General features: G+C 39.8%; 5 protein-coding genes, 1 long non-coding RNA gene and 1 pseudogene across 8 annotated transcripts; 2 read left to right on the forward strand and 5 right to left on the reverse strand.

Moving 5' to 3' along the window:
• Positions 1 to 3,035: 3,035 nt before the first annotated feature.
• LOC150046914 (haptoglobin-like) lies at positions 3,036 to 7,872 on the forward strand. Its single transcript, XM_090357342.1, has 5 exons — positions 3,036 to 3,134; positions 4,380 to 4,462; positions 4,704 to 4,805; positions 6,064 to 6,138; positions 6,972 to 7,872. The coding sequence occupies exons 1-5, from the start codon at positions 3,130 to 3,132 to the stop codon at positions 7,745 to 7,747; spliced, it is 1,041 nt and encodes a 346-aa protein (XP_090213468.1). The 5' UTR covers positions 3,036 to 3,129; the 3' UTR covers positions 7,748 to 7,872.
• Positions 7,873 to 9,636: 1,764 nt separating this feature from the next.
• On the reverse strand, positions 9,637 to 15,721 carry Txnl4b (thioredoxin like 4B). The gene is made up of 3 exons (XM_090357344.1): positions 14,877 to 15,721; positions 13,222 to 13,373; positions 9,637 to 10,994 (listed from the first exon to the last, which is right to left on the reverse strand). The coding sequence occupies exons 1-3, from the start codon at positions 15,006 to 15,008 to the stop codon at positions 10,829 to 10,831; spliced, it is 450 nt and encodes a 149-aa protein (XP_090213470.1). The 5' UTR covers positions 15,009 to 15,721; the 3' UTR covers positions 9,637 to 10,828.
• A 524-nt stretch (positions 15,722 to 16,245) lies between these two features.
• Dhx38 (DEAH-box helicase 38) lies at positions 16,246 to 33,839 on the forward strand. 2 transcript variants are annotated; one of them, XM_090357345.1, is made up of 28 exons: positions 16,246 to 16,391; positions 16,857 to 16,958; positions 18,618 to 18,959; positions 19,277 to 19,464; positions 20,323 to 20,427; positions 21,155 to 21,302; positions 21,396 to 21,514; positions 21,651 to 21,727; positions 22,124 to 22,279; positions 22,724 to 22,885; positions 23,044 to 23,151; positions 23,463 to 23,575; positions 24,734 to 24,871; positions 25,699 to 25,885; positions 26,019 to 26,204; positions 26,590 to 26,730; positions 27,026 to 27,136; positions 27,224 to 27,340; positions 27,507 to 27,614; positions 28,006 to 28,118; positions 29,042 to 29,250; positions 29,345 to 29,499; positions 29,756 to 29,911; positions 30,008 to 30,142; positions 30,237 to 30,362; positions 30,511 to 30,606; positions 32,203 to 32,324; positions 33,380 to 33,839. In XM_090357345.1, exons 2-28 carry the CDS (start codon positions 16,927 to 16,929, stop codon positions 33,462 to 33,464), a joined length of 3,735 nt encoding a protein of 1,244 aa, XP_090213471.1. In that variant the 5' UTR covers positions 16,246 to 16,391; positions 16,857 to 16,926; the 3' UTR covers positions 33,465 to 33,839. The 2 variants fall into 2 exon arrangements, with proteins under 2 accessions (XP_090213471.1, XP_090213472.1); XM_090357346.1 differs by lacking the exon at positions 16,857 to 16,958.
• A 3,328-nt stretch (positions 33,840 to 37,167) lies between these two features.
• Positions 37,168 to 84,284, reverse strand: Pmfbp1 (polyamine modulated factor 1 binding protein 1). The gene is made up of 21 exons (XM_090357347.1): positions 84,174 to 84,284; positions 74,752 to 74,823; positions 70,123 to 70,278; positions 60,498 to 60,746; positions 57,520 to 57,741; positions 56,336 to 56,506; positions 54,896 to 55,015; positions 52,035 to 52,161; positions 51,786 to 51,943; positions 49,893 to 50,139; positions 48,517 to 48,706; positions 48,215 to 48,368; positions 47,065 to 47,232; positions 46,694 to 46,831; positions 44,293 to 44,457; positions 43,657 to 43,824; positions 43,207 to 43,374; positions 41,865 to 41,971; positions 41,317 to 41,391; positions 37,940 to 38,166; positions 37,168 to 37,416 (listed from the first exon to the last, which is right to left on the reverse strand). Exons 1-21 carry the CDS (start codon positions 84,174 to 84,176, stop codon positions 37,400 to 37,402), a joined length of 3,102 nt encoding a protein of 1,033 aa, XP_090213473.1. The 5' UTR covers positions 84,177 to 84,284; the 3' UTR covers positions 37,168 to 37,399.
• A 10,444-nt stretch (positions 84,285 to 94,728) lies between these two features.
• Positions 94,729 to 143,303, reverse strand: LOC150046918 (uncharacterized). Of its 2 annotated transcripts, XR_016539545.1 has the most exons (5): positions 143,118 to 143,303; positions 141,706 to 141,778; positions 127,141 to 127,222; positions 96,556 to 96,667; positions 94,729 to 94,844 (listed from the first exon to the last, which is right to left on the reverse strand). It is a non-coding gene; the product is annotated as an uncharacterized LOC150046918 (long non-coding RNA). The 2 variants fall into 2 exon arrangements; XR_016539546.1 differs by lacking the exon at positions 127,141 to 127,222.
• A 13,787-nt stretch (positions 143,304 to 157,090) lies between these two features.
• LOC150046919 (uncharacterized) lies at positions 157,091 to 266,187 on the reverse strand. The gene is made up of 7 exons (XM_090357056.1): positions 266,170 to 266,187; positions 261,052 to 261,090; positions 254,151 to 254,217; positions 199,895 to 200,142; positions 174,959 to 175,033; positions 174,036 to 174,218; positions 157,091 to 157,670 (listed from the first exon to the last, which is right to left on the reverse strand). The coding sequence occupies exons 1-4, from the start codon at positions 266,185 to 266,187 to the stop codon at positions 199,928 to 199,930; spliced, it is 339 nt and encodes a 112-aa protein (XP_090213182.1). The 3' UTR covers positions 157,091 to 157,670; positions 174,036 to 174,218; positions 174,959 to 175,033; positions 199,895 to 199,927.
• LOC150046920 (small ribosomal subunit protein eS25 pseudogene) lies at positions 209,224 to 209,647 on the reverse strand (annotated as a pseudogene).
• Positions 266,188 to 288,358: the final 22,171 nt, after the last annotated feature.

The raw sequence follows: 288,358 nt of genomic DNA on the forward strand, positions 1-288,358 counted from the left end.
TACAAAACAAAACACTACAATAAAAAATACAGTAAAAGAAAAACAGCAAAACAAAAATACAAAGCAAGAAATTTACAGCTAACAATCCTGGATGTTTTCTCCAAAATGTCTGGCAGATCACAAAAAGAATTTTATAAAAAAGGATTAAAACTAGGGCCTAGTGGTAGAGTGCTTGCCTAGCAGGCACCAAGACCCAAGTTCGACTCCTCAGTATCACATACATAGAAAAAGCCAGAAATGGTGCATTGGCTCAAGTGGCAGAGTGCTAGCCTTGAGGAAAAAGCCCAAGGACTATGCTCAGGCCCTGAGTTCAAACCCCAAGACTGGCAAAAAAAAAAAAAGATTAAAAGTATGTAAATGTGTACAAAGAAAAACGTAGAAGGAAGTAATCCTAATGTGTCAGTAGTAGTTATTGGTTACATTGGGGTAGTAAACTAATGTGGCAACTTTTTTTTAACTTTCTGTAGTTTGCTAGTTAATGGTAGAATGAACTCCCTGCCCCATCCCTCCTGGATCTGGGGATGGGATCTAGTGCCTTCCTTGCATAAGATACAAAAGTACTCTGCTAGTAAGAGACATCCTGAGGTTCCAGAATGAACTGTCAAAAATATGTTTTCCTCCTAAACTAGAAACTCTGACCCTCAAGCTTCTCTGTTAACTGCTGTTCTGACTTCATTCTTTCAAGCTTTTTGCTTTGTGTGCTCCTGAGAGATGCATTCCTACCCTGTGGCTGGGCACTCACACCTACTCAGTGCTACCTCCTATCTTGTCTGTCCTCTGTCGCCTTTGGGCTTCTTGTCCATCTTAGTGTGACCTTGAGGAAGTCACCCTAGGCAGGCAGGCTGTGGATGCCTGAGGTTAAGTGGTTTAACGAAGGGATGCAAATTCTCATACAATTATTGTACAGTACTGCTAGATAATCAGGAAGGCACAGTACCCACCAGAGATCTATAGAACTGCCTATTTTTTCCTTCTGGAAAAAACAGAAGTAGCTGAATAGAAAAGAGGCAAGAAACCCAGGGCTGTGATCTGTGCAAGATTCTGGACAGAAGACTGTTAGGGAGAGGTCAGATGGGGAAGGTGGGAATGAGGTAGGATTGCAGGTTCTCCTCTTCAGTGAGTTTGATAAGGCTTTGCAAAAACTGGGGGAAATAGCTGCCTCCTTTCTTGTCAGAAGCTGGTGGCAAAGAGCTGGCAGAGACAAACTGACAGGAGCTACAAGGGACTGAGGGTGTTAGGGAGTGGAGTTCGACACCCCTGCCCCAGGTGTAGCATGAGGTGCTTCATTCTCCCATGTCAGCCACAGCAGATCTTCCAGTGTAGGCACTCCAGGCAGAGCCACCTTCCATTTAGCTGATGGTTATGTGTCTTAGCACTTGTTGGAGCTGAGCTGGGCTGGCCTGGGGTTGCTGTAGTCTAGGTGGGTCTCAGCTGCAGCAAGGGCTTATGGTATCTGCATAAGCTCCTGGGAAGGGGGCTGGCTGTCACTGGGTGCTGCATTCTCCTTTGCACAGCCTTTCATTTTTCACGTGGCAGTCTCTGGATTCCAGGTGCGGAGAGAGCAGGCAGGACCTGTGTCAACAGCACATTCCAAGTCTATTTATGGCTTCTACTTGATACCACTTCAAAGTCGTCACACACCACACTCAGTTTCAGGGGTAGAGAAAGAGGCCCTCCTTATAATCAGAAGAGCTGCACAGCCTACTGTAGGGCCCACCTGGTGATAGGAGAAGTCAGAGGCCTTTGCCATGCAGGTTCCCCAGACCCTCATTCAGACCTGTTCATTTGTCCAGAGGACAAGAATAGAGAGATATGACGGTGGGGCCGGGGTGGGAGGGAAAGGGAAGGGACAGAGAGAGTGAGAGAGAGGCAGAGAGAGACAGAAAGACAGAGACACAGAGAGAGGTATATTATTGTTGTTATTGGTTGTGTGGCTTGAACTCAGGGCCTGGGCACTCTCCACTTTGAGTGTGTACACTTTGAACCACAGTACCACTTCTGATTTTCTGGTGGTTCATTGGAGATAAAAGTCTCAAACACTATTTTGCCTGGGCTGGCTTTGAACCGTGATCCTCAGAGCTCAGCCTCTATAGCTAGGATTACAGGTGTAGGCCACTGGTACCCAGCTTCCAAAATAATTTGAATCAAGACCACAATTAGTAAAAGATTAGCTTTTGAAAACATCCTACAGTCTATGACATGAATCAGGTGTTAGGGAATAAACATCAAGCATAAACACCACATACATTAAAGCTTTTTCGTTTGCCTCAGTAAATCCACTTTTTTTCTAATTTAGACAGATGTTAGAGCAAAAGACAACATTTGTTTTAAGAGTGAATTATAAACTGGGAGTTCTGTGCTCCTGAACTTGCTGGCATCTCCTTCTAGGTGCATTATGGGGAATGTCCATCCCAGGCTTTGCTCCTGAGCGTTACCAGAAGATGGCTCAGATTTTTCAAGAGAAGTGAGATGGAAACCTTGTCTGTGCAACAGGGACAGATACTTGTCTATTGTTCTATTTGGAGTAATTACTGACTATAAAGCCACTTGTGGGTGATCTGTGCAAACCCCCACTATACTTTCAACTACTTAATGTGATGTTTTTTTTTCTTTATTTCAAGCAGCCATCTGAGAACAAATAGTTGTAGTTCACTGATTGCAGATTGGAGAGATTTCAGCATCAGAGAGATGTCTACACAGGAGGGGGAAATGATTATGAAAAGAAATGTTTTCTTTACAGCTCTGTCTCTAGGCTATAGTAAGTTTGAAATAACTCAAGGAAACGTCTTTCTTCAAGTTAAAATCCTTCTGGGTAGTCAGGGTAATCCTCTCCGGCCCAATCTTTCTCCACAGCTCATTTCTGGAAACACTTTGGCAGGTACACGGGGTCACAAGGTTGCAGGGGGGCATGGGTTGTAAAACCACACCACGGGAAATCCAGGAGTGATGCAAGAGCTCTGCTCTTGACAGGGACTTGGTCTGTGGCTTTGTTGTTGGAACATGCCAGTGATATTGTGTGTAAACACAGTGGTTACAAATTAAGAAGGGGTGGTGCAATATCTGGATGCTTAAAAGGCTCAGCAGAGGTCTCCCAAACATTGTTCTCTTTTTGAGGAAGACAAACGGAGGATGAGGTGAGTCCACAGCACCCCAAATTCTTCTTGGTGTATACCATAGAGAAGTCTTCAAAGCTTTTACAAAGAAGCAAGGCAGTCGTTTGAACTGCGGAAGGAGCTTGCTGTGTTAGGGGCTCTCCTTCTCTGCATCCACAAGAGGCTGTGTTCAGACAGTGCTGCCTTTCCCAGGAGACAGAATCATTTTCCTCTGTGTGACAGTCTTCCTTTTTACAAGGGGTGCAGCTGCCTGGTATTTTTGATTCAATTTATTAGAAGAGATTTTTCCCTTCTTTATCCCCCCTGTAGTTCTGGGGGGATATTTTGCACATACTAGGCAAGTGCTATACCACTGAGCCAGCCCTCTCCAAGTCTTTTTACATATTTATTTATTGGTGTGTGTGCCATTCCTAGAGCTTGAACTCAAGTCAGGGCCTGGGCACTGTCTGTGAGATTCTTTTTCACAAGGCTGGCTTTCTACAGCTTGAGTCACAGGGCTACTTCTGCCCTTTTCTGTGTAGTTTATTGGAGTTGAGAGTCTCATGAATTGCAATCCTCCGATCTCACCCTCCTGAGTGGGTAGGATTAGTTAGTCACCACACCCCACTTTCCTTTTTTTTTTTTTTTTTTTTTTTGCTTTTGGCAATGTGGCTTGATAGGCAGTCTACCATTTGAGTTCATTTGCGTGTGTGTGTGTGTGTGTGTGTGTGTGTGTGTGTGTGTGTGTGTGTGTGTGTGTGCAATCTTGCATGTATGCCAGGGTTGGCCAGGACCACAGTCTTCCTATTTACAATTCCCACACAGCTGGAATGATAGGTGTGCACCTCCATGTTCAGCTTTTTACTGGTTGAGATAAGGTTTTGGGAACACTTTGCTTAGGCTGGTTTGAACCATGATCCTCAGATCTCAGCATCCTGAGCAACTAGATGTAAAGGTGTAAGCCAGTGGCACCTGACATCATTCCCAATTTAATGCTTCTTGAACACAGCCAGAAATAGAGACTTCACATTTTGGTGGTCCCTTTTTGAAGCTTACATGTAATTGCTAGCAGCAGAATGTTCTGGAAGCTGGGTGTGCTCAGAAGCTCTTCAGAACAGTATGTGGGTGGGGACAGCTTCTCAGCACTTCCAATGTCTATTTTCTGTTGCGGATGCTTAGAGGAAGGTGTGTATGTGCACACATATGTGCGCGCACTCACGTGCTCATGTGCTTGTGCACTGTGAGGCAGGGAGACAGTTTTGCAACCCTTCTGACATCTCTCTGCAGTGCTCTGGCAGCAGTTACTGCTCTCCTGCTCTGGGGACAGCTGTTTGCTGTGGACTTGAGCAACGATGCCACAGACATTGCAGGTAGGTTATGCACCCCCGGCTCTGGTGAGTCCTTTTTTGGCCCTCGGAGAACTGTAGTCTTCCTTGGGGAAAGCCCAGCTCTCCCTTCCCATCCTTTCCCCTCCTAGAGATAAGGAGAGATAGACTTTATCTTCCTTCTGGTAGAGGGATGTTTACATGTTGAGCAGCTTTCTCCCATACAATTTGTTGGTCTCTGGGAACAATTTTGGAATGTGAACTTCCTGTTCTTTTTTCCTTGCAGATGACAGCTGCCCCAAGCCCCCTGAGATTGCAAATGGATACGTGGAACACTCTGTTCGCTATCGGTGTCAGACAAACTACAGACTGCGCAGTGGAGGAGATGGTAAGGCAGGGACAATGGTAAGGCTGGGAGGGTGGTCTTCCCCACCCTGTGGGTGCCATGGTAGACAGGGCCTTGTGGCTGGTTAGAAAGCCCATTTGAATCACCTGGAGGCAGGACACCTGGCTTCTGAGCTTTTGTCAGCACTATGTGATCCTTGAGAAAATGATCGTTTTCAGCTCCCAGAATTATTTTGTTAAGGGGAGGTGACGCCATATAGCCCACCTGTAGTCAAGCAGGTCCATATCTATGACAGAAGATGTGGGAAATGAACAAATAACGTTAGCAGGGAACAAATACTGTTATCTAGTGAGCAGGGCACTCATAGCATTTTCAAAGTGCTTCATATTTATTTAAAGTTCATTTAATTCTCTCAAGTGATAGCCTTATTCTTTGGAACAGCAAGTTTACATATCATGTAACCTGTAAGATTGAGGATGTGAACTCTGATCTTTCTCTCCCTCTCTCCCTCTCCACCCCCCTCTCTCTTGCCAGTCCTGGGCTTGAGCTCAGGGCCTGAGCACTGTCCTTGGACTTTATCAAGATTAGAGCTCTAGGGACCGGGAGTTTGGCCTAGTGGTAGAGTGCTTGCCTAGCATGCACAAAGACACGGGTGCTGCCAGAAGTGCTGCTGAGGCTCAAGTGGTAGAGCTCTAGCCTTGAGAAAGTCCAAGGACAGTGTTTAGGCCCTGAGCTCAAGCCCAGGACTGCCCCCCCCCCCAAAAAAAAAAGATTAGAGCTTCACCACTTGAGCCTCAGCACCACTTCTGGCTTTTTTCTATGTATGTGGTACGGAGGAATTGAACCTGGGCCTTCGTGCATGCTAGGCAAGCACTCTACCATGAGGCCAAACTCCTAGCCCTGTGAACTTTGATCTCTGTGTCTCTCACCATGACTGCCATGGCCACAGCCTGTCCTGCGCCCCGCTCCCCCTGCCACTTCCTCCTCCCTGGTCTGTCCTTTACTTCCTCTTTTAATTCTTTAATTTTTTTTTAATTTTAATGTATAGAGGGGTTACAGTTGTATTTAGAAGGTGCATTACTTCTTACACATTATCTTTTTTCTTTTTTGAGATAGGTCTTATGATGTAGCCCAGGCTAGCCTTAAACTCATTATCATCTTGCCTTAAAACTCTGGAGCGCTAGGATTACAGGTGCACCTCTCTACATCTAGCTTCTTAATTCTTCTCTTTAATTCTTCTCATGTTGTGTTAGGTCCAGGTTTGATTTTTCTCTGGGCTCATTTCTTCTGTTTGTTTCAGGTGTGTATACCTTGAACAGTGAGAAGCAGTGGGTGAACGAGGTGGTTGGAGAGAAACTTCCTGAATGTGAAGCAGGTGAGTGCTGACAGCTTAGTGCTTAGGCTGGCAGCTAGGTTGGAATGTTTCAGAGCCGTTCCCTTGATCATCCAAGGAGCCAGGCGAGGGGTAAGGGAGACCTGCAGCAGTGGAGCAGACAGGGATGAGGCTTGAAGAGGGAGGAGGTGACTCCCTGTAGAGTTCAGTGAGCGTCATGTTCATGTTCACTGAGGGATTGGCTGAATGCAGAAGACCCTGTGCACACACAAGTTCTGCCTGGAGAGCCCAAGCTGAGGAAAAGTGAACTTCATAGCAAGTGGAGGCAGGTTGGTGAAGCTTAAACACAGGGGGAGAAAGTAGCAGGCTGGAGATGGGCAGGGACTCCAGTTTTCTGTTTCTACCTCTTGGTACAGAGGACTTGGTCCTTCAGCCATTAGTGGTGCAGGACTGCCAATTTGCAAGGGAGGAGGGAGAGAGGGAGGGAGAGAGAGAAGATAGGGAGTGTGAGAGAGAGGGAAAGAAGAAGAGAGAGGGAGAGGAAGAAAGGGAGAAGAGTTTCAGGGAACTAGAAACTCCTTGATGATAGTATTTACTCCAGTTTATCAGCTCATGTTTAAACATCTTGGCATTGAGTATTTCTTTGGGAATTAGAAAAGGAGGAAACAGAACTCTCGAGTGGGAGAAACCATCATTTAAACTGTAAACACTGGAATGAGATGATCAGATAGTAAGGGCAAAAGGGAGCATATATTTCTAGCTCTGAAAAAAAAACCAAAACAAAACAGAATGGTGGTACAGAGTGCATCACTGTCTGCTGCTGGTTCCCAGCATGCCTTTCAGCTCTCCTCACGGGTTCTTGCTCTCCCTGACAGTGTGTGGCAAGCCCAAGTTCCCTGTGGACCAGGTGCAACGCATCATCGGCGGCTCTCTGGATGCCAAAGGCAGCTTCCCCTGGCAGGCAAAGATGGTCTCCCGCCACAGTCTCACCACAGGTGCCACACTGATCAGTGACCAATGGCTGCTGACCACAGCCCAAAATCTCTTCCTGAATCACACAGAGAATGCCACTGCAGAGGACATTGCCCCCACCTTGAAACTCTACGTTGGGAAAAGCCTGGTGGAGATTGAGAAAGTTGTTTTCCACCCAAACCACTCCATGGTAGACATCGGGCTCATCAAACTCAAGGAGAAAGTGCCCGTCAATGAGAAGGTGATGCCCATCTGCCTGCCTTCCAAAGACTACGTCCAAGTGGGACGCTTAGGTTATGTATCTGGCTGGGGGCGAAACAGTAACTTCAGGTTTAGCGAGCGTCTCAAGTATGTCATGCTGCCAGTGGCTGACACACAGAAATGTGTGGTGCACTACGAGGGCAGCACAAATCCTGAAGAGAAGACCCGCAAGAGCCCCGTGGGCGTGCAGCCCATCCTGAACGAGCACACCTTCTGTGCCGGCATGTCCAAGTACCAGGAAGACACCTGCTATGGCGACGCGGGCAGTGCCTTCGCTGTTCACGACCTGGAGGACGACACATGGTACGGGATGGGCATCTTGACCTTTGACAAGAGCTGCGCAGTAGCAGAGCATAGCGTGTACGTGAACGTGCGCACTATCCTGGACTGGATTCAGGAAACCACGGCCAAAAACTAAGGTGAAGTTGGCTGGCAGTCGGTTTTGCCTCCTGGGAGGGAAGTGTAAGGGATGGGACACGGTGGGGGTGATGGTATCAGTCTTGCCCTGCTGAGTCAATCAATAAAGAGCTTGCATCTCCGTGCTGTTCCTGGTCTGGGCCCTTTGTGTTCTTTCATTTTTGGTGATGCAGTCATTACTGGGGGCATGGCAGAAGCTACCCTAAGCTGCCTGGAAATTCCCTAGGTCGGATCTGTTTGAAGACAATCCCTGGGCTCTTCTTACTATAGTCTACCTCTTTGAGTATATGGATTAGGAGAGGGGGAAAAAAAAAAAAAGGTGCAGGCAACTGAGCACTGGTGGCTCACATTTGTAATCCTCAGAAGGCCAAGATTTGAAGGCTGCAGTTTGAAGCCAACCCAGGCAGAAGTCCATAACTTTTTTTTTTTTTCTTTCTGCCAGACCTGGGGCTTGAACTCAGTCTGGGCTGTGTCCCTGAGCCTCTCTGTATCCAAGGTTAGTTCTCTATCAATTGAGCTACAGTGTCACTTCCAGCTTTTTCTGACTTGTTTATTGGAGGAAAGAGTCTCATGAAGTTTCCTGACTGGGCTGGCTTTGAACTATGAACCTCAGATCTCAGTCTCCTGAGATCCTGAGCTAGGATTAAAGGCATGAGCCACTGTCAGCTTGCTCATGAGACTCTCAACCACAGAAAGCTGGAGCTGTGGTTCTAGTGTACTACCCTTCAGGACAAAAGTTTACAGGATAGCACCTAGGCCCAGAGTTCAAGCCCCAGGATTGACAAAACAAAAAACAAAAAGTTCATGCTTGCTAAGGAAAATGCTAGCCTGAGATGAAACCAAGTGCTAAAGTGTTTTAACACTGATAGTCTTTGCATTATTTGTGCTCCAATCTACCAGTTCTCCAGAAAATAAGACACCAGAAAGGCAGCTCTGTACTTGCCAGGTTTAAATCACAGCCCAGCCCAGATTTGATGAATGCTTTCAGCTCCTGGGCCTTCATTAGCTCCTGGGCTCTTCCATGAGAGGCTAAAAGGAGGTGGTCTCTGAAGCCCCAACCATGTCTCTGGGGACCCTGAAGAGTAGGTGTCTTTTTTGGCATGAGGTGCTCTTCCTACTGCTTCTTCTCAGAAAAGCATCTTCTTCTGACTGCTTTCTTGCCAAGATTCTTTGTCTACCTCCTTCGCATGCTGCTCCTTATTGTATAAAGGGCCAAAAATCATACCAGGAGCTGGGCTTTGCTGTGATGTTTTCTCCCAGCAGACCAACAAAGATCTAGAGTTTGGGAAGGAAGTAATAGCAAGAAACTGAGAAACAATACAAACATTGCAAAATGAAGCTCAGAGTGCAGCCATAATCATCTCTCAGCATCTGTCAGCATTACCACCTACCTTTGTGAAGAACTCAGTGGCTTCTGGTCACTAACTGGGAGGGGAATGAAAGAGAACACCCCTGGCCTTTTCTCCATCACTAGTCTTCTCTGCCTTCCTCTCTAGCAGTACTTTCTGCTGTCCTGGGCCCTGCCTGGATTACAGTAATGAGAGTCTGGTTAGCTCTCTGATCTCCCACAGTGGTGTCCAGCCCTGGGCCTTTTCCCTCCAGTACCTGTACACGTGCCCTACCCCCGCTGAGATCTAAAGGTTCAGGCACGGGAAGAATCATTTGTATTCACACAGCATGCACTCAACAAGTACATGTAGGATGGAAAACAAATAAAAGAGGATCTAAAATTTAAATCTGGATTTCAGAGAGACTCCCTGAAGTACAAGGTGGAAAGGATTCTGAGAATTTTATACAAGTTTTGAGTATTTGTTGGCATCTGACCCCTTACCATAGACAAAATAATGTGAGTTAGGCAAAAGCACAGAAGACTTGACTAATAGCGAGTTACACAAAGACAACACTTTATTCTTTCATAGAAACCTGGGTCTGGAGTTCATTCAAGGGCTCAATGACATCTTCAGAAATCAGGCTCTTTGAGTGATTCTTAGAATGTTCATTTTTCTTATCCTGAGACTGATTGCCTCGGGTTCCAAGCAAAAAAAGCAGGAAGTGAGGTAAAAGACAGGTGGTAGCCCAAGGGCTTTTATCTTACTTTTAGAGTTTCTCTCTTTTCCTCATCAGCAAAGGGCATCAAAAGCCCCCAGCAGTCTTTTTTCTGGACTACAGTAGCTGGCATTAAGGCCCATGCTCACCCTTCCTGGAAAGGCAATGGGCTGGACTTTCAGTGACAGAAGTCCCCAGCTGCCACGCAGGTCAAAGCTCCTGGCTGCCACACTCCAGCGCTGTGTCCACCTCTTATCCTAGAGCTCCAGGACAAAAGCTGCCATGATTAGGAAAGAAGCGATAAGCTGCCAAACACTGTGTCAGCGGGATTCTGGAAGACCAAGGATTTTTTTTTTCTTTCTTCCTAACAACACTGGTATCTCTCCAGGCTTTGGTCCTTGAAATAAAATTACTGGCTTGTTTTCTGAGAGAGATCTTCTTTTTTCCTTCTTAAAGGCACACAGTCATTTGCTTACCCCAAATTGTATGGGGTGTGGTAAAGATTCAAGTTCTACTTCCTGGGTGGTTTAATTATATAAACTGTAGCTAAATAAGCCTACTAGGATAGTGTTTTGAAAGTTTGAGTAAAAAAAGGCCCAAAATACAAGAGACTTGTCTGAATTATTTCAAGAGAAAATGGGGCAATAGGATATGGAAATGAAAGAACATGAAGGACATATGAGTGCAGGAGTGGTCAAGGCAAGAGTGAGTGAGTGTGTATGTGTGTGTGTACATGCTGTGCATACATGTACAAATATACGTCAAGTAGAAAGAAGATTCTGATTAGCCTAAGGGATAAAGAAAGCACAGCATAAATGGAAGGAAGGAAAACCACCCTGGGGAAAACATTGCCACAGTTCAGCTCTGAGGTTCTCAGGAGGCAGAAGCTCAGGGGGCTAGGTGTCTTACAGACATGTCAAACCTCTCTGCTGGGAAGTAAGCCATCTGTCTGGGGGAACCCCAGAAGGCAGTGCTGCTGATCTAGGCACTGTTTTAACCTGTGCCCTTCTCTTCATCTTCAACAGCAATGGATGTGCTAAATGTCTTGATAGAGAAGGTCATATTTGGGGATATTCTTGGGATCAATAGGACTTTGAACAATAAGCTTCCCCCTCATTGCTCCCCGATAGATTACTTCAACCAAATCTATGAAGTCTTGTTTAGTTTTGAAACTTCCCACAAACTTAGTATGATCCGGAGACCTAGACAGCACAGAAGAAAATAAAGTGTCCTCAGAATTGTCCCTAATTATATGTCAAAGATTAGCAGGGTAAACAAATAGCTTTGTTAGTCTCTTCTTGTCTGGGAAACTTTCCATATTTACCCATTTGATTTTCCCACTTGATAAACAATATATGACTAAAACCAATGCTGGAAGCCACTAAAATCAAAGCCCTGATGTGTGAAGTATTCATTTATTCATTTTGCAAAGCATTCTTTCATAGAACTTGGAATTAGTTTGGTATCGCTATGCAAATCCTATTAGTCACAGTCTCCCAAGTTCTTGTCACTTATACTTCTTTGTGTATTTTGTGTATTACAGAATTTTTTAAAGAGAAAAAATGGAAAAATAAGGCAAGAAGTCATCTTTTAGTGTATCTCTTGAATTTAGGGCCTGGGCACTGTCCTTGTGCTTCTCAAGGCCAGTACTCTACCACTTGAGCCATAGCACCACTTCTGGCTTTTTCTGTGTATGAGGTACCAAGGACTTGAACCCAGGGCTTGGTGCATGCTAGGCAAGCACTCTACCACTAGGCCACACTAATGGCCTCTATCTTACTAATCTTATGTGTATATTCACTTGTGTGTTTTCATGATAATAGAGTATCATGAACTATTTAGTACAGTGCTTTTCAACTAACATAAATTATTTCAAAATCATTAAGTTTGCATGAACCCTAGAACTGCCAGACAACTTATGACAAAAGAAACTATAAAGGACCCTTCAAAAACAAAAGCAAAAAACCAACCCCCCCCCCCAAAATCCAAGGCTGTCATATCTACAGTATTACTACAATTCCTGGAAATAAAATTACTGGTTATAAAGGTCAAACACTTTTAAGGCGTAAATTGCCCTTTAACAAAGCCATATCAAGCTAATATGTTAGCCATGTTCCAGATCAATAAAAACACTTTAAAACAGACATCACTTAGCTTTCAAACAGAGAATAAATAAAGCAGGTACACCACAATAAGAATGACTAGAATTACTAAAACTGATAAAATTAGGGCTGGGAGTTTGGCCCAGTGGTAGAGTGCTTGTCTAGCATGCATAAAGACCTGGGTTTGGGCCAGAAATTTAGCCTATTGGTAGAGTTGTTTGCCTAGCATGCATGAAGACCCAGGTTCAATACTCGGTACCACATACATAGAAAAAAGTCAGAAATGGTGCTGTGGCTCAAGTGGTAGAGCTCTAGCCTTCAGAAAGCCCAAGGATAGTGCCCAGCCCCTGAGTTCAAGGCCCACGACTGACAAAAAAAAAAAAGACCTGGGTTCAATTCTTTGGTACCATACACACAGAAAAAGTCACCAAATGGTGCAGTAGCTCAAATGGTAGAGTGCTAGCCTACAGAAAGCCCAAGGACAGTGCTCAGGCCCTGAGTTCAAGCCCCAGGACGGGCAAAACAAAACATTAAAATTACTAGGATTATGGGTACATTCAATAATATTCATCACTGAGATGTAAGCAGAATAGAGTGGAAGGCATTAAAGAATTTATGTTGCTGTTTTGACAGGCTTATTCAAGAAGGACTTCAAAGATCTCTGAGCAGCACAAGATAATTGACAAGACACAAATAAATCTTTGTTAGTCTTAGAAATGCCACTTGTTATCGGGCACAGTGGTTCACACCTGTAATCCTAGCTATCCAAGAGGCTGAGATCTGAGGATCTTGGTTCAAAGCCAGCCTGGTCACTAAAGTCTATGAGACTCTTATCTCCAATAAACCTCCAGAAAACCGGAAGTGGTGCTGTGGCTCAAGTGGTAGAGCACTAGCCTTTCATGAAAGAGCTCAGGGACAGAGTCCAGGCCCAGAGTTCAAGCCTCACAACTGACCAAAAAAAAAAAAAAAAGCCAGTTGTAGTCCAAAAGCTTAAGAACTACATATTTTGTTTCAAGTAGAATTACTGACAAATATTTTATATACTTAATATAGGTATTTTTATTTTCTATATTTAAAGGGTAGTACTTCACAATCTATATTAATCTTTCATATTTCAGCTGAAAATTAGAATGTGCCAATCATGCCTAAAATAGTTATTTTATATTACACTTCCTCATTAAAAAAGCGAGTGCATCAAATGAAGAGACAGTACAAACCAATCAAGGTTCACAAACCCAGCACCAAAATCAGTTAGGTTAGCCACCAAAACTGCTTTGATAAAGGAAACTTTAATGATAGCTGTAACTCCAAAGCTAATTTCACTTACCCATAATCCACTTTCATATGCTGTCCATTGAAGAAAAACACAGTAGAGGGAATATAACTGATGTCAAAATACTGTGTATAAACCGGAGTGTGGTCCACATCTACCAGGTATATAGCAGCCATTTTACTTAGGTCAGAAGAGGTCTTAGAGAGCTGTGAAAAAGAGAGCTGGAGGTTACAATATGAGCGACAGCTGGTTGGGTGTAGCGGTGAATTCTTGTAATCTCAGAATTTTGGAGGTTGAGGCAGGATGGTCATGACTTTTGAGGCCAGCTTGGGTCACACAGCAAGATCCCCTCCTCCACCCCAAAGGAGATTTTCCAAACATGACGAGTCAGTGCTTCTTCCTTGAAACCTTTTACTACAAAATTCCTGAACCAGGAATCTAGTCCTTTTGGTTCCACATTAAATAATATGTAACCTTACTGTTCAAAAGCTGATTTCCTGGGAAAAATATTGTTTTTCCTTTAATTTTCTGTTCATGGTTGATTGTTGCTATAGATTAGTCCATATTCATTTAAAGTGGACTGTGGTATACAACATAGCGCTAAACAATTGTCTAACACGTACGAAGTTCTATCCTTCACACTGAAAAAGCCAAACTCAAATCCAACACTTAAAATAATTAAGAAATATGTAATGAAGATATTAGAATTATCCCAAATCTCTTTTCTCCTGGAAATAACAGCAAATGTTTACATGAACGTCCTATGTAATAGTTTATGCTTATTAATACAGTAAACCTTATTATGTTCTTATGAGGTATAGCCTATTAGGAATCCTTTTACAGATGAGGAAACTGAGGCATGCTGAGGCTATGCTTAGGCTACAAAGCTCCTAAGGAGTGCAACTGGGACTTGGATTTTCAGTTTGTCTTCAGAATCTATATATCCTCCCGTCTACGTTTTTTTCTTTCTTTTGTAATGCTGGTGATCAAATCATCACATATTCATTTTAAAGCATACAATGAAGATGCTTACACTGGATACCCACGGTTGATGACAGCAGTAGAAATGGTAGGCGGTCTGCATTCTTGGTGTAGTCTATCTGTGACAGACAGGGATACAACTCTCTATCCCATAATTTTCCTCCTTCCTAACCCCAGTATGAAGATGTGTTGTGAAATCAGAAGTGCTACCAGGTACATTCTAGAAGCTTTACATGACCCATGAGCCAGCAGCCAGAAAAACTGAGTTGCAACGTCAGCTCTGTAAATTAATGCATCTGATAGGAATGGGAAGTTCAACCTCCTAGACATTCACTTCTGCCCGTGGGAAACGGGGCTATGGCTGTAAACAGAAAATGTTCACTGACACTTGGTAATATTTTCTGCTCTTCTACTGACTTGCCAGCAAAAGCTTTTTTTTTTTCCTTTTCATTTTTTTGAAACACAGTTTCTCTAGGTAGCTGTCAATTGTGTGCTGCCATGCTTGGCTCAGTGACAGCGAGCCACTACTGGAAATCGAATGGGATAGATTAGCACAATGGATTTGGGAGTTCAGCTCAGGTCGGCCACACATCAGTTCTTGGTAGGCTGTGCTAATGAATGCACAGCAACCCCGCATCCTGCCTGCCACCTGTGAAGTGCTTTGTGGATGTTGAAGAATAGCCATTCTTTAAATATTAAAAAACCCATTATTAAAACTATTTACTTACTATATCATCCAGCTGCAGACAGACAGGATCCTCATCTCTTCCAAACCTGAGAACCAACACCTTCTCCGCAGTACTTTTTATTGCCTGGTCTACTTGTTTTTTGCTAGTCAGCTTGGGCAACAGGAAGCTCATCTTGAAAGAATCGGAACTTAATCACCACTGTGAATCCTGAAATGAAGCTTCAGTGTTTAAATGCAGTCAAATGCATGAATCCTTTTTTCTTTGTCTCCTGTGGAGCTTGAACACAGGGCCTGGTAGCTATCCCTGAGCTTTTTTTGCTACAGGTTAGCGCTCTAGCACTTAAGTCACTGTGCCACTTGTGGTTTCTTGGTGGTTAACTGGAGGTAAGAGTCTCACAGACTTTCCTGCTGGGGCTGGACGGTGATCCTCAGATCTCTGCCTCCCACGAAGCTAGGATTGATTACAGGTGTGAGCCACCGGCGCCAGTAAACCCTAATAAAAGACAAACTTTTTTAGAGTAGGTAATGTATCATGTGGCTTAAAGAGAAACACTATAGAAGGGCATTTTCCAGGTTCCTTGATCAAAGTGCTTATGATTGAGGGCGCTCCAGGGAGAGTCTACTGAATTACAGGATACTTTCCTTTTCCTATGCACTTTTTGGATCATAAATCACGCTGTGAAGATGCATATTACACACACACACACACACACACACACACACACACACACACACACACACACACACACACACACACACACACACCTGTACAGGCAGTGAGAATGTTTCCGCCCCCCCAAGTCACACTTCAGCGAGGCTGACAAGAGGACTTCTCCTGGGTGGCTAGCATCGCAGGCGTCAGCCATCAGTGTCCGGCTTAGACGGGTCACTTCCACACCGACCCCAAATGTCCCACATGAACACACTTGTGCCCGCGGTCGGACGCCTGGTGCACACCTGCCAGGGAGGTTAGTCGCTGGGCCGCCTCCACTTCAGGGCCTCGGTCGACCCCGACGTCTCCTTCTACTTCTCGCCCGGCGAGCGCTGTGTAGAAACTCTCGCTGAGCCACTACCAGGGGAGAGGAATGGAAATGGCACCGCACAGACCCGCGGAACACGAGCCGTAGGTCCGTAGCTCCCCGACAGAACACCAAGCGCCACTTTCACCGAGCACCGGCCGGAAGTGGCATCACCACTTCCGCCCTCTTTAACTAGGGCCCACAGCGTCCTTCCGCCCTTACGTACAGGCGAAGAGGCGGAGCTTCCTGTCTGCAGAGCGTGATTGGCGGCCAGGAGACCCGGAAGTGCCTGGGAGCCGAGCCCGCGCTTCCCGAGGAAGGAGCGCTCGGCCAGCCTGTGGGCGTTCTCCGCCGCCTCGGCCGCCCTCGATGGTAGCCCTGGAGGGGTAGAGGGGCTCGCGCAGAGCACCATGGGACGGCAATGGCCGCTTTCGGTCCGCGGAGTTTAGCTCATTGAGGCCTTCTGCTCGAAGGGCTGCGGCGCTGGCGCCCCCGGATCCGGGACAGAAGGGCTCCGGGAGTTGGCGCCTGGTGCGGTGAGTGTCTCCGCTTCCTGTCCGACCCGGCGGCTCCACAGGCCGGCATATCCGGCTTGGGAACTCGCGGTCCTGGCCCGGGCGCTGCGGCGCCCAGCCGGTGCCCACCCTCCGGCCCGTTCCCTGGCTGCCCGGGCGGCCTCCCCGAGCGCCGGCGTGGCCCCGAGCCCCTGCGTCGGGCCTGTCGTAGCCGGTGAGCGGGCTCCTCGCGGCTTCCGTTTCCCCCTCCCAGAGCTCGCGGCCTAGGGCGATCTGGAGCGGAACGTGAGCTCCGGGAGGGCCGCGGTCGGCCCGCCCTGTTCCTCTCCCCCGTTACCAAGAACAGCGACGCGCTCGAGACAACTTAGTGCGTAAATGCCGAGGAAAGCCAGGGTTTTCTCATCCCCGCCCCCCCACGCCCCGTGGCTTCTCTGCCTCGAACCCGAATCTGGCCCCTTTGACTCTTGATCTGTTCCCCTTCAACAGCCGGTGAACTGCGGCCGAAGAAAATGTCCTTGCTCTGGGTCACACTTACCTTTTCGTGTTGCCTCTAGAGATGTTTGACTCCGCCTTCTCCTTTAAGAACGTGTAAGGAAAAGTCTGTCTTTGTTCATCCACTACACGTTTACCCTAGGCCATGCGCTGGGCCTCTTGTTGTCAACCCAGACAGACAAGATTCTCTCATTTGCATGGAGTGGCATTCCAGGGGCATCGTTCCTACTTCAGAAGGCTGCCTGGGACAGGCCATTTAACTCTCTTGCCTTGCCTGGATGTCACCAGATGACAGCGTTCTCTTAGTATTCTGCAAGATGACATTTTAAAATTACGTTCCCCCCCCCCCTGCATTAATGGTGTTTTCAGTACCCCTTTGTAGAGCAGGACATGTAAATTAAAGCTTGGCAGAAAGGCCAAGCTCTGGATTTTTGGAGGTGCTGCTCCTCACCAGTTCATCTGCTTTATGCTATTGTTGAAATGAGAGGGATTAGCCAAGTGTTCACCTTCAAGTAGTTCTGAGCAGTACAGAGGAATTTGTTACAATATGAAATCTACAAAGTCTCGTAAATGACTTTTAGAAGCATTTCTGGTTTAGTATTTCTCATAGATATTTTTGGTGAACATGATTGCCATGATTGACTTTGATTTCTGTGAGGTAATTTTTTTTTTAAGCTAACAAAACACAGCTAGTCCAAATGAAGCCACTAAAGTGCGTACAATAAGATAGTAGCCTTGTTTATGTGAATCATTATTCTGCTGAATGTATTGTTTAAAAGGAGAAAGAGGTAGAAACTCATTGCAGTCAGTATACAGGAGCAAGGCAAATAAATAGAATTATATCTGTATAACTACTTATGGCTACAGAGTACTTTCATAAAACATTTTCTTGTTTGAGTTTCATCATTATTCTATGGATTAGGAAAGGCAAAAATGATTTGCATTTGACAGATATTAAAGTTATGGTTAGCCAAAAATTCAGTTGCTTAGCATTATAGAAATAAAAAGTATCAGGAACCTAGGCTCTTTTTTCTTTTTTGAGCTCAGGTCTTGTACTTGCTTAGGAGGTATTCAACTGTTTGAGCCACATCAGAACTCTTTTTTTTTTTTTCTTTAGTTACTTTTCATGTTGAATCTTGTGTTTTTGCCTGGTGCTAGCCTTACACTAGCCCCATGGCTCATGCCTGTGAGCTCAGGGTGTTACCATCTCATGTAGCTTATGGATCAGGATGGAGTCTCGCTTTTTACCTAGGTTAATCTGGGCCCAGAGATTCTTCTGAACTCTGTTTTCCTGAGTAGCTGGGATTGTTGGCATGACCCATTCTCTCCCTGCCTCCCTTTAGGCAAGTTTTTATGAAGCATAGGCTGTTTTTAACTTGTCCTCTTAATTCATTCTCCCAAGTGCTAGAATGGCTCAAGAGCCTGGATCCTAAGTTTTAAAGTTTTTTTTTGAAACTTCAATTCTTGTTTCCCTATACTCCCTTTATACATAGCCATTATGCGGGTAACACACTCTTGGATTCTAGAATTTGATGTGCGGCTATTTGTGTCTTTGCTGTTTGTTGGAGTAGGTCTTTTGAGACTGTCAGTGACTTGATGGAACAGTCTTGACAAGAGTAGTGAAAGAAGTTCTGGTCTTGTTGTGGGGGAGGTAGGATTCATCATCTAAATATACCTATAATTGTAGTTACTCTGGGAAATGGCAAAGCTGAGCCTTCTCTTATGTATTTTACCAAATGGTTTGCTTGCGTCCAGAGCAATCCCAGAGCCTGCAATGGAGGACACCAGCGAGGATGCCTCCATCCATCGGTTAGAAGGCACTGACCTGGATACTCAGGTTGGCGGTCTCATCTGCAAGACCAAAAGTGCAGCCAGTGAGCAGCATGTCTTCAAATCTCCTACGCCCCGCCCTTCTTTGCTGGGACTCGACTTGTTGGCTTCTTTGAAACGGAGGGAGCGAGAGGAAAAGGATGATGCGGAAGACAAGAAGAAGTCCAGAATCTCTTCGTACAAGGACTGGGAGGAGAGCAAGGATGATCAGAAGGAAGCTGAGGAGGAAGGTGATGAGCAGGCTGGCCGAAGTAGCCGGAAAGATAGGTAACAGCTATTGGGCAGGCTGGCCCAGAAAGGGTTACAGTGGAGGCCAGAAAATAACAGGCCACATTTAGTTCTCTGTTCTGCTGGCCACTTAACACTTTATGATTTTGTAGATTCTGTAATGTTGACAGTTGCCAAGTATTGGTATTTTCTTTAGATGTGTAGACATAATTCAAAGGTAGTTGACAAGTAGATAATGGAGGTTAGAAAGCATCAGGAGATGTGTGAAAAGGCAGGTTACTTTTTGGCCTAGCTGGATGTCTGGAGCAAACGTGTTATCCTTTGGGAGGACACTTACCAGCCGGCTTCTGTTTCAGGCATTACCGGTCGGCTCAGGTAGAGACTCCATCCCATCCTGGGGGTGTGAGTGAAGAATTCTGGGAACGAAGTCGGCAGAGAGAGCGGGAACGTCGGGAACATGGGGTCTATGCCTCATCCAAAGAAGAAAAAGATCGGAAGAGAGAGAAATCACGTGACAGAGACTACGACCGCAAGCGAGACAGAGGTAAACTGTTGGCCATATTTCTGCAGCCTCTTCACATTTGAATGAACCTGCTAGTCCCTTCCCTGTTGTAGGTACTTTTCTAAGGACATTTGGGGAGTTCTGTTTGTATGATATCCGCCTGAGTGGGTCTTAACTCCATTAGGGTTTAAGAAAAGAGCTCATAGCAGCTGCTTGGCTTGAGTGTTTGGTCCTTGTTTTGTTATGAAAATTGGTAAGGAAATAATGAGCAATGCATATAAGAAACCAGAGTTTCCAGTAGGGTTATAAAGGAGAGTAGTGGAGAGAAAAGCTTGACTGATTAGCTTTGCTCAGTATTGTTTATAGTTTATAACTATTATAAAACCCTATCAACTTGTAACCATTCTTTTTTGAGTTCTTGAAGGAAAGTATATGTTATTGTAAGTTTGAAAAGTTTGAAATCTTCCTAGCCAGTAGCTAGTTTGCCTTTTTTTTTGTGGGTCATGGGGCTTGAACTCTAGGCCTGGGTGCTCTTCCTGAGCTCTTCAGCTCAAGGCTACCAAGCTACCCTTGAGCTAAACCTCACTTCTTGTTTTCTAGAGGTTAATTGGAAATAAGAGTCTCAGGTCCTTTTATGCCTGGGCTGGCTTTGAACCGTGGTTCTCAGATCTCAGCCTCTTGAATAGCTAGGGTTATAGGCATGTGCCACCGCTTCTGACTTTAGTTTGCCTCTTAAAAGAATAGGACTGTGTGATTTTCAGGAGCCCCTGAGCAGCATTAGAGCAGTGCAGGTTGTGCCTGTGAGTGATGGGGGGGGGTGGGCAGTTCCTTCCTCAAGTGTGCAGGTGGTGTGTGTCGGCATGAGGCACGTGGCTTTAAGCTCTGCATGTGACTTCACAGATGAGCGGGATAGAAGTAGACACAGCAGCAGATCGGAACGTGATGGAGGCTCAGAACGCAGCAGCAGAAGAAATGAACCTGAGAGCCCTCGACACCGGCCCAAAGGTAGATGGCTGCCCTTTTCCGTGGTGTGTGGTGGTGGTTGAGGTGTCTAAAGGGCAGAGTGAGTGACTCCTGTCTTCAGCGGGATGCAAGGAGGGCAGTGAGTGGAAAGTCCAACTCTCTACAAACCTCTGCATCATCAGGCTCTGAGTCAGCAGCATCCCTCCGTGTCTGTTGTGGTAGAGTTGCGCTTCTGTTTAGGTGACAGGCTGCTCAATGTCCATGTTTCTAAATAGCGGGAAAGAGTAGAGAGGTGGGAGCCACGCAGGGTTTACTGAAGAATGTTTAAGATAGATATGTGTGCAGAGAGAAACTAAATAGTCACAGAAGGAAAGCCGGACCTTTACATTCAGGTACTGTGAAATGTTGTCAGAAGGCTCCTATCCCTTACAAATCAGGGCAGGGTTATGGGCAGTGAAAGGAGGAGGTGGGAGACTCGGCTGATGGTTTTCTGTGTCTTTTTTTTTTTTTTTTTCCAGTCCTGGGCTTGAGCTCAGGGCCTGAGCACTGTCCTTGGACTTTCTCAAGGCTAGAGCTCTACCACTTGAGCCTCAGCACCACTTCCGGCTTTTTTCTATGTATGTGGTACCAAGGAATCGAACCTGGGTCTTTGTGTGTGCTAGGCAAGCACTTTAACCACTAGGCCAAACTCCCGGCCTCGGCTGATGGTTTTGAGGCTACGTCTGGGCAAAACAGACGTTTCCTGTGATGATGCCTTGCGCGTCCCCAGATGCAGCCACTCCGTCGAGGTCCACCTGGGAGGAGGAGGATGGTGGCTATGGCTCTTCACGGCGCTCTCAGTGGGAGTCACCTTCCCCAACGCCTTCCTATCGGGACTCTGAGCGGAGCCATCGGACGTCTACTAGAGATCGAGATAGGTGGGTGTGGCTAGAGCAGTTTGGATCTGGGCAGGGGAGCCATTGTCACCCAGGGGACCTGGCTTCTCAGTGACTGCTGAACCCCACTTCCAGGTCTGTGAGGAACAAGTACTCCGATGACACGCCTCTGCCCACCCCCTCCTACAAGTACAATGAGTGGGCTGACGACAGAAGACACCTGGGGTCCACTCCGCGGCTGTCCCGGGGCCGAGGTGAGGAAGGCCTGGTGGGGAGGAGGCAGAAGAGAAGTTTGGCTCACGTGAGACTGTGGGCTTTTGCAGCTTTCTTGGTGTTCCCAGGGGCTAAGCTGGGGTCGTGTGGGCTGACCTGCCATCTTCTGTCTTTCAGGGAGACGGGAGGACGGTGAAGAAGGGATTCCATTTGACACAGAAGAGGAGAGGCAGCAGTGGGAGGATGGCCAGAGGGTAAAGGCGGCATCTCTTGAGGGGCTTAGGCCTAGGACTGTGGTAAAAAGAGGGGCTAGGGCCCAGGAGCCCTAAGTGACCTTCAGCTGGACTGGTCATTGGAGGCAGTGGGTGATGGGTTCAGTTCAGAGCCCTGGAAGAAGCACAGGGTGCACACCTGAGCTCCTCCCCCTGGGAAGCTCCATTCAGTGGGAATGACCTGACTGCTACGATGTGGTGGTGCCACCTTGTGGTAGCTCTAAGAAGTGCTCTCATTATGGCCTGCCATGGAGGGGGGTTTTCATCCTAGTAGCTTTTCCTGTACCCCTGTGACTTGTCAAGTATCTGTTTCCCTCTAGCTGGGTCTCATGCAAAACTTGGCCTATTGTTCATGCTGCTTTGTCTCATGCGCCGCAGCAAGCCGACCGAGACTGGTACATGATGGACGAGGGCTACGATGAGTTCCACAACCCCTTGGCGTACTCCTCTGAAGACTATGTGAGGCGGCGGGAGCAGCATCTGCACAAACAGAAGCAGAAGCGTATTTCAGCCCAGCGCAGGCAGATCAACGAGGTATGGCCGTAGAGTCAGCGTGAAGTTGGGGCATGGGCCAGTAGCAGTAGGTCTTATCAGATGATGACCGTACAACTAGCCTCTGGTCTGCAGGGTTGGTTAGGGCCGTTCAGGCAGCTTTTGAACCTTTAGAAAATCTAGCTTCATGCTCTCCAGTGGGCAGTGTGCGCCCCGGGTGACACTGGGCGGGAGTGGGCATGGTAGTGCTTGCTTCTGGTAGGCGTTTTTGTCTCTTTGAGTAGGGCTATGGACAGTCACCCATTCATGGGCCAGCCTAGAGGTTCTGACTTAGATCTGAAGTGCTGCTTCTCGGAACAAAGTACTTGAGGTGACTGGGCTTCAGTACTCTGGCCGAGCTGCAGGGTAGAGGGGCCTGTGCCACCTCTTGGTGAATCTCAGGTGCAGTCTAATCGTGGCTCCTCCTGTGGGTCCCCCTCCCCCCAGGATAATGAGCGCTGGGAGACGAACCGCATGCTCACCAGCGGGGTGGTCCACCGCCTGGAGGTGGATGAGGACTTTGAAGAGGATAATGCGGCCAAGGTGCATCTGATGGTGCACAACCTGGTGCCTCCTTTCCTGGATGGGCGGATCGTCTTCACCAAGCAGGTGAGGCCGTGGGGCCAGACTGCCACAGGAAAGGGGAGGTAGCCTTGGATTGTCACCGGGTAGCTGCCCTGGTATGCATGAGGGCTGTTGGGAAGAAGACGCTCAAGTTGGCTTTGGTGATCAGTGTGCAATTTCTCTTTTTCCTCTACTTCCTCCAGCCAGAGCCTGTGATTCCAGTCAAGGATGCCACTTCGGACCTGGCTATTATTGCACGGAAAGGCAGTCAGACGGTGCGGAAGCACAGGGAGCAAAAGGAGCGTAAAAAGGTCAGTCCCTTGTCCCCTCGTGCTGGGAAGACCATGCAGTGTGCCTTAAAAATCTCCAACTCTCATGGGAAGGTCGAGGATGCACACAGCACAAAGATCAGCGCTGCCCCCCTACGCTTGGTCCTTAGTTCAGACAGCCCCAGGCCTGGGGTCTGGGGAGCTGGGATGTGAGGTTTGGGATGGGTGACTTGGTGTTGCAAGAGCCACGTGAGAATTTACTGCCTGCTAGGTGAATCCTCTTGTCCACTGGGGTTGACTCTCCATCACCCAGTCATGTCACAGGATAGGACAGACTTTCTTGTCTCCTTCAGGCACAGCACAAACACTGGGAACTGGCTGGGACCAAACTGGGGGATATAATGGGCGTCAAAAAAGAAGAAGAGCCAGATAAAGCTCTGTCAGAAGATGGGAAAGTGGACTACAGGTGGGTGCTGTCAGAAGCTCATGGCTTATGAAGAGCAAAATGTCACTGTGAATCTTTTGGTTTCCTGTGATCCCTTCCTTCTGTTTCCCTTTTACTAGCTTCAACTTTTCCTAGATATTTCTACCACTGTCATTGCCATGGCTGTTGAGCTTTTGTGATGACATTGTGAATAGAATGAGAGAGGTTAAGTAACGTTCTTGAGATCACCCAGCTAGTGAGTTGCCTAGCTTCAGAGCCCATACTCTTGGCTACTTGGTACCACCACCTTTCTAGATATTCAGCTTGGGGAGGTGCATTTTGCTCCTTTAGATTTCAGAACTACTCATTTTTAACAGAGGGTCTACAATCAGAAGGGTTATCTCATTAGGGAGTGACTTCTCTGTAGAGGTGTTAAGCTATTGGTGGAGTCCTGCTTGTTGGGGTTTCTGTGTTGGGTAGCTGCCAGGTTCCACTGTCTTTGTAATTCCTATCCCACTGAACTGTCATCTGAGTTAATTCTCTGTGAGAAGTGTTATGATCTCTCAATCCTGTTAGTCTCTGGGTAGTTCTGGTGAGTGGCCAAGAAGACTAGGTGGAGGGAGGAAGGGAAGAAGTGAGGAAGTGTTCATCGGGGCGGGTGGTTGGCAGGTCATGTGGACTGTTGGCACGGAGCTGGAAGAGTGCCCTGGTGATGCTGGGTCTTGGGATGTGTCTGTGAGTTAGACATGGAGTACTTTCTGCAAACACCAAGTACAACAGGTGAAGTGTGCTCACAGTTCTTTGAAATAGAGCCTTTTGGATTGTGCCTAGAGGTGGGAGGAAGTTATGTGTTCTGCAGCTGGAACTCTAGGGGACCCATTGGTAGTTCTTGCCCGCAGTGCTCTCTGTAAGTCAGTGCCTAGGTGGTTGATTTCCACTTCTCTTCTGGCCCTACTGTTTAGGCAGAGGGTTTGCCCACTTGATCACCAGTATCCCTTCTGATGCTGAGTGGAACTGTGACCTTGGATGGTGTCATGGGTTACAGTCCTTGGGCTGGAGGAGATTGGAGGAGAAAAAGCCTCAGGTGATGTCTTGTCAGAGCTGTTTTCATTGTTGGGTGCAGGAAGAAGGGCCAGGACACGCCATTGGGAGGGAATGTGGGATGTTATGCTTGGTGCTTAAGCTGCTGTGTTTCCTCAGGACAGAGCAGAAGTTTGCAGATCACATGAAGAAAAAGAGCGAAGCCAGCAGTGAGTTTGCAAAGAAGAAGTCAATCCTGGAGCAGAGGCAATACCTGCCAATCTTTGCTGTGCAGCAAGATCTCCTCACCATCATTAGGTAATGTCACTGGGCCCCGGGGTCTTCAGGGTTAAAGTGCCTGTCCTTTCTATCTTCTGTGTTTACTCCGGAACTCAAGGATTTGAACTCGGGACTTCCTGCTTGCTAGGTGGCCTTTCTTGCTGTTTTAAGTTCTTTTTTGAGATAGGATCTTGCTTTTTTTCTTGGATCCTTCTTGTTATCTTCCCACGATAGCTGAGATAGCAGACACTTGACTGTGATCAGCTTTTTATGTTGAAATGGGAGCTCAGGAATTTTTTTTTTTCTTGCCAGGCTTGGGGCTAGAACTCAGGGCCTATGCACTGTCCCTAAACTGCTCAAGACTAGCGCTCGGCCACTTGAGCCACAGTGCTGCCTGGACTGGCTTCAAACTGAAATCCTCAGATCTCAGCCTTCTGGTAGTGTGAGCCACTGGCACCTGGCTGTGAGTGGTTTTTATTTTTATTTAAAAAAAACCCAGGCTTTCCTGGAACCATAATCCTTCTGAGCTTAGCCTCTTGCGTATCCGGGATTATAGGCATGAGCTACTTTGCTATGCTTCTTCTTTTGTGCACTGCATCTGATATAGCAAGAGTGTAATTTCTTTTTCCTTGACTGGTTGCTCTTGGATACAGGACATAATTTGTCATCATTTTGCTTTTATATACCTGCTTAAACCTTTCTATGTTCTGGCTATGAGAGCTAACAGCTCCTTAAGAGTCTGTTTTCCCTGTCTAAGCAAGCATGCTCCTTGTAAGCTATACTTGGAGACCGGAGGTAGCAGAGGCTACTCAGACTTTTCTTGTTGTTGGCCTTCCACTCATTCCTCTGCCTGCTCTTCCTTGTAGAGACAACAGCATTGTGATCGTGGTTGGGGAGACAGGGAGTGGCAAGACCACACAGCTGACCCAGTACTTGCATGAAGATGGTTACACGGATTACGGGATGATTGGCTGCACGCAGCCCCGCCGTGTGGCTGCCATGTCAGTGGCCAAGAGAGTCAGTGAAGAGATGGGAGGAAACCTTGGTGAAGAGGTGAGGGGATGTAGGAGTGGAGCCAAGCAGATTTTCCATCCATTTGTGAGGTTGTGATCTGCTGCAGCCTGGATGCTGGGCTGTGCTAGCACTGAGTGGGGGCCAGAGCTTCTGAGCACGTCTCTCCTTCCAGGTGGGCTATGCCATCCGTTTTGAAGATTGCACTTCAGAAAACACCTTGATCAAATACATGACGGATGGGATCCTCCTCCGGGAGTCCCTGCGGGAGGCCGACCTAGACCACTACAGCGCCATCATTATGGACGAGGCCCACGAGCGCTCCCTCAACACGGATGTGCTCTTTGGGTTGCTCCGGGAGGTGAGGGCTGTGGGGGCAGTCCCTCTGCCTCCACCAGGCTTGGATTCCCAAGGCAATGCCAGAGCCAAAGGGCTCCAATGGGGCTGGGCCTGGTGGATGGGCTGTAGCATTCCAGTTCTTCTCCAGAGGGAGGCTCCAGATTGCCTGGCCCAGATACGTGGTCTTAGCTCAACTTGTTCTTGCTCAGCTGAGTGACTCAGTTTTCCTGACTACAGCTCCATCATTCAGTCTTTAAGATGGTTAAATCCAATCTGCCTGTCTGCCTGCTCTGGCTTCTGTTGTATTGTGGGGGGTAGGGTTGGGGCAGGAAGATAAGGCTGATGTGATTGGAGGTGGGGCTAAGGGTCCCAAACCCATGGGACTTTCTGCATGTTCTCTCTGCCAGGTGGTGGCTCGGCGCTCAGACCTGAAGCTCATTGTCACGTCAGCCACTATGGACGCAGAGAAATTTGCTGCCTTTTTTGGCAATGTTCCCATCTTCCACATCCCTGGCCGTACCTTCCCTGTTGACATTCTCTTCAGCAAGGTACTGAGGCCTTTGTTCTCTGGATTGACTCACCATGCCATGGACTTCTCCAATGAGAAGCTAGCTACCGCTGGGTGGGCTACCGAGTTGCGGGGGAGAAGACTTGGTGGGTGCTGTGGGGACAAGTGGAGATATTGTTTTGCTTGCTTCTTTGGGGCTGAAGTATGACTAGGGCCGGAAAGGCACTGGGACTTCCAGACAGGCCCATCCATACCTGGTGTGGATGGCTTCCCCAAGGGCTGCCCAGCCTGCTCTGTGAATTTGTCCTTCTGACTGTCCCCTGCTGGTGGTGCAGACCCCGCAGGAGGATTACGTGGAGGCTGCAGTGAAGCAGTCCTTGCAGGTGCACCTGTCGGGGGCCCCTGGGGACATCCTTATCTTCATGCCTGGCCAAGAGGACATTGAGGTGCGTGCCTTGGTCACCCCCGGGGTGAATGGGGTCTCCTCCCTGTTTGGGGCTCAAGCATCTCATGGCTTTTCCCCATTCCTTCAGGTGACCTCAGACCAGATTGTGGAACACCTGGAGGAACTGGAGAACGCACCTGCCTTGGCTGTGCTGCCCATCTACTCCCAGCTGCCTTCTGACCTGCAGGCCAAGATCTTCCAGAAGGTATGGCCCAGGAATGCCTGTTCTCTGTCTCCTGGTGTTCCCTGAAGGGGGCAAGTAGGTGATAGATGTTCCTTTCTTAGAACAAGTCAGGGGAGGAGGGCTCTTTCCTGCCCGTGCAGCCTTGATCTCTCGAGGACTCAGCCTTCCCTATGTGTCCTGTTCCTAGGCTCCAGATGGTGTGCGGAAGTGTATCGTCGCCACTAACATTGCTGAGACATCCCTCACTGTCGATGGCATCATGTTTGTTATTGATTCTGGTTATTGCAAATTAAAGGTAAGGAGAGGCCCAGAGAGCAGGTCCCAGGGTCTTCACCCAAAGCTAGCTCAGCTCAGCTCAGCTCAGCTCAGCGACTGTGAAACCAGGTCCTGGTTTCTGACTTAGGAGAGGCACCTGGGAATGGTGGGAGGCTGACAGTACTATTTTGTCTTACGCTTGATTCATTGACTCCTTGGGTAACTTCACGAGGTAGGTAATTTAAGTAACTCAGTAAAGATCGCAGAGCTGGTGTTCATGAGGCATTACTTTAGGTATTATGACATGGTTTCTTTGCCATTTTCCTCTGTTGTGATGGCGTGTCCTCTGTGATGTGCGATTGGGTTGTTTTTTCAGGAGCGCCTCCCGTTTCTCCCTCCACCCATACTCAGCTCTTTCTGCTACATCCTAGGTCTTCAACCCCAGGATTGGCATGGATGCTCTGCAGATCTACCCCATCAGCCAGGCCAATGCCAACCAGAGGTCAGGGCGAGCTGGCAGGACGGGCCCAGGTCAGTGTTTCAGGTAGGCCTGTGCTACTAGCCTGCTGTCTGGGGCAGTGCTGGGATTCCTGTGTGAGCCTGGCTGCAGCATGCCTCATTGGAGCTGGAGCCACTGGAAGGCTGCTCTTCAGTGCTGCTTTTCTGTAGGTCTGAGGTCCGTGGCAGACGTACAAGAATGAATGTGCAGTGGCAGATCAGCAGTTGGATGCTGATCAGCTTAGGATGGGTTGGAACAAATGACATTATTTCTTCCTTACTTTTACAGCTTTTTGTTTTCTTTTGTGGTGCTGGAGTTTGAACTCAGGGTCTTGTGCTTGCTAGGCAAGTGTTCTACTCCCGAGTCATGCTTCCAGTCCTGTTTGTTTTTTTGCTGGTTATTTTTGAGGTCAAGTCTTAACTTCCTGCCTGGGTGTGATCCGCCTGTGTTAGGCATCCTACTGTCACTGGGATTACAGGCTCATGCCAGTGTGTTGAGCTTTGTTGAGAAGAGGTCTCATAAACTTGTCTATCCCAGCTAGCCTCAAACCATTCATGAGCTTCTCAATCTCGGCTCCCAAGTAGCTAGTAATAGGTGTCAATCGCTGGTACCTGGCTCCTCCCACCCCCTCCTTTTTTTTCTGATTTAAAAAATAGTATATTCATTATAATAACTCAATAAATACAGGAAGGTCTTAAGAAAACTGCTATCACTCTGGCATTGGTTTCAGACATGAGACAGGCATTTGGAGGTTCTAGCAGAAAAGTTGGGAGGGCAGGAAAGGCAGGAATGGGAGAGGTGGTCCCCTGTACCACCCCCTGCAGGATGTATGGGCTGTTGTGGGACACACCTGTGGAATAGTGTTGATATCCTGTTGTGTAGTGACCGGTAGGCAATCAGGCATGTAAGTAGCCTGTAGACTACAATACTGTGCCAGCCCAGTGCAACCAGAGGCTCCTCCCCGGCAGGCTATATACACAGAGTGCCTACAAAAACGAGCTCCTGACCACCACGGTGCCTGAGATCCAGAGGACCAACCTGGCCAATGTCGTGCTGCTACTCAAGTCTCTTGGCGTGCAGGACCTGCTTCAGTTCCACTTCATGGACCCGCCCCCCGAGGACAACATGCTCAACTCCATGTACCAGCTGTGGATCCTTGGGGCCCTGGACAACACAGGTATGGCAGCTCCCGCAGCTGGCCGGGCCTCCAGGGTGCTGGCACGTGGCTTTTCTTTCCTGTCCTATTAAATGCCTGGGTTGTTCTCTTCCAGGTGGTCTCACTTCCACCGGGCGGCTGATGGTGGAGTTTCCGCTGGACCCAGCTCTGTCCAAGATGCTCATTGTGTCCTGCGACATGGGCTGTAGTTCCGAGATCCTGCTCATCGTCTCCATGCTTTCAGTCCCTGCCATCTTCTACAGGCCCAAGGTGGGAGGCAGGGAAGTTCTGCGACTCTCCAGAGGGCTGGAGGGGGAAAGCCTTTGTTTCTCTCTGATAGCCAGAAACCTAGAGTTTCCTGGAAGTGTTTTGGGAGTGTGCAAGAGTAACTTTTGTCTTCTAGTATGGTTGTGTGCCACTGATTATTACTACTTCTTCTGTGACATGTTTGAAGGTTGGTGTGGCCAGGTAGTCTCTGACCTGAGCCCCCCTATGCTGAGGGTAAAGGTTCTTTTTCCCTTCCTAGGGCCGAGAGGAGGAGAGTGATCAAATCCGGGAAAAGTTTGCTGTCCCTGAGAGTGATCACTTGACCTACCTGAACGTCTACCTGCAGTGGAAGAATAATAATTACTCTACGATCTGGTGCAACGACCATTTCATCCACGCCAAGGCCATGCGGAAGGTAGGGGGCAGTCATTCATATGAGCAGGTGCCTGGAGGTGGGGCAGGAAGGAGGGTGAAGGAGACTGCACTGTGCCCTGCCTGTATCCTGCCCTAGGTCCGGGAGGTCCGTGCCCAACTCAAAGACATCATGGTGCAGCAGCGGATGAGCCTGGCCTCGTGTGGCACGGACTGGGACATTGTCAGGAAGTGTATCTGTGCTGCCTATTTCCACCAGGCAGCCAAGCTCAAGGTGAGGCCGGAAGCCCTGTGGAGACCCGGGGACAAGGTCGGGGCCCCTAGAGCAGCCTATTCTGACATGGCCGCCTGTTGTACTTCTTCCTTAGGGAATCGGAGAGTATGTGAACATCCGCACGGGGATGCCCTGCCACTTGCACCCCACCAGCTCCCTCTTTGGAATGGGTTATACTCCCGACTACATAGTGTATCACGAGTTGGTCATGACCACCAAGGTAAGTCTTTCCTAAGGTGCGCTCCCCTGCCTCTCCAGCCGTGCAGGGTCTGGTAGAGGCCCACGTGGCTCCTCTCATTGTGGGCCCACTGTGGGAGGACCCCGGTCGCTCCACTCACTCATCTGTCTTGCTGCTCTTCTACCTGCAGGAGTACATGCAGTGCGTGACCGCCGTGGACGGAGAGTGGCTGGCAGAGCTGGGCCCTATGTTCTACAGCGTGAAGCAGGCAGGCAAGTCACGGCAGGTAAGAGTCCATGGAAGATGTGTGCTCGTGTGACCCTCACTTCCTGCTCCAGATACAGAAGCTGGGGTCCAGCCATCCTGTCTTTCTGTCCTCTTGCCATCTCACCACCCCAAAAGTTACTGCTTCAAATATTCATGAAAGTAGTAGTGTCAACAAGCCACCTTACATTTATCTCCTAGTCTTTATAATTGCCAAATGTCTAGACATTATTTTGATGATTATTTTTTTTTCGCCAGTCCTGGGGCTTGATTAGGGCCTGGGCACTGTCCTTAGACACTTTTTGCTCAAGGCTAGCCCTCTGCCACTTGAGCCACAGCGCCACTTCCAGCTTTTTCTGTGTATGTGGTACCAAGGAATGGAATCCAGCGCTTCATGCGTGTGAGGCGAGCATTCTACCACTAGGATACGCTCCTGGCCCTTGTTTTGATTTTTCTTACTCCATTACATGTGCATTTTTCCCCCCCTGTACTATGGTAAAGCTTTATCTCAGATACCATATTATTTATCTGGAAATACTTTGTGTATATATGTATTGTTAAAATGTAACTATCACTCCTAACAGAATTAATCTTTTGTTATCTAAGTTCTCTAGCCTTTAGCTTTCCTCATTTGTCTCAGAGATAACCTTTAAGTTTGCTTTCATTGGGATCCAGATACTGCAGCTGGTTGTTGTGTGTTAAGGCTCTCCTTCTACAACAGGTTCTGTTCCTTCCCTTCATGACCTTCATGACCTTCATCTGTTGGGGCATTCATCGTTTGTCCTGTAGAATATTCCAGAGGATGTATTTAGCCAGATGCTTCCTCATGGTGAAAGTTCCTCTTTGTAACTTGGTTAATTTAAAGGCACGATGGGATTCCAGCTCAGGTGTGACTTGTGTGTGGCCCTGTGAACTTCTTTTTGGATGTTGTCTGAAGGCTCTGAGGCGTGGTGGCTCTGCTTTAGAGGAGGCTGACATTGAGTTGGAGTCCTGGCAGTGTCAGCCTGGTCTTTTCTGAGTGTTCTGTCTGCTAGTCCATCTTCTGAAGGATCATCCCATGCTCACACGTGTTGTTTAGTGTTGTTGCTGGCCTTATGCTTTCCTCCTCCTCAGCATGGTTCTTTCCACACTGACCTGAATGCATCACCCTTTCCAGCCAGAGGGCTGCGTTTTCCAGGACTTCCTCACACAGTTGTGAGCTTGATTAAAAGACTGTATTTACAGATTTTGAATGGTGACAGGAGATATGAATGGCCTAGGACTGAATCATTTAATGTCTGTCTGGGATCTGTGAAAAAGAAAGTAAGAGCCAGGTGCTAGTGGCTCGCCCTGTGGATTGTGGTTCACAGCCAGCCTGGACAGAAAAGTCCTCATGAGACTCTTATCTCCAACTAATTACTCAAAAACTGGAAGTGGCACAAATGATAGAGCACAAACCTTGAGCACAAAGAGGCTCAGGGACATTGCCCAGGCCCTGAATTCAAGCCCCACACCAACCTATAAAAAGTAAGGCCTAAGTAGCAGAAGGGAAGGCAGCTTTGGTGCTGGGGCAGGGAGCCAAGCGAGGACCTGGATACAGACATGGCCTCTTCACCAGACCCTTTCTATTCTTCTCCAGGAGAATCGCCGTCGAGCCAAAGAAGAAGCCTCTGCCATGGAGGAGGAGATGGCCCTGGCTGAAGAGCAGCTGCGGGCCCGGCGGCAGGAACAGGAGAAGCGCAGTCCTCTGGGCAGTGTCAGGTGAGCTGGGGCCTTGGGGCCTGGCGATGCCCGAGAGACTGCCATGCCTCCATGGCTATGTAGTTGGACTCGGTCTGTGACCTTCTTCCTTTCTCAGAGGTCAGGCTGATAGCACATAGCTCAGAATCCCAGATCTACTCCCATTCTGGTTCTTTCTGGCCAGCGCCATCTTCCTCAAGATCAGTCATGAGCTGTGAGTGTGGCCTGAGGGCCCACGTGAACAGTGCACCCTCTCTGGTCACTTGGGCCATTCCTCTCACATCCGCTTGAGTATCACCCAGGTGGACTGGTGGCTGCTGAGGTGGCTGAAGCTACCTTCTGCAGCTCCCTAAGGGGGTCTGAGAGTGGCTTGCAACCCTTTTTAGCAAGGTGCTGGTGGCTCATGCCTGTAACCCAACTCTTCAAAAGACAGATGTGAAGATTATGGTTCAAAACCAGCTGTAGCAGAAAAGTCCATGAGATTTCTTATTTCCAGTTGATCAGCAAGAGGCTGGACGTAGAGGTATGGCTCAAGCGGTAGAGTGCCATTCTTGAGCCTTGTACATGTGAGTGTACAAGGCCCCGAGTCTAAGCTGCAGTACTGGCACAAAAAAAATCCATTTTGAACATAATAGATATCTGAATGAGATGACTTCCTTTATTTTACACTTGACAACATAGGCGAGCAAGGAGCACAAGCAAGCTAGAAATGGAGTCCTTCACTCTTGCAGCTGCCACCTACCTGAGTTAGAAATGGCAAGGCTCGCTGGGTGTGGTGGTTCACACCTGTAATCCTAGCTAGCCAGGAGGCTGAGATCTGGTGATGGTGGTTCAATGCCAGCCCGGGCACTAAAGTCTGTGACTCTTATTTCTAATTAACCTCTAGAAAACAGGAAGTGGCCCTGTAGCTCAAGGAGTAGAGTGGGTAGCCTTGAGCTGAAGAGCTCAGGGACAGTGGCCAGGCCCAGAGTTGAAGCCCCGCAACCGACAGAAAAAAGAAAAGAAATGGCAAGGCTCAGGCTTTGTCCTGACGTGAGGAGTGGTGTGTTTCTTACTCTTTCTCTCTGTCTCTCCAGATCCACGAAGATTTACACTCCAGGTCGGAAAGAGCAGGGGGAGCCCACGACACCTCGCCGCACACCAGCCCGCTTTGGACTATGAGCTGAGGGTTGGCACCAGGTTTTGGGTCCTGAGCCCTGTGGCCCAGTACCTGGGTGCTGTGGACTCTTATCTGTGCCCATCAAGGCTCCTGGAGCCATTCCTGCCAGGCCAGGCTCCACCACAGAGGAGAGAGGAGCTCTCAGTGCAGGAGTTTGGCAGGTGCAGGCCCAGGGACAGCTGCAGCACTGCCCCAGCTGCAAGAGGTGGCTGGACCCATCGCCCCATATCCCCTGTCCCCAGGACACTTGTGCCTAAGTGTCTTGGCTATGACTATCTTTTTCAACCTTGTGTAAAGCTGCAAGATAGACTTAGAGGCAATTGTAATTTGATTATGATTCAAGATTTGGAAATAAATTTATTATTTGTAAAATGTGATTGTATTTCTGATTTCCTTTTCTTTACTGCCATACAGTAAAGTAGGAGGGGCAGAGTGCCTGTCTTGACTCTCCGATGTGTCTTCCTAGGACTGCAGGTGTGAGCCACCAACAGTCTTAAAGGGCTTCTTGTATACTTAAGTAAATTTGTGAGTGTGTATGCGCTGGAACTGGAGCTTGAACTTAGGGCTCTTTTGCTCCTCCTTAGCTTTTTTGTTTTCCTATGGGGTTTTTGCCTCAAGGCTGAGGTTCCACCACTGAAGTCACACCTCCAGTTCCAGCTTTTTTTTTTTTTTTTTTTTTGGTGGGTCATGGGGTTTGAACTCTAGGCCTGGGCATTGCCACTGAGCTTTTCAGTTCCAGATTATGGCCCTACCCCTGGAGCCACAGTCCCACTTCACATTTTCTAGAGATTCATTGGAGATAAGAGTCTCACATTCTTTAGTGCCCAGGCTGGCTTTGAACCATGATCCTCAGATCTCAGCCTCCTCAGTAGCTAGGATTACAGGCATGAGCCACTGTGCCCAGCCAATTCCAGCATTTGTTGGTTAATTAAGAGTCTTGTGGACTTTTTTACCTGTGTGGGCTCTGAACTGTGATCTTTAGGTTTCAGCTTCCTACATAGCTAGGATTATAGATATGAACCATCATTGCTCAGCTGTAGTACACTTTAAAATCAGGAAGGTTTTTGTTTTTTTTTTTGGCCATCCTAGGACTTGAATTCAGGGCTAGCACTCTGCCACTAGGTTACACTACTTCGCAGCCCAGGAAGTATTTTTTTTTTTTTCCCAGTCCTGGGCTTGAGCTCAGGGCATGAGCACTGTCCTTGGACTTTCTCAAGGCTAGAGCTCTACCACTTGAGCCTCAGCATCATTTCTGGCTTTTTTCTATGTATTGGTACCGAGGAATTGAACCCAGGTCTTCATGCATGCTAGGCAAGCACTCTACCACTAGGCCAAACTCTCGGCCCAAGTATTTTTTTTTTAATGAAAAGATTTTATTAACATTGATTTTTTTACATCATATTTCAGATGTCATATTTAACAAACAAGTATTCTAGAAGTGAATCTATATGTAATCATTGGCACATAAATGGTAGAACATAATTAAAATTAAGCTGAGAGTTTGTTATACATACTGATCTATATAACATGATATCTCTAGAGTATATATCCCATCATAGATTTTTATGTCTATGTAGTTACATTTATATCTCCAAGATCATGTCAGTGATCTTGAGTATCTGAATATTGTACTGTTTGGATCTAATATCCACATGTCAAGGAGACCATGCGCCTTTTGTTCCTTTGGTCTTGACTTACCTTACTGGAACTTTTAGTACTATGTAGAAAAGTGGCAAAAGTGAGCTTTTTGCATAATTCCTGTTCTTAGAGGAAAGCTTTTGGTCTTTTGTCATTGAGTTTTTTTTTTTTTTTTTTTTTTTTGGTCAGTCATGGGGCTTGAACTCTGGGTCTGGGCACTGTCCCTGAGCTTTTCAGCTCAAGGCTAGAGCTCTATCACTTGAGCCACAGTGCCACTTCTGATGGTTAATTGGAGATAAGAGTGTCCTGGATTTTAGTGCCTGGGTTGGCTTTGAACCCTTATCCGCAGATCTCAGCCTCCTGAGTAGCTAAGATTACAGGCGTGAGCCACCAGCACAAAAAGTAATTTTTGCAACCATTTATTTATTTTTCATCTCTTGGCTACCCCTTTTTCTTTCTAAGCCTATCACATCTACTCTGGTCTGTCTGGATGGGCTTTCATAGCCAAGTGGCTGGGTGATGTCCATTTTTGTACCCTTTTGCTCTGCACACTACACTCTATTGGCTGTGATGGAGTCACCCCACAGGAAGTGAAAGCCAACTTGGAGGACATGTACAACATTCAAAATACATAGGCAGGGATTGTAGTTGGGGCCATTATATATGGAACCTTTGCATAAATTATGGAAATTATCTGCTTAGCAGATTAGGGACTAAGATTTCAAGGATACTGAGCTTTTGTTTGACTGAATGGGCCACAGAGAGGATGAGGATGCAATTTCATTAGTACATTTTTTTTTTTTTTGCCAGTCCTGGGCTTGAGCTCAGGGCATGAGCACTGTCCTTGGACTTTCTCAAGGCTAGAGCTCTACCACTTGAGCCTCAGCACCACTTCTGGCTTTTTTCTATGTATGTGGTACTGAGGAATTGAACCCGGGTCTTTGTGCATGCTAGGCAAGCACTCTACCACTAGGCCAAACTCCCGGCCCCTAATACATGTTTTTCAGGCTTAGTTTTCCCTATGAAATAGACTCTTATGCTAAACCAACTGGGGGAAATAGTCAAAGGAACATAAGTAGGAGAATCGTAAAAACTTCAAGGGATTTACCCATCACTCAATCTCACACTGTATCTCTCGAGCTTGCTCATCCCAAGTCCTGCCAGGAGCATCCTGTGAAACACACTGTTGTTATACAGTGACTTTTGGCCTTCATTCGCCTGGGTAAGGAGTCTGGAATATTTAAGAATCATTACCTACTGGAAGGATTTCTTCCTTCTCTTGTTTTGTGCCCTCAGAATGCAAGGGCTTTCATTACTTTCTCTTCCTTTACCCTAGCAGGTATTTGTCTCCATTTCCTATAGACTAGAAATAGATATTCTAGACATGTACTCAGTTTAACAAAATCCTACCACAATAAAACTGTTTAGCTGTCCTTGGAGTTTGTTCTAATGGAATTCTACTTGTATTGAGGTGGCTGGGGAGAAGAATAAAATTATTAGGAGAAGGAGTGTAATATGGCAACCAGAGAGGAAGCAGATAGCTTGCTCTCACTTCCTCTCGTGGAAAATGCATCACTTATTTCTCACTTTCTTCTGGGTCTCAAGAATACTTTTCTTTTTGAAAAAAAAAAAAGGTCTTCAGATTTGTTTCCTCTTTAAAATTGTAGACAGACACAGGAAAGGAAAAAAAAGGAGCTAATTATCTCTCTCTCTCTCTCTTTTTTTTTTTTTTGCCAGTCCTGGGCTTGAGCTCAGGGCCTGAGCACTGTCCTTGGACTTTCTCAAGGCTAGAGCTCTACCACTTGAGCCTCAGCACCACTTCCGGCTTTTTTCTATGTATGTGGTACCGAGGAATCGAACGCGGGTCTTCATGCATGCTAGGCAAGCACTTTAACCACTAGGCCAAACTCCCGGTCCCGTTAATTATCTCTTGTAGGTATAAAAGCAAACCCTGGCAAGCCAGAAACCTGCTTTGGGAATGAATGACATTTTGCTACCTCAGAATCCTGAGAAAGCATGTGGCTGGGGGCTGAGATGCCTAAAGATACCAGGCACTCACTGAGGCTGTATTGTTTATTTCTTTATTTCCGAGTCTGGGCCTGGAGGTGGAACTTTGGTGCTAAGGTTCATTCCACTGCAGGAGGTGGACAAAACTCAGTAAGACATTAGGACGGTTGCAAACCGGGCAGGGACCTTGATATATTCCCCTAAGTGCGTAGACAGGTCAAGAGAGATAGACGGAAACTCACTTTCCTCCGAAGACATCTGTGGCCGCAGTGCTCTGGGCAAGGCACTGATCCTAGCAAAACGAGGACCCTGAGGGAAATGGGAGGAAATGAGAGGTTTGGATTTGAAGAGAAATGAATGAGGTAATTCCCCAAAGACTGGCCTTCTAGCCAGGCAGCTCTGGGGTAACACAGAGTTTAGAGGTGGTAGGAAGTGTGAGTGTAGACTCAGGCTGAGTGGGGGCTGGGCTGCTTTTGTGGGGTTTCCAAGACCATAGATGGAGGGAGATGCCTGTCCTAGCTTTCCTCTCTTTCTTATGCTCCCTCAGACAAGGGGGAAGCTAGATCTGAGATAGGTACTTGGTTATCACTAACATTCTCAGATCAAAAATGGCCGTATTTTTGTCTCTTCCCTTGACAGATGTGGCCACATCTCCACAGGGATTACTGTTCTGTGTGGCTAAGAAAGTAACCATGAGTGACCCTTTCCTTCTCCCCAAGTGATTTCTCAGTCCAATGATGTCTGAAGAAATGATGCTACGCTGTTATGGTTTTGGCCCTGGGACAAGGAGTGGAGACATCATGGTAGCCCAAGTCATATAGGGCAGACATACCTGAATAGTGGGGCAACCCCATACATTTGGAGATGTCCGCTTTCTGATTCGCATCCTTCCAGCCCAATATGCCACATGGCTTCCCCTTGGGCGTGTGTTCCAGTCTGCTGGGGATTAGGGCTTTGGGGCCCAGCCTCGTGTTCCCAGATTTCATCTTCTTCTCTTCAATCTCGTTCTTGAGCTTCTTGTTTTCCTGCTGCAGATGGACCATGACATTGTGGAGCTGGCTGTGAGGAGAGGGAAGGACACATGAGCCTGTGGTCTGCTTGCTGAGCTTAGCTCCCTGCGGGGGAGGCCTGCAAAGGGGGCCATGACAGGAAGGAGGGTGTGGAGACCCAGGGTCCCGCAGGGCTGGGTTTCACACACACTGTGGAAATGGGGAGGCCATTTATCCGTTAGGAGCAAGTCTAGCCCTGAGGCCTGGGTGCTCATGGATCACTATGGAAATGCTTAGAACGCAATCAAAGCTTCAGCTCCGTCTGTCTCCCTTTGCTGAACAGTCGGGAGTACAGGAATCCTGTCTGTTTAAAACTTAAGTTTTTTATTTTTTATTTTATTTTTTTTTAGATAAGTTTTTACCCTGTAGTCTAGACTGGTTTTGACTTATGATCCTCTTGCCTCTGCTGAGATTATTGTCATGTCCTAACATACTTAGTGAGAACTTGGTAAAGTGTGTGTGTGTGTTCCTATTTTACAGCTAGAAAGTGCATGGAGGTGAGGCAACACTTCCGTTACCCTGGTTCCTGTGTGCAGTAAATGGCAATGATAACTACCATCTGCATTTGCCATCACAATTGCATTTCCCCGGTGGGAGAGCAGTGTTTGGAAGTACTCTGAAACAAGCCTTTCAGAGCTCGAATTCTGGCTCTGTCACTGAGGAATTCTGAGACCAGGGACAAATGATTGATCTTCCCTGTTTATCTCCTTCCTCATTTATAAATGAGGTCAATATCCACTGTCAGTTCTTGACTGTTTTTGACTTTATAATGTTGCCCAAACTATATGTATTTGGTAGAAACTGTACTTTTAGCAGCACGTGGTCCAATCCTTCCTCAAGTTCCTGGGCCATGGTCTCTCCGTGCTCCCATTAGCCATTGGGTTAGCAGGGGAAAGTAACCGCAACTCTTCACATAACTGTGTTGCTGAGCTGCATTTGACAGGTTACTTGTTGCTTTTTTTTTTTTTTTTTTTTGGTGGGTCATGGGGCTTGAACTTAGCCTGGGTGCTGTCCCTGAGGTCTTCAGCTAAAGGCTACCACACTATCCTTGAGCCAAGCCTCACTTCCCATTTTCTAGAAATTAATTGTAGATAAGAGTCTCATGTTCTTTAGTGCCCAGGCTGGCTTTGAATCTTGATCCTCAAATCTCAGCCTCCTGAGTAGCTAGGATTACAGGTGTGAGCCACCATGCCCAGCTAGTTGTTGCATTTTTTTTTTTGATGGCACTGTGGTTTGACCTCAGAGCCTTCTGTTTGCCAGGCTGGCTCTCTACAATGAAGCATATATTCCTGGCCATTTTTGTTTGGATTAATTTTCAGATAGGATCTCATGTTTTTTGCCCAAATGTCGCCTTGGACCACATCATATGTCTGCCTCCTGTGTGGCTGAGATTACACCACTACATCTGACACTTAAATGCATATTTTTCTGTTCCTGGGGCTTGAATTCAGGGAATGGGCACTGATGTTGAGATGCTTTTACTCAAGAATAGTGCTCTGTTTTGAGCCACAGCACCAATTCTGGCCTTCTCTAGTGGTTTATTACAGATAAGAAGCTCACACTCTTTCTTCCCTGGGCAGATTTTGAACCAGGATCCTCAGATCTCAGCTTCCTGAGTAGCTAGGATTACAGGTGTGAGCCACCATGACCAGCTTGGCTTCTTAAACGATTTTTGATTTAATAGTATTTCAACTTATGCTGGGCTTATCTAGACAACCCAACTTCAGTTGAGTACCTGTATAGTGAACCTGTATATCTTAAGAATATTAAACAAGTTCATACATGTAAAGCACTTAGAACAGTGTCTCACAGATACCAAACAACTATTATTAGTCGAGCTACTTTTATTATTAAAAAATTTCCTTTCAGTAGGATCAAGGAAATCAGTTCTTTGTAAAACAGAACACCCTATACGAAAAGCTTGAAGTTATGTTATTTTTTTTTCAGATTCTATCAAGTTTTAGTTAACTCTCTCCAGGAAATGTTTATTTTTTATTTTTTTTAATATTTTTTATTGTAATTAGTAAAAGGGTTACATGATATTTGCCAGATAGAAGGTGCATTAAGTCACATACATTGATACCCTTTCACATGTCTTGGTACCCATTACCCTCCCCCCCACCCCCCCACCCGTCTTGGTTTTCCCCCCTTCCCTATCAAATCAGGAAATGTTTATATGCAGGGGAAAACAACACAGACTTTTCTAGCAGAACTCAAAGCATTCATCTGCAGTTTCTTCTCTGGGTTCCTAACAAGCCTGGATGGTCTGGAAGGCCCTGTCCCCTGCAGCCCCTTATCCATTGGCCTTCGGCAGGAGGTGGGGGCCAGGCACTTCCCTGCCTCCAGTAGCACACACAGTGCATGTCAAGGCCCAGCTGGCCTCCATATGCAGTGGTCTTATTCCTTCTGACCAAAATTTATGGTAGTGCTTCACCCCTGGGTGTCACAGATGGGTTTCAGGCTGGAATCCTTTGGGCTCAGCCCCTGGGGTAGAGTTTGGGGGTGGCTGCTGCTTGATCTACTTTGTCACAAGCAAGCCCATGCCAGATCCTTCGAGTGTGCCACCGAGATGTGTTCATTTCTGACAAAAGTTAGGATGCTGTCTGCTAGGGTCTACCATCACCTTCCAGATCTCACTTTTGGACATTCGTTTCTTTACCTATCTCCTCAAACCTCCTACACTCTTCCATCCTCTCAGTGGCCCCAGCTGTGACCACACAGGTGAGGCCAGGTTGCTGAGGAGGGGGGCCCCACAAGCGCAGGTTCCTTGATGATGGGGTGGGACAGAGGAACCCTCCTCTGAACTGCTCATTTCCGGATGCGCATGGTGAGCTGCCCTCTGTTGCTCATCTAGGGGAATCTGTGTTGCAGTCCCTTAGTGCCCATGTGTCGTCCAGTGCCTGTTCCCTTCTCAGCCTTCTTGGCCTCTGAGAATTACAGGGAGGAGAAGTGGAAGGGGCAGGCGGACCGGTGACCCCCACTTGTGCAGCTGGTTAGGGGGTTAAGGCCAAGTGGGGCCAAGGTCACAATAATGCTGATTCAGGACTTGAGGGTCTTCCCTGGGGTGGGAATGGCATGGTGAGTGGTAAAGCCAGGCTGGCTCCTGTTGGCCCTTTTTACTAGGTCCCAGCGGCTGCCAGGGCCGTGTGGGGTCACTTACTCTTTTTCACCAGTCAGCTTGGCAATGTATTTGACCTGTTCACGGAGCTTGTTTCCTAGCTTCTCGTTGGCGATCCTGTAATGACATAAACAGAAGAGCGGCTGAGGCCCTAGCTTCTGGTGAGCAAGCTTGGCAGGGGGAGGCTGGGTCATCTCAGCAGGGCTTCTGCTGGTGGCCAGTCCACCCCACATCGCTCTGTCCTCAGAGCTACGGCCTTGTTAGCATCTGCCAACCAAGAACTCTCTTCCTATTCAACGGGGAGGCCAAGTCTCGATCTGAGTGTAGACAGAGCTCAGGTTGGGAAGAGAACACCTGAGCACAGCGAAACTTCTCTTTGCCCTCGATCCCTGCGCTGTAGGACTTTCTAAACCTGCCCGAAGAGCTGGGTCACTCTGACTTACCCTAATGGTTGGGTGTGAGTTGGATGAGCAGGGCAAGGGCACGGTGAGCAGGGTAGAAAGAGTGTGCACGTCCCTAAGCCCGGGGATGCACACGGTTTCTCAGCTCCGCTGCACCTCGGGGCCCGCCTACCACTTTCCCATACTCACTTCTGCTCTTTTGCCCACTGCTCCATGTTGCACATTGTCTGGTCATTTTCTCGGTGGATCCTACGGGTGTCTTTGGGGGCCGCTGGTTGTGGGTGTGGGTAGTAGGGCTTCCAAGTAAGAAGAAAATGAGGGAGTCAGGGGGTGAGAACAGAGCGGTCACATCCCCTGCCATTCTAAATCCTACTTCTTGTAGGTGCTAAGCTGAGGCTTAGACACGTGACGTTTCTGAGGTCACCACTTAGGGCGGACACACACATCAAAATAGTTTCCACGCCAAAGGCACTGCAGTGACTTGTTCTAAAATAATGGTGTGCCGTACCAACCTTTTTTTTTTTTTGTGGTGGTATTTGGAGTTTGAACTCAGGGCCTTCTACAAAGCAAGTGCTGTATTACTTACTTGATCTACACCCTCAGTCTTTTTTTGAGTTACTTTTCAGAAACAATCTGATAGGTCCCAGGAGCTCCAGAGTTGGCCTCTGACCAGTCTCCTTCTACCTTTGACTCCTGCATGGCTGAGACCTTCAGGTGTGTAATACCATGCCCAGCTCATTGACTGGAAGGTGAACTTGTTAACTTTTTGGCCTGGGTGGCCTCAAACCAGTCCTCTCATCCCTGCCTCTCATGTAGCCGGGATTACAGGAAGTGAACTGTTATGCACAGCTGAAGGTATCTTTTCAATGGGTTGAAAGACAAAAAAAACCCCCACATTTGGAGGAACAGTTAGTTCTGTAGCTATCTCAAGATTTCTTGAGGTCTCCTGTCACAAATTTCAGTGCTCAGGGAGAGCGGTGTGTTTACGGAAACAATTCTACTTTAGGGCCTAGGGCTGTGGAATGTACAGAATTCATTCTGTACAGAGGGGGACCACTCAGAGGCGGCTGCTGTGCTAGACAGTCTTTTCTCTGGAATGAAGTGTTTCTTTTGGTCAATATGTATCAACCAGGCCATAAGAACAGAGGTAGGCTGAGCATGGCCTGGTGGCTCAGGCCTGCAATTCGAGCTATTCAGGAGGCTGAAATCCGAGGATTGCTGTTCAAAGTCTTTGAGATTCCCATTTTCAATGAACCACCAGAAAACCAGAAGTGGTACTGTGGCTCAAGGGGTAGGGTGGTTCAGGGACAATGCCCAGGTCCAGAGTTCAAGTGCCATGATTGGCAAAAAAAAAAAGAAAAAAAAAGAATATAGGTAGTGCTGAAGCAGGTGCTGTAGCCTATATTGTGCGGAATGCATGGTGGCGGGGGTGGGGGGCTGTGCTGTCCTGGATGCCAGCACCACCAGCTCACCAAGGGCTATCTGGGCAGGATGGTACAAAAGGAAACAATAGTAGCCAAGGGGTTCCCACCTCTTTCTCATCTGCAAGGAGGTTTTCTTTCAGGGTGGTCATTTCTTCTTGGAACGCCCTGAGCTGCGATTCCTTAGCTGCCAGCATCTTGAGGTCACTCTGGTGCTGTTTCTGCCACTGCAGCACCTGGTTGCTCATCTCCTCCAGCTTCTTGTCGAAGGCACGCACCTGCTCAGGAGCACCAAAGTGAGGAGGGAATCCTAGGGTATCAGACAAGGGCATGGCAGAGGGTGTGCTTTCTTGGGGTGTGTGTGGGGGCTTTTATTTCCAGCAGCCAGCAGAGGGCGCTCCTGCTCTTATCTTTAATACCTCTGCCCATCAAGGAGTAGACAAAGTGGAGAGAATGTATTAGCCAAAGGGCATGGCTTAACGCTTAATAATTCTGGATGCAAAAAGTGACCTTGTGTGCCCCTAAGAGAAAGACAGCCCAAGCCCCCGACTTCTTCTCACCTCTAGTTCACTCTCCTGGTGGAAGTTCTGTAGTTTTTTTAATTCCACATTGACCTTTTTCATCCTGTCCTCGTAAGCGAGGATTTCATCTTCCAGTTGACTTTTCCTCTCTTGGGCCTGTTGCAAGCTGCGCTGCAGGTTCTTTGACTCTGCGGTTGCGTGATTGAGCTTCCGGTAAAGACAAAGGGGATGAAAGTGGCCATCAGAGCTCTTTGGCTCTTTGCTGCCTCCTGAACAGAGAAGGGTTCCAGTCCCTCCCTGTCCTCTGACTAGCATCAATGGTTCCTTTGCCCAGCGTTCCACAGAGGGGTAGTTTTCTGCAATCCCCTCCCTCCCATTCCCTCTTCTTTAACTATGATTCCTTGATCTGTAGGCAAGATCAGCAGGGGATAGAGCACACCTTCCCGGGATAATCCAGCTTGAGGAAAGCCTTGCTCCAGAGTCACCCATTGCCAGAAGGATTGGTTTAAACTTGGCTCCCATCTTTGCCTTTCCCTACTTCCCCCCCAAAAAGCCAAAGAGGAAGCAAGCCTTCTCTTGACAGGAGTCCCAGTCCAGCTGCAGGGGAAGGGTATGAGATGCCCCAAGGATAGCCAGCCATGCAGCTTTGGGATGAGAGGGTGTGGCCTGTCTCACCTTCTCCAGGGCTTGGGTCAGGTCATCCTGGCAGGCATGTGACTTCCGCGCTAATTCTTCATAAGCATCTTTGGAGATCATGGTCTGCAAGCACTGCTTCTCTTTCTTGATAGCCGAGTCCAGCTGTGACTGCAGATTCATTATGGCATCCTTCTGAGCACTTAACTGTGGGAAGCAAGAGCAGCACTGTTAAGGATACAGCTCCTGGCTCTCGTGCTGCGGGGAAAGGGGATAAGAGCTGGGCTGTCTTCACAGCAGTCACTATTCATGCTTGCATCTTGACTCTCTATCTTTCCACATTCTCTTCTAATTCTATTTGTATTTCAGGTGAATTCCACTGAATTATTCTGAATCTCTTACTTTCTTTCACCAGCTGGTCTGGTTAGTTTCTTCCCTGACTTTACTCTAGTGTGGACAGCTATTGTCTCCTAAATGGTCTTTTCACTTTCCTAATACCTCCTCTGCCCAACCCAGTTCTATACATTAGTCAATGTCATCTGTCTTGTCCCTCTGAGGAAATTCTCTCAACAGCTTTCCATGACTTAGAATGAGATCCCCTATTTCTTAGCAGATGCCACAATATCTGCCCCGACTTGATCTTTCAGTCTTATCACATGTCAATGTCTCCCTGACCAACAGGCCAGTTACATCGGCCTGTTTCACTCCTCAGAATGTCCTGTGTACTAAAAGAATTGTCCACGGTACAAAATCAGCATTAAGCCATTTTATTTACCCCATAACCGATTTAAGGAAAAAGATGATATATTATCTGGTAGTTTTTTCTTTTTCTCTTTTTGAAAAAGAACCTGATAAAAATTCAACATCCATGTTATATTCCAAGCATTCAATGTCAACATATGACTAGTGGTTACTCAACATACAACTTGTCCATCATCACTCCCCTCCCCTTTCCTCTCTTCCCTTCTTGTCTCTCTTTCTCTTTGTCTCTGTCTCTGCCTGTGTCTGTCTCAGTCTCTGTCACCATTACGGTCATTTGATCTCAGGCCTTGTACTTTCTAGCCTGGTGTTGTACTACTAAGTGGGCCTTATTTTTAGGAAAAGGACTCATTTCCCGTCCAGGCCTTCCTTGTGTGCAGATGGAGTCTCATGGACATTTTGGTCCATGCTGGCCTAGAACTGAGATCTGAGAGGTGTCAGACTCCTCTGTGGCTTCAGTTGACAGGTGAACACAACCATGCCAGCTGTGAGTGTGAAGATGTCTCAAAAGCTTTTCTGCTGGGGACAGCTTCAAACGATGATCCTCCAAGTCTCAGCCTCCCAAGTTGCAAGGATCGTGCGTGGGAGACACTGGCACCCCACTCCTGTGCCATTCTAAACTAAGAGTAGTCAGTCATTCAATATCAGATGAGGAGGTAAGGGCTGCCTGGTCTTTCATGTGTACTCCAAGATTCTATTTTTTTTTTCAGAAAGATGGAATGTATTCAAATGTGGGAAATGTTACTACTCACAATCGAGAGAAAGAATAGGTGTTAGTGTTTGACAACCCACATTCAGCACTGCTTTATCCTCTGCTTTTTGCTTAGTGACTTGGGGTTGCAGCTTTTTGTCCAGCTGTAGGCAAGGGAGCACAGCAATCGATATCTTTTTAAGAGTAAAGTTTTACATAAATGATGACTGGATTCAAGCACAGTGCCTAGCATATGTCAGATGCCACTTACTACTTCCTGTCATTTTTACCCAATAAAATGTGAAGTACCCAATAATCTTGTCTTTTGCTTTTTTTTTAATGACTAGCTTTGGAAATAGTCTCTTAACAAACTGACCCAAACAACCAATTCACTCAATCCTGGTCTAAAACACAACACTGAAAGGTTTGTGATGAAAGTACAGATGGTTGGGGAGACTTTGCTGAGGATAAAATAAAAGCTTGCACAGTTGGGCGCGGTGGCTCACGCCTGTAATCCTAGCTATTCAGGAGGCTGAGATCTGAGGATCTCAGTTCAAAGCCAGCCCCAGCACTAAAGACTATGAGACTCTTATCTCCACGTAACCACTAGAAAACTGCAAGAGGTGCTGTGGCTCAAGAGGTAGGGCATTATCCTTGAGCTGAAGAGCTCAGGGACCCCAGACCCAGAGACCTACAAAACAAAAGGCTTGCACATAGGAAAGAAATGTTTCATTGGGAGAAAAAGAGAGAGAAGGGAGGAGGGAGAGAGAGAGAGGGAGGGAGAAAGGGAAGGAGAGATAAAGATATGGAACGAGGGGGAGAGAGAGGGAGTCCATTTAAGGGAAGGGAAGAATTCAGGCAGCAGGGCCCACAGGATGCATAGTTTGCTAAACCAGTCCGTTTAATGATTGCAGTAGAGGACACACAGGAAGATTTCAAACCAAGGGTCACAGGATCCAAGCTCTCCTTCCCCTGAGGTTCCTACCTACTTACCTGCAAGTTCAGATCATCGACTATTTTCTGGGTGGCATTGAATTTGTTTGCAGCAGCTTCTAGTTGCGCAGAATAATTCTTTAAATCTTCCTGGAGATACTTGTTTTCATCCTCCAACTTTCTCAAACTGTCTTTACACTGTTTCCCCATCAAAGAGCAAAATCCAGAATTGTTAACTCAAGACTACAATCACAACTCCACTCTTCCCCAGCCCTGCCGTTCTTTCTCCTACTCACTAGTCTTTCTCAATGTTTTTCCTTTTCCTCCTGAGCACCGGGTACCCACCACCTCGGCATCTTTCCTGAGCCAGCCACATTCATGAAATTGGCCCTGGATTCCTGATCTGACTGACTCTGGATTCCCCTTCTCACCATCTTTTCCTTCTGTTTTACTTCCTGTTGCAAAGCGTCAAGTTCACCCTCCAGTGACTTCTCTTTTTCTTTGCTCTTTTTCAGCTGTTCCTGTTTGTCTTCCAGTGACTTTATTGTATCCTGAAGCTCACTTTCTACCTGGGCTTTGCTTCTTTCTAGCTCTCTTTGCTGGGAAAATAAAGAAGGGGTTGGAAGACAGTCTTCCATTATATTTGTATTTGGATGAAAAGAACACTCAGGCCGTTATAGACATAAAAAGATTGAAATGTCTATGAGAACAATTCTTTAGTTCTATGGTTATATAATAGAAAAGTTTGGTCCTGTGTGCTGTCAACAGTTGCACTTTTATTAATTTCATCTATTTTGTTACTCTAATTCCCATAGTATTTTCTCAAATTTACCAAATCTATTAATACAGAAACTTCTTTGAATAAAGCTTTAAACTACTGAAGAAGAGCATTTTAAACAAAGAACAATTAGGGAAGCAAAGATTTTAAAATTGATCCACAAGAAGACCTTTTGAATTATTGAAAGAATTATCATTGCTCCCCCCCCCCCCCCACCCAGTCCTAGGGCTTGAACTCAGGGCCTGGACACTGTCTCCGAACTTCTTTTTTTTTTTTTTTTTGCCAGTCCTGGATTTGAGCTCAGGGTCTGAGCACTGTCCTTGGACTTTCTCAAGGCTAGAGCTCTACCACTTGAGCCTCAGCACAACTTCTGGCTTTTGTTTTCTATATATGTGGTACTTAGGAATTGAACCCCGGTCTTCGTGTATGCTGGACAAGCACTCTACCAGTAGGCCAAACTCCTGGACCCCCAAACTTCTTTTTGCTCAAGGCTAGTGCTCCACCATTTGAGCCACAGCACCACTTCTAGGTTTTTGTTTATGTGGTGCTGAGGAATTGAAGCCAGGACTTTGTGCACACTAGACAAGCACTCTACCACTAAGCCGCATTCCCAGCCCCATAACATTTGTTATTTGATTCATTTTGAGCTTACTCCTTTAAAAATGCTTATTTATTGGTCATGGGAATCCTTGCTGGTGTAGCCATAACCATACATTCTGGCCCATCTATTTGCCTTGGATCTTTCAAATTAGGAAGGATACGTTTAACCTCGAGCAGGACAGCTGCCTGCTTGCCCTCCATACCTGGTGCTGAATGACTTTGCCATAACTCATCATGTCATTTATTTTTATATCCTGCTCAACCAGTGACTTCTGAAGCTGCTTCTTCTCTTTGTCTGCATCTTCCAGCTTTCTCAGTGCCTCAGCCAGTTCTGAGGATAACGATTCTATCTGTTTCCTAAAGCAAAGTGGCAACAGCGAGGAAAACATTCCAGCACCAATGCTGGTAGACTGAATTGGCCTTATAGGGAGGCCCTTGATATCTCATTTCTGGCAGCCGCCCACTGTGGTCCTGGCTGGCTCCCAGGGAAGGAATCCAGAGGTACCTGTTACTTGACATCTCCCCTTCGACACTCGAGGCCTTCTTTTGTAATTTCTGCAGCTCTTTTTGCAGTGTGTCAATGTTTTCTGCCTTCTCTTTGTCCATGAGAATGCAGTTCTGCAGTTTCTTCTGGGTATCCTCTAGTTTGTGCCCTATTGCCTCACTCTCTTCCTTACACTGGGATAATTGTTGACCTGCAGAAACAGAGAGACAGACTGGTGGCATGTCCATGTGGGCTCTCCAACAGGATCAGCTAGAGTCTGGTCTGTGCTTCGTTTTGTGACTTTCCTCAGTTTCCCACATGTTCATCTCTCCATCTTATTATCAGGTCTAAGGAACACTGCTAAATTACTTGCCTTCTACCTTCTTGGCCCAAAGTAAGAAAATCAGTAGAAATTGCTCAGAAGCTCCTGTGTTTCTGCTATGAAGGACAAATATTGATCCTCCCCAGACCCCATGGAGTTTTACAGTTTGATGGAGGAGCCATACCTGGCTTATTCATCAGAGAGACCACTGGAATATCTTCTATAAAAATGAGGATGATGATGACGATTATTTTGGTGCTTGTTGGAGATTAAATTTAGGATCCTAGGCATGCTAAGCATCTGCTCTACTACAGAGTGCCACCCTTGGCTCGAGAACTCGGGAATGTTAAAATCCCACTGATGATGAGTGCAGGAAGAGAGATTCACGTGGGACAGAGATAGACTTGCAGTGGGCCGGAAGTTGACAGAGTCTTACCGGAAGGAAGACGCAGGAGGGAGTTCCAGGTGGGGGATTGTTAGAACCTTTGTGGGGAAAGGAGGTGAGAGCTAGTTCAATTTGTGAGGAAAGTGGGAGCTAAGTAGGTGAGGGGATTTGAGGCAGCTTCAGAGGGCTTTGAAGGCTTGAGAAAAATGTTTAGACTTACTTGTTATAGAAGAGTGCTTTAGGAAAATCAGAACACATGAGATTAGAGAAGACTTCCATATCCTTTTCCCCAAGCTCTTGCTTCAACGTAAGGGAAGAGCTCCTAAATGAGTTGCCCACTAGTGGGGTGCAAGCTGGGTGGAAAGGATGTGTCTGAAGGTGGAAGGGAGAGAGGATGCTGAAAACCAGGCGGGGGAAAGGTGGGCTATGTGATCGAGAGCCTGCAAAGCACAGACACTGAGCCGAGTCCTCTCTTCACCTGAGAGAACCCTGGGAAGGCGATGTCTCTTCGTGAGTTCAGCAATCTCTCTCCCAAGCTGTGGTGGGGGCTTCACAGGGAAGGTGAGCTCGGGGTTAGTAAGGGAGTGCAGAAGGGTGAAGGGACCCACTCAGAGATACCACTGGAGGTGACACATTGGGGTGACCATTTGGAGAAGGAGGGGCTGCTCTACTCTCTCTGCCCAGCCTTACCTGTCATCTTCTGCCCCCTTTTTGCCTCCTCAAGTTGGCCCTTCAGGTCCTGGACCTCAGCTCGTAGGGCCTCACACGCCATCTTGTTCTTGGTGTCCTCCTGCCTGGCCTCCTTGAGGTTCTCTTCCATTTCTGTTAACATGGACTGGTTCTTCTCCAGCTCCAGCTCCTTCTTCCTGAGGAGGTCCTGAACCTGGGCCATCTTCCTTTCCACTTCATGAAGCATTTCTTCCTTCTCTTGGAGCAGCTGAGGAAAGCAAAGTGGGGAGGCTGGGAAAGGCCTGAGCCATAGCAGGCACAGCCGGTTGGAGATGGCCCCGAGCCCTCAACTAAGTCACCACCATCTCTTTCCTGGATATTGCCAGAGCCTCCTACCTATGCTCTGGGCCACTATGATGGGTCCTCACCACCATCGGGGGCCTCAGAAAACGCAAGTCAGCAGTGCAGTAGTGAGTGTGGGGAGCCCATTGCTTTGGCCTTGGATCAGCTCCCATCAGCACCACAGTCACATAAATTTCATTGCAGTCTATAATAATTAGTTACTTTTTCGGTTAATATATTACTGCGCCTAATTTATAAGTTTAACTTTAACATCCAATGGGGTCTTGAAATGTATCCAATGGCTACATTGGATAGAGATACGGAGGAGCTACTGTATACTGTTTTGGATACAGCTGATACCCAAATAGTCTCTGTTGGCTCCCATCTCACATAAAGAAAGATGTGGCATGTTTTATTACATTCTTAGTCCCTACAACACTGCTTAGCATGTTGTAGGGACTCGAGTATTTGCTGACTGAATACGGGAGTGGCTTTGAGATGTCTATCCACATCCCTTGCTTTATGTCACTCTACTGAGTCCTCCATACTTCGGAGCAAGAGGTTCTAATGAACCACCAGTCAATCTAATGGATTATAAGTCACAGCGGGGAAGAAAGTCTAGTGCTGGAACAGTCCTGATTGTCAGTTTGGACTGGTTTCACAGTCTTTCCATTCTTGGTTTCATTTCAAGGCATTCCTGGGAACTTTTTCATGTTGGCAACTACAGCTTCTAGGCTATCACATAACATCATTAACATTTCAAGCTCCCTGCTCTGTGTATTCCTAAGATTTAGAATTTTTACAAGGTGGAATTCAGGTCGGAGGTTTGGCCTAGTAGCCTAGCATGCATGAAGACCCAGGTTTGATTTCTGGGTACCACATACATAGAAAAAGCTGAAAATGGTGCTGTGGCTCAAGTGGTAGCTCTCTAGCCTTGAGAAAACCCAAGGACAGTGCTCAAGCCCTGAGTTCAAGCCCTGGACTGGCAAAAAAAGGTGGAATTCACATGGAATTCTTAATATGAAGACTTCTATTTCTTTAATAGCATTTACTTTCAATTCAAGTGTGAGCAAAATGTAAGAGAACAATGCACATGTGTCTCAAACTTGCTTGCTACCCTTCAGGATGGGGAAGGAAGGCCCTTTCCTATGCCTCTGTTGTGGTCCCAACATGACATATGCAGTTATTACTTGTTACAAAAAATGCCCTAGCCACGTACCAGTGGCTTATGCTTGTAATCCCAGCAACTCAGTAGGCTGAGATCTGAGGATCTTGATTCAAAGCCTGCCCGGACAGAAAAGCCCATGAGATTCATATCTCCAGTGAGCCATCAAGAAGTGGAAAGCAGAGTTGTGGCTCAAGTAGTGGAGCACTAGTTTTGAGCAGAAAAGTTAAGGGACAGTGCCCAGGCCCTGATTCAAACTGCGGGTCTAGGACAAAAAAAAATTCCAGAGAAGTACTCCAAGATATGCCTGCGACAAAAGAGCCTGCTGGAACACCGTGCAGTGTGGAGGCAATCGCCACAGGCGGTGTAGGACTCACACCTGACAACAAGAAAGCCCCTGACCTCACCTTGTCTTTATCCATACACGTGTTCTTTGCATCTGACAGCTGCTGCTGAAGCTCTTCTAGCTGGTGCTGCAGAACGCTGGTCTCCCTTTCCTTCTTCTCCATGTAGGCGGACGACTCCTCCCGCAGCCTGTGCAGTTCCAGCTCCAGCTTCATCATGTCTACAGTGGGTGGGCACATGCCGTTACTCAGAAGAGGGCTCCACTTCCTTCTGGCTCTCCAGCCCAGCCCAGCCCAGCCCCCTCAGCCAACCCTTCATGACGTCCTTCTTCTGCTCTGACACGTTTTCCAGTTCTGAGCGCAGGTCCTTCACGAGGTTCTTGTATTCCTCCACGTGTTGGCACTGGCTGTCCTTCTGCTCCTGCAGGTGTTTCAGTATCTGGCAGCAGGGAGAAGAGCAAAGAAGCATGAGGACATTGGGGAAATGTTCACAGGGATGCTTGGTGCAGGTGTGGGGCGAGGTAGTGCTTGGCAGAGACTGGAGAGGAATGGAGAGCAACTGCAGGGGAGTTTCTTTGGGGATGGTAGAAAATGTCCTGGAATTAGTGATAGTTTTTTCGTTTGTTCATTATGCTTCAGTTTAACAGAGGTTTATTTATTGTATTTGTTTTTTATGGTAAAGGTGATGTATGGAGGGGTTACCGTTACCTAAGTAAGGTAATGAGTTCATTTCTTTTGGCACAGTTACCCCCTTCCTCCTTTTTTCCTGCTTTCCTCCCTTAATAAAAATTTAAAAAGTTACCACTTATTATGTCAAACACTGATACATCTATGGGAAAAATGGGAGAGCAAAGGAGACATGGAAGTCCAGGGGGCAGACTGGGGTATGTGTGATGTCATTCCAGACAGGAGATGGGCTGGACCCCTGAGCAAGGAGCCTCTCAGTGGGGACCTGGGAGGAGGGGGAGGATTCTGTTATAGCTATCTGAGAGGTGAGCTTTATAGGGCAGAGGTATGGGCCAGTGACAAGAGCCTGGGGGAAGGCACCAAGGAGGCCAGTGGGCTTAGGGCAGAAGACTGGTGTGGATGAGAAAATGAGGTGTTATGGGTGGCTTGTAGTCCCTCTTTAAGAACTGTGGCTACCCTCAAAGACAGTGAAACACCTTTTTTCTTTTGGTGGTACTGGGGATTGAACTCAGGGCCTCATGCTAGCAAGGAGCTGTACCACTTGGGATATGCCTTCAGCCCACTGCTGTCTTGGTTGGTTGTTTATTTATTCAGGTTTTATTTGTTTGTTTTTGGTTGTGAGGTTTGAACTCAGGGCTTGGGAACTGTCCCAGAGCCTCTTTGTGTTGAAGTCTACCACTCTACCACTTGAGCCACAGTGCCACTTCTGGATTTTGGGTGGTTAATTGTAGCTAAGAGTCTTAGGGGGACTTTTCTGCTGGGACTGGCTTCAATCCGCCATCCTCAGATCTCAGCCTCCTGAGTAGTTAGGATTACAGGCCAAGAGCCACCTGGCTTGTCTTGGTTATTGCTAATGTCAGGTTTCCCTTCGTGGCCATAATGTGGGCTGTGATCCTCCTCTTTGGGCTTCCCAGTGTCATGGGCATGCAAGGCGGGCACCACTGCACTCCGCCATTGTGGTTCCTCTTCAGCCACTGGTTGAAATGGAGTGTCCTGGGCTCATGCCCTGACTGGCCCCCAAGAGATCCCTGATCTTCCCCTTCTAAATAGCTGGGAACACCGGTGTGAGCTAATATACCTGAAAATGGAACACTTTATAACCCGCAGGAGGCAGGAACACATCACTGAAGGGGAACAGCAATTGTTTGGGCCTCAAGATTCTAGGTAGAGTTATTGGTGTGGTTTCAGAATTGACAGGAAGGAGAAATGTAGCATGAAGACAGGGGAAGTGCAGAAGTGTGGGGCTAAAGGTTCCCACGAAGGCTGCACCCACTGACAGGGCAGCAGGGTACAGCTGCATCAAACCGTGGTCTGCACCATTTCATTCGTAACGGCACATTCAAGCAGCATGAAAGCTCGGATGGGAACTATAAAATCGCAGGGGCACTGTATCTTATTTCATGGGGATGTTTCATCTGTATCATTTTAAAAATGGAGGGCTATGAGATCTTGCCATAGGTCAGGTATGAGTAACATGGAGCTGACCTTAAAAGTAAATACGGTTGGTATTTGCAGTAACAAAGAAGAGCTACGAAGTTCAATATTGATCCCTTGTTCATCTAAGTTTCTGGAATTGGAAAGTGAGAACGGGAAGAGTCTCTGCCTCCACATTACAGACCCTTTGGGGCAATTCATATGTTTCCTCTCTCTCTCCTCTCCATTGCAGCATTCTGTTTCTGTCTATGCATATGTGCCACATCTGACCCACATAGTATAGGCCCCAGAGACTGGCTCTGCCATGCACCTTCCATTCAGGCATGGCCGGCCTAGGGCAAGATCTTGCCGAGGAGATTCTGACTATTGGATTATCAAATATCTGTTTACATGGTTGAGGTTTTATTTATTTTTTTAAAATCAATAAAATGCTCTGAATTTTCTAGCGTTAAGAAGGGAAGGAATTTGCAGTAGAAATCCTCCCCAAGTTTGCAGCTCTCCATTCTAGCCACACCCTAGAAAGCTGGATGATCCTTTTGAATTTACCAGGCCAAGAGGCATAGTATTATCATGTTAAGATCGATCATGAGAAGTCAGTTAAGAGATGTAATTCTAAAACCCAAGGCTGACACCATCTTTGGGACTTGGTCTGCATTCTTCACAGAATGCTTGCAGTGGAGTCAATTAAGGTCACACAAAATATAAACTCTATTATGAAAATACAAGTAAGCCAGGTGCCAGTGACTCATGCCTCTAATTCTAGCTACTCAGAAAGCTGAGTTCTGAGGATTGAGATTTGAAGGCAGCCTAGAGAGACAAATCTGAGATACTCTTATCTTCAGAAAAGAAAAGAAATCTGGAAGTAGAGACATGGCTCAAGTGGTCAAGAACATCAGCCACGAGCCAGCAAGAACACCGGTCCCCGACTTCAAGCTCTCGTGCTAGCCCCAAAATAAGTAAAACAAAACAAAATAAAAGTAACCAGGAAAGTTCAGAAGAACATTCAGCTCAGGCTGATCCCATCAGGCACAAAGAAGCCAAAAGGCTGCCACCTTTTTGATGTCTTCAGCGTCTTCTGAGGAGGCAGGAGCACATGAGGAGCTTCTGTGGGTGGCTGTATAGGAAGCAAAGTCGGCTTGTAATTTGATCAAAGCCTCTTCACGCTCCAGAACCTGTGAAAGAACACAAGTCAGTCAGGGTGGACGATCAACGCCACGCGATGATCATTACTGTGCCTTCCTTCTTCAGGAGAAGTTTGCTAGTACAAAGATGTCATTTCACTGTGTAGTTCCCAAGGGGTTGGCAGGAAGAGGTCATGGTCTCAATCTGGGATCCAGGTTGTCTGACCTAACGCTGTGTGATTTGACTCCAGCCTGTCAGCAGCCACGTTTTGGACCTTCTCCTGAACTTCTTTTTTTTTTTTTTTTTTGTAGGTTTTTCTTTTTTTTTTTTTTTTAAATTTTTTTTATTGTAATTAGTAAAAGGGTTACATGATATTTGCCAGATAGAAGATGCATTAATTCACATACATTGATACCCTTTCACATGTCTTGGTACCCATTTCCCTCCCCCCCCACACCCCCCACCCGTCTTGGTTTTCCCCCCTTCCCTATCAAATTTCAAATATCCAAATATACATAAATTCAATATATCAGATAACAAAGTGAGATACTATACCAATATGAGATAACCAAGGGACAGCAAAGGCCTCTCCTGAACTTCTATGGGCCCCACTCTGTAAGCTAAAAGAAGACTCTCTGGAGGAGACAATAGAGCTTACACGAATCTGAGAACTGTGAGAAGATATTTCTTCTGCAATGGGTAAATGTGCATGTGTGACAAGAAAAAGTTAAGAGAACATAAAACTTTTCTTTTTAATATCATGCATACTGAATTTGTGGAAAACAATTCAAAGGAAACCCAAACATTAAAAAAACCCCTCCCATTTCTGCCCTCTCTTACTTTCATGAAGGAAGGGAGACCATGATTGAAAATTGACAGCATATTCTTAGGATCAGTAACTTGAAAATGTTGAGAAATTACCCTTAAGTAGTTAAGGGTTTCAGATCAACATGTCAGTTTATAAGCACCATGCACTGATCAGTGATTAAAAAAAATACCACACAGGTTAGATCACACTACATGGGATTCAGAGCCTGTCAACTGCATGCCACAAACCTGTGTCCCTGCAGCTAACAGGTGTACTTCATCCTTCTGGACAGCATAGTATTCTATCACATTGATATTTAAAAAGCATTTCCCTCTTCATTTTGTTGGCTATTACCTATAGATGGGCACTTAGGTTGTTGCCTGAGAGATTTTAAGATTTTTTTTAAAAGCAGCTCAAAATTAATATAAACAGAGATGCATGTCAGAGTGGGTAGGTGAGGTCTTGATGAAAGAGATCAATTTAGATGATTCTCTTTCCTTCATTAGTTCCACATGGCTTATTGGGAATTTCTCAGAAAAATGTTCTAGAATGAGGCACTTACCAAAGCATTGCTGCAGGCTAGCTTATTTCGAAGCTCCTGGATTAGGTCATCCTGTTCAGAGACCTTTTGCCAAACTTCTGACAGTCTTTTCAGGGTCTCCTGATGCTCCTGAATCATGCAGGGAGAAGGATATAACCGCACCTTTGAGTGATCACCTTTGTTCTCAGGATCCTAGGGTATTTAAAAATGATGAGTTGGGCTGGGTGCTAGTGAGTCACACCCTTACTCCTAACTTCTCAGGAGACTTAGATCTGAGGATGGTGGTTCAAAGCCAGAACACACCCGAGTGTGAGACTCTTATCTCTAACAAATTACTCAGAAAAAGTCAGCAGTGGTGCTACAGCTTCAGTGGTAGAGCACTAGCCCTGAGCAAAGTGAACTCAAGGTCAGTGGCTAGGCCCTAAGATCAAGTCCCAAGACTGGCATACACACGCATGTGCGTGTGTGTATGCACACACACACACACATGCACGCACACACGGTGAATTGTTTTATTCATCATTTGTGCGTCAATGTCAGAATTCCATGAACACTATCTCTAGACCTATGTTCTCAAATTACATGTTCATATAATGTAAAGAAATAATAGTTCTCCAAGAACAATGCTTTTTGGTTTTGTCTTTTTGATGGTTGTTCTTTGTATATTTGAAATAATCCGTGAAGGTTATTATCCTCTCGTTAATCTGCACTAATAAAAGGGTGAAGTTACATTCAAGGTTAAAAAGAAGTGTAGTGAGGCTGCAGAAAGGTCAGTCGGCAATCTAAATGTAAATAAATTAGTATACTAGCGGGCAGAGAATACAAAAGTTAAGAAACAAGGTATCTTTAGGTTTTAATACTTTTTAAAAACACTGTAGGATAAAACAAAGAAGACTGATTTAAAAGCAACAGAATAAAAATTTCTTGAATGAAGAAAAAATATAAACTTTCAGATTAAAAGTCCTATATCAATACACGGTTATACATAGAGACATGATATCTATCTACCTATCTATCTATCTATCTATCTAATGTAAAAACTAGACATTTTAAAACCCAGTGCTGCAAAATTCAAGGACAGGGCCTCATATCTGTGTGAGTTTTGGGTTTCTGGAGGGAGAGGCTGAGACCATTAGCAGGAAACAGTTGAGGGCACAGCTGCTTGCTGGAACTCTGGTTTGAGGAGTCCTCCCACTGCAACCTACCTGACTGATGATCCCGCTGAGCTCGCTCTCCAGCATCTTCACTTGGCACTCCAGTAACTCGATGTTGCTCAGGGAAGTCTGGTATTTATCCCTGTAGAGATTTAAGCTCCTTTCTAGGGAGATAATCTTGTCCCCTGCCAAGGCAAGTTGCTTGTGTGCCAGATGGAGCTTCTCCCCTGTGTCCACATTATGATTTCCTATTTCCTCTTCATAGAAGATTACCTGTGAGCATAGGAACAAAAAGCACATGAACCTAGGCAAGCAGCAAATGAGGAATGGATATAGTTATAAGACACCATGTATGGCAGTCTTGCATCTAAACTAGAAACCCAGATGTATGGAGTAGGGACTGCATAGATCTAAAAGCTATGATTAAGTAATAACAAAATGGGAATAAAGATAGCCTTATTTGCAGATTAAGCTCCATAAAGGAATAGATCTTTCTGTGTTCCATCCTCTCACAGCTGGAGGGAATTCAATAAATACTTGCTGAGTCACAGGGCTTGAAATGTCAGTATCCTTTCTTTCCCATGCATTCTCTAGAGATCGCATTTGGAAAACGTCCAGACCCTCACACACACAGTTTCATGCCAACAAAGTGCCCAAGAGATAGTGGCGAAGCATGACCCAAAGTTCCTCTGAGATTTGTTAGGTTCCTTACTTCGATTTCTTTACTTCCTCATCAAGAAATGAGTCACCCAATAGTCATGTGTGAGTGCAGAGGAGATGTAGACAAATGAGACACAGTCTCACCTTTCAAAGATTTCAAAATGCTCACAACTCGGGGAGATAAGATCTGTAAGTTACCGTCTGTGTTAAGTTACATAGCTCAAATTATATGTGTTCAAGGGGTTAACGGTTCTAATAGGATGGTTCCATTAATTTAGGCTAATTATACTTGCTGCCTAATATTTGAGATTCTTCTTAAGAAGGAGCCATTTACTTTAAAGAGTTGGTTAGATAAGAAGAAGACAGGGTTATCTGATATTTGTAACACAAGCTGTCAGTGGTCTACTCACATCCAGATGGAATTCAGTCTTTCTTTACATACCTGCTCCTCTCTGATCATCATTCTAGCGCTTTCTGGAATCATCTCCTGAATGAACTACCTATTTGGATACCTAGGTGCACCACAGGGGGTCTGCTGTTGGCCAACCTTAGGTAGAAGTTTGTTTGTTTATTTATTTATTTTCCAGTCCTGGGCTTGGGCTCAGGGCTTGAGCACTGTCCTTGGACTTTCTCAAGGCTAGCACTCTACCACTTGAGCCTCAGCACCACTTCAGGCTTTTTGCTATGTATGTGGTACCGAGGAATCGAACCCGGGTCTTCGTGCATGCTAGGCAAGCACTCTACCACTAGGCCAAACTCCCGCCCTAAGAAGTTTGATGCTTCTGTGTAACTTCTGGGTCTAGTCCCCCCAGGCTCCTTAATTACAGAACCTTGAACTCCCCATACACCACATTCCCAAGCTTCCTGGAAACTGGAGGTAGCCATGTGACTAATTATGGATAATACACGTAAGTAAAAGTGTGGAGCTTCTGAAATGTGTCCTCAAAAGGAAGCAGTATGCCTTTCTTCACATCTTTGTCTTTATCTGGAGAATGTGAAACAAAGATAGGATGGCTGGAGCTCTAGCAGCCACCTTAGGTAGCTCCGAGAATGGAAACCTTGAGTGGCCGTAATGGTGGGCCAAAGGGTAGGATGTAGTACATGATGAAAAATGCAGTGGCCCGGGAGTTTGGGCTAGTGGTAGAGTGCTTGCCTAGCATGCACGAAGACCCGGGTTCGATTCCTTGGTACCACATACATAGGAAAAAGCCGGAAATGGTGCTGAGGCTCAAGTGGTAGAGCTCTAACCTTGAGAAAGTCCAAGGACAGTGCTCAGGCCCTGAGCTCAAGGCCAGGACTGGCAAAAAAAAAAAGAAAAAACAAATAACTAATTATTATTCCAATTAAGTCAGGGTTGTTTAATTCAGGCTGGAGTCTTGTTTAAGTTAAAACAAACTAGCCAACTTTAATGTAGCTTTACATTAGCTTTGTTAAACCATGGTTGATGCTCACAGGTTTTGGTCCAGCTTATGTTACACAGGATAATCTTTCTTTGTTCCTTTCCACTCAGTCTTTTACAGCCAATTAAAAAAAATTCTGATTTCTAAGCCCCATTATAAGGACCCTGAAGTTAATCCGTAAGCAATAGCACTGTCAAAAATAACCCTTGGAATTTCCTTTAAAATCAGAAGGAAGAAAATGCCAGAGGAAGACCTCTGATATGAGTTTGTCTGTTCCATTACTTAGAACTGTGTTGTTTTTTTTAGCGTTAGGGTTCATACTGCTTAGCTGGCTTTAGTTCTGTAGCTGTGGGTCTTTGGAATTTATTTGGGATTCTACAGGGTTGCTGCTCTTTGGTTTAAAAAATATTGCCTTAGAGCATGAATATAGATGAATGCCTGGAATATACTTAAAGTATAGGATCTAAAACTCCAGTCTGAAAAAATGCTCTGTCATTCTCAGTGATTGGCTCAGTGTCTGGTATCTTATCAGCTGGGTAGGCACAGGAATTTATATATCATCAAAACCTGATTTTTCTAAAAGTAGTTTATTTAATGGACCTTACACTAAAAAAAATGAATCCTCAGAGACTTAAGAGTCTTTTGCCTTTAAATTGCAATGGGAATAGGATGGTGAAAATGGACACACACACACACACACACACACACACACACACACACACACGCACACACGCCCACGCACATCCCCCCCACACAAATGACATACATGAATATTGGAACTCTCACCCAATGATGTCATTCTGTTCAGTTTCCTTCTTCCCAGCTTTGAAAGGCATAAGAATGAAAGAAGAAAAGTTTTCAAAACCTGCTCAGGAATGCTTTTTCCTTTTCCTGCCATGTTTGCCTCAGAGGTCTGGCCTGGTTTGGTACATAGACACATGGACATTGAAACTTCTAATCTAGCCATACCTCATCCTCCTTCAGTTTGCAGTGATGGTGGAGAAGAACCAGGTCAGAAGTCTGCTTTTCCAGGATGGACTGGTACTGCAGGAGAGAACAATAGGAAGTCTGCAACTCTTCTGTGCGAAACTCCAGTTCTTGCTGCAGGGCCAGCAGTTTCTTCTTCAGCTGCTGGAGTTGTCTCAGATGGCAATGTTTAGTGGACCCAAATCCCATCTGGGTCTCTCTGAATGCTAACGCTTTTACTTGCTTCTGGTTCTATAACACAGCACATACAGAAAGGCTTTAGTTTGTCACCAAGGATGAACTTGTTCTTTGACTCTTTTCATTTGTTCAATCATTTGTGTCCACCTATCCAGCCTTTTGTCATCCACAGACAACTTACAACTTTTCCTGTATTCATAGGAAATGTATCACAGTCCTATTCTGTAAGAAACAAACAACAAAAAAGGGTTCTTCCCTATTGGAAGCTGATGGTATATGGTCAGAATTAAAAATCATACATGTAAAGGATCTGGAGACACACAAGTAACATGCTTATATTTTGCTTTCACATATAAAGATGACATGCTCGCTGCCTGGTGGATGTAACTGCAACACTTCTGTACATCACCTCAATAATAAAATTAAAAAAATAAAGAGAAGAAGACATTAAAAAATGACCTGCTCACTTGGAAGGAGATGATAGGAACTACGGAGAGAATCAAGGCTAGAAGAGATGTAGTGGGGAGCAGGTGGTAACAGTGGAGTGAGAAGTAGTTGGATTCTAGATACACTAAGATAGAGTCCTGAGAGTCCACTGCTGTCAGATGGGAAGAAATTACAGTCATGCAAAGACAAGATGGTGACTTCAAGGATTTGACCAGATGAGTAAGTGGAGAGATGGAGTTTTGGTAAGATCAAGCTGAGATACAAAAGAGAAAAATGTTCCAAGAGTCTAAAAATCCTCTTGTCTACACAGGTAAGCCATGTGTGTGTGTGGGGGGGGGGAGGTGAACTACTTAGAAAACTCCTCATGAATAATTCAGTTCTGAATAATTAAGAACTCTGTCCTCTGATAGGGTTGATTCAGAAGGGTTTTTAGTGAAGTAAGTATACAAAGATCCCTATCATATTAGTCAAAACGCTTTCTGTCTTGGCTTTGTTAAGGGGGAGTCAATCCATCTGTGAGGACTAAGAAAAATTGTATTACCAGCGTTTCTAGTGATGTAATGTGACCTCTGATTCAGTGCTTGTAGACAGGCATGGGACAGCTGAATACTGTCAGTGATCTTGGAGTTTGTATTTCCTTTGCTTTTCCTTCCATTTCCCCATTTTCTCTTCATTGTCCAAAGGAATGAGAAATACATTTTTTAATTGTTTAAAAGAAGTGAAATTCTCTTTTTAGCACCTGGTATGTCATTTATACTTTGATGTGTTCAGAGTTACTCTTTGGCTTTCAAGCTTTCTGTAGATAAACCATTTCTGAAGACAATTAGGTGGCTAGAAACCTTAGCAGGTGGCAGTGATACTGATGAATGAGGAATTTCTCTTCTTCAGAGGTACTGTTGAATCTTCTGAATTTAATTTTGCTCTGAGGTAGCATAATGGACAGGTCATAATGATGAGAATTTTCTCAACTCTTCCAGCATAGGACAGATATAGTACTTGACCTAATATGTTTGATTATAAGGACTGATTAAATCTACAGAGGAACTAGAATTCTTGGACAGGAATTTTAAAGATATTACATACAAATACCTATGGGTTTGGAGGAATCAAAATTCAAGGACTTGGGGAAGTTGCTCAAGTTATTTAAGACATACTAAACTTTTATTTGTATGTATTTAAATTTTTTCTTAATTCCAAATGAATATAAAATAATGTCAAGCTATGGGTTAAATCTACATTCAATGTATATCATATCACACACACATAAGCCAAAGAATGATTTCATGAAGGTACTAATGCATTTCCTTTGAAAAATTTGCTTCTTTTTCTAGTGGAGACATAGCTATTATATACTTCTTCAGCTTTCTTTTTTTTGGGGAGGGGGTTGGAGAAAGGGTTTCTCGGGCTTGAACTCAAGGCTTAGGCCCTGTCCCTTGAGTTTTTGTGCTCAAGGCTAGCATTCAACTTCATGAGCCACAGCTCCACTTCCAGATTGTTTTTTGGTGGTTAACTGGCAATAAGAATCTCACAGACTTTCCTGCCTGTGCTGGCTTTGAAGTACAATCCTCAGCTCTCAGTTGCACGAGCCACCAGCAGCCTGGCCCTTCTTCCCCAACTCTCAAACTGAGATCTGGAGAAAATGAGTAAGCAATTTTGTGGAGGTGGGATTGGATACTGGGGTTTGAACTCAGGACCTTAATCTTGTGCTCTACTATCTTGAACCACACCCCAAGCGCTTTTTTGTGCACATTATTCATTTTTTTTAAGGTGGGAATATGTGCCTTTTGCCTGGGCTGGTCTAGAACCACAATTTTCTCTTTATACCTCCTGTGTAGCTGGGATGACAGATGTGTACCACTGTGCCCAGCTTTTCATTTATTTATGTATTTATATTTTATGAGATAATGGGGTCTGGATAGCTTCTTCTGTTCCAGGCTGGCTTGGATCCACAATCATTTAGATCTCTGAGCACCTCAGATTATAGACATGCACCACTAATGCCTGACAGACTAGTTCTTAAGGTGACTGCTCAGAACTGAATGTGAGTCTGGAGCCATCTCCTCTATCAGGTTTCTTGACTATCTTGGCAATATCAATACTTGAAAGATGGAGAGAGTAATGGTGGCTCATAGGATCCGGTTTCCATATTTAGTCAACCTTTCAGCCCTACTTGTGGTCAAAGAGATTATAGCTATTGCTCCTTCCTTGCCTATGTGGCCACTTGATCACACAAGGAAATTAATTAGCTTGGCACAATTTGCCTTTTGAAAAGTCACATTGGTTTCCACCCAATACTTTGTGCTTTTCAAGTTGATGCTAATTGATTGATGTTAAGTTCTATATTTTCCCAGATATTGAAGTTAAGCTGACAGCTCTATAATTACCAGAATTGTCCTTTTTCCCTTTTTAAAAAGATGAGCACTTCATTTACCCTTTGTGAGTCTACAGGGACTTTCTTTATCCTCTTGAGTTCTCAAAAATAATCACTTGGAGCTATGTAATAACACCTGCCAGTTCTTTAAGTACTCTTAGAAGAATGTCATCAGGCCCTGCTGATTTGCCTAAAGCTAGCATTTCAAAATACCTTTTAACCATTTGATTCCCTATTTGAGTTCACACTCTTTTCTGTCACAGGTTGGCATTGTGATAACTGGATCCCTGATTTTTTTTAATCTGGGAATTTAAACAAATTTACAGTTGCTATTATAAAGGTGATGTACACAGGGGTTGCAGTCAGGTATATTTCTTTTTTTCTTTTTCTGTTTTTCTAGGGCTTGAACTTAGGGCCTGGGCACTGTCCTTGGACTTTCTTAAGGCCAGTGCACTACCACTTGAGCCATAGTACTTCTGAGTTCTGTGTCTGTGGTACTGAGGAATCCAACCCACACTTTGTGTGTGCTGTTCTTACCTCTTCTTCTGAGAAGTCTGTCCTTAGCTCGTTTGCCCACTTAGTGACTTGTTTATTAGCTTTAGGAAGGGTTATTTTCTTGAGCTCCTTATATATTTTGGATATTAGGCCTTTGTCAGATGTATTGCTGGTAAAGATCTTTTCCCAGTTTGTTGACTGTCTTTCTAGTTGAGAAACTATCCTTTGCTGAACAAAACCTTTTAATTTTGATATAGGGCCATTTGTCAAGTCTCTCTCTCCTATCTGTCCCTGGAACCCTTTTCAAAAATTTTCTGTCTATGCCTATAAGTTCTAGTGTTTCTTCTATTCCCTATTACAGCAATCTCCAGGTTTCAGACCTGACATTGAGGTATTTGAGTTGATATCAGTGCATGGTGACAAACAGGAATCCCTTTTTGTTTTCTGCATATGGATGCTCAGTTTTCCCAATATCAATTAGTGAAGATACCATCTTTTTCCCATTATATATCTTTGATTCTCTTAAGTATATGCTTTTATTTCTGGGTCTTTCAGTCTTTTCCGCTGATCTTCAGGTCTACTTTGTGTCAAAACCAAGCTATTTTTGTTATTACAGTTCTGTAGTAAAGCTTGAAGTCTGGGACTGTGATACCACCAGTATTGGTGCTGCTGCTGCTGCTGCTTCTTCCTCTTCTTCTTCTTCTCCTTCTTCTTCTTCTTCTTCTTCTTCTTCTTCTTCTTCTTCTTCTTCTTCTTCTTCGTCGTCGTCGTCGTCGTCGTCGTCGTCGTCGTCGTCGTCGTCGTCGTCGTCCTTCTTTAGAATTGCTTTGGCTATCTGAGGTCTCTTGATCCATATGGATTTTTTTTGATGGTTTTCTTTTTCTGTCTCGGTAAACTTCATTGGGATTTCATTAAATCTGTAGGTAATTTTTGGCAGTATGGCCATTTTCACAATATTAATTCTACCTATCCATGAACACAGGAAGTCTTTCCATTTCCTGCTGCTGTCTTTGATTTCTTTCTTCAAAATTTTTATAGTTTTCACTATAAAGGTTCCATTGATTAGGTTTATTCCCAGATACTGCTTTTTTTTAAGCTAATGCAAATGGAGTTGCTTTCTCAATTTCCCTTTCTTCTTGTGCACTTTTGGTATACAGAAAGGCTACTGATTCTTCTGTGGGTTACTTTTTTATTTTGCTACTTTGCCAAAGTTTTTGATCAGCTCCAGGAGCTTGGGGATCAAGTCTTTAGATACAAGATTGTGTCATCTGCAAGCAGAGATCATTTGACTTCTTTTTCTATGTGAATCCCTTTTATGTCTTTTTCTTGCCTTATTGCTCTAGCTGGAAATTCCACTATATTGAAGAGGAGTATGGAGAGTGAACACTCCTGGCTTGTTCTTGGTTTTAGAGGAAATGGTTTTAGGTTTTCACCATTCAGTATGATGGTGGCTGTTGGTCTGTTATATATAGCCTTTATTATTTTGAGGTCCTTCTATGCCTACCATCTCCAGAGATTTTAGCATGAATGGAAGTTGGATTTTGCTGAAGGCTCTTTCTACATCTACTGAGATGATCAAATGGTTCTTGTTTTTGGCTCTGTTAATGTGATGTATTACACTTATTGATTTACATCTGCTAAACCAACCTTGTATCTCTGGGATAAGACCTACTTGAACATAATGTATGATGTTTTTTAAATTAGTTTTTGGATTCTGTGGCTAGAACTTTGTGTCTGTATCTTCAGAGAGACCGGGCTATAGTTCTCATTTTCCATTGAATCTTTAGCGGGTTTTGGGATGACTGTGATTCAGGCTCCATAAACTGAGTTTGGAATGGATCTTTCTACTTTCTAGATCATGGCAAAGTTTGAGGAGTACTGGTGTTAGTTCAACTTTAAAAGTCTTATAGATTTCAGCTGTGAATTTATCAGGACCCGGGATTTTCCTTGTTGGAAGACTCCCAATTATTTCCTCGATCTTACTGTGTGTTGTGTCCTGTTTAAGTGGTTTACATCTTCTTGGTTCAGCTTAGGCAGTTTATATGTTTCTAGGAATGTATCCATTTCTATTAGATTTTCCATCTTATTTGGGTATAGATTTTGAAAGTAGTCCTTTATAATCTTTCTTTTGAATTTCTTGGATGTTTGTTGTAATATTTCCTTTGGTATTTCCAATTTTGTTGATTTGAGTCTCTTCATCAATTTAACCAGTGTTTTGTCAAATTTTATTATTATTTTCAAAGAACCAGCTTTTTTTTTCTTTTGCCAGTCCTGGGGTTTGAACTCAGGGCCTGAGCACTGTCATTAGGCTTTCTTAAGGCTAGAACTCTACCCTTTGAGCCACAGCACCACTCACTTCTGGCCTTTTCTATGTATGTGGTTCTGAGGAATTGATACCAGGTCTTCGTGCAAGCTAGATAAGCACTCTACCAGTAGGCCAAACTCCTGGCCCAGTACCAGTGCTTTGTTTCACTGATTTTATGTACAGTTTTTTTTTTCAGTTTCTATTTTATTGAATTCTGCCCTAATCTTGATTATCTGTCTACTGGTCTTGGGTTTCAATTTTTCCTGTTTTCCTAAGCAGCTTTAGTTGTATCATTAGGTTATTTACTTACACTGTTTCTGTTTTATGTATGTACTTTGAACTATAAACTTTCTTCTCAGCACTGCTTCTGTAGTATCCCCGAAGTTCTGGTATGATGTGTTTTCATTTTCATTGAATTGTAAGAAAGTTCCGAATTCCTCCTTTATTTCTTCAGTGACCTATGTGTTGTTCAGCAGTGTGTTCAGTCTCCCTGTGTTTGAGAGTCTTCTGCAGTATGTTTTGTTTTTGAGAACTGTGATCAGATAAGATACAAGGAGTTATCTTGATCCTTTTGTATTTTCACAGGCTTATTGTGTGTCCTAGAATGTAGTCCATTTTGATAATGTTCCATGAGCTTCATATGGGAGTATAAAGTCTCATTATGATTTTTTCCAATAATTTTCATGATATTCTTTTGCTTTCTTTGATAACTTAAATGGAACTCTAGGTTAGCCTCATCTCACTAGATGGGTTTATCTGTTACTTTATTTTGGTTATTGGTTGTGGGCCTGGAGTTCTATCCCTGAGCTCTTCTGTTCAAGGCTAGAGCTCTACCACTTTGAGCCACAGCATCACTTTCAGTTTTTTGGTGGGTAACTGGAGATATGAGTTTCATGGATTTTCCTACTTGGGCTGGTTTTGAACTGTGATCTTCAAATCCCAATCTCCTGAGTATATCTGTTACTTCTTCTATAAATTATGTTTCTTGTACTTGTGCTGGTAGAGTATGAACTAGGCGTTTAATTAACATACATTTCCTTAGATTGCAAAGCTTAGTTGGAAAGCTATTCAGTATCATCATACTTCTGACTGGGAATAGACTTCATGAAAAACCAGATGCTTAAGAAGGCCTTTTCTTTATTGATTTGATCATCATTTTATTATGGCATCTCTGCTGTTGTTTTCTCTTTGAGTTCCTAGCCTGGGACAAGTCTTGGGCTCCCAAAGTGAAGTGCAATTTTTTTATTAACCTTTATTTTATATTTCAAATGTCAAGTTTAACAAATAAGTATTTAAGAATGGAATCTCTATTTGCAATCACTGGTGATTTAGAGAGCAGTTAAGACTCAGGGCTAAGCAAGTGCACATTGGTACCTGGAGAATAAACACCCATAAATTTTGCATCCTGAGCAAAATTTATTTCATCTGACTCCTGAAATATTACTGTATTTTGCAGTATTCTTTTTGCCAGTCCTGGGGCTTGAACTCAGGGCCTGAGCACTGTCCTTGGGCTTTCTTAAGGCTAGAGCTCTACCACTTGAGTTACAGTACCACTTCCATCTTTTTCTATGTATGTGGTACTGAGGAATTGAACATGGGTCTTTGTGCATGGTAGGCAGGCATCCTTACCACTAGTCCAAACTCTGGCTGGTTACTATATTTTGGAGCATAATGTTTTTTAATTTATAAGGTCCTGGCATATATTCTCCTAGTCCCGTCCTTCTCCTCTCCTTTCATTACACAGAATAGCTGATGCAATGTTTTTCTTTTCCCTCATAACTGTGGTCCTGAATCATGACCTCTGCCCTATTTCTCCAGCTCATTTTCAGATATGCTAGTCTAAATTCCAGAAAGCTGTAGGTTTTTCCTTTGTTCCCATATTACATTTCTTTCTAGAAGGAAAATCTTAAAAGGGATTTTTTTTGAGTACATGAGTATAGATCTACATGTAATTGTGTATTTGTATGCATAGTCTGCAATTTAAATTTTGCACTAAGTGCTAGGAAAAAAAAAGAGCTTGTTTTAAAGCTTGTTTCAAGCTGTTAGACCTTCTTCTGGGCAATTAGAATAATAAAATGCAATTTAATACCTTTTTCCTTTCAAGTTGCCAAGTACATTTATAAGCCACATGGCTTCCCCTGGCTGGGGAATAAGTAAACTTATGATAACTATGGTGAAAATATCCTAAAATGTTAATATTTAGAATGAAATAAATTATGATAATCTTTCTGAAATCCATTTAGGAATACTATGGATTTTTCTATATTCACGACTTCCTGAAGGAAGCACAGCAATGACCAGTAAGGTGAGGTGGAAGTACGTAGCTAGTAGCATATTTAGAACCTTGCTGAGAACAAATTGTGGTTTCTACAGTGAGGTGGTAAGTCCTGGCAGAACTTTCGTGGCCACAATGAAAGAGACCAGGTCCTTGACCACAAGAAACATGATTGCTCACCCAGTAGCTAGGAGACTCTAACTTGTGGGTTCAGCCAAAGACATGTGTAACCCATATTTGCTGTATGTTTACACAGAACTTGTATCACCAAATGGAAATAAGGTCACTAATGGAAGTAAGGAGTTCTTGGAAACCCAGGTTTTAGTGAGCTGTGGGAAGATAAATCCCAGTGGATTTTGTGCTTGTGAAGACTGGTTGTAGGCTTAGTGTTGCCAAAGAGAGAAGGGAGAATCTTAGGCTAAAATAAAGTGGTCTCAGTTGATGATATGTAGATTCTAAATCAGTATTTGTTCAGTAAACAGTGTCAAGAAGATGGCCATGCTTGGAGGTCGGTCTTACTGTTCAGGTGTTCATAGGCTAGGTAGTACTGAGTGTTTTGCCTTGGGTACCACAAAAGCAGGACTCTAATAAGGCACTGAGTATTGAGCAGTAGTTTACGTGGTAGGTGATTGTAGCAGATTCCATATTAAGCAGAGCTGGGAACTGAGACATATAAGGAGTGAATGAAGTTGTCAAGCTAGTTCTCACTGTGGGCAGTGGTGAGCCTGAGCAAAGACTATGCCTTAGTTAACTCAGTCTCAGGGGAAAAGGAGCTGGGTTGCTGAGTCAACTTTTTAGGGAGATTACTTCTGTGGTAACTCTGCTTGCTGTATGATTGTGTTCTGGCCTTTAGAAGAATATCTCCTAGGTGATGAGATGCAGAGTTGGATGGAATTAATGAGAACTGACTGTACTTGATGAACAATGATACCTCAGAGTGAGAGAGTGTCGTTTATTTACATGGTTGGCTTAGAAGTTTACTGAAGCTTTGTCAGGAGACATTACTCTCCTCATATCATTGTAATCCGGTATTTTCAGGGCTATAAGCTAAAGTGTAAAAGGCCAGATAAGAAAAAGGCAGCATGGATCTATCTGGACGCTGGTGGCTCACACTTGTAATCCTAGCTACACAGGAGGCTGCGATCTGAGGAGTGTGGTTCAAAACCAGCTCGGGCAGGAAAGTCAATGCGACTCATCTCCAACTAACCACCAGAAAACCAGAAATAGAGTGGTGGCTCAAAGTGGTAGAGCTCTAACTCTGAGCAAAAGAGTTTAGGGAGAGCACCCGAGTCCTGAGTTCAAGTCCCGTGATGAAAAGAAAAGAGTAACTCAGAAAGTTGATACACTTGGAAATAGCTAGGTTAAAAAACCCATATGGCAGGGTAATTTCTCTCTCTCTCCTCCTCCCCTCTCTCTGTAGTCCTGCTTGCTTGGTAAGTAAGTACTAACTGGGTCACCCAGGTCAGAGCTTTCTATTGTCCCTGCCCATGGAGACCCAAGAAGGAACAGAGTTGGCAGCAGCTTGCCCATCGCTTACGTGGCTGTCATTCATCATAGCCTCCTCCACACAGAGCTGGTTCTCTTGCAAGGTCTTCCCTTGTCTCTTGAAGACATCATGAAGATTCTTGATGTCAAGTTGCAGGTTTAAGAGCTTGCTGTTCAGCCCACTCACTTCTCTGTCTCTCTCCTGGGCCTAGGCAGACAGAAAAACAAAAGCATCAATTATAAACTATCAAGAACATGCTAACTTTCCTTCACTTAATGGGTTGACAGAGACTTTAAATTTGTGTGAAATTTGTCCATCAAGCCTTTGCTGTTATTACTCATCCTGTGTAACATTTACACAATATACATTTGTAAGGTGTCTTAAGTACTCTGCCTTATTTAAATGCTTATATTAAGCATCAGACAATTGTTTGTTTCTTTCTCTTTAACCATGAGCTCAAATCTCCCTCATCTATAAACCTCGTTGTTTTTTTTTTTTTTTTCCCCGTTGGTGGAGGGACTTAACTCTGGGCCTGGGTGTTGTCCCTGAGCTCTTCAGCTCAAGGTTACCACCCTACCCCTTGAGCCACAGCGCCACTTCTGGTTTTCTGGTGGTTAATTGGAGATAAGCGTCTCACAGACTTTGGTGCCTGGGCTAGCTCTGAACACAATCTTCAGATCTCAGCCTCCTGAATAGCTAGGATTACAGGCATGAGCCACAGCAACTGGCTTAGTGGTTTTCTTTGTAGGGGTACACCAATGGGAGCAAAAGTGAAATTTTTGGCTGATTAGGTAACTGTCTTTGATTGTGATTGAAAATGATTAGCTAATTGTTGCAAGGTCAGACCAGAAATTGGTCATGGAGATCAAAATAGTGTGCGCAGTGTAGCAACATGCCCTATGGTGGGGTGGGAGCAGGATGCAGAGCTGGGCAGACGGGGCAGGTGGGACTCCATCGACCCATGCTTTCTGTATAATGGATGCCCATAGCATGAGAAGGAACTGGGGGAAGTCGTCCATGGACCTGCGCAGTGCTTGAGTTCTACCACTGTGCTGCTTTTTCTCATACTCATGATGCTAGCTAGGCCTTACTATCTTGGAATTTTAGACCTTAGAATGGAGGCTGTTGAGTGTATGTGAAGTGCCTTATGCAGAATCTTATGTGAGGATTTGTGCCATTAACTAGAGAAACACTCCCAAGAGAAAGCAGCAAGGAAGAAGGAGGAAGCAGAAAGGGGAAGGGAAGAAATCCCACAAAGGTAAAATTTCAGGCAAAGTCCAGTGGGTCATTCTAAGCTGCTCCCACAGGGAACTTAGAAGCCTCTGTTATATGTCAGAATCTGTCCCGTCTGGCAGCAATAAAGGCTGGGCTGTCAAACCCGGCATCCATCAAGGTGCCAGAGCTCCGGATGAGGTACAAGCTCCCAAGGATGTCCAGTTTTATGGTCCTCTAGGAGATGTGAGCTTAGGAGTCTAAGACTAATTCCTCTGAGAGACAAAGCAGGGTAAGGGTAGAGAAATGCCTCAGACTGGAGCTCCAGTGTCTTAAGCTGGTTAGCAGCAGGGTCAGGAAAGCACATTCCACATTCTCCCTGTCCCTCTGGCCAGAGGTCACCACCATCTCCCATGGACTGGTCTGGCTTCTGAAATATAGTAGCTACATAACGTCCATTCCCAAGGGAACTGGACACCTGATAACAGACATCATAAATCAAGCCTTTGCGGACAGGGCAGTTGAAGAGACCTCTGCACAAGGCCAAGGGGGAGGAGAGTGGGCAGAGGACAACGTGAGAGTCGGACACTGCAATGTCAGAGTATTCGGAATTGAGAAGGTTTCCCAGAAGTGCTGCTGTCTCAGCTGATTTATTCCTTCATTTCCATTTAGTACCTGGATTTTTTTTTTTACCACTTTACAGTTTAATTAGGTTAATGGCATGGCTCTGTCATTAAAAGAATTTCATTATCTCAAAACTCTCCCTCCTCCTCTCACTCTTGTCCCTTGTTCCTCACTTTCAGAAAAATAACAGTGGATGTCAACTGCCCTAAGCATGTAATTACCATTAAGACAATTACCAGGGACTCTCTTAAGAGAATACTTGTAGAGTGGTTTAAAAAAAAAAACATGGTGTGCAGACACTGTTTTCTAACTTGAAAATGAAATTCTTGATTTGATAAGCAGTTACCAGGTGGTTTTAGTGCTTTGGAGCCCCTTTCTCTCTGTACCACATCACGGAAGAGGGTATGATGCCACACCCGAGAGGGAGACCCTTAGGGTCCCCTCCAATGTTGCTACAGAACCATTGTTTCCTCCTTAGGCATCAATGAAAAGATTGGTGACAATGCCATGCCTAAGGTGTGTAATAAACATCCTTCTTTCTAAACCAGATGAATAAAAAATATATTTGGCTTGGTCAAATGAAATTTGTGTTTGAAACCAAAACCTAACCAATCATCCCCAAAGAACAAATCGTAAAAGGGTTAGGATGCATCTAGAGTGAAAGCACTTGAAGAACGTTAAGACAATTTCCATGTATAGCATTCCATTTTTCACTTCAGGTGGTTGGAAGAAGATGCTGCACTAACCTCGCCAACTCCAGAAAGATAAGTTTTCCCTCCCCCTGGGGTTCCAGTAAATCTAATTTCTTGCACAGATATTAGCTGTAAAGTATTTATAATTCTATGTACTTTATGAAGGCTAAATTCCAGGCGATGCCTTTCAAGTATTAATATGCAGCAGGAATAGATTTTATCTGACATTTCATCAATCATAGCTCTGTAACCAGTCCTGGGTCATGAGATGAACTGAGAGTCATAATGCTGACCCTCAGGCACTATCTGATCCTCTCCTGGATCTGAAGTCATTAGTGATGGCTGAAATCACAAGCCTCCATCTGCTAGGAGGGTTTTCATTTAGACAAATAATCTTCTCAGATACCTAGCTTTGGCTACTTTGCTTAGAAGCAAGGGTATTATCAGAGTTACCTACCCACAGGCAAAATGGTGGGTACTAGCATCACATTTTTTGTTTTACTCAGGCTAATGATTGGAAAATAGGTAATTTACTGAAGCAAATTGATTCAATGTGTCTTTGGTCAAACAGCTTGACTTCTCAAGCATGTATTTCAAAAGGCGTAGCAAGCTGGAGGTCCTGAGTTCAATCCTTAGTACCACACACAAAACCCAAAATGTTTGATGTCTCTTGAAACTTGAGTGGTAGTTTCCAGAGTAGTAGGTGGTCATTTATCAAAGGATGAGGACAGATCTTTAACGAATAGTGAAATATTACTTTCAACAACAGATACCCGGGCCAGGAGTGTGGTCTAGTGGAAGAGTGCTTGCCTCGGATGCACGATGTCCTGGGTTCGATTCCTCGGTACCACATGCACAGAAAAAGCCGGAAGTGGGGCTGTGGCTCAAATGGTGGGGTGCTAGCCTCGAGCAAGCCCAAGGACAGTGCCCAGGCCCTGAGTTCAAGCCCCAGGACTGGCAAAAAGAAAAGAAAAAAGAAAACAATAGATATCCATTTATGGTGAGAGTTATGCTTTAACAAAGCAGAAAAAAAAGGCAACAAATCTTAAAGCCTAATGTAATTTCAGGAATGTTTACATTTTTGTCAAACCATAAAACATACAGTAGTTATCTGTTTCAAATAATGCTAATATTACTAACAAGATTTCTGAGTTCACTTTTACATTTACAGAAATACTGAAGCTGTCTGTATTACTTTTGATAGGAATGGATGGGTATTCATATAAGGTTTTGCCTATGAGCAAAAATGTTAAGTTCATCTGGTGAAGAAGAATTCTGCAACCGCTGGTGCATCGCTTAGGATGTTTATGGTCTCCAGCAGAGATGAGCTCATGGGCGTATGGTATCTGTGCAATGTGGATTGCTTTTGTTGTTATTTGGGCAGTTGCCAGGAACTTTTGCCATCACTTGGCTTTGGAGGAATTCTTCCACTAGAAGATAAGCTCTATGAGAGAAGGGTCTTTGTCTATTTTACTCACTGTCTGCTCCTACAACAAGGCTGACTGAGTATGTGGAAGATGCTTAGTCAATTAAATGAACGAATGGCCTTCTGGAAAATCTGTACCAGATCCTCATTCATTGTAGAACTGACAGTGTTCCCTCTGGCTCCAGTAATTCCAGTAGGAAGGGGTGAAAGTGACTGCTTTAGCAGCTGCTTCCCTCCTGAAAGGAGGCCTTTAATTAGGTGTATGTCATACAGGGAAGTTCTACACTCACCAAGACAGACCCCTTCGATGTTTCTGGAACAGGCTAGAGAACATATATCTACCATCTGGCCAAAATATTAGACAAATCAGAACACTGCATTTCTATATAATCTCACATAATGATAGGAAATATTTACTCAGTGCCGTTTACACAAAGTATCATGTAATCCAACAAGCCTTTGCAATAGATGCCCAGCGTTCCTAGTTTCTAGGTATAAGGCAAAGGCAGCAGAGAGAGAGTAAGCAGCATCCTCAGTGTCACAAGTACTGGACTCAGACCCCGTGAGGTTCAGTCTGGGCTCCTAAAGGTCATACTCGCCGCCCTTTGTTATCCATGATATTTTATGAAGGCTTCTATATATGGAATTTTGAATCACGAAACTTGAGAAGGAGTTCCTTAGAACAAAGGTTCAACTCCGGTGTATGGAGAAAGTTAGGATCCTTACCTCATCTTTCAGTCCCTTGGCAGCTCTCAATTCTCCTTTAAGCTTTAGCATTTTGTGAGCTTTGTTATAAACCTGAAAAAGTCCAAGTGTTTAAGATGGAAAAAGCATAAATGGGTCCAGCCCTTTAAAACCTTTTCCCAGCTGGACCTATGCCCTCAGCAGGAGGTTTGGAGAAGGTTCCTAACCTGCTAGCAGTACCGACTTTTCTTACCCATCTGTTTGTGTTTTCAAAAGTGTTAGTGTTAAAACACTCACTAGGGAGGCAGAACCATGGTTTTGCATCTTTTCCAGAAAACCACTACAATTTAGTTTCTGAGTTCATCTACCTTGGGATCCAAAAGGTCTGAACTGAACTTACTCTCTAAATTTTTAAGTATCATGTAATTCAGATATAGTTAAACACTATGTACTTTTTTTAGTGAACAAGGCAGAACATACAGGACACGCACATAACTCTGAGGAGATATTATTATCATGATCAGTTTACAGAGAAGAAAATGGAGGTCTAGGAAGGCAAATTGGCTTACCCAAGGTAACACAACATAGGCTGTCTTACTGCTCCAGGAAGATCTTCCATTTATTTGTAACTACTAATTTGAAATGTCTGATGAAGCATCAGCTTGCCACTTATAAAGGTAGGACTCATGTAAAGTGCTGATAAGCTTATAAAAAGATTCCAAGGAACCCCAGGATTTTGGTACATATATGTGTGTAAGTATACGATGATGCATTTGAGGTCATAATGCACTGAACTTAGTAAAATAATCTAATTCATTACGGTTTTAATTGTAACACAAGGGGGGATTTTTCACCAAGCACTTACCTGCAGAATAGTTTCAAGAATGAGAAGCTATCAAAAATACTCATTCTTTGTTATGAACCACATCCCTCCCCCATCCCAATATAAGCCAAGAGGAGGAAAGAATGCTGTTGATCCATGGAATCTGGAATGTTTTAAGAAGTTGTATTCTGATTTTCTACATTGTGTACTCCCTTGAGTCTTCATGCATGGAGATGCATCATGGGAATGATAACGGTATTCAGGCTTAACTGGAAGGAATAAGCCGGACGATGTCTCAGTAACAAACCCCAAATGCCAGGGGCTTAAAGCTATAAAGATTTCTTTTTCACTCAGACTACATGTCCCAGAGTCATCTAAGACTGCTCAACACTGTCTTTAGCTGGTAGAACCACTATTATATAGCAAATTGCCTGTTGCTAAGGTAGCAGAAAGAGAACTTGATGAATTATATGCTGCTTCTTAAAGCGGCAGTGAAACACTTTGCTTATGTTCATATTTCATTGGCCCAGACAACAGCCTTTGTTTGTCTCCCAAAGGCAATATTGGTGAACATTACAAATGAATTCTATATCAGGCAAGTGAGGCTAAAATAGTGTGTGGTGGCAGGGTGAAGGGGCCTCCAAATGTAATCCTAGTAACTTCGGAGGCAAAGATTTGGAGGATTAGTTTGAGGCCAGCCAGGGAAAAAACTTCAGAAGACTACCATTTCAACCAATAAAACTTGGACGTAGTGGAGTGTCTATCATCCGAGATATGTGGGAAGCGTGAGTAGAAGGACAAGGTCTAGGCTGGCCCTGTGTGTATATCCTGGGCAAGAGATAGTTTAAAAAATAACCAAAGCAAAAAGGGCTTGGGGTCTGGCTCAAGTGGTAGATGCTTGACTGTATCTGAAGAGTGACTTTGGAGAATGCCTCATCTCTATGAGCCTTCGATTTCTGCCCTTAGACATGAAGGAGTGGTAGTGAATGATTTTTAAGGTCTTTCCAGCTCTTAAGTTTTACTTAGTTTATACCATGATGGATGTTTCTTTAGTGAGAATTCTAAACTCCGTCTGAAGCATCACACACAAACTATAATAGAAAAATATATCTCAAAGATGGTTTTTCTCTATAGGAAGACCTACTGGATCATTGGTGGGTGATTTTTTAAAATACTGGTTCTAGGGCTTGAACTCAGACCCTGGGCTCTGTTCCTGAGCTTTTATGCTCAAGGCTATTGCTCTACCATTTGAGTCACAGGTCCACTTGTAGCTGTTTTGATGCTTAATTGGAGATAAGAGTCTTACAGACTTTCCTGTTCAAGGTAGCTTCAACCTCAGATCTTAGCCTCGGTAGCTAAGATTATAGATGTGATCCATTTTGTGCTCAGTAATTTTTTTAAAATCACAACTAAGTGATTTTTAAATAAAACGTATCAAATAAATGTTTCTAGACTATAATGGCTTCATCCCTAGTGATCACTTGCAAGCGACACACACTTCAGAGAAGTAGAAAGTATAGGTCTCAATATTTGTGTAAAAATACATTGGATTTTTACTAAGTAAAACAAGTCAGAGGAAAAATAGCTGAATTTTGTTCTGTGAAGGAGACATAGGATTCCTGTAAACCATTAGGAATAGGAATGGGCAATTTGGAAGTGCTTATGTATGATAAATTTTTGATGCATTTGACAGTAATGTTTACCAGATGAATAAGAAAGAATGCTTTAAGGGAGGCTTCAGGATTTGTAAATGATCATTTAGGACATTCACAAGGCTCTCTGAGGAGTGCAGCTGGACAAGTATTTTATACTAGGGAAAACTCATTCCAGAGGGAATGAGGTATTCTATCAGATCCCTGGCTACTGAGTCTCCGGGTCTTAGACATTGTTACTGTTGTCTCTTCCTGAATCCTTACTCTTAAATCTTTCTGTGTCTCCTGAATAATCTTTCTTCATGCCTCATCTGCTACATTTGCTCAGGGAACTGCTTGTTTTCCTAAGTTTTCCATCTGTTTTTCAAAGAAGACCCTCTCTTGGTGACAGCTTTACACTCTCCTCACCAAAAAAGGATTATAACCTAACACTTAGAACATCGAGTGATGTTTTGTGCTTACATTCAGCCCAACCTCAGAGCAACTTATACTATAAAGCAAACATTATCCTGCATCTGGGTGACAGTGTAGCTGGCAAAAACTCAAGATATACAAGCAAAAAATTAACTACTTTTCTCTGATTTAGCATCTTTAGTGAGCTTCATTTTCATCATATAGTAAAAACCATAAGTAAGAATTATTTCTAAGAAAGTGCTGCCATTTTCAGGTTGAAGTTAAATCAGTTTATCCTTCTCTCAACCTCTCTTAAGGCCTTTAAAGAGCATAGGGAAGTTCTAGGATTAGATTTTTCTCTAATATTCTACCTTGTATCAATGTACCAAGTGTTATGAATCCTAGAGCTCATACTTATTGAAATGAAGTATTTCAACATTTTGTCTATTTCTATTTTTTTAAATGTTAGTACTGTAAACTGGCCAAACCAGTTCCAAAAGAGAAAAATCCCTAGACTTGGAAGCTATGTCTGATTGTGATGGTGGTAGGAACAGATGATGCTGGAGATGTTTTTGCATAGTATAAAGTCCTACGTAGTGACAGAGAATCAAAACCTAATGCCAAGGAGACAAACTGAAATCTAGTCTAAGCCTAGGATTGGCATTCTTTTGGAGAGAAAAATGGAGCTTGTGGAATGTTTTGGGAAGACCGGAGCAAAAGGGGCCTGGAGAAGAGGTCATCAGATTTAATAGACTGTCTTAGATGACATTCTCTTCCTGGGTACCTTTTGGTACCTTCACATGGGCTGTCAATTGTCTCTTCCAGTATGGATACTCTTATCTTCCTAAGACAACTGAGTCTCAGTTTCTCTTGAAAGTAAAGAGAATACTACCGAGGACTTCTAGGAAATTGCTGAGAGGCAATGCCCAGCTCCTTGCTCCTTCCCTTCTTCCCAGCTGCTTGTGATGCGGAGTTAAGGCTACAGCAGCCATGTGGAACGTGAGGGGATGCTCAGGAAGACAGAAGGACTCCCTGCCCTTAATTGGTGTGGAACCACCACGCCAGGTCTGGACAGAGGGCAGTTCCTGTCTTGTTTGAGTCACTCTTATTTTGGTTTTCATGTTATAGCGTTTAATGTGAGTGGGTACCATTTGCGTTTCACTCATCTCTACAATCCACAGCCCCATCTGTAGCACCTCCACCGGCTGCACAGCGCCTTGGGCTCTGCATGTCTTGCACCCAGGACCAGCTCTTTGTCCTCTACCGTGTGTTTGTCGAATACTGTTCCCATTTTTTGACTTGATCTCCTCCTGACTCATCAGTTCTTTGTTTTTACTTTCTCCTCTCCTTGCTGCATGGTGGAAGAAGAACCAGGACAAGGAAGAGAGTACTTATTTAGTCTACCTATCGCTACTACCACTGACATTGTTTTTTCATGTCATTGGGAAAAATTTCCTTTTTGTGAAGTACACGCTCCATCAAATTTTTGTTCCCATTAACATTAACTGACTTGTAGAAAAATTTCCCACCGGCCTGCTCTGTATCTTTAGGAGAGAGTCTTGCTGTGAAAATCACGTATCTTCAAGACCCAACTCAATTTTGCCATCATCTCTACGAATACGTGTGATATCAGCATTTGCACTACAACTTCCTCCAATCCAGCCAGCTGCCTTTGTTATGTCTGTCAGTGGTTTATTCCTCTGTAGTAAGTTAGCAGTGATCTACTCTTGTAAAAGAACAAAAATATACACATCTTCTTGATGTGTTTAGATTTCTAGGAAAGTTGCAAAACAGCTCTTTAGATTTCTCTATTCTGATAGTTTTACAGTTTTTCATGACTTAGGCACTGTTGGAGAATACTGGCCAGTGAATTTATAGAATGACCTGCAACTGGATATGCCTCATACTTACTGAGACTTTGAATTTTAGACAAATGTATCCTGTACTTTCTTAGTGAATCATATTAGGGGATTATATATAATATCGAGATGTCTTAACTTTGATGTTAGCCTTGGGTCACTTGCTTATATTGCTCTCTATTGCTACTGGGTTTATCTATTAGAAAAATCACTATTTTTTCCTATTACAATAAATAAATATATAGAGTGGGAAAATACTTTGAGAGTATACAAGTATTATTTTGACATGTTATTTTTCAGCCAGGTGCATTTTGCTGGCAATAATTATGACTATGACATTCAATAGAGATTTTTCTATTTCTTGAATTCCATCTATATTTATCCACTAGAATTCTTCTGGAAGGAAGAGTTGCTTCTGCTTGTTTATATCAGGAGGAGCTCTTGGATGTCTTTAATTTTATTTTTTATTTTATGGTTCATAATCTACCATGTACCTTGTTACCCAGCTGTTCCAGCACTGGCTGTTGGGAGTTGCCATTGACTCCCATGGCATGTTTCTAAGCCCTCATCCTTCCTTGAGCACATCCTAAATTTCTGACCCTGTGACAAGCTCCAGGATCATCTTACATTTTTCTGCCCTAGTTACTTCATGGACCTAGGTCCATTTTGACCCAAGTTATATGATCATGGGCAAGTTAGCTTTTTGTGTTAATTATCTCACTTGGAAATACCTGAAATAAAATAATAATAATAATAATAATAATATCTACCATACAAGATTGTTAAGTAAGTTAAATAAAAAAATGTGCATACACATACACATATGTATATATCTTTTTTTTTTTGCCAGTCCTGGGCTCAGGGCATGAACCCTGTCCTTGGACTTTCTCAAGGCTAGAGCTCTACCACTTGAGCCTCAGCACCACTTCCGGCTTTTTTCTATGTATGTGGTACCGAGGAATTGAACCCAGGTCTTCGTGCATGCTAGGCAAGCACTCAACCACTAGGCCAAACTCCCGGCCCCACATATGTATACATCTTTAACGGGCTTTTCTTCTTTGCCTTTTGTAGGATGGAGTTTGCTCTTTTTGACCAGTTGACCCCAGCTGTATTCTGCCAGTACTATGTAACAAAACTCTTTTTTTTTTGGGAATAAAACTCTTGAGAAAGGATTTTACAAATCTTCTTTTCTTCTTTCCTTATCTTAGCCCCTTCTTCTCTAGTATCTCTTGGGTTTTAAAGTAATCATACCAATGAGCATTCTCCTAGTTACCAGTTCCGGCACAACAAGGGTTAAATACTTTGTGATAACTTCAGCACCGAACTGCCAAGTCTCTTAGGTTCAGCTCAGCAATCAAACTGGATAACCTAATAGAGCCCCTGGTGCTACGGGAAACACAAGACACTGATTTATATTTTAATATCAGTAATTTCCACAAGAGCAACATTTCTGAGTGTCATTTTACAATTTCTGTCAAATGCCAGCTCAGTTTTTCTTAATTCTGTTTATTGTGTCTGAATTTGCAACCTCATTGGCAATGCAGATTCTGGGTTCCCAAGGGAGGGGAACATTTCCATCTTTCTCTGAAAGGAGAGAGCCAGGGATGGAGGGCAAAAATGGATCTATAAAATAATTGGAAATGTAAATATATAAGTATCTATTAGGAAGTGGTTATGAAGTACTTTTAGTTAAAAGAGGCAGTCCTGAACAAAATGCAAAAATAAATAATAAGAAAAGAAAGAAGAAAAGCAAGCAAGTAAGCAGGCCAAAAGGGCTGTTGGAGATCCAAACTGGAATCTTTCCATGTAGCAGCAAGAACATGTGTACGCTTAAAGCAACAGAGAAAAGGCACTGGTCTAGTCAGGGGATATTTGGCCACATTTACGGTAAGCTTGTTGCCTGCAGTCATTAGCACTCTAGCAGGTTGTAAAGTGTTTGGGGATCCTGAAGGATCAAAGATGCACAGCTACATAAATGCCAGATGTTGCCATTAGGAAGAAGGAGCCTGGTTCTCTCCTGTACGCTTTGAACATTTAATAAAAGAACAAAGCTGGCGCTGTTGGCACAGAGCACATCTACTCGGCATATTTGGGAAGGGTAGGAGTGCTTTCCCAGGGCAGCTGGCTACAGATGCATACCCTTGCATTCCCAGCGCCGTCCGCTAGCTCCCTCTAGGCCCGAAGCTTCATTTTCTGCATTGGATCATTCCTGGACGGTTAGTAAGCAACCTCCTCCAAGAGTTCGATGGCACACTCTTCTCTGTGGTCTAATGGTTCTGGTTTGAAAGGCAGTCACAGAAAGCCAGCCAGGAGTTAGAAGCCAGGTACTGGCAGCTCTCAGGGCATTTCATGAATGGGGTTGTTGTTCTTCTCCACAGTCTTTCATTTCACCAAAGCCACAGCTCCTGTAGGTCATCGCAAATTGTGAGGCACTTTTTTTTTTTTTTAACCTCTGGTCAGTATTAGGATTTCATGCATTTTACTAGCAACCTTCAGTTCCATGCACTCTAGATCCAACATCATGTCTCATTGCCAAACCTCTGGCAGAAGCCGTGTTGAGTTTCTCAGTGGAGCTATCGACCACATTGACTGAAGCTGCAGCAACGTGTTTCTCCCCATCCAAAAGGGTAAAAATAACAGGAACAAGTTGTCGGAAATGAAATTTCAATTCATCCACGCCCTTTCTACACTTCTGCTGCGACTTCCAAGCAGGGATCGATAGTGTTTAGACAGCCAAGGAGATTTTTTCCCCTCTTAAAGCACCAGATCAATAGTAAAAAAAAAAAAAAAATCCTCCAGCCCTCTGTATGTGTTGTAGTAAATGTGAACAAATCAGAGGCCTTCGGCTAAATGGATTGACTGAAGGCGGCAGCAGTCTGGGCGCTTTGTAACGAAGAGCGCATCAACCGCACAAGTGGCACCGAGGGAGGAAAACCCAGTGCTCCCGGGGTTCCAGTAACGAGGAGGCTTCAAAGGGAATTTCTGTCCCCCAAACGAATGGGAGAAATGCAGAGATTCCTGTGCACTGCAGCATTTGGGCGTTACTTCTTTAAGAATTAGGAATCCCTTACAAGGGTCAGCAAGGAAGTGCATTTGGTGGGGATATCGCTTAGTCAGCGGGATACCACACACCTCCTCTCTGTCTTGTCTTTTGCCATTGCACTTCGGTATGTATTTAAAGTTCCTGGCCAGCTATATCATTTTTTTAAATCACTGCTTCACAAGTTTCCTTTGCACAATTCTGTCTATCTTTCCAATATCTCCTCCTAGGAAGATCTGGAGCCCTGCACTTCTAGATTTCCTTCCATTTCTTCAGTGCATCCCCGATGTTCTCTGAGGCCTGTTTTGCTTCTGCTGCTTGATCTTACTATTCATGTGTGAGAGAAATTGGGTCAAAGCTCAATTCTGATTTTCCTCAAATGACTTACCCATGTGTAGACGTCTCTTCCCATTATGAACACCTCTATATTTTTATTGTGTCCTTTTTTTCATCAGAGATAAATAACAGTGTGCAAATATTCACATCAGTCAGACTGATTTTCAAAGTCAGTCTGTCTTTTTGTTTCAAGAATCAGACAAGTAATGGATTGCATTCCTAATTATTTGACAAGAGACCAAAGACTTCTGAGGTGAATTGTCACAAACACTACTTTCACTTGGAAAAGCCAATGCAGGGATACAACAGATGATCACATAGCGGGTCTTACTTTGTGAGATTAAAACAACAAAGCTTCAAGTTGTATAATCCAAAGGTGAACTGCTATGAGCACGTGAATGGAGTCTTCACTCTAAAAGACTTATAGACACGTCTCTCCCTCCTCCCTTCCCATTTTTTTTCTTTCCTTCCTCCCTCCTTTCCTTCCATGCTTGGATTTGAACTGAGTTTTACATTTGCTAGGCAGGTGTTCTACTTCTGAGCTATGTCTCTAGCTTTTTTTCCTGCTCTGATTTATTATTCAGATAGGGTCTTGTAGTTTTTGCCTGAATGTATGCTTATTTTTTTGTAAAAAAACAAAACAAAACAACAACAACCAAAAAACCCCAAAAAACCACAGCTAGGCAGTGGTTTACACCTATAATCCTAGCTACTCAGGAGGCTAAGATCTGAGGATCAAGGTTCAAAGCCAGCCCAGGCACAGAAGGACCTGAGACTCTTATCCTCAGGTAACCTCTAGCGAATGGGAAGTGGGGCTTTGTTCAAAGGTAGGACGGTAGCTTTGAGCTGAAGAGCTCAGGAACAGCACCCATGCCCAGAGTTCAAGCCCCATGACCCACAAAAACAAAACAAAACAAAACAAAACAAAAACAAAAAACCCAAACACCACTACCACAAGTAAAATAACAAAACTCATGGCTTATTTTGCCCAGGTTTTCCTCCATACCCATCTTAGACTCCCACTGGGCTAAGATGACAGGTGCATGCAACTACACCTCTGGTGAGAAGGGATCTCACATGTACGCCTGGGCTGGCCTCAAAGTGTGACCCTCCTGATCTTGCTCTCCCAAGTAGCTAGGACTACCATTGTGGACCACCAGTACTAGGCTGAAGACTTGTTTTGTTATCAATGATTATTTTGCTAATTGCTATAATGAATTATCATTGCATTTGAAGAAAACACTGGCTAAATCTAGTGTAGAAGCATAAAGCATAAAGTTAGCGTGTCATGTATTAGATTTGGTAATGTAGTCTTTTATAGTAGCTTTAAATATATGTTTATAATCATAAGTGATTCTTACCATTTGTGCTACAGACTTCTAGAAGCTTATCTTGGAGTCACTTCTTGTGGAGTCCACACATCCAACTAGACTTGTTCTTGTGGAACGGGTGTATCTCCAAAGTATGCCAAAAGAACAGTTCCTTCAAAAGGCAAGACGTTAGGTGATATCAGGACTTGTGTCTCTCAAGGGTTATTCCCAACAATGAAAAAAAAGAGAGCGAGAGAAACAGAAGCCAGGCATAGGCGTGCATAGTTGTAATCTCAGCACCTGGGAGGCTCTGTCAGGACTGAGGCAGCTGAGTTGTAGCAAGACCATGCTCAAAACAAATGAAACGAAGCAAAGCAAAGCCAGGTGAGGGGAGCATTAACTTAGTAACTCATAAATGCTGAGCATTCAGGATGCATTAGGTGAAGGAGCGAAGGACAAGTACAAATACAGCTATGAGCATGCCAGCACTATGAAATAACCCTCTTCACCCTTGCACATAGCCTCTTATAAAGAGCCATGAGAGAGCTTGTAACTGGTGGCCTTTTTCTTTGTGTGTGCCAGTCTTGTGGCTTGAACTCAGGGCCAGGTTGCTGTTCCTAAGATTTTTGGTCAAGGTTAGTGCTCTATTATTTAGAATCACAGCGTCACTTCCTAGCCTCTGCTTGTGTTGCAGTTCTTCCTATTAGGAGTTTATTTATTTATCTTTAAGTAGTTGAACCAAGGGGTTTCATTTCAACATGTCACTTTATGTGTACAATGTACTTTAGCCAAAGTCACCCCTTTCATAAGCTTCCTAAACCCACCCCTCCCCTCCAAGTTCTGAGTTCCACTTTCACTTACATACGTTGAGTATCATGACTGCATTCACCTACCCTTCCTCTCTCCATCCATCTATCCTGCTCCTTCTTGACACCACAGGTGCCAGCTTCTTGGTATTCACTGCATGAAACTGTAAGGTAGTTGTTCAAAGAAGTCATGCCATTGGAATCCTCCCCTGCATGTACCCTACTGTAGCTGAAATGTCTGTGCATATATGCATAGGACCCCGTTGCCTATTAGCATTGTAGAAGTTTAAATATTTGAGTAAGGGATGCAGTTATGTGGTTCCGAATGTAAAACTAGCTGGGTTTCCAACTGCCTCTTACAACATCCAGTGTCTTCCTTCCCTTCTATCCACGCTCCTGAGATGGACCCTTGCACTGTACTGACAAGTTCTCTTACCCCTTGACTTGTAGTTAGTTTTGCCAGTGCAGAGCTTCACCAGGAGCTAACAGGGAGGAAGAATTGTGCAATATTTGCATGCATGCTCTCGGTTCTTGCACTGGAAATGTTTTGCAACTCCATCTCTTGGAGTCTTTTCTTTGTACAGCTACTTTCTTACCCATGTCACCTCCCTTCTCTGGCCCCCACCCCTGGAAATGGCCAAGGCACTGCAGGACACTGTGTAGTTTCCTCACATCATGCTCATACTTAGTTATTCTAGAAATTACTTGGCCCGAGTAGTTAATTATGATCTCCTGCTAGGACCCTAATTAATAAGGTAGATGGTGGGAAATCTCATTTGCTATTGTATTCAGTTCCTAGGGCTGCTCTAACAAAAGAGCACAAACCAAGTGTGTTAAAACAACAGAAACGTATTGTACCACCATTCTGCAGGCTAGGAGTCTGAAATCAAGGTGTTGATAGAGTTGGTGAGAGTTGTGAGAGATAATCTGTTCTAGGATTCTCTATGGGTTCTGATGGTTGGTGGGTAATATTTGGTGCTGCTGTAGACTCTTCATTCCCAACTGTGCTTTCATTCTTACATGGCACTCTCCCTGTGTACATGTCTATCTCCAAATTTCCTTCTTATAGGGACATCAGTCAGGTATAATTAGGGGTCTACATTATTCCACTTTGACCTCAACTAACTTCCGCTGTAATAATCCTCCTTCCAAATAAGATCACATTTTGAAGGACTTCCATATATGAATTTGGCAGGGGAATATACCTAATTCATCTACTATAAAATAACAAAGTCTTCAACGCCCAGGCCCAGAGTTCAAGTCCCACAACATGCAAAAACAAAGAAACAAATAACAATAAAAACAAAGTCTTTCCTGATCTCCATCTCTGCTCTCCCAGTTTCCCACCTCTCGCCAATGTTCTTCATGAATAACTTGTTCACCTTTGATATTTCCTCCACTAACCCCACTCAACTGCACCACCTCCCCCTAGCAATAGACAGTAACTGTGGCTAAAGCCTTAACAATTGCTGTCAGATCCGATGGAACTACACGTCAAAAGTCACTTTGGTCCAATTAGCTAGACAAAGAAGAAAAGGGCTAAAGAGCTAGATAGGAGTTGCGAGATGACAATTCTAAAAGAAGAATCACCAGTTGAGCAGAGGAATGGTCAAGAAATCAATTTCTTTGCCACTATAATAATATGATATTCTATCAAAATATAGAAACACACCCTATAGAAGTTCATTAAACATGGATTAAAGGCAAACAAGAGAACTTAATATCTGAAGAGATATCTATTAAATGAAGACTTGTGGTAGGTAAGATTTAAAACCACCGTTGTATTTCTGAAAGGCTCACTGTTTTTCAACCAGTAGATAGGCCTACTGACGGAATCTACAGATTAGGCCTATTCTAGGGGGCATCAAAAAGTGTCTGCAGTCAAGGTTGGGTTAAATCTGAAATACTAATCAAGTACGACTCACAACTTTTTAGTCTAAGCAATTTCTATTTTACTAGGGCCCATCTTGTACTCTCCAGTATTATTTATTATTATCAGTATCATTACAGTTTGCTTTTGCCACCCTGGAGGGTCAAGATGAAATGAAAAAGGCAGGGAGGAGTGGTGGTAGGCGGGTAGGCTATTCATATCAATTGGTTTAGGTTTTGTGATCTTTTTCTTCCTTGTATCTGCTCCAAGTGATGGGTCACAGAAGGGAAGGGAAAGTGAGGTGGGTACATATGGGTGCTGCTATTGTTATGTTGGAAAATACTTTCTGATGAACAGTCATTTCCTTCCACTGCCGGAGGGTGTTGATAATGAGCAAATTACCTTTTACTCCCTCTGGTGTAGATGTGAAATTGGCTGTTAATAGAGTTGCTAATGCTACCGGGTTAGCATGTGATTGTTCTATTTTAAGCCAATTTAAGTTATATTTGGGCAGTAGCCAATCAGACATCTTGCTAGGAACAGGGGCCCAACTGCAGCAGTTAATATCAAGAAACCTGCCTAACCCACAGATGTGGCTGTGACCTGAAAGCACCGAACATGTCATCTTTAACATGAAATGTTTTAATACAACGTCTTTTTTCCTTTGTAGGTACAAGAATGGTCTCATTAGGCGAATACCAAATGTTTTTATCCTAGGATAGGACTCATTTCAAACCCCAATAATATAGAATTCCATCAACCAATGATATACTTTGTTTAATCTAACAATGGGTTAATATCGGTCATTTCATTACTGGCTTGTTATGCAGTGAAAGCTTACTAGAAAATGAAGTGTTCAGAGATTAGTTGAAAGGAGCAAAAGAGGTGAGAGATTTTACTGAGTTATATGCTCAATTGGGCTAATTAAAGACACAGATGCATTAATGGGTTATGGGAACATCTTTGATTTCTAAAGATGCTTGCCTGGGAGGGAGTGATATATTCTAATCATCTATGGCATTAAGAATCTCCAAGGGCAGAGAACATAGGTTTTCTTCTCTTACATGCTCTCTGCTCCCATTTCCCCAAAGCACCCATTGCCACCTGGTAGCTGGAGGGTGAACTGAGCGCATTACTTGGGAAAGTTTCTTGATTAAGTAAGACATTCTCGAACAAAGCACTGTTGATTTGTGGTTTTCTATGTTTTATTGGCTTTTCATGTTTTAAATATAAAGCCCATTAATGACACACAGAGAAGGAAACAGGTATGGAGGATGGAAAATAAAGTTCCACTGATGTGATACAGAAAGGTACAGTGTGTGCCGATCTGGTTTGCAGTAATTGGGCTTGGCAATGTTCGGGCTCCTGTCACCAGATCAGCTTACAGGTCTGAAGAAACTGTGGAGTGGAAAGTGCTGGTGCTAATAGCGCCTCAATCCCGCCCTCTGCCTAAGTGGCTCTAAGGAAACGCTAGGCCTGGCATCCCTAATTTGCCATGGAAAACTCACCCCTGATGGAGAGTCTCCCACACATTGAACCAAACATTTGCTAAGCTTTTATAGAAAGAGTAGAATGCATGGTGACCAATGGGCTAGGAAGAGGCGATTAAAAGCTTGGGTTCTTAAATACTTCCAGTGGTGAAAACAAACACAAAAAGTGCTTGCTATGCAGGCTAGGCGCCACTCTATGGACTTTACACATATTAACTCATCAATTTTCCTAGTAATATCTAGAGGCAGATATAGGATAGGATAGGATAGCATACATTTCATTTTATCGTCAAGTAAACCAAAGCACAGAAAGGCCAGGAAACCTGCCCTAGATCAGTTGGATCAATGTGGGAGCTGGGATTTCAATCTGCACCTCTACCTCTAGAGTCCTGCTCAGTCACTGCATGCTGCCTTCCATTTCAGCTTGTCCTTAGATGATGAGTGGGATTTAAGAAGATGGAGAAAGGGAGCCTGAGCTAAAGATGAGAGGCAACAGGCTCAGGGACAAGCTTAGGAAGAGTCGCTACCAGTAGCCCCTGAGGAGGGCATATGCTCTCCCAGTGGTCAAAGCATTGACGTAAGATGGGGGTTCAGTTGGAGAGTGACCGTTAATGCTGGAGGGATGGGCCGATAAAGGGGAACTGATGAAGAGGGCCAGGAAGGAGCCCGTGGAAGGAAAAGCAGAAGGGCCTCTGCAACGTGCAAAAGCCAAGGGATGATGGCCAGTCCCCAGTATCAGCTGCTGTAGAGAGGTGAGAAGAGGAAAACAAAGCTGTCACTTGGGAGATTAGGAGGCCAGTGGTGACCCTCGTGAACAGGGCGAGTGTTAGTGTGGGGAAGAGGCGGACTGAAGTGCTAGCACAGTGGGGTAGGAGTTTCTGAAGGGAGAGACGTGTGAATGCTTTTAGTAAGAGGAAGAAAGAAGGAGCGAGAGAGGAAATGAACAGGAAGGGAGAGAGATGAAGTAAAATGGAGAAATGAGTGAGCATAGCACAAGGTCAGAGGCAGATGGAGGGGCTAACAGAGCGGTGGGTGGGAGAGGCAGGTAAGGTGAGCTCCTCAGATCAGGTAGACCCCTGATCTGAGCACTCTGGAAGACAGAACAAGTCTTATTTACCTTCTTCAGGGAATGAAGGGGCCACACAAAGGCTGTAAACAGGTCTGGTACAGGGCCTTCGCAAGGTACCTGGACTGCGAGGGCTAGGACGGAGACCCTGAGCACCCCGGTGGAGTACCAGGCAAGGAAGGGCAGGTGCTTCACGGGTTTGTTGAATAAATGGGTCTTATTTACATTTTTATTGTGACTATTATACAAAAAAAGGATACAGCCATGATTTTGAAACACATTGGAAATGTAGTCATAAAAAAACTAAAATTTTATGGTCTGCAAGTCATTTTAGGAAATGTTGCAGATACACACACATCCATCCAGCCCGGGGCTGCGAGGTAAAAGGACCATTATGGGATTTCTCATTGGGTCATCAGAAAACTTTCTGCCCTCATATTCCTGATGCTTTAACCACAGACTCTGTATTTTATTAAAGGTAGGAGAAACAAATTGTTCTTGAGGCATAAGATCCAGTTAACAGTGTTGAGAAAATGTAAAACAATTTTTACCAGTGTCTTGACTACTAATTTGGATAAATGTTTATTCTCAAAATGTTCCAGCATTATCTTTCTTCTTTTAGAAAGGTCAGACATATGCCGCTAAAAATACATTTAGTGCATTTGAGAATATTTTTCAAATGATTTATTAGGGTAATGTATGGACTATTTATTTAAATATATCTCTTATTTCCAGTAATGCCACCACCTCATTAGAAGCGACTTGGCTCATTGCTTAAGCAAAATGATCTAGCTATTTAGGACCTCTACTTTAAAAATAGGCTATTTTCCTCTAATAGTTTACCAGAATTCAGATTCTATTTTTAGAAAAGGACTGGAGAATGGGCAAGGTCGTAGCTAGGAGCCTTGGGGAATTCTTCCAGAACTATGTCTGTTGTAGGTTCTGCTTCGTTTCTCTCCCTTCCCGATTCTCCAGAGGAGAGGAATTCTCTACTTGAGGAGTGAGGGCACAGCCAGTTCTCTGGGGGAAGGGGGGGATTTTAGAATCCCCCAGGAGAGGCAGTGTAATATATTCTTGCAGGCATCCAGCCAGCAAGGTATTGAACCTGGTTTTAGCAGTGAAAAACTGTTTATACTTTTGGGGACATTAGAGCACCATATGAAGTATTAGAAAGTGAAACTTGAAAACTACTGATCCCCTCTCTGCAGCTGATGCATTCAGATGTTTATAACGTATCCATAAGTTATGAAGCAGAACAATAAAGTGAGCGTGTGATTCCCTGTGGGAGCTGAAATACTGCCATTGCGACAGCACCTAGGCACCTTCTCTCATTCCTCTGAATCCTGCCTCTCCCCAAGGAGGTAGCCACACCCTGAATTTTGAATTTGTTCCTTATCTGACTAAAAACAATCCCTTTATTCCCTATATTTATACTTCTAAGAGGAAGATGAGAAAGAGAACACACACACACACACACACACACACACACACACACACACACACACACACACACACACTTCCTCACCAAATAAATTTAAGCCAGTAGAGAAAAGGTACAAACTTCTTTAGGTGCCACGTTGTAACAGATTTCAACTGTTACAGGATGTTAAAAATGTTACTGTACTGCAAGGATAAAAATTTTTATTACATCTAGGTGGGGTGCATATGAGAAAGCTGGCAGTACATTTATTGTTTGTGGAATATTAGTGTTTTCTTTCTTGAAAGTAATTTAGCAATATAGAACACAAGTCCTAAAAGAAGGACAATTGGCTGGGAAATTCTCCTGATAGCATTTTATTCTAAGGAAAGGAAAAATAAGTATTCAGAGGTATTTTTTAAAGGAATACTAAAAATAACAAAAAAGAAAATAGGAGAAATAATCTAAATATTGAAAATTATTGGCTAAATAATAGAAGCAACTTAAAAATGAAAGGATGTATATTTATAATGTGTAGGAAAAAGCCAGTTATAAAATATTATATGTATATATACATATATATACACACAGAGACCATTTAATTTTAGGACTAGCTCATTTTTTAAAAAAATAACTTCTTTGTTTACATTCATTGGAAAAATTATGTATTAATAAAATAAAGAAGCTGGGTGCGGTGGCTCACGCCTGTAATCCTGGTTACTCAGGAGGCTGAGATTTGAGGATCAAGGTTCAAAGCCAACCCAGGCACAAAAGGACCTGAGACTCTTATCTCCAGTTAACCTCTGGAAACAGGAAGTAGGGCTTGGCTCAAGGGTAGTGTGGTAGCCTTGAGCTGAAGAGCTTAGGGATAATACTCAGGCCCAGGGGTAGGGAGGTAGCCTTGAGCTGAAGAGCTCAGGGACAGTGCCCAGGCAGAGATCAAGCCCCATGACCCACAAAAAATAATAATAAAGAATAACTCACTGCAATCTACTTATTAAAGGGAAAGCTTGGAGGTCCTTCATACTGCATGTATATGCCATTACCCCTCTGTAGATTATTCTTGGAAAATTTAGCATCCGAGATTAACCCCTACTATGGAACTTTTCTCTCTTTTAGCTATACTTTCTGGGATGTGAACTGATTTTATATCAGCCCAGATCATGGAAATAGAAGGATACAACCCCCAAATGCATTTAGTTGAGCAGAAAGTAAAACATCTTGATCTTACATCACCTACTACCACCAGCTACTGGCCCCTTCCCCATGGTTTCTGTCAGGTGTTTTACTCTTTCTAATTCCATTTGCTATTATAACTTCCTCAAGGTAAGGGGGAGTATATAGTGACAGGTAGAATAATTACCAAAGGATTATTTGGTATAAAATAATTGGCCAAACATTTTTATTTTATCGTCCTTGGTCTCTTGGAGCCTTTGAAAATATTGGCCCGTAGTGCTGCAAATTCATTAACCAATTCCCTAAAGGTTAGGGAAGGTGCATTATCTGGCCCTGCTGCTTTACATATGGTACCATGTTTTCAAGTATTCCCTTACCTGGTTTATTTCAACATTTATATTTAAAGGTCTTCATTACTTCCTAATTATCTATGCTCCCTTTCTTTATTTTTTCTTGTTAAAGACCAATTTAAAAGAGCAGCTCGGTATCCGTGCCACTCAGAGTCATCATTAATTTCACTCCCTTTCTCATTTATTAGTCCAGTTACTTTATTGCTGGTGCTTCCTCTTTCCAGCCTGTCTGCCTTTGCCTTGCCTCTAATTTCCTTGGCTCTGTTAACTCATTCCTTCTCTTCTGCCCTTATCTTCTCTCTTTTCTGTTTTGGCTCTTCCTTCTCTTCTCCCCCCTCCTACTTCTGTAGTAGCCTTTCTTCCATTCTTAGAACTTTCCAAGGTTCTTTGTCAAGAGGCTCCTCCTTGCATTCCCCCCCCATTTTAGGCATCCTGAGTATTTGTGACTTAACTGTGATTTGAAAACTTAGTGCCCTTGCTTGTAGTGCTGAGTTTCTTTTTTCTTTTCTTTTCTTTTCTTTTTTTTTTTTGCTAGTTCTGGGCTTGAGCTCAGGGCTTGAGCACTGTCCTTGGACTTTCTCAAGGCTAGCATTCTACCACTTGAGCCTCAGCACCACTTCCGGCTTTTTGCTATGTATGTGGGGTACCAAGGAATCGAACCCAGGTCTTCGTGCACGCTAGGCAAGCACTCTACCACTAGGCCAAACTCCTGGCCAGTGCTGAGTTTCTTAATTCACCCAAATTGTATTTCTAAAAATCCTTGAACTTAAGTTTCTTAATGTTTTCAAATACAGAGATCAGGTCATATCAACTGGACAATAGCATTTTGTGGTCAATGATATCAAAGACCATTTGTGGGCAGGAGAGAATTGGTAGAAATGTGAGGCTGCTCACTGTTCATGCCTTGAGAGGGATATAGATATTTTCAGACCCAAGGTATCCTTTATAAAGAAGCTTAGGTACAGTTGGTGTTCCAGGTTGCTGACATTGAACTTGGTTTCCCGGGCAGAGAACACACTGGCAAAGGCAGGCAGCTTGCTGTTTAGAAAGGGGAGATTAGTGCATGCTGCCCACGAGTTCCTATTTCTAGTTTGTATTAGTTAATGGGATGGCAGAATAAGTGCTAGATTTTCGAGTCCTCCATTTAGATGCATTAATCCACAGTGTTCCTTTTGACAGTATGTGGACATGAGGATCTGCAGGTAAATACAGGATCACAAGGCAGCTGCCCTTCAAGTCCCCAGCAGCTGGAAAGACATGCCATTCAGGTCTCCCTCAAGGGAGAACCTGTCACATTGCAGTTAGATGACGGCATCCACCTGTGAGTGGAGCAGCTCCTGGCCAATGAACATGCACAGTGGACCTACCTCTGCTCGCCTCTCCTGCCACTACAGGACTCCTCCCCATAGGTCATCTTTGCACTAGGTTGCTTTGTTGGCTTGACCAAACCGCTCTCCGAGCTGGACTGTAGTCCGAGGCCCTTCCTACCTCATGTTCCTTCTTTCCACCTCTTCTGACAGATGTCAGACCTGCATGGCAGAATGAAAGACTCTACTGAACTACCCTGATTTCACTCCACTTTCTCTCTTACTAAATCTCTTACACTTCTAATGCTATCTCAGTATCTGCTTCTGGGAGAACCTGAACTGACACAATAACCCAGCCTCCTTTTAATCTTGCTAACTTGCCCTGCCTCCCATATTGGTCCTGCCTGGCATGAACTCACACACTCTTTCATGTTACTTTATGGAAAACTTGAAAGGTTTATAGTTACACAATGCATTCCAGAGTAAATACAAATGGAATTGAAGTCATCTTCAGTTTGGGTTTATCTATCTTAATTCTTCTCATTTATTAATATGGATAATTGATCTTATTACAGTTTGATCAAACAGTTCCCAGGAAAAAAAGAGCTTGTACTTAAAGCACTGCATCACTAGGTGATGCTGCTGCCCCACACAAAGCCTGTAGCCCAAGCTAGGCTTGGCCGAAGTGATTCTGGGCTGGGTGTCCGTCTTTTCTTGTCTGCATAAGGCAGACAAGAATTTGAAAAAGTAATACTCAGTAGTCAGGATTCCAGACTTTTAGATGAGTGTGTTTAAGTTGATCTTTTGTTTTCACTTTCCCAGAGCTCACAAAATTGTGTGTGCGGTGTGTGTATGTGTGTGTGAAGTCTTGGATTGATTCAGGAATTAACTCTCATTGCTCTAATTTCTTTAAGTGTCCATCAGTTCACCTTACATGGTTTTCCACACTTATGGATCAACAGAACAATCTATCTTTACACCATACTCACAGATAAGCAAAAAAGAAGACTGATTCCTGGGTCAGTATTGACATCAAAGGCTTTATCTTCAGTTCCTTAAAAGAACTGCATATCCAGACACCTTAGTAGGAGAACAGGGAGACACACAGTATAGGGAACCTGTGTTTGTTCTCTGCTTGCTTATCTTCTCTGCTGAACATGGAACTGGCACATCCTTCACCAGCTGCTGACTTTTATGCTGCATCTTTGATGCTGGCTCCCCTACATGCACAGTTAGTAATCTGTAAGCAAAACACTGGTCTTATAAATCCCCAAAATCAAAGCTGCTGAGTGGGATTAAAAGTACAACCATGCAATTCACCACCAACATTCAATCGGTCATATCAATTCTATGTGCACACTCTTTCCTGGAAGTAGCTGGATCAGCATGTTGTTTAATTTTTTTTTTTTGACAGTCTTTGGGCTTAGCACTGTCCTTGGGCTTTCCTCAAGGTGAGTGCTCCACCTCTTAGCCACAGCACCACTTTGGCTTTTCTATGTATGTGGTACCAAGGAACTGAACCCGGGTTTTTGTACATGCTAGGCAAGCACTCTACCACTAGGCCAAACTCCTGGCCCAATTTAAAAAAATTTTTTTTAAATTAAAAGATTTTTTTTTTGCCAGTCCTGGGCTTGAGCTCAGGGCCTGAGCACTGCCCTTGGACTTTCTCAAGGCTAGAGCTCTACCACTTGAGCCTCAGCACCACTTCTGGCTTTTTTCTATGTATGTGGTACCGAGTAATTGAATCCGGGTCTTCGTGAACGCTAGGCAAGCACTCTACCACTAGGCCAAACTCCTGGCCCTCAATTTTTTTTTTAAAAGAAGTTATTTTTTTCTTCATTGGGATAATTATTTGGTGGCATAGAAAATGCACTCATATGAACAGGACTGAATTTATATATGTTTCCAGTAGGGAATCTCTACAACCATAGCTATTAATCTACTCTTTACATCTACATTTAAAAAATTGTCTGTGTGTGTGTGTGTGTGTGTGTGTGTGTGTGTGTGTGTGTGTGTCTGTCTGTCTGTCTGTCTGTCTGTCTGTCTGTCTCTCTCTCTTTCTGGTACCATTCTATATGAGTAATGATTGGGAATTTCCCAGGAAACTTTCAGCTCAATGCCTTATAAACATTATGATATTAGTGGAATAAGTTTTTAAAGACAGTCCTAATATTGCTGTGCAAGTGCAGGGGTAGTCAGTTTGTTTGGTGGTGAGAATACAGAGTTTTAGATCTCTCACTGGGCGATTCAGACTCACCAGGCTTGAGGTACACCTGGGTCTTACAAACTGGCATCTCAGTGACTTTTCTGGGTTCTAGCTACGAAACTAGCATGTGATTCCAATTAGGCTGTAGCAGCCACAGCACAAAAAGGGATCATGGAGGTTTTAATAGCTGGAGCGAGAACCATCTGTGAGTCATGGGATGCCCTCAGCAGGTAATTGAGTACCTAGGGTCATTGCAGCCACCTGGAAGCTTCTGATAGAGAAAGCATTTGGGAATCTTTTATTAACATATTTAATATGCTTGACTAAGGGAAAAAGTCTACAAAGCTAGGAGGCCTCGTTAGTAACCCATACTCTGTATAGTACATGATCAAGAAATAATGATTTCTTTCCCAGGAAAGATTTAGTTTAACCCTTGGATGTCTTCCTCCAGGGAGAACCCAGTGGCCATGTAAATGTCTTTTTAAAAGGGATGGAGTAAGGAAGAAGGCCCCTGAGCTTCCATAGTAAGCACGTGGAGGAGCAGTAAAAGCCACATGGAACAAAATTATGGCTTCCAGGGAAGCAAAGTCTGAAATGGTATGGCCCAGGCTTCCCTCTTCTTCTACTGAGGCACCCCCAGAATACTGACCCACCCAAGGAGAGATCTCTCTACCCCTTCCGCATGACTGAGAGGTGTGGGAAGTTCTTTCTCAGCTGCTCTGACAAAGATAAAGTGTTGCTGTACCTTAGTGGAAAGCTCAAATTGGAACCACGTGCCTCAGAGAGTCAAATGGAAACTCTGATCTGCAGCTTTTCAAGGCCACTTTGGTCATTCTGTATTCAGTCCAACATCACACCTGCACACAAAAACCATAGAAGGTAAGGTTACAACTTGCACTCTGCCCAACCAAGTTGATCACCTCATGGGAAATTTTTTTGTTTGGTGGCAATAGTGAAGAGAAAATGCAACATGCACTTCTTGTCTGCAGATAAATCATCCTACATCAGGGGTTCTTTTTTATTTTCTATCCCTTGCAAGAGTGTGGAAATGGCTTTTCCTTTCTTTCTTTGCTTTTTTTTTTCCTTTTTCATAAATAAATATTTTAACTGGAAATTTCCGAGCGAATGACAGGCCTAGAATGTGAACTTGAATGTACTGTAATAGAAATCATCAGTTGCCATGGCGATGTGTTCCAAGAGCAGATCACACCAAATCACGTGAGCAGAGAGTGCTCAGTAATACTAACACATCAGAGAGCCAGGCCACTTAACCTCAATCGCTTCCAGCTATTGTGCAGAATGCAATTGAATTTATTCCTAATTTCTGCCAGTGCTAAGGAACAAAATTTCCCTGCAGATTTTAATCTTACTCAGGCAGCCCCAGCCAGTCCTCAGACACTCTTCAGCACCAATATTCAGCCTGGCTACTCACCCACTTTACAGCTCTATTTTCTTATTCTGATTTTTAATAATAGCTTTCCTCTCCCTGCTGGATGCAGCACATCCCCCTGCCCTGGGGAGAACTGCCCTCCTCCTTTCCAAGTGGCTGCATGGTTTCTCTGACTCCGGCTGCTAATGCAAGGAACAGAACCTTCATAATAATACCAATAAAAAAGAAATGACAGCTCTCCACTTTTAGCAACGGTTTTATTTTCCCTACTCAAAACCTGTTCTGAAATACTATCCTTGCCTGCTTTGGATTGTACCTAGGAATGCCACAATTAACATCACCATGATAATAAGACAAATCCATAAGTCAGTGAATAATGGAATCGAAATGTGTATTTTCAGTTCCTATCGGTCACTTCCCTTCTGCCCTCCAACTGGGAGAGTAACATACACAGACTACCAGGAGGTACAGCTGCCGATCAGAGAACATTCATTTTGAGAGCTTATCAGCTCCTATGAAGGCTGATAAATCAGAGCTTCTCATATGGACAGTCTCAAGTTAGCAGCACCATCGATCTCCCCTGCCCCTTTTAAGTTATTTGTCTTATTCACTCCCAAAGATGTTATCAGATATGCCAAACGAGCCTTTGTTTTCCGTGCTCTTGTGCTGCTCAGGGTTGAGTTTCTGTGTTGTTGCAGGGAAGTAGGAAGCAGGCTTCCAGGGCTTAGCCCTTTGTTTCCAACCCAAGGTCACCTCTTGCCCATCAGTTCAGGTGCTGTCAGCAGTCTGTCTGTGTTCCAACGCAGGGTGCAGTGTCCTCCCTGGTTGACAGTCTTTGCGAGGCTACAACCCTCCAATGACTTCTCCCTTTATGGATGTCACTTTTAAAAAGACATAAAAACCTGCTTGAATAGCTAATTGGAGACAGGGCAGAATCCAGGCTCTCAGAAAGTCCATGCGAAGGTCAAGCAAAAGGAACCTTACAAATATAGGGACACGGTAGGAAAGGTCTTTTGAGAAAGAAAAAGATAGTTTCTGCAGTGGCTTCTTTGCAGATGGGTTCCTCTAAGGAGAATAGGGGAAGAGAGAGTAGTTACAAATTGCTTACTCAGCGAGTACCAAGCCATTGTTCTAACCTTGTGCTAGAAAAGGAAATGTGGAGAAAGATTGAGAAGAAAGAGGCAGCAGCTTATGGTATTAGGACAGGCTGTTTGGTGATCAGAGCTTGGTAACTATGGAAATCTTCATGGAGCCAGTGAGAGAGAAGCAGCCAGAAAGGTAATGAAGAGAAGCCTTGCAATGAATTTTATATCAGCAGTGTGACATTTAAGTTTTGGAGAGAGAAACTGCATGCTAAGCTGTTGGTAGGGCTGCTGGCTCTGTGCTCCCCCTGCTGTGATGAAGCCTCCTTCTGGCCTTTGTCAAACAGCTGCTCCTCCACAGAGCAGGCCTACCTGAGGTGTCTTCAAGTAGAGCTGGCCAGCTACCTCCTACCAGGGTCTACAAGCTGGCACAAATTCTCTCTGCCTAGGATGAGGAGAAGTACTGTCCTCTAATGGGCAAAATGTCCAACTATTCACAAAACCAAGTATGTTTTAAAAAAACAATTCGATTTCTGCTGGAGCATCTTTACACACTAGTCTAAAATACTTGTTGACCCCTTTATTAGAGCTTCTCAGGGAGCTGTACATCTACATGTCTAATCTGAATCCAAGCAATGTCTTGTTAGGCAGAGTGGCCTTCTGGAACCTTCAGAGGCATATGCCTGATCAACAACAAACTGCATGGCCTCTTCTTAAAGAAAGATGGTGAGAAAATGTTAAGAACAAAGAGGAGCATTTTTATCTGTGATGAATCTCATTAAAGGGAAGGACAACCTGTACTATTATGCTAATACTGGCAATAGCAATTTTATGATATTCGTTAATCTATAGTCAAGGAATAACATTATTATAATTCTTACAGCTTCCCAAAGTACTTTTCATAACCATTGCATTATTTGAATTGCACAGTAAACCTATGATGGAGGGAAAGTGAATTTTACAGATGAGAAAATTAAGATCTAGACAGGTTGGTGATAAAATCTCACAGGGTAAGGATAAGATCTAAACCTCAGGACACTTGGTCTAATGTTTTTCCACTGACCATGATCTCCTGGACAGGCTGAGGGATAGAGCACTTAACCATTTACATGTCCTTTTCAGAGGGAAATGGCCCCAAAGGACCTCTTTTCAGCACAATTTGTTATCCTATTTTGGAAAGAACCAGCCCATAGGTGAGTGGAAGAAGTCTGATATCTGAATAGAGGCCAATCCTGTGTGAGTTGAGAATTAAGGGTCTTGATGCCCTTTAAAAATTCCAGTGTGTTGGCTCATAGTTTATTAAATCTGTCAGTCTAGTGCCTGAGGCTGGGAGCTTCCTGACACCATGTCCTGTGATCTGAGCCTGTTTAGGCCGGGACCAACACAGGGGGCAATTACACCAGGCTATATGTCTCCATGTTCATGTCCTGGGTCCTGTCTCCTGACTCTTCTCTGGTCACCATGGTGTCCAAATTCAGCTCTCCATTGGAGCTGAACTGATTTGTTGGTATTGTTTTTGTTCTTTCTTTCCTCTCTGGACTGATTTCTAACCATATGAAGTATATTTTCTGGCTACTGGTCTCTGAGACAGTAGTCTACCTTTTAATATTAAATTACAAGATTAAAAAAAATTGGTGTGTATTCTGCTCAGGAGGAGTTTCCACATCCAGTGGAAACAACCCAACTCCATTCAGTCTTCTCTTTTGAGAGGTGTAAATCTTGGTGGCAAATGGGGAGGGGGAGTGGTGGGAGGTAAGTTTTATTCTCCTCCATAAGGAGACTGCCATACAAATCTGCTTCAGAAGCAGTGGGACTCAGAGTTCAGGAGGCATTTGAGGTTTTTATTGTTGTTGTGGTTGCCAGTCCTGGGCTTGAGCTCAGGGCCTGAGCACTGTCCTTGGGCTTTCTCAAGGCCAGAGCTCTACCACTTGAGCCACAGCACCACTTCTGGCTTTTTTTTTTTCCTGTGTATGTGGTACTGAGGAATTGAACCTGGGTCTTTGTGCATGCTAGGCAAGCACTCTGCCACTAGGCCAAACTCCCAGCCTGCATTTGAAGTTTTGATGCTGATTCCGCCCAAATACAAGCCATTGCATTCTCAGCTGCCACATCATGGCTGACAAATACCTTTTGGTATGTCTTTCTCCATTCTAGACCCATTCCCTATCCATCTTGGTGATGCTGAGACCTTGGGTCAGCATGGGTTGTAGATCAGGGGTGTGTGTGAAGACATTACCTTGCAATAGAAAAATAGTTTTAATCTTTGCTGTTGGAATAAGGATACATTCAAAAGGCATTGTGGAAAGCGCCCAGTGAAGGCATTCAGCTTGATCCTAATTTGGTTGATAGAAAAAAGACTCCTTGTGTTGCTCCAAGTTTCTAGCATTGAATGTCAGGAAGCAAGCTAAGTGTTGGCTGAATATTATTGAGATATATCAATCTAGTTTTTCTCTACCGTTGTCTTCTCCTTCTTATCGAGCAGTTAGTTTGACTGACTGGTTACTGATTCTAACAAGGCATGCAGCAAGGCATGGCAAAATCTTTCTGGTTCCATATTATTGAAGCAAAAACTCAAAACAATAATTCCTAAGAGGTTATGCCAGTTCCAGAAGGACATTTAGAAATGTATGCCATCTGACTGAATGAATGGTAGGTACTACTGGAATTTTGCAATACTAAATATCCAACCATGATGGGAAGCCCTACATTATAAAAGGTTTCTGTACAACACAATTTCCTTATTTATGCCAGTGCTTCTCCTTCCCTGCCTGCATCAACCCAGGGAGAAAGTTCCCCAACCCCCTTTTAAGGTTTAGGGAAATTTATATTCTCCTCCAACACAAATGTTTCTACGTTTAACAAGTATCGATTCATCGAATGGGAAGGCTTGATGAATGGACAAAAACTGGTGAGAATTTTAAAGGACACAGTATCACGTGTCTCTGGCAGAATGTAGAACCATTCTCTGAACAACACCTTCTTTTTGGCAGCATGAAGTTTTGCTTCAGTGGATTATTCACAATGAATGGATGCAGATCTAGAATTTACCATGATTTCAGATGTTCCATCTAATACCTCTGTAATAGAGAGACAAGGCAACAGTTCACTTGGTGAATGAGTCTTGTCGCTTTGGGCCTTTTCTACCAGGCCTTAGGAAATAGAAAGCCTGGGGGAAATAGGAGTTACTTGCGGATTTAACTTGGTTCTATTTGCTGTTGTTAACAAACTGCCTTTAGCAGTGGTTTAGATGTATTGCAATCTTCTTTCCTTACTTATTATTTTATACTCTGAATAACTCCTTGTCTCTATCCCACTTTTGGAACAGATTTGAAGAATGTTTGAGACTGTCCCAGACATAATATCATTGCATTTTCAGATTTTTCTCCAGTAATGCTCAATCATTGACCTAAAGGAGTCTGATAGAAAAGCTCAAATTTGGTCCTCAGTTTTCAGGCTTTCCCTTAAGAGAATGGTGAAATCCATAGTTTTATGCCAACCAATTCTCTTCAGCATAGTGCATTTTGGATTTAAGTTTAAAATGGGAGTTAGAGAAGTGAAAAAAATGATAGGTCAGAACTACATTCACATTTTCATTATAGATTCTCTTCATTCACCCACAGAAAGATCTTCATAACTTCCCCCATTACCTCTGGTTTTAATTATAGCCATATATGTTTCCTCTAAGTATCACAGAAACCTTTAATGATTTTTTTCCCTAGACAAATGACCCCAAATATGATAATGACCCTTCTTCAAAATGGAGAAGGGCTTGGCTCCTCCCAAAATAACAAAGAATTCAATCAAAGCTGCCATTCGAATTCCCATCTTGGGATTTCCATATTTAATCCCACCTGCCAGCAGGTACTAGAGTTGCTTATCCAACTCTCACTTCCAGGTTAGAAATACATTACTTTAGAAAAGATCAACTCTTTTACTCATCTCCCCAGTCACTAGACTGGCACAATTCACTGACCATCCTAACCCAGAATACTTTTGAATTAATGAATGAGTTGACTGGGGACTGGGAGGTGACTCTTGAAGGTTAGGTAGGTTCTGATACTCTTCAATAATGCAGAAGTCACTATACGCTGTCAACCATTCTGGCTGGCATTCTTCACAGACTTCTTGTTGATATTTTTGTCTAATCATGCTAAGGATCAAGAAATCTCTTCAGCCCCAGGTCCTATCCTCACACTGGTTACACTGGTTTCCTGGTAGCATGGTCTTTAGCAACATCAACTTTTCTGGGGGTTGGGGGTGGCACTTTGTTTCAGAGATCCCATTATTGCCCCGGTAGGAGGCTGTCACTCTTTCAAAGTGCAGCACTTCTGGTGCCAATCTCTCGCTGGCTCACTCATTCTCTTCCCTACTGCTGGGAGCACATCGGCATGCTGCATGTCACCTGCTCCTCGGGCTTTTGACAATCTCCTTCCTTTGTTTCCAAATCCTAAGCAAATTGCTTGGTTGACAATCAAAGCCTGCTAACATCAAACAGCTGCTATAGACAGGTGTGTTCTAACAGTTACCTGCTGTTTGCTTTCCTCAGCAGGGACTGATACGACAAACAAAACTCAGAGCTGGGTTCCAACTTTCAGATTCGCTCCTGAAAGCTTAGTCTAGTGTCTGTTTCTTTTGCTTTTTTTTTGACTTCGAAATGCACCCTAAAAATAACCTCCTTTAGTCTCCCATCAGTTTGTGGCTGGGCAGGATGTTTAAACAAACAACCCTATCACTTCCTGCAGTGCTTTGCAAACCAGACTCACAATGGCTTCACTGAAGCCAAAGGGGTTGCATAGTTCTGGAACCTTTGATCTACCTAGAACCTCTCTAGTCTCCTTAATGTTCCTAGGCTTTTCTTTTTCATCAATGTGGTTATATGACTGTTGCTACCTGCTTTCTGGTGACAGCTGAAAAGGTCTACAGCTCTCACCTGTGAGTGGTACTCTATCACTCTGGGGAGCGTGTCAGGTGGATCCCTATTTCTCTTAGCATTTCTTCCTGTACTTTGGATCCTAGAAAGTTAGCAACCAGGGTTTTTCATATTGTTTTCTAGGTGCCTTTATTTTATTTGACTTATGGTTCTGCCAGCTGGGTGTGCCTAGGAGAAAGATGGAAGGCGAAAGTGAGTTGGAGCCAGTGTCTTCTTGGGTCACTGTTTCTCCAGAAGTGAGATCTGCCTCAATTGGTTTTTTTTTTTTTCCCTGAGGCTACTATGGATCATGACTACTTCTTGGTTTGATTGTACTGCTTCTTAATCATGGCGAATGCCTGATCACAAATGAGGCAGAGTTCTCCTTGGTGGCCAGGAGTCACATTGGAAAGCTCAACCCAGTGCTCGTTCCTGTGGTGTTCTTGGAGAACTTTGTGTCCTTTCATCTCTTGCTTTAACTTGCTGGAATGAATTCTCTTCTCTTTGACTGACCCTTAATCAAAACAGAGGGCAGTTGGGCTAGGACAGTAATCCCCTTGTGCACAGCAGGGTGCATTGAGGTAATCAGTCAGCCAGCAGGGGTCCACAAAGAGCCTCAGGCTGGATATTTTAAGAGGGGAGGACCACTGCTCTACCAAAGAGAACTCCGCCTCTGTGCCTTACTCAATGCCCGTTCTTGTGCTTGGGATGGTCTTTCTTCCACTTCCATCTCCCTGCTTGGAGGGCTCATCTTTTCTGTCTGCTTGAAGCAGTTTTTCCTTCTTTTAGCAAATGATCATTTCCTACCTGGTATTGTTTTATATGTATATTTCTCATCATTTGAACTGAAGCTTTAGCCTTCTAGGAGCAGGCTGAATCTGCATCATGTTTGATAGGTTCCAAGAGTCCTAAACTTGGGGATGCCATATTTACGTAGGCCCACGGTGACAGTTATGATGGAAAGGAATGAACAGAGGACGGGACACATGTGTAGATCCGGCTCTTTTGGCAGCCCCTTGGTCGTCACTCATCACTTGCCTTCACATGGGTTTGGGGGACCTTTCAGAAACCTCATTCCCACTTAAATGGTAGAAGCAGTGGTTCCCAACTGAACCTTTTGTGAGGAAGGCCATGTTGTGTCAGTGAGGTTGTCTCTACTCAAGGGCGGCCACTGAGCACTAGGGAGCAGACTCGACACCCCAGAACTGCAAGCGTTTCAGTCCAATACAAAGGCTGGAAAAGTCAATGTTCGACCTCTAACACTCAGGCAAAAGATTTCCCTCTTAGTATTTGCTTTCTCTTCAGGCCTTCCACTGACTAGATGAGGCCATACGCAGTAAGAAGAACAATATGCTTTCCTCAGTCTACCAATTCAAATGTCGATCTGATCCAGAAGCACATTTAGAAACCTACCCAGAAAAATGCTTGGCCAAATATATGGATCAAGTTATCACATAAAATTAATCCCTTAAAAGTACCATGGGTTCAAGAAGCAATGAGTATTGGGGGAAAAAGGATGCAGAAAAAACAGATCACCCTCCTGAGAACACTGGCAGGGAGAAAAATCTCATTTTGATCTAAGGGAGCAAGGGGGTCAACTGACATTTCTTTAAATGATAAAGGAGACCTGACTCGACTCTTCTCTGCTAATCCATATAGACATTTATTCTGGCATTCTTCCACACCCCAGAAGGTTATTGAATTGAATACACAATTTTTCATTCTAATTATATTTGCCCAAAGGTAAGTTCAAGGTAGTTTGCATTTTTGGCAGGGATGCCAACTGAGGGTAGAAGCAGGTGGCTCAGAAACTATCTGGAACCAAGGAAAAATCCAGCTCATCATCTAAAATGTGCTGTGTATAAAGGTGCATGCTGCTTACAAAGATAACCAAAGTTAATTGCTCTGTGTTTTTCATGGCTTCTCATCACTAATGTATCTGTTTCTTGCCAGTCAATGGGCTGAGTTTTATGTAAGCAAATTCAGGAAGGTATGCCTTGCTGGTATTGGTACCAGAAGGGTCAAAAAAGGGAATAGCAAGCTGCAGTCTGTCCATTGGATCAGGTGGAGGCATGGGGCTATGTTCTTGCACTAGTCCCCATCTGACACATAAAGCTTTGACAATGGAGAAATTGAGGACATGAGAAAGCTGAAGGGCAGTCAGTGATAAATCTCTTTGAGCTTGCACATCATTCTCTAGAATTCTGGTTCTGTGTTTCAGCAGTGCTGCCTCCCCTGTCCCATGTACCTCTGCTCTTAGACAAGATGGCACATAGCCAGCTGGGCCTAGATACTCATTCTTAGTAAGTCTTTCCCCTGGAAACTGTATTTCTTTAATCACTTAACCATGTATTTTTAAAAAATTTTAAAAGAAGATCATGCAAGTACCCTTCAAATAGCACTTGTCTCCAGAAAGTTTAGTGCATAGTATATTTGGAGTACTTCCTCCAAACTTCTTTAGGTTGGGTTTGCAAACTAGATAAGTTGCCAACAAACATACCCTTTAACTATCATCTCTTATTGGCTGTACTGTTTTCTATTTCTATTCATGAATAATCATACTGTTCATATATTTTCATGATTATCACCAGACATTATTATCCTAGTCTCAGTGGCTCTGTGAACACCATGGCGTTCTCTTGTTCCTTCCATCTTGAATGACTGTAACAGTTTCTTGCTGTGTCCAGGCTTCCAGACTTTACTTGCTTATTCTGGTGTCCTAGTGATTTCTTTGTCAGTAATACCTTCCATTAAGTTCTCTCCATCCACACCTTTGTGGGTAAATTCTGTTTCCTGTGGGATCCTGACTAGCAAAGTGGAGTTTAGGAGGTTGTATGTTACAGGTTGCTTTGCTTGTTGGTGGAGATTCAAATGTGTCAGTCAGAGCAAACAAATGTTTGAGAGAAAAGAAAGGGCCCAGCTTTCCGTAGCAGGAGAGGAAGAGGACTGTTGAAAGAAGACAGACTCCTTGCAGAGAGGAAAAAGCAAAGGACTTGAAGTGAACGAGTTGGCACTGGGTATAAACAAATCTGATATGTACAGCTAATTTTTAGCCTTAAAAATTAAATTAATCTTTCCTGGAGGTCTGTGCTTCCTGTCCTATCACTTGTTTGAAAAGAGCTCTATATCAAAGACCCAGATTGCCAGATTTTCTCAGAACCCAAACCTCACAACTCTGCTGGGGCACACCATAGACCTTCAATTAGAAGGAAGTGTGGAGGTGAGCAGGAACCCCCCCCTGCTTTAATTACTTCTGGTGTAATATTCTTTTTCAAGCATTGTTAATTGAAATTAAACAGCTGCTACATTTGGACAGAGACAACAAAGATTTCATTTTTTTTTTAGTTTTTTCTAATTTAACCGAGATTGAAACCAAGGGAGATTCCATTCCCATGGCTGTTGGATCACCAGTGGTTGTCTCAAAGCAAAACAAAGAGTGTTGAGATGGAGTTTCTTCTACAGCGGGGGCAGTGCTAGCTAGGAGTTCACAGGACAAATGACATCTTTCATGTTCATGTTTACAAAAATGATCCAGTCAACCTTAAGCAGCCCAAGATTACCAGAATATTTACAACTATGTGCTATACAGAACTAGAAATATTCAAGGGAAGAAAAGTGACTGCCACGTGGATTCTTTGCTAACAAATTCTCTTACAGGTAGCTAATGGTGGGAAGAAGTACTTTTACCATTCTATAGGCCTGATATTAGTAAAAAAAAGTGCTGAAGGGAAAAGCAATTCTATAATGTACATAAGAATATGCAAGGTGCATTTAGAGAAGTTTTCTTATTCAATCCCTAAAGCAACATGGCAACTCAGTTCCTATGAAATCACACTTCTATGTAGTTCAGTCTATGTCAGGAAATAATTATTAATACAAGCAATGATTAATAGAATAAATATTAAAAATAAGCCATAAATCATATGAGTTAAACACAAAAGAAAATGTCATCAATGCCTATTCAAATAGTGACAATATCAGCCATAAGAGCAACGAATAATTGAAATTTGAAAGATCTTCCTAAGGACAATCTTTTTTTTTTTTAAAAACCAGTCCTGGAGCTTGAACTTAGGGCCTGGGCACTGTTCTTGGGTACTTTTTGCTAAGGATAGCTGTCTGCCACTTGAGCCACAGAGCCACTTCTGGCCTTTTCTGTGTATGTGGTACCAAGGAATTGAATCCAAGGCTTCATGCATGCTAGGCAAGCACTCTACCACTAGGCCATGCTCCTAAGTCATAAGGACAATTCTTTAGTGTACGTAGAATGGTGGTGGTGTTAACTCACAACTGTAAACTCTCTCTCTCTCTCTCTCTCCCTCCCTCCCTCCCTCTCCCCCCCCTCTCTCCTTTTTTCTTGGTGCTTGTCCTGAAGCTTTGAACTTTTGTTCTCAAGGATAATGTTCTACCACTGGAGCCATTAACACCAATTTCGACTTTTTTTGCTGGTTAATTGGAGATAAAGATAAAAGTCTCATGGACTTTCCTGCCTGGACTCTCTGTGAACTGTAACCCTCAGACATCAGCCTTCTGAGTAGCCAGGATTACCAGGTATGAGCCATCAGTGCTAGCTTTAAAAAGGACATAAGTGAAAAATCACTCAGATCTCTTATACAGTATCACATAATCAGAGAGGATTTCTTTAGTCATATCCAAAATAGCACTCTGTCATGTACCTTATCTTTGTGTTATTTTTCTTTAGAACCATTATATCAATAGAGAACTATTCATTTGCTCTAGTACTGAAGACAGAACCTAAACATGCAAATATCAACCTATGAGACAGGTGTGGACATAGATTCAAGAATAAAGCTAAGTCATGACAGGCTTTCTTTGATCAGGACAGGATGTCTGGGTGTTAAGTAAAATATATATATTTTTTAATTGTGGCATTCAATATGATGATGGCAGCAAATGAATTCCTTTTACAAACTAAATGTCCTTATTCAGATATAAAGAATACAGTGTGAAAGCTGGGTACAGTGGCTCAGGCCTGTAATCCTAGTTACTCAGGATGCTGAGATCTGAGGATTGTGGTTCAAAGCCAGCCCAGGCATTAAAGAGTCCATGAGACTCTTATCTCCAATTAATCACCAGAAAACCAGAAGTGGCACTGTGGCTCAAGGAGTAGGGTGGTAGCCTTGAGCTGAAAAGCTCAGGGACAGTGCCCAGGCCCAGAGTTTAAGTCCCACGACTGATCCCCCACATCCCCCAAAAAAGAAGGAGAATTGTGAGAGAGGCTCACAATTGTAATCCTAGCTAGCTAGGAGGCTCAGATTGGGAGGATTATAATTTCAGGCTAACCCAAGTAGAAAAGCCTACAAGGCTCTGTCTCAGTGGATGAAGTTAGGTGTGCCTGTTTCCCCAGCTATTATGGGAAACATAGAATGAATATGCTTGGAAAGAAAAGTGAGACCCCCCCCACTTCAAAACTAATAAGCACAAAAAATGCTAGAGATATTGGTCGCTGGTAGAGTGCCTATGTAGGAGAGAGTAGGAAGTACCCTTAAATACAAGCAAAAATGTTAATGGAGTTTTGGAGATTACCATAGATAGCTCATTTGGTAGGATAAAAAAAAAAGGCCATAGCCTAAAAGGTCATTTAGGGCACAGTACAAATAAAGGACTTTGGATTTAGGCCAAGTTTATGAATAAAATTAGTGACCAGAATACAGTACCTTTGTCCTACATCCTAGTCTAGCCTCAATGAACAAGGATTTTTAAAGAAAGACCTTAAAGTAAAAGAAAAAAAAAACAAAAATAAAAAGAATATGAAAGAATCAAAGACAAGGCAGGAAACGAGACAAAAAACCGCTTTAAAAAGGAAAAAAAACTCCCCTTTCAATTTTTAGAGATATCTCAGAGAATATTATATGAAGGGAATAATTGGAGAAGAAGGAAGAAATTTTAGAATTTAAAAATAGAATTACTTCCTTATGATCCAGCAATCCCATTCCTTGGCATTTACTCAAATGTCCAGAAGCAAGGCCATACTAAAGCTACTAGCACAATGATGTTCATTGCAGCATTATTTACCATAGCTAAGTTATGGAATCAACCCAGATGCCCCTCAATCGATGAATGGATCAAGAAGATGTGATACTTATACATAATGGAATTCTTTGCTGCCATCAGAAAGATTGACATCGACTCATTTGGAAGGAAATGGAAACCCTTGGAAAAATAATACTAAGTGAAGTAAGCCAGTCCCAAAGGAGCATAGCCTCCATGGTTTCCCTTATTTGTAATAATTAGTACACATTTAGGATTCTCTTAACAGAGGATCATAATAGCTCAAAAGTTGTGCACATAAGGTCATAAAGGATAGACTAAATGAACAAGAGGTTAATGAAACAAGTTTATCTTCGTGATTACTGTTCTTAATGTACTATGTGAAGTTATTTTTTTTCTCTTTTTTTCCATGTATGGTTAATCTCATGAGGTTACTGTAGCTGAATTTGTATACTGGTATACTGTATATACACTTATTTGTTTGTTTGAAATAGGGAAGGGAAGGGGGAAAACAAGATGACTTGGGGGAGGGAAAGGGTGACAAAAACATGAGAATCCCATCAAGGTTTGAGAAATAATGTACCCACTACCTGACGAATGTAACTGTAACCCTTCTATACATTATCCCGACAACAAAATACAGTAAAAATTAGAATTACTAGGGGCCAGGAGTTTTGTCTAGTGGTAGAGTGCTTGCCTAGCATGCATGAAGACTCAGGTTCGATTCCTAGGTACCACACACATAGAAAAAGACCGAAGTGGTGCTGAGGCTCAAGTGGTAGAGCTCTAGCCTTGAGAAAATCCAAGAACAGTGTGCTCAGGCCCTGAGTTCAAGCCCAAAACTGGCAAAATAGTAGAATTACTAAAATAAAAATGTGGTGGAAGAGCTAGAATATAATATCAAGAAACTCTTCCAGAAATTATAGTAAGAAATAATAGAAAATATAAGAGAACAGATAAGAGACACAGAGAACAATTCTATTTAGAAGAAATTGTCAATTAATGGGCCTTGACTCAAATCCATCCTGTCAACTATTTTTGTATGTCTCTTCATAAGCTGAGGATGCTTTTTTAAGTTTGTACCAGGCGTTGGGTTGGTTCAAGTGCTTTCCTAAGTGTTAGATACTTTTCAAAAATTTGTAAAGAGTTGTATTTTCTTTTTAAAGACAGAGACCGTATGTGGTCCACAAACCCCCAAATGATTACTATTTGTTTACAAAGAAAATTCTTCTTCCTAGTATAAATGTCCAATTTATAGGAATTGTAGAGAAAAAAAATAAAAGGAAAGAGGAAATTATCAAGAGAAAAACACAAGACTATATACATGAATATTCCCAAAGTTTAAGGACATGAATCTCAGGCTGAAAAGTTGAAACAAATGAGGAACCAGGTGTGGGGAAGGAAGCCTGAGCTGCTCATGGGTAAAGTGGTGGTGGTGGGAGGAGGGGGGAGGTTCTGGACTATACCCACACCCCACACCCTCCACACCATTGTCACTGTTACTCTCTTGGCAATTCTGCTTGCAGCCTGGCTGACCAACTCTGGGCTGTGTGTGTATGTGTGTGGGGAGGGAGGCAAGGCAGAGAGATTTAGAGGGCACAGGGACCAACACCACAGCCTCTCCCCAAATTTCTTCCTCAGTACTTTCTTGGCTTCCAGAACCCCCACCCTCCATTACTTCCAGCCAGGTCCTCAAACACAAATCAGATATGAGCTTGGAGAAGGGAGTTGGACCAGGGATGGGATTTAACCATGTGGTTAAATCTGTGATATAGGCACTGTGGTTTGAGGCAAGCTGGACAAAAAAGTTCACCAGACCCAATCTCCAAAATAACTAATAAAAGCAGGGCTAGAGGTATGGTTCAAGTGCTTGAGCACCAAGCTAACAAATGTTATTTGCCAAGTTCAAACATCTCCTTTCCCTTCCAAAATTAAAGATGAAATGAAGGATATAGTTAATGGAAGTTCTAACAATAACTAAAATATACTGGCTAGTACTAGAAACAATCATAATGTCATACATTGTATTTAATGTCAACATTTTCTATAATACAATTGATGTTACTCTTGCTGTTCCATCTTGGCTTTCTTTCACTAGTGATCCTGTTGTTTGCTGTATAAGCACAGGATTTAAAAGAATCTCAAAAACCGTGCTTCATGGTACTGGCACAAGAACAGGTCCAAGGACCAATGGAATAGAACTGAAGACTCAGAAATTAATCCACAGACCTATGATAAAGGAGCTAAGAATACTGGCTGGAAGAAAGACAGCCTCTTCAACAAATGGTGCTGGGAGAACTGGCTAAACACATGTAGAAAACTAAAGGTAGATCCTTATCTGTCTCCCTGCACCAGAATCAACTTCAAATGGATCAAACATCTTGAGGCAAAAGCAGATACCCTAAACATTTTACAGGAAGAAATAGGAGACACACTTGGGCTCCTTGGGACAGGTTGAAACTTTCTTAATAAAGGCCCAGAAACACAACAAATGAAAGAAAGGTTGGACAAATGGGACTGCATTAAACTGCAGAGCTTCTATATGGCAAAGGACATAGCCAGAGTGGGAGAAGATCTTCACTTGCTATACAACAGACAAGGTCTTATATCCAAAATATACCTACAGCTCAAGAAATTAAATCTCTCAACAACAAATCCTCAAAGAAATGATCATCCCATTAAAAGGTGGGCTAAAAACCTAAAGAGAGACTCCTCTGAAGAGAAAATAAAAATGGCCAATAGACACATGAAGAAATTCTCGACATCTCTGGCTATAAAAGAAATGTAAATCAAAACAACTTTGAGATTTCACCTCACCCCAGTTAGAATGGCCATGATCAAGAAATCTAGTAACAGCAGATGCTGTCGGGGATATGGCCAGAAGGGATCACTACTACACTGTTGATGGGAATGTAAACTTGTTCAGCAACTCTGGAAAGTAGTAAGGTGATTCCTCAAATGACTAAACATAGAGCTACCCTATGACCCAGCAAGTCCACTCCTTGGCATTTACCCAAATGTCCAGAAACAAGGACATATGAAAGCCACTAGCACAATGATGTGCACTGCAGTAATATTCACCAAAGCTAAGAAATGGAACCAACCCAAATTCCCTTCAGTAGATAAATGGATCATAAAGATATGGTATATTTACACCATAGAACTCTATGATGCCATAAGAAAGAATGACATTGTCCCATTTGTAAGGAAATGGAAAAACTTGGAAAAAATAATACTAAGTGAAGTAAACCAGTCTCAAAGGAGCAGAGTCTCCATGGTTTCCCTCATTTGTAATAATTAGTATACATCCAGAATTCTCCCAACAGAGGATCATAATAGCTCAAAAGTTATATACAAATGGCCACATAGGATGAGGATAAATAAAATGAACTCTAGGATATGGAGACCAGGTTTATCTTTGTGATTGTTGTTCTTAACGTGCTATGGGAAGCTACTTCTTTTCTCTTCTTTTCCCCTTATGGTTTATCTCATGTCATTACTGTATCTTAATGTGGCACCTGGTATATTGTATATACATCTATTTGCTTATTTGAAAAAGGGAAGGTAAAGGAAAAACAAGATGAGTGGGAGGGGGTGGAGATAGGGAAGTGGGAGAAAAACATGGGAAGGGGTATCAATGATAAGAAGAAACGTACTGACTGCCTGGTGAATGTTAACTGTAACCCCTCTGTGCATCACCCCAACAAAAAAATGCTGGCCGGGAGTTTGGCCTAGTGGTAGAGTGATTGCCTAGTATGCATAAAGACCGGGGTTCAATTCCTTAGCACCACATACGTAGAGAAAAGCTGGAAGTGGTGCTGTGGCTCAAGTGGTAGAGCTCTAGCCTTGAGAAAAGTCCAAGGACAGTGCTCAGGCCCTGAGTTCAAGCCCCACAACTGGCAAAAAAAAAATCCGTGCTTTTGTTACCAGTGCTCTTCTTGTTGTTTCTTAATTCATTTGACAAATGTCTTGGGGCAAAGATCAGAATCACACATTTGTAGTTGAATTATTACTGTTTGGACAGAAGGCTTCTGAAAAAAAATCTGCTAGCTTTTAAGATAATTCTTTAATGATCCTGTTTTTTGTTCCCCAGTCCTGGGGACTGAACTCAGGGCCTGAACACTGTCATTGGGCTTTCCTCAAGGCTAGTGCTCACTACTTGAGCCACAGCACCACTTCCAGCTTTTCTATGTATGAGATACAGAGGAATCCAACCTGGGTTTTCATGCATGCTAGGCAAGCACTCTACCAATAGGCCAAACTCCTGGCCCAAAGATCCTGTTTAAACTGCAAGACTGCTAGATATTGCAGTTCGCATCTGGGTACAGAATCTTATCTGAACCAGGTAACACCCTAAAGCTATAATTTGTTGTCTTTTTTTCAGAGAATAGTCTGACAACATTTACCATAAGCACAAAGAATTAGTTAAAAGATACAAAAGATAGTGCAGTAAAAATGAAGACACATCTAGGAGTAAATCAGTGGAATCCATAGGAAAATAAACATTTCTTAAGAAACCATTTGAAGCCAGTTGAAGGCTTCTTGAAAACTTATAAATGTGTAACCCCAGGCTGAAGTATTCTGTAAAATTTCAAATACAAAATACTTAACTTCGTGTGTGAAATATTCTAGAAAACACTGTGGGCACTAGCACATTTCAGCAGATGCATAAGTTCAAATATCTCTCACATGCAAGGTATACAGCAGGCCAAGTGCAGCCATAGTGGGGAAAAGGTGGGTTTTCAGGGAGGGAGGAAAAGGCAAAGGGGTTTGGAAACAGCCCAATCAAAATGTATAGCATATTTGAGAACTGGGTAATACCCAAAGGGGTAACTAAAGCCTAATGCCATAGTGAGGAATATGGATTGTGTTCTACACGATGAAAGGGTAACTATGCGGCTTTTTGCTTGTGTTAGAAAGAGTACTTTGGCACTCTGAAGGACTAAAATGGAAAGGGGGAACTGTAGGGTCTAAAGCAGAGCTGCAAGGATAGAAGTACGGCTAGGCATACTTACAAGGTGTGCCCACTGACAGAACATTCATGTGGGCAGGCTGCTCTGTGGGCATTCCCATGTCTGGAGCCTGTGAAAACTGCTCAATGGGCCATCTTCAATCCACATGGGAATTAGGAGTGAGGAGACATATACTCAGTTTGGGGACTACAGAACCAGAGAGGCACTGGGCAGATCTGGAGGGAGATGAGGCATTCAGAGGATGAGATTGCCCTTGACAGAAAGAGCAGGGGTGAAATACAGAGTCACCAACAGAGGAATGATGAGGGGAAGAGAGCAGCTGTGTAGAACAGCAGGTTCCCACCAGCACAGAAAGGCGGGGCCATGTGGCTCCAGAATTCCTGGGATGTGGTCCCCTCTATTCAAGGCCTATCAGGTTTGCGGACACATCAGTTAAAGAGGGGACACAGGCAGAAACTAAAGAAATCTATTTAAAAGTGCCAGCTCAGCAAATGTAATTGTAATACTTCATGCCACTGTAGCACTGAGAAAACCCACGTGTATGTTTAACTTCTGGAAGTAACTTGGAAAAATATATCAGGAAGCTTCTATAGAACTATACTCTCTCTCTCTCTCTTTCTCTCTCTCTCTCTCTCTCTTTCTCTCTCTCTCTCTCTCATTCTCTTTTTTGCTCTGAGGTGCTTGTAGCCCATACATATAGTCCTTGCTACTCAGGATGTTAAGGACTGTGGTTAGAAGCCCAGGCAGGCAAGTCCCTGAGACTGTTAGCTTCAATTAATCATCAAAAAAGATATAAGTGGAGCTGTGGTTCAAGTGGTGGGGTGACGGCCCCAAACAAAAGAGCTCAGAGACAGGGCCCAGATCCTGACTTTAAGTTCTGGAACCAGCACACATACATGCAAAATTATACTTTTCATTTGTTTGTTTTGAGCTGGTCCTGGGGATTGAACTCTAGGCTTGGGGCACTGTCTCTGAGCTTTACTGCTCAAGGCTAGCTTTCTACATTTGAACTACAGCTCCAATTCTAGCTTTTTTTAAAAAATAGTTTCACTAGAGATAAGGGTCTCACAAGTGGCTCATGCCTGTAATCCTACCTACTCAGGAGGCTGAGATCTGAGGATCTCCGTTCGAAGCCAGCCAGGGCACGAAAGACCATGAGACTTGAAATGGGAAGTGGTGCTGTGGCTCAAGGGGTAGCAGCATAGTAGCCTTGAGCTGAAGAGCTCAGGGAGAGCACCCAGGTCGAGTTCAAGCCTCACGGAAAAAAAAAAAAGAGTCTCACAGACTTTACTTTTTAGGGGGGCTTTGAATTATGATCCTCAGATCTCAGCCTCTTGAGTAGCTAGGATTATTGATGTGAATCACCAGTGCCTGGCTACAAAATTATACTTTTGAAAACAATAACTCTTCAGATTATTCCACAGAAAATAATTTCTATTTTTAAAGCTTTCTTTACAAAGATATTTATCAGAAAGTATTTGTGATAACAGTTTGAGAATTAGTTTAGATGCTCAGCTAAATTGAAGTGGTTTAATAAACTATGACAAATCTGCTGGACAGAATATTAAACAGCCATTTAAAACAACATTTGGAAGGAGTTTGTTACTTATGATATTAAAATGAAAAAGTGATATTCAGTATCATCACAAATGCAAAAATAAGAACAAAAGCCCATCAACAGAAAAATGTCTAGGTGGAACCATATCATGGCTTTTGCAGTAACTATCTGTAGGTAACAAAAATTTGGTTTTTCTTTTCTTTGATTCATAATTTTGCATATTGTAGATATTCTCCATAAGTGACTATCAAATCAGAAAAATGAGCTCTAACTACAGAAATAAAATGCAGAGTGAAGTCCGATAAAGGCTCATTGAAGAGTGGCTTTGGAACCAAAAGGTATCAGAAAATGCTAGGAGACATTAATTACTCTTCTCTGGTCCATAAAGGGCTGTAGCCTTGTGACTCTGGTACCCAAAGCTCTGGAGGGGCATTTAGGGGAGCTGGGGCTCAGAACAAATGACAAGATGCTTCTAAGACAGCCCATGAATTGCTTCTTTCACGTGTATTCCCCCCTACTCCTTATCTACTTTAGGAAAGGTTAGATCACCAAGGGAAAGTAACCTCTGGGCATCTTCACTCAGGGCTAATGATCCCCAGAACTCTTAGTTTCCTGGGAATTGTGCTTTTCTCCTCTCTTCCTTGCAGCAGCTTCTCAAGGTGGGGGAGGGGAGCAGAGAGCGTGTGATTGTTCAGAGACACACCACAAGCCCATAAAGTCTGAAAGGTTAAGCAAAGACTGAGGCATGAAGAGTGAAAATTCTCTATTCAATAATAATCTCTCCCCTCATCTTTTCTCAAAATGGAAAAAAAAAGGGTGCAAGATGACATTAGGCTCTTTAAAATATGCAAAATTAGGAGCTGGTGCAGACCTCATTAACACCCGCCTCCAACATCATTAAGATGTTTCCAAGAAAATTAATTGAGAGACTCATTAAAAATAAATTAAGAAAAATGTGTTGCAGAGCGCCTGCACTCAGCTCATAAATCACAGCTCAGAGCTCCGGCCCGCTGCTCCAGCAATTAACTCCAACCTATTTGTTTTATCCTGACTGTGAAAATTAGAAAGCAGACGTGGAGATTAGATTAGGGACGTCTGTCAAGCGGAACTTGGGGAGTGAATATTTTAGGATACAAAATGGAAACCAAGAAAACAAAGAAAGCAGAGATTTCATTCTGAGGAGCTTGTCTTTGAAAAGTGACAGGCAGATGAAGGGTGTAGGAGGGAGAGCCTGGGGAAGGAGCAAGTACTCTCAGGAGAGATGGGGTGGGAAAGAGAAACAGACGTTTGAACTATTCTGACCAGGAACAGCACAATGCAAATGAATTATAAATATATGAATAAAACACTCATTTCAGTAGAGCTAGCATGGGAACATAAATTAGATGTTCCTGGCGATACCTGCGTATGTTTAGACATTTGGCTGAATCACTCAAAATGGTTACTGGTCTCCTGCAATATGTTACATATCAGTGACAGAGACATTTTCTGATATAGGATGTAAAATATGCCAACCTCTTCTCTGAGTCAACTAAAGTCAGTCAACAATTACAGAGGGAGTAGGCACTTTGCTGGGGTCATGCCTCTATGCCATCTCATTTAACTCTCGTAACTACAAGAAAGAAAAGCATTTTGAAAGATTGAACCTGAGGCCCCAAATAAGGCAACTGGTATGGGGGTCACTTGTCCAGCAAATGGGGGAGCTGGTGCCTTAACCTGAGACCAGTGCAGTCCTTGGCGATAGATTCCCTTCGTTCAAAAGTATATTTTATGCCACTTATTTTTCAAATGACAAGCTAGGGAACACATTTGTTCTTCTCTTCCTTCCTTTTCCTCTTCCTTCTGCAAATAGCTGTTGTAAACCTCTACCTGTTTTTCAAATGTCAAACTAGGGAACACATTTGTTCTTCTCTTCCTTTTCCTCTTCCTTCTCAAAATATTTGTTGTAAGCCTTTTGCATGCCAGGCATGGTACCAGTCTGGCAAGGCTGTCATGGCAGCCCTGTTGAACTCCAGAAAGCAGGTGCCGCTTAAGGGATTACAGATGTGAGCCGTGCTGTAAAGGACCTGCTCAGAACACAGGGCAAAGGGATGAGTGTGTGCCCAGTGTTTGGTTATTTCTTGAGGACCCAGAGCTGGCCTGCGGGCCCTCTTATCTGCTAGAAGAGACACTGGGAAAGTTATTTAACTTGTCAGTTTCCACATCTGTAAAATGGGGTAATATTAGCACTTAGAGAGTTTCTCTCTCTCTCTCTCTCTCTCTCTCTCTCTCTCTCTGAGAAAATCCTAGAGAAGCCCTTAGCAAAGTGCCTGGCTCAGAGTAAGCACTGAGTAAATGTCAGCAGTTATTATTTAGAGGTGACATTTAAGTTGGCTCTTAAAGGAGCAGTAGGAATTCAATTAGAATTCCATTTCTAGGGACAGCTGCAGCCTTACGGGTGGCATTTTAAATGATTTGGATTTTCAAGTAAAAGGAGGAGTGGATAATGGTGGGCAGTAGTAAGTGGCTAGTCAGCCAATCCGAACGCACAACCGCACTAGGCGAAGGGCATACTGGGTTGGGCTGTGACCGGGGAACAGGGCAGCAAGGCAGAGGATGGGCAAATCTCCATAAACGAAGACTATATCACAGGATTCCTACAACTCCTTCCTGCCTCCCTGAGGGAAATGGACTAGGGGGCTGGTATCAGTGTTATCTGAAAACGGAGTGATGGGACAGTGACCTGCATCTTACTTTTCTGTAGTTTTAAATGCACTTTAAGACACTGGGTATAATTCTTTATTCCAAGTGTATATCATCTTTACTTGCAATTATTCGGTCACAATCTGCAAGATGCCAATATCTGAGTGGGGTGCTCATTTGGATATTCTGTTATTTGTGGTTCATGTTCCTTATGACTAGTTAGGGATGGGGTTGTAAAAATTATCCAGCATTGGGGCCGGGAGTTTGGCCCAGTGGCAGAGTGCTTGCCCAGCATGCATGAAGACCCGGGTCCGATTCCTTGGTATCACATACATAGAAAAAGCTGGAGGTGGTACTGAAGCTCAAGTGGTAGAGCTCTAGCCTTGAGAAAACCTAAGGAGAGTGCTCAGACCCTGAGTTCAAGCCCCAGGATTGGCAAAAAAAAAATTATCCAGTATTTTAATATCAGTCCTGCCATCAGAGGGGGCTGGACTAAGTCAAAGTTTGAAATATGTAAATAAAATTCTCGCCAGTTATGAGGTAACCTTCCTAATCACAAGTAAGGGTCAACAAGCCGGATCTGATGAGCACTCTTGGAAATAAAGAGTTAAAAAAATACAAGACCTTGGGTGCGGGGAGGGAAACTGGGAGAAAAACATTGGAAGAAGTATCAATGTTCAAGAATATACTCACTACCTGATGAATGTAACTGTAACCCCTCTTTACATCACCCTGACAATAAAATACAATTGAAAAAGAATACAAGACCTTGTAAAGACATGCTAAAGGAGTCTGCAAAATGGTCAAAAGAACTAGGATAAGGGCCAGGAATTTGGCCTAGTGGTTAAAGTGCTTGCCTAGCATGCATGAAGACCCGGGTTCGATTCCTCGGTACCACATACATAGAAAAAAGCCGGAAGTGGTGCTGAGGCTCAAGTGGTAGAGCTCTAGCCTTGAGAAAGTCCAAGGACAGTGCTCAGGCCCTGAGCTCAAGCCCAGGACTGGCAAAAAAAAAAAAGAACTAGGATAACTGGGCCATGGAAATTATTTCCTGACTCTTCAGAGCTTATTCTGAAAGAAACACTATACTCAAAGAGTAACACCTTAGAAAATTATTAGCTAACACTCGAAAATTTCTTCTTAAAAATTTCCTCCTTTTGCCTTGAAGCTTAGAAATCTGTTGAAGGGCAAATGTCTAAGAAGATAACACTGTATGCTCTTTCTAGACAGGGTGAATTCTGTATTCTTTCCAGATGACAGACTTTGACAGTGGAAAAAAAGTAAACACATATTTTTCTGGACAGCAGGAGAATGAGTCATACTACACTGAGCTCCCCAGGGCTTCAGAAATAAAGCCAACTATTAAAAAAATTTGCCAATGGCTGAGTTGCAGATAGCAACATTTGAGAAATATTTTCTGCAGCTCCGTCCTTTTCCTTAGCAGGGACCTTCATATCATGTATGCATGCATGCATGTTCTATCTCTATCTATCTATCTATCTATCTATCTATCTATCTATCTATCTATCTATCTCATCCTCCTCTACCTTAGTTTGGCTTCTTCTTGTTCATACAAAGACATCTTATTGAGTTTCTTCTCATCCTATTGTCTCTTTTACTTCACTGGTGAATTGTCTTATAGGACTGATAAAAACATATCACTTGTAAACATGTTCCAAGCCTTTAGTGTCTAAAGAGAATAGAATCAAATTCGACTTTCTCTACCTTACCACCAGGAATTGAGTCACAGGTGATATTTTCAGGTAATTTTCTTCTCTAATGACCCATTTTTGCTCTTTTTTTCTGGTGATTCTTTTTTTAAAATATTTTTTATTGTATTTAATAAAAGGTTACATGATATTTGCCAGATAGAAGGTGCACTAATTCACATACATTGATACCCTCCACCCCCCCATTTTTACTCTTGTTCAGCATAACTACTCACCATTTCCCAAGCACAGCCTGTATCTTCCCATACCCTCTACTCCTTTATCACTTCTGTTTCACCTGCCTCAAGTCATCTCTACCTGACGAAGTTTAGCCCATCTTCACTTCTTCAAAGCCCAGTCCAAATGCTCATTTCCATAAAACTTCTAGGACCCTGTCCTCTACGTCAGAGAGAAGCAATTTACTGTTAGAGTTTGCACAGTTCCTGTCAACACTTGAATGACTGAATAAACTTGCTCATAGCAATTATCACATTGTCTCTCACACCTCAACTGATTGCAGTAAATGCATCAGTCTGTCACTTCAATAGCTTCCACACTCTAATGATATTACTATGTCTTTGTCTTCAAAGATCCTATACTTCCCACATATGTAATATCTCCCTACATTGTCTTATACTTAAAGGGAAATTTAAGTTCTTGGACACATTTATTCCATCTGTTCTGTGTTACTTAAACAGAATAATGGAGAATTAATTGCACCAGTACACTGAATGATTGGCAAGAGCAGTTAGTGGTGTTGAGGGCCTCTCTCCAGCTTCTAGTCCATGTTCATCTCCATTGCGCTTATATGTTTGCCAGCTTTCATCAGATAGCCAGAACACTGCAGAGTAGTCCTTTATAACTTGCTAGAATAACAAAGTGATGTCTAAGCCAGATGAATTGGGTACCTTCTGAATACCTCAAGGATATTTAGATGGGAAATCAGTTCTGGCTCTACCCAAGAAGCTTGGTTGCATATAGTCTTTGGGGTCAATTGAAATATGTTACATTGATGGATCACAGAAATTTTTATAGAAGTTCTTAAGGTTGAGGCATAGCTTTATGGTAGAGTTTAATATATGTGAGAATTCAAGCCAATCCAACCCAATCTCAGCATGATGTGCAAGAATAAGAAAAGGAAAATAAATAGGAAAGAAAAGAGAAAAAGAAGAGGTAAGGTGGTTCAAGCCTGTAAACCTAGGTATTTGCAAGGCAGACATCACAGTCTAGGGCCAGCCTAGTCATAAAAATTCATGAAGCTTCCTCTCAACCAAAGACTGGGCATGTTGGTGTGTCCATGTCATCTTATCAACGAAGGCAAACAGAAATGGGAAGGCCACAGTTCAGTCAGTCAGACCTGGTAAAAATAACCAATCCCAAAAGGGACTGGTGGAGTGACTCAAATGGAAGAGTGCCTGTTCAGTGAGTGGGAGACCCTGACTTCAAACCCTAGTAACACCCCAAATAGAGAAACACACACACACACACACACACACACACACACACACACACACACACACTAGGCAACAGCAGGCAGCAACAGCGATCTCTAAATTACCAATAATGATTCTCTGAGATGCCCTTGGCCAATTTCTTCCTATTAGTGTTGTTTTCCCACAGAACATGGCTGTCCACAGCTGGAGAGTATACCCTGTGCTGTGGAATCCAGACTCTCTCTTTAACTAGATATTCTCATGCTTTATTATCATCCAGCTTTTGGAAGCAGTGTGTAAATATTCCTCTGGGAATTCTTTGGTTAGTAGATGACATTTGGTTGTGGCTATCCTGTGCTGCCACATAGTTATTATCTAGTGTTTCCAGTGGTAATAATTACAGCAATTAGTATGGTGAATGGCTTCAGACTGATTTATTCTCTTAAGCTCATATGCAGGTAGGAAAGATTTAACTGCCCTGGTTCTGTCAAGGTCCAAATGATGCCTATGTTTCCACTGCTTAGCCAAGCATTTCCAGAGTTAATTTTCATTAAAATGACCTGATACTAATGACAAGTGACTATTTCTGCCCCCATTTGCAATTTCATGTTAATGTCCTTTTGTTTGCCTCTCACTAAAGGATACAGAGACATTGCCCAAAGCTTCTGTTTGTCCCCATTACATTCCATTCTTCATTTAAATTTCAGAACTTTTTCTTCATATTAAGCTATTTCTCTTTTAGAATACCAAATATTTGAAGATAAAACCTTTTTCTTTTTGATAAACAGTTACAGCAAGTAGCTGTAAGGATAAAAACAAATAAGCAAATAAATAATACTTCTGAACTAACAGTATCCCAGGAATTCACCAAGACATGTTTGAATTTGAACCTGCCCACCTGTTGGGAGAGATCTACTATGACCTTAACCCCCAATTGACTCCACCAACATGAACGAGATAATGCTTACCTAAAAATGTCTTTGTGAAAATGAGAAAACATTTTGTAGAAACAGCTAGTGGTGTTTGGATGGTAAGGGGCAGAGAGGCATCTAAGCAGGCAGCCATTTGACCATTAGATAAGACATAATCAAATAGTCTACCTTCCTCAAATGTTCATGAACATATAAGTAAAGCAAGACTTGAATGTATTTCCTTTATACCTTTCTGTCTGATTGATTTGTACTTTAAAAAAGCCTATAAAATGTATTGGCTTTTAGAATACTATTTAGCTCAAACTTCTTCATTTAGTAGGCAAAGAAACTGAGATCTAGAGAAATTTAAGGTCAGAGGCTAATAATTAGCAAGGCTAGTTTCCTTTACCGTTTGCACACATGATAATTTGTACTGCTTTTCTGAAAGACATGCTAAGGAATGGATTCCTTCCCTTGAGCCTAGAGTAAGAATGATGGCACAATTCACCTTGAATGTGTAAAGCAACCATTTTATTATGCTTCTGATGAGTAAGAAAACACATGCTTATTCTAGAAAATTTAAAAGAAACTGCAAGAAAGAAAATTAAAATTATCTACAGTTCCATCACTGTATATACATATACAGTGATATGTATATATATTTCTTTTTTTGAGATCTCAGTATGTTTAATAAAACTAGGATGACTCATATGTGTTACTGTACTTGGGATCTTTTCATTTGACAGTATTTTCCCCATATCATTAAATGGTCTTCAAAAATATGATTTTAAAGAGCTGTCTAGTATTTTTTTCTATGTGTATTTCTCTCTGCAGCTTGAGCAGGAGAATGCTGTGCTCTTAAGAGTCAGAACTGGAATGGAATTCCAGCCCCAACCCTGGCTGAAACAAAACTGACCACTTAACCCTCATTAAGTTTTAGTCCTCAAACTTGCAAGACACTGGTACTACTCAATCCACTACAGGTGGTGTTCACCATGAATAAATGGAAACATGCATACTTAGAATTGTACCTGTGTACTATATACACTGAATAAATGGTAGCTATTTATCACTACTATTTTTATTATGTTCTTATTATTGGACATTTGCATTCTTTCCACTTACGAATAAATACCAGGGAAAGTATCTTTCCCCCAGGTCACCAGTGTAATCTAACTTAAAAATATCTATTTAGCTGGGTGCCAGTGGCTCCTGTCTAGAATCCTAGCTACTCAGGAGGCTAAGACCTGAGGATCATGATTCAAAGTCTTCCTGGGTAGCAAAGTTCATGAGACTCTTATCTCCAGTTAATTACAAAAAAGCCAGAAGTAGAGCTGTAGCTCAAGTGGTAGAACACTAGTCTTGGGCAAAAGTTGTTCAGGGACAATGCCCAGGCCCAGTAAAAAAACCAAAAGACAAGCAAAAAATTCATCTATCTGTCTGTCTGTCTGTCTGTCTGTCTGTCTATCTATCTATCTACCTTCAATCATTTACCTATTTCTGTTGTTATGGCTATAGCTTCCCATCACAGGTCTCTGGACTTGATTTTTTTTTATCATTACATCCCCTCTTATTAAGTATCTTTTGTAGCAGTCTCGGGATTGAGGCAGGGGTGGGTTCAGAGTCTTGACAAATTCTGTTTTGAAGATACTCTCCTGCCCCCCATATCTCTGTTGACATGTACCCTGGAAACTTTCTCTGAGAAACACATGTGTTCTGAACGTACTGGGAGACAGTCTCCAAACAGTTCCTTATGAAAGATACACACAGGCTCTTTTCTTAGAACTTTGCTTATATTGTTGCTTCAGTTATGGGATGGGCTTAAGCTCCATCTTCCTAAGGATACCTATACTACTAAGTCAGCCTGCACATCATATCCTCTGTGAAACCTTCCCTGTTCTCGTGTAGTAAGAACCTCTTCCTCCTGAGCTCTTGACGACAGAGGCTTTACCATATTGGCTGTTGTGTTCCCAATTTCCAGTAGGGTGTGTGGAACTGCTAGAGACTCACTTAAGTTATTTGTTACATCCAGAAAGCGATGAATATCTTTTCAGGAGCACTTCTGATCATTTCCTTAGGTTAGTTATTTTTAATTGTAATGTACAGAGGGGTTACAATTATATTTGTCAGATACGAGCCATCTTCCACGATCCCCTTAGGTTAATTTTGAACAACTGGGCTTGCTAGGGCAAAAGGGATGTGCATTGTTCTAGACTTTCTTAATGCATTCTTGTTAATTAAAATTAACTGCAAAAATTTTTAAGTCATTCATTTGAAAGTAAAAACAACTCTCCTGTGTCTATTAGTGTTCACACATCAAATTTGTCACCAAATCATGTCTTAATGTCTAAGTATTCCTCAGTCATCCTTTCTCCAAAAGAACTGTCACTATGCTGGCCCACGCCCTATTTATTCCATGCTGAGATTTCTGCTGAGACCACTCACTAGAATCCCTGATTCTGGCCTTACTCCCTCTGTTCCATCCCTCACCTTCCTGTCATGAGCATATATGTCATCAATCTGGATGAAAAGGAGCTGTAAATGGCAATAGATATCAATGTCTTCAAATTGTATTCTTTGAAAAATATGATGTCATAGGGTAAGACATAATCAGTTAAACATAGTTCTCCTGGAGACAGGTTGACTGCTTGGCACAAGAATCAAATGAAATATAACTACGAACGATATATCAGTTTACTTGAAATAATACTCATAGAACCGACATTTATTGGATTGTGCAGAGATGATGTGGCAGTAATGCTGGAAGGGCATGGTGGATTAAAATGGACTTCTCCAAGTGTCTCCAGACCACATGGCCTCATAAGAATCATTTACTAAAGCCTATTTACTTCAGGAGCTGAAGCAACAACATCAAGAATAAGCCTTTCTACCTAAAAAATGAAAAGACATTGTTCAAGTGGCTAAAAGGAGGTCCCCTCAATTTCATTATCATAATGAATCCCTAAATATGGGGGGCTTTAAATCTGGGCATTAGCAGTGCCTTGAACACGTCCATTGACTATAGATTATGGAAGGGATAGGGTCTAAATTTAGCATGTTTCAAGAAAATGGCAACGGGCATAAAATAAAATGAAGTCTGGGGATTTAAATAAGGTGAATAAGATTAGCAAACAAGTAGAGATGGAACCCAGCATGTATGTATGTATGTATGTATGTATGTATGTATGTATGTATGTGTGTGTATGTATGTATGTGTGTATGTATATATGTGTATGTGTGTATGTGTGTGTATGTATGTGTGCGTGTATGTGTGTGTGTGTGTGTATGTATGTATGTATGTATGTATGTATGTATGTATTTTTGGCTGGTCGTGGGGTTTGAATTCTGGCCTGGGTGCTATCCTTAAGCTGCTCTTCAGCTCAAAGCTAGCACTCTACCACTTGTGCCACAGCCCTACTTCCACTTTTCTGGTGGTTAATTGGAGATGAGAGTCTCATGGATTTCAGAGCCCAGGCTGATTTTGAACCACGATCCTCAGATCTCAGCCTCCTAAGTAGCTTTACAGGTATGAGCCACTGGCGCCTGGCAAGACCTAGTATCTTAACCTAGTGTTCCTAAAAATATATAGACCATCATGGACTGGTATTTTTGTAAAACACAATAAAATCAATGTTAGAAAAGCAAAATATAAAAGAAATACAAATGCAAACCCATGTTTAAGAACTGTATTGCACATCAACATGGAATTATGGTGTCAAATTGCTATTATCATTTCTGAATTCTCAATTTAAATTTTTGTATTTATCTCATCACAAACCAGTGCGGTCCATGTACCACACTTTGCATAGCACTATTTTAAAGGATTTACTTTAGAGAGTTGGGAAATATTTGCCTCAGAAAGATATACTCTTAGGAAGACACCAGTGAGTGTTCAGGCATTTTTCCTTCAAACACTGAAATATTTTGGCCATTTGTAGCTTGAACAACTCATTTTCTGTGTGTGTGTGTGTGTGTGTGTGTGTGTGTGTGTGTGTGTGTGTGTGTGCGTGCGCACGCACTTAACTGGAAGTAAGAGTATTACAGACTTTTCTGCCCAGGCTGGCTTTGAACTGCAATCCTTAGATCTCAGCCTCCTGAGTAGTTAGGATTACAGGAATGAACCTCTAGTTTCTGAGCAGTAAAAATTCTCTTTTTTGGTTAAGCCAAATTGAGACTGTTTCCATAAGAAAATACCTATCAAATAGTGGGCTTCAACTTCTAGAAAAACATCCATAGCAGAAAATTTATATATGATGCAACTGTCATGTTTACTGTATTGTTTAGTGATAGATTTTTTTGATTAACCATTAAGAGTGTCCCCTCTTCCCCTAGATTTTTATCATTATCATTATATATGATTTGATAGACTGATAGTGATATAAATACTAGCACTATGGGAGGTTCCTTTAGCTTCTATTTAATCATCATTATACATCAAGCCCAAGGTCTATTTTGGTTTCTTCCAATCCTTACTCTAAGTATAAAAGAAATTGTCTCTGTTAAAAAAATAAAAAAAAAGAAATTGTCTCTGGAAATGATATATATATGATCTTTATCAGGTAGAAGATCTCAACTTTTCAGTTTAAGTACCGTTTTATGTTCAAGGCTCCAAGGGAAACTGAAGAAGCAGGGGTATTCTAAAGAAAGAATGAGCAGAGATTTTTGGCTTCTTACCTTTACCATCTTGTGTATGAGCAAACTGTCTTTATACTGTGGCATCATAGGACACACTGAACATGACTCTCCTGGGATGTTTCTAGGGTAGACAATGAAATGACAGTTCCTAGTAACTTTAAACATAAGAAAGTGGATATAATAAAGATAAGCATTCATTTGTAGATAAACTGTAATTTGAGATACTGACATGAAGAGGTTGGAGGAGAATGGATTTCACAGAAATCCTATGGATGTCAGAATTCAGGTCCACGAACACATGTGGAGCATGTTCTAAGTACCAATGATGCACATTTAATGCAATGTCTCTTGTGTCAGAGGCAGGCATGTTTACAAATTATCACACAAAAGGGAGGAGACTTAAGAACCTGTGAAAGACACAGGAGTACAAATTAGAGTGACTGACCTTTAACTGTAAGAAAATATAAAACTTTCAAAGTCATTTATTTTTTCATATAATTTTTATTGTAATTAATAGAAGAGTTACATTGGCAAAGTAACCCCGCAAATGTTTAGGTAAGTCATTTCTAGAAGGTGCTAAGAGAGGAAGACTAAGGTAAATCAAGAATGCGCATAAACTTCTTGGTGGTAAAGACAAGACTAAAAGCTTTTCATTCAAAGTATTAGTCTACCAAAAATGACGAGCATACATGCTAATAATGTTAGGTCTGAGTCCTATTTCCACCCCCTCTCTCCCTCCCCCACTTTTTTTTTGCCAGTCCTGGGACTGAGCACTGTCCTTGGGTTTTCTCAAGGCTAGTATTCTACCACTTGAGCCATGGCACCACTTCCAGCTTTTTTTATGTATGTGATACTGAGGAATTGAATCCAGGGCTTTTTGCATGCTAGGCAAGTACTCTACCACTAGGCCATGCTACTGGCCCCCCTAGCAACACTTCTGTTCAAGCAGATTCAAGCTTTTGGGACAGATTGCAGTGAGCACTGGAACAATCTATAAACAGCCAAATAATAATGGATGAAAGAATGGTGTTTATATGGCTTAAACTTTCAGAGATGGAGCTGGGCGTGATGGTTCATGCCTGTAATCCTAGCTACTCGAGGCTGAGATCTGAGGACCATGGTTCAAAATCAGCCTGGGCACTAAAAAGTCTTCGAGAGTCTTATCTTCAATTAACCACCAGAAAACTGGAAGTGGAGCAGTGGCTCAAGGGGTATGATCATTTCATTTCTTCCCTTTGTAGGTCATCTTTTCATTTTATTGGTGGGATTTTTTTGAAGGATAAAGGTTAATTTTTATGAAGTCCAATTTATCTTTTTCTTTTACTATGTATATTTTTGGCATTATATCTCAGTGTTATGTAGTATTAACCCTTACATTTAGGTCTATGACCCATTTTAAGTCAAATCAAGTTTTAGGTACATGGTATACTTTTTTTGGGGGGGGGGGTCAGTTGTGGGGCTTGAACTCTGGGCTTAGGCACTGTCCTCAAGCTCTTCAGCTCAGGGCTAACACTCTACCTCTTGAGTGCCACTTCCAACTTTTTTTTCTTTTTACATATAAATATCCAGTTGTCTCAGTCTCAAACTTGATCAGATTATTTCTTCTGCCATGAATTGTCATGAAATCCTTCCGAAAAATCATCTGACCACAATGTAAGTTACACTGTTATATACTTGTTTGTATTCCACCAAAGTATTGTGGTTTGTCCTCATGCACTGCAGTATTTTAAAAATAACAAAGTGTACATTCTCTTCCTTTTTAATGCTTTGGCATTTCTAATTATATATTAATATTAATCAATTTCAGAAAAAAGTAGTTGAGATTTTGATACAGATTATGTTTAAAATGTAGATTAGTTTGTGAGGTATTGCCATTTTGACAGTAAATATTAAGACTTCCAATCCATGTCTATGCAATATCCTTTGATTTATTTAGGTCTTTCTCTAAAAGACATTTTCCCCCTAGTTTTCAGTTATAAATCTTATATTTCCTTTGTAAAATTTATTCCCAAGTTTTTCATTTTAACACAATTTTAAATGAAATTATTTTTCTAATTTATTTGTTGGAGTGTTCATTAGTGCAACCTGCAGCACTGCCAAATTTGTTCACTAGCAATAGCAGTTCCTTTCATGGAAGGCTTAGAGTTTTCTATTCACATAATTATGCTACCTGAAAATAGAGATATAGTTCTTCATTTTCAATCTGGATGCCTGTCTCTGTTTCTCTGTCTCTCTGTCTGTCTCTGTCTGTGTCTGTCTGTCTGTCTGTCTGTCTGTCTCTCTCATTGTCCTGGCTAAACTTCTTATATAAAATGTTGAATAGAAATAGGGAGGGTGATATCTTGTCTTATTCCTGATATTAAAGGGAAAGTACTTAGTCTTTCCACCACAAAGTTCAATATTAGTTTTAGGATTTTTATAGATGTATCTTCAGGTTCAAGATTTTTTCCCCCCCTTCTATTCCAGCCCTGGGCTTGAGCTCAGGGCCTAAGCACTGTCCTTGGGCTTTCTGAAGACTAGAGCTCTACCACTTAAGCCACAGTGCCACTTCCAACTTTTCTGTGTATGTGGCACTGAAAAATTGAACCTGGGTCTTTGTGGGAGCTAGGCAAGCACTCTACCACTAGGCCAAATCCTTGCCCCCTCCCCCAACTTTGTTTTTAATTATCATGAAATGGTGCTGGATTTATTCCAGTGCTTTTTCTGCTCTTTCTCTGTTTGTTGTATTTTAAAATGGCATTAACTCTGATTCTTCCTGGAAGGTTAGATTATACACATAGGGAAGCTGTAGATTTGGGTGTTCAGAAGAAACAGTATGCTATTAGTATTCCTTAGTTTCTACTGGTTTTATTTAACAAAGAACAAGAAAAAAGAGATCAAGAAAGAATTAATTTGTAAAAAGGATAGAAAATCTAGGTACTTAAAGTTTCCAGCCAGCAAAAAAATGTTGAGATAGGCTTTTAGTATTAAGACTGACTAATTTACAAAACCAAAAAGCTCACACACGAAACCCAAGAAAGATCGTGGTCATCATTTCTTCTGCTGATTTGGTGGTACTTGCTAAGTGTTCTCAATGGGCAGAGTGACAGAGGGACCGAAAGGCACTGCTTAAACCATGCTCAGTAAGCTATTGGCAAAAGATGAGGAGCAACTAAGCTCTAGGTCAAAAATCAGTAATTTCAATTGGTAGGTGCTGGAACACAAAGGAAGATGCTATCTATATTTGTAGCAATTGAGAACAATAATAAAATTTACCATAGGTTGCTCTTTTGGTGATATTTGTGTTCCCCTTTTATATGCAAAATACATTCAACCTTTCTCTAGAAATTAGATTTTCCCTAAAGTCTAATTTAATCACATTATAAACTCAAAGTCCTAGATCTCATGTGGCTCCAGATACTTATGAACTAAAAGACCAAGCTTGTTCCCACAAGCCCAGCACCCTGTGGGGTAGGGGCAGGGTGATCATAATAAATATTTTATTCAGAAAGGAAAAAGATGGAAATCCTAGGGTAGTTACTGACTCAACAATTCTGGAACCTTTGTGCAATGAAACATGAAAGGTTTCCTAAGGGTAAGGATAGTTTTTTGGTTAGGCTTTGGTTCCATTCTCTCAGAAGTTTCCCATTTTGTTATTGGCTATGGTACTGGGAAATATTTTTCCTCATTATTCTCCCTGGCTATATCTACAAAAAAAGATTGAAAAAATGCTTTTCTTGTGGCTTATTCTCTTTTTTTTTATAGAAGATGGGATTTGCAAAGTAATTCTGGTCTCAAGTAGCAATTGTTTTTAAAAGCTACCTGTAATCTCAGATACTTGGGGGCAATGATCACAGGAATATCAGTTTGAGACCAGACTAGCATAAAACTGATAAGACCCCATCTTAGTAAATAAGTTGGGCAATAATGATATACATTTGTAATTCAAGCAACTACAGGAGGCAGAGAGTAGATTCTTAAAAATAACTGAAAGCAAAAAGGGATAGGGTGTGGCTCAAGTAGTAGAGCATGTGCCTAGAAAACATGAATCCCTGAGTTCATACTACAGTTCTGCCAAACAAGACAAAAGAAAACACACAACAAAATCCATAGTTGTAGCTGGGTGCGGTGGCTCTTGCCTATAATCCTACTCAGGAAGCTGAGATATGAGGATCTTGGTTCAAAGCCAGCCTGGACAGGAAAGTCTGGGAAACTCTTATTTCCAATTAACCACTAAAGAACTAAAAGTGGAACTGTGGCTCAAAGTGGTAGAGCATTAGTCTTGAGCAAAAGAGCTCAGGGACAGCAACCAGGCCCTGAGTTCAAGCCCTGTGACCAGAAAACAAAACAAAACCAATCAACCAACCAACCAACCTATGATTGTGGCTTAATAGGAAGAATAGCAATCTTAACAGGGTGCCTATTCCACTTATTTAGGTATTTGCATTCTCCCAAATTATTTTGTTAGTATCACAGCTCTCAAAAGTATAGGAGATGCCAAGCTGTGGTGGCTCATTCCTGTAATCTTAGCTACTCAGGAGGCCGAGATCTGAGAATCATTCCTCAAAGCCAGTCCAGGAAGTCTATGAGACTCTTATAGCCAATTAACCAACAAAAAGCTGGACGTGGAGCTATGGCTAAATTGGTAGAGTGTTAGTCTTGAGCACAAAGGCTCTGGGACAGGGGCCAGGATTTTAGCCTAGTGGTAGAGTGCTTGCCTAGCATGCATGAAGACCGGGGTTCGATTTTTTGGTACCACATACATAGAAAAAAAGCCAGAAATGGTGCTGTGGCTCAAGTGGTAAAGCTCTAGTCTTGAGAAAGCCCAAGGACAGCACCCAGGCCCTGAGTTCAAGCCCCAGGACTGGCCAAAGAAAGAAAAGCTCTGGGACAATGTCCAGGCCCAGAGTTCAAGTGCCAAGTCTGGTACACACATATACAAAACTAAAAAAGTATAGCTGATTTTCCTTCTAGTTGATCCTATCCAAGTCTATGAGTCAATAATGGGCTTTATTATAAGATATGGATTGTCTTCAAAATATGTGGCTATTGGGTCCATTTTCTAAAACACGAACCATTCTCTCTAATCCAGTTATTTTCAACCAGAGGCTCTTTTGCTCCTCAGGGACACATGACAATGTCTGGAGGTATGTTGTCATATCACACTGCACCCCAGGTGTAAAGGACATGGAGAGTGATGAACATCCTAAAATACAGGGAAATATATTTTTCCCTAGAAGCAAATATTAGGGTCAGAAAGACTTTGGAAAAGCCACAGTTTGTGACGTGAGTCAGTTTGTTTTTTTAAAATAATATTTTCATTGTTTATTGACTACTACATTTCTATCTTCCATATTACACAGTCATAATCTTTTGATCTCTTTTATTACCTGTGAAAGATGATCTATCCTGCTAAATCACATTCTCAGTGTACATGAATTTCATTTCTACATTTTAATTATTAGTGTGGGCCTTTCTTTAGATCTTTTTAGAGAGAAATAAGATCTACTGGGAGGTCCTATTCTGATTTGTAATAATGTCTGGTTTATTGTTATTACAATCTTGTGTTTCCAAGAAGGTTCCTATTGTCATTAGGTGTTTGTGGAAAAAAAAAACCCATGAAGCTTAATACTAAGATATGAGATGAGCTTGAGGGTGTAGGGGTTTCTTGCCTAAGGCTTTAGGGCTCTCCAGCACAAAAGGAGTTATTTTAATTAAAACACGCAGCTAGAGTTTAGTTCAACAGGAGACAGAACACAGCAAAAGGGAAATGCAAGTTACAGATGGAAAAATTCCCACCTGGACATATGAGATAGACTTTGCTCAGAAAGCAAGGTTGTGCCATCTAAGAATCTAGATACTAGAGAAGAAAAGGAAATGGTTCCTTTCTCATTTTGGCCAGGTTTACTGAGCCTAGAAAGGATGACAATGGTTGAATACACAAACTGACAGAATACTTTTTCATAAGAAAATATAGATAGAGCGGGTGGGGAGTTTGGCCTAGTGGTAGAGTGCTTGCCTAGCATGCACAAAGACCCAGGTTCCTCAGTACCACATACATTGTAAAGCTAGAAGTGGTGCTATGGCTCAAGTGGTAGAGCTCTAGCCTTGAGGAAAGCCCAAGGACAGGGCTCAGGCCCTGAGTTCAAGCCCCAGGATGGGCAAGAAATTAAAAAAAAAAGAAGAAAGAAAATATAGATAGAAAAATAAAGTAATTATTTCCACTGAAAACCTTCGCTTTCTTAACAAGTTCTAATGGTCTCCACTATTTTTTTCTTAAATGGAAGAACAATTAAACATTCTGCCTTCTAATCAAATTCCTAATGGAATAGAGGATTTTGTTAAGTCTATTACCATTTTGTTTTTCTTCATTACATACCACATTCCATTTTATTCCTTTGTACCATGATTGAAAATGTATGTGATTATTTTTTTTGGTCAGTTGTGGGGCTTGAACTCTGGGCCTGAGTGATCTTCAGATCTTAGCCTCCTGTGTAGCTAGGATTATAGGTGTGCACCACTGGTGGTGCCCTGCTAAAAATGTGTATAATTCTTATATCTTCCTTAGGTGTTTTAAAAAAAATTTTTTGCCATTGCCACTTCTGGATTTTTTTGTGTATGTGGAATGAGGAATTGAACTCAGGGTTTCCTGTATGCTAGACCTACCACTCTACCACCAGGCCCAAATCCTGCCCATTCTCCACACCATTTTTTTAAAAAAAATAAATCATGACATCTGTGGTTGAGTCACAGTTTAGCCCAGATTCAGAAACCTGACTCTTTTAGTAGAAGAAGAGCATGTCTTGAGGACAGCTTGCTATCCTGGCAGTGAGACATCTAGATGCTGTCCTGGCACTCAGCTGCCTGAGTCATAAAAAAAGTCATTTCCCTTTTGGGGTTTTACCCAAAGATCTCTAAGGAGTTTTCTTTCATCTCAAAATATTCCTTGTATGTCAAATTTTCTTTTATATATGCAGGAATAGTAACACAATAACTACACATTTTCTTTTTCTGCTCATTTTGTAGCCCTCTATTGGGAATAGTATATAATGGTGTGTGTGGGGGGGGGGGGGGTCCGGGGGGTAGAACCAAGTAAAAGTGGGAACTGTGTAGACTAGTTAACCTTGGTAGACAATATCTGGTTGTAATACTCTGTAAACAGTTTGTATTAAAGAGGATGTGTGAGTATTTAAATACTTCTGATAGAGGAAATATGCAAGCATTCATCATGGTTAAAAAATGACATTCTCTGAAATGACACTCTCTTTCTCCCACACCACCCTTCCCCCTCCCACCCTGACAGATAAAGCACCTGCCGACTTTGACCAGCCACTGAAACGGCCATGAAAACCCTCGTGCTTTTATAAAGCAGGACAAAGCTTTGAAGCTTCAGCTTTAAATCGCCAAGCATCTCCCTGCTGTAATGAGGACAGCATTTCCCAGTCAAAACATCCTGGTTCTATTTATAGGTGTTCACTTCTCTGAATAATAAACAGAAGTAGCAGGCGATTCCCATCGCCTTTTCCTTCAATGAACCTATTTAATACAATGCCAACCACGAAATACATTTCCAGAACCACAACATGGAATCGTGGCGTTAATTATCTTAGAGAAGACACTGAACACCATACATTTGAGTAGTCAAAATCCTGAAAGGACATCCAATTGGCCTTTGTTTACCCAGGATTTTCTGGCTATTTTATTGGGGTTGGGGAGGGGAGAGGTTTCATTCCGTTAAATGGTTCCAGAAATATCCTGCCTCCATGGTGTAAGGGAGACTGTTTTCCTCTGCTAGCTGATGGCCTTAACTGACGTCGCTTTAAATAAGGACGGCAGACAAAGCAGCATCCATGGAGACGGCTATGATTCCTTTCTATTCTTTTTCAAATGTAAGTTTGTATTAGGTTATTTAATGGAGCACAATATTCGTTCAGAAGGTATAGAATGCCTGCCCCCACAGGGCTGAGGCTTAATACTTTCCAGTCTGTTTTAACTAAGATGTTTTCTCCTGTGCATATAATCGTCATTATCATAGAAGTTATTTTTAATTTATAATTAACATAGTCTGCTTCTCATTATGTGTGCCTTGATTGACTTGGACCCTCTGGACACATCCTGTCTGGCATCATGCTGGCCGCATCCTGCAGTTCTCTAAATGTGCAGTAGGGGTCTATCTTAGCCTTTCCTTCATCCTTCCACCGCTTCCCGTCCCTGACACTGTGATATAGTGCATAATTCCAAAATGGCAGCTTTTTGAAAATTCACCTTGATTATCAGACATTAAAAGTGACTCATCCCGCAGTGACTGTCTGGCAGAAGGGATGGGATCAGACAGCAAGACAATGAGGGGACTGGGCGCATTAGCCACTAGATTACAGAGCCCATCAAAAATACCTTTGTTCTGTCAACGATCCAATCATTTGCTAGTTGGGTTCTGCAGAGGAGAAAGAATGGGGGTGGGGGGAGAGAAGAAATCCACCGAACAAACAACAAACAAAAATTCCATCCATGAATTTAAAACCTCCTCAGGTCTCTTTAATCCTAGGAGGGTAGGGAAGTGTCTGATCAGCCATCTCAAGAGAGGGAAAGATGGGGATTGTGTTTCTGAAGCAGGAATCTATAGAACCCTTTCTTTTTAGTGGCTATCAAATTTTCTACACTTGCTTCTGTTCTTTAAGTCTCAGCAAGGAGGGATTCAGTAAGTTAATGGGGTTTGGTGTTGTCTATGTCTGTATTCTGACTTATAGCGGAATATTTAGGACACAAATGATTTCACAATTAGAACATCTTTATCAAAAGCAGAGCTTCCCATCTCTCCTCATGTTACATTACTGTGCCAATCAAGATGTGTGTGATGTGGCAGAGGGAGAAAATATGTGTAAGGATGATTATTAATAAGTATTTTATGAGCATTTCAACTGGCTCAGATTAAAAAGGCAGTCAGTCTTTGACTAGACAGAGTCCAGGAATTCTTGTATCAAGCACATCTGTGTTTGTATACAAAGGGAAGGAGAGAGCAGAAGAAGGGGGAGGAGAAAGCGATGAGGGCATTCCTATGGAGTGCTGGGTGGGTGGATAACTGGGTGAGATGTGTGTCAGATTCTCAGCACGGTGGCAAGCTTGCCCAACTCTTTAAGAACACAAAAATGCCCAAATAGGGAGTTGGTACTTGGCTTTCTTCTTATTTTCTTACCTTCTTTGTTTTCTTTTAAAAATTATTTTCATCATTTGTCTATGAGGAGGAGCTTATCAGTCATAGAAAATGCTCCAAGGGGCTCAGATCAAAGCAGGCATTGAATCTTGTGCTTGGGTAGATCTCCCTGCCAAATACATTAATACAATTAGAACACTAGTTCCATCCCTAATTATCTTCCATCTATTTAGCAATAATAATGGTGATGTGAGTGTCACCAATCTTTGCTTTGCAAAGATACACCAAGCAGATTCACAAGCTTTGCTGCACATGGCTGCTGCACCACTTTGGGGGCATTCAGGAGATTTTATTTGCCAGCAAGTAGGGAAAGTACCAGCTACCACTATAGTGTGCAGAAGTCTCTGGAAAAGAATGGCCGCATTCTAGCTGTCATTTAGTAAGTTTATTTAAACAACTCATTGCACTTCACCAGTCATGTGATATATTAGAGGGTTTGTTATTTCATTTCCCTCCCTCCATATTTATTTAACTGTCAGGTACAGAAAACATACTCCTTTTTGTTCCTCTTAATCATTCCCAGTATCAATAGCTTCATTGTTTTATTGATGGAGGGTGGCAGATTCAGCAAAACTGCCTGGTACAAGTGCTTCAGAAAGTTACCCACTCCAAGACCCAAACCGTGTCTTTGGATTCACAACACATACTCTGAGTAGGGAGAACGAGAAATCTATAGGCTTTTAAAATCTCTGCCTAAACCTGACCAAGAGATTAACGGGGAGAGCAAAAGGGGAGGGCAAAAAGGGAGGGCAAAAGGGGAGGGCCCAGACCAATTTCCACACACCAGTACTCCTAACAGGGATGGATCCGTGAAGAGAGACAGAAACCTGTGTGCTTGAGTTTTCAGCAGTAGAATTTTAATGAGCCTTAAAGGTTAGCTTTCGACTTCGTTAACAAACAGCTCTAGAGATAATTTCTAATTTTCAGTGTTTATAGAAATGTAGCTCCTTGGTCGTAATCAAATTCTGAGACTGTCTAGAGCTTATTCTGCATGTCCAACTGACACTGAAACATAAACCATCAGAAATTATTGAATATGTGCTCAAAACCAAATGTGGAAGAAATAAAGAGGAAGAAAATTTGCAAATTACAATGATCATATTAACCACCTTTGATGAGACTGGTTTAGTCAAATGAAAAATATGTATTTAAAAATATCCTCCATGGATGTTTGAGAGGGCACTGATTATTCTAATACAGTTCCGAAATGGACAGATACAAGATGGAAGATTTAATAAACAAAAGAAGAAAGCCTCATTCTCAATAGCTAGAGATCAGAGTCCCTGCTACCTACAAATGGATTGTAAATGTGCAGAAAAGAATAAAGAAGCAGAAACTGCCAAAATTGCCCACTAGGGAATAATAGGTCAGTTTGCTGGGAATATGTTTCCTCTCTCTTCTGGTCTTTCTCTTCCCTTTTCTCTTTTAATTGTCCCAGAAGGAAAATCAGCCTGAGTAAGATTCTAGCCACATAAAACAAGAACAGGGGGTAGTTAAAACAAAGAAACACATACAAGAATTTGTCTTTTCTCCCAACTGGGTGGAAAATCCTTTCCCTTGACACAAGGACCAATAGCAGATTCTTGTAAATGTTGGCAGGGTGCTGGGTATGGTATTACATGCCTGTGAGCTCAGCATTCTGAGCCTGAGAAAGAGGCTTGTGAGTTTGAGGTCAGCCTGGGCTACATTGTTAGACCCTGTTTCAAAAACAAAACAAAAATAAATTTTAAAATTGCTGTGAGAATATTCTTTGGCTTATGTGAGGTTGAATTTTATTCCCCCCAGTGTACAAAATCTTTTTTCCTTTTTTACATTCTTTGCCTCTTGATTTGCAGAAGAATGGATGATGATAAAACAACAGAACAAAAGGCAGACACAGCTAACCCAGGGCTCTGCCATATAAGGGTACAGGAGGTTAAAGAGTAATTTGCTCTGCTAAGTGATATTCTGGTCATCTTTGGACATAAAGGCTATGAAGGAAGGTATAGATCTGGGGGATGGCCATTTTGAGTCTCAATTCAAATTTTGCATCTTACTCCTTATATTCCATGTAACCCTGGTGGGACCAGTCCAACCCTTTAAAGTTTCTCCTAGAATAAAAAAGAAATTTGTGAATTCTGGTAATGTTTCAACTGAACAGTTCTCAGAGATTATTCATTCAACTAATTTTTTCTCATTTTATAGATTAAACACTAACACAACTTTGAATATTTAGTATGTACTAGACATTATTCTAAGCATTTTACAAATACCTCACTATCACAATATTCCCCCCTGGCAGGTACAGCTACTCACATTTTGCAGGCAGAGGAAACAAAGACACAGTGAAGTTCAAGGTAAGTGGCAGAGCTGGGCTTTAAACCTGAATGACCTACCCCAGAGCCCCCACTCATAAACACTGTCTTTCAGTAAATTGTGAGTTCACCCACTTACCCATTTTTGTACAGAGGCACACCCATCTTAGGAAAAGAGGTACCTTCTGGAAAACGTAGTACTCACTGAATAAGCCGGATGTACTCAAGCCCACTGACAAAGAAGCCCACACATTGTAACCCTAGTTCTCATTGCTCAAAAGCACCCAGAATGCTGAAAAAATAATCTAGTAACAATCTCTGAAAACAGCCTATTGCTAAATGACCAATATCAGTGATGTTAAATTACTCAGAGAAGTTGCTTAGAGAAGTGGATGCTATGAGCTCACATTGCTTGGTGACTGTTTCAAGTTGTCAAGTGATAGAATCCTACCATAACACAAGTCCTCTAGTTTTCAAGACACCGATTGAGACTGAGGTAGCATTTGGTTCCCAGTGCTTCTGTAACAACTGAGATAGAATATAAGAAAAATTAAGACAAATTATAGACCTGGATAAGACACACAGAAAGTCCTTTCTGATCTGATATCACACACCTTTTTAGTCAGAGTTCCTGCCTGGTATCCATTCTGTTTCAAGTGATCACCTTCCCTGCTCCCCTCTCATCATTTTGCCTCCTTGGCTGTAAACACTTGTCAGCTTTCTAGATCTGGCCTCAGCTATTTTCTCTGTGAACTGTCCTGACTTACTACATTTCCGTAGTCCACATGGTTAGAACATTTCACCCTACAGTTTGATAATGGACTGGCTACCTGTCTTTCTCCCTAGATGAGGCAACCAAGGAGCTCCTTGAGGGCAGAGATTATATTTCATCTATCTCTAGCATCAGTGTTTAGCAAAGGGGCCCAGATAAATCTTATTTGCTCAATGAATACAAAAGAAAGGAAGGTAGGATAGCAGAAAGCAGACTTCTCATTTCTCATTTACCTGCTTGGTGAAGAGCTTCACCATTTCTCCAAGAAAGAATGTTTTTAACTAATGCCTTTTACAAGGAATAATTTGGCTAGGTGAATAATAAAAGAACCCACAGACTACAGAGACCTAAGGAATTCTGTTTAATACATGGCATTAAGATATTTATTTATTTTTTATCAAGTAGTATTTTTTTTTGTTAAATGCACTGAAACACAACCATAAAACATTTTTGTTTGAATCATCCTCATCTGAGGGTCTTGGGGAAAGAAAGCAGTAGAGAAAAGAAGCCTCAGGGATTTTTCCTTACAGTACAATTTTTACAAAAAGCTGAGTTTACAACTTCCAAAATAATAAGCTTCGGTGATAACACAAGTTTCTGCTACAATTATCACAAAGAGCAAGTCTGCTGCTCAAGCTTCTAAGCTACCCCTGTGACTACAGAACGGTCCAAAATGTCACTTCCAAGTTGAAGTGATTGCAGCCAATTAGGTAATTTCCACCAAATTGGGTCTATTAATACTTGGACATTATCTTGAGGGAGAAATAGGATTTGGTGACAAGGTGCAATGTGCCTTGTGAAATATTAGTTTTGGACAATCACAAATCAAGATCCAAGGGTATGTTAAATTATTCAGTATTCTTGACCTCATTATTAAGTGACTGCATAGGGGTTTTTACTCATATTCATATAATATCAGGACTGAAGAGCTTGGTTTTGTTTAATTTGCCAGGCTATTTTCTTCTTTGTGTCGGATGTTTTAGATCTCTATGTCTATAGATACACAATACATCTTTATTCCTTATTCTGTTTTATTTTTGTAACTTAAAGGGCAATAGATATGATTATATTTGAGGAATACCCATTGAGAACAATTGTTCATACAATGAGAGAGATTTTAAGAGTCTGATTATTAGTTACAAATTTGGTTCTCCCTTCTTTGTGAGAACACAACCTAAGATAGTACAACTTTCCAGCTAAATATCTGCCTTGATCTACCATGGATTACACAAAAAGCTATGATGTGTAACATGATTTTAAAATATGTCGGAATTTCAGGGTCAAGTCTGCTTTGGAAGCATTTTAAAATGGTATTGGTCATTTTCCAAAATAGTCAGAGAAAGCCACAAAAACACTCCCAAGAAGACCATGTACCGACGACATTTGTTCATTTCATTTTGTTCCAAAGATGTATGGAATAATAATTATTTACTGTTGTCAAGGTTTCTACAACCAGAAAATGGGTTGGCTCTTTGAAACCTTAAATGTGTGTCCTTATAAGTTCTAGAGAGCTTAAATCAATTGCACAATTATCCTAAGAATATCACAAAGAAATACCATTTAAATTTATAAGTAAAAATAACTCACTGGGGTGAAACAATGATATGGACCTGGAATGTGAATATGAGTGAATCAGTAAAGATTAAAAAAAATCTTACAATTTTTGGAAATTAAGTAGTATTAGGCTGGCTGCTTGTAGGACACATGTTGAGCATAGATTCTTTAGTTAGATGTGTTTTGTCATTTTGTTCATGATTCAGACCAAAACAAACACTTTGAAAAAAAAGAGACACAGAATTCCATTTCATCATGTCCCAAACCCAGATGCAACCAGAGCAGGTGCAATCACTTTAAAGTGCTCTTCTCTATAAATCAACTTCTGATTCATTCCAGAATGAAGCTGTCACAGCCCTTAGGCCCCCCAATGAAGTTAAGAATTTTTAGCAAACTAAACACATGCATTAAAATAATGTTTGAATTAGTTTTAATCACAGTGGCCTAGATTCTCCTTCTCCCCCAAGGACCTTACTGTATCTCTTCCATGTGTGGGACCCACGAGAAGGCTGTACATGAAGATGACTCACCAAAGTGCAGAGCCGGAAGGAGAATTTAGGTCAATTACCTTTTGAAGTGTGATCCCTTTAAACAGCTACTCAAGGTAGTATCTTGCTCAGGGAACTGTATATAATAAAAGTGACCTGTGCTATTTCTTTAAATACCGCCTTTTGGTTGTAAGCGATCAAAGTACTGAATTTATGTAAGGAAGGGGGAGAAAAAAAGAAGATCAAGAGAAGTTTCATCCATGTTCTTTCTGGAATCTATTAGGAAGGATTAGGTATGTAGTTTACCTCTCAAAGTCTGGGTTTGCAAATAGGTGCCTCTAATTCAGTCTCTTCCAGCTGAGGTTTTTTTCTTCTCCATCTGTAATTGGAGGAGGAGACAAATAGTTTAGGTATCACCTCAGGACCTCCAGTAAATATATTTAAAACATTAAAAAAATCATGAAGTACTATAGAGGAATGTAAGGACAGGCAAAAGAGGGAAAGACAATGTTACCTAAGAATTCATTCCCCTATTTTTCATTAATTATTAAAGGTGTATTGTTTATCTCTGGCCATAAAAGAAATGCAAATCAAAACAACTCTGAGATTCCACCTCATTCCAGTTAGAATGGCCAGGATCAAGAAATCCAACAACAACAGATGCTGGAGGGGATGTGGCCAGAAGGGATCACTACTACACTGTTGGTGGGAGTGCAAACTCGTTCAACCACTATGGAAAGCAGTATGGCAGAGCCTCAAAAGACTAAACATACAGCTTCCCCATGACCCAGCAATTTTACTACTTGGCATTTACCCAATTGCCCAGCAACAAGGACATACTAAATCCACTAGCACAACGATGTTCATTGCAGCACTATTTACCATAGTAAAGATATGGAACCAACCTCGATGTCCCTCAGTTGATGAATGGATCAACAAGAAGTGGTATTTATACACAATGGAATTCTATGCTGCTGTCAGAAAGAATGACATCACCCCATTTGTAAGGAAATGGAAAGACTTGGAAAAAGCCATATTAAGTGAAGTAAGCCAGACCCAAAGGAACATAGGCTCCATGGCTTCCCTCATCTGTAATAATTAGTATACATCTAGAACTCCTAGCAGAGGATTACAATAGCTCAAACCCTAGGTACATGAGGCCATATAGGATGAGACCAAATTAAAGGACCTCCAGGACATGGAAACAAGAGCTTGATTATAAGTAACTGTTATTCTTTATGTATTATGTTTTTCTCTCTTGTCTTGTGTTGCCCTTTGGTTAATCTTGTATTGTTACAGTATCCCACTTTGTTACCTGGTATCTTATATATAGATGTTAACTTGTTTATTTGAAATAGGAGGGGAAAAACGAGGGGAGGGGGTGGAGGGACAGAAATGGGGACAAAAACATAAGTAGGGATATCAATATGTGAGAAGTAATGCACCCTCTATCTGGCAAATATAACTATATAACCGTAACCCCTCTATGCATTGAAATAAAAAATTATAAAATAAAAAAGATTTATTGTTTACCTGACTTACATAATTGTAATCCCTCTGTACATCACCTTTTATTAAAACAAAAAACTTACAAAAAAGATGCGTTGTGTATTTAAATGTATTTTTTAAAAATTAATTCTTGGAGAAAAGTTTTATTTTTTTGTTTGTTTTGTTTTGGGTTTAAATCAGACCATGAAGAAAAATGTCAATTTTCTTACCTTCAAAATGTGGGAAGCAGGGTGGAGAGGGGATGCAGGTGAGGAGTGCTCCAGGTGCAGTTCCCAGAGGGAAAGCAGGAGTCCAGCTTCCAGATGCTGCTCTCACCCTAGGATGATAGAGCAGGGGCCAGGCACACCCCACACCAGGGATGTGCCCCAGTGCTCTGAGACACTGTGGTCCTGCATTCTCAGCGGCTCAGGGCTAACCTAGGTTTCGGTTTTCCTAGCTCTACTGGTTATCACTATCTCCGAGTGAGGGGCAGGGCCCAAGTCAGCCCTGCAGAGACCTGGCCCAGGCTCAGCCCTCCCCTGGCCACTCACACGAGACTCCAGGCACCTCCTTCCCCTCTGGTCCCACAGCATAAAGTCACACTACAGAAACAGCCAGGGCCCCCTGTGTCATCCAATGCCAGCAGAGTTGGGGGAGGGCACCAATGCCATCTCATCAACTACCAGTGTGGGGCCCAGCACAGAGTGGGTCAAGCAGGTGAAGGGACCCGGGCTTGTCACAAGGCCAGTCTGGCTGGGAGCCCAGCCAGACCTGCCTGTCAGGACAGCGGCTCGCAGAGGCAGTGGTCATTGGTCTAGGGTGGTGCCTCCGAGTCTACTCTTGGAACAGCAGCGGGCTACTGGCCTCGTTGTGAAGCCTGGCACCAATGGCTCACCTCTGTCATCCTAGCTACTCAGTAGGCTGAGAGCTGAAGCCAGCTCAGGCAGGAAAGTCCGGGAGACTCTTATCTTCAAAAAACTATTCTGAAAAAGCTGCAAGTGGCACTGTGGTTCAAGTGGTAGAGCACTAGCCTTGAGCACAGACAGGCTTGGGGTCACTGTGCCCAGGCCCTGAGATCAAGCCCTAGGACCGGCAGGTGTGCTTGTTCTTTCAATTGATAAGCATTTATCGGGCACCTGCTGTCTGTGGGTACTTTGCATTTTTTGTTTTGAGCTCAAGGCTAGCCCTCTACCCCTTGAGTCACAGTTTTTGAGTGGCTAATTGGAGATAAGAGTCTCATGGACTCTCCTGCCTGGACTGGCTTTGAACCTTGATTCTCAGATCTTAGCTTCCTGAGTAGCTAGGATTTACAGGCGTGAGCCCTCAGCTCCAGGCTACTTTGAATGTTTTATAGAAGACAATAGTAAACTTTTCACCCTCCCTCCTTCCCCTTGCCAATACTGGGGCTTGAAATCAGGGCCTCTTGCTTAATTTTTTTTTCTCTTACAGATGGCACTCTACCAGTTTAGCCATGCCTCCAGTCTGACATTTTGTTGTTTTTCTGAGATTGGCTTTGCCTGGGCTGGCTTTGAACCTTGATTCTTCAGTTCTTGCTTCCTGAGGATTACAGGTGTGTTGATTAGTACCCATTTGACAGGGGCGATCTTGTCATCTAAGCTATGGGGAAAGAAAGTCTGTGTTAATGATTCTTGGAAACTCAGTATAGAACGTTCATAATTATGGAGTAAAACCTGAATATAATTTTATTAACCTTTTGGCATTTCCAAGAAATGAAGAACAATTTAAGAAAAAAATTCCCTTGCCAAATCTACTGGAAAGTAATAGTCACAAAAAGCAATTTGCTACCTGTCCTCTTGAAATCCTTTTCTGCCTTTATAAACACATATAGTTTTTCTTATAAACAGGTGAACAAATTCTGTAACCTTATTTGTAACATTCTCTTATGCTCAAGAGTATTTCATGATCATCTTTCCCCATCAGTTTATATATATTGATCTACCTCATTTTTTTCTGATGGCTATATGACATTTAATTTTCTGGGTGCCAGTTACAATGATAGGTGACAATAAGGAATGGCACAAAGGTATTAATTAAATGAACAAAATTATCCTTCATTTAAGTTGCTGTCTTATAAATACTGTCCTATGCTGACATAAATAGGTCACCAACCTTTCTTAACACATCAATGAATAAATAACTTCGTGACTTTTAAAAATATATTTTTAGTGTGGAAAATGAAAAAAGTAATAAAAGAATCATTTTAACTTAAATTAATGCAACATTTTATTATTTTTATTTTCTTGACAGGGATTAAAGGAAAGCAAATGGACCTGGACAAAATGATGATTACATGGAAAATATGTAGATCTTCAAGAAAAATGACATAAAAAATTAAACTTTACTGAAACAATTACTTATATGGTTATGTCATAATACACATTTACTACAGAAAAACTGAAATAAAAAAGAAAATGAAAATAACCCGAATCCTATAACTCAGAAATTACTTACTAAAATTCCTCCAGTATGCATGCATACATATGCACAAAAAACCCTGGAAAGAGAGAGATAGGTAGCCTGTGTTTTGTTGTAAGTATTTACATACACATTTATGCATGTACATATTTAAAGAGTTTTTATCTACTGGTTTCCCTTTATTACATAGTCAAATAACAAAAAATGTTCCTAATAAAATGGAAAAAGTGGCTCCAAAGAGCTATGAAATGATAAGAATCAATGAAATGGCAAGAACCAGTTTTCTGTCATTGCCTTTCTTCCTACAAGCTTCAGGGTTATTAGGAAATTTAAGATGGCTTTCAAAGATGAATTAATTCCACGCTGAATTTCAACAAATATCCAACAGTGAGAGCAAAGCACAAAATCCATTAAGCCTCATGACTGTTCATTATGAAGTTCTGAATTTTAACCACTACAATTGTAATCCAAGTTCAGGGTTATTTTGCATCTTTTTTTTTTTTTTTTTTTTGCCAGTCCTGGGCTGGCGCTCAGGGCCTGAGCACTGTCCTTGGACTTTCTCAAGGCTAGAGCTCTACCATTTGAGCCTCAGCACCATTTCTGGCTTTTTTCTACGTATGTGGTACAGAGGAATCGAACCGAGGTCTTCGTGCATGCTATGCAAGCACTCAGCCACTAGGCCAAGCTCCCGGCCCTATTTTGCATCTTTTAAGACTGCAAATGCCAAGCAAAACATGGACCTGGTTTTCAAGCTAGGAGTCTCAAATGTATCAAAAAGTAAACAAAACAAACAACAAACAAACCTCCTTGCCTTCTTCAGAGGTTCTAGTCCCTGGGACTGTCCTTCTCCATGGCTCATTTACTGCTTATAAAGTGACTAGCAGAGACTTGTTACTCTTCCCAGAAAATGGAAGGATGGCTCATGTGTTATCTTGCATATACATAGCTTCAGCTTTTCTTCCTTTGCTCCCAAATTAAAATTGCCCAGTGGCATGGAGGAAGTAAATAATGTCCTGTCCTCTGTCCTTTAATCATTGAGAGTGAGGGTTCAGAGGATTTGCACCCCACTCTTCTGTTCAAGGGTACTTCACGACCACAGTTCATGTTAGTGTGTACATACATACATTTACCTAATAAAATTAAAAAAAAAAAAACAACTCCAAAGGATGAGAGTTTGCAGCTCACTCTTGGTGAGGCAAAAAATGTTTTAAAAAGAAAATGGTAAGCCAAGATGGCAGCTCTTGCCTGTAATCTCAGTACCTGAGATGCTGAGTTAGGAGGACTTGGAGGCCAGTCGGGGCTACCTGGTGAGATATGTCTCAAAGTAAAAAAGAAAAGAAAGAGAAATCTCTAGAAAACTCATGGGGGGGTTATTGAGGAAAAAGCACAGGCTTGGGAGTCATTTGGATCTTTGATTTATTTATTCAATCAATATTTAATGAGCTCCTGCTATGTGCTAGTTGTTTGAGAAAGCATCAAAGGAGAAAGCTGCCCAAAGTCTATGGTTTTAGTGGAGTATGCATTCTAGTGAGGAGTAAACAGTTAAGATAACATTACAGAGTGATGAATGCTACAGGAAAGAAAACAGAATAGGACAAGAAGGGCTGGGAGTGGGAGTGGATTGTGGGTGTGGTTTGATGTAGGATGACCAGGAAGATGCCTTGCTGAGAAGGTAACAGTGGAGCTAAAATATGAAAAGGCCAGAGAATGAGCTATTTAGATATGTGGGAAAAGCTGTGTGTGTGTGTGTGTGTGTGTGTGTGTGTGTGTGTGTGTGTGTGTGTGTGTGTGTGTGTGTGTTGGGAGAGGAGGGAATCCAAACACACCAAAACCTAGGGCATAGCAGGAGCCTCTATGGCAGGAGCAGGGTTGTAGGATCAGAGAATGAGGAGAGGATTTGAGACACAAGATGGAGTGTGTAAGGAGTTGTACATGCAAGATGGTGAAATTTGTAAGGTTTCTGGGCTTTTCACTGGGGTGTTGACATGCATCATCACTATTTGTCAACGGTTCCAGGTTGAGATCCTTCTAAATGCCCACTACATAGTCTAAAAGTTGGGAATCTTATTGTTCACAGTTATCTTGAGCCTTAAAAGGAGATCATATTTTCACAATGGCTTAATAGCTATTGTGCATATGACCATATAGGACGATGCTAAGTGAAATGAACTCCAGGATATGGAGTTTTTGTTGTTTCTAATGTACTATGTGAAGTAATTTTCTTTTCCCCCTATTTCTCCCCCTTATGGTTTATCCCCTGCTGTTACTGTATCTGACTTTGGTACCTAGTGTATTATATATAGATTTATTTGTTTATTTGAATTAGGGGAGGGAAGGGGAACAAGAAGATGATAGGACAAAAGAAAAAGGCTGAACCAATGTAACAGTGATATTCACAAGGCAATATGTTGGAAATGAACTTTACAACTTAGGAGGGGGTGGGGAGAGGAAAAATGGAAGAAAAATCTGGGAAAGGGTAACCATGTTTGAGAAGTAATGTACTCACTACCTTATGAATGTAAGTGTAACTCCTCTATATGTCACCCTGACAATAAATTTTTCTTAAAAAGATCATATTTGTAAAATACCAATTATAATGCCTTGCATATGATATATTTTCAACAAATATTGGTTCCATTATTCTTCTGCATTTTGTGCATTTTATAAATGTACAATTAAACTTATGATGAGGGCACTGAAAAATAGTTACAGAGGTAGGAATACAAGTAGGTTTAAACTCTATCAGTAAGTAACAATTTTCCCCCAAACAATAAAAGATGGATCATCACCAATATAAACAGATAGTTTTACAAGTTTTGTTTGAGCATTCAAGTTGTCCAAGAAAATAATTCTTATATTTAGCAGCCATTAGTGAGGACTGATATATTAGTAGAAATGTACAGGCAAATCTCATTATTTTCCATTCCACTGAGTGTCTGTTTCAAGGTTAGAAAAAAAAATGCCATCTCTTTTTCTGAGGGGACATTTGAACATTCAAACAATACCAGATAAAATGATCAGCTTGCAAACTTTTGAAAACATCACTACCTGCAGGGTTGAAAGGACCTCCGTTAGATATCAATCTGCTCTGAGTTGACTTTTTTATATGATGCTAGCAGTTTTTCTCTTATGTGGTGATATCATTAGTGTTTCACCTGAGTTCACAAAAATCATTTTCTGGCTAAGTTTTTCCTTGAACCCAGTTGCTACAGAAGTTGAATACCAGTGGGGAGGCAATTAGTTAGCTAGTTATTATGACTTTACTTACTTAGTGCATTCTTAGCTAAAGGAAAAAAATGATAAAAACCTAACATCATTCCACAGAAATATACAAATGACTCCTTCTACCCATAGATCATTAGTGCAATGGACAAGATCTCAAAGAAGCCAATGACACCTATGGCACCTTCTTCTGTGGCATTATTAGGCAGTTTTCATTAGCCAGAGGGCCAACAGGAACTATTTCAATAAAAATTGCAGGTTATTCACTGTTAAGAAGGTCTGAGACTATAGGAAGAACTGAGGATGGATTCCTATCTGTAGGTAAATAGCAATTCCATATAAGTTCTTGTTAAGACAAGATCATCTGTTGGCCAAGGCTATTTTAGAAGCTTTAAAAAAGATCTGGGCTGGGAGTTTGTCCTAGTGGTAGAGTGCTTGCCTAGCATGCACGAAGACCAGGGTTCAATTCCTCAGTACCACATACATAGAAAAAAGCCAAAAGTGGTGCTGAGGCTCAAGTGGTAGAGTTTTTCCCTTAAGAAAATCTAAGGACAGTGCTCAGGCCCTGAGCTTAAGCCCAGGACTGGTCAAAAAAAAAAAAGATTTGCCAAAGAATTTCTCCAGGGAAACAGTCATTGTTGACTATCCTAAAAAAGTTGTCTCTGCTTTTAAGCACTAATGTATGATTTGGCCTCAACCTCTGGTCTGGATTGTAGAGTCACCAGAAATCTGCACAATCCCTATGCAATCTGATAAGGGTCTTGCCTGCTATGTGTGTCTTGTGGGTTTTTGTTTTTGTGCTGTATGTTAGATATCTAGATAAATGTTTGCTGAATGAATGAGCAAACAAAATCTCACTTTCATTTCCTTTTACTTGTCCTGTTATAAACCAAAGATTAGATATATGTTGTATATTTACCTACTATATATATATCAAATTACACATATATATGTTTATGTGAGACATGCTTTGAACTATTCCATCAGTTTTTCCATCACAAGTTTATTTTTCAAATAGGACCTCTCGATTTTGCCCTGTGGGTGGCCACAAATCATAATTTTACCTATGGCTCGTCACTAACTAGGATTAAGATGTACCACAATTCCTTGCTTTTGTGTTTGAGTTGGGGGTTTTGAATCATCATTCTCCAATCTCTCCCAAGTAGCTGAGATTATGTGTAAGATATCATACCTGGCCTTTCAGAAGAGGAAATGCAAATGTTTTGAGCCATATTAGCACTACTGGCATAAATTCTTGGCATTCAGGCATCCCTAAACTAAAATATAACACTTCTTTATCAATTAAGCAATTATAATTGGAGGTGATTTTTTGCTCTTCACTTAACAATACCTGTTCTTTGAGATTTTTCAAGTACTTATCTGTCTGTATTACACATAGGCCATATGTTGCTTTGTAACAAAAAGGAATTACTGAATAATCAACTGTAGTGATTACAGAAATTCTCCAGAGAAGGGATTTAGAGGCAATGACTTAGTTGGCTGGAAGAGCATCATGAAGTTGTGTACACGTAGCACCTACATGTGACTGAGAAAGTACAGTTCACCAACAACAAAGATGAAGAGAAAGCTGACTAAGTTCATGGAGACTTAAAGCCTCTTTTGCCATCTCTTGGTTTGGCACTTCCTCTGGTATCTAATAATGAACTGGGTATCCAGGAAGGAAACATGTTCTCAGATTTACCAAAGGCCAACACATGATTCCTGACTTCATGTGCTCCCTGCTTGGATATATACAAGCAAATTGACACAGAGATATGGAAAAGATGGATGAATGGTAGGAAAGCAAGTAGGCTAGTATATGGGATGTCTCTCATCTAGGTGGGAGAAAATGGATTGATAAGTGGATAAAAGTACAGGTGGGAGACAGAGAGGGCTTTTGCTTAGTGCAGCAGTGCAGGCAACTAACAAATAGTAATCCGATAGAAGTCTTAAAGTCCTAGACATTAGTCAGCTGAACCAAAAACCAGGTTCTGATGGATTCCTTTCAAAACATCCACTCTGGCACCTCTCTGAAAGTTAAAAATGGTTTCATTTGGTTCAAGTGGCTCTGACTAATTTTTACCATCTGGTTCTCTCCAGATCTTTGGTGTGGACCAACAGCTCACAGAAAAAAAATGAGCAAGGAGGATGCATGAGTTATTGGCAATCAATTACCCCAAAGCTTTAAACTGGGGTACAAAATGGTGGAGGCTTTTCCCAGGGCTATGCTATGAAGAAACAACAATCTATAAGACAAGATAAAAACACAAACTGAAAGAAAATGAAATCTGTGAGCCAGCTTCTGGAATTTTCCACCCTTCTCTGGTCTGCTGTTAGAAAACAAAGTCAAAATTATTAAATGCAATTCTTTCCATGCTTTTCTTTTTCCTTGTTCAGAATTAAAAACCATCTATGAAGACTTTCTCACTTCAAAACCCAGTTGGGTGCTTTCTACTATCAAGGAAGGTGCCCAAAGAATAAATTGCTCCTATCAGAAATAAAGCATTTTTAGTTTTGCCACAAGCGGTGCGATCTGTGTTTATAAGTCTCTCCAAAGGCAACTCCATTTTTGCTGCTCTCCTCTCATTTTCTTTTGATGCATAAAACCTGTAGACTGGAGCGCTGTGATTGCATTTTGCTCTGGAGCAGTGTAACTGTAAATATTCATTGGAATTCAAGCTAGATTTCCCAGGTTTCTCCTAGGGCTGTGCAGCTATGCAAACAGCAGCGGTGCTGCATTAGTTCACAGCCCAGAGGCCACCTATTTCCTCACAGCCCCTAGGATCTTTTCTGTTGAGCCAGTGCATGCAGAGAAACTGGCCCTTAGACACCACTGCAATCTACCATTTGGCTTGTTTTTCCTTTTCTTCCTGTGACTACAGAGCTTTAGTAATTCTGCCAATCCCAAATATGCATTATAAAGACAGCCATGTCCTTGAGTAAGCCTATAGTCAAATGTTCTTGCTGTGTATGTGTTCAGTCTATTTAAGAGATTAATCAGATTCTAGCTATTTCATGAACACACAGACACATGAAATGCACATATCCAGCAGCTCTTGGTGAAAAATTAGGACAGCTAACCCATTCTAAGATATAAAAGCACTCCTAAATTATTTCATTTTTCCAAGTTTAAATATGTAGGAATCAAAAACAAAGTAATATAAGGCTGGAGTACCTATAAATTATAAAAAGCCATATAATCTAGAATTATTTACCTAACAAAAATCTGGCCTAAAAGGAAGTTGTGTTTGACTATGCCGATTCAGTTCTCCATATACTGCTAGAAGTCTGAGGTTGAAGATTCAAGCAAAGCTCTCTGGACCACTCCCTCTATATCTAATATATCTTCTGAATGCTAGATGATTAGATTCCCACAGAATTCAGGGAACCTGTAATATTAACTTCAAAATAATCTAAGGAAGAAATCGATGCATAGAAAAATGACCTATAGAAACCAATTTATAGAGTTTCAAAAAAAAGACAGAGAGAGCAAGAGAGATACATTTTTAATGTTGTAATGTTTCAATGAAAACCACATCTAGATTGAAATTTTTTAGGCCTGGCCAACATTTAGATTTAATGATGAAAGTGAAAAATTACTTTAAGCAACAACAGCAAAAAGAAAAACACCCAGGAATGGTCAGAGTTTCATATCTATAAGGAGATTTACTTTAATTTGATTTAAGCAGGTGAGTTAATGCTCCTATTAGAAATTTAGAGGGACACGAAGATAAATTAAATTTAGGTGCCATGGGTTGAGGAATTAAGGACTTAACGTGAGAAAGAAGATTTGTAGAAATAAGTTACATTAGAAAAGAGACAGAACATCATATCTCAGGAAGGTAAGGGGGATAATGAACAACTTCATGGTAGAATTGAAAATTGATCAGATTCTGAAGCAATAGGATTTTTTTACTGACACAGTTACATGGAGGTAGAAGTCCATTTGTGCAGAGGAATATTATATGTTGAACTGTAATCTGAAAAACGCTACCTAAATCCCTGAGTATGTATTATTTGGTTTGGGCTGCTGCACCAGATACCATAGACGAGATGACTTATTAGTTTCATATAGTTCTGGAGGCTTTAAGTCCAAAATCAGTATGGTTGGGTTCTAGTGAATGACCTGAATTGTAGACAGTTCTCTTCTTACAGCTTCACATGGTGGCGACTGCTGAGAGGTACTAACCCTATTACAAGTCTCTCTTCTTACACCTTATGTATCTTCCAAAGACCTTACTTCTTGATACTGTTATATTAGGGGTAAGGATTTTGACCCATGAAACAGGAAACCCAATGGGTAGAGCTAATTTACAAGATTTTTGTGGACAAGCCTAGATTTTAGCTGCTGTCTATAAGACTGCTGGAAATGTGAATCTGCAGTATTCAATTAGGAATAGAGATCAGGAAGATCTCTATTCACTCTCAGGAGACAGTCAAGGTGCTGGAAGCAACTGAGATTCCCAAGGAATCTAGATGATCAAAAAAGGGAAGAGTGGAATGTTAGGGAAGCATCTTTAGGTAGGTGATAAGGGATGGAAGGGGCAAAAAAAGCTGGAGAGATAACAGGGTAACCAAGACCAACTTAAAGAACCCAAGAAACATGTTATAAAGAAGATAATCAATGGTATAAAATTCTATATAGCATTTGAAGAGAATGACTTTGTAGAAATCATTGGATATAGGAATTAGAATGCCAACAATAATTCATGAAAGGGCAATTTCAAATTAGCAGTGTGAAAGGTCATTTTAAAGGGGTTTAGGAATGATTAAGGACAAGAGAGACTGACGTGTGTAAATTATTCTTTTGACAGGTGCAGTAATAAATAGGAGAAAGAGGAGATTATTTTTCTTACTGTCTTAAGGTAGAAAAATATATGAGTGTACTCATATGTAAAGAAAAGGAATAAGGGAGTCATGTCAAAAATAGAGAGATGACAGACGAAAGAGAGACCCAGGAGGAGGAAGGAGGGTTTGGGTCCTTACTCAAATTAACTTTGAAAAGAAGACAGGTAATAGGATAGGTTACCAATCACTTGGATATGGAAGGAAGAAGCAGGTCATCTCCTAAGAGAGATATATGGGCAAGTGGGTTAGGAGTGTAAGGGATAGGAAAAGATGATACCTTAGGGATATCAGGGGGTGAAAAAAAAAGAATCACCGATAGATCTAGATGAGGTGGCAGCAATTCGGTCAACTGACAAAAAATAATTTTAATTGACAGAATGGAACAATTCTCTAGGAAGGTCTACCAGCTTAGAAGAGGCAAGAATATAGAAAAACAGATGGTAAGGAGAAGTATGGTGGCCAGGAAAGTATACGGGAAGCTGAAAATGAGACAAGGAATCCTAAGGCATAATAAGAATAGATTAAGGCAGTCCTTTCAAGGACTTACTTTCTTGTTAAATTTTGAGAGAGGATTTTGTTATGCAGCCTAGGTTGGTGTCAAACTCATGATCCTCTTGTTTCTAACTTCCACCACTTGGAATTACAGGTGTGAATCATCATGCCTAGCTCTTCAAAGACACTTGCTCAGCCATGTTCATCTCTTCACTATTCACAATAGCTAACGTCTAGAAACAGATGCCCCACTACAGATGAATGGATACCAAAAATGTGGTACATATATTACAATGGAATTCTACATAGCCAACAGACAAGATAAAATAATGGCATTCATTGGGAAGTGAATGAAACTAGAGCAAATCATATTGAGTGAGATAAGTCAAGACCAAAGGAACAAAAGGCGCATAGTCTCCTTGATATGTGGATATTAGATCCAACAGTTCCAAACAGTACAAGAAAGATGACTCAATATTCGGGTATCTTGGAGATATAAACAAAACTACATAGATATAAAATCTATGATGGGATACTCTATAGACATAATGTTATATAGATTATATGTATCTATGACATACAAACTTTCAGCATAATTTTAATTATATTCTAAAATCTATGTGCCAGTGATTGCATATAGGGAATCTCTTCTTGAATACTTATTTGATAAACATGACATTTGAAATACGATGTCAAAATCAGTGTTAATAAAATCTTTTGAGAAAAGATTTTCGGGATGATGTATACAGGGACTACAGTTACATTTGCCAGGTAATGGGTACGTTACTTCTTGAACATTGATACCCCTTCCTATGATTTTCTCCCACTATCCCTCTCCCTGCCCCCTTACTCATCTTGTTTTTTCCTTTACCTTATTTTTTCAAATAAACAAATAAATGTATATATAATATATCAGGTACTAAAGTCAGATACAGTAACATGAGATAAACCATAAGGTGAAAAAGAGAAAAGAAATAACTTCACATAGTACATTAAGAACAACAATTGCAAAGATAAACCTCATTTCCATATCCTGGAGTTCATTTTGCTTAGTCTCATCCTATATGGCCATTTGTACATGGCTTTTGTGCTATTTTGATCCTCTGTTAGGAGAATCCTAGATGTATACTAATGATTACAAATGAGTAAAACCATGGAGCCTTTGTTTCTTTGGATATGGCTTACTTCACTTAGTATGATTTTTTTCCCCAAGTCTTTCCATTTTCTTACAAATGGAGTGATGCCATTCTTTCTGATGGCAGCAAAGAATTTGAATTCCATGGTGTAAATATACCACATCTTTTTCATCCATTCATCTACTGAAGGGCATCTAGGTTGGTTCCATGGTAAATAATACTGCAATGAACATGGGTGTGCTAGTAGTTTCAGTATATCCTTGTTTATGGACATTTGGGTAAATGAACAGGAGTGGGATTGCTGGGTCATAAGGGAGCTTTTGTTTAGTCTTTTTTTTTTGTGGGTCATGGGGTTTGAACTCTGGGCCTGGGCATTGTCCCTGAGCTTTTCACCTCTAGGCTACCACTCTACCCGTTGAGCCTCAGCACTGCTTTCAGGTCTCTAGTGGTTAATTGGAGATAAGAGTCTCATGGTATTTAGTGCCTGGACTGGCTTTAAACGTGAGCCACCATGCCTGGCTTTCTGTGTTTAGTGTTTTTTGTGTGTGTGGGGGGGGCAGGGAGTGTGTGTGGGGTGTCATGGGGCTTGAACTCGGTCTGGGCGCTGTCCCTGAGCTCTTCAGCTCAAGGCTACTGCTCTACTCTTGAGCTAAGCTCCACTTCCCATTTTCTAGAGGTTAATTGGAGATAAGAGTCTCAGGTCCTTTTGTGCCCGGGCTGTCTTTGAACCTTGATCCTCAGTTCTCAGTGTACAGAGTAGTTAGATTACAGGCATGAACCTCCATACTATTTTTCAGAGTGGTTGAGCAAGTTTACAATCCCACCAACAGTGTAGAAGCAATCCTTCCTGGTCACACCCCTGACAGCATCTGCTGATATCAGAGTTCTTGATCATGGCCATTCTAACCGGGGTAAGGGGAAATCTCAAAGTTGTTTTGATTTACATTTCTTTTATAGCCAGAGATGTTGAGAATTTCTTCATGTATCCACAGGTCATTCTTATTTCCTCTTCAGAGAAGTCTCTCTTTAAGTTTTTAGCCCACCTTTTAATGGGATGGTCATTTCTTTGAGGATTTGTTTTTGACAGATTCAATTTTTTTTGAGCTGTAGGTATATTTTAGATATGAGACCCTTGTCTGTTGTATGGCTAGAGAAGATCTTCTCCCACTGTGTGGGCTTTCTATCTAACTTGCTAGCTATGTCCCTTGCCTGCAGTTTAATGCAGTCCTATTTGTTCAAATTTTGTTTAATCTGTTGTGTTTTTACCTGTTTCGACCTGTGCCAAGGAGCACAAATGTATCTCCTATTCCTTCCTGTAGTTTTCATGGTATCTGCTTTTACCTCCTGGTCTTTGATCCATTTGGAATTAATTCTGGTGCAGGGTGACATATAAGGTTTAAAGACATTTGAGTGGCTATCAGTGTCTTAGAACTTCAAAGAATCCTAAAAATAGTAATATAATACTTAAGAAAAATGAGCATAAAGATGTAAAATGGTGGTCCTTTCCTTCCTTCCTTCCTTCCTTCCTTCCTTCCTTCCTTCCTTCCTTCCTCCCTCCCTCCCTCCCTCCCTCCCTTCCTTCCTCTAAGGAATGGGGCAAGAAGGGTGAGTGTCAGGTCTATAAGAGTCAGTTTCCAATCCCTGAGTTGTCCTAAGTAACTGGAATAATAAACATGTGGTTTGCACTATATAACAGGAACTGATCTATGCATCTGTCCACACATTATCTCACTTAGTAGTATAACCCTCAGAGGCAGGAACAATTGCTGTGACCTGTTTCACCAATGAGGATATTGAACCGCAGAGAAGTTAAGTGATATGTCAAGGTCACACAGCTAGTTGCCAGCAGAGCATGGATTTATTAAATCGGACTCTAGACTCTTCTCTTAAGCTGCTACTAAGAAGGTAGCTAGGAAGGCAGTTAAGGAGGTTTTGAAATGGGCTGTAAGTGAATGAGTACATATTCTAGTCATTCTGGGACAGTTTTGGTTTATGCCTACTGTCCAAAAGAAAGTATTCGTTGTACTTCCTTTTGATAAATGTTTTGGAGGATAAATTATATGGTCACCATAATTACAAGAGCAACAGAACAGCCGCTGGGATCTTCGTCAAACAATTCATGAGTGGCTCAAGTGATGAATAAGATTAAGAACTTCATGGCATTTTAGGGAAATGTATGAAATGGCTTCCCCCTTCCAGGATATATAGCCTCAAGACCCTTAAGATCCTGCTTCTTTGATTCCCTTGGTAAGATCACAGCCCCTTCCTATCTCTAGTGGCTCTGTACCTCACAGCACTTTAACCCTACTGATTTCAATTAAAGAAGCACAGAGAGGCACATTTTATAAGCTGCCACCAAATAGTGCCCTGCACACCCATTCTTTAAGCAGTAATGGAAATCCAGCACACAAAACCCTATAGCAAATCTGTCCTCCCATCTCTCTTCCTCATCTTCTTCCTTATCTCTGCCCCCAGGCCAGTACTTCATTGTTCACTCCAACTTCAGGCATAATAACCACATGTCATACAGATGTACAGCTTCAGCAGGAGCTTGTTGGATAGGGCTGACAACAGACCATTTGTAGTAATTTTGGCTGTTTTGTGGCTGTTGGTAATATCTTCATTTCTTCTCCTTATTGTCTTCAGCCTCTGGTGGGAAGCAGGGAAATTGGTAACAGTGATGTGGATCTGGTATCCCATGAGAAAACGTAATGCTCATGCCATTGCCAAATTATCCCTCTTACAAGATTTAGAGATGTACATTCAACTCCCTGTGGATGATTTAAAAATGTAACACTTGGTTTTCTAATGCTCACTGATGATGGCACTTATATAACATTGTGATTTGGCTCCTACTGAAAAATACTATTTAAAATGCTGTAATGAGCACAAGTGATGATAATGCCATGGTCAGAGATCGCAGAAAATCACCACAGTGGATTGAATACAAGACATTTATCCAGAGGTTTCAATATCTTGCCATATGACCACCATTTTGTAAGGCTTTATTATTCTCTGAGGTTTTAATATGCTGACCAACAGAATTCTCTGCCTTTTCTGTTCTTTTCTCCCCATCCTCCTTCATTGTCTCCTTTGTCTGTCCTGGGCATTCTGCTTTTGCTTCCTCTGTAGTCAATCTTACAGCAAGTTTATGCATTCCCCATTATTTTGACTACAATTTAGTTTACTAACAGTTCCAAATACATATCGGATGCCCAAAGGGCGTTTTACTCTTTCTCTATTCCTTCCTTGATAAGTTTATCCTCTAATATGATTTCAATAATAACTAACATTTATCATGTGTCAGGCACAAATGGATACTTGGAACCCTTTGTGTGTGTGGGGGTGATGTTATCATCTTTGTTCTCTAAAGAAGAAGAAGGTAAGTAGAGCTGAGGTTTGAACCTAGATAGTTTTGCATTAGAGCCTACTATCTCAACCATCACACTATGGATGCCTCACACTCAAAAATACGGGGATGTCTATCTCTTGACTAGATTATGCACATGAAAGTTCTACTGGTTTCTTTTATTGGTCAAATTTAGAGTCTACTGTTAGGCTTCTGAAGTTTTCTACTATCATCTAAGACTGTTCCTGCTAAGGATAATTGTCAATTAAAATGTTCTTTAGGGCATTTTCTCTACCAAAAGCACTCTCTGACTCCTCTATAGCAAACCATTTACCGCTTCTTTTAGAATTTACCTGTGTTACCCACTACCCTCCCCCCCCACACCCCTCACCCGTCTTAGTTTTCCCCCCTTCCCTATCAAATTTCAAATAACCAAATACAAATAAATTCAATATATCAGATAACAAGACATGTGAAAGGGTATCAATGTATGTGAATTAATGCACCTTCTATCTGGCAAATATCATGTAACCCTTTTACTAATTACAATAAAAAAAAAAGAATTTACCTGTGTTAGGGCCGGGAGTTTGGCCTAGCGGTAGAATGCTTGCCTAGCACACACGAAGACCTGGGCTCAATTCTTTGGTACCACATACATACAAAAGCTGTGGCTCAAGTGGTAGAGTACTAGCTTTGAGAAAAGCCCAAGGACAGTGCTCAGGTCCTAAGTTCAAGCCCCAGGATTAGCAAAAAAAATTTACCTGTTTTAGTTAGACTTCTCTGACTCACTAAAAACTTAATGATAAATTACTTTTTTATATTCCTCATGAAGTCTAGTCATGTTTATCACGCATTGGATATGCAATAAAGATTGTTAATGTACTGACATAAATATCCCAATCAGTACTGGAAGGAGTTCAAGCCTGCTATAAATTTGTGAAGTACTCTGTTTTCTTAGGTAGACCCTAAAAGAATAACCAACTTGCTCTGTTTTTTTTATTACCCTATATTATCAGAAAAACCTCTTTTGCTACAACTAAATTTCTGCCATGCTACCGTTTACTCTTTCTGTTCCACCTGTTTGACCAGGAAGGGCGATCTAGTTATATGTGTCAAGTTTGTAGATAAAGATATGAAGGTGACAGGGTTAGAACAATGACACAAAGGCTCTAAGACAATACTAATGTAACATGTCTCAAACTTAGAAATCCTCAATTCCCAAGGTTCTCTAGTAACAGTAAAATTTGAATATACACTATAAATGCAATAGCTTCGTAAGTAGTAAGGTTAAAGAACAATTTATTTTACAATTTCATATGTAGGCAAGACTAAGTGGACCTACAGATTTTGACCTCATTTAATTATCTTAGTATATTAGAAGAATTTAATGATCATCACTAAGTAGTTATGCTCACATTGCTATGAAAAACAGTGCAAATGTTCAGCTTCAACACAAATTCCAAGGTAAAGTCTACTCCTAAAATGAACCCTAAATCTACCTGTGCCACATCCAATTAGAGCCACCATATGTTTAAGGGCATCCAAATCCTGCCTTTCTACATCTACCTATCCTGGCTCCAGGTCTTCTAAATGGTGTCCTCAAAAGATCCTTTGGTAATATCTTTTGGTAAACTTTTATACATCCTATCTGAGTACAACTTCTTTGATATGGAAGAAAATAAATAATCTAAGCACTGTTCATTTGAGCATTTACTAAGACTCCATTGACTACTGTCTATATGTTTACATGCCTAAAATGATTTGCTACCTCAGAATCATTCCACATCTATCCTTTGAATCTTTCCCCCAAAAGAAGATGAAGTGGTACATTCTTGTTTTTTCAGCATTACTGGCAATGTGTCAAAGAGTTAAGCAGATGTTTGTTGGAAGAGCCAGAAATACTTCTGAGAAAGCTATTCATTTCTAGGTGGAAAAAAATAAGCACAGAGAGTATTATCTATCTCTCTTCTTCTGTCCTCTTCCTCCTTGAATCTGGGTGCCCAAAACACTCATTTTGTAACTAACATGAAGAAAAAGGCAAGAATCTTACCACTACTGGTTCAGTTACCAGAGATAGAAACGTGTTGGTTCTTTGATGGTACTTTTAGATATTAAACAAATGCTACTTAGATTTCTTAGGAAAAGGGAATAAAGTCTATTTCTTTAACCCATAATTTTTTAGGGAGGGGGTAAAGTGCAGTTTGCCAAACTCTGATCTTAGATAAATCCAAATGGTAAAGCTCCTAGCACAACCATGTTCACTGCAGCATTATTTACCATAGTTAAGATATAGAACCAACCCAGATGGCCCTCATAAGATGAATGGGTCAAGAAAATGTGGTATATATACACAATGGAATTCTACATTGCCATCAGAAAGAATGACATCATCTCCTTCATAAGGAAATGGAAAGATTTGGAAAAAAATCATATTAAATAAAGTAAGTCAGACCAAAGAAACATAGACTTCGTGGTTTCCCTAATTTGTAATAATTAGTATATGCCTAGGATAGTCCTAGCAGAGGTTTACAATAGCTCAATAGGTACGTATATATGACCATATAAGATGATGTTAGGCGAAATGAACTTCAAGATACGGAAACAAAAGTTTTTTCTTTGTGGTTGTTTTTTCTAATATGGTATATGAAGTTCTTTTTTTTCTTTCATTTTTCCCCTTATGGCTATCCCCTATTGTCACTGTTTTTGATTTTAGTATCCTGTGCATTGTATACACATTTTTCTGAATCAGGGAAGGGAAACAACAAAATGGTGAGACAAAGGACAAAGGGTGAACCAATACAACAGTGATACAAGACAGTATGTTGGAAATAAACTTTACAACTTGAGAGGGGGGATTGGAGGAGAGGGAAAGTGAGAGAAAAACAAGGGAGGGGGTAAAAATATTTGACAAGAGAAAAGATCTTTATCATTGCCAGATTATGTGAAACTCAGAATTTTGTGTCCCTTTTAGATAAATTCAACTACCTTTTATGGGGTGCATGTCATTTTCTACCTACCATAGTAGGTGAGGGGATGCTAGGCTAATACATTCTCATGAAGTTTACAGCCTATGAGAGCAAGAATTGTATGAGCAAATACATTACAATATGAAGGCCAAATGCAACTACAGAGTTATGTTTCAAGTGACAGATCTAGTATGGGTGCATGTCACACCACGGTTAAATCATCTGCAGAAGTCAAAGAAAGCTAGAGGAGGATAGGAATTCATGGTTGTGAGTAGGTGGGACCTGGGTGGGACATAAACTGAACTGAAAAATAGGCCTGAAAGTTGACTTCTTTAAAGCTAAGTGACATTTGTTGATCATTTTCTTCTCTTTTCTTTGGAATTATCACTTTGGAATTTCAAGGAGGGAAGGGAATCCTCTAGACAAAGAAAAAATTACTCTCTGGGCAGAGGAATGGTAGAATGTATAAGCCTTTGGGTTTCAATATCAACACCACAAAGAATAACTAACAATTTAAAAGAAACAATTACTTCCCACCAGAAGATCTGTATTCAAGTCCTTCTTTAACTTAATTACTTTATGGCCTTGGGAAAATTGGATAGTATTTCTGAGACTTACTTTCAGTTTTATAAAATAATGCCACTATATCCTATTGATAGTCCTGAAATTGGTATATTATATAAAATTGATGATTAAATTCTGTCAATATATTTCCTTCTCTTATCTTCCTCTCCCCAACTAACAAATGGAAGGAACAAGGAAAAAAGTTTCTTTTTTCAAGCATGGCTCTTACAAGCTTCTCTTATTCCTTTTATAACTTAAGCTTTTTTCTACTTTTTCTAGTATGAGTTTTTTGGAGAATATTTTTTTTTATCACAAATAGGTAGCTCTCTAAATCTTGCAGCTCACTAGTTAGTCTCTAGTGTCTTGTTTCGTTTTAGGTTCCTTTTGAACACTCAGGGCTTCAATTGTCCACTCCTTTTCTAGCTCTAAATCCTTGGGAAGGCAAAGTGAAAAGGGGAATAGCATGCATATTGGAACCAACTGTAAATATGATGGGCTGGAGATGTAACTGGTAACAATCAGCTGTTATTTAGGGGGAGCAGGTGGAAGTAATCAATCAGGAGATGATAGGGCAAGGGGGAACTGAATGTCTAGGTCACAAACTTCTCTGCACTGGTTTGTTAGAGGAAAGACTCAGTGCTTCCATCACACCTGCTTGAACAGCAGCTAGTGATGACTGAAGGAGTTCTGGTTTGAGCCTAAGCTTTGTTACTCCCTAAATCTCTTGGACCCTGGTGTGTTCCAATGCGAAAACCATGAAGGTAATATGAGGGCTTCATAAAAATGTCATTTGAAGAGACATTTAGAAAAAAAACTTGTTAGTTGTCTTGTGAAAATATTCAGGAAGTAATAGACCATGCCTACTCTGGCAGTTAAGACCAGAGTGAATGGGAGATACCACATGAAAGGAAATGTACTCAATATCTTACTCATGGAATTATAATCCCTCTATACATCACTTTTATAGTAACAGTAAAGTAAAAATTAAAAAGCCCAGGTTTTCAATTGTGATATATTAAGGAATTCGGATACACGGATACACACACACACACACACACACACACACACACACACACACACACACAAGCACACACACATACACAGGTCAAAGGCTTGGGGAAAGTATATGCAAATTCGAATAAAATTATTCAAATTTCTCTTAGAAGAGTTAAGTCATGGGTAAAAATATTTATTTTTTCCTCTTAATGGAAATAAAAATTTATATTTAGTTTTCTGAGATTTGGAGGTCCCTCCCAATCAACTTTCCCACAATCCCAGCTCTCATTCCCTGAAGCAGTGAGAACAGAATCTTCAGCATGTACATTGATGATTTATCCCGGTCACAGAGGGGACACAAAGCTAACTGAGGTTAACAGCTTTCTCAGTTTCATTTCAAAAAGACATTAGCATGGAGGCTCTATGAAATGCTGATGTGCCAAATACTGATTCATTCACCTGCAGAGTTCACTAGAAGGCAGGGACCTATTTGACAGGCAGGGCTGAGCTCCCAGCCTTTTCCTAAAGGGCAATCCCATAATTCATCTCCCAGTGCTAAATTACACCTGACAGTTCTCTGAAGGCTTCAGACACACTCACCCAACTGTAATCTACCTAAGGTAGAGGAAGAAGGTTAGCAATGACCAAAGTCTTTTTTTTTTTTGAAAATAATACGACGGATTCAATCATGGGTAAAAATATATGTGAGGTAAACCATCCCAAGGCAGGGTGTGGACATTTTGCTTTCTTTAGAGGAAATATGAACTATACAAGGATGGAGTAGATGGCGATACTGAGTAGGTCTTTATATCATCCATTGCAATTGGAGATATCTGCCCCTTAAGAAGTCCTTAGCCTAATCACTAAAGAAGTTTCAGGCTTTTCTATGAATCGGGGTTATCCCTTGTTCTAGTCTCATCTGTAAATTGCAGGAAAGCAGACTGTGAAGATCTGCAAAGTCACAGGATCTTGCTACTCTTCAGGAGTTTTCTGTGGAAACACTGGGGAATAAACACAGAAGGTCTGTCTTCTAACCAGACTCCAGAGCCTTGAGGCTCAGGGAGTATGTGAATTTATATCCCACATAATTTATTAATTGTGGCGATGGTTTAGTTATATAAAGGAGGGAAGAGGAGAGGAAGGAAGGGGAAGGGAAGGAAAAAGGAGAGAGAAGAACAGGAAGAGTAAAGAAATGTAGACAGAAGATTATTTGGTTCTCAGCACCTATTAGGTAGTTGGTAACAGACCCACGAGGAAATTATAAATAGGGCAAATGGAAGAAAATAAGGTAAATTTCGATGGTCCAGATTCCATATCAAGTCCTTTTCATTATGCTGTTTAATTCAGCAGACAGTAAGTTCAAAGTCAAGGCCGGTCTCTGGAATAAGGCTTCTTATACAAGTCTACATGTACTTGAATGCTGTTTAGCAGAAGGACTCTAATTCTAGGTGTTTCCAAAATTTGTTGTTAGTAACAACCCTGAAATTTATGAATGGTACTGTATAGGTCATTTGCCTTCTCGGAGCTGGATGAGATAGTGAACACAAGAGATGATAAATAAAATACTTTCTGTAAGATAAAATTTTATCCAGTTTCCCCTTTAAAAGTCAATTCTGCTTCTAAACAATGAAACTTTATGAATTAGACATAATTTGAAGGGTGGTCTGGCAGTTATGGGACTAGCTTAAGGATGATTTAAAAAAAAATCAGATTCCTATAAAGCAAGGTTCACCTTATAAGATTATTTGTCCTATCATGATCTCATTTTGTAAACGTACACCTCAATAGTTACTGACTTGAGTGGAAATAAGTAAATTATTATTGTTGTTATAGTGTGTGTGTGTGTGTGTGTGTGTGTGTGTGTGTGCGTGTGCATGAGTGTGCACGTGCGGGCACCAGTTCTGGGGCTTGAACTTAAAGTTCTTGTTCAGCTTTCTTGCTCACGGCTAGCCTTCTAACACTGGAGCTATATCTCCAGTTTGATACTGGTTAACTGGAGATGGAGCTTCACAGACATTTTTCCTAGGGCAGGTTTTGAACCATGATCTTCTAGGTTACAGTTTTGTAAACAGCTAGTGTTATAGGCATGAGCCATTGGTACCTGGCTTAAATCCTTTATAAAATAATTCCATTTCCCTTTTTCATCATTTCAACGAATTTCTTTGAATGGATCAATTGGAGTGCACAGTATTTAAAGCTCCAATGAAATTAATAACATCTCTATAAAACAATGAAAAAACTATGCAACTATTTCCTTTTTATTGTGAAGGTGATATACAGAGTGATTACACTTACATAGGAAAGGACATGGGTACAATTCTTGTCAAACATTGTTACCCCTCTCTCATTTTCTTTTCTTTCTTTCTTTTTTTTAGAATTTAATTTAATTGTCAAGGTGATGTACAGAGGGGTTACAGTTACATATGTAAGGTAGTGAATATATATATATATATATATTTTTTTTTTTTGCCAGTCCTGGGCTTGGACTTAGGGCCCGAGCACGGTCCCTGGACTTTCTCAGGGCTAGAGCTCTACCACTTGAGCCACAGCACCACTTCTGGCTTTTTGCTATGTATGTGGTACCGAGGAATAGAACCTGGGTCTTCGTGCATGCTAGGCAAGCACTCTACCACTAGGCCAAACTCCCGGCCCAGGTAGTGAGTATATTTCTTGTTGAATATTGTTTCTCCCCTCTCATTTTCTCCTGCTGCCCCCCTCCCATAACTATTTCACTAGTTACAGACTGTTCTTTTAGTCATTAAAAAGGGTTAAGTGTGACTTACAGTAAATTTTTTCATAATTTTTATTTGAATTAATAGAAATGTTATATTATATTCACCAGATAGAAGGTGCATTACTTCACGTACATTGATACCCTTTCTCATGCCTTGGTCTCCATTTCCCTTCCCCCACCCCCTCATCTTGTTTTCCCCCCTTCCATATCCGATTTCAAATAACCAAATAAGCATATATATAATATATCAGATAATAAGGTAAAATACTGTAACAATATAAGTAGCCAAGGACAGCAAAAGAGATGAGAGATAACAGCACATTAAGGACAACAATCACTCATTATATGGCTTTTGTTTCTATGTCCTGGAGGTCCTTTCATTTAGCATCATTCTATATGGCCGTATGTATCTAGGTTTTGTTCTATTGTAAGTCTCTGCTAGGAGAGCCCAAGGTTTCTACTGATTATGACAAATGAGGGAAATCATTCAGCCTATGTTCCTTTGAGTCTGGCTTACTTCACTTAATATGATTTTTTTTCTAAGTCTTTCCATTTCCTTACAACTGGGGCCATGTCGTTCTTTCTGACAGCAACATAGAATTCCATTGTGTATAAATACACACACATACAATGTTGATCCACTCATCAACTGAGGGGCATCTTGGGTTGGTTCCATATCTTTGCTATGGTAAACAGTGCTGCATTGTTGTGCTAGTGGATTTAGTATGTCCTTGTTTCTGGACGATTGGGTAAATGTGAAATAGTGGAATTGCTGGGTCATAGGCGAGTTCTATGTTTAGTCTTTTGAGGAACTGCCATACTGCTTTCCACAGTGGTTGAACAAGTTTGCACCCCCACCAACAGTGTAGTAGTGATCCCTCCTGGCCACATCCCCTCCAACATCTGTTGTTATTAGATTTCTTGATCCTAGCTATTCTAATTGGAGTGAGGTGGAATCTTAGAGTTGTTCTGATTTGCATTTCTTTTATGGCCAGAGACGTCGAGTATTTCTTCATGTGTCCATAGGCCATTCTTATTTCTTCTTCAGAGAAGACTCTCTTTAAGTCTTTGGCCCATCTTTTAATGGGATGGTTGTTCTTTGGAGATTAGTTTTGGGGTGATTCAATTTTTTGAGTTGTTGATATATTTTAAATATGAGGCCTTTGTCTGTTGTATGGTTAGTGAAGATCTCCCACTCTGTAAGCTTTCTAGTTAATTTGCTAGCTATGTCCTTTGCCATACAGAAGCTCTGCAGTTTAATGCAGTTCCACTTATCCACACATTCTCTGATTTGTTGTGTTTCTGGTTCCTTATTAAGAAAGTTTAGATCTGTGCCAAGGAGACCTAGTGTATCTCCTATTCCTTCTTGTAAAGTTTTCAGTGTATCCACTTACAGTAAATTTTACTTTCTACTTTTATTTTTTACCTTTTTTATGCTCTAATTGTGCTTGTTTCCTAACGCTCATGTCAAATCCTGTATTCTGTAATTTCACCTTACCTTACTAATGAGGTAGCTGTATGACACCAGAATGGGCATCGGTCCTCACGACTGCAGTGGCCACTGTCTCCCGCGTAAATGTGAGGAAGTGACATTTGTCACTGCTCTTTGTTTATGGTCCTTCAGCCAATTTTCAGTCTATGTGACCATGCACATATTCTACCCAATTTGAATTAATTTTGCAAGTGAGAATTCATGGAGCAGTGTATCAAATGCCTTAGTAAAATCCATATATATTACCTCTAGTGCATTCCCTTCATCCATTAATCTTGTAATGCGATTTAAAAGAGTGATCACATTTGTCTGGAATGATTTGTCCTTTATCCATCCCAAAGCTGCCTCCTATCCTTGGTTCCTTTATCCTCTGCATCCTTTCAGTTCTTCTCCATTTACATCTGATCCATTATATTACTAGGCACAAGGGTTACATTTTAATAGAAGATAATTACTGAGAACATACTTTTCTGCTTAGAAAACATTTAAAAATTTAAAATGATCTTTAAAGTGTGGATCATTAAACATAATTTCTATTGACTGGTAAATTTTTAAGTAAATTGCTTTACTGCCATCTTTTTATTTCCAGCAATGATTCTGAAAACATTCTAAAGTCCTTCTTTGTTTCTTTTAAAATCACTGCTTGCTACAAAGCACAATATATAGCATTTAAGTCATCTTTCCTGTTCTGCTTGCTATAATTGTATTTCCAGAGCCAAATTATCCCTTCTGCCTGCAAAAGATGTGCACTGTATTGCAAAAGTTAGTAGTGATAGAAATAAAATTTTACTATTATATTCAAATGATCATTTCCACTAAGAATGTCTATATTTATTTGCAAAAAAAAGACTTGGCAAATATTTCTGTATTGTAATTAGGCCAAACTGTCTGCTCGCCTGAAATATTTCTTACCTTTTAGTTCTAGGTAGACTTTTTTCCCTGAAGAGTTCAAGAGTTATATGCTGAATCAGTAAATTTAGAGTTGTAGTTAATTTTATTTCTGTTCTGATATCTGTCTTCTTTCTCCTATAATAAGTTCATTATAGATCAAAAGCAACTTATGGGGTAGGGTGGTAGCCTTGAGCTAAAGAGCTCAGGGACAGCGTCCAGGCCCAGAGATCAAGCCCCACGACCACCACCACCAATAACAACAAATAACAAAGCAACTTATACCAAAAAAATGTAGCCTCTCATTGATATGCAAATATCCATTCATTTGAATGTAATGGCAAGTATTTGTTACTAGAAAGGAAGCAGTGAATACAAAACTAAGTCATTATGTAGGAATAAGTACTGATTTTTATGTGACATTAATATTGGGAAACACAGTGCACAGGTATAACTATTTGTATTTATCCTACATAAAATACTTTTGCTAAGGACTTGCGAGACTTTTTATTACTGTTTATTCTTTAAGAAAACAGTATTGATTTTCAAATGCACAGAATTTCAGGAAGGACTTAAAACTAGACTGCTAATTTTTTTTCTCTTGTCAGTTGTGGGACTTGAACTCTGGGCTTGGGTGCTGTTGCTGAGCTCTTCAGCTCAAGGCTACCACCCTACCCCTGCAGCCACAGCACAACTTCTGGTTTTCTAGTGGTTAATTGGAGATAAGAGTGTCAGGGACTTCAGTACTCAGGCTGGCTTTGAACACAATCCCCAGATCTCAGCCTCCTGAGTAGTTAGGATTACAGCCATGAGCCACCACACCTGCCTGGACTGCTAAAATTCTTAAAAGCTCAATCCTTAAAAGCCCTTATGTCTCCATGCCTACACTGCCCTTCCTCTTGCCTGTTCAAACATTAGCCTATAAGAAGCAAGTATGCACCTGCAATATTATAATTATTGCATCATTATTTTGTGCTTATGATTTTCTAAAAATTTAATTTCACTGTCAAGGTGATTTACAGAGTGTTTACAGTTCTATAAGTAAGGTAATGAGTACATTTCTTGCCAAACATTTGTGCTTCTGATTTTTAAGAGTTGTAATTTAAGAGTTTCAACAGAAGGGAGGTCCACATGTTTATTTTATTGCCTGGGAACAAGGAGATGGTCTTAGGTGGGTGTCTAGGCTGGCTTCAAACAAAGGACCGTAGCTAGGACTACAGGTGTGAGCCCAGTCCCCTGCCTTTTTATTTGACTTTCTGAAGATCATAGTCTGTGGTCTTTGACTCCCTTGCCTTTGACTTTTCTTGCTATATGCAAGATATTATGCTAAATATTGATAAAGCATGGCTTATGCCTTTATGAATGTATACTCTTTTACACATTCATTGAGGGATGGACAAATAAATTGATGAAGATCTGGTAGAGTACTTACTAAATGTTGGTTGCAGAGGTTGTGGGATAGTCTTGGGGCACAGAGAATAACAGATAACTCCAAATGGGGAGGGTTGATAAAATTCTATAGAAGAATGATAATTCAATTGAGCTTTGAAAAATGGGCAGGAACTATGTAGAGGAATTTTTAAATCCTCATCTTTTTAATTAGCATACATTTTCTATACATTGTGACATTTCCACGCAGGTATCTAATGCATTCCAATCACTCTCTCATTCTACAGATCTCCCTTAGTCTCTTTACCTTCCTAATTCAATTTTAAAAGGTTTCACTGTTCTATTTCTGTATCTGCCAATAACCTATTTCCATAATATGTGTCCCTCTTTAGACCAACTCTAGAGTACAGTTTTTAACCTGGCACTCACTGACTCCTAGGAGTAAATGGATATTAAAGTGGATCAGAGAAAACCCCTTTATTTCCATTATTATTACACCACTATTTAGCTCTTGTTTTAATTTTAAGTAAATGGAGGAAAACACAGTAAAATTAACATTACCTTCTACAAATGTTATCCTTAGAAATCACAGCTATTTTCATATCATATCCATATAAGTTATCATTGTAGTTATTTCTGAATATCTTTTGTGGTCTTTGTTGCTTTAAAAGTATAGTGGTAGACTATTAGACTTTACCAATGTGTTAATGAAGATACATTATTATACAAGAAAACGATTTTCATATTTAATTAATAGAATATCTTGATCATGATTTTTATATACATTTCTTTTTTATCTTTATGTTTCATTTAATACACTTAAGAACATTAGTCTGTGAAGGGTATGTAGGCTTTAGGTCTATGGTGTCTGCCATAGCAATGGGGTATCTGGTAAGGCAAAGGTTAAGAATTTCTCAGCAGGGGGTGGGGAGGGGTGGTTAGCAAAAGGGCAGTAGTTAGTTATTCCAAAAAGAAGAAAAGTTTATGTTTGATGTTAAGCATTTTCATCTTGATGCTTCAAATTACACATAATGGGAATAGTGCTGGGGATGAAGACAAAAAGCATACAATGTAACACTTTTATAAAATATTGTAACATACACTCAACATGTTCATAAGGACATGTTGTTACTGAGGAGCCAACCTACTAAGCATATTAATAGTACACATGGAGTTTTTTGAGGCCAAATAAAAGGGAAAAAATGTCTTTCATGACATCAGACTCTGCAGTAGGTAGCAGTGCAATAAAGGCCAAAGAAACTTAAGATACATTTACTTCCATTTCTTTTCTTTCTTCTTTTCCTTTTTTTTTAATGCCAGTCCTGGGACTTGAATACAGGGCCTGGGTGCTGTTCCAGAGCTTTTGTGCACAAGGCTAGAGCTCTATCACTTTTAAGCCACATTCTACTGACTTTCCCACCCCCATAGCTTAATTTAATTTATTTTTTTTGTCAGTCACGGGGTTTCTGGAAGTTAATTGAAGATAAGAGTCTCACAAACTTTTTATGTCTGGGCTGGCTTTGAACCAATATCCTCAGATCTCAGCCTCTTGAGTAGCTATAATTATAGGTGTGAGCCACATTTTTTTAAAAAAAATCTCTTATTAGGAATATGAGTCTCACAGATTTTCCTGCCTGGGCTGGCTTTGATGTGTGACACTCAGAATTCAGCCTTCTAAGTAGCTAGAATTACTGGTGGTATGAGCCACTGGTGAATGGCTATCTTTTTTTTATTACATGAGTAGGAGGCTAAGGATGATTTAAAACCAACTAACATTTGCCTCAATAGTTGTAATAGGTGCTGGAAATTCAGAACATGCTAAAATGTCATCAAACACTAATGGAGGCAGGTAATAGCAGCAGATGGTACAGATGACCAGGAATTCATAGTTTCAGGCCACAGTCTCCAGTCTGGGTATCAGTGTCTGTGTCACCTTGTACATGTTTTATTACTCATAAAACAGAGATAATGACTCTTACTATAAAGTATCAAGTAAGTTTTCTAAGAATCAAGTTAGGATGTCAAGATGGTTTTAAACTCTCTCTATATGTGTATATTATTAATATGGAAACAACTAATATCAATGTAATTACATTTTATGTCATAGAAATAAGAGCAAGATTTTTATTATATTATTGTATTGTAAAATATATTGAAGAAAAAACCTTTTAGACTAATGGAATTGAAAAATATATATGCATAAAATATAAGATTCAAATGTAGCATATTGATATATCTATAAGTAGAAGTTGAATCCTATAAAACTGAAGACAATGAAATTTGTTATCTTAAGTGACTAGATGACTCCATAATTAAATTATTTCCCTATAGCTGGAAAAAAGCTTTCAAATATAACCTGTAGCACAAGACAGGAATGAATTTATATATGTACTATTTAGATATAATGGTACTAAGACCACAAGTATATCCACATTGAATTAGTGGAGTTTTTCAATTCTAAAACTTGGATCACTTTTGCTAATTAAGTTATTTTTTCAGAGGAATCATGTAAGCAATGGTTGACAAATACTGCAAATAGGGGAGAGATGCAGAGCTCAAAAATTTTCTTTTCGCTGCAAAAATCTATCTTTACTAATTATGCTTTCCATTATTACTTAGCAAGACAGTACTTAATTGCTGGTTTGGGCCTTTCATTCTCTAGGTCAATGCTGAAGGTTTATTTCTACAGTAAAATTCACCTTTCACATCATGAGTATTACCATATAAATCAAACAAAGAGAATTGCTTTTCATTTCTCTCTATTACCACATGTTACTAATCAGAACACTCTTCCATTTTTATTTGGAAGTAGTTTTCAACCTGAAAATGTGTGGAAACATTATTAAGCTAAGTCTATTGGGAGACTTTTTCCCCCTATATTAATTATCTAAGCCGAATGGATTCCGAAATGCTGACCCTTGACTGCCAATTGAAATAGGTTTTAACCCTCCATCATGTGTTAAGAGAGACAAATGAGTGAGACTTGCATTCTGAAACTATCAGTTTGGATAAAAAGAAAATAAATAATCAAAACAATAAAATGTTCATTGCTTCCCAAGTTCAGACACCCTATCACAAAGGATATCATGTAAGCAGACATTTGTTAACTACATACATGGATTTGAGGAACTAAGTATTTTAACCTCTGGAGAAGCAAAACCCAGTGATTTCTCCCCAGATCCTACATAGCATTTGCACGCTTACTAACATGCAACCATGATCAGACTAAGATTCAGAAGTAATTAATTCTGTAGGCATAAACTACTTAATGAAATCTGCCGGAAGCAGATCCACAAAGACGTTTAAGATACAAGCACTGAAGCAAGATATGTAGACATCTGCTTAAAAATAGAAGTTCCCAAACTGAAAAGATTGCATCCTGAATGCCAAAGCAGATGATAGGTTTAGAAAGCACAGTGACTGATTTCAAAGAATACTAACTCTCTCCACCATCCAAATTTCATCCTAAATTTCCAAAAATTAAAGCCAGATTATCCTTTTAGTGGACAAAGCTTTGATCAATGGTCTCTGTCTTACCAGCTGGCTTCAAGGACTCTGCCTTCAACTAGCTCCCCCACAGCATTTCCATAAGTTAAGGGTGCTCTCACTTCATTTCAGCTTAGATTTATGAGGCACTGGCAAGCAGGAGTGTAAGGATCCTCATGTTGTTCTCCTAGACTGAATATTGCAAGCAAATGGAGCCAATATGTGGGGGGCGGGTATCTTGGTATTGGTTAATCCATTTGTGCTATAAAGTCTGTTTGCTATGGGATCCAAACTGATGTTCCAATAAAAGCAAAACAAAGCAAAAAAAAATTAAAAAAAAAAAGCCGTTGCTTTATCTTGCCCCTGGAATAGCCCATTCCTTTCTGAGTCCAGGCTCCTGAATGCACAAGAAACTATAGCCTTGACGAGGAGAATAGCACTTCCTCCTCAGCTGGAAGCTGCATTTAGAAAGAATGGATCTACCGCCCCCATCCCCCCCCCAGCTTCTGATAGTCTTTGATATTGTCCCTGCCACCTAAAGGATGAGCAAAATAGATTCCAAATACAGAATGGGGATGTATAAACAGATGTGAGTGAGAAAAGTGTGCAAAGTAGGGAGACAGAGGAGATTGATATGTAGCCTTATTCTGGAATGGGCCACTCTCCCGGTGCCTGTAAGAGGCTCCTTATGCTATTTTAATTATAAATATTTATATCCACGGAAGCAAATTCAGAAGGATTTATATCCCAGGGGAGTACAGATCAATAGATCTGAGCAAACCTCATCTCCAGGCTGACCACTTAACACTGTTATCACCGATTAGGGCTGCTTGGCCCTCTGGGAGGGCGTTGGTTCCCCCTCTGGTCCCCAAAGGTCCACCCCATCCTTGGCCCCAAGAGGTAATCGATAACAGGATGAAAAGATCGATGCCCAGGACATCTGCTTGGCCGCTGTGGCTCACCTTAGAATCGTATCCCTCTCCTGAACCCATCCTTCCAGATCTGCCGGGTCTTCCCGATTTTGATGTTTAAACTCATTAACTGAAATCATTCAAATTGCTGTACCTATTTTGGGACTAAGTAAAGATAGACTATAACAACGATAACCAAGTTATCGTTCACCTCACTTTTCAAAAGTGAAGAAACTTACCAGGCTCAAGGACTGGGTCAGAGTTGATTTCTTGTCTGATGGTATGGTAAATGTCCTGCTGCCGACTGTCTGGTCACCAAGTACGAGAGCGACTGGAGCTGGCTGGGTTACTGTTCCAGGTCTGTCTGCGTCTCTCTATGCCTGGTCTGCAGTTGATAGATCCTCTGCTCCTGAAGCATCCAGCTATTGACCAGCCCAGGGAAAGAAAGGAAAAAAAAAAGGGGAAAAAAATCAATTAATACCAAACAGCTTAACAAAACCCTGCATAACACAGGCCTGAAGCTTACAGGGTAGGAGTTGGGGTGGTCTCAATGGCAACAGAGGTTGTATGTACTATTTTCTAACCAGGCTCAGCCAGCTAGAAAGCCTGATGTTCCAGGGACAGGAAGCCAATATGGTAGGCGTGATCTCACACGCACGGACACACACACACACATACACACACACACACATTCATTCTCATTCTCTCTCTCTCTCTCTCTCTCTCTCTCTCTCTCTCTCTCTCTCTCTCTCTCCCCACCCTCTCATCCTAGCTTGGTCTGATATGCCCTAGTATGGGAGCAAAAAGGGCACTGCAGGTATAAGATACAAGTTCATCGCGATGGAGGGTAGACACACTTGCCAGAATAGGAAGTCTGTATCCAAACTCTCAGAATGGGTAGATGGCTGTTTCTCTGTTTTTTTTTCTTTCTTTCTTTCTTTTTTTGTTGTTGTTTCTTTGTTTTCTTTTTGTTTTTGTTTTGTTTTCTTTTGGAAGGAGTGGAACCCATTGTTTTATTCTGGAAAGGTTATACAATTGACATGTGGCAGGAAAGGTACCCTGGGCTTATTTTCATGTGTCTCCCTATCATACCATCAAATACAAACACATAGGAAGCTTTTTGTTTTGAAAGAAGGGGCAAGAAAATGGGGGAGCACCATACCTTGGCCGCCAGGCTCTCTCTCTTCTGCAGGAGCTGGCTTTGAAGGCTCTGGATTTGTGCATTTCGCTGTTTCAGCTGTAGAGAGTTTACATAGGGAGGGAGCAAGGAAGGATCATGAATGTCAACCAATGAGCAATTAGCATGACAAGACTAAAGTATTGATCCACTAAAGCACACTGCACTGCTGTAGCCCCAGAGGTAGAGCAGCTCCCCTGTCACTACCTCTGAAACAGTGCATTTCAGAAGCCTCCATTGTAAGGTTAGCTACTTTTCGTAGCCCTTGTCCACTTCTTGTGGTAGGGGAGGGTGGTACCCTCCTAATGTAATTTGCAGTCATCAAGGTCATTTCCATACCTAGAAAGAAAGCTGTGAAAAAGAGCACAAAGAATTTGGCTGTCCTACTTGATTTTTTTTTTTTTTTAAGGCAGCTCCCTCCTGATGTTACCAGGCATTTCTATGTATTGATTGGAAAAAGGCTAGGGCGAAATCCTGGCCTGACCAGCTAGGGCTGGAAGTAATATGGTTTTTCCATTCTGCATGGGCAGAGGCACAGAGCCTTCTGGTACCAACTTCTGGCCATTCCACATACACACTTCCTGTGCACATTTTACTCTAGAAATGGTGCCATTTTCCCTGCAGCCACCTTGTTCCTAGGTACAAGGTTATATAGCATCAAAAGAGAAAACAATAGCATTTGCAACTCAGCAGACTTGATGTTTTGATGACACTACCCAAGTGAGGTGTTACCCCTGCAAGATCTTCCTTTCTCATTATTGATTACACCCAGCCACACTAGCACTAACTTTTCTTCACCATTTCTTCTACCTTTTCCCTTATTCATCCCATGTCTTCACAATTTACTTTTTAAATTTCTTTCTGTACTCTGCTATAAAGATTTACTAGCATCCAATCTTCTCCATGAAATCTCACAAGCAGGGGTATCATAAATTCTTGTGTGGGCTACTACATATGCCCAGACTTCTATAGCAGTAGAGGCATCATAATGAACTAGTACAGGTGTGGTCTCCACACACAAAGAGCAACAGATTGGCTGAATCAGTAAACCAGTCACAGACAACAAAACCATCTCTCTGTCCTACCACCTACGCCAAACCCTATCCTCTTGTTTATCCATTCATTTCATAGTTCTCAGAAACTCCTTTCGTTAGAAATTACTCTTCGTTAAAAGTAGAACAAAGATAATGAACTTGAATGCTTCAAATAACCATTTTCTACTCCTCTTCCCAGGTGTACAAGTATTTTTTATTTTCTGGCTCTTTTAGAGTAGGGTCTTGTAGTAAAAGATCTTGATGCAGCTCTCATTCTTCTACATGATCCTTCTCTTTTTCTTTCCCTTCCAGTGTGACCTTGATGGTGACATATGGAGGATGGTGACACAATGTGGGTTTGGGGGGGGGGGTTAGCAGAAGAGTTATCTGATGCATCTTGGACCATAATAGAAAGTAATTTTTTTTTGCCAGTCCTGGGCTTGAGCTCAGGGCCTGAGCACTGTCCTTGGACTTTCTCAAGGCTAGCACTCTACGACTTGAGCCTCAGCACCACTTCTGGCTTTTTTCTATGTATGCGGTACCAAGGAATCGAACCTGGGTGTTCGTGCATGCTAGGCAAGCACTCTACCACTAGGCCAAACTCCCCGCCCCCTAGAAAGTAAATTTTTTACAGTGTTAAATGACTGAGATTTTAGGATTTCTTGTGTTAGGGTGAGAATAGCTACTATTAGTTATTAATAAGAACAGCAAAAAAAAAAAGACTTGACCCCTACATTCACAGAGCTTGGATGCTCTTGAGAGAGATTCACAAAATAATTACAAAAATACAATAAAAGCAGTCTCTCTGCTATGAAGAAGGAATTGAGAGATTCATTTTTGGCCATATGGGAGAGCAGATAACCTCAAAACTAAAAATGCTATGATATTCTAAGTAAAATAGAACTTAAATTCTTTTAAATACAGGGCTAAGTAGGGCACTCCCTAAGTGTCAGGTGCAAAGATGACTGGAAATGAGAGCAATAAGCCCCAGGACATATTAACTGCCTTGAGGAGCGCAGCCTAGACTTAGTCACCATGGGAATAGTTATCACACCTCCACCAGGACAAGGACTCACAGATGTTAATAACTTGGAAGCGAGACTAGACCCACATACAAAAAACAAAACTCTTAAAAGTTATCCAAAGGAAAAATACATCCATCTGTTGTTGCAATGATTCTTATCATTGAAACAGGTTTTTCCTGAGACTCTGTGAGTAGGCCTTATAGAGTTTGGGGATTTATATTTACCATCCACTTGATTCAGAAACCTGTAAAGTAAAAAATGAAAATGAAACTTAGTCTCAGGCTAGGACAATCCCCATGGCATCTGACAGCAGAAATCTGAGATACTGTGGAGGACTGTGCCTTTGTAGAGGTCACCTAGAATTCTGTTGATAAAGCTTCCTAAGGATGCAGCCAGGTCACAAAGTTGAGAACCATGAATGAAGAGTAGTATTCCAAGAAAATGATAGATCTGAACCTCTAAAAATTTTGGGTGACAGAGCAATGTGGTAGAAACTACAAATAAATATGCTTAAAATTGTTAAGACATAAAAAAGGTATTAAAACAATACAAAATAGCAAGTTATTGAAAAGAAGATAATAAACTGAAGTGGTAAGAATAATGCAATCAGGTCAGGGATGTAACTTCTTACCAAATGTGCAAGACACTTGATATATATTAGAATTTAGAAAGCAATAATATACATTACAATTTTCTATCCATATGTTAAATTTTATTTGTATAAGACAAACCTCTCAACTGTTCTGTTAGTGATATGAAATACATGAGGACACATGACTGTCCCAGGGACAGGAAACATTTTCCATATTTTAAACTGATGGTCAGCTCATAAGACATTCTCTCTGTTATGATGGTTGAAATGTCTCATAAAGGAAAATATCATCTCAGTGTGATTTCTTTGCTTCTTTGCACTCTTAAGCTCAATGTTCTCTTTCCAGCTGGGCATAAATTGAGGACACTGGCCTTTTCAATGGTGGACAAAGAGCTGTAATGGGAGCGAGATGGCAAGCATCAAAGGAAAGCCCAAAATAAGGAAGGCTCATTATTTTATCAGACACTTTTTTTTGCTTGCTACTGTTTCAAAAACGATGCCTATGCTTCACAAAAAAGAACTAGAAATAAGTAAATGACTAACATCAAGAGGTCACCTGGTTAGCCTGAGTGAGAGCATGGATTAACCAAATCTAAAAGTAGGTTTGAATTGCAAGAAGTGTTTTGAGTAGTGAAGAAACTTAAGATAGAAACTAGATGATTTCAAGGTCAAATGGAATTAGGTCAGATCCACTCAGTCTTATTAGACACTGGCTATTTTTTTATTTGGACTAAACTATGTGCCAGGCCATGTATATAATATCATTTTTTATTGTCAACAATTTTGCCAAGTGAGCATTAGCAATAATCTCATTTTTTGCATTAAAAACAACAACAACAACAATAACAATAAAGAAGAGGGGTAAGCAGGTTCGTTTATACATGTAATCCCTGTTACTAAGGAAGCAGAGGTAAAGGATTGCAGCCTAAAAGTTGGCCTGGGCAAAAGCGCAAGACCCTATCTAAAAATAATTAAAGAGTTGTTAGCATATTGTGAGTTCTAACAATTACAGACTATTGCTTCCTTACGATTGCCTATCCAAATTTTTTGACTCGTATTTGATTTCCTAAAGCCCTAAATGCAAGGGCTTTAATTCAGTATCTAATAATTGTGATGTTGTTTGAATTAGAATATTTCATGAATATACTCCAAAAATGAGAAAATTACAGGGCAGGTTGTTTAAAATCTCTTTAAACATCTATCTATAGTCTTCCTACAGAGGCACATGTACATGGTAGAAGCCGAAGTAATCTTGAATCTTGAGAAATAAAAAATTCTCGAGGGTCAGCAAACACTTTCAAGAGATGCTAAAAGAAGATATCTTGTATTTTTGCTACCAATAAATCCTTCTTGTAATGTTCTCATCCCCAGTTCCATGTTAAAATCATGTGGAAATGCTTAGCAATTCCAGGACATTACTCTAGAGATTCTGATATAGCTACCTGGTTTGGAATACCAATACTTAAAAAAAAATCCCATGTTATTCCAATGTACAGAACCACTAGCAAGATTTTTGTTGTTGTTGTTGATTGTTGATTGTTGGGCTTGGACTCAGGGCCTAGGTGCTGCCCTGATCTTTTTTGCTCAAGGCTAGTGCTCTACCACTTTGGTTTTCTGGTGGATAATTGGAGATAAGAGTCATGGATGTTCCTGTCCCAGCTGGCTTTGAACTACAATTCTCAGATCTCAGCTTCCTGAGTAGCTGGGATTACAAGCGTGAGCCGCTGGCTTCTGGACAGGCAAGAATTTTAGGATTCTATCATGCATGATGATAGGTGTCTAATTATATGTTTCTAGGGATACTTTTCTTTTTCACTTAAGACTGTGTGCATTCACATGACCAAATTTAGGTATTACAACAAGTCATTATGTGACTGTCACAGTAGGGCAGGATTCTGTAATGGGAACTTTCAATTTAGAATAGCCTTGAAAGGGTACCTAAGGAAAGCAGTGGTATGTGTTATGAACACTTGTATTACTCCAAAATTTATATGTGAAACCTAATCATCAGTATGATGGTTTGGAAGGAAAAGCCTTTGGGGATGATCATGAGAACAAAGCCTGCATCAATGATAATAAATCTGATAGCTTCTCAGCCTCTGGCACTGTGAGAAATAAATTTCTGTTGTTTATAAAAACTCTGTTTATGGTATTTTTGCTATAGTAGTTCAATGTACTAAGACACAGACACAATGTAGAAACTAAACAACAGACAAATGGGCACTTAAAAACTACATGGATCCTCTATATCCTAACGAAATGCTAATGTTGTTGAAAGGGTAATGTGCCCAGACTCAGGGAATGGTAACATAAAAGGGACTCTGAACACATAGAAACATGGTAAAAGTACAACCATAGGTATCACCTGTCTAGTCATTTACTAACCACTCATTTTAAGCCTACTATAGGTCATTGTATACGATGGGGGATTCGAAAGTGAGGTTGTAGGATTTCAGACCTCTATAATAAAAGTGAGAAATGCATAAATTACTGATGGAGAAAGGACAGTATATTTGCCCTATAGAAAGTGCTACATAAGCTCAATGTCAGGAAAGAGAAATTCACAAAAGAGGTGAGGCTTGGCAAGTTCCTTAAGATAGCAAGAGGGTCTCTGCAGAAAGCAGAGATGACCTGAAAAAGTAAGCCACATTAATGCATTATCTCCTCTCAGAACAGATTCACCTGCTGACAATGGATAGCTGATCAACTTTAGTCATGAATCTGGGGCAAAGTTTTAAGCTTGATCTTGCTAATGAAGAATAATTCATAATTCTTTGGAAATATAATTTTATCTAGATTACTTTTTTGATGTCAATGTAATATTATTTAGGAACCTGGCGAGAAAATTAGCTAGACACCTATGCAATGCATTTGTAAAACATCAAACCATTGTTAGTTTGTCATAAGATCCATCGTTAGCATCCTCAGTTATCAGAGATACTGGCTCTCAGGCTTTAATAGAAAAATCGCTGATTGTGAAGACCTGAAAAACTGCTTACTACTTGAAAGTAAGCGTGAGGAAATTTGTATCAGTATAGTTTGTATAATTTCTTCTGAGCAATTCATTTCTAAAATATATACAACTGCTACTTCTTTTTTTTTTTTTTGCCAGTCCTGGGCTTGATCTCAGGGCCTGAGCACTGTCCCTGGAATTTCTCAAGGCTAGAGCTCTACCCCTTGAGCCTCAGCACCACTTCTGGCTTTTTTCTATGTATGTGGTACTGAGGAATCGAACCCGGGTCTTCATGCATGCTAGGCAAGCACTTTAACCACTAGGCCAAACTCCCGGCCCCACAACTGCTACTTCTTTAATTGGCTTGTCCAAAAAAGATTTTTTTTTTGCCAGTCCTGAGGCTTGAACTCAGGGCCTAAATGTTGTCCTTAAGCTTCTTTTCTGGGTATATTGGAGATGAGGGTCTTACAGAGTTTCCTGCCTGGGCTATGTTAGAACTGCAATCCTCAGATCTCAGCCTCCTGAGGATCATGATATGAGCCACCAGCACCCGGGACTCTGAAACATCTGTAGAATCCGGGTGAGCTCAAATGGAGATAGATATATCACATGTCTAAATATCTAAAAGCTTAAAAGATGTTCTAGCTTTCTGCCCTGTCAAATATATATTACTACAGTAACATTCTGGGATGCCATGTTTTAGTTAGGAATGTTTAGAGTGTAGGCTGTGGCTGTGTGGGGAGGCAGTTACCATTTCCAGATTATGACCGATTCCCCTTCACTTTCCACTCCTGGTTTTGTTTCTTGCTAGGAATGACTTTATGTGCATGTGTGGGACACTCTACCTGTACATTCAAGATTCATTTCCCACAAGTGTTTCCTGTAAACTGTCATCTGTTGACTAGTGATGTAGAACATGAGGGGAGACCTTAGGAAGCAGCCGGTATAGATCTTGGAAGCATGCTTGAAACTCTAGAGTCCTTGTACAGGGAGGGTGGATTGGAAGTGGTAAGTTGGCACCTCGTCCCTTCTTTGTCCTGGAAACTCCTCATGCAATGGGAATCAGCTTGAGTTGGGCCAAAACAGAGCTCAATACTATGGAACTATAAATTGGGGACTATGTTGTTGTACTTTAGAACTCCCTGACTGCCTGCTTATCAGCAGTGACAACTTGCAATATTTAGACTATATGAGCCTCAGTTTTCTAATCTGTCTAGAGGGGTCATAAAGTTGCTACCATTGGCTGTGGAGATGTTTAAGTAAGTTTAGTAATGTATGTGAGGGAACTTTGTAAAAATGCTGTATTTCACTCATATATTGTTATCCCATTTGCTTTCAGTGTTACCATATAAGAAATCGAAGGGCAATACTGTTGCACGATGTACAAACCTTCATTCTCGCATTAACTATAATCTAAAAAAGCAAATTATTGGCTGGGAACGTGATCTAGTGGTAGAGTGCTTGCTTAGCATGCACAAAGACCGGGGTTCAATTCTTTAGTATCACATACATAGAAAAAACCTGAAGTGGTGCTGTGGCTCAAGTGGTAGAGCGCTAGCCTTGAGAAAAGCCCAAGGACAGTGCTCATGCCCTGAGTTCAAGCCCCAAGACTGACAAACAATGACAGAAAAGCAAAATGAAGAGCTAATGACAAAAAAGTGAGGACTATTAAATGCCTTTTAGATTTTATTTTTGCTCTATCTGGAAATTCCCCAGGTTTAAATTGATTTCTTTAGGACCCTGGATCTTACAGAATATATTTATTTGCATAGATGATCTAGGCCCTCAAACTGATGCTGTGCAGAGGATATTACTTTTTAGCTATAAGGCAAGGCAGTTCTAACATTAAACAGGAAGCAGACTAATATCTCATCACTTCAGCCGGCAGAGAATATGCAGTGCATTTTTTTTGTGGCAAAGGAAAGAGGCAGAATGAGCAGGGTGTGCCAGGGAATGAATTACACCGTGAGCTTTCTCTGTCCATAAAAATGAGGCCACTGTAGGGTCAGGCGGGTGTGTGATATGTCACAGAGGCAGGTTAAACTGACTCGACCCTCTGGCTTGCTGATTTGAAGCTGACAGAAGGGGCTGTGCTGTGACTCTGAGCTCAGAATATCTTACTCTTGTCTGTGGCCATTTTGAATCGAGAAGTCTCTGGATTTTTCTTTATAACGATGGTATTTTGCTTCTTCTTTAATAAAGCTCATTTCAATTTTGTACAGAAATACAAAGCAGTTTTATTCTCAGGGTATGGAATTTGGTTCATTTGGGGAAAAATTCACATATCTCTATCACCTTTTAGCATTTTGCTAAATAGAACAAATTGTCCTATTTCTGTTTTTTTTTTCCTCCCTTGCTTTTCAAAAGCAATTACTTCCCTGTCATTTCTAGACATTCAGGCAGAAGAGTGTGCCTTGATTACCCATCCTTCTACTTCCCTCCCCCTTTCAAGTCCTCCGGCTCCTGCACTGCTAAGGGAAGGATTCAATTAAATGAGGTGTCAATGGAGCTACAATGGTTTCAGGTCAGAGACATCAGTAAAAAGCTGCAGAGCTGTGGCTGCCCCGTGTATGTAAATGTATATATGTATACCAGGGATGTCAACTTGCAGGACTCTCCTCCTCGGCTCTTTTCTGATCAAAGATGATTGCTGAGGCAATTACTGCAAAGGAAAAGAGAATCAGGGCCTCTTCCTCATCCTCGTGCTGTAGGAGTTTAATTGATTGGAATAATGGTACAGTCTTTTTCTTTTGCACATGCATATACTAACTTCCATAAATGGCGTGCTAGGGCACGGAACCATATGATGGCCATGTAGGAAAATTCTCATATGCCTGGTCCCTATGCAAGTACATATACACATCACTGTCTGACATGAAGAAAAAATACTATATTCTCTGGTTAATTCGATAAAAGCACTTCATAGTATCTGGTCCATATTAAAAGCTAAGGTCTTATCTTCTGTCTTGTGCCAAGAGAGGTAGCTAACTTTTAAAAAAAGAAAAAAACATCCCACCAATTCCTTAAATGTTGCTTAAATGTTGTTGCTTGCCTAATTCTTTTGTCCACACTTGCAGAAGTCCTAGGTCTCTATATCAGTATTTCATATGTTAAAACCCTCTTTGGTCATTTTTGCTTGTGTGGGCAGTTAGAAGGACAAGTTGAATATTCTATGTTATTCATTATGTGCTAGGCTATTCTGTTTTCATTCTCATGTGACATGGCCCTGAAGAGGGATTCTCTCTTGCATCAACAAAAACAGGGAGTGACATTTGAATGCAGAAAAATTCAAGCTCTCTGTACATTAGTTCTGCTATGTCCAGGCACTGACTATTAACTGGCATCAGACTGGGGCTAGTCCTCCATTATTCGTAGGACAGATTCTAAGCATCTACACTGCACAGTTAGGTTTTCATTTCAGCCTCTTCAGGGTTATGGAATTTTAAATATAATTACTTGGCTTAATTGGTTCCTCCTTTGATGGCAAGTGAGGAAAGATAGTGGAAACCTTGCACAAACCTGAACACAAAGACATGCTGCAGATACCTGGCTTTGTATTAAGACCAGTCTGTTTCCCTTTTCCTTTTGTGGATGGCTCAGTTAAAGCTGTGAGCTGAAGCATGTGCTCAATTTCACTAGGATTGTTAAGTATAAACAAGCTTTTCAGAAAAGGGAATTTAGATATTTTTCATACTGCTGTGATTTTTCAAAATAAAAAATTTTCTCTGAAGATTCCAGAAGATGGTGGTGATAGTGCAAGCCAAACACAGATTTCAAGGCACTTAATTTTAGAGAGCTAGATAGGAAGGTGGTGACAGAGAAGGGAGACAGAAATATGCCCAAGTGTTGGATCTGTCCTCTTGATAATGTCTGATGTTTTGTTTGTTCTCCTTCTTCTAGTTCTCAAACTGACTGTGCTTCAATTTTGTTATTTTTGACCCCTGACTCTTACAAGAAGTCTAATTCTATGCTGCAGCTTTCCAGTTGCACTGATGATGATGATGGACTTGGATTCTAACTAGTTCTGAGTGTTCAGTCTATCAGAAGAGGAAGAAAAATAAACAGGTAATTACAATACAAGACAAAGGCATGAAAGGCAAGTGCACAACAGTGGGAGAGTATCTAGGAGGCACTCTTAACCTATTTGTGAGAGGAGGAAATGACCAGGCATCATTTTTCTGGAGGTGATTTCTGGCTAGAATTAGCTATCAGGATGCCAGGTACAAAAGCAGCATTTAATATTTCTTTTTCAAATGGTTTCAAGTAGTTAGTTTGTTGTAACTTTCATTTAGCAGGAAGTCTAATGCCATTTCCAAGATTTTTGCAAATTCCTGGCTGGGAATGTATTGAAGGACAGCCCCTATGATATGTTTGATGTCACTGGCATTGAAAATTTCTTTGCTCTGTCCCATTCATGGCCTATAATAATTTAGGGGTTGCCCTTACTACTAACTAAGGAGTTTTAATAAATCGCTCATATGGAGTGCTTGTGGGAACATTCTGAATTTTGAAGGGAATGGCAATTACTATACCATGTATAGCGGTCCTTTCTTTGCTTTGCAGAAGTTCCTATCTCTCTATTGTATAATCCCTTTACAAATACTCCTCCTACATCAATTCAGCTGTGTACAGTATGGAAAGCACAACAGTTCTCTACCTCCAGCCTGTGTCCACATATACATGCCACATACACATACGTTTTAGACACAACAGGAATTGTTGTTGTTAAAAAACAACAGGAATTTTAGTGTTCTTTCTTTATCCTTTCCTTCCCCCCTTTTTGCCAATCCTGGGCTTGGGCTCAGGACATGAGCACTGTCCTTGGGTTTTCTAAAGGATAGGGCTCTACCACTTGAGCCACAGCACCACCTCTGGCTTTTTTTTTTCTATGTATGTGGTACTGAGGAATCAAACCTAGGTCTTCATGCATGCTAGGCAAGCACTCTACCACTAGGCCAAACTCCTAGGCCCCCTTTCTTTTCTTTCTCTTTTCCTCTCTCCTTCCTTTTGCCTTTCTCTCTTTCCTTTCCTTCTTTCCCTTCCTTTATTTTCATTCCCTTTCCTCCCCCATCTCTCTCTCTCCCTTACACACTCATTTATCTCCTCTACTTGTCTCTTCAGAAATTTAGTTATGTCCTAGCCTTAGCAATATGGAATCTATAAGATCCCACCTAGGTTTGAAACATCAAGGCAGAAGTTTAAGAATATTGCTAATAATTATAGTGGCTGATTGGTGAAATTTAGCTGGAATTAAACTTAGTAAATATGGTATTTCCCATAAAACATAAGAAAAGGAATTCTTCACCTACCAGAAGGTTATTTAGTAGTTAGATGGCTTAACATAATATATAATAAATGTATATAATAAATATAATGTATAATAAATATATATAAATAATATATGATAAAATATATCTCACTACTATCATGCTTCAAGTTCCTATTCATCTCCTTATTAGCCTACTGGGTAGAGTGATTCTTTTCATCCCCTCCTTTAAACTATGGGTACAGATGAAAAGCTAAGAACTATTCAATTAGTCCCCTATCTTACAGCTTTATGGTACTTCATTTATATTATCTCATTGAACCTTCATGGTCTGAGGCTAGTCCAGGCAAAATCACACTCTGTCAGGAAAATAACTAAAAAAGAAAAAGGCTGGAAGCATGGCTCAGGCAGTAAAGCACTTGTATAGTTATGACTGCATACATTACAAAATTAGAAATATTTCAAGTAAATGATTTAATGGTCTCCCAGAGGCTCTTAGAGAAAGGAGTGAGTCAAACCTAAAAGCTGTAGATAGAATGACATAACTACTAAAATAAAAATATACAGAAAGAAACAAAATAAAGGTAAGCATAAGGCCAGGAGTGTGGCCTAGTGGTAGAGTGCTAGCCTAGCATGCATGAAGCCCTGGGTTCAATTCCTCAGAAAAAAGCTGCAAGTAGTGCTATGACTCAAGAGGTAGCGTGCTAGCCTTGAAAAAGCCCAAAGACAGTGCTCCAGCCCTGAGCTCAAGACCCAGGACTGACAAAAAAAAAAAAAAAAGGTAAGCACAAAAAATGGAAACTAAAAACCAATACAAAACATCAATGAAACAAATTTGAGTTATTTTAAAAAGCAACAAAATTCTGACAAACATTAGCCAAATTACCCAAAAGAAAGAGGGAGGAGACGCAAATAATAAAATTAGAGGTGAAAAGGAAGTATCATAAGAAACTTCAATGAAATTTAGAGGATTAAAATAATCCTCTGAATCAAAAATATAATCTAATAAATTAGAACATCTAGAATAAATGGATATATTTCTAGATATATATGAGCTACTTAAACTGACCCAAGATAACTACAGCCAGCAAAGAAAAGTCCAGAACTAAATGGATTCTGTGTCCTACCAGATTTTTAAAGATTGTCTTTGCAATTTCTTTAAAGAATACATCTATAATGATTCCCTAAGTTAGAAAAGGATGGTATGTTACCAAACTTTATTCAAAGGCACTAACTCTGATACCAAATTCAACTAAGGGGACACATACACACAAAATAAAAACAACAAAAAACCCACTATAGACTAATTATTTTAACATAGACATAACAATGGCCAATAAAATGCTTGAAAATATAATCAACAACATACTAAAATGGCCATACACCTTGATCAAATTAGTTTCATTCCAGGGATTCAAAGTTGGTTCAACACATGCACATCAAAAAATTTAATACAGCACATAAACAGAATTAAGGGGGAAACATCCTCATACAATCATCTCAATGGATGCAGGAAAAAGCATTCTTTGATAAAATTCAATATCCCTTGTACACAAAGATCAAAATATAGAAGAAAGCTGGAAGCCAGTGGCTCATGTTTCTAATCCTAGTTACTGATAAAGCCGAGATCTGAGGATTGTGGTTTGAAAGTCTAGGCAAGAGAGTCTGTGAGACTTATCTCTAATTAATCATCAAAAAGCCAGAAGTGGAGCTGTGACTCAAGTGTTAAAGTGTTAGTCTTGGGAGAAACAAAAGCTCAACGAAAACACCAGGGCCTGGAATTCAAATTTCAGGACTGATACACACACACACACACACACACACACACACACACACACACACTATACTAGGAATAATAGGATGGTATAAAAAGCTATATATGACAAAAATATAGCAAATATCATACTAAATGGGGGAAAAACTCAAAGTCATTTCTGTTAACATCAGGAACAAGACAAGGGTATACAGTATCTCTTTTTTTCTTTTAAAGTAAATATAGTACTTGAACTTTTAGCCAAAGCAATAAAGAAAGAGAAAGAAATAAAAAGGAAATAACACAGTATGTTAAAAAGAAAACAATTATAAGGATAAATCTCTTGCTTCCCTATCCTGGTGTTCATTTCGTTTCATCTCATCCTATATGGCCATGTGCACATAGCTTACACACACACACACATATTATTCCAAGAAAAACATGGTCTTGGAGGTTATTAAAAAAAGCCAGACTTAAACTAGCAGAACATAAGCAAAATTGCTCAGGGATAGCACCCAGGCCCCAAATTCAAGTCCCATGACTGAAAAAATAAAAATAAATAATTAAAATAAAAAATTAAAAATTAAAAAGCCAGACTAAGGAATGACCTAAAACTAAAAAACAGGAAAGAGAGGGCTGGGAGTTTGGCCTAGTGGTAGAGTGCTTGCTTAGCATGCATGAAGCCTCGAGTTCAGGTTCTTCTGTACCACATACATAGAGAAAGCTAGAAGTGGTGCTGTGGCTTAAGTGGTAGAGCTCTAGCATTGAAAGCCCAAAGACAGTGTTCGGGATCTGAGTTCAAGCCCCCAGGACTGGCAAAAAAATAGAAAAGAGAGAAATAGAGATAAATGTAAAAGAGGGACAGATTGGGTGAAGGAAAATCAGTAGAAATGAAGAGAACAAAAGGACAGGGTGATGGGAAGAATGAATAAGATTCAAATGCTTCATATGAAAACAGAACCCTGAAATCTATTGAGGAAGAATGGGTATAAGAAAGAGTGGTATGGGAATAACTTTGTTCTATGCACAGTATATGCATATACGACCTTGCCACAGTGAAATTCTTTTGTATAAGTAATGATATATGGTTATAAAATAGAACAAAAATAAATGGCTGAACCTCTTTAATCCTTCATGTACAGCAAAATTTCCTTCATAATTTTATATCTTGTTACTCTCATTTTCTAGCAGGCTATTTTCTTGGGATTATAAACAAAGAAAATGAGAATCTAATTACTTTTTTCCTGTTTAAATTTCTGGTGATCCTTCAGCATTATTTTCAATTAATTTCTCCTATATCTTCCCTATTAGGCCCATTATTTGCTTTAAAAAAAAGTATTTTTGAGAGCTTAGCTTACCTATACTTACTACCTTGTATGGCAACATTTAAAATGTCCTACAGAGGGAATTTGGGATAGCATGTCTTTGTAAACAATATCATCTCAGTACACCATCAGTATTACATGGTGCCTGGCTGAATACAAACATGAATGTTAGTTGGATCAAATGTAAAATAAAGAGTAAATCTTTATAGACATTAATTCTTAGTAAAAATACATGGGAAATATGTCTATGCCTGAATCTTTAACAGAAGAGGCAGGCTGTAAATGCAGCAGCGCCTTGTTCTTCCTCTTTTTCACACTATTGTCTACATGTTGTCTGTTCAGGGAAGCACATACACAGTAATCACACCATTCTGCCAGCAGAGATGGATTTCAGCCTGGGTTTTGTTTCACCATGGCCGTGTCTAGTTTCAATAAATACTGGCTCTCAGGATTCTTGTGGCTTTTATTCCAAGCTGAGGATGCATGCTTACAAGCTGCCTGTCTCTCTGCGTTTAGCTGGAAGTGTTCACAGCCCCTCCCCCACCTACCCTTTCCACTGTTGCTGCTACTACTTTTATTCAATTCAACACTTGAGGGAACTGCAGATGAAATGCCTCTGAATCTAAATTGCCAGCAATGGAAATAACAGCCTATTTTCTGACCTCCCCTTCTTCCACCCACACTCTTCCAATCTGAGTCTGGGAGCACAAAGCTGCTCTGTCTCTGTCTCTTGGGTTTAGTGGTATAGTGGTTTTTCTAGGCTAGGAAAAAAAAAATAAAGAAGCATAGCCTCAAAGAAAATTCCTTGAGGAAAAATATTTGGTAAGAGAAAGAAATGGGCATGCATATGCTTAAAAGGCCTATACAAATGCTGGGGAATATATGATATAGAACAAGAAATTGGAATTTACACACTAGGCAGTGGGGCTGTAACCTTGGGAGATTATACAGGGCCTCCACCAGCACTAATCGCTGCTGCAGCTTTTTTGAAATTTCTCTTATGAAATTGCTGTCAGCATCAGTATACAGGAAATATGAGAAAAAAAGCCCTACAACACCTCATTTAAAAAAAAATCTTAGACAGTATTATATAGTTCAATAACTCATCATGCTAAAGGACTTCTCTATGAATGGATTTTATCAACTTAAGAAAACAACAACTATGTCCTTAATGTACCATGTTATCTCTCCTCTCTTTTGCTGTCCCTTGGTTATCTTATATTGTTACAGTATTTCACCTGGTTATCTGATATATTGTATATATGCATATTTGGTTATTTGAAGTCGGATGGGGGGGGAACATGATGAGGGGCTGGGGTGGGGGGAGGGAAATGGGAACCAAGACATGAGAAAGGGTATCACTGTATGTGAAGTAATGCACCTTCTATCTGGTGAATATAATGTAACCCTTCTATTAATTACAATAAAAAATATATGAAAAAATAACAACAAATTGTCCTTCTAAGCAGATAAACCTACTATTGATGAGACATTTTTAAGATGTAAGAGAGGCTTTAATTAAAAAAATAAACTAGTTCTTGAGAGACACTAAGTAAACTGTTAAGGCCACAAAGTCAAGAAATAGAAGGGGGGATTTGATACCAGGGCTGGCGTTAAGCCTGCACTATCCTTTAGGAGAAGTTCTATTTTTGTGGGGCAAAGCTATTGCAGTTCTTGCTATGTATGACACACTTGGCATGATCCCCCATTCTTGGATTCAAAAGGATTTCTAGACTTGATCTTACCTACAAGATCAATAAGTCATCAGGAGAATTTCTAAGAAATGGTTTGTTACGATTTAGTATGAGTGAATACAGAGGTAAAACATGGAAACAGAAAAGTGGTGAACCCAAAAATGAAAAACAGGTCAATAGAAACAATTAATTACTGGCCATTTAATAATGTTGTGAATTCAGAAAAGTAAAACCTAGCCACAAAGGAGGTAGATACAGAGAGGTGGTGATGGTGGTGGGTATGTATGGGTGTGTTTTGGTTTGAGGCCAGCCTGGGCAAAAAGAAGTTTTTGAGACTATCATAACCAATGGATTGGTGTGTTGGAGGCCACCTGTTATCCACACTATAGATGTGGGGGCACATAGCTGGGTAGAGTGGTAGTCTTTGTGGGCAAACATAGAAGGCCTTGGCATAAAGCAAGACCTTTGAAAGTAACTAATATCACAGGGCCAGTTTGGCCTAGTGGTAGAGTGCTTACCTAGCATGTGCAAAGACCTGGGTTTAATTCCTTGGTACCACATCCATAGAAAAAGGCTGGAAGTGAGGCTGTAGATCAAGTGGTAGAGATCTAGCCTTGAGAAAAGTACAAGGACGGTGCTCAGGCCCCGATTTCAAGGGCCAGGACTGGCAAAAAAAAAAAAAAAAAAAAAAAAGAAAGAAAGAAGAGAAAAAGAAAGTAACCAACGTCAAAAGGGACTGAAGATGTGAGTCAAGAAGTTTCATCCTTAGTACTAAAAAGAGAAACTGTTCTTTATCTGAAATGTAGTTTTTTTTAAAAAAATTTATCTTTCAGTTGCTTCCATATTTATTTTCCTGAACAAATGAACAACAGTAACATAACCCTAAGTCACTTTTAAGATCTCAACTACCCAATTCAGTTAATCAAATTTTGGCATTTAAAATTTTTTTTGGCATTTTTAATTGACAAAATATCTACCTATGAGACATAACTAAGAAATCGACAGTGTTGAGTATATTATACAATACACTAGCCTGTTGGGAAAGAAATCATTTTAAGGCTTATTATTATTTGTTTTCAGTTTACTTATAGGAGTCCTTCTGACACAAGCTCTTTCTTCTCTGACTTCTTTTCTAGCATCAGAGCACATTTTGTTTCTCCCAAAGTGGTTGAAACTGACATATTAGGAATTGTATACAGGAATTGTATACAGGAATTGTATGAGCCAGTTTCTAAGAACTGAAAACGGTTGCCCCAAACCTAAAGAAACAACACAAAAAACAGGAGAGGGAGCAGTAAGAGCAGTACCTCAGTACTTCTACAATTCAAATCGTCTGTGGATACTATTACTGAAAAATTACTTGAATTCTGTGCAATGACGAGAATGCAATGTGGTGTAACTCTTCTTTATTCAGCCTCCATCCCTCACAATTCCACTTCTGCCAACAACCCAAATTTCATTCCCATTCAATGCTGGAGAAAGTATGTGGAGAGGAGAGGAAGAGGAGTGCGTTTTAGAATCAGCCTTGTTTGCTGGAGGAAAATTGCATGCCCTGGCTGCTTCTATTTGGATGGCATTTCATTTTTTCCAGTTCAGTGCTTGCTGATTGTTCATGCTATCTCGAAAAGCGTTGCTTAAACTTTCTAATTTCACTTCAGGCCTTTTCTTTTATATAGGGCAAGGCCATGTCCTAAAAGTATAGAATGGCAGTCAGAGTGAAAATAAAAATCTAGGAGAGTTGAAGGGAAAGAGTTAAACTTGAAGGAATTATAATATTGCAGGATAGTATCTGATTAACCAGGCATCTCTTGTTGTATGATGCATTTTACAATTTCTTATACTCCATGATTATGATATAAAAATTCAAAATATTTTTCTATAAAATCTATTTTCCATTCCAGATATCTTTGTTTTCAATAAGACCGCTTGACTCAAAACATAGGTGTTTTCAGAACATTTTTTTATTCTATTGATGTGGACAGAAAAGCAGATAATATCTTCAGCATGCAATTTCTGACTTTGCTTTAACTGTCATTCTTGTTTAATCAAATTAACCCACTTAATTAACTATTACTACTTAGGTTTTTAGTTAATTTAACTGTGTAAGGAATGGTATATACACATACACACATATATACCCACAATTACATAATGCATCTGTGCTGTACATACATACATACATCTGTGCAGAGGTTGAGACTCAGAAAATGAAACCTTTATTCTTTTCTGGACACTTTCAAACTGAGAGCACTTAGGATGCAGAGTGTTATCTGAACGCATAAACCAGTTCACCTTTAGAATGTTGTCAAACTGCTCATCTTTTGTACAATGGGCCCTTTTTCTCATACTACACAGAGACTGAGACTGTACCCAATTACTTTCTTCCAAAAACAGCTTAACTTTTGCCTGCACCAATTGTAATTTCTACCAAATGATGTAATCCAGTTGCATTTTTAAAGTTACAAATATAGCTGCCATCGTGTAAAACCTTGGCACATATTTTCAAGATCGCATTTCTGTCTTCTCAGATTTCAGTCATAAGTTTCCCTAAGTAAATGTGATTTTCTTCATTCTTGACTATTTTCGTCTTATTATCAGTGGACATTACAAATACATTTAGAGTATAAACTTATCCTCAGTATCATTTAGTTATAACTAATAAATTTTAGTAGATAGTACTTTAATTTTCATTTATAGGAAGGTGTAGGGAGAGGAAAGGAAAGAGGGACAAAGGAGAAGTGAAAGGAAGAGGAGGAGAGGGAAAGAGGAGAAAAGATGGGAGAAAAATAAGGATGAAGGAGGAGAGAAATGTGGAGAAAGGAGGAAAGTGGGGGAGGAAAAAGAAAAGACAGGGAATGAAGTGCTAGGGGATGCATTAAAGGAGAATAATTGGCCTGGCATGAGTGCTGTACGCTCCCAAGCTAAGTGAATAATAAACATGGGGTGCTTGCCAGAGGGGAGATTGAACTCTCACTTTTTGCATGCAGAATGAAGATTGCAGACTTGATGTTACTTTGGGAAAGAGCCAAATAAGAAGACGAGGAAGGTTTTAGAGAACTCGATCTAAGACTTTTGTGGTTGATAGGGCTAGAGAAACTTGTGCTTGGAAATTGCCCAGATAAACTTAAGGAAGAGCTAGTCTAGCTAGCATTGGGCCTGACAGCAATGTGAGGAGACCATGTTTCTGAATCAAGTCTCTCTTCCACAGAGGAGGGAGCAAGGGAATTTTGAAGAAGCTAAGTGAACATCTGAGATTAATCAGTAAAATCCATGAAAGGTAGTTCTGGCCTGAATGCGAGGCAATCGCAGTAGGAGCTTCTGGGGATGAGTAGCCTTAAGAAGTTATCTGAGTCAGGTGCTGCTGGCTCATGCATGTAACTCTAGCTAGTAGGAGGCTGAAATCTGAAGAATCACGCAAGACTTTTTCTCAGTCAATACCTGGATGGTGGTGTACACCTGTTATCCTAGCTATGTAGAAGGCTGACATTGAGAAAACTGTGGTTCCAGGCCAATAGGCCAAAACATTTACAAAACTCCATCTCAAGAGGAGTTGGGCACTGGGATACATAGCTGTTACCCTAGCTATGCTGAAAAGTGAAAAACAGGAGAATGGATTCCAGGTGCACAGTTAGGAAGAGAGATTCAATCTCAAATCAATGAAACAAAAAAGCACTAGAAACATGGCTTAGGAATAGAGTGTCTGCCTAGCACTTCAGAGGCTCTGAATTCAAACCCTGGTATTGCCCTCTCCAGTTTCATGTCACTCTTCAGAGAACTGTGTGGGGAAAAGTCCTACACTACAACAGTTCTGAGCTCAGGAGAGTATGGGAATGATAAAAATGATGGTTCAGAGATCACATCCCAGTATTACATAAGAATCAGTCTTTGAGCATCTCTCTTATGACAACAGGCTTATGATAGCTGTAATGGAATTCCTTGTTGGCTTCCCCCCATCAACCCTTGAGGAGCCAAGGAAGCTCAGTGAGTAGTGAAGAGCAAGGAAATGGCACATAAATACAAACCACACGATAGTTTCTCCACTGCAATTTCTCAGGTCTTGCTTACAACTCACAAGACCCGAGGAATAGAGACAATGAAGGATAGGGGCCTTAAAATGGAAAAGAGAAGTCTGGACTTAGAATTGATTAGCATTCTTGCCAACTGAAAATGAACTTGTTTATTAATAACAAAGTGTCCAAAAAAGCCATAGGATTAGTCTGGGAGAAAGCTGATCAGACAGAATTTAAAGGGGATTAGCAGGAGAAAAATGGCTTTCTTGATTGCATCCATCCAGATGAGTCCAAATGTTTAATAAAACCATTACCTAAAATGAAGCTACTAATATATCAGGGCTCATTTAGAAACTACTATGTATTTTTCTTTGTTTTTCTATGCTTTGTATCTTATCTGCATACTCTGGATTTTTTCCCATATGCTCATCCTTTTCTATTTCAGGAATGAAAACTACTATACATTTTTGTACTGATTCATAAATAAAATGTTTTAAAATTTAATTTTTAAGTTATAAAGTACATCTCTCTTCTTTTTATACATGGCATGGATCTTGGTGTACTTTAACTGCTCACTACTACACACCATCTTATTTGTGTCTTACAATTTAGATTTGCCTTTTTTAAAAAATATGGAAAGTCACTAAGGTTTTCTGCAACTGGTTAATTGCTTACTTGTCATCTTGTATGTTTTCTATACTTTCTTCTGTCCCATGCCTTTTCTCTTAGTTTGCTTTGTTCCTTACATCCTTTCATTCACCCCCGCCCCCTGCACACCTTTTTTTTGTTGTTGTTTTGGTAGTTTTGCTCTCCTTCTTCAATGTTAACATAGATGAATATAAATTTTTAAACTGACAACCATTTCTCTCAAATGCCTTTACAGTCTCATATTTACCAGTTCTATTGATAAGAGTATTGGAAATATACATTGTTTTTTCTTTTCTTTTGGGTAATCTTCCCCTCCCCCCTCTTGCTCAGGAGTAGCTTTTAAGATTTTTCTTTACCATTTATGTCCTGTAAGTTTATTACAATGCAACTTGATATGACTTTACATTTATTTATCCTGCTCACTGTTCAAGGTGCAATTTTAAAGTGAAGTCTGTAAATGCTAAACATTTGGAGGCTATCATCTTTCCACAAATAAATTTTCCTTTGGTCCTTCTGTTTTGTTTCCTGGGTATCTACTTTAGATGAGGCTTGGAGTCTTACAATATATTTCTTTGCTCATGTATAATCTAGATTTTATTCCTACTACCTCTAGATATTAACATGTTATTCTATTCCCAATGTAGAATAGACTTTTAAAAGATAATCATTCTAGGTTAAATGTGCACTCCAGAATGTATGAAAAGAGACTTCTTATAATGTATCAATTACATTATGAAACAACTAGGTAGATATGGTATATTTTACCTAATAAAGCTCTCTATTGTTTATTCTCATGATACATTAGAATGGTAATGTACTTATAATGCTAATAACTTTGGTTATTCTTTTCCCTTAATGGTCTGAGTTCATAGCTCTCTAAGGAGATGAGATCTTTTGTGATTGTTTAAAAAGAACAGCAACAAAGCAATTGTATCTTCAAAATAATGTATGCGATGATGTTTGGAGTCAGTTTTCATAATTCAATATATTAAGGTTGGTGAGATAATGAGTACATTTTAAATATTTCAAATGCAAATAAGGGACAGCTAAATAGGCACTCTCTTAAATTTCTCCCAAACAAATGACTTTAAGCCTCATCCAAATATGTAATGCTTTTGTTAAAAGGGGAAAGGTACAGGAAACTCTGGAAGATTAGGAACAGATATTTTTAATGGAGAATATCTGACATTGTAACCTGACAGAGGTTAGCATTTAAGTTATAATAATAAAATTTAAAGAAGTTTAAGTTAATTTTTACTTCACAGTAGGTGATTAAGTGAGGGTGATTTGAAATAGGATAGCTTACGATTCACTCCCTTTAATGTGCTATTTTCATCTGAATTGATTAGTTATAGAAATGTTTTCTGCTCCCCCATCCCAGGAGCATAGATACATTTTAAAAAAGAACCAAAAGATCAACACCTAATAAACCTTTTAATTGATATGACATCTGTATACCTCCAAATATAACATCTCTTCATGTAAGAAACATATTTCTTCTGGATTCTTAAAGACTATCAGAAATGTTTATTATTTTACAGCACTGATCAACTGTTTACTTCTGTTTTCTTTAATTCTCAATTCTACTATGTTTTCTCTTTCATTGTCTCATTCAAAATATTAACCTATTCTTGAGAGTTCAGATATTATTTCTCACTGATAATCAAAGTCCACTTCAACAACGTGAAAACATTCTAAAATGTACACTGTCCATATTTCCAATTTTCTAACAGTCATATTTGAGTACTGAGTGATAAATTCTGAACTAATAGGCTTAATGTTTATCCCAAATGGATAATTAAGGAAGCTTTAACTATGCCTGGAACATTGTCCTGGATGCTGTGCTTACATAAATTATAGATACAGGAGCTCAGAATTCCTAGGAGAGAGACCTAAGAACAAGTACTTACTGATGCAACATGATGAAAGCTGAGAACCTAGAACATTTCTGGAAAGCCCACGAAAAGTCACTCGTCTGCTAAGATCATCCCTACCCCACTTCCTGATTCTGCTCATCTACGTTCAAAATATGACGGTCTTCTTTGATGCACTGTTCCCATATTGATACAATAATGCTACACTTATAGAACTCTTCCCTTCTACTCTCCATTCTTTGCCATCTCCATTGTCATTGTTTGGGTCTAGTCTCTAAATATGCTTTAGATTGTTCCAGTGTCCATTAACTGTATTCCTTGTGTAAATCTGTCCTGATCCAATCTTTACAGTATTGTGATGAGCATTCATCAGTTCATTGTCTTGTTTACTGAGCCAAAGTCTAGTCCTATCTACCACCATAAGCCTTGCTGCCCAGGTTATTTAATTTCTGATTCTCTTTTTCCCCCCCCATCTGTATACTATACATATCTCAAACTCATTTAAAATATGTAAGTAAAAAGTAATGCTTAGCACATAGTAAGTAAATTCAGCTTAGAAAATGTCACTGCTATAAACAACATTCATTATTACCTATTGTCTGGAACTCCCTTGACATATTGCCTCTTATTAGGCTTATAACATTTTTACTTAGCTTATACTTTACAGTGTGCTTTTTCTCTCCTTATTAAACCATATGCTCCTTGAAGGCAGGGATTAAATCTTGTTTGTCTTTGGGCATAATTTGTAAGCCAGTTTTCCCTTGGCCTATGATTTGTCATCCAACAGGATTTGATAGATTTCTGTTTGATTTGCAGTTGATGGGGACAAAAAGCACCAAAGCTCAATTAAAATGATATTTGAAAAATACCTAATACCACTAAAATCTATGGAATTATGTATTAAATGGTCCCCAAAGAATCAGCGATTTCAAAAATAAAAAATTATTACAAAGAGCTTAATACATCATGTTATAGCATATATCACACACCATAAAAACGTCAGAAGTAGCTTTATTTCACATTACTGTATTTCTTGATGGTGATCTATCTAGACAAGTAAGGCTTGCTGAATTTGAACATAGATAATAAAGCTCACATTCTAAGGAAATGTTTAAAATATGAAATAGTACTGGGGAGGTTGTAGAGAGCTCCAAGGGAGAAAGCAGTTAGGGGATCTTTAAGTCTCAACAGTTTGCAATTCCTTTCACAGCACATAAATGATTTAACAGTAGCACGAAGTAGCCAGAGTAAATTATTTCCATTTCAATCACTGCACAACCTATAATAAGTAACCAGATAAGACGCTGAATGATTATATTGTTATGATGTATGCTGATCTGATCTGGGTTTTTTTTCTTTTATGTTTTGTTTTGTTTTGATTTCCAATGCCTTGGATCCTTGCCAAATCATTAAACAAGTCAGACCCCGCCAAAGCTGGCTTGAACAATCTCAATGTAACTTGCAAAGGCCAGTTCATCAAAACCCTCAGGATCACACAAACAAGGCAAAATACCAAGGGGCCTTTCCTATTTGTCTTCCTGGCTATCTGTGTTCCATGGGAAGCCAAGAAAATAACATGAACAGGATTTAAATGCTCTGTTTTGACAGGTTATTAAGATTCCAATCACAACCTGCCTACTCTCTCTGATTTAGCCAAGTTAGAAAGGTGGTTCCGTGTTTCTCAAGCAGCTGCACACATATATAAAATTAAAATGCCAGAAAAGAAAGAAAAATAGGAAAATAAGGACAACATGAATAATTTGGTAGAGCTGTGGGAGGCTTAAAACCAAGACACATATCAGCATAGCAAGTAATATTAGAGCAGTTGACTAGCATAATATTCTCTGCCCAGAATTTAGATACTGGTGCCTTAAGTGCTGTCAATCTCATCTTGTTCACCATGTAATCAATAGTTCCAACTGAGCCCTTCATGGGAAACGAGGTTCTTATCTTGTGAAATTAGAGCTCATCCTCTGTATGAGATTTCTTACTATGGGGCCATCTCTGATACACACAGTGGGGCACCAATTCTGACTTTCTGAGTCCATATATCCATATATATATATATATATTCTTCTAATGACACAAATTTCACCACGATGGATGCGGATTGGGTCCTTTCCTCACAACCTCTCTACAAGGTTGACACAGTAAATCAAGGGACTTCATGGTAGGGACACTGTAAAATTACTGCTATATAAAGAACTAGGAAGATTTTCATAATTAAAGGAGACAGAACACTCCAAAACTAATGGAATGGAATATTAAAAAAAATTATCATTGGTATGGCTTAAGACCCGGCCAACCTGTAGCTGATACTACTTTCCATCTTTATAAATAAAGTTTTATTGGAACATAATGCTCACATGGGCACTTATATATCATTTACATTTATCTGAGGTATTTGCAACAGAGACTTACTTACTTCATAAAGTTTTCTGATCTCTGACATATAGTAATGGAGGAAGTCTCCTAGGGTGATTTTTTTTTGGTGTGAAATAACATGAAGAGAAAAAAATTGACAGGTTAAGGAAAGTACTTCGTAAAGCAACATATTACAACAATGTTCTCCGGGAAGACACACATTGGAATAGCTGTTACATGTGTAATATGTATGGTAGAAAGAACATCTCTCAGCCTTGAACCTGGATTTGATCCATATTTCTACACTTATAGGCACCATAAACTTTTCTTGCAAAATTATCATCAGGAATGTAATGATCTAAGGGACAACACTTAGTACTCACCAAAACGTTGTGTTTCTTCTTTTCAGTCTGTCTTCACAGCTTTTGGTACAGACCTGAACATATCATGCACTCATGACTATGACGTATTTTTATTGGAATAAGGAATTGCATCCTGATTCTCACTGATACATTTCCTGTGGATGGAATAATCCTTTGGGAAATGCTACTGTGAATATAAATGATCGTTTCCCTGGACTTCAAAACCTTTGTCTTCTCAGTAGAACCTTGAAGCACAGATAAGAGGTCCCCTAAACAAAAGGGAAACAGAAATTATTTGTCCACAATAGTAGGTTAAAATGATCCATTCTGTCTTCATAATGACAGGTTATTATCAGAGTCAGTCACATGTTTAGATCAATATCTAACATCAAAAACATAGAATTACTACTTTAGGGTAAACATCATCCATAATGACTGAATTCTGCTCGTCAATATTAATAACTGCAGATGAACTCAAATAGCAATTGCAGACACTGTCCAAAGCAACTGAACATAAATTCAGAAGGTTATTTTTGGTGATTGAAAATGTAAAAAAATATATTTTATACTGAAAACAGTCTAATACTGTCAAAGTTATATAATTAATAGTTATATTATTACTAAAAACCAATGTTCACCATGCCCTTTCTGAACATCCAGCAAGTTGATAGCACATGTATCATCATGAGTCATAACAAATCTAATGAGAAAGGTAAAAATAATTATTCTCATGTCATAATACAGAAAGACATAGAGAAGCTAACATGACCACAAAACATACCAGTAGTATTTCATGGATAAAAAAATTTTACTCTGTAACAAGATGCTTCATGACTGTCTCTTTGCTACCTATTTGTGTGTTGAATCCTTTGTACTTGATATTCCAGTGGTTTGTCAATTGCTTTTTCAGATTCAGTGCAATGTTGATAATCTAATTGTGTGTGTGTGTGTGTGTGTGTGTGTGTGTGTGTGTGCGCGCGCGTGCCAGTCCTGGGGCCTGAGTGCAGGGTCCAGTGTTGTTCCTTAGCTTTTTCACTATCACTTGAGCCATAGCACCACTTCTGTGTTCCCCTTCTCCTTCCTCTCCCCTTCCTCTCCCTAATCCTCCCCTTGAGAAGTCAAAATATTCTATAGATTCTAAAGAAAATAGCAGCTACACATCAGCTTTTTCATCTCCAATTTCCACTCTCCAGTCAACTACTCTCAGATGTTTTAGTGATTTCTTCTGTTATTTATCTTCATATTTCCAAATAGCATGCTGGTATTGCACCATCTTTACCTTTCCATGTAAGACATGTCATCCTGTGTTTTTAGAGTGGGAGATACGCACTGGGGTCTTACAGCTTCCCCAACATGTGCACAGCTTTACACACTGTGAGAGTTCATTATTCTTTTTTTGTTGTTTTACAGTCCTGGGATTGAATCCAGGGCCTTAAATGCTCTACTAAGGAACGAATATCCCCTACAGATTACTTCCTGAAAAGTTTCCACAAAGTATAAATGGAGTTAAAACAATAAGCACAAGAACTAATGATTGTTTACTTTTTATTGTGACGTTTATGAAAATATTTGGGAAAGATAAATTTGAAGCTCAGCTATCAAAAATGTATTGGATATAATTTTCCCAATTCCCAATTGAAAAAGGGAAAACAGTTTTATAATCTTGTAAAGAACTATCCAAGACTGGTAAATCAACAGGTTGGTATGGTGTACAACTGTTAGCTCACAGAAATAAAATTAATGAGTATATTTTAATAAAGCCTATATTAAATAATTCAAGCTGGGAGTTTAATTGTGATTATCTTTCCTCAAATCCAATACATGTTGAAACTATGACCCTATCTCCGTAGGATCTCTTATTGGTTTGAGATTCAGACAGAGGTCTTTCTACTCATGCCTCCCGAGTACCTGGGATCACAGATATGACCAATCATATCCAGCTATTTGTTGAGATGAGGGTCTCCCTAACTTTTTGCTTGGGATGATTTTGAACCATGACTCTCCCGATCTCCCCTTCCAGAGTAGCTGGAATTATCAAGTGTTCACCACATGTCTGGTTAGAGTTTAATTTTGAGAGCCCTTTTATTCTTGCTATGTGAATCGGATAATAAAATTAAAGAGACTTTGCTCTGAAGAGGGATCTGAGAGATCATTATAGTAAAACTCCTTCACTTTACAGATGAGAAAACAAAAGCTCAGAGACTTGCTGAAGGTCAAGCAGCTCGTTAGTAATACAGTCAGGAGGAGAGCTCCTCAACGACTCGGGAATGTTATATAAACTGTCTTTGCCTAAATGTCATCTTTATTCATGCTCACTTCCTTCCCTCCCCAGACAAAGTTCTATTTCTCTTATTATTATTATTATTATTTTGTTGTAGTTTGTCTTCGTGGTATTTAAGTTGTCTAGTTCCATCACAAAATATGAACTTTTACTCCTGGAAATTCAAAACCATATCAGTAGTTTGGCACACAGTAGGTGATCAATAACGATTTGTAAAATATTCTACCTCAACTATTACTTTTTGGCCTTACTAGCCTAGTAAGAAGGACAATGTATTCAAAGGAATTTAGCACTTAAACTTTTTATAGCTCTAATAGTAGAGCAATACAATTAATATCTGCTCTTCATTACTCCACTTGGAGCTGAGGGTGACATTTCTGCCATGCTTTCTGATATACATATTATGGAAAGGACACTGTTTCAGCTGCTGAGGTACTTATCACCCTCAGAGTTGTATGGCTCAGTGGGGGACAAGGCAGGCTTTTTTTTTAGAGGTGAAGCATGACTGCCCCCCCCAATTCCTTCCCCAGTTCCCTCCAGCACCATCTTAATCTTGTACTTCTCAACATTGAGCTCCCACAGCTGATGCATGTTTAAAAGATTTTCACTCATACTGTTTTGCCAATGTGATAGATTTTTTTTTCACCAGCTGGGATTTTCATGTGTTCTATAGCTTCCTACAGCTTTTCATTGGGTTTAGCTTTCTCTCTGCTTCACTCATATTAGTAATGATTCTGAAATAATGGAAAAGGGCTCAATTCAAGCTTCATACCAATTTAAATATCACTTTTTTATAGTTCTCTCCCTCACATTTCAACAGCAGCCTGTCTACTAATATTAACACCCCAGCTTGAGGCAGGCGAAGACCAATTTGCCTTTATGGATTCTTTGACCCTTGAAAGTCCTTGCTCTGTTTCCGAGCCCTTCTAACAGGAGCCCAGTGTTAGCCCCACCAGCTTGTATCTACTTGCCCTCGACAAAGGCAAGTGAGAAGAACTAAGGCAACCTTTTCTTTTCCCTCCTAGCAAGCAGACTGTGCAAATTATAAATTCACAGATCCCTGCTTGCTCTAATAATTCAAATAGCAAATCTACATATTTAGAGGACATGTGAAGTAACAGATTTGATTTCTTTTAATGACAACATCCGCTCGCTGAATGAACTTAACATGAACTTACAAATATATTAAAAATCACTGTGGTTGATATATATGAAGAAACTGCAATTTCTAGTGAGGCTTTTATGGAGTCAAAGTTATGTTTGTAACATGGTGTAAACATTAATTTTTTGAGAGGATGAACAAACTAGTATGTATTTCCTACCTAATGCAGAAAACAAATACTTAGAGGGGTATTTTATCTGAGATACTTTCGTCTATTTTCTCAGCACCAAATGAATGTCTAATTAAATCTGTTATAGGAAAACATCCTAGCAGATGGTCCTTCCCATTAATGAGTATGTAATGAAATAATAAACATGCTGAAGAGAAAGACATGAGAGATTGCAGGTCAGTTGTTCAGTGAGTAATTTATTTCAGGATCTAGAGGTCAACCAATAGAAAAGCTGTTGTGAGAGTGAACATGGAATCCTTTCTTCTATTCTGCTGACCATTTATTAATGTCTGAAATGATATGTTCAAATCAAAATGTTCCTGAAAATACTCCACAACCCACAGATACTTGCTTTTAAAAAGGTAATCTCATATCTGGATAACAAAAATTAGACTCATAAGTGGTATCCAGTAACTTATCATGATAATATTGCAATATGACAAAGTAGAAGGATCTAGAAATATGAAAAAAGAAAAGTGTATGTGGGGGTATGTTGGTATTTTATGTCTTACAATATATAAGAACAAATAAACATTTGCAATCAAATCAACACTGTATCACCATGAGAAAATAGTTTACAGAATAGAAAATTCAGAAGTTTAACACATAAAATAATTGATGGCCAACTTGGTGCGAAAAGTATAGTTAAGGAATATTTCTTGTAATTTAGATCATATATGGATCTATGAGGATGAAAAATTCTGAAAGAAACAAGTGTTAATAACGTAAGCTGTGTGGAAGAATTGGGAGAAATAATAATAAATAAAGCAAACTCAGGATATGTGATATATTATACCTCATATATAATCAATATTTTTAGTATGTGTGATTTGCTTGGATGAAGCAAATGATGATAGGTCAGCAAAATAATCAAGTTGTGTATGATTATGTCTAGATGAAAGAAGAATAAAGCTAATAAAAAATGAACACACTACTATTCAGGGTTTAGTCAGATAACTAGAACTTACAAGAGGGACATTCTACTCTTATTCTATATTCATATCACTTAGGCACACAGAATAAGCAATTTATTACAGGTGGCATTATGTAACTATAAAAGCGGGTAAAACAGTCTATGTATGGCTACTGCTTCTGTATCAGAACGAAGCAGTCTCAGGGTTGCCAGTTGAGAAGGAAAGATGGACATGAAATTCATGCCATTCCAAGGGCAAATTGGAATGTAGGAAGACAAATGATCCAGGTGGTTCTTTGACTTCCTACAAGTTTCTATGATGTGGATAGCCGTCAGAAGGAAATGGCATTTTTGTTCCAAGACTATGGTAGAACTTGAGTCTGAGTGGAGGCCCAGGGAAGAAATCCTGTGGGAACTGGAGAATTGTGGCCAGGTGTCATGAGGTGACAGAAGGGGTGTGTGTACATGTGCACATGCACACGCACGCGCACATACACAGCTACAGTGCAAATATAATCATGACACTTTACTTTTGCCTTACAAATCCCAGGCAAATTTCCCTCATGTCCAGTCCTAATAGAGAACCATACAAAGGAAGAAATTATGCACATGAAAATTCTGGGAAACATGGCTATGTACACAAAAATCTGAGATACCTATATAAGTGAACATATAACTTTATGCTGGCATGATCAAAGACAAGAGTTGTACAAAACTGTGACCAAGGGTTCTGAAAGGAAGAGTGAGTAATTAAAAACACTATTCTCACTTGCTATAAGCAAAAGAAAATTCTGATTCGATTTTTGCCTCATGCTTGCTAGGCAAGTACTCTACCACTTGAACCATGCCCCCAATCCCTTTCTTATTTATTTATTTTGCCAGTCCTGGGCTTGGGCTCAGGGCTTGAGCACTGTCCTTGGACTTTCTCAAGGCTAGCACTCTACCACTTGAGCCTCAGCACCACTTCTGGCTTTTTGCTATGTATGTGGTACCGAGGAATCGAACCCAGGTCTTCGTGCATGCTAGGTAAGCACTCTACCACTAGGCCAAACTCCCGGCCCTCTTGATTTATTTTAAAAGCAGAATCTCACATCTTTGTTCGGAGAGCATGGTTTTGTGATTCTTCTATTCAAATTTCTGTGTAGCTGGAATGACAGGTATGACACATTACATCCAGCTTTATTGGCTGAGATAGAGGTGGGAGAATTTCTAATTTCTTGCCAGGCTGGCCTCAAATTGTGATCCTCTTGATCTCAGGTAGATTGATCAAATATCTCAGATTACAGTTAGGAGCCACTACACTAGCCTGATCAAAGTTTTGAACATTATTACACTTGCTTTTGTGCTCAAGTCCTATTTCTGACACTTACACAGCTATATGACATTTGAACACGATATCTAATTTTTTAAATCTCATTTTCTTCATTTTTAAAATGGACTTAGAGATAATAATAATAGTACCTGTCTTATAAAGTTGTGGAGATTAAATGAGATGCTGAACATATCCAGAATATTGCTTGGCAAATAGCAAGCACTCAATAACATTAGTCATTATCCTTATTTTGGTTATATGTACTACTGTTAATATCTTTGAATGGAAATAACTGTCCTCTTCAAACCCTATCAACTATCATGTCAAATCAAGAAGAGAAGGAAGAGAAGGGATCTGATTTAAGCAGAGCTGCCCCAAAAGGTTGTTGCTAGCCTGTGGGTCAGTGAATTGTAACCCTGGGTAGTCATTAAAGAGATGTCGATGGTGAATAGATGCAAGGTCAAGCAATGCTTACCCAGAAAAAGCCTGGGACTGAGACAGGCAAATGTGTGTGTGTGTGTGTGTGTGTGTGTGTGTGTGTGTGTTCTTATGTCTTAGTATAAGCACATTTGTGTATAAATTACAAAGAAACAGTACTGTACAGCTGAAAAGAAATGCACACAAGGAAAGGTTTATAAATGCCTGCAAAGGTGAGGTCAGTACGCTATGTATTATCTTACATTTTCTGATCCACACATGAGAGCTGAAAGAAAGGCTTGCCAGCAAACTCATTTATGCACCCTGACTCCTGCAATTTATTTCACTGTATTTGATGTTAGCGGGGAAGCATTTATTTATTTAAAATTACTCAGAATACAGCACAAAGAGCTATTCTGTAGGTGTGAAATGTGTCTACACTGAAAATCCCCCTCCTGCACTTCTGACATATTGCGACCACAGTAAAGGCAACATGAGGCTTCTTTTGTTTCTGCATGCTGCGGGAGGAAATGAAACAATGGGGCATGAACATGGTTCTCAACCTTTTCTTCCATGGGGCACACATGTGGCTGACTAATGTTCCCTAGCACAATGCTTTTTCTAAATGCAATTCCCAGCACACTGGTCATTACTGCCTCTTATTCCCTGCCACCCAAGAGAGCATTTTAGGATACAAATGAGTGAGACTGACATTGGAGAGGGTAACCTTGGGGACATTATATTTTTTAATTATCAAAGGTAACACATGAATATATTCTCCTTGTAGAAAGCTAAAACAAAGTGGAAATATATAATCCCATTCTGCAAATACTTGTTTTGCACAAAAAGTTAAAAGATTAACAATTTGGTGTACATCTCTTATGCCCTAAATCTGAATTTATATTTATATATACAACTATTCATATGTACATATTTGTAGTATGATTTTCCACGAATAAGACTATATTTTAGATATTTTCAGAGTGTTGCCTTTTCCACTTAATACCAAGATACCTGTCCACGAGCACGTAGAGCTCATTTTGTTCTTTATAACATCTATTAGCTTGTGTTGTGTAGACATACGGTATTTTGTTGAACTCATTTAAAAAACTATGTTGTATGGAAATTACTTGGTTATACTTGTAAATGTCTCTTTGTAGACAAATGTATTAATAAGAACAGACACGTAGAAGTAGAATTTCTAGGACAAAGAATACCTACATTGTAGATGTTTCCATATTTAAATACAAAGTGTTTTGAAATTTATACCCATTTGCATTCTTATCAGATAACTCTCACAATTTTGTGGCTATTGACCTGCAACATATCTAATATAGTAGAGGAAAACAATGAAGCTTAAGGGGTAAAAATTGGACAGAAACAATTCAATTCTTTCTTAATTATACATGTTGAACATATTTTTTCTTTGCTTCAATGTTTATGCTGTCTAACCTGTCCATTCTTCATTTGTGACTCATGGCTACTGTTTTTAGCTTAAGAAGAATTTCTTTGCCATAAAAATATATTTTTCCTATAGTATCTTTGAAAAGTTCATAATTTTATTGTTCATTATATTCAACTGTTTAAGCCATTTACATTCATAAATTATATATGGTATAATTATTTTGTACTATGTATATATATTATTTTCTACTCCATGTACTGATTTAAAAATATAAATTTTTTAAAAATATATTTTTATATTAAATCTTCATATATTTTTGACCCTCCTTTGTGTTTTTTTCTATTTTCCATACCACACTACTTCAATTACTAAAGCTTTATAATACAATTATAGCATTGATATGGCTAACTTTCCTTTTTTTTTTTTTCCAGTCCTGGGCTTGAGCTCAGGGCCTGAGCACTGTCCTTGGACTTTCTCAAGGCTAGAGCTCTACCACTTGAGCCACAGCACCAATTCTTGTTTTTTTTCTATGTATGTGGTACTGAGGAATTGAACCCGGGTCTTCATGCATGCTAGGCAAGCACTCTACCACAAGGCCAATCTCCCTGCTTTTTTTTTTTTAAAAAAACTTTCCGGAGATTCTATTTTAGGTGAATTAATTTATGACGTTTCATTTTATTAGTATTTCTTTTTGCTGTATAGAGTAAACTTGAGAGAATTAATATAATTAAACTAGTGAGTGTTCTCATTTATTTAGGCTTCTCATTTATTGAGGTTTTGTTTTATAAATTCCAGTAAATTTTAGCATTGTTCTATACGGTCGTGTATGATTCTTGTTAGGGTCTTTGGCAGATACTCATGTTTTCTGTTCCTGTTTACAAATACACTGCATTATTTCCTACTACCTTGATTCATTTTTTTTTTTTTGCCATTCCTGGGCTCGGGCCTGAGCACTGTCCCTGGATTTTCTCAAGGCTCTACCAATTGAGCCACAGCACCACTTCTGGCTTTTTGCTATGTATGTGGTACCGAGGAATCGAACCCGAGTCTTTGTGCATGCTAGGCAAGCACTCTACCGCTAGGCCAAACTCCCAGCCCCTTGATTCACTTTTATCAAGAAATTTAGCAAAAATGAAGTCCTCCTAGTAAAAAAGGTGTAAGAATAGTGTTACTCTGATTGGAGTTACTTATTAATCTATTGCTAGTAACAGCATTTAAACTGATTCTTTCATAGAACAATCTGAGATAAAACAAATGGGAAGGAGGCAATTAGGCCAAGCCCTGAGGCTCATATATGTTCAATCGTCCTGAAGTCTAAGATGAAAACAAAGCAATGTGGCTAGAATTTCTCCTTCTTTGTATATTCATTTTGATGCTTTTTATTTCTTTTGTTTGGAGTTGTTATTTTTTTAATCTATATGGTATTTTATACGCATAGGAAAGCACGTAAGATAACTGACCTAATTTTATCATTGGGTCATTTAATGTGACTTGAGTTTAATAGCTGTTAACAGTTTACCATGTTGGAGGAGTCAGGAATCTTCTGCTATTGCTTTTCGTAGTTGTAAGGAAATAACATGTCCTAAAACAGAGCTAAAACACCACCTGTTCCCTATGATATTGGTGTGTTTTATTCACATGAATGTTTTCCACATTTTATTACTTTTATGCACACCTCTAATTTATAGTTTTTAACTTGTATGCTTTTTTTGATGCAGTAAAATTTTTATTTTTTCAAATGTACAGCTGGTTGGGTCTGTTTGTGCATCTTCACCAGCAGTAGGGGCATCTCCACCTTTAGTATTTCTGGTGTAAATTATCTGAGCTTTGAAATCAATTTGCTAAGTCCTTTACTAAGCAGTTCCTGAAGGGCTGTTCTAGCCAAGGAACCACGAATTTTCAGCCTCTCAGAAACCACAGCAGATTATGAGCTTATAGTTGGGAACTTCCATACAGAGTTTGTCTTATGTGGCTTCGTCAGACAGGATGAGGTGTTGTCCTGAACCTTGCCTTTGGACCACTTCTTCTTGTCCTTGCCCCCAGACTTGTTTACTGGGTCTTGTCTTTCTTGGCCAACTTCCTGGCATCTTTCTTCTTCTTGTCCTTGTGCAGCATCTGGAAGCCTGGAGAGCAGGAGGCACTGCTGCAGCTTTGTCAAGGTGTTGGACAGAACAGATCTGGCATGACAATATATGCTGCTTTTTTGTAACCTGAAACTGTGGGCTTCTGAAAGTCATCCTTGTCAACTTACTCCTTTAAAGTTGCTCTTGAAACTGTTGTTTATATCCCATTGATCAAATTTAGCCAAGAGAGTCACATGACTCAACCCAGGAGCCAGGAAAAGGGGGAACTAGATTTTATTCAAGCTAGCCATGAGCAACAGCATTTCTAGTACTCAAGAAATGGAGGGAAACCAGTGGTGGAGTGATAGCCAACAGTTTCTGCCCAAAACTTTTCATTATAAAGTTTATTATAGATTCTCAGTTACAAACTTCTCATTAAGGAAGTTTATTTTCACTTTTCTTGGTTTACTAAAGTATTTTTAAAATTGCATTTATTTTTAAATTTTTATTGTAATTAATAAAAGGGTTACATTATATTTGCAGGTGCATTACTTCACATACATTGATACCCCTTCTCATGATTTTGTCCCCATTTCCCTTTCCCCATCCCCTCCCCTAATCTTTTTTACCTTCCCTATCCTATTTCAAATAAACAAATAAACATATATAATATACCGGATAACAAGGTAAGATAGTGTAACAATATGAGAATACCCAGGAGACAACAAAAGAGATGAGAAATAACATAATACATTAAGAACAACAATCACACATTATATTGCTATTGTTTCTATATCCTGGAGGTCCTTTCATTTAGCCTCATCCTATATGGCCTTATGTATCTAGGTTTTGCCCTATTGTAATCCTCTGCTAGGAGAGTCCAAGGTTTATACTAATTATGACAAATGAGGGAAACCATTGAGCCTATGTTCCTTTTAGTCTGGCTTACTTCACTTAATATGATTTTTTCCAAGTCTTTGCATTTCCTTACTATGTTGTTCTTTATGATGGCAGCACAGGATTCCATATACAATGTTGATCCACTCATCAACTGAGAGGCATCTGGGTTGGTTCCATATCTTTGCTAGGATAAATAGTGCTGCAATGAATATCATTGTGCTAGTGGCTTTAGTATGTCCTTGTTTAAAATTGCATTTAATTAGAAGAAACTTCGCAAACTGTTCTGGTATTTTTTAAGATGGTTTCTACTTTAATAATTTCATAGACTAAAAAAAGATATCCAAATGTTAAAGTATCCTTGCATTCCAGAGATTAATTTTAATCAATGAATTTGAGCCTTCTTTCAATTAGAAATACATTTTTCTTTTAAAACACTGCAGAACATAATTTGCTAATTTTTTTGTCATGGGGCTTGAACTCTGGGCCTAGGCACTTCCTGAACTCTTCCACTCAAGGCTTCCACCCTACCCTTGAGCCACAACCCCACTACTATTTTTCTCGAGATTAATTGGAGATAAGAATCTCACAGCTTTGTAGTGCCTGGGCTGGCTTTAAATCATGATCCTCAGATCTCAGTCTCTTGAGTAGCTAGGAGTAGAGGCCTGAGCCACTGTGCCTGGCTTGCTAAAATTTTTATTTAGGATTTAAATAAATGTTTACAAGTTAAGTTAGCATCTTAGAATTTTGAGCATGGTTGTGTTAGTCATTTAGATTAGGGAAGATTTTCATCTGTTTTATTTTGGAAAACATATAACCTAGGAAGTACATCCTTCAGATCTAATACTATAGAAAAAAAGAACAGATCTGGTTGGGACTGTTTTGAAAAAAAAACATATTATGTCTACTTCTTCCTGTATCCAGTGACACAATAATCCAGTTACTCATGAAAGCATAAGTTTGGAAGTTGCTCTATAGTCTTTAAGGAGTAAAATGGAAAAAATACAAACTTTGAAAACATTCATTCAAATATTGAAAGAGTACTACCGGTATTCTTATCTGACAAAAAATTCCATTGTTAACCTTTAAAAAAAACTACCAATGGCTGTTAACTAATGGATATTGGGGGTACAGACACCAGGCTCAGGCAAATAGTTATACTAATGGCTGAGAAACCAATATGAAGCAATAATGCCATCTATATTTTTGCAAGGGAAGATTACACACATCCATGCATACATATATGAGTACATATGTGTGCATGCATGCGTGCGCACGCACACAACACATATATATGTATGTATGTATACATACATATATATACAGAAAGAGAAAATGAGGAGAGAGAAAGGCAGAGAAGTAGCCAACTGAGAGGTTTTTCAGTTCACTCTGAAATAATATATAATACAAACCAAATTAATATATTCACAGGTTGCCTTAATTGATAATGTCACAAAAACAATTAGCATTGATTTGTACCAAGTATGCACATAAATAGTAGCATTCTGTTACGCATTCAGAAATATTCAAGGAATAGAATCTGCAGTTCAAGAGGTCAATATCATGGTCTTGATCAACTGTTTTCTGAAGCCATCTGGTGGTTTAAAATATAAGACTAAACAAAAGGAGGCATCATCTTTGCTCTCAAAAGGATTCCAGGGAATAAGTACAGGCATATTTAGAGTAAATAAAATAAGGAGTATGGCAACTAGTATGAAACTAGTATTTCCTTCTCTCCATTATATTACTGTTACCCTGTTAGGGCTGGTTGCAAGGAGTGGCTGAATTCAGCAGAATGCAATAAACAAAAGATGCAGAGGCAGAATGGAGGGGACAAGAGATTTGAGTAGAGACAACTTTATTAGAGATGCTCTATCTGAAATGATGCATTTATAATGAAATTGTTCACTCTGTAGTCCCAAAGAGGTGCAGTGACATACTCAAGGTCCACCAGAGTGTTGATAGCAGAGCCTGAACTAGAATTAGCTCTTCTAATTCTACTTTTATGTTGTATTACTCTATATGGCTAATCACCATTAAGCAACTTGTAATTCTCTATTCATATTTCCTGTGACCTCTGATACTCCATTCTATCTTTACAATATGTATATGCCAAATCTTTTTTTTTTGCCAGTTGTGGGGCTTGAACTCAGGGCCTAAGCACTGTCCTTGGACTTTTCTCGAGGCTAGAGCTCTACCCTTGAGCCACAGCATCACTCCCAGATTTTTCCTATGTATGTGGTGTTGAGGAATCAAACCTGGGTCTTCTTGCATGCTAGGCTAGCTAGCACTCTACCACTAGGCCAAACTCCCGGCCCTATTAGCCAGTCTTTGTAGACAATGCCCAATATTTTGGAGGTTTTGTCTTTGATGTCTTTCTCACAGAATTTATCTCTATTCTTTTTCCTAACTCTTCCTTGGGAAAATCTAGGCCTCCTTCTTTCTCTGGAGGCCTTGAAAATAACTCATTGTAGAGGTGACTTGAAACCTTGATTCTCTTTACATATCTCTATGGGTGATATTTCAAATAATCAAACCATGCTTTAAACAAAAATCCAAACCCTTGGGGCTTTCAATAAATTATCTCTTTCTCTCCCTACATATATACATATACATATGTATACATATATGTAAATGCACATATATTCTATAATTTTAACAAAATTGTATGTTTTTCAAATCTGAAACAGTGATCTAATATATAAAAGACATATAATTCTTTATAGATTCTGATAAAAACTGAATTCTTCCTTTGCTATTGCAAATCTTGTAATTCTACTTCAACTGAATGAGAACAGAGGAAAATTCCTTATTATATGGAAAACATGCAGATTTTAAGAAGAAAATTTACATTGGAAAAGATAGTACACTTTTACTACAGTGTTTTGCTGAAATGTCAGCAAACATTTTGTCAGATGGCTCTTGTAGAAGAAAATGGGGCATTTGAATATTGAGCTCATAGAGAAAATTCAAGTTAGCACTACACTAAATGCAGCATCTCTCTCTATATATATATTCATATATATATATATATATATTCTCTCTCTAGATATTCATTCATGTGGCTTGAACTTTAGGCCTGGGAGCTGTCCCTGAGCTCTCCAGCTCAAGATTACTGCCCTATCCTTGAGCCTCAGCCCCATTTCCCATTTTCTAGTGATTATTTGGAGATAAAAGTCTCTCAGACTTTAAGTGCCCGAGATGGCTTTGAACCACTATCCTCATATTTCAATTTCCTGAGTAGCTAGGATTACTGGTATGAGCCACCACACCCAGCATGTCTGAGTATTTTTAACCAAAATATTCCATGTTTAAAAATATTTTTAAAATATCTATATGCATACAACATGTGCTACAAAGAATATAAAAAGGAGAATAGTAATCATGTACAGATAATTGAGAGGAACCATTGTAAAAGTAAGGTAGGAGTTCAGAAATCAAGAAATAAAGATAAGTCTTCATAAAAGGAGAACTTAGGCCATGTATTTAAAGATGTGGAGAAGATTAAGGGGCAAAGCAAGGCTCAAGTTCAGTTGGTTGTTCTGGTACAGTGGCACTGGCTGCCGTGCTGTGGCTGGAAGTGGATCTGTGTGACTAGTGAATGTATTCTGAATGGCTGCTGTCCCTTGTCAAATAGGGTGTCAGGTACTGTGAAAATCTCAGGGGGCATTCCTGGACACAGATATAGAAAAGGGAAGCAGTTCAACTCATACAGGAAGCAGTTCAAGCAGGTCATTAAAAAGTCACAAATAATTCATTAGCATTGACAGAATAGAAATTTATTTTCCATTATTGCTGTATCTCAGATAAGTCTTATATCCTTAGGGCACCCACTTCTAATATTTTGTGACTATCTCAGTGACAGTGACATTATTGCTAAGGACCAAGCCTAGGGCTTCAAGTATGCTAGGCAAATGCTATACCATTGAGTCCAACTTTATCATATAGGCATATGTTTCAAACTGACAAAATCCAAACAATGGGTATAGATGATGATGATGATGATGATGACAATGATGTTGATGATGATTTACCAGAATAAGTAATATGCTGTCAGTTACAACTCAGATACAGTTTCCATTTTTCTCAATACAAATTTTACAGAAATCTCATCAGGAAATAGTAGAGCTGGTCGGTCTTCTTCAGAAGGTACTTCTGCATTTCACCTTTGGAGGTAAGTAGCCTCAGGGACAGGGAACCAATTTTCATCAGTGATTTGCTCCAATATTGAATACACATCTCAATACCCTCATAGATAGAAAAGAAGAGTCTGATTCATCAACACTTTTCCTTCAGGTCAGCAAACACTCAGGGAACAATTAGACTGCTTATAAAGCCTTGGTACCTGGAATAGTGCAAAGTCAATTTAAAAACAATATTGAATATGTGAGCTTTTCCAAATTGTCATCAACTGTTATGACAAAGCTATTAAAGAAGCTGTTGTAGAGGACAGAAGGAGCAGCTGATTTCAAAACAGTAAATCAAGTCTTAGTCAAGAGCACTGATGAAAAGAGAACAGGATTCTTGCTGTGTTTATGAGTGGCTCAAGACAGCTTTAATACACATCAATCACAGGTAGGCAGCATGCTCTGGTCCATGCCCTGGACTCTCAGCATGACCTTTTGTGAGTCACCAGACGGCTTTCAGGCTCTGTTACTCAGCTGAAAACAAAGCCAAGGAGCAGAAACCTCAATGAAAAACAGGCACTGCATCACTAATGAGATTTCCTGGGGAAATAAATTCCTCACCTCTACAACCCCCCTCTCTGTGACAGCCCCCACTCTAGGCTGCCACGTCCCACACATTCAAGAGGTGAACAAAGTGAAGTATTTGAAGCACGTGCTACCCTTCCAGCTTCAGAAGTGTTTCAACCAGAGGCATTCACTGTCTTGCTGAAAATAGGAAAACTGGAGAAAGCAATGTTCACACTATCTGGCTATAGAAATCAGAGCAGCTTTGGGTTCAAAAATCTCTGGATCACCTAGATTTACCAAGACTAGGAGAGTTAGTGAAGGAATCTTTCCTGTTCAAATGTATGAAGTTTATAGTAGAATGTTCAGGACTTGCTGCTAAAATAAAGACGAGAGTTGCATGGAAGTGCTACAAAATTTGCAGAATATCTGGGACTGGCTTCTTTAGAAGGGGTGAGGCAGAGCCTGGATTTAGGAAATGACAACAGCTTTGCCCATGTCCATAGCTTCATGGGGAACCAAGCCACTTGTGGAGGAAAGAAGCTCAGAAGAAAGGGATGGCTAACCTGTAATCCCAAAGAATGAGGCTGTACTTTTGCTTTTAAGATGGTTGGTCTCTTGGGTGTTGCAGTAACCCTTCACTCCCATCCCCCTGTTTGGCACACCAGGGTCTCCTTTCTGAGGCGAGGCCCCTTGAAAAGGTTCCACATGACTGAACCCCACTGAATCTGTCAGTCTATTTAGTGGCTTGTAAGAAAAGCTGATGGTATCTCAGCTCCAAGGCAGGCTACCACCTTAGAGCCTCAATCGTAACTAATGGGGGTTTAAAAGGGAGATCAGAAAATATCATGCAGATAAAATACAGAGATAGGAGGAAAGACCATAACCTCAATCTGCAAAATGTAATAGCTTTGTCAAAATAAAAGCCAAAGCTAAACTCTCCTGCTGCTGCACACCTCCTAGCTCGAGGGAACTGTTCACGCAGAGAGGCATTTTCTATTAGTGCAAACTCTGAATGCAGCAGGGAGAAACCCAGCCATAATATCTGCACAACGACCCCTCCATGCAAACACTATTCCAGTAATGGGAAATTTTAATGATGTAAAGCAGCAAGGTCACACGATATGTCCAGGAGCCCTTGGAAAGACACTGCCTCGGCAGATATTACAGAGGAGAGCTCAGAATTGCTCTTGGTTCATTAGGCTTTGCCTGAGGGGTTTTTTTTCTTCCACTATTAACTACAAACAAGGTTGTGGTTTCTGTTACTCAGTTTCTTGTATGCAACACAAAAGAGGTGAAAGGCAAGGTTTGTAAATATGTTAGGGCAGGTGGCTCAGATGTGTTTCTATAATACTTGAAATATTCTCTCTGAGTTGCTTTATATATGAAAATTGCAAAATCCTATCAATGTTGCAGCATTTTTTCTACTCATGTATAGATAAAGGTACTATATGCACATAAATATATACACATGGGGTGGATTGATTCCTTCGTTTCCATACAGCACTACCACATCTTCAGTTTGCCTCCTTCTCCCAGCTTTATGACCCCATTGAGATCACTCTTACTGTTTTCTTCCTCGTTACATTTTGATATTTCAAAGCATGGCCTGGATCTTACTCCCATCTCCCCACTCCACATTATTAATGAATTGGAAAGCAGACATCATTAGTTTTCGGAGACCATTTCTTTTAAAATTTACAGACCCCTTCATCTGAATCCCGAGAGACAGTCTGCTGTTCTCATCTTAGAATCTTATTAGCATCATATCTTCTGTATCCTGCCATGCAAAGTGCGTGGCTATGCACTTTCTAGCACTTGACCCTTTTGCGGACGGAATTAATTTACTCTTTGAAGATGCAGCAGCATGCTGTTGTGCTTGTTAAGGAAAGAAAAGCCAAGAAAGGAGATGGCAAAGCAGACGAAGAAAGTTCCTTTTAAAAGCAAGCCCTGGTAAGCCAAGTTACATGGAGACTGGGCAGCAGAAACTAATAGCCAGTAACAGTTGGTAGAAATAAGCAAGTTCGGTGATTAGCTGGGGTCACTGAGAATTTCTGTTTCAAGCTACCTAGTATGGACTAGTCATTCTTTGAAGTCTCTTTGGTTCAGAATAGCCACGGTGAGCACTGAAGACAACTTAGGCATCTGATTCTCATTTGGCTAGTCATTTACTCTATCTCCTGACTCATTTATGTAGTACTCAACTGTGTGCCAGGTACTGTTCTAGACACAGGAGAGGCATCAGAGAGTGGAGCAAGGTAATGATTTTTTTTTAAAGTTACAGCACTTACTTAATTCTTGGTTCATGAGTGAAAACTAAAAGCAAATCAATAATTTAAAACGTAACTTTTAGGTAGCTATCAGCATAATGAAAACTAAGCCATATAAAAGAGGAGATTGTTAATGAGAATTATTTGAAATAAGATGATCTGTTTACCTAGGAGTTGGGCAAGCCCTTTGAAGATTTTAGGAATAAATGCTTCAAACAGAAGGCAAAAGCTTTGGTACCACACACATAGAAAAAGCCAGAAATGGTGCTATGGCTTAAGTGGTAGAGCTCTGGCCTTGAGAAAGCCCAAGGACAGTACTCAGGCTCTGAGTTCAAGCCCCAGAACTGGTGAAAAAAACTGAAACAGAGCCAGTGAAGCTAGAATATAGTAACAAGGGAGAGAGAATGATAAATAAAACACATAGTTCCCAATAGTAGTACTTAAAAGTCAGGATAAGGAGTTTGAATTTTATCCTAATTAGAGGAGCAATCAAGGGTGCTTTAAGATAATTCCTGGTACTTTGTAAAGAATAGACTAAAGGGTAACACTATGGCCTAGATCTCAAGTATTACTCAAATATTCCTACTGTGCTGAAGGTTTGGTCCTCAATGCAGCAGGGTTCATAGGTGGAGGCTTTCGGGGGTATTGGTCCATTATGCTGTAATCTCATCAGTGGATTGATTTATTGAAGAATTCATGGTGTGGTGGGCTGCTGGAAAGTGGTAGGAACTTTAGGAGTTCGGGAGTTGGAAGAAGGAGGTTACAAGTGTCATGCTCTGAATGGGTATAGATTTTTTCCTGCCTACTTGCCTGACCTTCCAACTTTTATAAGGTGAACACCTTTGCTCTACTAGGTACTCCTGACCATATATTATCCCTCATGCAGGTCCGGCAATAGCAAATCACATAACAGTGGGCTGAACCTTATGAAGCTGTGAGCCAAAACAAACCTTGCCTCTTTTAGGTTGCTAACCTCAGGTACTTTGTTACAGCAATGGAAGGCTGACTAACCCAAGTGAAGACGGTAGAAGAGAATAAGATCAAGGAAATCAGATCAGAAGTTATCACAGAAGACGAATCAAGAGATTATCATATTGTCTTGGGCTATAGTGATGACAGCATGGGGTGGGCAGCTTGCTGCATACAGGAGTGAATAATGTTATCTTTAACTGGCAGAAGACTGAGGGTAATAAGATTAAAACTGAAATGAAAAGTTAACCACCTTAAATTTGAGATCATCATTGGATATCGAAATTGATTAGATGGGGCTAGTAGGGGTTGAATGGAATTAAGATATATATACATTCTTAGACTTAAATACAGTCTATTTCAAGCCACTATAACTCATGGGATTACTGTAGACGTGAATTTAGATAGAGCAAAGGACAAAGAATGGCTTTGAGGGTACTCAAAAAAAAAACACAAAAAAACCAAGCTGGGAAGGGATAAAAGAGGTATCACAGGAAAGTGAAAGGCGTGATCACTGCTACAGGAAACTACCACCACCAAATACAACTAAGTGTATTTGAAAAAGGCAGGAGTAATGAACTGTACTCAATGACAACAAGAGTGTGAGTAAAATGAGAACTGAGAATTGGTTACTTTGGCAAGATGGAAGTCATTAGTTATCTTTGCCAAAAGAGTTCTGCCAGTAGAGAAATAAGGGCAAAAAACTTGGGAGTGTTTCAGAGAAAATGAGAGACAATAGCTGGGGATAAAGTTTCCTCAGAAAGGAACACAGAGAAATGGGGTGTTAGTTGGAAGGATTATATTGGGACAGAGGGAAGTTTGGTTTAAATTAGGAGCAACCACAGCATGCCTATGTACTGTTGAAAAGAAAAATGTGAAGAGAGGGTATGGCATGTCAGTGATCAGGCTTTGAGTAAAGGAGGAGTGGGCTCCAATTCTCAAACCAAGGTACTGGCCTTCAATAGGAGCAGCTACTACTGTTCTGTGTAATCGGAGAAAAGGCAGTTGTTATAAGTAGTAACTATATTTGTAGAAGAAACTAGTTCTCTTCTGATAGTTTCTAATTTCTTTTCTTTTCTCTTTCATTTTGTACATATTTATTGTGTTAGCTATGTGCCATGCAGTAGGCCAGAGCAAGGGAATACAGTATATATATACTATATATATATATATACACATATATAGTATATATATATAGTCAGGGTAATTTATTTTATTATTTTATATTTTTATTGTAATTAATAGAAGGGTTACATGATATTTGCCAGATAGAAGGTGCATTAATTCACATACGTTGATACCCTTTCACATGTCTTGGTACCCATTACCCTCCCCCCCACCCCTACCCCTCATCTTGTTTTCCCCCCTTCCCTATCCAATTTCAAATAACCAAATACAAATATATCCAATATATCAGGTAACAAAGTGAGATACTGTAACAATATGAGATAACCAAGGGACAGCAAAAGAGATGAGAGATAACATAGTACCTTAAGGACAACAATCATTCATTATATGGCTTTTGTTTCTATATCCTAGAGGTCCTTTCATTTAGTGTTATACTATATAGCCTTATGTATCAAGGTTTTGCTCTATTGCAAATCTCTGCTAGGAGAGCCCAAGGTTTCTACTGATTATGACAAATGAGGGAAACCATTAAGCCTAAGTTCCTTTGAGTCTGGCTTACTTCACTTAATATGATTTTTTCTAAGTCTTTCCATTTTCTAACAAATGGGGCGATGTCGTTTTTTCTGACAGCAGCATAGAATTCCATTGTGTATTAATACCACATCTTGTTGATCCATTCATCAACTGAGGGACATCTAGGTTGGTTCCATATCTTTGCTATGGTAAATAGTGCTGCAATGAACATCGTTGTGCTAGTGGATTTAGTATGTCCTTGTTTCTGGATGATTGGGTAAATGCCAAGTAGTGGAATTGCTGGGTCATAGGGGAGCTCTATGTTTAGTCTTTTAAGGAACTGCCATACTGCTTTCCATAGTGGTTGAATGAGTTTGCACTCCCACCAACAGTGTAGTAGTGATCCCTCCTAGCCACATCCCCTCCAGCATCTGTTATTAGTTTTCTTCATCCTGGCCATTCTAACTGGAGTGAGATGGAATCTTAGAGTTGTTTTGATTTGCATTTCTTTTATGACCAGAGATGTAATGACATAAATTTATCAACTGAGAATGTATTATTCTGAGAATGATTTCAGATTTGTGGTAAAAATATTTTAAATGAGACAAGTCAGCACAATTGTACATGTTCCTGAATCACCTCTAATTGTTTAGGTAAGGATATGCAGGTAATGGGGAGAATTTACCACCTTTCCAGGAAAAAGAAGAAAGGGTATGTACAGCAGTTGGATTATTGTTAATAGATTGTGGAACTTAATATTGGTGATATAAAGAATGATGTTCAAAGGAAAGGAATAGGAGGTGAGTCAATTGATGAGTATAGGTGGGTAAAATGGTACTGGCGTGATGGTGTATGGGTATTGAGCTTGAAAGGATACAGGAAAAGACGAGTAGAAGTGAGAAGATCAGAGACTCATGCAGGTCTGAAAGTGGCCAGATTATAGTGAGCAGTGTGCTGTTTACATAAGACATTCAACCAGATAGCAGGTAAGGTATTTGATTGGCATCTGATCCAAATAAATGGGTTTTTGAGAGGAGAAGAAAGAGAAAGGACCCGAATGGAATAATGAGGATAAAGGAGGACATCAATTCAACCTCAATACCTGGAGAGAAAGAGTCCTATAAGAGGACTAATTTCTGTCAGAGAAATAGAGTTGAAAGGAATATTTTGGAGATGAAAAAAGAGGGGACTTTTTTTCTCCTCATGAGAGACTATGAATTCCACAATATATAATGGAAGGATTTAGTGAGTATGAAAGCATCTGAAACTGGGTCAGACTCAAGGATATATAGGGATAAGCATACATATCATGAGAATGATGATCTTAAGAGCAGCGCTGACCAGTACAGCAACCCCTCGCCATATGTGAGCACTTGAAACATGGTTGGTACAGAAGTATAGACTGTAAATACAAAACACACAACAGATTTTTATGACAGTACCAACAATGTAAACTGTCTCAATAATTTTTATACTGACTAAATGTGTTGATGTAGCGTTTTTCAAATGATTGGGTTAAATAAACTGTGACTAAAATTGACTTGATTTTAAAAAATTTTTTAGCTATCAATTGAACCGCTGGGGATTAAATTCAGGGTCTTGTGAATGCCCATCACACATGCCACCACTGAGCTACATCCCCGCTTCTGACTATATTTATTTCTTTAAATTTAATTGCATGGTCTAATGATGTACAGAGGGGTTACAGTTACTTACGTAAGGTAGTGAGTGCATTTCTTTTGTGGCTACTTGGAAAGTTACAAATACACATGTATTTTATATTATACTGAACAATGCTTACTATCTCAGAAGTGTTCATTTCCTTTGGTACCCAAACAGTGATATTTACTGTGTTGCTGTTAAACTTGATAGCTTTCTAAGAGGGAGATAGACTATGAGTTCAGTTCAGGGTACATCTGTTGGAGTAGTCTTTTTTAACCTTTGCTTCTTAGGGTGGTTTTTGGACCAATAGCATTGGCACCACATGGTATCCTTTTAAGTATACACACTTTTAGGTTAAGTCCCATAACTACTAAATCCAAATCTGCATTGTAACAATATCCCTAAGTGAGTCTTATGTATACAAATGTTTGAGAAGCATTGCTGGGTAGTTTGTAATGGTGTGGTTGTTGAAGTTAAGGCAAAGATTAGAGTATATACAAGGAATACCTTTTTAGGTCAGAAATTATCCTATCAGTGAATAATTTACAATATAGAAGATCAATTTTTAAGGTTTGAGATAAGTTTGAATTATCTAGACCTGCACTATGTAATATAGTGGCCATGAGCTATGTGTAGCTATTGAACATTTGATATGTGGCTGGTTCAAATTGAGAAGTACTATAAATGTGATATACATTGTGCTTTGAAGTTTTTACAATAAGAATGTAAATATCATTAGTACATTTCTATTGTTACTAACATCATCATGATTCTGGATATACTGGACTAAATAAAGTGAATTGTTAAAAGTAATTTAAAGCCAGGCACTGGTAGTTCATGCCTATAATCCAGCTTGTCAGGAAAGTGAGATCTGAGGATCATGGTTTGAAGACAGCTTACACAAGCAAACAATAATCTTAATTCTAATTATACACAAACTCCATGATAATCTTAACTCTAGTTATACATAAAAGGTGGAACTGGAGCTGGAGCTCAGGTGGTAGAGTGCTGGCCTTGAGTTCAAAAGCTCAAGGACACCACCCAGGCCCAGAGTTTAAGCCTCCAGATTGGCAAAATAATAATAATGATAATGATATCACTAGTACTAGTAATAATAATAATGTAGTTATCAGAAAATTCCTATGTGGCTCACATTACATTTTTCTACTAGAGACTGTTGATTTTAGTTATGTTGGAAGAGTTAATCCTCTATGACTTTCCAATACAAAAAAGATTATAGAGAAGGGCTTGACAAACTACTATCCACAGACAAATCTGGTACACTACCTGATTTTGTAAAAAAAAGTTTTACTGGATACATTCATGCTCTAGTAATAGAGCTTAATAATTATAATGAAGACTATATGGTGCACAAACCTAAAAATTGTATCATCATCTCTTTAGAGAAAGTTTACCTCTTTCCGCTAGAGGGAAAGATGGAGAGGCCCACTATTTTTTTTTTTTTTACTTTTTTTTTATTGTAACGTATAGAGGGGTTACAGTTATATTCGCCAGATAAAGTCTACTATTTTCTAATGTAGGATAGTTTAGGGTCTATACTCAGAATAAATAAAGCCTTTTGAGAGGCTTGAATATACATATATATGTATATACATATATGTTTTCTCTCATAAAACAGTTGAAAATCCTTTCAACTGATAGAATTCTTTACCTTTTATAATTGTATGCTTAATTGTACTATTCTTTTACATTATTGAAACCATAATTCTGTTCCCATTTATCGTTATTTTTAATAGGGGATGCTTTTCAGACTTTATGAGATTTCATTTATATGCTTGGATTCTAATTGCAACCAGATGCTATCAAGCTTTTAATCACTAAATTGGTTTATTTTCCTTTTATCCTCCTATTGCACATTCAGTAATCATTTAATACCAATATAGTACCAGTGTGTTAGAAGCCAATAACAACTTCAGATATGATGAAACTTGATACAGATTCAAATTAATCCTTTGACTGGAAATAATGTCCTTTTATAACATGGAAAAAAATAAAGTTATTATGATTTCTTACCATCATTATTTTTCAGCATCCTCTCCTACTATGCTAGTCTAGTCTAGGCCTTCAGTAAGTCCTGTAATATTGTATCTATATACTTCCCAACTAGATATTCCTATATTAAATTTATTTTCTTTCCCAATTTTCATTCCTTGTCATTTCTAATTTTTTATTGTTTCATTTAAATTTTTTTTGGCTATCTTAAGGCTTGAAATCAGAGACTTGTTTTTTTTTTTTTTGCCAGTCCTGGGCTTGAGCTCAGGGCCTGAGCACTTGGACTTTCTTAAGGCTAGAGCTCTACCACTTGAGCCTCAGCACCACTTCCGGCTTTTTTCTATGTATGTGGTACCGAGGAATCGAACCCGGGTCTTCATGCATGCTAGGCAAGCACTTTAACCACTAGGCCAAACTCCCGGCCCAAGACTTGTACTTGGTAAGCAGGTACTACCACTTGGGCCATTCCACCAACACATCTTGGTATTGGTTAATTTAAATTAGGGCCTTACTTCATGCTTGACTGGCCTGGACTATGATTCTATTTGTGAATACCTTTCAATATATATATACATATATAAACATATGAGTCAGTTAAAAATTTAAGAATTGAAAAAATATCATGCTAGCACTAAGCAAAAGAGAGTTGAAGCAGCAGTAACAAAGTGTATTTCAGAGTAAATAAGATTATCAGGGACTAAAATATTTCAGACAATAAACCCAATCATTAAGAAGATATAATAGGGGCTAGAAGTGTGGCCTAGTGGTAGAGTGCCTGCCTAGCATGCAAGAAGCCCTGGGTTCAATTCCTTGGTACCACAGATGTAGAAAAAGTCAGAAATGGTGCTGTGGCTTAAGAAAGCCCAAGGACAGTGCCCAGGCCCAAGTCCCAGGACTGGCAAAAAGATAAAGAAATATTCCAATAATTCTGAATATCTGCTGGCTTCAATAGTTCAGAGTGTTGTGACAAGATGCCACTATCCAATGGCCTAAACATAAGAAATTCATTCTTTATTTGGGGTCTGGAATTTCAAGATCAGGGTGCATGCAGGCTAAATGTCTGATGAGGACCCTCTTTTTGGTTTGTGAATGGCTGTTTTCTTGTTATATCCTCACATAGAAAAGAGTGGGAGTGCTAGTCTTTTTGTTTTCTTTTACAGACACTAATCCTTTCATGGGTTCCACTTTTATAACTTCATCAAACCCAATTACCTAGTCTATAATACTGTTAGCATTGGAAAGCCTCTCAGCCTGTACTTGATTTTCTACTATTTCTACTTTCAAACTCATATCCTCTGCTTCAACCAGGCTTTTCTCTTCTAATCCATTAGTATGTCATACTCTTCAATACTTGGATGCTTTTGCTCATACTATTTTCTGATCTGGCATACTCACCTTTCCTCATTGCCTACTCTAATTCTAGCCCTTAAGAGCCAATTTAGCTTGTATTTTCTCCATTATCCTTCTTATTTCTCTAGTCATCATTGACTTCAGTCTCTTCCAAATTCTAGAATTGTATTCTGTACTTAGTCCTGAGTTGTATGTGATAATTCTATTTTTTGCTTTTATTTCTTGTCTTATTCACTCAAATTTCAGAAAACTGAGTTTGAAGAAGTATGCTATCTTGATGCTAATGAAGGTACCAAATAGATTTAAGGTATTTAGCATGTGCTATAGTTCCTTAAATATGTGAATTATAATAACAATATAGCAAATCCACAATTTCTACAGCCTCTATTTTGACAATAAAGATTTTTTTTCTGCTTAATTTACCAAAGAAAAGTTGTATCATCCCATTGCATCAGAATGATATTTTTGTGTATTCTGAGTTGAAACCTGCAGTAGAACTTATTCCCAGGGTATTAATCAGCTTTGGAGCAGGCAGTACTCATGCCAGATACAGACTGGCAGGAAGTTGATGAGGCAGTACAATGAATGATCTACCATAAAGGCCATGGGCAAGAGGTGGCCATTAGTCTAGAGCTCAGTAATGCACTCTTCAAGTACATTACTCACCAATCCATCAGGCAACTTGCTACAGGACTAGGAGATTCCAGCACTTTTAAAGCTGTAATGTGATGGCTGCCAGCCTGCTCTACATGCCCTAGGTTACAAGGGCATAGGAGTGTGGGAGAAAGGCAATATATTTGGTGTCATTGTCAGTATTTTTTCTATTCTCTCTTCTCTGTGTACTTAAGAAATAGGGCTTCCATTATTCATAGATTAATAGAGGAGAGAATGTTCTTGTGTCTCTATTAGCATTAACTACTGGCAGGTCGTTTCCCCAGTGTCTAATCATTAGAATTTTCATTAGTTAAAAAATAGTTGTATAGGGAAATATACGGCATTTTAATTCAAACATATAGCTATTTTATTCTATAAATTTTCCAGTGAAGTAAGACTATCAAAACAAATCCAAGTTAGTAAATAAAAGCCACAGAAACAGATACGCCAACATTTAGTTGTAAATCAAGAGTGGCATCATTTTTCTCCTCCTCAGGCATCATTTACCAAATTTAGAGGCTCTCTGTGCATATGCATAATTATGATTGCAAGTGAAAGTTCAGGCAAAGAAAGCAATGTTTACTATGATACAATTTTCCTATCTGCAGTTAACAAACATACACAGACTGTAGTCATAGGCAAAGAAACCTTATACTTTTTATCTGACTTAAAATGATTTATCCTGAGATAAAGAAATATAGTAAATTATACATATCTCCTAGTTCTACATTTAGTTGAACATATAGCTACATAATCAATTGAATAAAACTGAAATGATGGTAATATTAAGCCATTCTGACTTATAGAAATGGTATAGTCCAATATAATATAATTAGCAAGTTGTATTTATAAGTTGTCTCATTGTAATTATCTTAAACATTTGGGAAATGCTATGGTATACAAATGAGCCAGTTATTCATTCAGTTGGAGCCACTCTTTGAGGAGTATGGGATTTTTTTTTTTTTTGGCAGTCATGGGGCTTGAACTCTGGGCCTGGGAGCTATCCTTGAGCTCTTCAGCTCAAGGCTACTGCCCCCCCACCTACCCTGGAGCCACAGCACCACTTCTGGTTTTCTAGAGGTTAACTGGAGATAGGAGTCTCACAAGATGAGGGGAGAGGGTGAGGTGAGGGGAAATGGGGACAAAAACATGAGAAGGGGTATTAATGTGAAATAATACACCTTCTATCTGGTGAATATAACTGTAACCCTTCTATTAATTACAACTAAAAAAAGAATTAAAAAATAAAAAAAGAGTCCCAGTCTGTAGTGCCTGGTCTGGCTTTGAATCACAATCCTCAGATCTCAGCCTCCTGAGTAGCTCGGATTACAGACGTGAGCCACTGCTCCCGGTCAGAATTTACAGTCTTTAAAAGACTAAAACATTAAAGAATAAGAGAAAACTTCAGGTTAATGGGTAAGGGCCTTTCATAAGATGGAAAAGAATGAGAAGAGATGGAGAAATGGAAAATATTTATGATTTAGGAATAATAAATAGTAAAATAATCTATCACAAAGCTGTCTTTCTATATTCTTTTTTATCCTTTATACTAGCTGCCAATGTAGCAGCACTTTCACTATGAGCATACATTTACAATGTTGAGATAGAAGAATGCATACAACTGTGTCAAGGGCCATACAAGGAAGCTGTTTGGAGCATAAGTATTAGAGCCAGGCTGATTGTGGGCTCCGATATTAGCTCTATCATTTACAATGAGTCATGGGTAAGTTATTGAGACTTTCTATGTCTCAGTTCCTTCATCTAAAATGTTTACAACAGTACCTTTTATGTTCCATGCTGACACTTGTCTAATTCTTTTTTTTTTTTAGAAACAAAAGTGATTATACTTTATGTTCTAAGTTCCTCCCTGGAAAGTCTAAAACACTAAGAGAGAACTACATTTTCCCTTCCATTATATTCCTATTTCTAATGATGTAAGGATGAAGTAAAAGCTGTCAAGTAAGAATTTTGCTCTTTGAAATTTCTGGGATACATCAACACTAGAAAATTTTTGCTCTTCCAATGCCACATGCAGTTAGGTTAGTATTTCTGAGGAGTCCAAGGATTTTGTTCTAGTGTAAAAAAAAACTTCCTGCAACCAAACAACTAAATATTCTGGATAAAAGATTTACAACATCCTTTAAAATATATAGCTGAGCTCACAATAAAGTAAGTAAAATCCTTAGAGGCCAAGAACTAAGCAGAAGCATGAATGCAGAGAGGTAAACATGCTAAAGCCAGCGGCTGCCCTGAGGGCAACTGCCAATCCCCAGAAACCTGAAGCATTTTATTTGAGAAGTTGGAATGGAAACCCCAACTTAAAATCAGGATTCTAGAAGAGATACATCTTTACTGAAACAGTGAAGTAGAGATTCAATGAAGAAATAATAAAATTGTTAGTCAGCCTTGAGTATTGGTAGAATAGAACGAAAAATCTCTCTTAATATTCTTAGTAGGGTAATATAACTTATAATCAATCAGGGATTCTTGTGTGAGAGAGAAATTGTTGATAATTAGACCAGAAGAGAGGACATTAACTGGGATTACCTTGGGCAAGAAAGGATATATGACCATCCTACTTCATAACCATAAGTTAGTTATGGATATGGGGATGGAAATCACACTATCTATATGTGCTGAAAAATAACCAATCTAAGAAATTAATCTTTGGCTGATAGTTCTTATCAGAACACAGGCTGGGTAGAGAAATGCAAGGATGTTTTAAAAAAATGTGTCCTCATCCCTGACCTCCTTTAATTTGCTCAGATTTTTCAGCTTTCATGATTGTCAGATAAAAAAGAAAAATAATATAAATCATGAAGGAAAAGATATTCTCAGTAAAAGCCAAGAGAACTAACAAGGAGAAAATATGATAAAAATTGTAGCATTTCAAATATTGGAATTTGAGAATTGAGAATATAAAATATGTTTAACGTAGATAAGAAATAAAGGAGAACACAGAAAAATGAGTCAAAACTACAAGTAGGTTGTTTATTTTAAATATAATTAAAACTTGAAATTCATTAGAGAGAAAGGAGAATGGGATGGGGAAGGTTAATCAATGAGTTTTAAGTTGCAGTTAGTTACGAGGAGTTCTAGTGTGCTACAGCATGGCAATATGTGGATAGCAACTGGGTTCTGCTGTATGAAAAGAGTTTCAATGTTTGCATTGCAAAGATATGGGCAATGCTGGCTAATAAAACTGCTTAATCTGATTGTACAATATGTACATCGCTTTCTACCTCACCAAAATGTATATTTTTGCGTTCTATGTATTAGGTAAAGTTAATCTTATTATAAAATAAAATTTTAGTGTAATAGAGTGGTAAAACTTCAGACATGACATAGATGAAAAGAGAATTCATGAATTAGAAGATAAAACTTAAAGAAATTAGCCAAATTAAAGCATAGAGAAACACAGAGAGGGAAAGTATGAAAGGAAATTAAAATACTCAGAGCACAGAATGGGAGAGTCTAATATTGAATTATTTATAGAATTTTCCAGAAATGTTGGAATTTACAAACTTTTAGAATCACTATAATGATTTGAAAGATAAGTAAGAATTTGGATATATCACACCTTACTAAAGTAAACTTATAAAACACAAAACATGAAGAGGACATTAGAGAACGTCAATTTACAATGATAAAAAGAATACTCACATCTAGTATCTTAATGGAAACTAGAAACTTGGGCTATAACACACTTGAATAACTAAGAGAGGAAAAAATGCAGCTTAAAATTGTTTTCACAGGAAAGGTACATTTTAATTCTAAAAATAAATTCTTTTAAATCTAAAAGTAAGTAATTCCAGAAAGTAAGAAATGGTATGTAGTAAGCAATGTGGTAAAAAAAAAAATGGCAAGCACAGGTGCAGTGTGACTTAAGCTTTTAATCCCAGCTACTCAGGAGGTTGAATTAGAAAGAGGTGATTGATCAGGATTTAAAGCCAGTACAGAAGATAAATGCTACCAAGTTTCCACCTCAACAAAAAAAGCCAAGCATGATTTATACTTGTGACCCCAGAAAAAGCAGAGATTTAAGGAATGGCAGCTCTGGCAAATAGACCCATTTCAACAAGGAAGTGTGATCTGGGTGGCACATGTCTATAATTCCAGCTACACAGGCATTGACAGGAGGATCACTGTCCAAAGTGAGCCTGCAGGAAGACCTCATCTGGACAATAATGAAAGCAGTAAGGATTGGGGACATGGCTCAAATGTTAGAATGCCTGCCTAGCAAGTGTCAGGCCTTGAATTCAAACTTCAGAACTGAAACAAAAAAAAAAACTGGTGAGTAAAATAACCAAATAAACAAAAACTCAAACCAACCAACCAAAGGAAAAAAAAATCACTCACCAAAAGCAGAATGTATTAGATACAAATGAATCTAAATCAACACTGCTGTGATTAAAAACTTAAGGCTGGGAATGGAGCTCATTGTCTAGCATGTCAAAGGCCCGAGTTTGTTCCCTAGCCCTACAACAAAAGAAAACTACACGGTGGTTCACCCATGTACTTCAAGCATGGGATGTCCAAGGATTCTGGGTTTGAGGCCAGCTTGGAATACATATGGGGAGACCTTGTCTTTAAACAAACAAAAACTGGGGCTCCACTTCGGGCAACAATGAAAAATTGTCCTGTAGAGGAGGACAAATTCTGAACAAAAACACAAAATAAAAACTGTGGAAGCGGCCCTGCTGTGGCTCAAGGAGGAGTGTGTTAGCCTTGAGCTGAAGAGCTCAGGGACAATGCCTAGGCCAGGAGTTCAAGCCTCATGATCGACAAAATAAAAAACAAATAACAAAAAAAACCCACTGCTACATGAAGGGATCATATAGAGATAGAATGAAATCTAAAGGCCAAAATTGTCGAATGTCTAAGAAGCATGCACAGAAGAAATCTCTTTATTATTGTGTGTTGGCACCAAGTGAGAAGGATATGTAAACTATTTCTCAGAAGTCCATAATTACAAAAGATCTAATTGAAATTTGCAAGACAATATTAATTTAAGAGGTAAGCTACAGAGTGGAAGAAAACATTGAAAAAATATACGTCTAACAAAGGTTTTGTATTCAAGACCATACAAAGGCACATAAAAATCATCAATTTAATCCAATTTTTTAAAAGGGCTAAAGGTTTGCCACTTCACAAAGAGAGCAATAAATGTCTCTTAGCACATGAAAAAGTAGTTAAGATAATTAGTCATGAGGGAAATGTAAAATTAAATTGCAAGATATTAACTAGGTTGGTCAAATTAAAAACATTAAATGTTAGTGAGGATGTGGAGAACCTAGAATTCTTATATATTGGTACAATATTTTTGGAAAAAGTTTTGGCAGTTTTTCTATAGTTAAATATTCTACTACTCTTTTTGTCCAGCAATTACCAGAGAAATGAAAACATATAGCTAAAGGTTTGGACAAGAAAGTTTATAACAGCTTTGTTTAAAACAGCCAAAAAATAACTCAACTAGCCAGGAGAATGAAAAAACAAATCATGGTATATTCATAAGGTAAAGCCTTACAATGAAGAACAAGCCAGTGAAACTTGAGTAAATATAGAATATTAGGCATTATGCTGAGCAAAAGAAGTTGGATAAGACAGAGTATGAACTGAATACTTCAACTTACATAAGGCTTTAGAACAATGAAAACTAATCCATGTTGAGAATATATCAGAAAATCATTATCCAGAGAAGACTGAGTGGAAAGAGAGAAGATGGGACTAGCAAATGCGATAATGAGAGTATGACAAACTATCAACAGTAAGAACTGGAGTAGAGAGTACATCAGAATTCTGGAAAAAACTTCTGAAAACTTTTTATTCAGGCTTGAAAATAAAAATAGAATATTTTGAGCTGGGGACAATGGTACATTTTTGTAGTCTCAGTACTTTTGGGAGGCTGAGGCAGGAGGATTATGTGACCCCAGGAATTTAAGGTCGTCCTGGCCAATATACTCAGATGTTGTCTCTAAAAATAATAGTGTTTCTATGAGTTTAATTTAAAAAAAAAAACCAAAAATCAACCAGCCAGGGGCCATGGCTCATGCCTGTAATCCTAGCTCCTCAGGAGGCTGAGATCTGAGGATCAAGTTTCAAAGCGAGCCAGGGCACAAAAGGACCTGAGACTCTTATCTCCAATTAATCTTTAGAAAACTGGAAAAGTGGGGCTTGGTTCAAGGATAGGGTGGTAGCCTTGAGCTGAAGAGCTCAGGGACAACTCCAGGAGGAGTTCAAGCACCATGACTCTCCCTGCCACAAAAAAAAAAAAAAAACCAACCACAAAAACCCTAACACACACACACACACACACACACACACACACACACACACACACACACACACACACACACACACACACACACACACACACACACACACACACACACACACACACACACACACACACACCATGAACTGGGTAGATGATTCATGCTTGCAATCCCAGAACCTGTGAGTTTGGGGCAGGAAAATTGTGAGTTTGAGGATAACCTTGTCTATATAGTGAAACTTTCAAAAACCAAAACAGAAAAACTGGAGTATACAAACTACTACAATAAGGGGAAAACCCATCAAAACAGAGATAGGGCAGTTGAAAATATTAAGGATGTGGAGAGAGGGACTGACATTAATCAGTATAAAATACTTATACAGTTCTGAAAAAGGATACAAATTTTGTTAAATTTTATTGATGTATGCATATTAGGACTTAAAATAAGACAATTAAAATAGCAGATAGGGGCGGGAGCATAGCCTAGTGATAGAGTGCTTGCCTAGCATGCACAAAGTCCTGGGTTCAATTACCTGGTACTACATACTCAGTACAAGCCTGAAGTGATGCTATGGCTCAAGTGGCAGAATACTAGCTTTGAGCAAAAAAGCCGAAAGACAGTGCCCAGGCCCTGAGTTCAAACCCTAGGACTGGCAAAAAAGAAAAAAAATGTAGATAGCTGCTAAATTAGTGGAGTAACAAAATAAAGACTTAATTCAAAGTAAAGTAAAAAATTAACAAACAGGGAAAGGTAGAACAGTATAAAATAAGATGGTAGATTTAGAAAAAAACACTGGTAATAAGAAATGAACAATTTCAGAGTAGAGTTTCAAAACTATAGATGATGATTACATATACAATGACTAACATATGAGATTATACAAGAAACTCCTAAAATCTAACAAGGAAAGTAAAACATCAGAAGACATGAAGCAAAAGGAACAGGTGCTTCACAGAATTAGGAACTAAAATTCTCATAAAATTTAAAATGCCCTCAAACTCATTGGTGCATTGTTTCCTACCAATCCTCCTCCTCCTCCTTTTGCCAGTCCTGGGGCTTGAACTCAGGGCCTGAGCTTCTTTTGCCTAAGGCTATTGCTCCACCACTTTGGCCAAAGCACCATTTCTGTTTTTTGGTTTTTTTTTTTTTTTTTCCTGTATATGTGGTACAGAGAAATGGAACCTAAAGCTCTGTGCATGCTAGGCAAGCACTCTACCACTAGGCCATGCTCCCAGCTCTCCCCTTTCTTTTTTAGGCAACCTCTCACCCATTAATTTTTGGCTGAGCCCATAACCACTTCAGAATAAAGACATCATTTTTTTTCTTCAGTCTTGCAGGCTGATTAAGTCCAGTTAATAGGGAGATAATAGCTTATAAGCAGATATTGATTACTCAAATTCCATGAAATACTTTTGATAAATGTCAGAAAAAGGAGGCATAACCTTATTTCCTTCTAAGGTGTTGAATGCAGATGTGATCAGTTATGATAACATGTATTAAAATTTAAGAACTGCTGCATTTACCTTAAAGTGGAAAAACCTCTGGAGTATCAAACATGGAAATGATTAAAAATATTGTCTGAGTGTTGCTAAAGAAGATAATTTTAATGTACAGACTAGAACTATGCAATAGAACATTCCCATCTTAACAGGAATCACTATGCAACACAGTAGCTACCATAAACATATCTAGCATAACTGAGGAGCTGACTTTTTAATCTGATTTAATTCTAGTTCAGTTAAATTTAAATAGTCACACGTGGGGAGCCCGGCCCCTCCCGCGCGGTGGCGGGACCCCTTTCACTGTGGGTCCGCCTGCGGTGCTGGTGGCTGCCTGCCTCAGGGGTATCTGCTGTATGACCGGATGACGGCCGGCATCCATTTTGGGGAGTGCTGCCATTGTTAGCGGAAGCCTGGTCTCTGCGTGGCCGGATGCATGAAGGGTGCATGACTGGAGCGTGTGAAGCCGTGACTGGAGGGCCTGAGCAAGCTGGCATGAGTTGATTGGCCCACTGCCTGTATATAGCGGCCTGGAGAGAGGAAGGGGGAGGAGGAGAAGAAGAATAAAGGATCCTGCTTCAGCTAGCATTGTGTCGCGTGTCTTCCTTTCGGGACAGGGATAGTGCATGATAGTCACATGGAGCTAATGATTCTGACTGGTATGAGTCTAAATAACAAATACTATAAGAAAAGTAGTTTTCTAACTCTGATTACATATTTCATATGTTACTCAAAATCTGAGTTTAAAAAACTTTTCCATGAAAAGGAAATTAAAGCAGAACTAAGGAAATGGAAAAACCTCCCATGCTCCTGGATTGGAAGAATCAACATTGTGAAAATGACAATCTTGCCAAGAGCTATCTACAAATTCAATGCAATACCCATCAATATCCCAATGTCATTCTTTAAAGAAATAGAAGAGGCAATCCAAAATTTCATATGGAATAATAAAAGACCCCGTATAGCAAAAACACTTCTTAGCAGAAAGAACAGCGCTGGAGGAATTTCAATTCCAAACTTTAGACTCTATTACAGAGCTATAATTCTCAAAACAGCTTGGTACTGGCACAGGAACAGGCCTGAAGACCAATGGAATAGAACTGAGGACCCAGATATTAAACCACAGACCTATGGCCACCTAATCTTTGACAAGGGAGCCAAAAAAATACAATGGAAGGAAGACAGCCTCTTCAACAAGTTGTGCTGGCAGAACTGGTTAAGCACCTGCAGAAAACTAAAGCTGGATCCTTCTTTGTCACCTTGCACTAGAATTAACTCCAAATGGATCAAAGACCTGGAGATAAAAGCTGACACACTGAAAACTTTACAGGAAGGAATAGGAGATACACTAGGCCTCCTTGGCACAGGTCGAAACTTTCTTAATAAGGACCAAGAATCACAACAAATCAGAGAAAGGCTGGATAAGTGGGACTGCATTAAACTGTAGAGCTTTTGTATGGCAAAGTTCATAGCTACTAAACTAATCAGGAAGCCTACAGAGTGGGAGAAGATCTTCACCAACCAAACAACGGACAAAGGCCTCATATCTAAAATATATCAACAACTCAAAAAATTGAATCACTCCAAAACTAACCTCCAAAGTAACAACCATCCCATTAAAAAATGGGCCAAAGACTTAAAGAGAATCTTCTCTGAAGAAGAAACAAAAATGGCCTATAGACACATGAAGAAATGCTCAACATCTCTGGTCATAAAAGAAATGCAAATCAAAACAACGCTAAGATTCCACCTCACTCCAGTTAGAATGGCCAGGATCAGGAAAACGAATAACAACAGATGCTGGAGGGGATGTGGCCAGGAGGGATCACTACTACACTGTTGATGGGAGTGCAAACTCGTTCAACCACTATGGAAAGCAGTGTGGCAGTGCCTCAAAAGGCTAAACATAGAACTCCCCTATGACCCAGCAATTCCACTACTTGACATTTACCCAACCATCCAGAAACAAGGACATACTAAACCCACTAGCACAACAATGTTCATTGCAGCACTATTTACCATAGCAAAGATATGGAACCAACCTAAATGTCCCTCAGTTGATGAGTGGATCAACAAGTTGTGGTATTTGTACACAATGGAATTCTATGCTGCTGTCAGAAAGAATGACATCGCCCCATTTGTTAGGAAATGGAAAGACTTAGAAAAAATCATATTAAGTGAAGTAAGCCAGACTCAAAGGAACTTAGGCTCAATGGTTTCCCTCATTCATCATAATCAGTACAAACCTTGGGCTCTACTAGCAGAGATCTGCAATAGAGCAAAATCTTGATACATAAGGCCATATAATGTGAAGCTAATTGAAAGGACCTCCAGGATATTGAAACAAAAGCCATATAATGAATGATTGTTGTCCTTAATGTACTATGTTGTCTCTCATCTCCTTTGCTGTCCCTTGGTTATCTCATATTGGTATAGTATCTCACTTTGTTATCTGATATATTGAATTTATTTGTATTTGGATATTTGAAATTTGATAGGGAAGGGGGGAAAACCAAGACAGGTGGGGGGCGTGGGGGGGGAGGGAAATGGGTACCAAGACATGTGAAAGGGTATCAATGTATGTGAATTAATGCACCTTCTATCTGGCAAATATCATGTAACCCTTTTACTAATTACAATAAAAAAAACTTTTCCATGATGGTATTGTGATAAATCTCTTCCTATTTCTACTTATTTACGTATTTTCATAACAGATTTTCTCAAGGTTTGCATCAACAAAACAAAAATGTAAGCTAGGCATGGTGGCACATGCCTGTAAATCCAGCACTCGGGAGACTGAGGCAGAAAGACCATGAGTTTCAGACCAACCCGAGCTAATAGCAAGTTCTAGGTCAAACTATGCTGTATGGCAAAACACTACCTAGAAAATCAAGCAAATGAAATCCCTAACAAAAATTTAAACAAGTGATTCACTTAATTAGCAAAATTCATACACAGGCACATGAGCTCAGGAATTTTTATACATTTTAAGTTTTGATACAAACTTATTTTTGTTTAGTTAATTATCAAAATTGGATGATGTGTATAAGGTGTTTCAATCAATTGTGTGAAAAATTATAAAGTTAATTTAATACAAAAAGTAATTTTATTGTCTAGAGCAGAGATTCCTAAACTTAATTGTGTTTTCATGGCTCCTCTAAGCTGAAAAGTAATTGCTCAGTGGCAAAGCACTTGCCCAGCAAGTACAATGTCCTGGGTTCAATCCCCAGTACCAACAAAAGAAAAGACAAAATATACAGTTAAAAAAAAACAACCCCAAAGTCCCAACACAATAGCAATAGTTCAGGTCATGCCCAACAGATGTCGCTGTGTTCCTCTCAAAATTTTAAACCTTCTTTCATTGCACCTTTTTAGTTGGCTGCAGGGGCCTAGGGAACCTCGGTGTATACAGTTTGAGACTTATGGATCGAGAATGCTTTGGGCACAGAAAACAAAAACAACTGGAGTATCTGTTTTCTGATGTGTGGGATTATCTTATATCCCTAGTGTTTACAAGTACCTTTTCAAGTCATGTAACGGGAAATATCTAAACCATCTGTGAAAAGATTTCAGAAAGTACACAAATTTTTAGTTAGAAAGAGTGAATATGTTTAAGAAACCATAAACAATTTATGAAGTTTATATCACACAAAGGAAATGAATGGACACATCTATCTGTCTGTCTGTCTATCTACATACATACATACATACATACATACATACATACATACATAAAGATACCAGTATATATATCACAAAAATATTTAAAAATTTAAGATGTATAAAAAGCAGTATTTAGATTCAGAAACAGTTTGCATCGCCTAGCCCCACGCTGAAGACTGCTTGTGGCCACATTCTGGAGAACTATCCTTGGGAGTTAATGAGAGAGAGCAAGGAGAAAAGGGGAAGAAGGGAAAGGAAAGGGAGAAAGAGTAAGATGTGAGATGGGAAAGAGAAGTATAATGAGTTAAAGACAATATTAAAGAAGTCATAGAAATATGAAGAAAAAGGGTTACAGATTGTGAACTTTTTAAAATACATAATAAAATGTAGACAGTTGCATTTCTCGTTTTAAGTCTCTGGCTTTTAAAAATAAATTATCCCTTATCAACAGTTTAAATGAGTTTATAGAAAAAGCAGTCCCCCAAGAATAAAAGGTGAAGAAGGACAAACTCATAAAATGAAACATCTCTAGCTAAGCACATCCCTATTTTGAAGAGAATATTAGGATAGTTTGTTCGCCACTGAACTGATGAATTCTTTTGTAATAAACATGGCAGGTTTTGGACAGAGTAGATACCTGCTTTGCTTAAAACTGCTCTGCATTATGTGGCTGCTTCATGACAACAGAAAATGTTCTGTCAGCAAGGATTATTAACAGAGCAGAAGTAGCCATCTTAAGAGCAGGCTCATTTTAGAGAGATTTAATGTTCTCAAATGCCTTCTGTCTAAAATCAGTACATTTTTCCTACTGTATATTCTGGGAATGTAGACAAGGAGTCCATCCTTAAGTCTCTCATCACTACATTTCACTGAGTTATTGTGGAAAGTAAAAATCCTGTCTGAAAAGACCTGCTTTATCCTGTAAGGCCAACAGTATAACAGTAACACAGGAACTGTTACTGTTCTGCCCTCTAGTTTTGGCTTAAATGAAACACTTGTGTCTTCACCGTAACAGCAAATAGGAGACCCACCTTTACAGACTTTTAGAGGCAAATTCACAGCATTGTAGATTGTACAACAGTTTGGAGATAAATCATTCCTTGCAACTCTGATGTGCCAATCACACGTTCACTTCTTATAAATCTGGGCATTTCAAAAGGCTTAATTACAAAAGTTTTACTCTTTTGATACCTCAAATCTAGGGAAAGATGGTTCTAGATGAATATTATAGGTTCAGTTTTATTTCCCATGTATGATGACATTTCTTGCCCTCTTTCTTTTAAATATGTTTATTTTATTGCAAAGGTGATGCACAGAGGAGTTAGTTATATAAGTAAGGAATTGAGTACATTTTATGTCAAACTCTGTCATCCCCTCCCTACTTTTCTCTTAAGTTCCCTCCTTGACTCTGCTTCCCCTACCCTTCGCAAGTTGTAAAGTTCATCTACACCATAGTGTTTTGTGAATATTGCTCTGCATTGGTTTTTCCCTTTGTCCTTGGTCTCACCATTTTATGATTCTTCTTCCCATCCCCATATCAGATAAATGTATATACAAGATACAGGGTACCAAAATCAAAACCAGTGACAACGGGGGATAGACTAAAGGAAAAAAAAATAGCACATTAACCCCTTCTCCCCCTCAAAAAAGAGAATAGCCTCTTATTTCCATATCTTGAGAGTTCTTTTTTTGACTAGCATCATTTTATGTGGTCATATATACATAGCTACTGAGTTATTGTGATTCTTTTCTAGGACTATTCTAGACATATACTAATTATTACCAATAAGGCAAACCATGGAGCCTATGTTTCTTTGGGTCTTGCTTACTTCACTTAATATGATTTTTTTCCAAGTCTTTCCATTTCTTTATGAATGGCAACATAAAATTCCGTTGTGTATATATACCACATTTTCTTGACCCATTCATCTACTGAAGGGCATCTGGGTTGGTTCCAGATCTTAGCCATGGTAAATAATGCTTATTGCCCTCTTCTTAATTCCATATTGACCAGTGTCCATAGAACATTTCTCACAGAGATATCATATTGAAAAATAAGCCCATCTCCTTTAAAAGCTATCTTCATTAATTTTCTCTAGCTACCAATAAAACACTGAGCATTTCCAGGCTCATAATCTTGACATCATTTTCTTTCCTGGTTCTTATTAAAGAACCTATAATTACCCCTTCTACTAATCCCTTCATTCCAAGAGTACTTTTGCTATCCATACTGGGGTCTGGACTCAGGACCTTGTGTTTGCTAGGCACTTACTTTAGACAGTAACATTACCATATGAGACACTCCCCCAGTCCCTCTTTGTATTACTCTCATTTCCTTTTTTAAAACAACGTTTATTTTTGAGTGAACATGTATTTGTAATATGAAGGAGTTTTACTGTGGTATTTCCATGCATGCACATAGTGAACTTTGAATAAATTACTCCCACTACGATACTTTTCCTTTTCTGTGCCCTACCAATTCAGGTTTTGATGTGGTTCACTGTGCCTCTTCTTTCTATAGTACCCACCACGGTGCATGATAGAGACACACTCCTATTTGGCTGAACAATTCTAAAACCTCAATATATTTATCCATCAGCACTAAAAGAACGGGGCACATAAAATGTATATATCTCTAAACCTTGTATGAGCTTTTAACCAACTTTCAAATTAAATAAGTTACTCAGCTGAAGAGTTGCTTCAAATTGTAGACAAATATAACTACATTTCTGGTTCAGTAGTAGTTTCTGAAAGTAAAATTCAAAACATCATTAGGGCCGGGAGTTTTGCCTAGTGGTAGCATGCACGAAGACCCAGATTCAATTCCTCGGTACCACATACATAGAAGAAAGCTGGAAGTGGTGCTACGGCTCAAGTGTAGAGCTCTAAGAGCCTTGAGAAAGCCCCAGGACAGTGCTCAGGCCCTGAGCACAAGCCCAGGACTGGCAAAAAAAAACAAAAACAAAAACAAAACACCTGTCATTAGCAAATCCATTTCAGTCCAGCTTGACATAAAAAGTCATAACTAGTCAGGTGCTGATAGCGTATGCCTCCAACCCTAGCTACTCAGGAGTCTGAGATCTAGAGGATCATGGTTTGAAGCCAGCCCAGACAGAAAACTCCATGAAAGTCCATCTCCAAAATAACCATGAAAAAGTTGGAAGTATGGTTCAAGTTGTAGAGAGACAGTTCAGTGAGCAAGTTAAGCAAACCAGGGTTCTTAGTTTTAGCCCTAGTATCTTCTAAAAATAAAAAGATTATGTTGCATTATCAATTTTTTTGCCATTCTTTATATGTAACAGGAGCAGATTCATACCATCCTTTGATCAATACAGATAACAATTTAAAACAAAAAAGCCATTCGAGTTACATGGGAAGCATGAAAAAGATTGTGCTGGCCTGTGGAAAGAGATGAGACCTGTTTACAAAAATATTGAGTGCAAAAAGGGGCATGGCTCAAGTGGTAGAGTTAATGCTTAGCAAGCTGGAGTCCTGGGTTCAAACAATGTTAGCAACAAAATAAAGTAAGCAAGCAAGTTAGCTAGCAAGCAACAACTACTTCTAGTTGATTTAGCTCAAGGAAGAGTTTGGAGTGCGAATCCAGATATCTGAATTGCTTGCTAAGACAACATCTACATCATTTAGATGATGATATCCATATTATTAGCAATGGCACAATTAAAATTGTTTAAAATGTTACAAAACACTGATGACGAGTAGTATTAGAGACAGAGATCATCAAAGAAATGAACTGGTGAACTTTAAGCCATATCAATAGTGATAGTACCCAATCCCTGAGTTCACACAACCTACCAAAAACAGAACAACAACCAAAAAAGGCTAAAGTTTAAAAATAGTTAAATTTATTTCTTTTAGGGCCAGGAGTGTGGTCTAGTGGTAGAGTGCCTGCCTAGCATGCATGAAGCCCTGGATTAAATTCCTCAGTACCACATACATAGAAAAAGTCAGAAGTGATGCTGTGGCTCACGTGGTTGAGCGCTACCTTGAGAAAACTCAAGGATAGTGCCCAGGCTGTAAGTTCAAGCTCCAGGACTGACAAAAGAATCCTTTTTAAGAACAACAATCACACATTAGATAGCTCTTGTTTCTATATCCTGGAGGTCCTTTCATTTAGCCTCATCCTATATGGCCTTGTGAATCTAGGTTTTGTTCTGTTGTAAATCTCTGCTAGGAAAGTCCAAGGTTTATACTAATTATAGCAAATGAGGGAAACCATCGAACCTATGTTCCTTTGAGTCTGGCTTACTTCACTTAATACGATTTTTTTCTAAGTGTTTCCATTTCCTTACAAATGGGGTTGTTGTTCTTTCTGATGGCAGCATAGAATTCCATTGTGTATAAATACCACATCTTGTTGATCCACTCATCAACTGTGGGGCATCTGGGTTGGTTCCTTATCTTCGCTACAGTAAATAGTGCTGCAATGAACATCATTGTGCTAGTGGATTTATTATGTCCTTGTTTCTGGACGATTGGGTAAATGCCAAGTAGTGGAATTGATGAGTCATAGGGGAACTCTATGTTTATTTTTTGAGTAACCACCATACTGCTTTCCATCATGGCTGAACGAGTTTACACTCCCAGCAATAGTGTAGTAGTGATCCCTCCTGGCCACATCCCCTCCAGCATCTGTTGTTATTAGATTTCTTGATAATGGCCATTCTAATTGTAGTAAAGTGGAATCTCAGAGGTGTTTTGATTTTGTTGTTAATGTACTATGTTATTTCTCATCTCTTTTGTTGTTCCTTGGTTATCTCATATTGTTACAGTATCTTACCTTGTTATTTGATTAAATTGAATATATGTTTATTTGAACTAGGATAGGAAGGGGAAAAACCAAGATAAGGGGAGGGGGTGAGAGGAGGGAAGTGGGGACAAAAACATGAGAAGGGTGGCAATGTTTGTGAAGTAACGCACCTTCTATCTGGTGAATATAATGCAACCCTTCAATTGATTACAATAAAAAATATTGGAAAAAAAAAGCTCAGGGCCACACTCCTAGACCTTAATAAGAGTTCTTAATACAATAAAACCATCTTTTAGCTACTCAGGAGACTGAGATCTGAGGATCAAGGTTCAAAGCCAGCACAGCACCTGACTCTCTTATCTCCAATTAATCTCTAGAAAACCAGAAGGGGGGCTTTGCTCAAGGGTAGGGTGGTAGCCTTGAGCTTAAGAGCTCAGCAACAGTGCCTAGGCTGAGTTCAAGCCTGTGACCCACAACAAAGCAAAGCAAAACAAAACAGAAACCCCAAAACTATCTTTTACGTTAAGATAGATATGAACATTCCTATCATGTAAATCTGTAAAAATATGGCTGATGGAGTTTGAATAATTTTTCTTTGAAAGCTGCATATTTAGTTCTTCTTATATTATTACTAAATAGTTGCTTAAGGAGTTACAATTCGACGTCTGTTCATGAGTGGAGAGGAATATTTACCACCACATGGTTATTTCTAAGAGGTAGTACGATGCAACAATGACTTCAGATTCAATATTACTGGTATCAATTGCTGCAATCTATATTTCTTTGGATTCACTGTAAGTTTATTACCATGTGCTATGCTGTGTTCCTGTTTGAACCACTATATTAGTGTCTGTCAATGTAAGTTTGCTGCCCAGCTTTATTCTTAAAGTCAGGCATTATTATTGTTGTTGTTGTTATTTTATTCCGGTCCTGGGGCTTGAACTCTGGATCTGAGCACTGTTCTGAGCTTCTTTTGTTCAAGGCTAGCTCTCTACCACTTGAGCCATAATGCTACTTCCAGCTTTTTCAGTGGTTTATTGGAGATAAAAGAGTCTCAAGCACTTTTTTTTTTGCCGGGCTGGCTTTGAACCTTGATCTTCAGATCTCTGCCTTTTGAGCAACTAGGCTTAAAGGCATGAGCCACAGGCACTAATGGCTTTGTTCTTAATCAATCCCCCCTTAGCTGATTCACTTTATTGCTCTGCATTCTTGTATCTTTATAATGACATGGCTGAATCATTTTCCTGAAGGTGCACTGCTAATGAGTTATTCCTTAATGTGAATCAGATATTTATCTTCAGTAAGTAGAAACTTATAAATCAACTGCATTTATGTACAATATTGTTTTTACCTGTATTTTTTAAACATAGTTTAACTACCTATATGCTGATAAAAATGATTGGGGAAAACAGAACTAGCCTGTAAAAACCCAGCCAATTAAGCCCAATGCTCTAAAATAAAAACAAAAAAACTAAAAAAACTCAACAAAGAAGTCCCTAAAAGTTCACTTGCATTAGATGTGTCTAAGACACTGGAAAAAATTAGAAAAACTGTACATATTTTAAAGCCTTCTTACATACAACTTGTTTAAAATGGCATTCCGTTCTGTCTTTTCCTTGTTTTGACTTGCTATGTTGAACAAGCTGGCTATTAGTTCACAGTCTTCCTATCTCTGCTATTGCCTTCCATGTGCTACAACTGGAGACAGGAGCAGCATGCCTGGTTAGTCTTACTTTCTTTCATCAATCAAAATGGAAAATGACATGTAAGTATTAAGGATATACTTTTTGTGAGAACACCATTCAACAACTTAATCTCAAAGAAAAGATTTCTGGCATCCGCACAGCTATGGCTTGGTGAACGAATGCGGTTTTGTTTCAAAGAAAGTAAAATGATGAACTGTTAACCTTTTATTAATCTAAACGTATATATTTTTTAATTGGATAGCTTTTTAAGGTAACTACCACTCAATTGTGATGGATACTACTCAAACATGTGTTTATGCAATTTTTTTTTTCAGTACTGGGGTTTGAATTCAGGTCCTTCTACTTGTTTGAGTTTCTCTACTGCTTTAGCAATACCTCCAGCCCGTTTCAGTAACTTTTAAAATAAAGTATCACGTTTTCCCCTGGGAGTGGCTGATCCATGATTCTCCTATTTACCTTTTCTGCATAGGAAGGATGGGCTCATACCACCACGTTCAACTTTTATTTGTTGAGATAGGGTCTTATGAATCTTTGCCCTGGCTGGCCTCAAACTGAGAACCTCACAATCACTTCCTCCTGAGTAGCTGGGATTCCAAGTATCAGCCACCAAATCCATCTTCTTCCAGTCTCAGAATACTGGCCCCTTTGAGGCCAGCCTTTCCCACCATACATGTAATTCTTATAGTTTACTGAAGAGCATGTGTGGTTAAAAACCTAGCAATTTGTTAAACCTAAAGATTTCTAGATGAATTTCAGGGTTTTTTTTGGGGGGAGGGGAGGGTGGATATATTATTACTATTAGCTTACAATAGTAGAGTGGGGTTCGTTGTTGCATTTCCTAGTGTGAAACTTTCAAAAGTGCTCTTCCAATCCATGGAACACAGCATCATGTCTTTTCATCTTTTTAGGATCCTCTTCCATTTCCTCTTACTTTATTTTTTTAACAACACTTTTATTATCTTTAAGGAAGTGTACAAAGGAATTGCCATTCAACAAAACAACTTATAAATACAGTGCGTCTGGATCAATGTCACCCTTTCAACATTCTTACCTACCCACTTGGTCCCACCCCTTCCCCCTCACTTTTCTTAAATTTTTAAGATATGTATTGACTTTTTTGCTATTTAACAAGCTGTTTTTGTATAAAATGCATCTTAAAATGAGTTTCAGTTTTAAAAGAGTAAGCAATAAGAATTATAATTAATGGAGAACAGTAACGGAGAAAGAAAAGCAATAAAAACTACTTGTATTGAGAAAACAACTTTGAAAGGTAGAAGGAATGATGAGCATACTAAAAGCAAACAGTAAATCAAAAGAAGTAAACAACAAAAAGTAACCTCAAAGGATGCAAGATTGAAGTAAATGAAACCTGAGATACAATTGCAATGATTATTATAGAGAAAATAGGCTCATCAACTGGAAAGTGGTTAAACTATGGTGCAATTCACTGTATGGAACTCTATGTTATTGCTAGAAATGAGACAGATATACAGATATAAACATGAAAAGATTCCAAAGCACTATTATTAAACTAAAATAAAAAGCATAATGCAAAAAGTAACTATGACCTTATGTTTCTTGTACATACATAAAAAGTCTTAAAGAAGGCAAAGAAAGCTGTTGAAAATTGTTACCTCTGAATATTGTGAGAATGTCGGGAATAACCTCCAAAGAACTCATTTCCTTATGAAGTAATTTGTTATTTTCTAATTAAATAACAAGCATTCAACTTTGGAAAAGTCAACAATGAAACTATGAAGCATTGATAGTTGTAGAAAGGCTACTTTATTTTCCTATTTAATAATTTTAGATATCAAGAAGTAATGTACCTACTACTTGATGAATGTTAACTGTAACTGTAACCCTTTTATACATCATCCTGACAATGAAATAAAATTAAAAAATAAAATGAAATTTAAAAATAATTGACTTCTGGGGGTAAAAGTGGAAAAGAGAGCAAGATGTTTTATCCCAAAGTGAAATGACTAAGAAATCCTAGAACAGTCTGAAATGAAGGGAATTAACAAGGAACAACTATCAACTAATGATGCTAAGTTCATCTCAACTCTTCTCTGTATCTTAATGCCTTTTAAAAATTGTTATGGTACAGGTGATGTACAGAACAGTTACAGTTATATAAGTCAGGCAATGAGAACATTTCTTTTTAAACAATGTCACTCCTTCTTTCAGCTTTCATCTAGTTTTTCCCTCTTGTCCCTCCCCGTACCAGGTTGTATAGTTATTGTCAACATAGTGTCTAGTGAGTATCACCCTTTGTCCCACCATTTCTGTTGCTTTCTTACCTTTCCCAAAACACATGAACTTACAAACAATACAATAGGTAAAGAAATAAAAAAAATAGTAGCAAAGAAGAAAAAGACCCTCTGTTTCCATTAAGAGGTCAGTTTGATAAATATTTTATATATGCACATTGCTATTGAGCCTTTGAGATCCTCTCCTAAGAATATCCTCCTTCGGTCTCACTATGTATATAACTAGAGTCCTTCAAAATTTATCACGGCAAAGATTTTTTTTTTTGGTTTACTATCCTGTGTGTTTACTTGTAGATTTGTAGGCACATTCAAGGGACCATGAATTCAGGAAACCATGCAACATATGTTTATTTGGGTCCAGTTTACTTCACTTAATATAATTTTTCCAAGTCTTTCTATTTCCTTATGAATAGTACAATATCATTCTTTCTGAAGGAAACACAGAGTTACATTGTGTATATATACCACATTTTCTTGATCCATTCATCTACTGAGGTGTATCTGGGTTGATTTCATACCTTGGCTATGGTAAACAAATTCTGCAATGAACACAGCTGTAGCTTCAGTGTGGCCTGATTTGTGGTCAGTTGGATAAATGCCTAGGAACAGAATTGTTAGATCGTAGAGAAGCTCTATTTCTAGTCTTTTGGAGAACCCACCATACTGTTTTCCAGTGCGGATGAACAAGTTCAGTTCATATTCCCATCAACAATGCAGTAGTGTTTCCTTTTGGCCACATCCCTGCCAATATGTGTTACTGTTAAGTTTTCTTTATAAACAGCCATTCTAACTGGGGTGAGGTGGAATCTCAATGCTGTTTGACTTGCATTTCTTTTCTTTTTTTTTTTTTTGCCAGAGATGTTGAACATTTTTTCATGTGTCTGTTGGCCATTCTTACTTCTTCTGAGAAATCTCTTTAAATCTTTAGCCCATTTATTCTTTTGAGGGTTTATTTTGGGGGTGTTAATTTTTTGAACTCTAAGTATACTTTAGATATGAGGCTCATATGTATTTTTATGCCTTTTTGTACTGTTAAGAGAATTTCCCTTTCACATTATTTTTCAATTCAGTCTGTGATGTCATTCTATTGATTCTACTCAATTTTCAAATTTAACTGTGATGTTTAACCTTAGGAATTCTTTCCTGCTTGGATTTTACATTTTCATGGGAACAGGGAAAGTAAATAGCCTCTTGAATCTCACTGAGGTTTAAAATTTTTGAAGTTTTCTCTTCTGACTTAATTTATACTTAGAGTCAATTATCCATTTTTTTCATTTTATTCTTTCATTTTCATTTCATTGATCTTCCTCTTATATCTGGTGATCTGTGTTTATGCCCTTAAATGAAGGGCTGAGTTCCTTATGATATGTCTTCACCATAGATTTCTTGTACTTGTGTTGTACTCCTGAGGTTGCTATTTGAGACAGGTTCTTACTTGTGCAGGACAGGTTGGTCTCAAACTTGTGATCCTGCTGCATCAGGTTCCCTAATGATGGGCTTATAATGTATACCACCACACCTGGCTCAAGTTCCATTACCTGTTTTCCAATAGCATATCACCATCAGTGAGCTAGCTAGCTGGCTGGCTTTTACATCTGATTAAGTGGGAAATGGCATGCTAACAGACTTGAATTCTACAAACAGCAGAAGGTAAAGGAATCTTTGCTACAGTATTGTTGGGCACAACATATGTGAGAAGCCTTTAGTATGTTGATAGTGTGGCTTCTACTACATTTAAAAAAGCAGCTTTATAGGTTCTGTTTTGGTTTGGTTTTTGCCACTCTTGGGGCTTGAACTCAGGGCTTGGGCACTATCCCTGAGCTTCTTTTTGCTCAAAGTGGTAGCACTCTACCTCTTGGGCTACATGGCCACTTCTGGATTTTTCTGTTTATGTGGCATGGGGGAATCAAACCCAGGGCATCATGCATGCTAGGCAAGCACTCTACCACTAAGCCACATTCCCAGTCCAGTTTTATGGTTTTAATGCAGAAATAAACCCTATACTGAGCTATGTATATAGGAAAGATTGCTTTAGCCATCCTTTCTTAGTTGCCAGTGATTCTTTCTCAATATTGCTTTGTTTTCCCATGACTTTGAGAACTCTGAAAACTATTTTGTAGAATGTCCCTTGGTTTTTAAATAGTTGCTGGAAATTATCCTTTTTTTTGAGGCTTGAACTCTGTGCCTGGGTGCTGTCCCTGAGCTCTTCGGGTCAAGGCTACTGCCCTACTGCTAGAGCCACAGCACCACTTCTGGTTTTTTAGTGGTTAATTGGAGATAAGTGCCTAACTGACTTTAGTGCCCAGGCTGGCTTTGAACTGTGATCCTCAGATCTTAGCCTCCGGAGTAGCTAGGATTACAGGTGTGAGCCACTGTGCCTGGCTTGATTTCAGTGAGACTGTATCTTTTTAACCACAGAGTATAAAATACTTTGAAGTACCCAATGTTCCAGTAACAGTTAATACTTGAGCAGAATAATATGTTTGGTAGGTTTTTCCTTGGCTTTTAAAGACATTTTTCTCCTATAGACAGTCTTTTAGTTTTCCTTCCTTCCTATCCCTTCCTTTTTCCTCCCCTTCCCTCCCTCTCTCTCTCCCTCTCCTCACTCTTTCTTCCTTCCCCCCTCCTTCATTCTTTTTCTTCCCTCTTTCCCTCCCTTTCCTCTTTTCAAACTTTAAAGATATTTTTCACTTTCTTCTGGTTGGCTCGCATTGATACTAAAGAGAAATCTACTATCATATTTGCTTCAATGTACATATCTACTCTGGCTGCTTTTAAAATATTTTTGAACAATTTGAAAATGATATGACAGTGTGGTTTTCTTCAGTTTTTTTTTCTGCTAATCTTCCATTGAAATGATTGGATTTGTTGGGGAGTTCTCAAGAAATTGGGAAATTTTTATTTTAGCCATTATTTCTTGATATATATTTTTGTCTTCCCCCTACCTTCCCTGCAGGGACTTAAATTATACAAATGTGAGGTCACTTGTCATTGTCTCTCAGCTTACTGATGCTTTATTATTTTTCTTTTTATGTATCATTTTGTCATTTTGCATAGTTCCCATTTACATGTCTTTATGCCTACTAATTTTTTCTCCTCAAATATCCAATCTGCTAATAATCTTTTCTAGTATATTCTTACTCTGAGACATGGTAGTTTGCTTCATATCTCTAATAAACATGTTCCTGCTTTTTCTAAGTTCTTCAATATATGAAATACAGTTGATAGCTACTGATTTAGCAATTTAGTGGGGTTTTTTTTTGTTTTATTTTGTTTTTGTCAGTCATGGGGCTTGAACTCTGGGCCAGGCATGTCCCTGAGCTCTTCAGCTCAAGGCTAGTAATCTACCTCTTGGAGCCACAGTGCCACTTCTGGTTTTCTGGTGTTAATTGGAGATAAGAGTCTAATGAACTCTCATGCCCCAGCTGGCTTTGAACTGTGATCCTCAGATCTCAGCCTCCTGGAGTAGCTAGGACTACAGGCATCACTGATGTCTGACTCATTGTTTTTTTTTTTTTAATGTCATTTTAGCATGGTTAATTTGGTTTGGTTTGCTTTCATGGATTAGTGTGGATTAGATAGCAAATATTATTCTTCAGTCTGTCACTTATGTTTCAATTATTGTCATTTAAATTTCAGGTTTCTGATTTTGCTTAAGTTCAACTTTCCTTCTGGTTTAAGTTCCCTTCCTCTAAAACTGCTTTGGGCTTAAATTGTTTTCTTAAGACAAAGCATTGTTTCAAAACTTTCCTGATTTATATATATCACTAAAGCTCATTTTCCTCTAAGTTCACCTTTAGCTGCATTTTAGAAATTCTGAAGGTTGTGTGCGTGTGCGTGTGTGTGTGTGTGTGTGTGTGTGTGTGTGTGTGTGTGTGTGCCAGTCCTGAAGCTTGAACTCAGGGCCTGGGCACTGTCCTTGTGCTTTCTCAAGTTTAGCGCTCTACCGTTGATCCACAGTACCACTTGTGGCTTTTTCTGTATATGTGGTAGGGAAGAATTCAACCCAAGGCTTCATGCATGCTAGGTGAGCACTCCTTCACTAGGCCATGCTCCTAGTCCCCTTAAGAATTTTTCATTCCATTATATTTTCTAATTCCCCTATTATCACCTCTTAAATTCATGTCACTTAGAAAAACATTTAATGTCCAAAGTGTGAGATTTTTTTTAAAGATAGTATTTTTACTGATTTCCAGGTCAATTTGTTTGTAGTCAGAGAAAATACTTTGTTTGACTTAAATATTTTTAAGTGTATTGACTTATTTCTTTAGTAGATTGTGGAAAAAAAACCCATGTAATAGTTTCTTATATAGCTGGAAAGAATTTGTATTCGGTTCTTTTTGGGTAGGACATTTTTCCTATTTTTTTCTCTTAGATGGCTATTATTTAAAAATAAAACGTCACAAAAAGAATATGTCACATGAGGCTATATTTGGATAGATGATGGTTTGAAAAAAACTAAATATTTTATACTGGAAATACTTTAAAAGTAAGTAGTTCACAAAATGAATTTAAGGAAGTACACTTAACAGTGCAAAAGAGATCAGGCACTGACAAAGAAATGCAGACAGTGGGTAATTTACTTCTTCATATGCTTATTTCCTAATTGGTTACCAATATGCTGCAGTAACCCATTTTTCTACACACTCGTCAGACTGGTGTTATGGTTCTTCAAAGCGTCATCAAGATAAACATATTTTCCATGTGGTATATGCTTTTCTTCCCCTTCTTGTCTAATCTCTTGTCAAGAGCTTACCTTGAATTCATTTTCACCAACAACTCTTTCTGATATACTTGTTAAGGACCAGGCCCTCTTGGTATGCATTTTCATGATATTTTAGGATTATCAGAGAATTTATTACGAAAATGGAAATTGGGCAAGATTGTGTCAGATTATCATAGATTATATATCTTCTCAAAATGTTCAGAATCTACTCAAAAAAAGTCCCAAAAGTGAGATATGGAGTGGTCAACTAAAGTGACTCCCCTAAAATCTGTTGTTGTTGGTTTTTTACCCAATAGCTTTTTTAAGTCACTGAATGCAGAATTGTACCTTGATAAAGCTGTTGAGGTTGAACCTTCCATGTATGATACCTAATGCACATAATAAACTGTAATTTATAAAATATTCCAAAAGCAGAGAACATAAATCAACCTACTACAATAGGATGTTCTAGTCTTTTGCCTTCAGATATCTAGATATATCTAGCAAGGGACTGCTTCTCTAAGACATTGCTTGGCTCAGAAAAGAAAATGCATATACAAATAGAACATTTGTTTCTAATTACTCCCCCCGCCCAAATTGAATCTAAAATATTAAGGCTTTAGTCTGTTTCTTACAAACTTGAAGGCAAAGAATGAATACAGGGAATGAGAAGAGAATCTTTGTCTTTCAGGAACATTTGGAACCCTAATTTCTTTGAAATAGCACTTGATGATATTGTAAGGGGGCACTTGTAGGAAAATACACAGAGCTTTCCTGGCAATGGAATTGGAAGAGCTGCTTTCATGCTGTCTCTCAGGCTTACTTTGTAAATTATGTGAAACACTTTTAGACAGACACTGGCACTCATAAATTATACAGCTAATTTGCATATTCCAGTCATGAGACATTATGCAAAGTGACACAATTTGCATAATGGATTCCTCTTGTCGCTTCACTTGCTGTGTGCTTTAAAAAAAACAACAAAATGAAATAAAATGAAAGCATGAAAAGGTAAAGCAAGTTCCCAGCCTTGCCTAGCTCCAACTACAGTACCAATAGCTTTCATTTTACACAGGAAATTGGGGGAAATGAAATAGGAAAAAAAAACACAGAAACAAACAAGCAATAATGAGCTCTGGTATAAATTTTGTCCTTGAGAATAAAGGCATTTCCTCACTGAAATTCTTCACCATAAATAATTCATATGTGATAAGAGGAATGAGATGTTGAGAAAAAAACTTTATGGAACTTTTTCCAAATAAAGAAAAAAAAAAATCTCCCATGATTGTGGTATTTGAGGAAGAGGTAGCCTTTCTTCAATGAGACTGAAAAACAAAGATTAAAAAAAAAAATCTTAAAGGCACCAGTTACTTTCTTATTACTAGAAAATAAAGCTTGTTACCAATGAGATAGTCCCGAGGAGGTGTGTCTCCCCCCAAACCCCCACAATGAGATGAACTTCTGTGGGGCTTTCCTATTTTGAGAGGAATGGAGAAGAAAAAAAAAGGCAGGGCTGTGTTTTAATTCTTGGACAAAATATATAATGGCCACATACATTGCAAAGGATGAGGCAGTGCCACGTCGACTTCTATCGGCTCTACTCCAATAAGCAAGCAACATTCCCTCAGCAGTTGCTAGTTTTGCTGCGGGCTTTCCCTGCCCCCCTGCACCAGTGCGAAAGGCAGAGTGTGCCAGGCGGCTGGCGTCTGTACCCTGTGGGAAAAGTTAACTGTAATTCTTCGGCTTTTAAAATCAATTAACCCGTGTGTTAATTAACGTCAAGTCGACGGGAGGAGGAGAAGAAGGGGAGGGAGGGAGGAAAGAAAAAAGCTGCAAGGGCGGATGGCAGAAGAGTTGGCACGGTGCCATCCATTCAGGGGCAACGCCACAGTTTCGTGTGATAGCAGCAGCGGGTATATGTTACCGGGCCCTGTGTGCGGGCCAGACAGTGCGGTAAAGCCAAGGGAGATTATCCAGACCCCCAGGAGCGAACGGCAAGCAGCAACCGAAGGCGCAAGTGCCAGGATTACAGCCTAGGCAAGCTCCAACTATGATCCCTTCCTCGGACCCTGGGAGTCGGCTACTTGGGGTGTGGGGGGGAATCTTCCACACCCAAGAGGCACAAAGATGACTTTAATCACTTTTTTTTTCCCTCTCTCATTTAAACTTGATTCTGCCGCAGTGGAGCCAGAACAGCGGATGTTTTCACACCCAGCAAGACAAAGGCCGTTGTCTCCGCCATGACACTGTTCCGTTCAAAGCAGAGGCCGGGATTCTGGACTCCTTGAAAAATCAGAAAGAAACGAGGAAAACAAACAGCAGATACGGCAACAAACAGAAAAGAAAAAAACAAAAACGATCAACCATCAAGATCGTTTGCCCGTTTGCCTATGCCAAGTGTGATCTGGGCATCTGTTGCAGCAGAAGGCGCCTGTATGGGGCTATTTTTGTGGGTATTTTTTTTGTGTGTGTGTGTGTGGGGGGGGAACAAGCTGTTGGCTTGTTTGCTATTCAACTTCGTTCGTAATTAACTTAAAAAATAACAACACTCAGCCTAGTCAACAACAAACAAAGAGAAAAAGCAGACATCGGAAGAAAAATGCCACAGGAAGCCGCATGAATGCATGCCACAGCCGGTGCCACATTTGCCATTTGCACAACCTCAGGGAAGGATGCCAGTTTTATGGCTCCGAAGAAGGCAGAGAAGGGAGCATAAAGGTCTACAAATACAAGTCATAAGGAAAGGACATTTCTTTTAGAATCCTGAACTGCAGTTGAACATGGCCTCTGCTGGGAGAAGGGGGGGGGCATTTAAATGAAGATATAAGTAACAAGATAGGCACCTATCAATTGCATCTAGACACGTGTGTAATGCTGTATGTGTATATGAGTACACATATCTGCAGGAAAAAAAACTTGAGTTAGATTTGCATATATTTTTGCGAAAGTCATGGGTATGTATAGGTGTATATGTTCACACATATGCATGTATGTGGGATGTATGCATGTGTGAGGAAAAGGAGAGGAAGGCAGAGGAGAGAGAAGGGAATGCGTATATGGTATATGTGCATGTATGTGGATGTGTAATCCCACTTTTTGACCCAGGTATACACAGAAGGCAAAATAAAAATCATACTTCAGCAGCAAGCAGGCAGCCAGAGATTTATCTACATTCACTGCTATCACCAGGGAGATGAATGGGGCCGATCTGAAGCCCTTTTACAAGATCCACTATGGGAGTGAAGGAGGAGGAGGGATGCTACAGACATGCACAAACTTGAAGGCAGAGGGATTTGGAAGGGGCTACTGAGGAAACCCTGGTGGCATAACACAGGGGAGAAGAAGGGGAAAGAGGCTTGTCTCTGTTTTAGGGTGTTTTGAGAGAGAGAGAGAGAGAGAGAGAGAGAGAGAGAGAGAGAGAGAGAGAGAGAGAGAGAGAGAGAGAGAGAGAGAGAGAGAGAGAGAGAGTGCATTTTTTTAAAACCTGCAAAAAGGTTTCAAGAAACAGCTGGTACTTACTTGTCTGCGTTGCTGTGAATCCTGAAAGGTGTTCTGTTGGCACCGGGCGCTGAGCCAGGGGCAGGCGCTGGAAACAAAAGGGAGAGACAAAAACAAAATAAAGTCATTCAATGGGAATATTAATTGCTGCTCTTGTGGATTTTACAAAACACACATTTTTTTTTTTAAATTGTGGATTGGCGCATGTCCCTTTCGCATGGAATATACAAGTAGCATGGGATTTACAGTCCAGTTACAGGACTCAGGATTAATCGCACTGGCATCTTTTGGGCATATTCTTCCTATTAATGAATGAGCTTTTGCTGTTAATGAGGAATAATGGTTTGGCTAATGCGTTTTGAAACATTAAGAGAAAAGGTGTTTTGTTTTGTTCCCCCCCCTCCGTTAATCGATGTGGTGAGACTGCATGGATGGATTACAAAAGACAGCAATAGGAATGAAGTATAAAGGGGGGGGAACTCTCCCCTGCAGTGGAAGAGGCACCGAGATGGCTCCTTCCTTCCTTCCTTCCTTCCTTCCTTCCTTCCTTCCTTCCTTCCTTCCTTCCTTCCTCCTCTCCTCTCTCTGTCAAACATTATAGGTTTCCATAACTCTGCAATCAAAGTAGATGGTCGGGAAGGATTATTACGAAGAGTGAAGCCTCCGCTGTTAATGTCTCCAGTGTTTAATCATCATACAGTAGAATGGTTTTATGCATATTTCATTTGCATATCATTAAACTGTGTTAGCGAGGGGCATTCAGAGCCAGAAGTACAAAGTTGAGGAGAGAGGGAAGGAAAAAAAACGGTCCTATGATGCTTATCTTCAAACAGGAACTTGTTCCATGATCTGTCTTCTACTTTTGCTAAAATCATTATGTCTTGGAAACCTTTGAAGCTGGATACAACCTTGGATTCTTCTAATTCCTGCAGAGCGGTATATTAAAAAGAAAAAAAAGAGCAGAAATGTTCCTGCCCTAGACACTTAAAGGAATATAAACTCCAGTGGGTCGAAACTAGTAGCTCTTTGGGGAATACAGTGACAGAGGCTTCTACAAATACCAATACTTTAAAAAAAATACTAAAGAACGCTATATTAAAAACAAAGAAAATGAAGATAAGAAACATGTGGATTATATTTGTTTCTTTGGGGGGGGTAATGAGCTAAAGAGAATGAAGAAGCCATCGGTAATTTATCCCTTCATTAAGGAACAGCCACCTTTTTGAATGTGTTTTTGTCCTTTTATTTTGAAGAAGGATGTTGTCGCTTTTGAAGTGATTAGTCAATTATTTTGTAGCTCTGATCTTTTTTCCCCTGCACCCCTCAGGAAAGGAAGGTGGTGGTTAGGGAGTATGTGAGTACTTGGCGGGGGGGGGGGTTCTGGGAGGGAGAAGGAATACAGTGAGTTCTTTGTAGATCTTATACATGCACAACATATTAATTGGGGCTTTTAAAGCTCCCTCAATAGGCTATTTCATTCTTGGTAAAACAGCAGCTGGTTAGTCACTGTTACTCTTCAGCTATCACTTTAACTATTTTATTCTGTTGCTGTTGTTATATTCATTGTTTTGCTCTTCCTCAATCAAGGATGAGGATGATTTAATGTTACATCTTCATTTTTTACTCTTTCTTCTCCTTCATTTTCAGTTTCCAAACTGCAATACAATATTGGTTTAATATGGAATCCTGGCTCACAGTGTATCTGGTACAACTTGATTTGGAAATGAGATGCTATTTTATATTTAAATGATCCTCAGTCTTCCCTTATCCTCCCAAGCTTTGTCTCTATTATGAATATTCAGATGAGGCATGATGTGATTACACTGTACAATTACTCCTATCCATGGTGGTAGCAGGAGCTGCTGGAGAGAAAGAGAGCCAGACAGCCTCGAAAGCAGTGCGGCGTTTTGTTTTTGGTATTTTTCCTATCTCCTTGGCACTGCGGCACATGCAGATGTCGCTGTTGTTCTTTATAAAGCTGTAATGATATGCAAAAGCATAATGACTTGGTTCAGACACCAAGCATCAACGAAATATTATGGATGCCTTTAAGAAAGGGAGAGAGAAAATCCTGACTGAAGGAATGTCCACATAAATTATTTTTATGTAAATGAATTCAAAGGATGGGGTGAGGGCAAGTAAGAAGGAGTCACATGGAAAACATGCATAATATTAATATGCATAAAGAATTCTCACCAAGGAAAAGCTGCTCACTACAGCTCATGGGACAAACAGGTTCATTAGGAGATTGCCAAGAGCGACTACAACATTTTGCTATTGCAATTTTTTTTTCTTATTTTAAGCGAAGAGTCAGAGAGATGTGTTTTCTTTGCATAGCAGCCTTGGGATGGATCCAATCGGTGAAATTTGCTGCCCAAATAGCATTTCTAATGGAAAATGGAACTAAACAAGGGCACCGATATGGAAGGGAGGGGAGAAGAGAGAATACACGAAGAGGAGTATATTCAGAAACACTGCATAGCATGTTGTAGTACAGGAGGTTCACAGAATCCATCTTTGCTTCATTAGTCCCAGATGTGGGATCCTGATGCAGAGAACTATTTAGGGTTTATCAAGAGGAGTACTAAGACAGGCCCTACTAGGTCTGAGGCTGAGGAGAACAGCAGCAACTTGGTGACTGTCCCCACCCCCTCAGCTGACTACAGCTCAGAAGGCAAAAGCACGCTACTCCTAATTTTGGAATGCAGTAGAGTGCCTCCTGGTCCAGGTATTTGTGAAAGAGGGAATTTCTGGTGTTATCATAGTGTATGCTGTTGAAAGGCAGATGGTATCAATTGGTGCTTAAAGAGTCCTGATAATTTTTTATGCCAATTAATTTTCAGGGTAACAATTGATTATGGTTGTCTAAGATTTTTCAGAATGTTAAAATTAAGAGTGTGACTGTGCATGCTTACAATGAGTAGAGATAGACACATAGTGAATGTGCCTGTTGAGTAGATTCAGAACTGATAAAACTATTTGGACTGATAGATTCTGAAAAGATTAACAAAGAAAGCCAAAGAAAGAAGCAGCACTCAGATTTGTTAATTATTTTCATAATTCAGGTTAAAATGTTTATAATTCCACTTAAATTACTTGAAGACAATTTCAATCTGAACTGCATATGTGTACAAACAAATCTCTACCTGATGGTCTGAGACTGACCTAGAACTGGTGTAATTATAAGTATGTTCTGAATTCTGTTCTTCTTTACCTATAATTTTCAAAATTTACATCTAACAGTCTCTTCTAACACACATGCACTTCTTTAACTGTTACATGATTCTTAAATGTTGTTACAGTGTACCAAACTACAGAATATAGAGAATTGGTAATTATTTGGCTAATTTGATCTCAATTATTCTAGTTTTTAATATCTTACTTTTCTCCCTGTTGTCAGGATTATGGCAATTGTCATATTTTGAAACAATAGATAGAAACAAATATAACAATTAGTAAATAAATGTTAAAATTTATTTCTGCCTAATTTTTAATATTTGAGAAAATAGAAAAAGCATGCAGTTGTTTCATTACTACTGAATAGTTATGGCGATTAAAATCACAGAATTACAAAAGCATTCAGGGTAAATAATCTTGGAATGATTTGTAATTAGAAGTCAAACTACAGCTTATATTAATGTATAACAGACATAAAAGAGTCCTTTAAAAATGCATATCATTCCAAAATGATGATCATGTTTCATGACATCTGTAGTTTGATCAGAGAGTTCTATCATGGTTTGTGTGGAAGGTTATGGGAACTGAGAAGTGCTTATTATTTAACCACACTGATGAGACAATGCCAAATTCAGTCTTTTTTAACAATGTTTTAAATAGGTACTAAATTATATTTAGATATCAATAAATAACATAGAATGGGGAAAGTCTCTTCTAGCCATGAAGCCCCTCTCCCAAATACTTGATTGTAACTACTTGCTCATCCTTCCAGATATTAACTTAACATGCCCAGGTTTTAATATGATGTATAAAAGATACATTGTCTCTCTCATTTTTTACACAAATGGTAGTTTAAGGCTAATTTTGAAAACAAAATAAATTCATCTCTGCATAGGTTAACTCTGCATAGGTTAACTTAGGCAAAGTATTTTTTCTTTAACTTTTTCTTATTTAAATGGTGAGACCACCAGCAGTGAGTGAGTAATGAGAGTGACTTTGTGATTTAGAGGGGAACATCTTTAGTCTTTTATTTTAGTTTTTAAATATTGTGAGATTATTTCCTTGTAATATTTCTACAATGCAAATTCACCACCTCTATCATCTTTTACCACTAAGAAATAAGTGTTTACCATATGAAATAGATTTTCTCCTATCTGGAGTTGCTAAGACTTTTTTCTTTTATGTTGTTCTTGTCCTGGGGTTTGAACTCAAGGCCTGGGCACTGTCCCTTAGCTTTTTATCTCATGGTTAGTGCTCTACCACTTGAGCCACAACTTGTCTGCCAGCTTTTTGGTGGTTACTGGAAAGTAAGAGTCTCATAAACTTTCAAGCTGGCTTTGAACCACAATACTCAGATCTCAACCTCATGAGCACTTTGAATTACAGGTGTGAGCTACAGACTCCTGGTGCTTTTCTTTCTAAAAATCATGATTATTAAATTTTGTCAAATTCCTTTTCTATGTCTATTGAAACAAATAACAACTTAAATAAAGCTGTTACAGTAAATGACAATAACTGATTGTCATACATTAAACCAATCCTATCGTCTTGGGACCCTAATGTATTAATCCCTTTATATATAGCCATATTTGATTGTTAAGAATTTGTAAATCAATGTGCATGACATACTCAATTATAACTTCCTTTTCTTCTAATAACTTTGGTATTCTTACCTAGGTCTTGCTGAACTTAAGAGTTACAGAATATATCCTCCTCTGTATTCTAAAAATGTTTGTGTAACAGTGTTATTATTTTAATCCTTAAATGTTGGATATTTTTCACCAGTGAAAAAGAGGGCCCGGGGATTTCTTTGTGAGCAATTTTTTCAATTATTAATTTAGGCTTTAAAAAATGACCTAGGACTATTCTGATTTTTAATATCCTGTGACAATTTTGTTGTCACTTAAAATATTGTCCATTTTAATTTTTGTAACAATTTTATTTTGTAACTATTTTGTTCAAGATCATGTTCATGTTTGTGTTTGCATACCTGTTCTGTTGGTCAGCAAGAGAGGTCTGTTGAAGTCTTACAACGTGAATATATATAGATACATTAGTCACATATATTATTGTTTCATCAACTTCGTTTTATATGTTTGTCCTGTCTCAAAATTTCTTTATTTTTATTTTAACCCAAGTTTTAATTTGTTTTATTTAATATTTTATTTTAATGGTAGTGTGTTTTAACTGAAAATCTACCATTGAGTTATGTTTCCAGTCCATTTCTGTGAGTGGTATTATCTTTTGTGTACGTTCATAGTATCAGGGCCTGAACGCAGGGCCTCTCACTGTAGCTTAGCTTTCATGCTCATAGTAATTATCCTAGTATCTGGGCTATGCCTCTAGTCCAGCTTTGTGCTGGTTAACTGGAGTTTGTCTTGCAATCTTTCCCTAAACTGCCTTTAAAGCCCAATCAACAGATCCCAGTCCCCTGAATATCTAGGATTACAGGCATTAGTTACCAACACCTAGTTTGTGGGTGGTGATCCTGAAGATTAGGTCTTCTTTGCAGGTGCATGCCTGGACCATGACCCTCTTATATTTCTTGCTTAACTGGGATGACAAGTCCTCTCATTCATATCCAGCATACTGGAATCTTGGTCTTCTTGATCTTAGCCTCCCACAGAGCTAGGGTAACAAGTATATACTACCATACCTACCTATCGAATGAGAAGGGGTCTTGTGAACTAAATCTTCTGGATCTTGTTCAAGCCCCCAAACCAACCAAAACAAAATAAAACAAAGAAACAAACAAAAAATCCCAACAAAATAAATCTTCCTGATCTTTACCTCCCAAGTAGGTAGGTTATAGGTGTGAGCTACTGATGCCTGGGTTGTAGCAATTGCATGAAGTGTACAAAAACTGCCTTAAAATCTGTTTATTTGGATTTTTAAAATCTTGTTACTTTTAATTTTTCAACACTTGCTTATCTTTTATCTAGTCTGACAATTCTGCTTTTTAATTGGAGCACTCATTTCATATTTGATGGGATTACTAACACAATTTAAATGATCTATATATTACCTTATTTTTCCTCAGTATTATTTATATGTTCTTCATATTTATGTTTTGCCATTCCTTTTTTTCATAATCTTTAGAATTAATAATAATTTGTTTCTTGGGTAAGGGTAGGGATCGGGGTTTGAGTACTTGTCTATCTTGTGGAAGGCCGTGGGATTTTAAGCACTGCAGTAGGAAGAGACAGAGACAGAAAAAAGAAGAGAAAGAGGAACCAAGGGAGACAGAGGGAAGGAAATAGTTTCTTATTCAAAATTTTTCTCTACTAGCTTGATAATACCTTAATTTTTTAAAAATTAAATATAACCCTTAATATTATAATGTGAATTCCAGATGAACATTTTCAGCATTTCCGGACAGTGTTAAAACTCTAGTTACCATCTTGTTTACCTTTTTTCACCTTTTGTGTGATGGCTAATATGAATTTTATGTTCATATACCTTGGTGCTCACAAGATGTGTTTTCTTTTATAAATTCAGACTCACATACATATATATATATACACACACAATACACAATATATGCACAATATACAATATATCTACAAGCAATATATACACAATACACTAGACATATGTGTGTGTGTGTTTGTGTGTGTGTGTTTCTATCTCTACTGCCATGTTTTGTTTTGAAATTATTTTTTTGGTCTATATAATTTCCTTTGGTGTTCTTTATGTTACTTCTACTCTGATAATTTTCTTAGTTTTTGCTTAACTAGAAAATTACCTTTGGTGTTGGAAGAATATTTTTAGTAAGGGCAGAAGTCTAGATTAGTAAACTGATAGCACTTTCCTCTGAGCAGTTTAAATGTTCCATTGTCTCTCACTCGCCATCATTTCTGTGAAGAAATCAGTAGAGAATCCCATTGTTGCTATTTTGAAGTAAAAAACACTCTTTCCCCAACAATAAAGATTATCTCATGTTTTGTTTTGTTTTTTCCAGTCCTGGACTTGAGCTCAGGGGTCTGAGCACTGTCCTTGGACTTTCTTAAGGCTAGAGCTCTACCACTTGAGCCTCAGCACCACTTCCGGCTTTTTTTTTTTTGTATGTATGTGGTACCGAGGAATCAAACCCAGGTCTTTGTGCATGCTAGGCAAGCACTTTAACCACTAGGCCAAACTCCCGGCCCCTATCTCATGTTTTAAATTCAGTAAAATGAGTCCAAGCGTACTTTTCTTTTTATTTACCCTAGTTAGATCAGTGGCTATTCAATTGATTTAGAAATTCTTGGGTAGTCTCTCTTTTCCTTTCATCATTCTGCTTATTAACATTATACATCTCTTTCATATTTTATGAAGTTTACCATTCATTCTTTATTTATAATTTGGCTTTTAAATATATTTTCTTACATATCAATATTCTGTTCATCAATTTCCATTGATTTAATTTAGGTTTCTGTGCTTTTCAGTCTCACAAGATCTACTTAGTATTCGTTTGTAAGCTGCAACTCTTGTGTCTTTCAAGATATTTTCATTCTAGTTATTTAAGAAACTTTAGGAACTCTAGGATCTAATTCACTATGTGTCACCTTTTCTCCTTTTGGTCTTGTTTCATTGATTTTATTTTACCCTTGTTTTAACTATACAAAATTATGGGTTTCATGATGACATTTTCATAATACATACAACATATATTGATCATATCCCTATTACTCTCATCTTCCTTCCTTCCTCCCTCCCTCCCTCCCTTCCCTTCCCTCCTCTCCCTTTCTTTTTTTGCCAGTTGTGGGGCTTGAACTCTGGACCTGAGCTCTTTGGCTCAAGGCTAGCACTCTACCACTTTGAACCACAGCACCACTTCTGGTTTTGTGGTGGTTAATTGGAGGTAAGAATCTCATGGACTTTTGTGGCAGGGCTGCAATCCTCAGATCTCAGCCTCCTAAGGAGCTAGGATTACAGGCCTGAGCCACCAGTGTCCAGCTTCTTCTTTCTTCTTCTTAATACTCCTCTTCCTCTCTCTCTCTCTCTCTCTCTCTCTCTCTCTCTCTCTCTCTCTCTCTCTCTCTCTCTCTCTCTCTCTCCCCTTCTTTCTTTCTTTCTTTCTTTCTTTCTTTCTTTCTTTCTTTCTTTCTTTCTTTCTTTCTTTCTTTCCTTCCTTCCTTCCTTCCTTCCTTCCTCCCCTCCCCTTCCTTCCCCTTCCCTTCCCTTCCCTCCCCCCCCTCTCTTTCTCTCTTCTGTGGGTGATGGGGGTTGAACTCTGGGCCTGGGCACTGTCCCTGAGCTCTTCAGTACAAGGCTCCCACCCTATCCCTGGAGCCACAGCTCCACTTCCCATTTTTCTAGTGATTAATTGGAGATAAGAGTTTCTCATTCCAGATGTGAGCCACCAGTTGGCTTAATACTCCTCTTTCTACTTTACTATCTATCCCCCTCAAATTCCATATAGGAGCAAATGCCATGCATTCTCCTATATGTATGTATGCATCAGTTCTCTCACTGAGAGACACAGACTAATATAATTTTGCTCTTGTGAATAGTGCTGTAGTAAACATGGTAGGCAGGTATCTGTATTGTATCTTGTCTTTGATTCCTGTGGTATATGTACAGGATTGGTATTGCTGGATCATAAAGTAGTTCTCTTTTTAGTGTGTTTATGTTTATTTTTGTGTGCACAGTAAATAGAAAATCTACCTATTTTTTATATTTTGATTTACTATTCTACTTTACTGAAATTGTGATCACTGGTATCATTTAAAACTCCATCTCACCTGCAAATAGGGATAATTTGACTTCTTTCTTTCATATATATATATCCATTTTATTCCTTTTTCTTGCTTTTTTACACTAATATTTCAAGATCTTATTAATCTTGATATTTTTGGAAAGCTCTGAGTAGTGTTCCATTTTGTGTATAACTTTTTGTTTTTCACATGCTTTGAGAGTCTTTTTTGGGAAAATTTTACTATTACCTGGGAGGTAGATATACAGAATAATGGCATTTCACCTTAATCCAATAAAGAAGGTAAGTTGACTTGGAGATCTAGATTCTAGACTCCATATGCCACAGATTCCACTGGACTAACTTCATCTCCTAGGTCCTTGACAGATATTTAATCTTACCTACAAAATATCTCCAAAATTGAGCCAGGAGTTTGGCCTAGTGGTAGAGTGCTTGTCTAGCATGCACAAAAATCCAGGTGTGACATCTCAGTACATACACAGAGAAAAAGCCAGAAGTGTTGCTATGGCTTAAGTGGTAGAGCGCTAGCCTTGAGAAAGTCCAAGAACAGTGCTCAGGCCCTGAGTTCAGTTCCCAGGATTGGCAAAAAAAAAAAATTATCCAAAATAACATGGTTTGAAAGGAAATAGGTACATTTGACTTGAGGAAGTTATATTATTCCTAATGGTCAAAATTCGCTTTTCTAAGTTCTTATAAAAGTAACTTAAAGTAATAGACTCTAAACTAAAAATTCAGTCCTTTTCAAAAATTTGGAATCATTTTTTTCCTCTAGATTTTTGGTGTAGCCCATTTATTTTCTCCAAACACCAGAGATCCCATAAGCTCAAGTGCTGATGTAGTTTCTTAGACTCAGTTTCAAAAAATAACTTTACCCTTGAAAGTAATATATCTGAGACAGAAAACAGTATCAAAAATCCATTGTTTTCTTTTAATCTGCATGACGGATCTTGGGTTACATTCCCCATTAACCAATGTTATTTTTATCCTTAAGAGAAGCACTTAAAGAATCATTCTCTTGATCTCTCTTGTTCTCTCTCTCTAAGAAATCAAATCTCTTAACAAAACACTGGAATTCAAGAGCAAGTCTATCCCTTTTATTTTCTCCTAGAAGTATCTTCCAAATTCTGGTCCTTACATGTCTCTCCTTGCATCTTTTATATGTGTTCATTCATTGCTTAAATTTAATCAAAGGTATCTTTATGAACTCACACTGTTGTTATTCATATTTTCCTCTCCATTTTTCCTGATTTTTTAAAATGTTAGCTGTCAATTACTAAGTTCCTATAGATATACTATGTAGCACAGTAAAACATTGAAAATCAGCCTTTAGAAAAGGTTTTCAATGTAAGCAATGTCAATTTCAACCTAATGTGATATGTGTGAAGTAATTTTTTAGTGTTTTATTTTGGAAGGCATTTCATTTTTTCTGAACAATCTTCTTTCTCTAAATTATGTTCATTGTTATATTTATTTTTTAGCTCAATGATTTTTAAATCTGTCTTTTAGAAATCTCTAACACTGCCCAAATAACTTTGTGCAATAATGAAAATGTCCAATATAGAAGCTACTAACTAGCACAATCAAGAAATTGAATCTTTATTTTATTTAATTTAAATCAAAGTATTTATGTGTAGGTAGGTAACTATAGGACAAGTAACTATAGGACATATATCTTGTTATATGCCATATTAACCATTATTGGTTATTTTAGCTATTGGATCAAATTATTTTCTTTAAGGATTATAATTTTTTGACTGGGTATGATGGTACACGTTATAATCCTATCTATGCAGGTCAGGCCCTGCAAAAGTTGTAAGCCTATCTCATAGACAAGCTGCAGGCAGTAGATCCTTCTTTAACCCCAGCTACTCTGGAGGTAGAAGTAGGAAGATCACCATCTGAGGTTGCCCTAGGCAAAAGCACTTTCTCTAATTATCAAAATAAAATAGAAGAAGAGCTGAGCGTGCAGCTCAACAGATAAAGTTTGAACCTGCCTAGCAAAAGTGCAACAAGCCAAGTAGAATCCCTAGTACTGTAAAACAAAAATTATAATCTTGTTCTAACTAAGACATTATTTCATGGTGATCAGAATTAGGGTCAAATAGTTTATTTGTCCTTCCATTTACTGGGAATGCTGATTATTAATAAGGCAAACCAAACATTCATCAGAAATTGTGCTTTTAGTGGAATGAGAATGGATTTGATCATTCCACATGATCAATACATCTTGTATTTAAACTATGTTTTAGGATTCAGATTACTAGATATATACAGCCCTCTCTTGTTATCTGTGGGGACCTAGCTCTAAGATTCCTTGGGGATGCACATATTCCTAATAGAATATGGTATGGTATTTGCATATAACCGATCCACTCTTTCCAGTACATTTTAAGTCATCTGTAGTTATCTAATATAATACAAATGACATGTTAAAAATTGTCCTATGGAACGGTATGAAGAATAATAAGACAGACATAGTGGCTCACTCCTGTAATCCTAGCTACTCAGGAGGCTGAGATCTGAGGATAGTGGTTCAAAATCAGCCCAGGCACCAAAGTCTGTGATTTTTATCTCATTTAACCACCAGAAAACTACAAGTGATGCTGTGGCTCAAGGGGTAGGGCGGTAGCCTTGAGCTGAAGAGCTCAGGGACAATGCCCAGGCCCCAGGGTAGGATAGTAGTCTTGAACTGAAGAGCAGGGATTGCACCCAGGGCCATAGTTCAAGCTCCACAACTGGCAAAAAAAAAAAGAATTATAAGAAGAAAGTCTATACATGTTCAGTACAGTCACATTTTCATTTCTAATATTTTTGGATGCATGGTTGGTAAAATCTATTGATGCAGAACCCAAAGACACAAAAGAATTATTTATTTGGTACTACTGTTCTTTTATTTGCTGGTAACTAGGATGCGAATTCAAAGCCTCAAGCTTGCTTTGCTTTCATGACTAGTGTTCTACCACTTGAGCCACACCAATAATATGGCCCAACCATTTTTTTTCTGATTATTTTGATGATGAATTTTCACAGGCTTTCTTTTGCTGGTTTCAGGGGCTGGTTTCAAATCATGATCTTCAAAATCTTAGCCTCCTGAGTAGCTAGGATTACAGGTGTGAGTGTAGGTGCCTGGTCTTTCAGTTACTAGGTCCCTATTTTTATGCATACCCAGACATTTTCTTTCATGTTTGCATTCAAATTCTTCCCTCACTGACATTAACGCCACTGATGAATGCTATGTCTACAATAAGGAATTGAAGACATTGCAAATAACCAATTTTGATATTAACATGACTTTTAACTAATTATCAAAATACTCGTATTTGCCAATAGGTACAAGTAGGAGGTAGCAGAGAACATCAGATGGTCTCTCAGATATATTCCACATTGGAATATTATACAATGGTTTGGTTCAGTTGTACAGATGAAAGATGAATGCTTAAGTTTTTTTGAAGAAATGTCTAGTTGTCCATATTTATTGAGTGCTTACATAAAGGCAGAACAGTTCAAGTTTTGGATTAAAACAGAGATTCAATAACATACATCTCTAAGTTCTTAGCCTCAAAAATAAGTTTGCACTTCTCTATGACATCTTTTCTGGTAACATTCAAAAGATTATATAAGAGTCAATATTATTTAAGTGTTTTATGTATTTATATATATTTTTATTGTATGTATTTATGTGTATATGTGTATGTATATATGCATGTATGTATGTATGTATATATGCATGTATGTATGCATGCATGTATGTATGCATGCATGCATGCATGCATGTATGTATTAGCAGGCCTTGTGGCTTGAACTCATGGCTTGAGTGCTATGCTGAGCCTCTTTGTACTCTAGACTAGCACTATACCATTTGAGCTCCAGACCTACTTTTGGCTTTTTCTAGGTAATTTATTAGAAATGACTTTTTTGTCCAGGCTGGCTTCGGACTGTGATCCTCAGATCAGTCTCTGAGTAGCTAGAATTACAGATATGAGCCACTGGCACTTGGCTAAGAATGCCTTCCTTTAAAAACTTTGAATTCTAAAAAGCTGAAGGCTCAAAAACCGTAATTAGGAAATTAGTCGTCATAATACGAACCAATTCTTTACTTTTTATAGGTTTTTTTCTGTTGAGAATAGGCTCTTTTGTGCATTTAAGATAGTATTATTTATTAAAAATAATTTTTTCTGGAAGTCTTTTATCATACATGGCAAGATAAACCTGTATTGGGATTAAAATGCCACAAGTATTCACAGGGTCAGCGTCAAACTTTTTACCATTATTATAACTTAAACAGCGGGCCAGGAGTTTGGCCTAGTGATAGAGTGCTTGCCTAGCATGCACGAAGACCCGGGTTCAATTCCTAGGTACCACATATGTAGAAAAAAGCCAGAAGTGTTGTTGTGGCTCAAGTGATAGAGCTCTAGTCTTGAGAGAGCACAAGGACAGGGTTCAGGCCCTGAGTACAAGCCCCAGGACTGGTAAAATAAATAAATAAATAAGTAAATAAGTAAGTAAATAAATAAATAAAACTTTATAATGTTCAAAGACTTTCCCAGATACTGTTGCTTTTTTAAAACAAAGGCATCATGAGAGCATGAACTGATATTGTTATTTTCTTCTATATGAATAGTGGTATTTTTTAAATAGGAAAAGAAGACTTGCCTATCACTTTATAATTTTAAAAAGCAGAATTTTTATTTTTGCTAAATTAGGGCAGCATGGCAAAGCACAGGCTTTGCAACTAGTACTACTTATATTAGAATCTCAATTTTATTAATTTGAGCAAGTAGATTAACCTGATAGACCTAATTTTCCTCATCTGTGAAGTAGCAATTCTGAACCTATCAAGTCAGATTAAGTAAAAATAATACAAAAAGCCATGTCTAGGGGAACTGGGAGAGCAACCTGGTGGTAGAGTGCTCGCGTAGCGTGCACGAACCCCTGGGTTCAATTCCTCAGTACCACATACTCAGAAAAAGCTGGAAGTGGTGCTGTGGCTCAAGTGGCAGGGTACTAGCCTTGAGCAAAATGTTCTAAGGACAGTGCCCAGGCCTTGAGTTCAAACCCCAGGACTGGCCAAAAGAAAAGAAAAGAAAAAAAGCTGTGTCTAGGGACTGGGAATGTGGCTTAGTGGTAGACTGCCTGCTTTGTATGCATGAAGCCCTAGATCTGATTCCTCAGTACCAATAAACAGAAAAAGCTGGAAGTGGCGCTATAGCTCATATGAAAGACTGACCCACGCAGTTTTTCCATTAAATAAATCTAAATTCTGATTCAGAGCAAAAGATTCTGAGTCTCCTCAAAACAGGTGTTGTCAGTAATCCATCATTACATAAAAAAAGAAACAGCGGGCCAGGAGTTTGGCCTAGTGGTACAGTGCTTGCCTAGCATGCACAAAGACCTCGGTTCAATTCCTCGGTACTACATTCATAGAAAAATCTGGAAGTGGTGCTGTGGTTTAAGTGCTAGAACTCTAGTCTTAAGAAAGCCCAAGGACAGTGCTCAGGCCCTGAGTTCAAGCCCCATGACTATCAAAAACTAAAAATAAAAAAAAGAAACAGCATATTCTATTTGAACGAAATTAATGACATATTTGTATTGACAACAAACACTCATTTTAATTTTGTTTTAGTGTTCTTTAGACAGTAGAACATTTAAATGGAGAATTACCATTATTTGTATGCCAATTTTATGTCAAGTGTTATATAAACTGCAAATCTTTTATGCCAATTTTATAGATAAGAAAGCCTAGGTGAGAAAGTAAAGTAGTTAATTCATGGTAGAAACAACATATAAGTCAACATATAAACTCAAACAGTCTACCCCTACTCTCATGTTTTTTTCCAAATGTATCTGGCATAGAAATGTTATTTATGCTGGCATTTTCCAATTCATCCTTCTTTCTTCCCCTGAGGGAGTCCATGATTTGTAGGGTTTCACAAATTATATTGAAATCACAGAAAAATAATTGTAATTTGCTTGAAAACATTCTAACAGCTGTGAAGGGCATGCAATAAGTACTCAATAAACATGTGGCTTATCTGATTTTAATAAAATGCATCATTAAATACTGAAAATAATTTCCTGGCACAGAAAACAAATCCGTCAACATTCAAAATTAAAGAATAAAGTTATAAAAATGGGAAGAAATTAAGGCTTTGTCATTTTATCCCTATCTTTTATTATTCCTCCAGACAAAGGATGACAGAACAAAAAGGGAACCATATTTGCTCACTGCAAACATATATTTAGTCTAGAGATTTGAAGGCAGTTTTGTATATTGGGTTTGTAGGAACATCTCTTTTGCCCTGTCAGTTTTCATCTTGGAAGTGGTGAGATTGGGGAAGAGTTATATTGTACTTCCAAAAGCAAGGGTCTGTTTTCCTGACAGTCATTAGCTTAACCCACCAGAATAAATTGCCACGTCCAAAAAGGAAGCCAAACACTTATGAAATATACTGCTAGCTAGAAAAAAAGAATTGTTTTGCAAATAGTAGCACTATTAACAGAGAGGACAGAGAATAGCATCAGTCATTTTATATTACATATAAGCAGTTTATTAAAGAATTAAATATTTATAGACTATAAAGCAATGCTGGCGATGAGTTGCAAACAGCTTGCTGAGAAGTACATTATAAAACAATGAGTCTGTCAGTGATTGATAAAGAATAAAGAGTGCAGTGCTTTATAAAATTCCTAAGTTAGCTATGTATTTTCAGACTAGCAAAACAGGACACAGTAGCCAAAAATGTGACATCAATTCAAGCTGATGCATACGCCAAAAGCATCCAAAAAGTATTCTTTTCTCACTAAGAATGAATTGCAAAGCACAGAAGATACAAGGGTTTTTAAAGATGCTCACTTCCGGGTTAATGTGTGTGAACCTAAATACCCACATAGCTCATTTCCGTTTTTTTTTTTTTTTTGTTGTTGTTGTTATAAGGCTATATAAGACAAAGAAATCTCCTTTCCTTACAGAAGTAACTGATAACATAATCTAATCCTTTCAGTTTATACAGATCATCTAGAATCCCCTCAGTTTAGAGAAGAATTGACTATTTATACTTGCAAAGTGATTAATTCAAATTCACACAGCTAGTTAATAACAGAATCAAGGTTAAAATTTTGGTTTCTTGGCTTCTATTTCAGGATTCTTTCTGCAGTATCAACTTCTTTCCCCCAATCCATTTTAAAAACTAGAATTCTGAGTTCTGTCTGTAAAATCATATATCAGCTAGAAATTCCATTTTTCTTGAGTAAAATTATATTTCAATTGCGTATGAATAATGGTTTTATGACAAAAAGGTTTTTAACAGATTTGACTTTCATCTATATATTCTCTGAAAGAAAGAAGAGATATAACCTCTCTAAAGTTGTTCTAGAGTTTGAGATAATAGGATGACATTAATGAAATGTTGGCTCTGTCTTGAAGAAACTAATGATATTGCTTTATTTCAGGCACTAACTAGCTGAGAAAATGAGTTATTTTCATTCTCTATCAGAATGACTGGTCAGGACCTGAAGGTGTTCATAAACTTAAATGCTAGAAGAAGCAATTTTTCTTTGAGTTCGTGAAAGTTATAAGCTTGTATGTGTTCTGGACATACTAATTTGGAATTCTTTCCATTTTGATTCCTTGTTTTCAAATCCAAACAGTCATTTGACTTGTACATAATTAAGTTTGAAGTGCTACTTATAAATTGGACAGAGACACACTGAACCAAATTATCATCAATTAAATCTTTTTGTCTATGCAACAGCTAAAGCACCAAGTTGTTTACAAAAGTAAAATCACTGTTGCTTCTATTACCTCATTATTATTTTGGTTTCTACCTAAATTTGTATGAAATTAAATCCAACATACAATATTTACGTAATTACAAGAGATGGTTTCCTTTTCTTATACTAATTTGTAGAAATGTGATTAATAAGTGGTTACAGTTAATATGCACATCTCAGTGAAGATAAACATTTAAGAAATACCATAACCACAGCCAAAAATCACACTTTTTAAAATAAAAACCACACTAAAAGATATAATAGTTCAGTGGGAATTTACTGGTATGTTCACAATGATTAACACTGTTGAACATTATTTCATATATCTGGTAATTATTTGTATGCCTTCTTTAAAGAAATGTCTAAGTACTTTTCCCATTTCAAAACTAGATGTTTTTGTTGTTGTTTTTTTTTTGCTGTGAAGTTCCTTGTCATACCATTGAAAATTCTAAAAATTAAAAAAAATCCTGTACCAATGGAAAGGCATACTATATAACAATGAAATTTAAAAGTAGTTTCTTGGTACTCATGGTAAAGACCTGGAATCTTAAAAACATTATGTTAAACATCATTAAATAAACAAGGCCAGTAGGGGAGATAGATTTGGGGTAATAAGACAGCTAAGTCTAGATGGCTGAGAATAACGGAGTCTCTATACAGAATAAACCGTAGTTTACAAAAGTTTTGGATTAGGTTGTCTCTTAAAGCTTGAAAGTGGTAAACACAGGTTTTATATAATAAAATAAAATGAAACGAGATTACTTGATAAAACAAAAGTTTTAGAAATTGTTACTGTGAGAATAAAAAATAAGCCACATGTGGTAGTACATGCATATAATAATTGTACTTACTCAATAAGGGGAAATCAGGAGGATCTAAGTTCACAGCTAGCATGGAAAAAAGCATGACCCTTATCTCAGCCAATAAAAAGCTGCACATGCTGACATGTGTCTATCATCCTAGCTCCACGAGCAGTGTCAATGGGAGAATCATGGTCCCCAGCCTGCCTGGACATAAATGGAATGTTATTCTACAAGTCACAAAAGAAAAGAGGGCTGGAGATGTGGTTCAACTAGTAGAGTGCTTGTCTATCAAACTTCTGACTTCTAATCCTAGTCCCCATACCCTGCCAACAAAAAAATCCCAGTAATATATACATAAGTTGAAACATTTTAAGTAATGTTCCAATGAATGTGTGCCTTTAGATTTTTAAAAATAATTCTGTTTGCCAGTTGTAGGGCTTGAACTCAGGGCCTGAGCACTGTCTTTGGACTTTTCTTAAGGCTAGAGCTCTATCCTTGAGACACAGCACCATTTCCACCTTTTTTTTTTCTATGTATGTGGTGCTGAGGAATTGAACCTGGGTCTGTGCATGCTAGGCAAGTATTCTACCACTAGGCCAAACTCCCAGCCCTAAAAAATAAAATTTTAAAATACGTAAACAAATAAATGGATGCTAGAATTATCTAATGTCACTAAAGGACAACAAAAACATTTTCTTGATTGATAACACATTTTTACTGAAAGTCAGAACATTAGTTATCATCAATATTGCAATTGTATATTGTTATGCTATTTGCATCCTTGCCCATTTTATCACTATAGGATTTAATAATAAAAGAAACGGGCCTGGGAGTTTGGCCTAGTGGTTAAAGTGCTTGCCTAGCATGCATGAAGACCCGGCTTCGATTCCTCGGTACCACATACAAAGAAAAAAGCTGGAAGTGGTGCTGAGGCTCGAATGGTAGAGCACTAGCCTTGAGAAAGTCCAAGGACAGTGCTCAGGCCCTGAGCTCAAGCCCAAGACTGGCAAAAAAAAAAAAAAAAAAAAAAAGAAACCAAATTTTTTAACTCCACATCTAAAAATTAGGAAGGAATGAATTATTTGTGATTCAGTAAAATCTCTACCAATAGTCATGTTTAAAAACATTGATTATCGAAAATAACAGCTAATACTTGTTATTTGGTACTTAAGAAAACTAACACTCAGTTTCTATATTTTTACTTCTATGCCATAAGTACAACTCCTAAGGGATTTCTTTTTGCTGTTTGAGGTGAGTAGAATTTTCACCACCCTTCTGGCTCTGAAGCTGTCAGAGACAGCTGGAGCCCTGTACTAGGTAATGCCTGCTTTGTGTTTAGCTTCACTACCAACAATCTTGGGTTCTTAAGAACTGGAAAAAAAAAATAATGATGATGATAAAAGAACTGAATGAAGTCTAGGACAAAAGAGGGTGTGTAAGTGAGAAGGACTTTGTTCTGAAGATGAGTATCTTGTCACAAGGCTGCTACTGCTCTTGTCTTTCCAGATTGTGTTTTTTTGTATCTCTGTCTAGGTAGCTCTAATTCAGGGGGGTGTGGGCGGTGGGTCCTTATATTCTGGACTGTGCTCTGATTGGGTGCCATTTTTATAAGTGGGTGTTTGAGAAGGTGACACTATTGCTCAGTATCTCAACATTCTCTTTTGTTAATGCCTAATCATGCCTCTTTTGCAAATCCTTTCCCCCGGGTCATGGGAAAGGTTGTATAACTAGAAAGAGCTATGGAGGAGCAGAGGCAAGATGTTTTGAGACAATTTCTCTTCTGCATCTGGTTTTAGCTCATTAACCAAGACCAAGGGGTTCTTGGTTGTAGCTAATCTATCCATTCACAATGAAAATTTATCTATGTGAAGTTTTAAGAAATAAACCTAAAACAAGTGACAGGACTGAAAACCAGCTGTTTTTCCATGTTGACCCAAGGTATGGGGTTATTTTAAAGGAGACACGTTAATGAAGACTGGAAATAAGTAGGCTTGAGAATCATTTTTTTTTTTGAGTCTTCAAACATTTTAACTCAATATAACAAATGAATTTAGTTCTGTGAAAATAAAAGGTACAGACTAACACTGCAGATATAGGAGCTGTTACTCTGAGCTCTCAAAGCCAATTGTTAACAACTGGATAAGCCCAAAGTCCATAGTTAGTCCATAGTCCATAGATTTCTTTCTTTCTTTTTTGTTTTCTCCATTTTTTTCTTTAAGAAAAAAGGCTGTAATTGTTTGTTTGTCCCTGGGAAAAATTACTTATTCAGAATAAAGCTATTGTTTCAGAAGAATGGCCACTGATGTCAAGTTTTCATCTGTAAACTGAAATAGAGGGAAATGTCTCATTCCTATAGGGTCACAAAGCTATAGCTTTAAGGCAGATAAGCCCCATGTACGCATGGTAAGAAGGGACTAGCTGTTCTTTAGAGTTAATTCTCAGAAAAAGATACAGATCCTCAGGCAATGATTGCAAACAATGAGCAATGGCTTTCATGGGGTGAGTGTATCATCCAAAATGGCAGATGTGTAAAGTGAGTAGCAGCATGGAATTGACTGTGGATGATGGTATCATGAAACTTTGTGTGACCTTTTATTTTAAACTATATTAAGTCTATAAAACATTCATAAAAAGAAATAATGTCTAACATAGAGAATTTCAAAGACTAAATTAATGACAGATGATGTATTATGAAGAAAAGTGCTCTAAAGAATATACATGGATGAAACAAAAAAAATTGTAACAGACATATCTGTTAACTATTACTGATTTGTTTTTCTTACTAAGCAGAAAACGAGCCAGTTTATACTGCTCTGTTGCTATTTTCATAGTTTGCCTAGATTATTGTGATAGCTTCCTATAAAATTTTCAGTTCATGTCAGTTCTCTAAAGATCTCCAGTGAGGATTCATTTTGCACAGGATTAAAGGCAGATTCTATAGGATTTTACCATAACAGACTCCCTATGACTTCAATGATCTCACCTACTACTGCTTCCTCTTGCACACTCAACTACTATCTACTGGCCATCCAAAGTCTACTAGGCACAGCCCTACTTCAGACTTTTGTATATACCATGCTTCATCCTTTCTGTTTTATACCATATACTCCATAAAGAAATGAAAGGTAAAAATCTTTCAATCATAATGACTGTAAAGGAGAGGTATGATATAGAGATCATATTCCTTTTCTAGAGTAAGAGAAAACAATAAGCCTAAGGGATAAAGGTGGGGCTCAAGTAGAGCATCTGCTTAGGAAGCATAAGATAGTGAGTTCAATTTCAAAACAATTAATATAACAAAACAAACAAAAACCCCTAGGCTTTGGTAGCTGTAATTCTAGTTATAGGAAGCTGTTTCAAAGCCAGCGTGGATAGAAAGGTGTGAGACAATTAGATAACCCCAAAACCCCAGGACTGGAGGTATGGCTTAAGGAGTAAAGTATCAGTCATGAGCTAGAAATAAGTTGAGCAAGAGCACATGTCCCTGAGTTCAAGCCCCACTACTATGCTAATACTAATACTAATAATGATAATAATAATAAGCATGAAGGAATAGAATGCAATATGAAGAGGTTGCTACAAAGTAAAAGATTTTTTCAAAAGAAAAAATCTAAAAAGGTTCCAGGAAAAGGTTTATTAAAGAGGGCAAAAATATTTAGTTCAGGCCTAATTTCTGCTTTCTCAGAGTAAGAAGAAAAAATATACTTTTCATGTTGATATAAAAAGCATAAAGGAACAATTCTCTAGTGTTTAGTTTTTAAAACAAAATAAGGTAATACATGTTACCTTAATTCATGGGGAAACACGTAAGTTTATTAATCTCTAAGAAACGTATGCTTTGTGGAAAAATCTAAGACTGTGTTTTAAGAAACATAGTGTTGTTGGCACACACTGAGATTTTTCCAATTTTGCAGGAAGCATAGACCATATGAAAGGATAAAAGACATTTCTTCTATTTCCCAAATTCTTCAAAGCTTTACCTACATCACCAAGCTGGGCTATTTATGCTACTAGTTATGAAAGACTGAATCGGGCAACCTGCAGAAGAACGCCCTCTAGTGTTGCCTTGCACATGAAATAGTCCTCTATCCATTTTTTCATGAATCATTCTTATACCAAACCTTAAATCCTTCCCTCCCTCCCTTCTTTTTCTTTCTTTCTTTCTTTCTTTCTTTCTTTCTTTCTTTCTTTCTTTCTTTCTCTTTCTTTCTTTCTTTCTTTCTTTCTTTCTTTCTTTCTTTCTCTCTCTTTCTCTCTCTCTCTCCTTCCTTCCTTCCTTCCTTCCTTCCTTCCTTCCTTCCTTCCTTCCTTCCTTCCTTCCTTCCTTCTCTCTCGTCTCTGTCTCTCTCGTCTCTGTCTCTGTCTCTGTCTCTCTCTCTCTCTCTCTCTCTCTCTCTCTCTCTCTCTTTCTGTTTGTTTTTGGAGGGGGTAACAGCAGTCAACAGAGAAAGATAAGTGATGACTTTCAAATTTTAGTTCTTAATTCCAAGTATAACAGATATTAAAGAGTTTAAATGACATTTATGAGTTATATACACTTAAAAACTAATGTATCTTTTGTTCAAAAGTCTTTCAAGAAAATAATTTGCATAACATGTTGGGATATTTCACAGAAAAGTAAGTGTTTTGTATGGAAAAAGTTGGCTGGGTAGGATTATCAAAAACTTAAGCCAATTTCTCAGTACCTGGAAATTAAGCTATTTAGGTTGAAAATTTTATTTCTGTTAGCACAGTAAGATATTCAGTTCATCTTTAACCAAAAATTGAAAAATGATTAACAAGAAAATCACCTTCCTGGCTCTAAAGCAAATATATATTTAAATTCCGGGAAGCATTAACAAAAGGCAGCATTAAACAACATTAATATGTTCTTTTTGATGCTGCTGATTGCCTGCCTCAGCCTCTTGAGTAGCTCATGCCTCTTCATACATTCCTCTCTAAAAGAGGCTTTACACAATGAATTATAAAGAACAGATTGATTAGTAAATACTAAGCATTCAAAAAGGATTCATAAGCGAAGATTAATAATCAAAAGGATTAATGAATGTATATACAGGATTTCTATTATGAATGTGTGTCTGTATATTTCTAATAATTCTGTTTAATAATTAGGATGAAGATCAAACACTTGTACCAAAGCACAGGTAAATATAAGGTCTCTGAAACTGTCTTTTGGTAAGAAAACTCAACTCTGGTTAGATAAAGTGTTAGAATAAATATGTCTGATTTTTTAGTTTGTTTTTTTTTTGTTTTAGTGTTTAGAGGCAGAGAGCATGCTAGTCTATGTTGTATACAACAGATAAAGTTAAACATACAATAAAAGTACCCAAAATATAAGTGTAGCAAATATCTTTTTCTTCTAGCTTGGGACATAAAATAAATATTTGTGAAAGATAGCTTTTCAGGCATCTAAATAGAATGTTTAGACTGTATCCAAATAGAACAAGAGCTCTAGCAAATCCAAGACAACAGAGAAAATGGGCAGAAAAAGGCTGTAGTATTTGAAGTAGAATGCCTCTGAATTCTTTTTCTGTCCCAGGCCACCACTGACCTTGCTAAAGTCAGCATCTCTATCAAATAAGGGCAATAACTCTTGCCAGAAACCACCCAGGAGTGTTGATAAGAGGAGGATTAGTGTGATATTGTATAAAGCTTATGCAATTTTACTGTGCTATGAACACAGTAAAAGAGAATGGAAAAGAGAATGCTATTTTGCTGTCCCACAAAAACTTAAAGGTATAATGGATGTATAAAATATAAAGTCAAATTCCACTTAACATCCTCATTTTCATTTATCTTGTTTCTTCCATGTACTATTTTTATTATTCATTAATGTTTTTATGTTCAGGAATTTTGAATTCATTTTTATTTTTCTACTTATAAGAAATTATTTTTGTTTTGAGTTTCTCCCTTCATTCTATTTGTACGTATACATATTCTGTTTTCCTTTTAATATTTACCTCTATGCAGTTGAACAATAACAAAAGCAACCATTATTATAATTATTATTTAATACATTTGGAAGTGATTTGTAAACATACTATAATCTCATTTCATATATTTACTCAAGTTACTCTCAATTAGAAAATTATTGATAGTTTACGCTCCATGGTTTCCCTCATTTGTAATAATTAGTACACATCTAGGATTCTCCTAGCAGAGGATCACAATAGCTCAAAAGCTATGTATATATGGTTATACAGAATGAGACTAAATGAAATAAATTCTAGGATATGGAAACAAGAAAAAAAGAAAATTATTAGGGGATTATATACTTTAGTTATGAAACCCTAAAAAGGTAAAAATTTTAATGGTAGGAAAAATTTCATTCTGTCACTTTGAAAGAAGAAATAATCACTGGACATAATAAACTAATAAAGCCATTATATTTTTTTCCATACAGATATTTCAGACAAACTTCCAAGTTACAAAGTATCTATCTGTCCCTACTTAGAGGATGAGATGTACATATTTATATTTTATAGAACTTCAAAGTTAAAATAAAAATGTTTCATACTTTTAACTATTACTGAATTATAGGACTCAATATATAAAACACTATCTCACTGTGCTCTTGGAATGATTAATTATGCCTTTATATTAGAACAAAGGCAATGTAAACATATGGTATTATTATTTTAATACAGGTAATTCATTGTAGTATGAAACAGCCTTATATAGACCAAACAATAATCACTTAACTGCATGAGATAAAATAGATTCCCGCTGAAGAATGAAGGAATGTCTCTTTGTGCCTCTAATTTGTTTTTAATAAATGATACATAATAAATGGCAACATTCTAATTTATCACAGTTTAGGACAGCGGTTGAATGGGGGATGGGAGTATATGAAGTCTAGCAGCTGTTTGCCCAGTTGGTGAAACCTTTTGGTTAAAGAACATTGTTCTAGGCCGGGAGTTTGGCCTAGTGGTTAAAGTGCTTGCCTAGCATGCATGAAGACCCGGGTTCGATTCCTCGGTACCACGTATAGAAAAAAAAAAGCCAGAAGTGGTGCTGAGGCTCAAGTGGTAGAGCTCTAGCCTTGAGAAAGTCCAAGGACAGTGCTCAGGCCCTGAGCTCAAGCCCAGGACTGGCAAAAAAAAAAAAAAAAAAGAACATTGTTCTTCAAATGTGCACACTCTTTCAGGTGGGCATGACAAACTAGAAGCACTCTATTTACAGCACTGGGTTCTAATACAGATGGTCCACATCTCTATTCATTTAATACTGGTTTTACACACACACACACACACCTGAAATTAATATGTACAGTATGACACAGCCTTTTTACTCCACAAATATGAGAAATATGTTGAGATTATAATTTTTTTCCTTCAAATTTGTTATTACTCCCTGACATTAAATTCTATAAACCCAGCTTATGTATTTGTTTCATGTTATATTTTAACAAAGCGGAAGACATCCTGGTGTTTAAATTTGTCTTTAGGAATCCATTGTCTTTAGGCATTTATTTTCATACCTAGGTTCTCCTTACTTATAGCATTGTGATGTAAATTTTTAACATTTTTATTCAACTAATAAAAATAAAGGGATATATTTTTAGAAAAAATAGCAAATATCTAACAATGGTATTCTGCTTAGTGAAGGAGGAATGTTTCTGTTCATTTTACTAAATCTCTGCTATATTTGCTGGACAAGGTATGTTTTATCACTTGATATAATTTTAAAAATGGTAGCATATGTTCATTGAATGCTGCTTCTATGAAACATAGCCCCATTACTGTAATATCATACTGCCTGTATGCATGGCCTTTGCCATGCAAAGGCAGACACTAATGCCTCACATTATCCTGTAATAAAAGAAGTTGGAAGAGAATTGTTTACTTTAAAAAAAAAAACAGTAGAAATATACAGAGGCTACAACCAACTATTTCCTTACAAGTACTGATAGCTCAATGGAAAAATATTTATTTTCTATACAAAAATCTCCCTACCAATATGGGATTACCCATGAGTGTCTTTGTTTTCACACATATGCTTTCTCTATGCTGAACATTTGGAGAAAATCTCCATGATAACAAGTTAAACTAAGGAGATTTCACTTACTAACTAATCAGCACAAATTCACCTCTTTCTTTATGAAATTATGCACAAATAAATAGAGCTAATGTGGAGCCTTTTCAGACATTTATACATATCTAGATCACTGTCTACCACATGTGGTAGATAAACAATTGATTACATATTAAAATGCAGGTGCATTTTACCATGTAAAATTTTTACATTGTAGAAAATACAGTGTTCTAATGGTCTTATGCCTCAATATTCCACAGTATTCTTCGTATGTTCACATGAATACACATGTATAGCTCTATTTCTATAAAGTCAAATTCATCCAATGTTGCATAGTCTGGTTGATATTTCTCTATCTTTTCCTTCTTTAAATGTGACTAGCTATTTACACCCTAACAATTCTGGTACAGAGCTGATTTAGCATTTTTATTGGAATGTGAAAGCTCTTAAAAGAAGAAAAAAATCTAATCAGGCAGAAGAAATAGAAAACTTGCTGAATTTTCTTTCCCCCCATAAGACCCCCCTGAATCCTATCAAAAGCACATCTTCCATTCATTGCTTCCCGGTGTCATTATGACAAGCGTCTACAAATCAATAGCAGAGGGAAAGGCAGGACCAACCCGTACTCACCAAGTGATAAAGATTCACTCTCAGCCTCGATTTGCTAATAGCCCATAATAGCAGCCATTGGCGCCCTGCATTAAATCATACATTTCACTCTGCGTTTATTATGGGATTTTTAAAACTCCTCACCAAATTGGATTTTCTCGATGGTCTCTAATTTCCACATTTATCATTTAAAATTAAACTCCACTGTGGAGGGGGGGGGAGGAGGAGAAGGTAGAGAGAGGCCAGAACTGTACTGTATTTTTCCTTTTCACCCCTCCCCTTTATGAAAACCCATAAATAATACTAGGTATCACAGCCATAAGAAACAGGGTTGTTGTTATTGTTGGTTTTAAAAATAACAAAAAAAGTCTAGAAATCAGACTGAAATGGTATACATACCCTGATTTGTAAATAAAGGTGATAATTCCGGAGAAGAAAACATACATATAATGTAGGTTTTAAATGAAAGAAAACTAGCAAGAAAAAGTTCTCTGTAATGTTGCAATAAAATTAAATCACAAAAATAAAATACAAGTTAAGTTGGTAACATTATTTAAGTACTTCTAGGAGATGGAAAGAGTACTGCTTTATAAAAATGTAACTGATCTTATTCCAATGCTCAGTGACAAAAAGATGAAAAGTAGAATTCTCTTAATGGGTTCTAGTCCTGAAACAGCATGCTTGCCCCCTATACTTTAATAAAAAAAATTATTGTGAAGTTTCAGAGTCCTGTGACTAAAAGCTACCATTTGGTTGCTGTAGCAAAAAGTTTTAAATACCTCACAGATATCTTTGAACCAATGGAATTAACCTACTCTACTTAAATTATGGCAAATGTAAGTAAAATGTTCTGTTTTTAGATAAATTATGTTATTAGACTTTGGGAATAAAAGTAAAAAAAATAAATTTCAGATCTACAGCACATAATAAAAGAATATTTTCTCAAGGTTGCACAACTGGGATGCTATGTGGCCAAATTATAAGTGCTGGATTCTGGAAGGACCATAGCAGGTAGCTGCCTGTATCACAAGCACCTGTCCATGCTATGTCAGTTGCCTATGCACCAGTGGGATCCAAGGACAGCTGTACATACATAGGGATGCTTGGAAAAACTAACGTTTAGTGAAATGTCAAATAATTCCTTCCTTTTGAGAACTTCTTCAGTAATAAGACACAGATCTGTACCATTTTTCCTTCAAGAAACTGAGGAATGACATTTAAAGTGAGGTTAAAAACTTGTCATGTTATAACATCTTTAATTTTTTAACTTTATTGGCATCTTTTTGTTTTGGAATTTCTGTTGTCAATTCTATGACATGTTGCAGTGATCCTTCAAAAATGTACAGCATGAATTTTCACTGGTTACACATGTGTGTGTCATCAGTAATCAGACCAAAAGCAAAACAATTACCAGTATCCCATAGGCCACCTGTGGGTTTTTTCAGTCATTTCAAACTCCATCAAGGGTACTCCTCTATTTTGCTTGTAACTTCATAGATTAATTCTATTTGAAAATTCATATAAATGTCATCTAGCATCACCTTGTGTCTTCTTTTATTTAAAAGCATGTAAGACTAATGCACATTGATGTATGCAGTTTTGGCTCATTCCTATTCAATGTGGCCAGAAGACCAGGTTGGAACTTGTGGCCCTCCTGCCTCATCCCACTTGTTGACTACCATAAAAAAATCTTCTAAGAAAGTCAAAAGAAAGATACTATTTCATTACATGTGAAAATTATTCTGAGTGTTCATAAGTAACACTTTTTTCCATATATTTTTTATTGTAATTGATAGAAGGGTTACATGATATTTGCCAGATAGATGGTGCATTAATTCACATATATTGATACCCTTTCACATGTCTTGGTCCCCATTTCCCTCCCCCTCATCCCCATCCCTCATCTTGTTTTCCCCTCTTCCCTATCCAATTTCAAATAACCAAATACAAATATATCCGATATATCAGGTAACAAAGTGAGATACTGTAACAATATGAGATAACCAAGGGACAGTAAAAGAGATGACAGATAACATAGTACCTTAAGAACAACAATCATTCATTATATGGCTTATGTTTCTATATCCTAGAGATCCTTTCATTCAGCGTCCTACTATATGGCATTTGTATCAAGGTTTTGCTCTACTGCAAATCTCTGCTAGGAGAGCCCAAGATTTCTACTGATTATGACAAATGAGGGAAACCACTGAGCTGAAGTTCCTTTGAGTCTGGCTTACTTCACTTAATATGATCTTTTCTAAGTCTTTCCATTTCCTAACAAATGGGGAACGTAACACTTTTTTACAAAATTGTCACTCTTTTTTTAGTATTGCCTATGGCTATGTTCATGCTGCAACAATGGAAGTTGAATCGCTGGGCTAGAAAGAAATCCATATCACCAAAAGAACCTATCATATTTTCAATATATTCTGTTGTAGAAAATGGACCTTGGCTGCAACGTGTTCTACTGTGTGATATACTACTATTTATTTGCCTATCCTACTGTTTCAAGTATTGGGCTATTATTAGTCTATACTATAAACCTTTTAGATGATGTCTTTGACAAATACATACATATAGAGGAACCAAACTGCTAAGCGCAGGCAAGCTATATGCTTTGCTTTGGCATTACTGTTTTCTTCAGTGGTATTTAAATAATTCACATTCCCCGAAGCAGCACATAAGAACCTCCACTATTCTGTTTCCTTACCTCTTACATAGTCTTTGTTAACTTATATTTCGCTTTCCTCCTAATAAGACAGTGCTTTTTTTTTATGTTTATTGCCATTTAGGTAATCCCTTTGTGAAGTATCTAGTGAAGTCTTTTGTCCACTACTGTCTTGAGCTATCCTTTATTATCTATTTGTAGATACTATCTGTGAATTATAAGTATGAATCTTCTGTCATATCTGTCTTCTGAGATGAGCTGAATGCCTTTATTCCTTTTTTAAGGGGGGAGGGTTATTTTGGTGAATCCAAGTTCTTAATTTTAATGTGGATCAATGTGTCCATTTTTTACCTAATGAACTTTTTCTGGTCTGTTTAAGCAATGTAGAATATCCCAAAGATATGAAGATTGTAAATACAATTTGATTTGTTATATATATGAACAGGCCACTTAGGAGTAATAACATTTATTTCCAAAACTGATTTTGATTTATCTTATTATATTATGGTTAGGATCTCTATTAAACACAATGTTTAGTAGAAGTGATGATTATAGACATCTTTATCTTGATTTGGAAAAATGTCTTTGGCAAGATAAGCCACCCCCTCATGATGATGATGATAATAATAATAATTATTATTATTATTATTGTCAGTCATGGGGCTTGAACTCTGGGTCTGGGCACTGTCTCTCAGCTCTTCAGCTCAGGCTAGCACTCCAGAATATGAGCCACAGCGCCACTTCCCTCTCTTTTAATTATTAACATTGATTTGAAAATGTTAAATCATCTGTATATTTCTGAAAAACTGTACCTGGTCATAATTTGTAATAATTCCTATAAGTTGATGGAATCAATTTTATTTAGAACTTTTATATCTAATGTTTATATCAAAGACTAGTTCACAACTTTCTTTTCTTATAATAACTTTTTTTGATATGACATTCTTTCTTTTTAAAGGTCTCTAATAAGATCTATATGTACACACAGAAATTTTTAGTGGAAACTGAAGATGCTGTACTCTCAAAATAATGGAATAGGGAGATCTGATGTAAATGGATTTTTTTGCCAGTCCTGGGCCTTGAACTCAGGGCCTGGGCATTGTCCTAGGGCTTTCTCAAGGCCAGAGCTCTACCACTTGAGCAACAGCACCATTTCTGGCTTTTTTTTCTATGTATGTGGTACCGAGGAATTGAACCCGGGTGCATGCTAGGCAAGCACTCTACCACTAGGCCAAACTTCTGGCCCCATGGACTTTTTTTTATACTTGAAGTTCCTTATATTCATGATTTGCTATTCACATCTTCTATACAACCTTCTGCCCCTGTAACCCTGAAGTTGCTGTACAGAGAGGTTACAATTTAACATACTTCTTTGTGATTTTTGTGCACTTTCAACTTTTTCAAGATTCTTCTAAGTTTTCCTCTATTTCTTTGCATTGTGAATTCAACAGTCTACAGTAAAGGCTTATGTCAATTATGTTACTATTCTGTTATAATAGTCATTGTAGAATATTATTTTATTTATTTATTTATTTATTTATTTTTTGCCAGTCCTGGGCTTGAGCTCAGGGTCTGAGCACTGTCCTTGGACTTTCTCAAGGCTAGAGCTCTACCACTTGTGCCTCAGAACCACTTCCGGCTTTTTTCTATGTATGTGGTACCGAGGAATCGAACCCGGGTCTTCATGCATGCTAGGCAAGCACTTTAACCACTAGGCCAAACTCCCGGCCCCTAGAATATTATTAAGAAATAGAAGATATATTATCTGCTCTGGATGGATTTACAATCCAGTAAGCTAAATCAGTCCTTTGAAAGTTTTTAATTCAACTACAGAATCACTTTTAATTACATTTCTTCACTCAAGTTTATGAAGTTTTAAAACATATCTTTCTATTATAAGAGGGAAATATATTAATGAAAGAAAAAATGGAATAAACAGAAAAAAAGGTACAAAATAACTTGCCATCCTACAAGTAAATATAATCATCATTAGCATTTAAATCATGTTGTAGACAATCTTTAATATGGCTAATTATCATTCTTTATAGTAGGTACTTCCATAATTGATATTTCTAAGTACTTCATGTATGTGTGAGTTTTAGTTTTATATAGGCTTTTCCAAAACATTTTAAAAGATAAATTTAGAAAACATTCTATAATTTATGTGTCTATCAAGCACAAGATTAAGAAACTGATTGTGTGAAATGAAATTCCAGTCTTTCTCAATGAGATGGCTTATTGTCATGCCTCCTAATTCAGAGTGCTACTATTACATTGCCTGATAGGCCCCCAAATATGTTAAATCATTGTCTGTAAGCGATTTTCATCTCTGATGCATGATACATTGAGATGAGTGCAAATTACTTCTAAATTTACTGTATTCTATTGAAATGTAGGAGATCCATCGCAAACTTGAAGTAGCACAGAGATCAAGGGGGTATACTCCAATGCTAGACAATCTGAGACCTGCCACCTCTACTCACAGGACATATAACATTCATCATTTATGCTTGCTGTATCTTAGTCCTTTGTGTTTGAAAGGGAACAATAGTAATGACCTCATATAGTTGTTGTGAGGATTTCATAAGCTGAAACAAGTAAAGTTCTTTGATGAACTCAGAAGGCATTCAAAAAATGCAGGCTTGTATAGACAAACTTATTTTAAATACGTTCAGTTTTTATTCAAAGTTGTCCATTTTTCTTCATCAAAATCCCTTTTCTCTTCAATCCTGAAGATTGTATCTTTTAAAGACTATTCAGTTTATATTTCCTTTCACTGTTTTTCGTCCAATATTATATGGTCTGTACCTTATTCTTGAAATAATGTGAAAGTTCTCTGCTTTTAAAATGAGCTTTTAAAAGCTGACTCCTATTATGAAGCCTCTATCTAAGTTAACTCCATTAACTATAAGTAGATAAAAGCTCAAATGGAAGTAATGAAGAAAGGGAGCATATTAAACAGGTAGCATTGTCAAGATTTTCCCAGTTTCTCTTTTGTTTGGCTGAACTAGAATTCACAGAGTATAGCCTCTATTTGTTTAATTAAGGGGTCAATTAAGGAGCTGGCACTCAATAAATGTTTATTACTCTGTGATGTAATATAACATAGATGATATTAAAATGAACTAAATAAATCAGGCTAGAAACAAGAATGAATTCTAATAAAAATTCAAATCCAAATCCAAAAGTCTTATTTTTGAGGTTGTATGATTTTATGTCATCACAAGAGGCTTGAGAGTTTATGAAATATAAGTTTAAAAATCTTAAAAAGCAAGCTTGGAGGCTTGCATACAAAAGCATATTTTTCATTATACTTTAAGTACTGGACAGCATTTTGTTACAAACTTATGTTGTTATTCTGTAATACACTAATTTTATAAAACATTCAGCTATGATCAAGGTGATAGGCCCTCTCAGGTAAAAGAAAGAATTACACTGTGTCTGAGCTACTTTAATTATAAGCTGGGTCCTTTGATTTTTGAATACTGACTTTATGCAATCACACTTTCTGTGGACTCTATGTAGTGTCTTTGCATTTTAAAAAACTGTTTAAGAATCTGAAACATCCTGTGGTTTATTGATTTTGTAACCACACACTGTGCCACTAATGTTCATCACTTGTGTTTCTTGTGACTACTGCCTCTTGAAGAGAATGAAAGGTAGAAAATGTGACACAATAGTCTCAAATTGGATGACTCACTTTAAATACTGAACAGGAATAAAAGGGTCTTAAATGACCACTGCAAACATTTTCTTTCCAAATGGAACTGATCTTCGAAATCTAGTTCAATTCAGCAAACAGGCAAAGAATTACTAAGGTAAACACTTTCAGAATATACTATGGATGCCAGCAGATCAGTCTTTTCTAGTATGATCAACAAAACAAAAACAAAAAACTTCCAGTCCTATAGTCCTTTGTGATACCTGATATTATTCAAATTTAATTTCATCCAGAAGCAACCAATTCCCACGTAGCCACTTAATTTTAACCCTTCATTATTTAATGCAAGTATTCTTACCAGGGGTATGCAGGGGAAGTTTGTGGACAGAAAGGGAGAATGCAGTGTAAAGGCAGGGGCCAGGACAAGAATTATACTACTACAAACTCGGGAGAACAAAGAACAGATTCTCTCCTCTACCTTTCAGAGAGCATGGGGCCCTGCCACATTTTATATTTTGGACCTCTGAGATCTATGAGAACAAATTTCTGCTGTTTTAAAAGCCCAGAATTATATCATTTGTTATGCCAACCACAAGAAACGAACATAAACAGTTTTATTCAGGAACAACTCAAAATGAAACAACTCAGATGTTCTTCATTGGGGAAATACTTTAAAAACAATTCTGATGCATTCATACCATGGAATATTACTCATCGATAAAACAGAAAGACCAATTTATATACATGAAAACCTGAATGAATTCCCTACAGAATTGATTAGAGTAAAAATGAATCAAACAACAAAAACCTCAAAAGATTACATACTCTATACATAATATTCTTGACATAAACATAATATTACAGGAATGAAGTACAGATTAGTAACTCCAGGGGCAAGGATGGTAGGGTAGAGAGGGGAGAGAGACGAGTAGGTGTAAACATAAAAGGCGACACATGGATTCTGGATGGAACTATTCTGTAGCTTCACTGTGAGATGTGCAGCAGATTTTTTGGGGGGCGGTAGTGGGACTTAAACTCTGAGCCTAGGCACTGTCCCTGAGCTCTTCAGCTCAAGGCTACAGCCCTACCCCTTGAGCCTTAGCACCATTTCCGGTTTTCTGGTGGTTAATTGGAGATAAGAGTCTCACAGTCTTCAATGGCCCTGTTGGCTTTGAACCTTGATCCTCAGATCTTAGCCTCCTGAGTAGCTGTATTACAGGTGTGAGCCACTGCGCCCAGAGGTGCAGCAGATTTTGCATGATGTTACTGTAGGGAGAAACTACAAAAAAGGTACACAAGAGTCTCTACAAATTGTTTCTTAACTACCTATGAACTTAGAAAAATCTTTAAAAAAAACATTTTTAGGAACTGATCAGCTGAGGTCACTCAGAGTAGGAATTTAGAAACTTAAGGAAATAAACAAAAATCAAGGCAGAATGTAACTACCAACTTAAATACACCAATGCATTGTAAAATAAAATTCAGTCATTTTAAAAATGACAAATTGTGTCATATCTTTACAATGTTTTCCTCCTTTCTCTTTTGAACTCTACTTACCTGAAAAGGTGCCTTTGGGTTTTGTTTGTTTGCTAGAGCCAGAGCTTTTTGTTTTGCTGGTTAATTGGAATCTCACCAACTTTTATGTTGCAGGTTTGCTTCAAACACCCATTCCTCAGGTCTTGTCTCTTGAGTAGCTAATATTATAAGTGTGAGCCACCAGTACCCAGTTGTGCATGATTTCACATATATACATATATATATATATATATATATATAATCCCCCTTAGAGAAACCTTTCAGATTCAGTTC

Source organism: Megascapheus bottae, chromosome 24 (genome assembly GCF_031878675.1).
Source record: "Megascapheus bottae isolate mThoBot1 chromosome 24, mThoBot2.hap1, whole genome shotgun sequence".
In the NCBI taxonomy this organism is placed as follows: domain Eukaryota; kingdom Metazoa; phylum Chordata; class Mammalia; order Rodentia; family Geomyidae; genus Megascapheus; species Megascapheus bottae.

Excerpts from the sequence above, each read along its gene's own strand:
- Txnl4b (XM_090357344.1), bottom strand. The coding sequence starts at position 15,008 with ATGAGCTTCCTGTTGCCCAAGCTGACTAGCAAAAAACAAGTAGACCAG. Across the intron at positions 13,374-14,876 it reads GTCTGCAGCTGGATGATATA|CTCTCTAAGACCTCTTCTGA; the intron begins GTAAGTAAATAG and ends TCTTTTTCACAG. Across the intron at positions 10,995-13,221 it reads CATATGAAAGTGGATTATGG|GTCTCCGGATCATACTAAGT; the intron begins GTAAGTGAAATT and ends TGTGCTGTCTAG.
- LOC150046919 (XM_090357056.1), bottom strand. Across the intron at positions 254,218-261,051 it reads ATATTCTTCCAACACCAAAG|CGCCTGCCCCTGGCTCAGCG; the intron begins GTAATTTTCTAG and ends TTTTGTTTCCAG. Across the intron at positions 200,143-254,150 it reads ATTCACAGCAACGCAGACAA|GGGACCTCTTATCTGTGCTT; the intron begins GTAAGTACCAGC and ends CCTTTTGTTTAG.
- LOC150046914 (XM_090357342.1), top strand. Across the intron at positions 4,463-4,703 it reads CGATGCCACAGACATTGCAG|ATGACAGCTGCCCCAAGCCC; the intron begins GTAGGTTATGCA and ends TTTTCCTTGCAG. Across the intron at positions 4,806-6,063 it reads ACTGCGCAGTGGAGGAGATG|GTGTGTATACCTTGAACAGT; the intron begins GTAAGGCAGGGA and ends TGTTTGTTTCAG.
- Dhx38 (XM_090357345.1), top strand. The coding sequence starts at position 16,927 with ATGTTTGACTCCGCCTTCTCCTTTAAGAACGT. Across the intron at positions 21,728-22,123 it reads AGTGGGAGGATGGCCAGAGG|CAAGCCGACCGAGACTGGTA; the intron begins GTAAAGGCGGCA and ends CATGCGCCGCAG. Across the intron at positions 30,143-30,236 it reads ACCAGGCAGCCAAGCTCAAG|GGAATCGGAGAGTATGTGAA; the intron begins GTGAGGCCGGAA and ends CTTCTTCCTTAG.
- Pmfbp1 (XM_090357347.1), bottom strand. Across the intron at positions 57,742-60,497 it reads GCAAACTGAAGGAGGATGAG|GTAATCTTCTATGAAGAGGA; the intron begins GTATGGCTAGAT and ends CTATGCTCACAG. Across the intron at positions 51,944-52,034 it reads GAAGAAGGACGTCATGAAGG|ACATGATGAAGCTGGAGCTG; the intron begins GTTGGCTGAGGG and ends CACCCACTGTAG.